We start from the raw sequence: 202,943 nt of genomic DNA on the forward strand, positions 1-202,943 counted from the left end.
GGACACTAAGGGCAATTTATCATGGCCAATCCACCTAACCCGCACATCTTTGGACTGTTGGAGGAAACCGGAGCACCCGGAGGAAACCCACGCACACACGGGGAGGATGTGCAGACTCCGCACAGACAGTGACCCAAGCTGGAATCGAACCTGGGACCCTGGAGCTGTGAAGCAATTGTACTATCCACAAGGCTACCGTGCTGCCCCAAATTTGTGGGACCTTTCTGTGTGCAAATTGGCCTGTACTTGATCGACACTGCAAAACTGTGCACACTTCAAAGGAAAAACACTTCATTGCCTGCGAAGAACCTTTGGACATCCTGAGGTTGTGAAAGGTTCTATATAAATCCATGGGCGGAATCCAATGGCAGGGACATGGCTGTAAAATGCAGCGTGCCGTTCAAAACTCCTTTGACTTCGGCGGGAATGGAAGATCCTGCTGGTGGGAGGAGCCATAAAACTCCACCCCTTTTTGTCACTCTTCAACTAGAGAAGAGCAAATCATCCAGGATTTCCAAACCTGATCATTATCTGATGACTCCTGCTGGAAAATGCTTGCCCATGTTGAAAAACAAGATAAGCCTTAACTGTGTTGTTCCCATAGTCAAATAGCTAACATGCTGTGCCTAGATTCAGATGAGCACCATGGGCACTTACCCAAAATACCAGCGGCTGACTGAAATTTATGGAACCGGATGTCAGTGAGGGAGGAGAGGAATAAATAAGCCAGGAACGAAAATGAACGAAAATATATGCATATTTTATTTTAATGTCCTGGACTCATTTCAGAGAGCCATTTATAATATTATAAAATCCGTACAGTGCAGAAGAAGGCTATTTGGCCCATCAAGTCTGCACTGACCCTCCGAAAGAGCACCCCCAACCCAGGCCCACTCCCCAGCCTATCCCTGTTAGCCCATAACCCCTTCTAACCTCTAAGGGGTAACTTAGCATGGCCAATCCACCTAACCTGCACATCTTTGGACACTAAGGGACAATTTAGCATGGACTATCCACCTAATCATCCTGACATCCAACTTGCACTTCATTTTTCATGGGAGGATTTTGATATTTATAGGGTTAAATGCAAGCACAAAAGCCAAACTTTTATGACACAAGCCATGAGCTATTTACTGGCAAAATAATCAGGCACAACTACATTATCCACATGCGGAGCACCATGTCTGAGAAACAATCCTAAAATACAAAAGTGCAGAAACTTGCACATGCCACAACCTGAACATTCTACGTATGAGTTTCTTTAGGACAATTCAGACACACAATTAAACTGCACTTGGCAATTCACATTTTGCTTTTAGTACCAGTTATCGCTTACCTGCTGCATTCTCCATGCACTCCAAAATGTTGCTCAGCCATTCAAAATGATAGCAGGACAGGAATAATTTTCTGTGAGAACTTGGTCATAGGTGTTATCCTTTTAATGTTGGATTTTGAGATCATATGTGTGATGAGGAAATCTGTATCAATGCAAGCCCGGATAGGAAAATGGGGGGGGGGGGGGGGGGGGGGGAGGAGGGCGGGGGTGGGGGGGTGGGGGGGGGGGCAGGGGAGCTGTCTGGCGCAGATGGAGGGGCAACATACCCATGGTTTACTCATACATCTTAATAGCATTAAGGCACTTTGCATGAGTGTTTGGAAAACCTACCCTATATTTTTATATTGTCCAAATCTCCATTCCAGTGCCTTCCCCCAGCACAATTTCAAGCAGTTGCAAGTATAGAATCATAGAATTTACAGTGCAGAAGGAGGCCATTCGGCCCATCGAGTCTGCACCGACCTTTGGAAAGAACACCCCACTTAAGCCCACACTTCCACTCCATCCCCGTAACCCCAACTAACCTTTTAGGCACTAAGGGGCAATTTAGCACAGCCAATCCACCTAACCCGTACATCTTCGGACTGTGGGAGGAAACCGGAGCGCCCGGAGGTAACCCTCGCAGACATGGGGAGAAAGTGCAAAGTCCGCACGGACAGTCATCCGAGGCCGGAATTGAACCTGTGGCCCTGGAGCTGTGAGGCAGCAGTGCTAACCAGTGTGCCACCTTGCTGCCCTAGGTTAAGTAGATTAAGGCCCACGGGTTCAAATCTCACCATGGCAGCTGGTGAAATGTAAATGCAATTAATTAATCTGGAATATAAAGCTGGTCTCAGTAATGGCGACCATGAAACTATCATCGATTGTTGTCGAAAAAACCCATCTCGTTCACTAATGCTTTTTAGGAAAGGAAATCTGCCATCCTTACCCAGTAAGGACCCTACATGTTGTGGTGTTGGGTGCTCTGGTGCACAGATGAGCCAACACAGTTGTATGTGGTACAACTCTATTTTATTTTAACTCTTATAATACAGTTCGTTCTGGATACTCTGCACGTGCTGTCTCCCTGAGTGTGTTTGGTAACAGATGTGTCCTGGTCCTCCTCTGCAGCTAATACTGACCACCGGGGGTCGTGTCTGTGCTTTTATATCTTTCTGTCATTGGTTGTGGTGTTGTGTGTTCTGATTTGTCTGTTGGTGTGTCTATCATGATGTGTGTGTTTGAATATCATGACATCCCCCCTTTTTACAAAGATATGTGCCTACGTGGTTATAAATATAATTGTGTCGTGAGTGCAGCTAAGAGTGTGTGTGTGTGTTGTGTACAGCGTGTGTATATGACGTAACTATTTACATGGGGCGATGTCGGGTGCGTCACACTAACAAGGTTGTACCATAACAAAACTTGGATGCGAGAGAAAAAAAAAAACTTGAACATTGGTCTGGTCAGACGATATCTGGAACAATAAACAACAACAGGTTATAATACAGAAGTGTTTGACTTTTTGAACGTATGAACAGCGTTATAAGTCCAGTCTAATGGGTGACCGCCTCAAGAATGGGCTGGTCCTCAAGCCGGTTCAGCTGTGGAGATTTGGGGTCACACTGGTTCACCTTGGACTGTTGGCGGTGATGCTGTTGCCGAAGTCTCTACTTTACCATTTGTTGTACTTCGTGCAGTGCTTGGTTTTTTCATTCGTGCAAATATAACATTCAACATCTTTGTCAGTGGTGCCTTGGCTGTGGTTTGGTTCTGGTGGCGATGGAAGGGGCATGATCCGTGGCATCTCCACGAAGTCATCCTTGGGAACCAGTGGAGGATCTGGCGTGTGCGTACGGTTCAGTTGCGAGCGTGGAAGGCGGCGCAAAGCTCGCTGATTGCGCCTACGCCCCAATCCATCCGCCCTGCATGCCAGGAACAAGGTGGAGTCTTTTTCTTTTTATGTTTGTGGTGGACGGCATCTTGTAGCCGATGGGTCGTTGCCATCGAAGTAGCACCATCACTAATATCATGCAAGGCGATGACTGTGCCAGATGTGGAAGTTGGCCGAGACCGTGTACGCTGGTTCCGGCCACCTGCTGTGCCGGAAGGGCGACTCCGCAGAGAAACGTCGAAGCATGTCGCCTTGGAGAGAGAATTGTTGCTCGCATCAACGTCTGGCGATGGCGCGAATTGGTGTGTCCATCTTGGACCGCCGGTGCTGGTTGCCACTGCCGACCCAGTGGGACTGCCACGCGATCCATTCCCTGTCGCCGTGGCATCCGCCGTCACCCTGAGCGTGCCATCACCGAGGCCGCGACACCGCCCGTCCGGAGCAAGGTCTGGCGTGCGCGAATCAGAGTCGGCGCTTGGCTGCTCCCCATCCGGAGTCCGGTCTGCCTTCCGTCGATGCCCCCCGTCCGGAGTCCCAACAGGTTCACTGGAGGCAGCCGAGATTCCCTGAAGCTGCACTTCTGGAGTCGGAACATGCAGGAATGCACCAACCAGTGGAGAGGGTCGAGCCATCGAGGGTGGAAGCGGTGCGCCGCCACCGTAGTCGTCAGTGGTCCCACCGTGATCGTCGAGTGCCTCGGTACGCACTAGGCGAGGTCTGTCACCTTGCACCTTTTGCATGGGAAGTGGGATGCTGTCGTCACTCGTCTCACATCCCGTGGATAGATCCTCATTAGCAGCTTGCTGTTCACTAGGGTTGGGTAAATTGTCAGAGTTTTCATCTGGTGGTGCACACCATGTCGGTGGACTGTCATTGTCTTGCCGTTGTCCTTCATTTGGGCTTTTCTTCTTTGGAATTTTAAATCTTCCCCCAGACATTGCAGAACCTTGTTTATTACCCCCAAATTCTCCCATAGGTATGGTCTCGAATATAGGATCCAATGTTTCTATCAACATTGTACTATTTTCCAAAGAACATTCCGTTTCACTTTTCTTCTCAGGTGCCTCATATGTATCTTTGTCTAATGTACATGCCTTCATGGTCTCTGGGTCTGATTTTGCTGGGACTGGCATGGTCACAGTCTCTCTTTTACTGTTCTCAATTGCCCACATTATACTCCCCATACATAACTGCTTAATCACTGGGGTTAGTGTTGTACAATGGATAATCGGGTCGACCTTATCTGCATCTTCACCATTAGTGGAAAGCACACTTGGTTCACTTGAAACTGCTGTGGGTTTTAAATTCGTTATCTGGCTACTCGATGTCGGTGTCCTCAGGATTCTTGCTCCAATGTGCTATATCATGACACATGTGACTCCAGATCCACGGCAACATGTTTGGCTCTCAATTACCTTCTGAAATGACCTAGCAAGCCACTCAAGTCAAGGGCAATTAGGCATGGACTACAAATTTTGGACATGCCAGTGATGCCTACATCCCATGGCAAGAATAAGAAAAACGAGAAAAAGAGGATATTGGTTATCTTTTTGGATGTCTTTGCACATTCATATTCATGGAATGGAGGACCAATTGCTGTTGTTGCTGCATGTAGCAAAATTAAATGTAATATTTGAAGGTACATGCAGTGCACATGGCGAATTCAGTTCTTTCCCCGCTGATCCTTTTCTAAGCACCTCTGATCTCACTTCCGTTACAACTGAAGAAAAGGCTGCCAGAAATCCCAAAACACTTTGTTCAGGACTGAAGCTCTGTACCATTTTCTCTGACGGTACTGTGGTCCCACCAGTATTTGACCTATGATGAGTTTTGCAGCGCGCAGAACCAAATAACCCACAACAGTGACTAAAAGAAGGAAATGCTGAGAATACCCAGCAGGTCTGGCAACATCTGTGGAGAGAGAAACAGAGTTACTGTTTCAGGTTGATAAACTTTCATCAGAACACAGGCCATCGTCTTTCAGGCCATCCATCTGAAAAGTTAGCTGTGTTTCTCTCTCTACAGATGCTGCCTGACCTGCTGAGCATTTCCAGCATTTTCTGGTTTTATTTCAGATTTCCATCACCTGCGGTGTTTTGCTTTTGTACTACCCCACAACAGTCTTGTTATACTTCCAAAAATGTTATTTTCTGTGCAATTATATGGTGCTTAATTCCACACTGTTACTAACATATTTCCTGTTGTAAGAATTGGACAGGGTCTTAGGTATATGACGTGAAGTATTTTACTTCATGCACGTCAGATGTTCAACACCTTTTGGAGGAATTAACATGATATGAAAAAGTTATACTAAGGAGCACCAAGCTGGCATTAACATTTTAGACCAGAAAGATGAGTTTCCCAAGTGGAAAAGTATCCCCATTAGTCAGTCATTTCTTGTCACGATACACTCACCCAATCAGACGTTCTGGTCTCAACTAAACATGGGCAGCACGGTGGCACAGTGGTTAGCACTGTTGCCTCACAGCTCCAGGGACCCAGATTCAATTCCGGCCTCGGGTGACTATCGGGTGGAGTTTGTACGTTCTCCTCATGTCTGTGTGGGTGCTCCGGTTTCGTCCCGCAGTTCAAAGTTCAAAGGTGTGTAGGTTATGTGGATTGGCCATGCGAAATTGCTCCTTAGCGTCCGAAAGATTAAATGGGGTTACTGGGTTATGGGGATAGGGTGGAGGCATGGGCTTAAGTTGGGTGCTCTTTCCAAGGGCCAGTACAGACTCAATGGGCCGAATGGCCTCCTTCTGCTCTGTAGATTCTATAGTCTGAATTGTAAGTTCGGAAACTGAGTGGCTTCATGCCAGTGTTGTTTGAACTAATTACTTGTTAGTGTATTGACATCCATTGAAACATAAGCCTGTCATTGCAACCCTATAAAGCAGATGTTAGATTGTCTGAGAATCACCAGCGTGGTGAAAATAATTCTTCCCCTGTTTTCAAACCATGATCGAAGAGTTAATGGTGGTACAGGACAGGGCATTTTGTTTCAATATTACTTTATGCATTCACACATGGTGTTTTTTTCTTTAAATGTTTGCATCTAAAGATCAAAAACAGAAATCATTCACGTCCTTGAACTACAAAAATTGCATGCAAGATTGTTTTTTCAATAGGTTCATCTGAATAATTGCACTGGGTCAGAAAAATCTTTCTGCTTTGATGAAATGAGCTGCTTTATTATCATATCATTGTCAGATTTGGTGTTGCTTCTTCTGTTAATAGTTCAAACCAGTGACGGGCAACCTAGACCAGTGAGTGGACCACGTGAGTGAACCTCCTTAATTTCAGTGGGCCACAAGACTGCATTCAGGCTTGTTTACTAACTATGACCCTTGAATAAGACTGAATACATTTAATGTACCCTGAATATTTCATAAGTTATAGAAAATGCTTAATCATTCATATATTAATAGAAATGTCAGCAGCTTCAATGGGGCAGCACGGTGGCACAGTAGTTAGCACTGCTGCCTCACAGCACCAGGGACCCGGGTTCAATTCCAGCCTTGGGTGACTGTGTGAAGTTTGCACATTCTCCCCGTATCTGCATGAGTTTACTCTGGGTGCTCTGGTTTCCTCCCACAGTCTAAAGATGTGGAAGTTATGTGGGTTGGCCATGATAAATTACCCCTTAGTGTCCAAAGATATGCGATTAAGTGGGGTTACAGGGTTACGCGGATAAGGCAGAGGAGTGGACCTGGGGACGGTGTTCTTTCGGAGTGTCGGTGCAGACTCGATAGGCCGAATGACCTCCTTCTGCACTGTAGGGATTCTGTGATTCTATGGTAAAAGAAAATGATTGAACACAGAGGGAGCGCACAGCTCTCAAAGTCAGTGTTGTGTGTAATCAGCATGGATCTCACTCCATGTGCCCTTGCTTTGCGTGCGTATCACTTCAGTCATACCGGTAGGAAAAAAATCTGGCATCTCCAAATGTGCAGCTGAATGTGGAAATCTGGAAGTTTCAGTAAGAGGTAACTTCAACATACTGTGCTATACCAGTCCTTGCTTCTAAAATTGGCACTGAAATAAGTGCAGTGGCATGAAGGTGAGTATTTACCCATTATTTCTCCATTAAACATGCCAGCAAAACATAGGGTTGGTGCGTTCAGAAGTAAGTGAGCTTTTAATACCATAATAAATTACAATTACTGCCAGACAACTTTTCCAGTATTGAAAAGCTAGTGTTAAGATCCCAGACCCCAATGTTTGTTAGGATACCGGACAAGAACCCCAAACACTTTAAAATGTTTCAAAAACTTTGAGGAAATGATTCTTCACTCCAGTAGTGATTCTTCTGACCAGTAGGTATCTTTTATATTAAAGCAAACTTTATTATTAACACAGGATTAAAGCACTAACCTCACAGAAAATAGCTTGGGTCACTGTCTGTGCGGAGTCTGCATGTTCGTCCTGTGACTGTGTGGGTTTCCTCCGGGTGCTCCGGTTTCCTCCCACAAGACCCGAAAGACGTGTTGTTAGGTGAATTGGACATTCTGAATTCTCCCTCTGTGTACCCGAACAGGCGCCATAGTGTGGTGACTAGGGGCTTTTTACAATAACTTCATTGCGCTGTTAATGTAAGCCTACTTGTGACAATAAAGATTAATAAGATTATTATTAAACTGATTGGTTGATGACCCTCGCCTTCTTAATCTGCTCATAAATTCCACAGATTCTCTGTAGAGAGCGCGGTTCTGAATAAGAAGGCTGATTAGAGCAAATCTCCATTCAAAAGTCTTGGGAACTGCTGTCAGTGAGGTGAGTGCAAGCTTATAGGGTGGCACAAGCAAACTGACACTACCTGAATCCCACAGAGTTGAAATAACTTCTAAAACAAAATTAACTGGAGATGGGAAATCAATCATGTGTTACGTATTTCGAGGGGGGATTTCTGTAACATGTTCAAGCTCTAACACTCCTACAAGGTGTCCGAGATGAGGCTCTTGAGCTACAAAACAATTCAATATACTACGGATGCTGGAAATCAGAAATAAAAACAGAAAATGCTGGAAGTACTCAACAGGTCAGGCAGCATCTGTGGAGAGAGAAACAGTGTTAATGTTTCAGATCCTTCCATTACTCTTAACATTTCATAGAATCATAGAATCCCTAAAGTGCAGAAGGAGGCCATTCGGCCCATCAAGTCTGCACCAACCCTCAGAAAAAAACCCATACCTAGGCCCAATCCCCACCCTATACCCGTAAACCCACCTCGGAAAAGTTTAGCGGAACCAATCCACCTAACGTGCACATCTTTGGACTGTGGGAGGAAACCGAAGCACCCGGAGGAAACCCACGCAGACACGGGGAGAACGTACAAACTCCACACAGACCACTGTGTCACCGTGCCGCCCTTCACTGGCTGAAAGGCACTTTAAGACATTGAGGTTATGAAAAGTATGACTTAAGTCCAAGTATTTTCTTTCCAAGCTTCCTGCTCTTTGCCAGTTGGGCGCCGGCTCTGATCATATGTGGCATCAATTGGCTTCACTTTGATCAGTCTTCCTGGACTAGCTGGTAACAAGAAATGGAGGTAAAACAATAACTATAAGATTCAGGGTGGGAGATATAGGAGGGATGTCCGAGGTAGGTTCTTTACTCAGAGAGTGGTTAGGGTGTGGAATGGACTGCCTGCTGTGATAGTGGAGTCGGGCACTTGAGGAACTTCAAGCGGTTATTGGATAGGCACATGGAGCACACCAGAATTTACATAGAATTTACAGTGCAGAAGGAGGCAATTCGGCCCATCGAGTCTGCACCGGCTCTTGGAAAGAGCGCCCAACCCAAGGTCAACACCTCCACCCTATCCCCATAACCCAGTAACCCCACCCAACACTAAGGGCAATTTTGGACACTAAGGGCAATTTATCATGGCCAATCCACCTAACCTGCACATCTTTGGACTGTGGGAGGAAACCGGAGCACCTGGTGGAAACCCACGCACACACGGGGAGGATGTGCAGACTCCGCACAGCCAGTGACCCAAGCCGGAATCGAACCTGGGACCCTGGAGCTGTGAAGCAATTGTGCTATCCACAATGCTACCGTGCTGCCCGTGAATGACAGGGAGTGGCATAGCTTGATCTTGGTTTCGGACAATGCTCGGCACAACATCGGGGGTGGGTGAGTAAATTTGAAGATGACACTAAAGTCGGTGGAGTTGTAGACAGTGCGGAAGGATCAAGTTACAGAGGGACATAGATAAGCTGCAGCGCTGGGGTGAGAGGTGGCAAATGTAGTTTAATGCAGAAAAGTGTGAGGTGATTCATTTTGGAAGGAATAACAGGAAGACTGAGTACTGGGCTAATGGTAAGATTCTTGGCAGTGTGGATGAGCAGAGAGATCTCGGTGTCCATGTACATAGATCCCTGAAAGTTGCCACCCAGGTTGAGAGGTTGTTAAGAAGGTGTACGGTGTGTTAGCTTTTATTGGTAGAGGGATTGAGTTTCGGAGCCATGAGGTCATGTTGCAGCTGTACAAAACTCTGGTGCGGTCGCATTTGGAGTATTGCGTGCAATTCTGGTCGCCGCATTATAGGAAGGATGTGGAAGCATTGGAAAGGGTGCAGAGGAGATTTACCAGGGTGTTGCCTGGTATGGAGGGAAGATCTTATGAGGAAAGGCTGAGGGACTTGAGGCTGTTTTCGTTAGAGAGAAGAAGGTTAAGAGATGACTTAATTGAGGCATACAAGATGATCAGAGGATTGGATAGGGTGGATAGTGAGAGCCTTTTTCCTCGGATGGTGATGCCTAGCACAAGGGGACATACCTTTAAATTGAGGGGAGATAGATATAAGACAGATGTCAGAGGTAGGTTCTTTACTCAGAGAGTAGTAAGGGCGTGGAATGCCCTGCCTGCAACAGTAGTGGACTCGCCAACACTAAGGACATTCAAATGGTCATTGGATAGACATATGGACAATAAGGGAATAGTGTAGATGGGCTTTAGAGTGGTTTCACAGGTCGGCGCAACATCGAGGGCCGAAGGGCCTGTACTGCGCTGTAATGTTCTATGTTCTATGAAGGGCCTGTTCTGTTCTGTACTGTTAACCATGCCGACGGATTCTTTAGCAAACAATGGGCAAGAAATAAGGATTATTTACGGGGTTTTTTTCGGGTCCCACAATTGTCTTTGGTGTGCAAAGATGACATCAGCGACATGCGTACATATTTTTGTGGCAATATCAGCAATGACATTACAGCATTTGGTGAATGCAAGGGGTATACAAAGTAGGCAGATGCTGATGCTGGTTTGACACCAAAGCTGCCAGTTTGGAGCTCAATTCTCCAACTAATTTTCTTTCTTAATGTTATATGGTAAGCACATATTCAGTAACATGAAAGGGCCCCCCACGCAGCACTGATAACAGTGAGCATCAATTGAAAAATAGGAAGTTCTGAGCGGTCTACAGAGATACATAGACACATAGAAGATAGGAGCAGGAGGAGGCCTTTTGGCCCTTCGAGCCTGCTCCGCTATTTATCACGATCATGGCTGATCATCCAACTCGAAAGCATAATCATGCTTTCTCCCCATAACCTTTGATCCTGTGCAGGTTAAGTGGATTGGCTATGCTAAATTGCCCTTTGTGTCCAAACAAAAGGTTAGATGGGGTTACGGGGATAGGGTGGAGTGTAGGGATAGGGTGGAGGTGTTGGGATAGGGTGGAGGTATGGGCTTGGATAGGATGCTCTTTCCAAGAGCCGGTGCAGATTCAATGGGCCGTATGGCCTCCTTCTGCACTGTAAATTCTATAATTCTATGATCCTATTCGCCCCAATGCTATATCTAGCTGCCTCTTGAATATATTCAATGTTTTAGCATCAACTACTTCCTGGTGTAATGAATTCCACAGGCTCACCACTCTTTGGGTGAAGAAATATCTCCTCACCTTTGGCCGAAATGGTTTGCCCTGAATCCTTAGACTGTGACCGCTGGTTCTGGACCCATCCACCATCGAGAACATCTTCCCTGCATCTACCCTGTCTAGTCTTGTTAGAATTTTATAAGTCTCTACGAGATTCCATCCTCATTCTTCTGAACTCCAGCGGGAACAATCCTAACCTAGTCAATCTCTCCTCATATGACAGTCCCACCATCCCTGGATTCAGTCTGGTAAACCTTTGCTGCACTCCCTCGAGATCAAGAACATCCTTCCTCAGAAAAGGAGACCAAAACTACACACAATATTCAGAAAAGGAGACCAAAACTGCACACAATATGTGGCCTCACCAACGCCCTGTATAATTGCATCAAAACTTCCCTGCTCCTGTACTCGAAACCTCTCGCAATGAAGGTCAATATACCATTAGCCTTCTTTGGCAGTCGTCGTAGATAAATCTCCAAGGCCTGATGGAATGTATCCCAGGCTGTCGAGTGAGCCAAGGGAGGAAACAGCAATGGCACTGACAATAATTTTCAATTCCTCTCTGGCCACAGGAGAGGTGCCGGAGGTCCAGCAGATAGCCAATATGGTACCATTATTCAAGAAGGGAGGAAGGGATATACCAGGAAATCACAGGCCAGCATGTCTAACCTCAGTGGTGGAGATACTATTGGAAGCAATTCTGAAAGACAAATTAATCTGCATTTGGAGAGGCAGGGATTAATCAAGAACAGTCAGCATGGTTTTGTTAAGTGGAGGTCGACTGACCAACTAGATTGCATTTTTCAAAGAGGTTGTAGCCAGTTAAAATGGCTACCTCCCGATTTAGAATGGCTAACTCCCGATTTAAAATGGCGAACGGCAAAGGCTGATGGGAAAGTCAGTCAACAGGACACAAACGAGCAGCTGCAGGTTGAGTGTGTATCTACCTCTGGAAAGGCCAGACAAGATCGATACCGGCAACCATCAACATAGCGAAACACCAGCCATCTGCATATTAATGAGCAATCCCCGCGAACAATGAGCAACATTTAGAAACATAAAGCCAAACCAGACTCTTTGGCGCCAGCAGAAGCCTACACAATGGGAGGTGAACGACCATCTCAGGACCGCCCATCGATCAGGGAACGGCTCCAGCATTGGAGAAAATTGAACCAAGTGATTGGGACGAAGTCCAATCACTTGGAACCAGGTACAGGGTCCGCCCCGAAAGGCGGGAAGCCCCTGGGGACTATAAGAATCAAGCCCAAGTTCAAATCGCCCCTCTGCTTCACTTCTAGACCGGGTCACTCAGCAACGCGAACCAACCCTTGACAGTGACCGGTCCTGCCATCGCTGATATCTAGTAAGTCTTACTTCAACACTCGCTCCGAGATAGGCGCTCCTTGCTACCAATCTACACCAACTTCGAATCCCGCAGGCTCAGAACCCGAACGAAAGGCCATTCGTTTCCCTGACCTGGTGGGCCAGTTCCAAGTTAAGTATTGGCCTGTTAGTCATAGAAGTAGCTTAGACGTAGAATTTGTACATGAGTAGTGATTGCTGTGTATAATAAATGTGCTTTGATTTAAATCTTACTAAGCGGTGTATTGGATTATTGATCATTACTCGGACTTGAACCACGTGGCGGTATCAGAAAGATACCTGGCGACTCAAGAGCAAAGGTGATAAAACAAAGCAATTAAACTAAGGCAAAAGTTAGCAACAAGGTGACTGGGTGTGTCGCTGAGGGAAATGTATTTGACATAGTCTACTTGGACTTCAGCAAGGCTTTTTTGAAGGTGGCACATGGGAGACTGATAACGAAGATAAGAGCCCCATGGGATCCAAGGAAATTTGGTGAATTGGATCCAAAATTGGCTGAGTGGCAGGAAGCAGAGGATTAAGGTCAAGGGGTGTTTTTCTCACTGGAAGCCTGCATCCAGTGAGGTCCTGTAGGGGTCAGCGTTGGGGCCCTTGCTGTTTGCATAAATGGGTTAAACCTGAAATTAGGAGGCTTGATCAGTAAGTTTGCGGATGATATGAAAATTGGAGGGGTGGTAAGTAGTGAGGAGGATAGCCTTAGGTTACAGGAGGATATAGACGGGCTGGTCAGATGGGATGATTAGTGGCAAATGGAATTCAATGTGGATAAGTGTGAGGTGATGCACTTGGGCAGGACAAACAAGGTAAGGGAATACATGATAAACGGCAGGACCGAGGATCAGCGGGACATCGGTGTGCATGAACACCAAACCCTTAAGGTCGCAGGATAGATAGTTAAGAAGGCATGTGGTATACTTGCCTTTATTAGCCAAGGCACAGAGTTTAACAGCAGGGAGGTTATGCTGAACTATATAAAACATTGGTTAGGCCACAGCTAGAGTATTGCATGCAGTTCTGGAATTCACATCATAGGAGGGATGTGATAGTGCTGGAAAGGGTGCAGAGGAGATTTACCAGAATGTTGCCTGGGTTGGAGAGCTTTAGTTATGAAGAGAGATTGGATAGACTGGGGTTGTTTTCCTTGGAGCAGAGGAGTCATGAAGGGGACATGACTGAGATGTATAAAATTATGAGGGGCATAGATAGAGTAGACAGGAAGAAACATTTCCCCTTGGTGGAGGGATTAATGACCAGCGGACATAGATTTAAGGTAAGGGCAAGAGGTTTAGAGGAGGTTTAAGGAAAAGCTGTTTCATCCAGAGGGTGGTGAAAGTGTGGAACTCACTGTCAGAAAGGGTGGTGGAGGCAGAGACCTTCATAACATTTTAGATGTGCGTTTGCGATGCCAAGGCATACAAATCTATGGGCCACGTGCGGGAAAATGGGATTAGAATAGTTAGGTGGTTGTTTTTCACTGGCACATTTGCAATGGGTCGAAGGGCCTTTTCTATGCTGTAGATCTCTATGACTCTAAATGTTCTTAAAGTTCCTGGGATCCACAGGAAGATGTGTGGCAGGCATTGACGGACGTTTTTGTTGGCTTCAAGCTATCTACACAAATTAGTGCCTCCCACACATTAATGTGTAGTGGGTATTCCCATTGCAATACCACATGAATTGGAGAATGAGTAGCGGGAACTTAAAGCAGGACAAGCTGCAGGAAGAGGGAGGAGGAATAGAGGAGGGATCTCAGCAGAAAAATCACAGCAATCCAAGATGTTCAGAGAACAAGCTCCTACCTGAACCTCAGTCAGGAACAAAATGTGAGTGACACTTGCGATACAGTAAGGATATCCTCAGTGAAATCTGTCACGCACTGCAGCAACAATTGCAACCTCAGCAGAGCAAGGGCTGCATTATCAGCGGCTGTGAAGGCGACCATTGCCTTGAACTTTGATGCATCTGCATCTGGCCAGACTGAGGCTGGAGATATTTATAACATCTCGTAGTTTGCTGAACTGTTGTGTAAAAGGAGGCCACTGAGGCTCTCTACTCAGAGAGGCAACTACAAGTCACATTAACTGTACATACATGGGCCGGGATTCTCCGAGCCCGCGTCGGGTTGGAGAATCGCCGATGGGATGCGAGAATCCGGCCACGCCGATCCGGCGACCGGAGAATCAGCGCCAATTGCGCCCGCTGAAATAGACCCCACGGCGATTCTCGGCGCGTGACGGGTTGAACTCCCGCAGGATCCCACCGGCATGTTTAAGAATTGGTACCACCCTCCGGGAGCCCGGACCTGTGGCCAATGTGGATGTCCTGGTGGTGGGCGGGGGGATCTGACTCCAGGAGGGGGCTCCACGGGGTCCAGGCCTGCGATCAGGGGCTTGCAATAAACGGGCGGCCACGATCTGGAAGGGGCCTACCTCCTGCTGCGCAGGCCCGCTGTTCGGTCGCCGACATGTTGCTCCGCGTCGGCGTGGAGACGGCAACCACGAGCATGCGCCGGAGCGGAGACGGCCGTTGTGCACATGCACGGACCCATGCTGGCCGTGTAGGGCCAGCTTTCACCGCCAGAGCAGTGCACAGCACTCCAGCGCTGTTCTAGCCCCTGAAGAACAGGAGAATTACTGGGCTTGCAGGCCCGTTGGCGCCGGCATCGCTCGCGCCGGTTTTGACGCCGGCGTCAACACTTGCCCGTGATATCGGTGAATCCCGCCCATGATTTGCAGGCACTGCATGCCAACTCGGCTCTGTGCTGGAACTGAAAGAAATTCCAGGCCGACAACACCCAGATGATGTGTGACTATCGGCAGCAAATCGTGCAAGTCAATGCCCAGCATCCTAGTCATGAACAATGTTCCTTCTAATATTCTTTTGTTGTGCACAGCCTTCATTTAGGCGTGTGGGCCATTTAATTATTGTTGGCGTGGCTGTGCACCACAGTAATTTAAAAGGCCTATTTGCACTCAGCCTGCATGGCAACTTCCAGGTTGTTTCCCCAGCCACAGGGATGAGAGAGAACATTTGTCATGGCACCTTCATTCTGCGGCAGTCTCCTGTGCCAGCTACCTTTGAGCCAGCACAGCAAAGCCAATGGGCGCAAAAGGGCTATCTAATGGGCAATGTGGCTGATGACTCCTGTACACAACCCACACATGCATGCACAGCATGCAAACAATGAAAGCCAAGCTGCCTCATGATAGAACAAACCATTGGCACACTGAAAAAAATACTCCCGCTGTCTGGCCCATTCGGGACAAGTCCTGCAGCACTCAACAGAGCAGATGGCGAGATTTGTGATGGTGTCCTGCATGCTGTCCAACAGGTCAAAAGCATGGGACTGAAATAGAGGCGTGGAGCGATAGGAAAGAGTAAGGGCATACTGCAGTTTGTCAAAAAGAAGAGTGAGTGAGATGAAGGCGAGGTGGGATGTAAGGAGGAGGATTGGCTATGAGGACGCTATCGATATTGACAGCATTGGCCATGACCTCAGCAACCTCCATCCCAATAATGGGTAGAATCCTCTTCTCCATTGGCGTTAGGAAATGCGGGTGTGTCTGTCCCTCTCCAATTACCTCATGCTGCCTTTAGCAGTGCACCACCTTTCCCTACAAAAGAGAAGGAAGTGTGTCAGTGAGTGCTGTGCATTCTGTTTGAGTGATGTGGCTGTCGTGGTTGTTTAACTGTTTGCAATCTGTGAGATGGGAATGCGAAGTGCTGAGTGTGTGAGATTATAATGGAGCATATGCTTGTCAGCTATGAATCCTGACTAATGTAGATTGCTACTATATGAGCGGCACGGTGGCACTGTGGTTAGCACTGCTGCATCACAGCTCCAGGGACCCGGTAGAGGGATTCAGTTTCGGAGCCATGAGGTCATGTTGCAGCTGTACAAAACTCTGGTGCGGCCGCATTTGGAGTATTGCGTGCAATTCTGGTTGCCACATTATAGGAAGGATGTGGAAGCAATGGAAAGGGTGCAGAGGAGATTTACCAGAATGTTGCCTGGTATGGAGGGAAGATCTTATGAGGAAAGGCTGAGGGACTTCCTGAAAGGAATAGAGGACTGGCATGTTCCTGTGAGGAAGAAAGATAAATACAGCAATTTTCGGGAACCTTGGATGACGAGTGATATTGTAGGCCTCGTCAAAAAGAAAAAGGAGGCATTTGTCAGGGCTAAAAGGCTGGGAACAGACGAAGCCTGCGTGGAATATAAGGAAAGTAGGAAGGAACTTAAGCAAGGAGTCAGGAGGGCTAGAAGGGGTCACGAAAAGTCATTGGCAAATAGGGTTAAGGAAAATCCCAAGGCTTTTTACACGTACATAAAAAGCAAGAGGGTAGCCAGGGAAAGGGTTGGCCCACTGAAGGATAGGCAAGGGAATCTATGTGTGGAGCCAGAGGAAATGGGCGAGGTACTAAATGAATACTTTGCATCAGTATTCACCAAAGAGAAGGAATTGGTAGATGTTGAGTCTGGAGAAGGGGGTGTAGATAGCCTGGGTCACATTGTGATCCAAAAAGACGAGGTGTTGGGTGTCTTAAAAAATATTAAGGTAGATAAGTCCCCAGGGCCTGATGGGATCTACCCCAGAATACTGAAGGAGGCTGGAGAGGAAATTGCTGAGGCCTTGACAGAAATCTTTGGATCCTCGCTGTCTTCAGGGGATGTCCCGGAGGACTGGAGAATAGCCAATGTTGTTCCTCTGTTTAAGAAGGGTAGCAAGGATAATCTCGGGAACTACAGGCCGGTGAGCCTTACTTCAGTGGTAGGGAAATTACTGGAGAGAATTCTTCGAGACAGGATCTACTCCCATTTGGAAGCAAATGGACGTATTAGTGAGAGGCAGCACGGTTTTGTGAAGGGGAGGTCGTGTCTCACTAACTTGATAGAGTTTTTCGAGGAGGTCACTAAGATGATTGATGCAGGTAGGGCAGTAGATGTTGTCTATATGGACTTCAGTAAGGCCTTTGACAAGGTCCCTCATGGTAGACTAGTACAAAAGGTGAAGTCACACGGGATCAGGGGTGAGCTGGCAAGGTGGATACAGAACTGGCTAGGCCATAGAAGGCAGAGAGTAGCAATGGAGGGATGCTTTTCTAATTGGAGGGCTGTGACCAGTGGTGTTCCACAGGGATCAGTGCTGGGACCTTTGCTCTTTGTAGTATATATAAATGATTTGGAGGAAAATGTAACTGGTCTGATTAGTAAGTTTGCAGACGACACAAAGGTTGGTGGAATTGCGGATAGCGATGAGGACTGTCGGAGGATACAGCAGGATTTAGATTGTCTGGAGACTTGGGCGGAGAGATGGCAGATGGAGTTTAATCCGGACAAATGTGAGGTAATGCATTTTGGAAGGTCTAATGCAGGTAGGGAATATACAGTGAATGGTAGAACCCTCAAGAGTATTGAAAGTCAAAGAGATCTAGGAGTACAGGTCCACAGTTCATTGAAAGGGGCAACACAGGTGGAGAAGGTAGTCAAGAAGGCATGCGGCATGCTTGCCTTCATTGGCCGGGGCATTGAGTATAAGAATTGGCAAGTCATGTTGCAGCTGTATAGAACCTTAGTTAGGCCACACTTGGAGTATAGTGTTCAATTCTGGTCGCCACACTACCAGAAGGATGTGGAGGCTTTAGAGAGGGTCCAGAAGAGATTTACCAGAATGTTGCCTGGTATGGACGGCATTAGCTATGAGGAGCGATTGAATAAACTCGGTTTGTTCTCACTGGAACGAAGGAGGTTGAGGGGAGACCTGATAGAGGTATACAAAATTATGAGGGGCATTGACAGAGTGGATAGTCAGAGGCTTTTCCCCAGGGTAGAGGGGTCAATTACTAGGGGGCATAGGTTTAAGGTGAGAGGGGCAAGGTTTAGAGTAGATGTACGAGGCAAGTTTTTTACGCAGAGGGTAGTGGGTGCCTGGAACTCGCTACCGGAGGAGGTAGTGGAAGCAGGGACGATAGGGACATTTAAGGGGCATCTTGACAAATATATGAATAGGATGGGAATAGAAGGATACGGACCCAGGAAGTGTAGAAGATTGTAGTTTAGTCGGGCAGCATGGTCGGCACGGGCTTGGAGGGCCGAAGGGCCTGTTCCTGTGCTGTACATTTCTTTGTTCTTTGTTTGTTTGTTTGACTTGAGGCAGTTTTCGTTAGCGAGAAGAAGGTTAAGAGTTGACTTAATTGAGGCATACAAGATGATCAGAGGATTGGATAGGGTGGACAGTGAGAGCCTTTTTCCTCGGATGGTGATGTCTAGCACGAGGGGACATAGCTTTAAATTGAGGGGCGATAGATATAAGACAGATGTCAGAGGTAGGTTCTTTACTCAGAGAGTAGTAAGGGCGTGGAATGCCCTAGCTGCAACAGTAGTGGACTCGCCAACACTAAGGGCATTCAAATGGTCATTGGATAGACATATGGACGATAAGGGAATACTGTAGATGGGCTTTCGAATGGTTTCACAGGTCGGCACAACATCGAGGGCCGAAGGGCCTGTACTGCGCTGTAAATTCTATGACTTTATGATTGGATAGGGGTGGGGGTGCAGGGAACTGAACGGTGATTGTGGCTGGTGCTGCAGTTGAGAGTAGGATGAAATGAATGAAATGAAAATGGCTTCTTGTCACGAGTAGACTTCAATGAAGTTACTGTGAAAAGCCCCTAGTCGCCACATTCCAGCGCCTGTTCAGGGAGGCTGATACGGGAATTGAACCGTGTTGCTGGCCTGCCTTGGTCTGCTTTAAAAGCCAGCGATTTAGCCCAGTGTGCTAAACCAGATACGACATTCATTGACATTGAGCACTCGTGTGAGGTGATTGAATTTGTTATAGCCCTCAGGGCTTGACTCCTGGCATCGATGTCTATGATAATCCACTCCCACTGCCTTCTGAGCATGTGTCTGCAGAGCCTCCCAGAAGCCTTTCCATCTCATTTATCAAGGGAAGGCTACCCACTGGATTTTACATGCACCCCGCCTGCCTTCAAACCCACCAGCAGGTGGGAGTAAAACCCAATCCGTAGAATCATTAGGGCACAGAAGAAGGCCATTCCGCCCATCCAGCCAATACTGGTTCTCTGTGGAACAATCCAATCCATTCCTCCACCCTCTCCCCAAAGTCCTGCAAGCTTATTTCCCATAAGTGGCTTTCCAATTTTCATTTGAAATCATTTATCATCTCTGTTCCCATTCCCTCTAGTAGTCTGGGAGATCTAGGTCATTACCACTCACTGCATGAGAAAATTCTTCCTCACATACTCTTTGCATCTCTTACCCTTAATCTCAAATCTGTGCCTCCTAGTCCTTGTAAAGTCAACTAGTGGGGACAGTTTTTCATTGTCTACCTTATCCAAACCTGTCACAGTCTTGTACACTTCGAGCAAACCTCTCCTCAGCCATGTTCTTTTTTATTCTTTTGCAGGATGTGAAAGTCAGTGGTCTGCCAGCATCTGTTGCTCATACCTAATTGCCCTTGAGGAGATGGCGATGAGCCTCCCTTTGGGTTGCTACAGTCTTTGTGGTGTAGGTGCATCCACAGTGCTGTTAGGGAGGAAATTCCAGTATTTTGACCGAGTGACCAAGAAGGAACCATGGACATATTTTGAAATCAGGATAGTGTGTAGCTTGGAGAGGAACTTCCAGGTAATGGTGTTCCCATGTGTCTGCTGATCCTTCCAAGTAGTCAGCGATTTGGAAGGTGCTCTCAAAGGAGCCTTGGTGATGTGCTACAGGACATCCTGTAGATGGTACAACACTGTTGCCACTGTGTCTTGGTGGCGGAGAGAGTGAATGTTTAAGGTGGTGGATCGGGTGGCAATCAAGCAGGCTGCTTTGTTCTGCACGGTGTTGAGCTTCCTGAATGGTGTTGGAGCGGCACGCAGCCAGGCAGCCATTACACTCCTGACTTGTGCCTCATAGATGGTGGACAGGCTTTGGGGAGTCAGGAGTAAGTTACTCATTGCAGCATTCCCAGCCTCTGACCAGCTCTTGTTTTGGTTGGTCCAGTTGAGTTTCTGGTCACTGGTAACCCTGCAGGACATTTCTGCAAGGAGGACATTCCCAGCTTGTGAAACCTAGCCTTGTAGCTAAATTCCCTCAGCCCTGGAACCATTCTGGTAAATCTATCTACACCCTCTCAAGGACCTTCAATTTCTTCCTAAAGTGTAGAGCCCAAACAAAGTTGGACACAATACTTTAGCTGTGGTCCCATCAGAGCTTTATAAATATTCAGCATAACTTCCTTGTTTTTGTGCTCAATGGCCCAATGTCTGAAACCCAACGACCCATATGGTTTGCAAACTAGTCTCTCAATATTTCCTGCACCTTCAAAGATTGATGTACATGAATCCCCAGCTCTCTCTATCCCGGCACACCCTTAAGATATGTGCCAATATTGCCTCTCACTATCCATTCTGCCAAATGCATTATCTCACACTCTCTGTAATAGTATCTATATGCCACTTGTCTGCCCACAGATAGCCTATCTATGACCAGTTACGTCAATTGGTAGAATTCTCACTGTTTGTCGCACTTCCAAGTTTGATATCATTTGTAAATATTAAAACTTTACTCTGTGTTCCAATAACCAAGTCATTTCTATATATATCTAAAATTCAGTGGTGCTAGCAGATCCTTGGGGAACACCACTGTCTACCAACCTCCAGTCTGAAAAACAAACATTTACCACAATTTCCTGTTTTCTGTCCTTAAACCAATGTTTTATCCAAGTTGACAGTAACCTGCCTATTCCATGAGCTTGAATCTGTTAACCAGCCATCATGTAGTATTTGTCAAACTGTGTCTTAAAATTCATATAGATCAGTGTCCTTCAAACTTTTTTTCCGGGGACCCATTTTTACCAACCGGCCAACCTTTGGGACCCAACCCGGCCGACGTTCGCGACCCACGCCGGCCAACTTGCGCGGCCACCATTTTCTCTTACCCTGTTTGCTGCTGACAAAAATGGAGGAAATGGTTTTGGGTCCCTTTGACCCTCGTACACGCTCCTCCAATGGAACCTGTTGGATGAAGGTGAAGCCTTCCGGTGTCGGAAAGTATGGAGTCTCCATCTGTCCAAAGTTCTGCTTTTTTTCCCTGTAAAATGTTATCAAATAAAACCCCCCCGAACTTGTAAAAATATTTTAAAATAAAATAAAAACCTCCCGAACTTGTAAAAGAAAAAGGTGCGACCGTTTAAAAAAAAAAGCAGTCGCACTGCACATGCGTGCCCGATCATCAGCGGGCATGCTCAGCTTTGCGCATGCGCGCCGATGATCTGGCACGCATGCGCATTGTGGCCGCATTTAATTTACATGTTCGCGGCCATTTTGAAGACCGCTTGCAGCCGCCGTTATTAGCAGCCAGCTGCTGCGGCTGTTGTGCACAGGTTTGCGCGATCGGGAGCGCCGCGACCCTCCCAACACCTGCAGGTCACGCCCCCGAGTTTGACAATGCCTGATATAGATAACATCCCCCTGTGTTCACCAACCTTACTTCATCCAAAGATTCAAATCGATTAGTCAAACACAATCTGTTTTTTGCAAATCCATCCTGGCTCTCCTTTACTAACTCAAACCTCTCCAAGTTCTGTTAAATTTTTCCTGACTTGTCTATAAAACGTTCCCCAACACATTAGTATGACGGCACGGTAGCACAGTGATTAGCACTGTTGCCTCAGAGCGCCAGAGACCTGGGTTCAATTGCCAATTTGGGTCACGGTCTGTGCGGAGTCTGCACGTTCTCCCCGTGTCTGCGTGGGTTTCCTCCGGGTGCTCCAGTTTCCTCCCACAAGTCCCGAAAGACGTGCTGTTAGGTGAATTGGACATTCTGAATTCTCCCTCAGTGTACCGGAACAGGTGCCGGAGTGTGGCGACTAGGGGATTTTCACAATAACTTAATTGCAGTGGAAATGTAAGCCTACTTGAGACACTAATAAAGGTCATCATAAATTGGCCGGTCGCAGGGACTAGGACTGCCTTTACACGCTTTCTTGGACATCCGGGGCGGGATTCGCTGATCCTCAGGCTGAGTGTTGACACCATTGTAAACGTCGTCGCGTTTCCCGACGGCGCCAACATGGCCTCAGGAACAGCAATTTTGGCCCCTACAGGCGACCCACACCTCCAGCTGCCGATACCAGCGTAAACTGGGCGCCGTGGGGTCCGCGCATGCGCAGTGACACCGGCGCCAACGTGCGCATGCGTAGTGGCTTCCTTCTCCACGCCGGCCCCGACACAACATGGCGCAGGGTTACAGGTGCCGGCGGGGAAGAAAGGAGGCCCCCAGCCCGAGAGGCCGGTCCACCGATTGGTGGGCCCCGATCGCGGACCAGGCCACAGCGGAGGCCCCCCCCCCCCGGGGTTGGACCCCCCCTCACACGCCCACTGGTCGCACCCGGACCCTTCCACGCCGCGGTCCCGCCGGGTAAGAGCAGGTTAAAACGGCGCCAGCTGGACTCGGGTATTTTGTTACGGCCGCTCGGCCCATCCCAGGCCGATCCCAGGCCGAGAATCACCTGAGGGGGGGGCCCTGTAGAGCAGCCCCCAACCGGCACCGTGCTGCGCCGACCACGCCAGCGCCAATGGCGCCGATTCTCTGCTCTGCGGACCCCGTCCCGGTGTCGGGGCAACGTGGCGCGATTTGTGCCAGTCGTAGCGATTCTGTGGCCCGGCCCCGGGCTCCCGCCCTCGGTGTCACATCCAATCCTTTGGCACCTCCCACATGTCGAGGGAAGTTTGGAAGATAATGACAAGCCCCACCCCTGTCTCCACTCCCACTTTCCTTAGCAAGGTGGGATGCAAGTCATCCGGACCAAATGGCTTATTCACTCTAGGCATAGTCAAACTTTTCAGTGCATTCTGCCAATGGATCTTCACCCCATCCATTTTCCCATCATCTTTGGCGCAATTTTATCAGCATTCTCTTTCTTTGGTAAAAGCCATTACAATGTTCTCATGAAATATTTTAGCCTCGCTCTGTGCCTTTTTCTGAAAGGAAAAAAATATTGTTGCTCAATAACTTAAGTGAGGGGATCTTAATTGAGCAAGCTTTTGGCATAAGCCAACGAGGCGAATGAGAGGCAGGATACTGTACCTCTTACACCATTCATCTTCCCTTTCACTTTGAATCAGCATTTTCTGTTCTACTTTCCCTGAAAATGTCCTTATTGCATCACATACATTGTTTAAACAAAGATATACTGAATGCAATGACTTGGGGAAACGATGCAAGTTGGGTTATATCCCGTATATCAGTTTAGCACATAAATGTGATCAAAAGTCAAATGATCCACTATTTGTTTTGCAGATCTATTCAACCCAAATAGTCTGCAGTTCTAATTATCCCGCTTTTCAAGAAATTTAAGCTTTTAAAAATTATTTCAAGCTTCTAACTATTATGACAGAGAATGGTGACTATCAAAAGAATTGTCTCGCATAAAGTTACAAGAAGATGTCCAACTGGTTCAAAGATGTGGGCGGCACAGTCACACAGTGGTTAGCACTGCTGCCTCACAGTTCCAGGGACCCGGGTTCAATTCCGGCCGTGGGTGACTGTGTGGAGTCTGCACTTTCTTCCCCTTGTCTACGTGGGTTTCCTCCAGGTGCTCCAGTTTCCTCCCACAGTCCAAAGAAGTGCAGGTTAGGTGGATTGGCCATGCTAAATTGCCCCTTAGTGTCCAAAAGGTTGGGTGGGATTACTGGGTTGCAAGCATGGGGTGGAGTCGTAGACTTGAGTGATGTGTTCTTTCCAGGGGCTGGTGTGGACTTGATGGGCCAAATGGCCTCTTTCTGCACTGTAGGGATTCTATGTGCAGGTTCGGTGGATTGCCGCTAAATTGCCCCTTCCTGTCCAAAGGTTAGGCAGGGTTACAGGGATGGGGCAGGGGAGCGGGCCTCGGAGCGGGCCTCGGAAAGGTGCTCTTTTGGAGAGTGCTCTTTGAATGGTCAGTACAGATTTGATGGGCCGAATGGTCTCCTTCGGTATTGTAGGGATTCTATGATTTTATGTTTGATGGTAATTAAGCATGAAGCAAATTTCAGGTTCCTACTGAAATGTTATGCCCCCTTGGGACAGGCGGCCACCCTTGCACCTCGGGCATTTACCCATGGCAGAGGAGGTGTCAGATGGCATCAGGCATGGGAAATGCCTCCTTGTCAGGCACCCTGTGCCCATCGGAGACCCTACAACGAATGATCTAATCCCTGTGTTCCCCTGATTGGTCCCGCTGCCCCCAAATCCCCGTCCCCCTACCAGATCATGTCCTGCGTTGCCTCGGTGAGACCCTGGACTCAACTCACAGCCCGAGCTTCATTGCTCAATGCCTTCCTCAGGGACTGGTGCCGTTCCAGCATTCCACGGCTTCCAGTGACATTGCTGGGAATAGAGAACTGTCAGCCCTTTGAATGGCAGCTCTCTAAGGCAGGACTTCCTCTTGGAATGGCGCAGAGGTCCTTCCTTGTGCAAAGTTTAGGCCCAGCAACCATTAAATGGCTGCAGAGCGCGTTGGCTAAGTGCAGTTGGGTGAGCCACCAACTTTCCCTTCAGGGAGGTCGATACCCTACTCCCAACAAAACATTTATCCAATAATAATAGAAATTAAAGGATTTAGTCAAAGCAGGATAGGAATTTGTAGGCACTGTAAATTCAATGATAATCTATGATTAATCTAGGACAAAGGTTCGGCACAACATCGTGGGCCGAAGGGCCTGTTCTGTGCTGTATTTTCTATGTTCTATGTTCTATGTAAACCCTAAAGTGCTGATCCGCCATTCGATTGCTATCAAGCTCATTTGTACCTCAAGCCACCTGTTCTTCATATATCTCAATACCAATGCATAACAAAAGTATATCAATCTCAGTTCTGAGATTTAAATAGATCCAACTTCCACAGCAATTTGGGCAGGAGAGTTCCAGATTTGCACTACCCTTTGTGTGAAAAAGTATCCCTAACGGACCTAAAAATACATTTACTAAAAGGATAGGGTAGAAAATATATGTTTGGGCTGTTCATGTTTCATGGAAAAATCTTACATTGTGTTTCTGCTATTATTTTTAGGCTTTGGCAAATGAATCCTTGGGACAATGAAGCACCATTTTAATGGGTGGATATTGGGGATTCAAGGGCTGTGTAAATATTTGGCCCTGGCACATAAGGCCTGAGACAACTTCACCCCCCAACTCTGCCTCCTAGCATTGACGGATTGGATTGAAAATTAAATACAGGCTAGGTTCTGATAATACAATCATAGAAAAGTTACAACACAGAAGGAGGCCATTCAGCCCATCTTGACCATGCCAGCCCGAGGACACCCAGGTGCCCTTTTTAATGGCACCTTCCTGCACCCAGTCCACATCCCTATATCTTACAGCACTTAAGGTGTAGATCCAGGTATATTTAAAAGAGTTTAGGGTCTCTGCCTCCATCACTAACTCGGGCAGCGAATTCCAGACACCCACTACCCTCTGTGTAAAAAGTTCTTCCTCATGAGCCTTTACACCTTCTGCCACTTATCTTGAAACTATGTCCCCTGGTTCTAGAATTCTCCACCAAGGGAAACAATTTACCCTGTCCAGTCTATCTCTTCCTCTCATAATTTTGTAAACCTCAATGAAGTCAGCCCTCAGCCTTCTTTGTTCCAAGGAAAATAACCCCACCCTATCCAATCTCTCCTTGTAGCTACGCTTTTCTAACCCTGGCAACATTCTTGTAAACTATGTTGGGGATGGAGAACTATGGGTCAGCGCGGAAGAATGTCCACAGTCAGGTTGCAGGCACAGAAACAAGAAATGTCCTGGTCAGGAGAGTACTTTCATTTTTCAACTTACAATTCATCCACCTGGGCCTCCAGTGGCTCAGGTCCTCGATTCCATCAGCTTTCACTAATGGGTTTGAAACCTCGAGGGCTTTGTTCTGGCTCCCAGATGAAATGACTCAACTTCAACTGGATGTAACTTTGCCGTTGAAATTAGGCCCCCACTTCCCATCGTCTAAAATGGTGCGATCCGGCATGATGTCCTAACCTGCACCATTTCCATCAGGTGAGCTCGGTCTGTGCGCATGCAGGACCCGGATCTTCCCGTTGCTTGCCATTTTAACAAAAGACCCTGCTCCCATGCCCACATGTCTGTCCTTGGCCTGCTGCAATGTTCCAGTGAAGCTCAATGCAAACTGGAGGAATAATATCTCATCTTCCGGTTAGGCACGCTACAGCCTTCCGGTCTCAACATCGAATTCAACAACTTCAGATGATTAGCTCTACCCCACCTAGACCCATTTGTTTTCATCCCATGTCATTTCAACTGTCTCTTACCATTTCTTTCTTTCTTGTCTTTCTTAATATATATTTAACCCCCCCCCCCAAATCTTATCCACCTTTCCTTATCCCTTCTCCCCTTTGCTTCCCCTTCCCCTCCCCCCACATCTCCATCTGTCACAGTTCAGCCTCTGATGTTAGTTTCTCTGTTGTTTGGCCTCTCACACCTTTTGTTCTCTCTGGGGGCTGCCATTAGCACTCTTTTCCCTTGGTTTCTGTGGCTAATAGCACCCCGTTTCCCTTGGTTTCTGTAGCTATGACTCATCTTCCATTCTCACTCCACAGTATAAATATTTCCCACATTCTCTGTTAGCTTTGACAAAGAGTCACTGAACTCGAAATGTTACCTCTTTTCTCTCCCTACAGATGCTGCTAGACCTGCTGAGATTTTCATACCAACTCTCTTAACAGAGCTCCTGCTTCTTTTCCATTCATTTTTCCAATGAAGAAGTAATTTAGCATGCCCAATCCACCTACCCTGCAATCCTTTTGGGTTGTGAGGGTGAGACTCACACAGACACGGGGAGAATGTGCAAACTCCATGGACGGGATTCTCCCGCAATTGGTGGGATGGCCTGACGCTGGCGCCAAGAACGGCTCGAACCACTCCGGCGTCGGGCCAACCGGAAGTTGCAGAATTCTCCGCACTTAAAGGGGCTAGGCTGGCGCCCGAGGGGTTGGTGTCGTGCCAGCCGGCGGCGAAGGGCCAGCGCACGTTGGTGCAGGCGCAGAACCGCTGCCGTGGTTCCGTGCATGCGCAGACTGGCCGACGTGTTCCTGCGCATGCGCAGGGGGATTCTTCTCCATATGTTGCCTGGTATGGAGGGCATAAGCTATGAGGAGCGGTTGAATAAACTCGGTTTGTTCTCACTGGAACAAAGGAGGTTGAGGGGCGACCTGATAGAGGTATACAAAATTATGAGGGGCATAGACAGAGTGGATAGTCAGAGGCTTTTCCCCAGGGTAGAGGGGTCAATTACTAGGGGGCATAGGTTTAAGGTGAGAGGGGCAAGGTTTAGAGTAGATGTACGAGGCAAGTTTTTTACGCAGAGGGTAGTGGGTACCTGGAACTCGCTACCGGAGGAGGTAGTGGAAGCAGGGACGATAGGGACATTTAAGGGGCATCTTGACAAATATATGAATAGGATGGGAATAGAAGGATACGGACCCAGGAAGTGTAGAAGATTGTAGTTTAGTCGGGCAGTATGGTCGGCACGGGCTTGGAGGGCCGAAGGGCCTGTTCCTGTGCTGTACATTTCTTTGTTCTTTGTTCCACGCCAGCCTTAACAGAGCCCTACAGAGGCCAGCGCGGAAGGAAGGAGTGCCCCCACGGTACAGGCCCGCCCGCAGATTGGTGGGCCCCGATCGCGGGCCAGGCCACTGTGGGGACCCACCCGGTGCCGAATCTCCCGCGCCCCCCACGAGGACTCCACTAGACGGCCTACCAGCCAGGTCCCGCCGTGTGGGACCATGTATATTTCACGCCGGCGGGACTAGCCAGGAACTGACGGCCGCTTGGCCCATTGGGGCCTGGAGAATTGCCAGGGGGCCGCTGCCAATGGCCCCCAACCGGCGTGGCGTAAACCCGGCCTCTGCCCAAAAACCGGTGCCGGAGAATACAGCTGCCAGGGTCAGAGTGGCGGGGCAGGATTCACGCCGCCCCCCAGGGATTCTCCGACCTGGCGGGGGAGTCGGAGAATCCCGCCCCATATGTACAATGACCTGGGACCAAGATTGAAGAACCTGTGTTGTCAGTGATGTTAGGTAGCAGTGCTAACCACTGCACGACCTTGAGCTCCTGCTTCTGATGACGGCCCAGTGTCACAATCCTCTTCCCAACTGCTAATCACCTGCTAATGTTCGCATTCCAAGCATTGTCTGGCATCTTTGAATCTGTCTATATATATGTTTCTGGAACATACCTCTTCATTCACCTGAGGAAGGAGCAGCGCTCCGAAAGCTAGTGATATCGAAACAAACCTGTTGGACTTTAACCTGGTGTTGTAAAACTTCTTACAGTGCTCACCCCAGTCCAACGCCGGCATCTCCACATCACAACTGGGAAGGGGCACATATATGGATTTCAAGATAGAACTGAACTTGCTTGTATTGTTGTTCATGGCCTCGTGTGCGAACGCTTGCAGTCTTTGCCTAGTCATGAATAATGCACACCAGGGTGTGGCACTGAAAGGGTAGCAGCTTCCCTGTAATCCTGTTGCAGCAAGTCAGTGATTTCACGTGACATTAAGTGATGGGACTGGGATAAAGACTCATATTCAGATTATCCTCCCTGCAGCCTCAGGGGAAATAACAATATACTTCCTTTCCCTGGCAATCCAGTCAAGGTTCAGAAGTCACTGTGCGTGGAATTACATTGCAATATTATTGTTTCTTCAGGTAATTACGTTATTTTTGCATGTTTCCTGTCCACCACTTTCCTGAAGATATAATTTTCTGCCACTGCAGAATTATTTGCACTTTTCTACCTGTTAATGTCAATGGGCCAAAGTATACCACCAAAGCACCCATGAAGTCACCTGCCATGTGCAAGATCCCACTGCATTGTGGGAAGATTCTGCCCAGTGATTTCTCACTGAGGCCTGGCTTGCATGGATGCTGGGTAACCTTTGGTATCATTCCCAAACTCGCATTGTTCATGAGTAAGTGTCGACTGTAACTGTTGGGCAAGTTTTGTCTGGCAGTCACCTGATCGACAGATACAGACATGTTCCAGCTAGGAAATGTGGATGTTGATTAAAATAAGGGAAGTCTTATATTTTTATTACAAATTTCCCTAGCCCAACCAAACCCAGTCTAACTCAATCCAAGAACACTGGGGCCAGTTGTAATGATTTTCTAACCACTGCCCTAACTAAGGTAAAGCTGGGATCTTGCTAATCTGCATCACTCAATTATATACAATTTTAAAGTCAGTTGAGTTTTAGGAAGGGACTGAGGTATTCCTTACGTGTTGCTATATTTTTTTTTTAATTAAATGTAGTGGAAAGTCATTTTTCACTCTGTGATTTTTGCATCTGCATTCTAAGTTAAAAGTTGTTTTTATTAGCTATTTCCTGTGACGATACTACAGATTACTGTTGGAGTTCAAAAGGTTGTGATATCCTTTCAATCAATGCAAATGAGTTCCTGGATAAGCATGGGTCATAGCTGCTTTGCATAAAATGAAGCAATCATTGAAATATGCAATGCAGAAAAGATGTAAGGTCTTCTTAAGTGGTACAATTTTCATCCCTAAAACAAGCTTAACTTCAGGACAAGCTCGCCCAAGGCTGGCCAATTAGCCTAAACCTCTGTTCATAACTAACCTCTAGGAGTCACCCAAGAGCAGCTCAAGATGATTTTTCCTCGAATTTACCTATTTATTCTCAATGTGGGGAAGTGTCTGGCCCCACTTAACTCCTCATTACAATGGTGCAGTTGAAGTCAGAAACCTAACTACCTGAACATAGCCACCAGCCCACATCTTAACACTCTAGCGTAATACGTTGACAATTCAATATGATGAATTAACATCCTATTGTGAATTGATTGGAGGGTAGGGGGCTCCAATGCCTCAGATGCTTAACTTCACCAAATAGAATAAATTGCTGGCAACCAAAAGACACAGATTAAAGAAAATTGAGGGAAATCATTTACAGGGGGAATGAGGAGAATTTGTTGAACATTGCAAGGTGTTACAATCTGGAATACTTTGCCTGAAGAGGTGACAGAAGTAAATTCAACAGTAACTTTCAAAGGGGTTTGGAGAAATACTTGAAAAGGCAAAACACGTAGGGGAATGAGGAAAGAACAGAGGAGTGGGACTAATTGGATCGGTCTTTCAAAGAACTGACAGGAACATAATGGATCAAATGTCCTCCCTCTATGCTCTCCAGGAATCTATGCGTTTTTGAAGTCATTCTCTTGAGTTGGACTTTGGAGACGCCAGCGGCTTGATTTTATGGGGCGTTGGCCTTTCGGGAAGTGCCATCTCAGACAGCTGTCAGCCAATTAGATGCCATTAGCTCTCCAGCATGGGGCAGGGTGTGAGAGGCCATGGGAACCCAGGAAGAAAGTTTAGGAACCCCCCCCCCCCCCCCCCCCCGCCCCCGCTCCTGCCCACCACCCAGGGACCTGCCAGACTGGGTACTTGATATAGGCCACTCCCACTGCTGGCTAAATTCCAGTGCAAGTGGGATAAAGCCTTTTGCCACTTTAGCATCTCAATTGGTCCACAGGCAGTCTGCCAAACACCATTCCTGCCCCAGGTAAAATTGTGGTGGCACCAGGAGATGGTGGAGATGGTGAGACCACTGGCTGGATTGTATGTGCTCTCTGCCATGGAAGATCCTTGGAGGATCATAAAGTCCAACCTGAGAGGAGAAAAGAGCACCTGGGCATCACTAGCTACCATCCTGTGTATTAATTTGATCCCATTTACTGGTAACTGACTGAGGCTAAATCAGATTGTTTGCAACCTTGGCGTCATATTTGACTCTGACATGAACTTCTGACCATATATTCACGCTATCGCTAAGACCACCTATTTCTACCTTGATAACTGATGGATCGCTGTTTCTATTCGGAAGTCTGGATATCCGTTATCCCTTCTTAGTTCCCAAATAACAGAGATCAAGTCTGTGCTTTTTGGCAAAGTCCACTGGAACTTTATTAGTCAGCTGTAGTGTCCACTGATAACTTTATTTTCAATACAACATTTAGAGAGTTCCGACTAGCCCTTTAGCAAGCTAGTCAGATTGATCGTCTTTTGCGAATACAGTAGTTGAGTTTTAAAATACAGATCGTGGTAATTCTTCAAATCATAATACACAGAACAACATAACTAAGTGATTTAAACAAAAGAAAGATGGCGATTAGCAAAGGCAAGCAGCAAAGACATAGGTTTCCGAGAGAGAGAGTGATTCCGGAATGAGATTTCCCATCCTGGGTAAGTGATTCTTAAGGGGATTATTAGCTTGAGGTCTGGCCTTCTTTTTACCTCTGATTGGCTTTAACTAATTCATAATTCACTCAATTCGGCCAAACTGTCTGTCTATCAATTTTAAGAGATTTGTGTATTTAAATATCTTGGTGCAACTTTTCCAAACCATCACTTGCCAATTTCCATTCAGAAAGTATCTCTAGACTGGCTGTTTCCATACAGACAGAACTACCAGTTCTTACTGTGTAACAATGGGCCTTTTAGCTAGATGACGTCACTGTTCTTACAGTCTCAAGCAAGTCTCAAGCAACTTGCAAAATGTTCCCAGCTATTCGGCTTCCCTTACTCTCATGGTTAATATGATTATAGTTAATTATTCTTAATGAGTTCTCATTTATACCTGACTAGAAAAGTCAATTTATATCAGTAACATTGCCCAACTCTGCCCCTGCCCCAGCTCAGCTGTTGCTGAATCTCCCACCCATGCCTTTGTGATCATTCTAACATGTTAAACGCCTGACAGCCAGTTCGTGAAGGATGAGACCAGGAGTCAACATTTACTCAGTTTTAGGTTTATTTACAAAGTGAAACATTACAAGTGTACAGCTCTGAAATCGATAACCCAACCCCGGCGTCAATAAGTCTTTTTTCCTACTCTTTGGAATCTCGAAAAAAAACTAATTGGTTAATGAAACATCTCTTAAAGGTTGCTTTTTGATATCCATAAAGTAAACTAATTAACAAGTAAACTCATTATCTAATTGAAAGCCCTTTAAAGGGACACTGTAACAAAAAACTAAACTTTCAAAGGAAAATTACCAAATTAAATTAAAATAGTGTCCTCGGGCCTAATGTCTCTTTATATGTGCTCAAGTAATTATCCAATGATTGCCCTGCACCTATATATACTTAAGCTTAATGTATACAATCAACACAGAACGTTGGACTCCCACATTCTACCCTTTATAAACTTGAGGTCATCTAAACCTCTGATGCGATTGGCCTAACTCATCCAAACACTGTTACTGATCACCGTGTACTTGCTGACCTACACTGGTTCCCAATCAATCAATGCCTCAATTTTAAAATTCTTATGCTTGTGGAAGTGTGGAGGGAAGGGAAGAATTGGGGATATATACAAGTGGCTGGGGAGCAGGGAGGCGAGCCGGCGGTGAAGATCAAGGAGAAATGGGAAGCTGAGTTGGGAGGGGTGATCAATTGGGGAGTATGGAGTGAGGCACTGCGTAGGGTAAACGGGACATCCTCATGTGCAAGGATTAGCCTGATACAGTTTATGGTGGTCCACAGGCTGCATATGACTCGGGTGAGAATGAGTGGGTTCTTTCAGGGGGTCGCAGATGAGTGTGAGAGGTGTGGGTGGGGCCAGCGAATCACGCGCACTTGTCTTGGGGTTGCTAAAAATTGGAAGATTCTGAGCGGGAGTGTTCGCAGTCTTGGCCAGGAGAGTGGAGGAGGAGATGGACCCTTTGGTGGCGATATTTGGGGTTTCAGAGAAGCCGGAGCTCATGGAGAGGAGGAAGGCCGATGTTTTGGCCTTCGCCTCTCTGATTGCACGGCGGCGAATTTTGCTGGAGTGGCGGTCGGGATCGCCACCGGGGGTAGCGGCTTGGTTGGGTGACCTGTACAACTTCCTGCAGTTAGAGAAGATAAAGTATGAGTTAAGGGGCTCAGCAGGGGGGTTTGAGAAATAGTGATAGGTTTGTGACAGTGTTTGAGGAGCTGTTCGTCGCAGTTGGATGGGGGGAGGGGAGAGGGTAGTTTATTGCTGAGAAGTATGTTTCCCGGGGTACTTATTTGCTGTAACCTGTTTTGATACATGTTTGTAATAAAATACATTAAAACAAAAGGCAAAGAGAAGATTCTTTGGTGGGCGAGGCAGACAAGGAAGTGCATCTGGGAAGAGAACAAGTTGCTCGTGTACCAGGACCTTGGTGCAGAACTGGCGAAGAGAAGGGCCGGGTTTGATCGTATCAAGGCTGCACTCTTCAAAAAGGAAGTGAAGTTTGGAGTGCTGTGCCTGGTCCGTCTCTGGGTGACTTTCCAGAATCAAGAATATTATTTTGGTATGCCATGGGGTTTTTGAGGGACAATGGATTGGCAGGAGAAGGAGGACACTGAACATTTGAGGAGGTGTTTTCTTGTTGTTCTTGGAAACATTTTTCCCTTTGAAATGTTTTGGCTGGGTTGGTGGTGTGGTGCTTGGAGAGCATCAAGGATGAGTGCACCTTTTTTCTGTTTCTTTGTTTCTTGGGGAAGTGTGGACGGGGGAGAGGGGTAGGAGGTTTGTAGGCCTTGGGCAGGGGCTGCCATGCTAGTTGGGCGGGCTAGTTAACGGGAGCACACTGGGAGGTTGTCAGGAGATAGGTGAAGGGGAGGGGATAGGGCTGTTGTTTTTTTAGGAGAGTGGGGCTGCTGACAAGGGTGTGGTTGTTGTGGTGCAGTTGGAAAAGGGGTGATGACGGTGGACATCCAAGGGTGGGCCTGGACGGTCGTGTGACATGGGCTGGGGTCTGGCCCAAAAAGGGATATGGTTGATTGGCAGGGGAGGGGTTTGTGGAGCCCCCCAACCAGGCTGGTCACGTGGAATGTGAGGGGGCTGAGTGGGCCGGTTAAACAGTCACGAGTGTTCGCGCACCTGAGGAGTCTCAAGCTGGATGCGGCTTTTCTACAAGAGACGCATTTAATAATTGGGGGCCAGAAAAGGCTGAGAAAAGGATAGTCGGGCAGGTGTTCCATTCGGGACTGGACATGAAGATGAGGGGGGGTGGCGATGCTTGTGAATAAGTGGATGGTTCGAGGTGGAGAACATTGTGGACGATTCGGGGGGGGGACATTCGTGATGGTTAATGCGAAGCTGGAAGGGATGCCGATGGTCCTGGTAAAGGTTTATGCCACAAATTGGGATGATGTGGATTTTATGAGGCGGCAGCTGGGGAAGATCCCTGACCTGGGCTCGCACCAGTTGATCATGGGGGGGATTTTAATATGGTCATTGAGTCAAGCTTGGACCGGTCGAGCCCGAGGTCTGAGAAGGTGGTGGCGGCGGCGAGGGATATAAAGGGGTTTATGGATCGTGTGGGGGGGGTGAACTCATGGAGGTCTGGGAGGCCGACGGTGAGGGAATTTTCGTATTTCTCCAAAATGTCCAGGATATACTCCTGGATTTACTTTTTTGTGGTGGACAAGGCATTGCTGGCGGAGATGATTGGCTCGGAGTATTCGGCGATCGTGGTCTCAGCGCCCGCAGTGGAAGTTGAACATGGGGCTCTTGGCGGATGAGGAGGTGTGCGAGCGGGTGAGGACCACCATTCGGGGGTACGGGGAACTGAACAACACGGGGGTGGTCAGGGCCGTCACGCTGTGGGAGGCACTCAGGGTGGTGGTTCGGTGGGGGGGGGAGGTCATTTTGATTAGGGCAGATAGGGGAAAGGCGGAACGGGCAGAGATGGCATGGATGGTGAAAGAGATTCTGAGGATGGACAGGAGGTATTTGGAGGCCCCGGAGGCAGGGTTGTTGAGGGAGAAACAGAGGCTCCAGATGGAGATTGGATTGGTGTCCACGGGGAAGGCGTAGGGCAGTTGAGGCGGGCCAGGGGGACAATATACCAGTATGGGGAGAAGGCAAGGAGGATGTTGGTGCACCAGCTGAGGACGTAGGAGGCGATGAGGAAGATTGATAGAGTGAAGTGCAGGAAGGGAAGGGTGGATCCGGTGGAGGTGAATGGGGTGTTTGAGGAATTTTACAGGCAAGTGTATGAGATGGAGCCCCAGCCGAGGGGGAGGGAATGCGACGGTTCCCGGATGGGTTGGAGTTTCCCAGGGCATTCGAAGAGTTGGTGCAGGGATTGGGGGCCATTATTGGGTAGAGGGAGGTGATGGAGAGTATGGGGACGATGCAGGCAGGGAAGGGCCCGGATTGGTTCCCGGTGCCGGTGGAGTTTTCTAAAATGTTTGCGGGGGGACCTGGGGCCGTTGCTGGTGAGGGCATACAGTGAGGCTAGAGAGAGGGGGAACTCCCTCCTACACTGTCGCAGGCATCCATCTCCCTGATATTGAAGAAGGATAAGGACCTGGAGCAGTGTGGATCATACCGTCTGACATTGTTGTTGAATGTGGATGCTAAGTTGATGGCGAAGGTGTTGGCTTCGCGAATTGAGGACTGTGTCCCTGGGGTGATAGGTGAGGACCAAATGGGGTTTGTGAAAAGGAGACAGTTGTCGGCAAATGTGAGGAGGTTGCTTAATGTGATTATGATGCTCCCGGAGAGGCAGGAAGGGGAGGTGGCGATGAACGCAGAAGATGCTTTCAACTGAGTGCAGTGGGTGTATCTGTGGGAGGTGCTGGGGTGGTTTGGGTTCGGGCAGGGGTTTCTGGACTGGGTCCGGTTGCTGTATAGGGCACTGGTCGTAAGTGTGCGGACGAACTAGATGAGCTTGGGATATTTCGGGCTGCACCGTGGGACGAGGCAGGGGTTGCTTTTTGCTTTGCTATAGAGCCATTGGCAATGGCACTTAGAGCATCGAGGGACTGGAGAGGGATTGCGCGGGGGGACATCGAACACAGGGTTTCGCTGAACATGGACGACCTATTGTTATATATTTCGGACGCATTGGGGGGGCATTGGGGCATTATGGGGATTTTGGAGGACTTTGGCCGGTTCTCCGGGTACACATTGAACATGGGTAAGAGCGAGGTGTACCTGATTGAAACCAGAGGGCAGGAGAGGAGCTAACGGCTGCTGCCGTTCAAGGTGGTGGGGGCGAGCTTTAGATATTTGGGTATTCAGGTGAAGCGGGGTTGGATGCAGCTACGTAAGTTAAATAAGACTCGGCTGGTGGAACAGATGAAGGGGGATTTTAAGAGGTGGGATGTGCTCCCACTGTCGTTGGCGGGATGGGTGCAGACGGTGAAGATGACGGTGCTGCCATGATTCCTGTTCGTATTTCAGAACATTCCAATCTTTGTCCCAAAGTCATTCTTTAAGAAGGTTAATGCGTTGATCTTGGAGTTTGTATGGGCAGGGAAGACCCCGTGGGTCAAAAGGGCTTGTTTTTGGAATATGGGCGGGGGTGGGGGGGGCGGTGGGCGGTTGCATTGTTAAATATAATTAAGCCGTTCATTGACTTCAAGGAGGATTGAGGTGTCTGCAGAGGGGGACGGGAACAAAGAACAAAGAACAAAGAAAAGTGCAGCACAGGAACAGGCCCTTCCGCCCTACAAGCCTGTGCCGACCATGCTGCCCGTCTAAACTAAAATCTTCCACACTTCCGAGGTCCGTATCCCTCTATTCCCATCCTATTCATGTATTTGTCAAGATGCCCCCTAAACGTCATTATCGTCCCTGCTTCCACCACCTCCTCCGGCAGCGAGTTCCAGGCACCCACTACCCTATGTGTAAAAAACTTGCCTCGTACATCTCCTCGAAACCTTGCCCCTTGCACATTAAACCTATGCCCCCTAGTACCCTGAGAAAAAGTCTCTGACTATCCACTCTGTCTGTGCCCCTCATAATTTTGTTGACCTCTATCAGGTCGCCCCTCAATCTCCATCGTTCCAGTGAGAACAAACCGAGTTTATTCTTTTTTTTAAAAAATATTTTTATTCAATTTTAACAAATTTTCAACAAACCCCCCCCCCACCTTAGAAAAAGAAAAATGAAATCACACAGAAAGACACCGCACACCCAAATTAGACAGAGAATTCCTCCAATATACAAACCCCCCCACAAAACCAGATAAACACATACCCGGAGACCCCCCCCCCGGGTTGCTGTTGCTGCTAATCTCCTCCTAACGTTCTGCCAGAAAGTCTAGGAACAGTTGCCACTGCCTGAGGAACCCTTGCACAGATCCCCGCAAGGCAAACTTTACCCTCTCCAATTTAATGAACCTGCCATGTCATTGATCCAAGCTTCCACACTAGGGGGCTTCGCATCCTTCCACAGTAGCAGAATCGTCCGCTGGGCTACCAGGGACGCAAAGGCCAGAATACCGGCCTCTTTCGTCTCCTGCACTCCCGGCTCATCCAAATAATGCTAATGCTTTGTCCCTTTCAATGACCTATGGAGCTGTACACCTAGATCTCCCTGAATGTCAATACTCTTGAGGGTTCTACCATTCCACTGTATATTGCCTACCTGTATTAGACCTTCCAAAATGCAGTACAGGGGGTGGGGGGGAAGGTTAAAATGGGGAAGGCAAGATGGGAGGAGAGGTTAAGGCAGGCGAGGAGTGGGTATTTATTAAGTTGTATAATTTTACTTCAGCTTTCATTTTGTTTTGTTTTTTGTTTGTTAATGCAAATACCTGAATAAAATATTTTTTTTAAATTCAGACTAAATGGTGACACCTAGCAAGATTCTTATGACCAAGCACTACCTTACTCCTGGTGACTCTTATGAGGTGTTCAATAGAGTAGTGCAACACTAACTCTCTTTTTGGAATAAATCCTCAGGAAAAATTTGAGGAAAACTGTTGACAAGAGTGTTGGTGAAGTATTGATAAAGTGTTGCAGAAGGTTTCCCAATGTGTTCTCAAAATTCCTCTTCAAAGTCAGTCTCCAACAGTGAGTGAATATGGAGGTAAGCACGGTCTTAAATAGCACTAGAAATCCTCAGCAATGACTTGTTTGATCAACAATGATCACCAGGCAGGAATGTTCCCTTCCAGTCGGGGAACACTTCAGCAGTCAAGGGCATTCAGCTTCTGATCTCCGGGTAAGCGTTCTCCAAGGCGGCCTTCAGAACGCACGACAATGCAGAATCGCCGAGCAGAAGCTTATAGCCAAGGTCCGCACACATGAGTGCGGCCTCAACCGGGACCTGGGATTCATGTCGCATTACATTCATCCCCCACCATCTGGCCTGCGAAATCCTACCAACTGTCCTGGCTTGACACAATTCACACGTCTTTAACCTGGGGTTACCCCATCCCTGGATCTGTAAAGATTTAATCACCTGCTAATGCTCGCATTCCAAGCATTGTCTGGCATCTTTGAATCTGTCTATATATATGTCTCTGGACCATACCTCTTCATTCACCTGAGGAAGGAGCAGCGCTCCGAAAGCTAGTGATATCAAAACAAACCTGTTGGGACTTTAACCTGGCGTTGTAAGACTTCTTACTGGGCTCACCCCAGTCCAACGCCGGCATCTCCACATCATTGTTTGACCAAGTTCAACTGTTCACTTTTAGAAGAGGTTATTAATTGCAGTGTCAGCACTCTTTAATGAGTGTTAGTAAGCAGTTTATTTGTCAATCGAAGCCTTAAAGATCCGAGGGGTGGCCGTTCCTAGTCTGCACACAATACAAACCTTTCATTATTTTTCATGTCAATGTTTTCTCTTCTCAGCTCTCCTCCTCTTGACCAAACTAGGTGTAATTTCACTGCGGCCACTTCCTTGCTCATTCTTCATTCAAATGTCCAATATTTATGTGCGATTCTTCATGATGAACATTGTAAGACTGTTCAACCACTCTGGGCATTGCAACAGATTCCAACTCTTTTTCTTTTTTATAAATTTAGAGTACCCAATCATTTTTTTTCCAATTAAGGGGAAATTTAGCGTGGCCAATCCACTTAGCCTGCACATCTTTGGGTTGTGGGGTGAGACCCACGCAGACACGGGGAGAATGTGCAAACTCCACACGGACAGTGACCCAGGGCTGGGATCGAACCCGGGTCCTCGGCTCTGTGTGGAAGCAGTGCTAACCACTGCGCCACCGTGCTGCCCAACAGATTCCAACTCTGCATTCATCTGACATTCAGGTGTACGCTTCCATGGCTGGTGTAACCTTTATAAACGTGTCATCAGGTCCATATAAAAAGACTAATCCTGAAGCACGCATGGATCCCCAAAGTGCTCTGCCTACTATGGACGATGCTGAATAATAAGCAGCCAAGTGTCCAGTTTGGTCACTAAGTCAGCCCACCCTGGTTACGCAGCAACAGGCTGCCATGATATTCGGTCTTTACACCAACGCTCTTCAATGTCTGCATGTGCACCATGCCACCAACAAAGTTACACAAATTAGCATAGGTGGGTGACCTTCCCCTAGCACGCAAGCCGATACTTATGACATTGTTTCTGCCTGGAGGTGAATCTAAACACCATGGAAGAACAATTGTGAAAGTGGAAGGTCAAGACAACCCCCACAAAACAACAGACGCTGCATTTGCCTTGATAACAGCAATGCTAAGTGAATCCTGGAAGTGGCTTTCTGGAGCACTATTGACAGCATTCCGACTTATCTTGGAATGAAACTGAACTGCACACTAAACTTCCATAGCTACCTGGAGAAGGTAGGTGCCAAGGGGAAGACAAGGGTCAGCTTGGTGCAGAAACTGCTTAACCTTCAACAATGCAAAGATCAATGAAAGGCTTGAAGCAGATGTTTCCTCACTTTGATCTTCTGCAAAACTAATGTGCACCCCTAAATTGCAATTGAATAAACTATGGCAGATGTGGATAGTTGAAGCATAAATTGAAAAATTGAAAATTCTCCAGTCCGTGACTCAGATCACCCAGAACAACCATGGGACATATGCCCAATTCACAAAAACTCACTGCTACTCCTGAGGGAACTTAACCACCTGAATGTAAATTGTAGTTGTTACTCTACATCAACATCAGCCACAATAGAGAGGGAATGAACATGATGAGTCATCATTGTGGCTGCCCTAAAACTGTGCTCCCTCACCACAAGGGCCATTTGGAAAATAGTGATGCTTGTCTCAGTTTGTCCCGGTTAGAAGAAACAAAAGCTTTGCCTAACTGACAGTCTTCATACACAAGGAATGGGCCTTCAATATCCAGTCCCCAAGCCAAATTTGGAAGCAAATATCCGAGCGAAAGGGCAGCACGGTAGCATTGCGGATAGCACAATTGCTTCACAGCTCCAGGGTCCTAGGTTCGATTCTGGCTTGGGTCACTGTCTGTGCGGAGTATGCACATCCTCCCCGTGTGTGTGTGAGTTTCCTCCGGGTGCTCCGGTTTTCTCCCACAGTTCAAAGATGTGCAGGTTAGGTGGATTGGCCATGATAAATTGCCCTTAGTGTCCAAAATTATCCTTAGTGTTGGGTGGGTTTACTGGGTTATGGGGATAGGGTGGAGGTGTTGACCTTGGGTAGGGTGCTCTTTCCAAGAGCCGGTGCAGACTCGATGGGCCGAGTGGGCTCCTTCTGCACTGTAAATTCTATGATGAAATTTCCTCTTGAACACACTGATGTCATAGGTAATTTGCATAACTTTATCTGTACTAACCTCTAAGGTCTTGGTATATCCTCAACAGGGTCAGTTCTGTCTGAACCTTTTGCATTAAACGTCTGCTAAAACTCATCTCCTAAAACTCTGCCAGCAACGTTCTATGCTATCTTTAATCTTATCGTTATGCCTAATACTAGTCATTAACAAATTTAAATTTGAACTTTAATAATATCTTCTAGGAAGGATTTGAGTATTTTTAAATTTACAAAGCAAAATTAAGATGCAAAATGTTAGTACAGAGACCAGCGGTTCCCAACCTTTGCCTTTATGCGGACCATGGATTGTCAACAAAAGCTTTTGCTGACCACAATGTACGCAAGACGTTTTAAACATTTTTTACATAGCCTACGGCTGACGGGAGTCAAACTTATATATATCATAGAATATATCACAGAATCCCTACGGTGCCGAAGGAGGCCATTCAGCCCATCGAGTCTGCACCAACTCTCAGAAAGAGCACACTACCTATACCAACTCTGCCCCTCTATCCCCGTTATGCCATCATGGCCAATTTACCGACCTGCACATCTTTAGAACGTGGGAGGAAATTGGAGCACATGGAGGAAACCCACAGAGACACGGGAAGAAAGTGCAGACTTCACACAATCAGCCAAAGCCGTAATCAAACCCGGATCCCTGGTGCTGCGAGGAAGCAGTGCTAACCATTGTGCCATATATTCACCAGGATCTTTTGTGTAGCACATTACATTGCGAATAATAATGTAACATTGATTATGATGTACACGAGGTGCCCCTAATTGTATTATTATTTTTCCCACGGACCAGCTGCAGTACTTAGGGCAGCACGGTAGCACAAGTGGATAGCACTGTGGCTTCACAGCGCCAGGGTCCCGGTTCGATTCCCCGCTGGGTCACTGTCTGTGCGGAGTCTGCATGTTCTCCACGTGTCTGCGTGGGTTTCCTCCGGGTTCTCCGGTTTCCTCCCACAGTCCAAAGACGTGCAGGTTAGGTGGATTGGCCATGACAAAGTGCCCTTAGTGACCAAAAACGTTAGGAGGGGTTATTGGGTTATGGGGATAGGGTGGAAGTGAGGGCTTAAGTGGGTCGGTGCAGACTCGATGGGCCGAATGGCCTCTTTCTGCTCTGTATGTTCTATGTACTCTCTTGGACCACCAGTGGTCCGTGGACCGCAGGTTGTGAACCACTGACAAAGATTGATAAATGATAGTCATGTAAAATCGCTATCTCTCAAATATGCATTATTAAACATTATTTGGTAATTCTATATCATGGAACCTGGATGCTTTCAGATACTGTCATCTGTAATACAAAGCTATTTGTTATAACCCTCGTGGAGGTCACAGCATAAGAGCTACCAGATTCCCCGTGACCTCCACAGAGTGCAAACTTCCCCGCTAATGGGGACAGGACTTCCCCTTAACAAGGGACAAACTCACCAGTATATAAACCCTGACCCGGAGGTGAAGATTATTGTCTAGCGTAAATAAACCTTAGTTTTGTTTTCTACCTGCCTGGTCCATGCGGATTCTGCACTAATAAATATACTCAATTGCTTGGAGTTTACTTTTTTAAATTAATTTTGTCAGCCGATAGTGGAGTGCACTGGTCACCTGCCCATGTTGGAAATGAAGAGGCTGCAGCTAAGTTGAATTGCAGAGACGAGATAGAAACATAGGCCTCATTTAAGTAAATCCAATGGGTAGCCTATTCCAAACAGGCATCCCAATGTGGCTGACCCGAATTAGGCTGATGCAATATTATGTGACCCAGAGGTTATGTGGCTGGCATCAAGCTGAGTCTTAGGAGAGGGGTTCTCAGCCCTGGCGGGTGAGTGACGGAACCTGTTGGGGCAATGGTCCTGATTATTTTTGTGGGTCCACTGGGTACGATCCACCCGAATGGGAACAGAGTCCCATAATGAGCGTGTTTAGTCGGGTGTTCCCTGCGCTCGGAGCGCAGAGAAACCCTGCGTTATCGAACGAGACTCTGTTCCCATTTGGGGCCTCAGTGGGGAACTCCCCGACGAGGCTGCACTTAGTCCCGTTTTCTGCACTGAAGAGCTCCACTCGCCAGAACTGCTCAGTGCAGGAGATTGTGATGCCATTTTTAAATGGCGTCACAATCTTGCGACCCCCCCCCCGCCCCGACGCGACCCCCAAAGCCCCAACTAAACCTATAATGGAGTCCTCATGCCCCCTGCACCCCCTTGCATCTGCACAGGGCGCTGCCGGCCCGATTCCCTTTGTGGTAAACAAGCTTGGCACCTCCACCCAGAATGCACTGCCAGGGTGCCAGGGTGCAGGTTGGTAGCGCCTGGGTGTCTGAGTCACAACAGCAGTGCCAGGGTGTCACCTTGCACAGAGGACAAGCACCTGAGGGCCTCCAATCCCCTGGGAGACCCCCATGAATGCCTTTCATCTGGTCCCCTTTTTTGGGGACCAGCACTAAATGGCTTTCGCCCGAGATCGCCGAGGTAAGGGTTAGATCCCAACGCCTTGGTTAGATCACGGGAGTGCATATTAGAGTGAGACTAGCTGTCTCGCTCCAATATACAAATTTGCTAAAACGTGATCTGCTACAATGGGTGAGATTCACATTGTGACGTCTCACGAGATCGTGTTAGATCTCATGAGGCGTGGTGAGCCAGGTAAGTCCTGGAAGAGGCATCTCCCGGCATATACCAGCCACGCTGCCTTTCGTGTGTAATGTGACCGGTAGATCATGCCCACTGTTTTGGTCCTATTCGGTATCTCCCAAATTTTGAATTACGGTGTTGTTTACATCATGGAACTTGATTCACATAACAAAATAGGCCAACCTCCTGACAGAGGTAGGCATCTCAGTCCTCCAACAGTAGGCCGCCTTAAAAATGGCAGTGACCTAAACATCACATTAATGAGGCATTAAGCTCACAAACCTTATTTGAGCTCATTAACATCTCACTAATACCAATTTGACTCAGATAAGATTGGCCACCTTCAGAAGGATGCATCCAGGCAATCTAATGGCATCAGGTACAGGAAAAGCAGCTCCACGACTGTACATATTTCAACTTAATGTGCATTGATTCATCGTGACAGCAACATTTGTTTCTTTTATGAAGCTATTTCATATTTGTTGAACTTGATGTTTACAGCACTATAAAGATTCTTGACACATTTATATTATTCAAAATTCAACTACTAAATTCAGCAAATGTGGTTTACATTTGTACATTGTATGCATATTTTCTCAAAAGTTAAGAGAACAGAGCTGTCATAATTAATTTTTTACTTCAAAAATTAGTCACATGAATCTGATTACCTGTACCACGGTTTCAGAGCACAGATTTAATGGACTCTTTGTAACCTCTACCACTCTATCCTCCGGAGCGCTGCTCCTTCCTCAGGTGAATGAAGAGGTCTGTTCCAGAAACACATGTATAGACAAATTCAAAGATGCATCTTTGAATTTGTCTGTATATGTGTTTCTGGAACAGACCTCTTCATTCACCTGAAGAAGGCGCAGCGCTCCGAAAGCTAGTGACATCGAAACAAACCTGTTGGACTTTAACCTGGTGTTGTAAGACTTCATACTGTGCTCACCCCAGTCCAATGCCGGCATCTCCACATCACTCTATCCTCAGCTACTATAGGTGCTGAATTACTCTTGGCTATTGTAGCTATGAGGAGCAATGCTTGCACTTCAAAAGTAAATTCATTGGTCGTCAAATTCCTGGATGCCCTGACCACCCACCAGGTGCTGTTCCTTTTTCCTTCTAACTATTGGCTTTGTGACAGAGGCTCACAAGGTACAAGACTTATATTGATCAGTATAAGAAGTAGATTGCACACACAATTTTCCAGATTTTTAAAATTTATGACTATTATTATATTCTATTAGAAATTAACGCAGTGCATTGTTCTTCACATTGTTACCTAAATTCGCCAGGCCGCCAGAAAACCATTTCTTCAAACTGACCAAGGTCAAGAAGATCAAAACTGTGAATGATGGATAAACTCAGCAGGCCTGCAACATCTGTGGAGAGAGAAACAGAGTTAACATTTTGAGTCCATATGATCCTTCTGCAGAACGAAAGAGGGGTAGAAATAGATGGAGGGGTTGGGCAGAACAGATGGGATATGTCTGAGTAAAGGAGAGATCGACAAAGGTGTCATGGACATAAGACAAAGGCTAATGGTGCCATGAAGGACCTAAGAGTATTCTTTGTTTAATGAATTTAGAGTACCCAATTATTGTTTTCCAGTTAAGGGGCAATTTAGTGAGGTCAATCCACCTGCACATCTTTAGGTTGTGGGGGTGAAACCCATGCAGACACGGGGAGAATATGCAAACTCCACATGGCCAGTGACCCAGAGCCAGGATCAAACCCGGGTCCTCAGAGCCATAGGCAGTAGTGCTAACCACTGCCCCACCGCACCACCCTATGACCTAAGAGTATTCATGGTGGCAAAAGGAAAGATCGTAGAATGAGTTAATAGGAGAACAAAGGTCAGAGCTCAGTGGGTGCAAGTTGTCTTAGGGGGGGTGGGGTTGTGTTGGGGCAAGCCACCTTTTACAAAAAAAAGTGCCTGCTTTGGGTTGCAAGACAATGCAAAGCATGAGAACTATTTGCAATCAAGTAAAATTGTAATTGTGATTCTTTCATTGCAAAATCAAAATGCATTCTTCTCATGTGTTTCTCTGGCCGTAGATGCTGAGTATAGAATCACTGCAGTGCAGAAGGAGGCTATTCTGCAATGACTCACCGAAAGAGTGCCGTACCTAGTCCCACTTCCCCGCTGTATCCCCATAACCCCACCTAATCCGCACATCTATGGACTGTGGGAGAAAAAACAGAGGACCCGGAGGAAACCCACGCAGACACTGGGAGAATAAACATAATAATCTTTATTAGTGTCACAAGTAGGCTTACATTAAGACTGCAATGAAGCAGACAGCATGGTGGTGCAGTGGTTAGCACTGGTGCCTCATGGCGCCGAGGTCCCAGGTTCGATATCAGCTCTGGGTCACTGTCGGTGTAGAGTTTGTGCATTCTCCCCATGTTGCGTGGGTTTCGCCGCCACAACCCAAAAGTTGTGCAGGGTAGGAGGATTGGCCACATTAAATTGCCCCTTAATTGGAAAAGATGAATTGGGTACTCTAAATTTAATAACAAAACACTGCAACAAAGTTACTGTAAAAATCCGCTAGTCATCACACTCCAGTGCCTGTTCGGTACAAAGAGTGTCCAATTCACCTAACAAGCACGTCTTTCGGGACCTGTGAGAGGAAACCGGAACATCCAGAGGAAACCCATGCAGGCACAGGGAGAACATGCAGACTCCACACAGACAGTGACCCAAGACTGGAATCGAACCCGGGTCCCTGGCCCTGTGAAGCAACAGTGCTAACCAGTGTGGTACGGTGCCACTCAACCTGAACACCCCAAACACAATGCATATTGGGGGAAACTCCCAGCACGAGGAGGGGGGGGGCGGGGCCCGTACGTAGGCAACGTCGGTTTGCGTGCCGATGACGCAATCGAGTGGGGCGTGCGTGCCGATGACGCAATCGAGTGGGGCGTGCGTGCCGATGACGCAATCGAGTGGGGCGTGCGTGCCGATGACGCAATCGAGTGGGGGCGTGCGTGCCGATGACGCACGGGGGACGAACAGCCGACAGAAAGTTAGTGCTAGCGGCAGCGCAAGTTGGAGGTGCCGTACTGTGTTGTGGTGGAAGTTTAATCGCTTGGATGTGATAGTCCGGGCGGCTACCTGAGCGAGTCTAACGAGAAGAGTGAGAGCGATCGCGGCCTGGTGCGGTTCGGGGCTCCGCGCGCCTTTACCCCTGAGGTTGAAAGCGACAGAGAGACAGCCCCGGGGCTGAGGAGACAATACGCCGAGATGCAAGCGGAGGACAGCGAGAAAAAGTGGTGAGTGCGGCCGCTCCGCGGGCTCCCGTGGCCAGGGGGCACTTTGTCTGGGGAAGGCGGCGGCCTGTCTCCCGGCCCCGCCGGGCTTGCGTCCTTCGGGGCTGGTTGGGAATCGCTCCCGGAGTCGCTGGCTCCGGGATCCGCGTCGCCATTTTGTGGAGCTGCAGCTCGGCCTGGGCTCTGTCCCGGGGAGAGGCTGCTGCCTGCTGGCGGGAGGGCCGGGCTGGGCGGCAGTTCGGGGTGACCTTGGGCCGCTTTGTCTCAGAGACTTTCCCAGGATCAGGCTGTTTATTGTTGCCGGGATTTGCCTACAGTTGGCACCGGGCGGAGGGTCCGGATGAGAGGACATCTCTACCCGTTAATTAACTAGCATCGGGCGTCTTTACTTAGATTTTAATGTGGTTTCCATTTAGTTTTTTTTCTTATTGCAATCTATCAATTATCAATAATAATCCACGGGTATTTCCCACTTAATTTGATGTTACTCGCTTCTTGCGGGATAATATGCATAGAAATGTGGGCCACGTTATTTTTTTAATTAAGAAGCTCCCCAACTTTGGTGAAAAGTCCCATTGACTGTATTGTGAAGTTGTATTGAATAGCCTGGGTTAATTGTGACCAGCTCCCCTTGAGCCACGCGAGTGCTGCTGCTTCTGGACGTTTTGTGAGTTCGGGTCGAATGGTGGGTGACTCAAACCCCAGTCCTTTTGGAGGGGGACAAGAGGCAACACATTTTTTGGTGAAGTGTTTATATTCATCTCCTCTCTTCCCCCCCCCCCCCCCCCCCCGGCTGATGTTCTTTTAAAAAACATTTCAATACAATAATGGGTGTTTTAAGCTGGAGGTTCAATACTTGGCTTCCTCAGGTGTTGTTTCCATATTCGTAATAAGGTGACAGGAAATTTGTCATTGGGTCAATGCTTTTCCAGCTCTTCGGGAATAATTTCCGTTGAGTAATTCCGCGTAACTGCTAAATCACTGCATGAGTATGTGCGCGCTTATATCATATGACAGTCTGTGCTGTTTTTAATTTTGTGGACCTGGTTTTAGGGAGAGTTATTGATGGTGGGTAAAGGTTTTCAATAAATTACAAACCAATGGGAACAACGATTCAAATTTACTCCTGGATCCTAAGCCCTGGTGCTCATTAAATTGATGCAATCAAGCGCTTAGATGCCCTTGACTTAAATCTGACTAGAAACCTAACTGGACTAGCCATAATATACACACTGGCCATGAGAGCAGGTAAGGGATTGGAATTCCGTGACAAGTAACTCCTCCTTTTTCCACTACCATCCATCACGCTAGCTAGTGCTGGAGTGCTCCCCACTTCTGCGTTTGAATGCAGCTCCAAGAACATTCAAGAAGTTCAACACCATCCAAGGAAAAGTAGTACACTTGATTGACACTCCATTCCTTAAACAATCACTCCTCCACCAGCGGAATTCTGTGTCTTGCAGCATATACCATGTACAAAATGCACATTAGCAATTCTTTGAAGATACCTCACAAATTGCAGCCTCCATAACTAAAAGACATGGATGGCAGATGCATGGGAGTGCTACCAGCTGCAAATAACACACTATCCTGATTTAAAATATATAGCTAATCCTTCAGCATTACTGGTTAAATTCCCCGAACTCACTACCTAATGGTACTGTGCGAGTACCTTATCTGTGCAGACTGCAGCAGTTTAATGGACCACCATTGCCACCTCAAGGGCAATTAAGGATAACGACAAGCTATTTATTTAGCACCTTAAACACAATTAAATACCCCAAGTTACTTCATTGGAATGTTGTAATGCAAAATTAGCCTTTTGGATTGGTAATAAATGCTATAGGAAACCAGGATAGTGGCATACGAATTATCCATCATAATGGAGGAGAATCTTACCAACAGTTTATGGTAAGAAGTCTTACAACATCAGGTTAAAGCCAAACAGGTTTCTTTCAAATCACTAGCTTTCGGAGGACTGCTCCTTTCCTCCGAAAGCTAGTGCACTGCTCCTTTCCTCCGTAAGCTAGTGATTTGAAAAAAAACCTGTTGGACTTTAACCTGGTGTTGTAAGACTTTACTGTGCTCACCCCAGTCCAATGCTGGCATCTCCACATCACAACAATTTATGAATATTTGGGGGTATCAGATTGCAGTATATTGGTGAATGATCTGTTCACTCAGCTTTACCTGAGACTACGGTTTGACCTGCCACAGGCTGGAGACATCCAGGAATTTATGCTTCACTGATACCAGCTATGGATCTATGACTGTAAAGGTAAATGTGGAATATACATTGTAATGTTCACTTTTAATCATGTATATTCTGCACACTATGAAGTGTGTCACAGGTGTCTGCTGTTTTTGGTGCTTAACTGCTTAACTATAGTTGGGTGTGTGTTTAAAATTGGGAGAGTCATTTTGGCCTCTTTTGTGGGTCTTGCAGCTTTGGTAGTTGAACGCGTCCACTCTGTAAACTGGCAAACTCTTAAAGCAAAATAAATGTCAATGACTTGCTGGTCTCTGCATTTTCCACTAAATGTTTCACATACAAACTTCCACTGTATGCGCATTGTTCGGAATTACTTTGTGGGAGTGTAAATATGGGTATTTCCCTACTGGATAGTTTAAATTTCCTGCTTTTTAAGAAGTTTCTGGTGAAAACTGGTCTCAGTACATGTGACTTGAATCAGAAATTTGATGGAATTCTATTAACATATTGCAGCTTCGATCCTTCAACTATAAATGGATGGTAGAAGATGAGCTCAGACATACCATCTGAGAGATTATAAGATCAGCTGCTTTTTCTACCATGTATTTCTTCTTGTTCATGTTGGGGTCTTTGGGTTGTATCCTTGCTGTATGATTCGGAGACAAAAATGATAGTTTATGATTAAGGTTATAGAACTGTACAGCACAGTACAGCCCCTTCGGCCCACGGATGTTGTGCCGAACTAGTCTGAGACTAAGATCAAATCAACCTACTCCCAATCATTCTAGTGCACTCCATATGCCTATCCAATAACCGCTTGAAAGTTCCTAAAAATGTCCGTCTCCACTACCACAGCTGGGAGTACGTTCCACGCCCCAAGAGTAAAGAACCTACCTCTGACATCCCTCCTATATCTTCCACCATGAACCTTATAGTTGTGCCCCCTTGTAACAGCTTCATCCACCCGAGGAAAAAGTCGCTGAACGTCCACTCTATCTATCCCTCTCATCATCTTATACACCTCAATTAAGTCACCTCTCATCCTCCTTTGCTCCAATGAGAAAAGCCCTAGCTCCCTCAACCTTTCCTCATAAGACCCACCCTCCAATCCAGGCAGCATCCTGGTAAATCTCCTTTGCAGCCTTTCCAATGCTGCCACACCCTTCCTAATTGCACACAATACTCCAAATGTGGTCTAACCAAGGTCTTGTACAGTTGCAGCATAACCTCACGGCTCTTAAACTCAATCCCCCTGTTAATAAATGCTAACACACTATAGGCTTTCTTCACGGCTCTATCCACTTAGGTGCCAACTTTCAGAGGTCTATGGACATGAACTCCGAGATCTCTCTACTCCTCCACATTCTTCAGAATCCTACTGTTAACCATGTAAACAGCATTCAAATTTGTCCTACCAAAAATTGACTAGTGCTACATTTTGAGTGCCTCATTTGATATAACTATATTTGAGTTATTTTTTTTCTTCTGGAATTAATATTTTTACTTCTCCATGGAGCCTAAACATACCTATTTAATAAAAGGAATTTTAGTATTTCAAGTAATTTAATGTTTTAAGTATAATTAGAAATCTTCTCGTTCCCCTGAAATAAATCAGCTAATGCTCACTCCAGTACTATGCGTTGGATGTGCTCCACGGTTAATGTCAATGGAGTGCACATGATTGCGTACATGATTGCATGCTGTCCAAATATAGATTCCACCCTAAACACATTAAAGAAGCCATCCCCTATGGACAAGCTCCCCGTATACACAGGATCTGCTCAGACGAGGAGGAGCGTAACAGACATCTACAGACGTTGAAAGATGCCCTGGTACGAACGGGATATGGCGCTCGACTCATTGATCGACAGTTCCAACGCGCCACAGCAAAAAAAATGCACCGTCCTGCTCAGAAGACAAATATGGGACACAACCGACAGAATACCCTTCGTTGTCCAGTACTTTCCCGGAGCGGAGAAACTACGACATCTTCTTCACAGCCTTCAACATGTCATTGATGAAGATGAACATCTTGCCAAGGTCATCCCCACACCCCCACTACTTGCCTTCAAACAACCGCGCAACCTCAAACAAACCATTGTTTGCAGCAAACTACCCAGTCTTCAGAACAGTGACCACGACACCACACAACCCTGTCATGGCAATCTCTGCAAGACGTGCCAGATCATCGACATGGATACCACCATTACACGTGAGAACACCACCCACAAGGTACGCGGTACATACTCGTGTGACTCGGCCAACGTTGTCTACCTCATACCCTGCAGGAAAGGATGTCCCGAAGCGTGGTACATTGGCGAGACCATGCAGATGCTGCGACAACGAATGAACGGACATCGCGCAACAATCACCAGGCAGGAATGTTCCCTTCCAGTCGGGGAACACTTCAGCAGTCAAGGGCATTCAGCCTCTGATCTCCGGGTAAGCGTTCTCCAAGGCGGCCTTCAGGACGCACGACAATGCAGAATCGCTGAGCAGAAGCTTATAGCCAAGTTCCGCACACATGAGTGCGGCTTCAACCGGGACCTGGGATTCATGTCGCATTACATTCATCCCCCACCATCTGGCCTACGAAATCCTACCAACTGTCCTGACTTGACACAATTCACACCTCTTTAACCTGGGGTTACCCCATCTCTGGATCTGTAAAGATTTAATCACCTGCTAATGTTTGCATTCCAAGCATTGTCTGGCATCTTTGAATCTGTCTATGTATATTTATATATGTATATTTATATATGTATATGTTTCTGGAACATACCTCTTCATTCATCTGAGGAAGGAGCAGCGCTCCGAAAACTAGTGACATCGAAACAAACCTATTGGACTTTAACCTGGTGTTGTAAAACTTCTTACTGTGCTCACCCCAGTCCAACGCCCGCATCTCCACATCAAATATAGATTGTTCAGGTCATTGGAATTGGAAATGAATCTACATTTTAGTTCCAACCTCTTGCTCAAGGAAATTGACTAGTGCTACATTTTGTGTGCCTGCAAGCCATTTGCATGTGATTTTATTCTCATCTGATATCCATGCATCAGTTTTGAACAAAAATCACTGGATAGTGATCAGAAGTCAGTGTCTAGGCTGCATTCCGCCCTCCTTAGCCCAGAGGCACTGAGCCTTATAGTACAGGTAGAGTACTTCAAATTCAGTTCTCCGAAAACCAGGCACATTTTTTATAACCTGTGTATCAATTTTTGAGTGAGTAAAATTTAATTTGGCTTTTTAGTTAGGTGCTTGCTTTGGCAAGTGTGTTTCCAGGCTAGTTACCAGCTTCCCTGTTTCATGTGCTGCTCTTTCCTGCACTTCAGGCGACCCTTGAGACCCCACCTGACCTGGCTTGAGCTGAACCACCCTACCGTAAGTCCTGAAATATCCAAAATCCGACACAACCTCAGTCCTTTGGGTCCCAGATTTGAGGTACTTTACTTGTACCCCAGTTGTTACGAAGACTGAGCTCAGTTACTACCAACACAGGCCAGAATTTCACTCAGAACATTCTGTCCCCACTTTTTGTTCTGCAGTTTAGAACCTTGCTGGACCAAAAGGATTAGAAAGCAGGAACAGCAAGAGCATTGACTATTGTTCACTATATTTAATGCTCAGTGACCGATTTTTGATGTCTCGCGGAACCAAGGATTATGGGGACCTGGCGGGCGAGTGAAATTAGAAAGCCAAAAATTAGCCATGATTGTATTGAATGGTGGCGCCAGTTCAACAGGCCCCATGGTCTTCTCTGTCAATACTCTATACCCCATGTCTTTGTCCCACTGAATATTACATTCTTTGGTTCAGCATCCATTTCTTGGGTTATGCCTCCTGTACACCTATTTTGAAGATGTTGCTTAAATGCAGGTAATTTTTAAGCATGCAATTTTTTCCTCCCCATGTCCACTGAAGATTAGGACTCCTGATTGAAGAACAGTGCTAGTGGCTGTTTGCCTTGTAAAAATGGTTATTCCTTGTTGACCAGACTAATTAGTAGATGTAAATCATATAGACCAGAATATGGCAGCGCTGGCTATGTGTCTGCACTGCAGTATGTGAGAGCTAGATGATGTATAGATTGTTTGGGTATGACTGCAGTAGATCTGTCACTTTCTAGCTTGGAGTTATTGAGCTAGTCTGCTAGTTGGAGACACTCTGATGTATAGTGAGAGCAAAAGCAGTATCTGAACAGATTGCTGTAGGTCTTGTTTGTATGTCACTGTGTTCATTACGGTACAGAGTAAGGAGAATCCTGTTGAAATGGAGAGCAGCGATCTGCAGAAATTGATCTTGGTCGACAGACGCACTGTTACTTGGTAACTGTCAGAATAAGGATGAAGACAGGAAATAACAGCCAGATTGCTGACTGTAGCAACTTGGACCATGAGGCAAAAGGTGGGTGGAGGACAAGAGTGGACAAGAGTGTAAAATGTTTAATCTAACTATGCTTGCTTATATGTACCAGATGGACTGTGTGGTCTTCGTGGAACCCATTAAATGTTTAAGATGAGTTTGAAAATAGTGATCAGCTGAAAGAACTACGCAAAGTTTTCATATTTTAATCAAAAGCAAACTTAACTGTTTGTTTTTAAAAGACCAAGTACACTAAATAGTTTGTCAAGACTAAGTCTATAAATCCAGTCCCCTTTTTCTCCTTTAATTCCAATCAGGAATTCCTTTGCACATCTTGAGTGTTCATTCACTTCTCCTTTTGGGACAAAACCGTGTATGCCACAGCTTTCTGAAATTCACCTTAATCTCGCCTCCATGTTCCAACTATTCTCCAAGGTACGAGTTCTTTTGGGATCTTTCCACTTGCATTTGGCAAGGTGACCCTCTTGACCCTTTAACCTCATGGTTATTGACTCCCCAGCTCAAGCCTGGACTTCATTTATGTTCTTATTTAGTGACTTTCAAAACTAAAAGACCCTTTTTGTTTCTCAGAGCCCTTCACTATGCTTTTGCTTCACAGATCCTGGCAGACTCCTCCCCCGCCCCCCCTCCACCTGTCTCCAAGCTAACTCCCAAGCTAAACTGCTTGTTTACTGTGAGGAATCGCACACAAAACTTACATAGCAGCATTGCATGCTTTGGGATGTTCCAAACAAAAATGTAAACTAAGTATCTTTTGCCCTCAAAACAACCTGTTGATTCTGTGACCCATGTGACTAATTTACACCTCTAATTGTGATAACGGGCCATCAAGAAACCCAATCTTTGCAAGTTGCTTTTAGCTGCTTTGATCTGTGGAATTTATATGAATACTCAAAACCTCACCGATTTACAATATCAAAGCATTTTCTCCGGTGTTTTGAGACAAACTGGCTCTTCCAGAAAAATCCAAAGTAGCCATTTTTATCCTAGGTATGAGTACCTTTAATCACCTTTCCAGCAACACAGCCTCCCCAGTTGAACTATAATTACCCCCGGTCTATTTGAATTACACTTCAGGATCGTTCTACTTGTTTTTCAAACGGATGTTTCTACTTGCCAGCATTTATATACCGTAGAAACATGAATTATGAAATTCAATGTTCACACCGGGTTCAAGAAGGTGACTCACCACCACCTTCTCCAAGGGCAATTAGGGATGGGAAAGAAATGCTGGCCTTGCCGGTGATTTGCACACCTCATAAAAGAGAGTAAATATTATCCCCTGGAAGGACAGATACCGGTGAGACTATAGTAGACAATAAGGAAATTGACTTATTAATTTAGTACATGTGATTGTTTCCACAATGAAGGAAAATAACAAAATATCAAACATGAATATTACTTCATTGTTTAAGAAGGGAGGGCTGGAGAAATTGGGAAACTACACAAGGCTGGGTAGGTCTTGTCTGACTAATCTAGTTATATTCTGTTAAAGGTGGTACAGATGTATTTGGTTGTTTATCATATGGACTTCAAAAAATCTACACCAGTCTCTTTTTCAAGGGGGCTGAATAGCATTCTCCTGTTTTAGGGCAGTTTTCCTGTCTATGTGCCTAGTGTGAGTTGTTATAGCTTTAAGCATTGGGCCTTGGAAAAGTGAACCACAACATCGAAGCCACGCAAATATATCACATGAAGTTGCTGGGATGTTGGTCTTATTTTTTCTCTTCTGAAATTGTTGGCTTTATTGAAATGTGATTTTCTTTGCTGCCTGCCCCTATACTACCTCACCAAGGGGACCTTTTTTTTGTGGGCCTCATGAGGCTATTTGCGAGATGAACTGACCATGTCCTCACCTGACTTGTCCCGTGGGGAAAATATGAAATCAGAAGAATACTGTCTGAAAGGTCAACTGACTCTAGAGTACAATTCTGTAGGGGATGGCATCCCCTGGTATTCTCTGAATTTTTCCCTGCCAAATCCTGAGACCCATTGAAGTGCCCAGTTGACATGGGCTAATTCAGCATAAACAGTGGAGAATGGAAGAAATTGCTCATGGAATATTTTTAGTTTGTAGAGATAAATATGCTTTTATCTGTTCATGAGAAACAAATCCAGGTAACTATTAATGAATAATTATCACCCCTTTGCCATCGATGTATATTTGACCACTGGCTAATGAAGAAAGCTTTGCTTTCTTGTAACCCAAAACAATGCCCGTTTTCTGGGAGGCTTCAGAGCAAGCACTTTCTCTTTTAACCTGTAGTCTATTCTCACATCACTAATTTTCTTTTGTATCTTCCAGTGCACTGCAAGCAATACCGTATGAGATATATGGGCATGGTGTTGCTTCAGAAGGAATGCTGAACGTATTTGATACAAATATAATTGGAACATTTAACATGCTTTTTGAATTATATAAGAGAGCAAAAGTGATTAGGAGAGTACTACGTGCTAGTTTGTTATGTACTTTTCAAGCTGAAGTTTGTTCTTTAGTAGCCCATCTACCCTGCAGGTATTACTACTTACAGACTAACTTTCCAAACCTTTCGTTCTGGCCTGGCTGTTAACCTTTGACAAATCTGCTGAGGCTAGACGTGCTTGCGAAAGGTATTTGGAAGTTGACTTGTTTATTTTCAGAGTGGAGCAATTGCCTTGCCACTATACAGAGTGCACCCCCCCCCCCCCCCCCAAAAAAAAAACTTGGTGAGCACTGGATGACTTCTCAAGTTTGGCATCCAAATTCTTGGACATTCTGAGCATCAAGACTGTTTCTACACTGGGGATATAATCTGTGGTTCAGTTGATTATTTTAAAGGTAGCTTTTGATCAGTTTATTGCTCTTTCTTCTCTGCTACTGTTTCCTGCTGAGCCTGTGACTGGCTTGTTAGTTCAATTGGGGTTTTACAGGTACAGTCAGCTTCCTGGCCAGAGTTTCATTTGCCAGGACTTCCTGCCGCTTCTGAATCTTGTGGTGATCTGCAAGTTTGACACCACGTTACTGTTTTCTTTTCTGAATCATTATTCTGTCAGGTGTGATGAAGATAGGACTTTTAGGTTTTTATATTGTATGTAATTGGTGCAGTAAGGGTTAAAAGCATGGGATAGTATGCATATGACTGCTGCAATAGTGCTTTTAAAAACCCTGGTTTACAAGACAGCTAGGCTTTTTGGGAGCTAGAAGTGCAATTAAAGCATGTTTGGGGTAATGTTTTTTTGTTTATATTGAGAGGGTTCCCTGCAGAGCAGTTAATTAGAGACACTGTTCCGTTTAGTAAGATGATATAGTTAATGGGAGGAACCAATGGCTGAAGCAGTTAGGTGTTGAGGCTCCGAGTCAGACTGTGGGGTGGAAGATGAGCTGAGAAGCAGTTTCTGAAGAAATACAGCCCGAGATTCTGCATTATTCTGACAGGGTGTCAGTTCTCTTCCTTTCAAGCAGACTCAAAAGACCTCAGATCAAAGTGTTGTATTCCATACATCTCCATACAGCAAGCATTCCTGAGCAGCATGGGCTGCTAAAGAACAAACTGTATTTAAAAGTGGATTGGGGTCCGAGATAATTTTGTTGATTGAGTGGAAATAAAGATAGCAGTTAAGGTTATTGTATTGATTAGTGTTGTTTAATGGATAATTGTAAGCTATTTTCTAGTGTGATGTTCAATATATTTTAATACTGTTAATAATGTAGTTTGATTTAATATACCATATGCTTATTTTGCGAGCGAGGTATCCTATCCTCCGTCTTAAAAAATGAAAATTAACATTTTGGGGTTTATGTTCCGTATTCTAGCCAATGTTGGGATCGTAATACAGGAAATAATTCCTTCATTATTCTGCAGCTGATATAGCTTCTGGACCTCACTTGCCTGCCACACCAGTTGCGGAACTTGGACAACAGTTGCCCCAATTGAGATTGAGGAAATAATCAAGGGGCTGGAGGGCATGCAGTCGGGCAAGGCCCCGGGGCCTGACAGCTACCTGGTGGAATTCTATAAGAAATTTTCACAGATATTAAGCCCACTGCTGGTGAGGACATTTAATGAAGCAAAAGAGAAGGGAGTCCCAACAATGTCGCAGGCCTTGATTTCATTGATCCTGAAACGGGAGAAGGATCCGGAGCAATGCGGGTCATACAGGCCAATTTCTCTAATGAATGTGGGCGCCAAACTGCTGGCTAAGATACTGGCCACAAGGATGGAGGACTGTGTCCCGGGGGTGATGGGGGAAGACCAGACGGGATTTGTAAAGGTCAGGCAACTCGAGGCCAATGTTTGAAGGCTTTTAAATGTTATTATGATGCCCTCAGGTGGAGGTGGTGGTAGCGATGGATGCGGAGGAGGCTTTTAATCGGGTGGAGTGGAATTACCTGTGGGAGGTGCTGGCAAGGTTTGGATTTGGTGAGGGCTTTATTGACTGGGTGCGGTTACTCTATCAGGCCCCAGTAGCGAGCGTGCGTACGAACCGGCTGAGGTCGGGATACTTTAAACTACACCGAGGGACGAGGCAAGGTTGCCCTCCCCGTTACTGTCATAGAGCCATTGGCCATAGTGTTAAGAGCCTCTAGGAACTGGAAAGGGCTCGTTCGGGGTGCGGGTGAAGCACCGGGTCTCGCTTTACGCAGATGACCTGCTCTTGTATATTTCAGACCCGTTGGGAGGGGGTGGGGGAAGTAATGCGAATCCTGGGGCAATGTTCCGGGGTATAAATTGAACATGGGGGAAAAGTGAGATGTTCGCGATCCAGGCAAGAGGACAGGAGAAGAGACTGGGAGAGCTGCCGCTTCGAATGGTAGGGAAGAGCTTTCGATACCTGGGAATCCAGGTGACCTGGGAATGGGATGCCCTGCACAAGTTAAACATGTCCCGGTTGGTAGAACAAATGGAAGGGGACTTTAAGAGATGAACATGCTCCCGCGGGGAGGGTACAGACCATGAAAACGACGGTCCTCCCCAGATTTCTGTTTTGTCTTTCAGTGCGTCCCCATCTTCATCCCAAAGGCCTTTTTCAAGCGGGTGAATGAGGTTATTTCGGGCTTTGTGTGGGCGGGTAAAACCCCACCAGTGAAGAAAGTGTTGCTGGAGCGCAGTCGGGGGGAGCGTGGGTTGGCGCTGGCGAACTTCTGCAATTACTACTGGGCGGCTAGTATAGCCATGATTAGGAAGTGGGGAAGGGGTCAGCATGGGAGCTGATGGAGGCGGCGTCATGCAAAGATACCAGTTTGGGAGCACTGATAACGGCACCTCTTCCATTCTCTCCTGCCCAATACTCCACAAGTCCAGTGGTGGTGGCGGCTCTGAGGATCTGGGGGCAATGGAGGAGATATAAGAGAGTGGAGGGAGCATCGGTTTGGACCCCGATTTATAATAATCATCGGTTTGTACTGGGTAGGCTAGATGGTGGGTTCCGGAGTTGGCAAAGGGCAGGAATTAGAAGGATGGGGGATCTATTTATAGATGGGGGATCTATTTATAGATGGGGGATCTATTTATAGATGGGGGATCTATTTATAGATGGGGGATCTATTTATAGATGGGAGCTTTCCCAGCTTGAAAGCCTTGGAGGATAAATTTGAATTTCCAGCAGGGAACGGGTTTAGGTATTTGCAGGTGTGAGACTTCCTGAGAAAACAGGTGGTGGCCTTTCCTCTGCTGCCGCCACAGGGGATGCAGGATAGAGTAGTCTCCAGTACCTGGGTGGGAGAGGGAAAGGTTTCAGATATTTACCAGCAGCTTTCTGAGGCGGTGGAAACTCCGGTGGAGGAGATTAAGGACGAGCTAGGAGGAGAGATAGAGGCGGGTCTATGGGCGGATGCCCTAAGCAGGGTTGATACCTCATCATGTGCTAGGCTCAGCCTGATACAATTTAAGGTAGTCCACCGGGCACACATGACAGCGGCAAGGATGAGCAGATTTTTGGGGGTAGAAGATAGGTGTGCGAGGTGCACGAGAAGCCCAGCAAATCATGTCCACATGTTTTGGGCATACCTGAAGCTTGGAGAGTTTTGCTAAGGCAATGTCCATGGTGCTAAAAACACAGGTGGTGCCAAGACCGGAGGTGGCGATCTTTGGAGTGTCGGAAGAGCCGGGAGTTCAGGGGGCGAAAGAGGCCGACGTCTTGGCCTTTGCCTCCCTGGTAGCCCGGGGACGGATCTCATTAATGTGGAGGACTCGAAGCCCGAGTGTAGAGACCTGGGTTTAGTGACATGACTGGGTTTCTCAATCTCGAGAAAATAAAGTTCGCCTTAAGAGGGTCAATGGTCTGGTTCACCCGGAGGTGGCAGCCGTTCGTCGACTTTCTCGGGGAAAATTAAAATGTCAGCAGATGCAGTATTCCGGGGGGGGGAGGGCCGGATTGGTGTTTTATGGTTAGGGTGTGTGAAGGTTGATAGGGGGGGGGGGATGTTTATTATACCATGCTGATGTCATTGTCTATGTTAATTTTTTTTAAATTTCAAATACCTTAATAAAAATATATTTTTTTACAACTTGGACAACAATTCATTGGTGTTCCATGTTCAGCCCCCCTTGCCTGTATCAACTTTATTCCACAAATTCTGGCTTTATCTCTGGACTCCCTCCTATTATCTCCCCTCTTCTATTTGCTGTCAGGATATTATCTCCCCTCTTCTATTTGCTGTCAGGATATATGTGTCGTAATTGCTATGTCACCACATCCACGAGACTTGAATATTCCCACTGTCCGTTCCAGCCACGTGTTTGGCTGTTGTCCTGCATTTGAGCCCCTAACTTCTATTTTCATTTATTTTGTTCTGCTTTTCCTCTTGCCCTCCCCTGCCTTCTTGGATATTTTGTCACGAACCCTGGATTCACTGCTGCTTAAAATAAGTCCACAATCTTCCCCGGTGGTTCACAGTATCTTCTGAACAGCCCATTGATGCATTTGTCATTCCTTATGTACAACAACGTGAACTACCCATCCTGCCATCTTGTTGACCTTTCTGTCCAACACCTGCTGGGACTAACTGACAATCCTTTCATACAACTCGTCCCTCCCAATGTTGACATTGTACACTCAGCTATCATTTCTCTCCAGGTTATCCGTTCACTTGTAAATGGGCCTTTTTACGTCCATTTAGCTTATTTTGGATGGTTTTGTCAACTTTATTGAAACTCTGCCCAGGGGCATACCACGTTTCCTCGTGCCTGGCTTTACCTTCCACCCATTGCTCCTTTCACATCATTGTGATGGTGTTGCAACTCTTGCCACCAATTCACATCGTGGTCTGTCCCTTAATATCTCTGGACTTCTTACTCCATTGAGTACCTCACTTTGTTCCACCCCTCTTGCCTCTCCATTAAATCTTGTTCTCCATCACCCACTGAAGTACCTTAAAAAAATCAGCATCTTGCTCAAATTGTATCACTTTCTTCCCACAGCCTCTACAGTATGTGACATCCCTTCCTCTGATTTTTAGCTCTTCAATTCACCATATGCTCTCTTCTTTTCCCTGCCCTATTCCCACTAAATGGCCAACCAACTTCCTTCTTGATTCTCGTGTTCGACGATACTGGTAACAGTTCCCCCTCCTCTGTTACTATCTCCCTCTCCTTGTTTGCCATCACCACCCATTTCACAAAAAATGACCATTGATCCCTCTCAGTACTAATTACAGCCCCATGTCCAATTTCCCTTTCCTGTCCTTGAACCTGCTTCCCAAATTCTCCATGTCCATCTTTTCCAGAGCTCCACTTGGATTCCTGCATATTTGAATTCTGCCCGCAACAATATGGAAATGGCTATCATTAAAATAATCTGACCACCAAAGTGACTGACAGTGACATACTTTCTCTTCCCATTGACAGGGTTGCCTAAACAGACTTGCTCCAGTATCTATTACCAGCATCCAGCTGGGCTGCACTTAATGCACCTGGTTGCATTCTTATCTATTCAGTCATTGCCAGAGAATACCTGTAGTGACTTCTCTTCCCACGCCATTACCTCAGATGTCTCCCACGATCTATCCTTGGCCCCTCATTAACATCATCGCTATCTGCCCCTTGTGAAATCATCAGAAAACATTGGCAGTTTCCACATGTGCATTGACACTGAGAACACTTGAGCTCGACCTCACCACTACCTATTCCTTTCACACTCTCAATTGTTGGTCTCCTTGACTGGCATCCTGTATTGGATGGGCATATTTTCAGCAATTGCATATTGGGAAGAACAAAGTCATTGTCCTCGGTCACCATCACAAACTCTGTTCCTTACCACAAACTTGCTCCTCACCCTCGTAACTGTCAGAGATTGACTTTTGACAACCTGTGTTGTCATTTTTGACCCCAAGATGCGTTTCCGACCATAACTGTGCCATCTATTCTGACCTACATAACATGTCCCAATTCCATCTAGCCTAGCTGCTGCCGAAATCCTCATCCAAGCCCATATTACCACTAGACATTCTCAGTTCAGACACACATGTTCATGTCTAAACTTCTACATTATACCTTTATAAACTTTGGGTCATCCACAATTACTGTCAGTGTCCTATCTTGCATCCAATCCCATTTAGCTATCATCACCTATACCTATAAATATACTTGCTGACACACATATACTTGCTGACCTGAACTGGCTCCTGGTTAAGCAATGTCTGATTTCTTTGAAATTCTCAACCATGTTTTCAAATGCTTCAGTGTCTCTATAACCTCCAGCCCCTGTTGGACTGGACATGCACAAAGTAGAAGTTGGATACCTTTCAGCTGACTCCCCTTCTGCTTATCTAGCATGCTGGTGGAATTTTACTATTATGGATCAGTCCTCCAGATAGTTGAGGGCATAACTCTGTGTACTCGTGCTTTGAAATAGGTTGTTTAATCCAAGTGTCAGTGTCTTCCAAGGAAGCCTGCTTTCTAACTATACAATCCAAAATATTCAAGGATGTCAATTCTGAACATTAGCAGCAATTCCCTTTTGAATAATACTTGAGGTTCTGCTACAATTTGCAAACATATAGCTGTATTTTCTTATGCTATACCCCACTGAGTGTCGCTGTCAGCAAAATCACTTTCTGAATTTTAACACTTTTTAATGCTTCAAAAGTTCACTGTCTTTGTGAAGTTTACCCAGTTGATTTGTGCTTCCCCATTGTCAACAGAATTGTAAATTCACCTTTGGTCTTGCAGAAGACATGGTGCTGCTTGATAAACTGATCAGATTACAGAGCTGTTTGAAGATCATTATGATATTTGAATTGTTGCACACTGGAACAGCATTAAGATTGTGCAAAGTGTAATAGTGTTCTTGAGTCTCTGGCATGTCACAGTTCCATTTTGTCTGTGCCGTACATTTATATATTGCCCAATTTTATTTTTACCTCCGCACCTCTCAATTAACTCAATTAATTTTTCATTAATGAACCTTTAAAATGAATGTTGATAGCATGTTTGACATTATCCTTATTGAGTATTCACAGCCTGGAACGCTGTGATTTCCATCAGGGTTATAGAATTACTGTCAGGAATTGGAATTCTTGCTGAGTGCTCCTAACAATGGGCCTTAGAGCATTGAGCAAGTCTACTTCCAAGGTTTGCTGTCAACTGCACATGAGCTGTTTTAAAAATGCTGGGCGAGATTCTTTGGCCCCATCCCCCCAGCAGCGTGTTACTCAGTGGCGGGAGTGTTCCGTTTTTGGCCAGTGGCGGCATCTTCTGGTCTTGCTGCTGTCACTGGGATTTCCCATTGAAACCCTCTCCCCAATGACGCCTGGCAAACCGTGGTGGGTGGTGCGGCGGCAGCAGTCTAAATATCTCGCTGGTGTGACCGTAGTGGAAGATCTTCCCTGCTGATTTTAGTCACAACATTTATTCTGTGTGATGAATTTGTTTTTCTTTTGTTTGTGAATCACAGGTTCTGATCTATATTATGCTGCGGCTGTCATTGAACTTGAAATCTTGAATTTGTTTTATTTCTTTGTAATGGCTGCTTTTGTGTTCAGTGTTGCAATAAGATAGCAAATGTAAAGTGAACCTATATGGGTGCCCAAACAGAATTGGATTTAAATTAAGGTTTTCAGGTTCATTAAAGTTTGAGTTTTTCAGAAGCTGATTAAATGGGTAAAACGTGTTTAGTGGCTAAGTTCTGAACAATGTTGTAGGGCCGATAGTTTGCTCTAGTAAAGTATAAGTTTACTTCAGACATTGGTATCCCTTGGGCAGGTGGTCATGGAGGGCTGGTATTGCAGTTCTTAATAGGCTCTCATTTTGAATTTCATTGTGTTGCCTAGTCCATCATTTAGAATGTGGCTGATGCAGAATACTGTTGCTGGAAAATGCTGAAGACATGTTTTTTGTAATGGCTTTAGTTCATCTTTTAAGGGCATAATTCTTGATGTGCAGTTGCTTTCTTGTTGAAAATGACCTTTGGGTGAGATGCTGGAGGGGCACATATGGCTATAATTTTTTTAAAATAGTCTTTAATGTCACAAGTAGGCTTACATCAACATTGCAATGAAGTTATTGTGAAAAGCCCCATGAGCTATGAAGCAACAGTGCTACCCACTGGGATACTGGCTGCCCCAGTTCTGTTCTTTACAAGAGAATTCAGTGGTGTGGAAATTTGTGAACTATAGTTGCATATTTTGCACTAAAGTGAGCGTACAGAAAATATTGATTGTGAGTAGTATTTTGGTCTGACATTGTTTGGGTACAGCTTGGTGCTTATTTAGTGATTTATTTTGCAAACACTTTTAGATTTTCTAACATCAGTGCAGGTGCTATTGAAGCTTTAGTAACCCCATACTTACATTGAAAAAAGGGTTCAAAGGTAAGTATTTTTGTAATGTATGGATGCTTTTGATGCTGTGGTGTCTACAAAGAAGCAGCTATTTATGCATGAAGGCTGAGAAATAATGGAAGAAACCTGCAGCTTTGCTACTTCTGGGCAACCTGCCATTTTTAGATGTGGTTTTCCATTTTTCCCGGAATCTTTATGCTATAGATAACTATTACGGTGGCCCTGACCTCAGTAGTGTTGTAATGTAAAGCTGATTTATGTAATATGTTTTTTAACTTTAATGTTTCCAGTCATTTCCAGTTGTCATTTGCATAAATCAATTGACATCGTTGATGGATATTTCAGAAAATTTGAAGTACATTATTCTGATTTAGTTTTCCTTTAGTTCAATCTAAACATTGAGCAATTAAAAAAACTGGTTCAAAAGTTTGTTGAGGTCAAACTGACATGGTTGTGTAACTTGTGATCTAAGCATTGGCATCACTACGTATTTCTTGTCGACTTGTGGTGAAAGAAGGAAAATGTTGATTTAAGGGGCGAAATTCTCCGACCCGACCCCCCCCCCCCCCCGGCTGGGTCGGAGAATCGCCGGGGGCTGGCGTGAATCCCGCCGGTTGCCGAAGTCTCCGGCACCGGAGATTCGGCTGCAGCGGGAATTCGCCCCCCCCCCCCCCCCCGGGCTCGATTCTCTGGCCCACCGCTAAAATGCCTGTCAAGCCGGCATAAATTAAATCACCTACCTTACCGGCGGGACAAGGCGGCGCAGGCGGGGCGATCTGGCCCCGGGGGGTGCCCCCACTGTGGCCTGGCCTGCGATAGGGGCCCACCGATCCGCAGGCGGGCCTGTGCCGTGGGGGCACTCTTTCCCTTCCGCCTCCGCCACGGTCTCCACCATGGCGGAGGCGGAAGAGACTCCCTCCACTGCGCATGCGTGGGAAGCTGTCAGCGGACGCTGACGCTCCCGCGCATGCGCCGCCCGGAGATGTCATTTCCGCGCCAGCTGGCGGGGCACCAAAGGCCTTTTCCGCCAGCTGGCAGGGCGGAAATTCGTCCGGCGCCGACCTAGCCCCTCAAGGTTGGGGCTCGGCCTCCAAAGATGCGGAGCATGCCGCACCTTCGGGGCGGCGCGATGCCCGTCTGATTTGCGCCGTTTTGGGCGCCAGTCGGCGGACATCACGCCGTTTCCGGAGAATTTCGCCCATTGTTAGCACTTGGGAATTTTTTATTATACATTAGAACACTGGAAAAGTATTACATTCCAGCATCCTCCTTTCTATTGGGCAGTCTTTGTAGTTTCTGAATTTGGAAGAAGCTTTCTCACTGACGTTCTTCCACCCCTCTTAAAAACTTGTCCAATCTTGTTTAGCTCTGGAGAAATAAATGCAGGGTCTGTGCAACAGCTTGTTTTCTCTCCCCTTCTCTGGTTAATCAAAGGCTCTTTTAAGCGCGCCATATTTATTCTCCATTAGTTGAGGTGGGAAAGAAAAGTACGGTTTTATGCTCTTCAACTGCTGCCATCAAGAATTTCCTGGTCCAGACTTCATGCATTTTATCTGGCTGTTATCCCATGTCTACACCAGACAAAGTTGATGCCTTCATTTAGCTCATCAGTTGAGGTGACACGGACCAGAGTATTTTGCGTACATAGGGTGTGATGTAAATGTAAATTTTCCTCAATGGTTGCCTTCATTTCACCAGTTTCTGTTCTCATTCCTTCCTGTGTACATTAATTGTGTTTCTTTAATTTGGTAGAACTTCATTTTGTATGCATACCCATTGTTCTCAAAGTCTGTGTTATAACTTTGAGCATTAGCAAACTTGGTCTAAAGAAATAAATATGCAAGGTTTTCTGCAAAACCACAGGGATTACATTTTTTCCATGAGACTATATCATTAAAATGTAGTTATTTTTAAAAGCACGTTCAATCTGGTGACTATCTGAGTTTCAACAGATCAGGGTGCCTTGTCCCACCTTTCGCTGTCCTACGTTTTGACAGATATTGAATGATCTTTCTCATGAATGTACAAATTGTTATATGTTTTATATTTTGTGGCAGTAATGTTATTTTTTTAAAACCCTGGTTTAAAATACATGGCAGGTAAATGTCTACTAAAGGTTTCGTAAAAGAGCGAGGAAATTCATTCCAACCACTTGGTTACAGATAATGGACTCTAGCAGGGGTCCCTGGAGTGTAGATAATTTGAGGGATTGTGTTTAGTCCTAGCTAAGCAGGCTGTGGAACTTGGTGGGATACCGATAAGTTTATTAATGCGAGGAGCCAGTAGCGAGGACTACTGTCTGTAGTTTTGCAGTCTGTTGTAGAATTTTGATTTGAATAGCAGTTTTGTCAAATGCTGATATGTCTGGTCCAATATCCTAACACACTGGTTTGGGGGTGATCCCTTCAATGCAATCATTTAATTAAGGAATTAGTCTCGTTCATGTCCTAGACTTGGAAGTGGAACAACGTCTATTCATATAATGCTTTCAATGTAGAGCAAAAAATTACATTGCCCTTCATGGAGGATGATGGGAAAATGATGATTGCTGAGTAAAAGGACACGTTATTGGGAAGGCTACACAATGTTGGCCGCAAAGAATTGGATTTGAGGAGAGTGTGAAAGGTGACGGTGTAAGCATTAGAAAGGGAAGCTTGGATCATAGGGTTGCCCATGGTGGGTCTGTTGTAACTGTTGAAGGATGGGGTTGGGAAAATAATCAGATTCTTGATCTAGTGGCAGAATGTTACCCACATTCATTGTGCTCGGTGAAATAGTACATAAGTTGTAGAGCACTTCGCCACATTACAAATCTTTGAGGCTGACATCCTGCATGTGATTAGGATTTACCATATTGGTGCAGAACCCTGCCACAACCCAATTTACTAAAGTGGCAAGCATGAGAGGACTTCTGATGGCATAATGTAGGGGGCAGACGCGCTCGAGGTGATTTCTGCTAGAGTACTGCACTTTTTGTCCTTTTCTATTAATATGAGTGGGTATTTTCTTTTGAAAACCCACCAAATTAATGAGATAAGGATCCTGTATGATTGGTATGTTCAGGAAAGTCGGTGGAAAGAAGGAGGACAGCAGAAATTTTTTGACTTGAGTTGGAGGCCTCCCCGAATTCGTCAGTACATAAAATGGCGGTGAGCCTCTGGGACTCAGGCCGCTCCACTAATGGCCGAGGTGCTTTCGACCACCCTTCGATTAACACTGGCGAATTATGTCAGAGGACCGTCTGAAATCAATTGGAACAGCCTTCCCCTCCCCCCCCCCCCCCCCATCCGTACGGCTCTGGAGAAGACCAATGAAACAGTAAAAGCTCGTGGAGCTGCGATAAAAGCTATGGGAGTAGCCCTTTTGAGACACCACCATCTGATTGTCTCACTGGAAGTGCAATATGTTTGGTGGCTGAAGTGAATACGTCGTTGAAGGCCAAGATGGAGAATCGGTTCAGGAGGCAAAACCTACAAATTGGGCGGCCAGGAGGGATGGAAGGCCCAATGTCTGGAGTACTTCGCAGAGATGTAGGTCAAATGGTGGGGGATGGTGGATTCACGTGCCCTCACGAGATGGATTGAGCCCACTGTACACTCTGGCAGAGACCACGTCCTGAGGAACCACCATAAGGTTTATGGGGTGCTATTTGTAACCATTTTTCTTAACTCTAGTTGGGAGCCTCCCTGCTAACCTAAGAGTTCGCTAATGGGAGTGGTTTTGAAGGGTTGGCTGCAGCTCATTATAATAGTTTTTTTAGACAATGAACTTGGAGTTAGTGTTTGTGAGAAGTAGATTTTAGTAGTTTGTGTTTGCCTTACCTCTATTGTATGTGTATTTGAGTGTAATGGTATTCAGGGGTTATGGTAGGTGTACTTTTCTAATGGTGGTTGCAGATTTTTCTTTGTTCAGTCTTGTGATTGGTTTGGTGCCCATCTTCGGTGGGATGGGTTGTTGTACCTTTTACATATTCTCTGGGTAATTTCTCTTGATGGAAATGGGAGACTCCCAATTAGTTTCATGTGTTTTCTACATTTGGAAACAAGTACCCCATTAGAGGGTCGGTAGAAGGGTTCTACCTAAGGTGGCAGCCACCCATTTCCTTTTTTGTAAGGAACTAGTCACCATCAGCTGTTGCATGGTTTAGTTATTTTGTGTTAAAGTTGATTTTTTTTTTTGCTTGTTTGTCTCTTCTATTTTAATTTTGGATGTTTTTATTTAATATGAACATTTTTTTAATAAACATTTTTTTTAAAGGTGCAAGCATTTTGCACACGAAGCTCCACAAGTAGCTGTGTCATACAAGGTTGAGAGAAGTACCTTTAAATATGTTCATGTTCTTGCATAGACCATTAATTCACAACCTTCTGATGCTACAGCATAAGTGCTACCAATGTTTTGCATATTTTTGTATTACCTTAAGCTTTCATGTACGTTTGTCCCATCAGTGCACTGATCTTTTTGGTAAATTTTTATTTTGAAGGTACTATACTGATTCTCATTAAGACCAATATATGGCCTGACTTTGGGTGGGGATCAGCATCAATTAAGCAACCTGTCATTTGGAAGTTTCCTAATTATGTAACTCTGACCTATAAGTCACTGTGCTGCAACCATCAGGGTTAATTTCCCCAGCTATTTTCCTCCTCTTGTTAATCCCTTAATCTCTCCTCCGGAGTAGAGAACATGTGTCTGATATTGAGATTACATCTTTGAACTATATGTTCAATTTGAAGCGCCTTTTTCTTGAGAAACGTTTAAAATATAATTTCGAGTAACATGCTCTTTTTTTTCCAATTAAGAGGCAATTTAATGTGGCCAGTCCACCTACCCTGCACATCTTTTGGGTTGTGGGGGTTAGATCCATGCAGACACAGGGAGAGTGTACAAACCTAATACATGACAGTGACCTGGGGCGAGATCGAACCCGGGTCCTCGCCGTGCTGGCCCCATTTCTTGAGAAACTTACAAACGTTTCTCTTCAGTATCCAAGTGCTGTGTGATAACTATTCAATTCATTAGAAAATCTTATGTCATGAACAAACATTGTTGAAGCAGCCTGTTATAATCCTGATTACCCCTGTGATTACTCTTGACAATTAAGTTATTTATCCCAATGGCAGTTACCATATTCTGTGCATTAACCAGATTTCCTTTCCACTAGTGTAGGGCGTAAGCTTTGCAGTATTTTGATCTATTTGATCCCTTAATACAAAGTAATCTTTGTTAAGCAATGTTTTATTGTACAAATAACCTACCAAATCCATATACAACAGTTTGATCGAAATGTAGAAGGTTCAGAGGGGAGGTGAGAGGACATTAAGAGAGTAGCAAGTAACGTAAAAGAGAACCTAAGGCTTCTCCAAGCATATGACGACAAAACGGTAGTAATGAGAGCTGTGGGGATAATTAGGGACCAAAACAAAATTTGCACATGGAGGCGCAGAGCATGGCTGGGTATTAGTGAACACTTTGCATCTATCTTTACCAGTGAAGGAGATACTGTAAAATCATAGTGAAAGAGGAGGTAGTTGTGATAGTGGATGTGAACAAAATTGATAGGTGTAGAAAGGCTGTCTTTACTTAAAGTTGGTAAGTCACCAGGACTGGATTTGATGCATCTAATGGTGCTGAGGGAAGAATGGATGTAAATTGCAGGAGTACTAGCTGCAATCGTCTGATTTTCCTCTTCGATTCATACTCGGGTGGTGCAAGAGAGGTGGAGAATGTCAAATGATACACCCTTTTGTTCAAAAAGGATATAAGGATAAAAAGGGTTCACGATTAGCACCAGGGATGCAACACTTTAGTTGGACAGATCGGAGAAGCTGGGGCTGTTCATTTGAGAAATTTGTTAGCACTGTTCAAAATCGTGAGGGGCTTGGACGGAATAGTGAGCAAGAGAAACTGTTTGCATTGGCAGGATGGTCAAGAGCCAGGTGACCTCGTGCAGTTAGGAGAATTGGACATTCTGAATTCTCCCTCTCTACCCGAACAGGCGCCGTAATGTGACGACATGGGGCTTTTCACAGTAACTTCATTGCAGTGTTAATGTAAGCCTGCTTGTGACAATAAAGATTATTATTATGAAGGAGGATTGGCAAAAGCACCATCATCAGGTCCTAGAAATTTGTTTTTTATCTCCCCATTTTCTCTGTTAATAGTTTTGTTATTTGTACTCAATCGCTTTGACTTATTTTGGATTTCGCTGTGCTGCTGATACTTTATTTTCTGAATCCACTTGCGCTGTTGAAGTGCATCAGGATCCTGAGGAAGTCCTGACATAGTATATCCCCGGTTCTTTGATACAAAGTTTAAAATTCTGGGTTTAACACTGCCTGGACTGCTCAATAATTCCAGCGACAGTGGGATCAGATGGCCAGAACATAGAACAATACAGCGCAGTACAGGCCCTTCGGCCCACGATGTTGCACCGAAACAAAAGCCATCTAACCTACACTATGCCATTATCATCCATATGTTTATCCAATAAACTTTTAAATGCCCTCAATGTTGGCGAATTCACCACTGTAGCAGGTAGGGCATTCCACGGCCTCACTACTCTTTGCGTAAAGAACCTACCTCTGACCTCTGTCCTATATCTATTACCCCTCAGTTTAAAGTTATGTCCCCTCGTGCCAGCCATATCCATCCGCGGGAGAAGGCTCTCACTGTCCACCCTATCCAACCCCCTGATCATTTTGTATGCCTCTATTAAGTCTCCTCTTAACCACCTTCTCTCCAACGAAAACAACCTCAAGTCCTTCAGTCTTTCCTCATAAGATTTTCCCTCCATACCAGGCAACATCCTGGTAAATCTCCTCTGCACCCGCTCCAAAGCCTCCACGTCCTTCCTATAATGCGGTGACCAGAACTGTACGCAATACTCCAAATGCGGCCGTACCAGAGTTCTGTACAGCTGCAACATGACCTCCCGACTCCCGGAACTCAATCCCTCTACCAATGGGTGTTTTTTGCTATAGAATCTTAGAATTCCTGCAGTGCAGAAGGAGGCCATTCGGCCCATTGAGTCTGCACCAACGCTCTGAAAGAGCACCCTACCTATCCCTGCCCTCTCCCCGTAACTCCACCTAACCGGTGGACACTAAGGAACAATTTAGCATGGCAAATCCACCTAATCACATCTTTGGACTGTGGGGGAAAAAAAAACCAGCACGCGGAGGAAACCAACGCAGACACGGGAAGAATGTGCAAACTCTACACAGTCACCCAAGTCGGAATCAAACCCAGGACCGTGGTGCTGTGAGCAAAGCTACTAACCACTGTGCCCTATACTTGACTTGTTTTTACTTAGATTGCTTCTTGGGTACAAAACCAGTGAAAAATCAGCTGGAGTATCAAAGTCCTGGTGATATGGCTCCAACCTCACCCCACCTCTGGTTCCCCAGACATCACTGGATGTTTGGAATGTGCATGGAAAGCAGGAGTGTTTGTGCTTTAAACTCTGTGTCAGAACTCAGGCTCAACAACCAAGTGCTTAACTGGGTGCTTGTCTGAAAAGGTATTGCCCAGATCTCCTGCAAAGTCATTGTATGGTCATCTTGCATGTGGGGGTACAGTAAGTGATCCCCATGACCTGTCTATCAATGTATTTAGGAGAAGGAAGAAGGGCTTGTTCTGCATCTCCCTGCCGATAGTGCTGAACCCCTCTCCTAACTCTCCTTCCAGAATTCCTGACTCCTGTCCAACAATGTCGAAAGAGAGATTGTTGGGGAGCGTGGTGGGGTTGAGAGCTTTTGTGAGGTGAGTGGGCTGAGGCTATGCAGTGTTGACAGCTGCATTTAAAACAACTGAAGATCGCCCTTTTTAGGGGCATGTCATAAAGTCATTATGAGAAAAAGGGTGTGGTGGCACTGGAATTATCTCTAACAATTGACTTCCTGACTCTGAATGCCCCTGCTGGAGTCTGCATCAGAAGGTGCACAGGCTCGAGTATAAAATGGTAACTGGGCAATTTAAATCAGACACCGTCTCCAACTATTACTGGAAGATGTGGACTGTTAATTTACCGAGTCTACTAGAACTGGTTTTACTTTGTTCCAAAAAACCTCTGAATGCTTCTTACTGTTTGTCTCTTTGCTTTGGTAGGGGTTTTCCTGGTAGGGGTTTGTTCTCTCAAACTTCTGCACAAATATTTTTGTAATGCCCTTTGCTTGGTATCTTAAATAATCCGTTTTGGTGACTGACTGTCTGCTGCAGGCTTCATTTAATTGGAAGCATGGCAAAGGAAATTGACTTGACCTGGAAAATCAGCTTGTTGCAGTGCCAATAAGACCAGTGGAGCTGAGTACTTCCCACAGGAACATGAGAGCACGAATAATGGAAGTGCAGATAATTAAGACACCAAAGTGTCCATAATGACCATTGTTGTTAAAAGTGACTGATAAGTCCACAACCAAGCTTATAAGTTAATGTTCAGAAATTTGAATTTTTCATGCTGTTGGTAATGTCTCTGGATTGTTGTATTTTTGGTTACAATATAGCCTGGGTGTTGCTTGTGTATGGAATCAGTTGTGATTAAAATACTTCATTTATCATTCGAGCCAGTTGGCATTTACCAACACAGGAGCCAAACAAGTTTTTGGGGTGGGGGGTGCGAAGAAAGGATGTATTAAAATAAAGCCGAGCAGTATCTCCGGCAGCAGCGCACCCCTCCCCGATGAACTCAATGCATTCTATGCTCGGTTCGAGCAGGTAACCAACAATCCGCTGACGAGTGCCCCAGCAGCCCATAACTCACTCATATCCACCATCACAGTTTCCAAAGTCAGATCGGCCTTCCTGAAAGTGAACCCTCTGAAGGTGACGGGCCCGGACGGGATCCCTAGTTGTGCGCTCAGAGCCTGCGCGGACCAGCTGGCAGAGGTGTTCGCGGACATCTTTAACCTGTCCCTACTATACTCCGAGGCCCCCACCTGCTTCAAGAAGACCACCATCAAGAAGAACCAGGCAACCTAGGATTTGGCTCCCCACTCTGCAACTGGATCCTCGATTTTCTGACCAACAGACCACAATCAGTAAGAATGAACACAATAGTCCTCAATACCGGGGTCCCGCAAGGCTGCGTACTTAGCCCCCTACTGTACTCCCTGTGCACTAACGACTGCGTGGCAAGATTTGGTTCCAACTCCCATCTACAAGTTTGCTGACGATACGACCATAGTGGGCCAGATCTCGAATAACAATGAGTCAGAATACAGGAGGGAGATTGAGAACCTAGTGGAGTGGTGCAGCGAAAACAATCTCTCCCTCAATGTCAGCAAAACTAAGGAGCTGGTCATTGACTTCAAGAAGCAAAGTACTGTACACCTCCCTGTGAGCATCAATGGGGCCTGAGGTGGAGATGGTTAGCAGTTCCTAGGGGTGCACATCTCAATCTGAACTGGTCCACCCACATTGACGCTACCACCAAGAAAGCACAACAGCGCCTATACTTCCTCAGGAATTTAATGAAATTTGGCATGTCCACATTACCCCTTACCAACTTTTACAGATGCATCATAGAAAGCATCCTATCGGACTTCTGGGTGCGGCGATGACCAGCTGAGTCGCACGTTTCGGCAGCTCCCTGTGAAACGGACTTTTGGGCTCTTGATAGGAGCCCCAACGGCAATTTTGACGGCTAAAAACACTGTGCGGTAAACCAGAAGGGAATCCCCCCTGGATACGGATGGAAAAAGGAGGAGAGAGTGGCCAGATTGCAGTGGATCCTTTAGAACAGCGGCAAGGAAGGCAAGCAAAAACCAAGATGGCGTCGGAAGGTGGCAGTTTAACATGGGGCCCTGAACAACAAGAGTTCTTGAAATGCTGTGTGGAAGAGATCAAAAAGGAAATGAAGAAAGAGCTGTTGGCCCCGATACTACAGGCGATCGAAGGGCTAAAGGAGGAACAAAAGACCCAGGAGCGGGAGCTTCGGGTCGTGAAGGCAAAGGCAGCCGAGAATGAGACGATATACAGGGCCTGGTGGTGAAGACGGAGACGCAGGAGGCACATCAGAAACTATGTGTGGAAAGGTTGGAGGCACTGGAAAACAACGCAAGGAGGAACAACCTGAGGATTATTGGTCTTCCTGAAGGTGTGGAGGGAGCGGACGTCGGGGCATATGTGAGCACGATGCTGCACTCGTTAATGGGAGCGGAGGCCCCGGCGGGTCCGTTGGAGGTGGAGGGAGCATACCGAGTGATGGCGCGAGGACCGAGAGCAGGAGAAATTCCCAGAGCCATAGTGGTGAGATTCCTCCGTTTTAAGGATAGAGAAATGGTCCTTAGATGGGCAAAGAAAACTCGGAGCAGTAAATGGGAGAACGCGGTGATCCGCGTTTATCAAGACTGGAGTGCGGAGGTGGCGAGAAGGAGGGCGAGCTTTAATCGGGCCAAGGCGGTGCTTCATAAAAAGAAGATAAAATTTGGAATGCTGCAACCGGCAAGACTGTGGGTCACATATCGAGGGAGGCACCACTACTTTGAGACGGCGGATGAAGCGTGGACTTTTATTGTGGAAGAAAAACTGGAATGAGCGGGTTATTAAAAAGAATGTTCGAACAAAGTGGTGGGGCGAATGTGGGGGGCAAAGAGGGGTTTTATGTACTAATCCTGCGATGTGGTAACTTTTCTCTCTCCCACAGGTGGTGATGGGGGGAGGAGGGGAGGTGGAGGAGATGGGGCGCTGGCCATTGGGGGCGGGGCCAAGGGAGAAGCGCGGGCTTGGTTCCCGCGCTATGATAATCATGGCGGGAATAGAGAAGCAGGAAGGAGGGGGCGGCGCACGGTGCGAGCCGAGGTCACGGGGGGAAGCCGAGGTCAGCCAGAGTTTGCTGACTTCTGGGAGCAACATGGGGGGAGTAATTACGCTAGCGGGGGATCTAGCGGGGGGGGGGGGGGGGGTGGGAGGGGGGAATTACTGGGTTGCTGCTGCTGGGGAGAGGGGGGATCTGGTATGGGAGAGGATGGGCGGGGGGGCACCGCCTGGGGGAGATACAGCTGCATGGGAACCGGGTGAGGAGCTGGAAAAAGGTGATGGCTAATCGACAAGGGGGGGGGGGGGGGGGGTAGGAAGCCCCCCAACTCGGCTGATCACGTGGAACGTGAGAGGGCTGAACGGGCCGATAAAGAGGGCACGGGTACTTGCACACCTTAAGAAACTTAAGGCAGATGTGGTTATGTTACAGGAAACGCACCTGAAACTGATAGACCAGGTTAGGCTACGCAAAGGATGGGTGGGGCAGGTGTTCCATTCTGGGCTAGATGCGAAAAACAGGGGGGTGGCTATATTAGTGGGGAAGCGGGTAATGTTCGAGGCAAAGACTATAGTGGCGGATAACGGGGGCAGATACGTGATGGTGAGTGGCAAACTACAGGGGGAGACGGTGGTTTTGGTAAACGTATATGCCCCGAACTGGGATGATGCCAATTTTATGAGGCGGATGCTAGGACGCATTCCGGACCTAGAGATGGGAAAGCTGATAATGGGGGGAAATTTTAATACGGTGTTGGAACCAGGGCTGGATAGGTCGAAGTCCAGGACTGGAAGGAGGCCGGCAGCAGCCAAGGTACTTAAAGATTTTATGGAGTAGATGGGAGGTGTAGACCCGTGGAGATTTAGCAGACCCAGGAGTAAGGAGTTCTCGTTTTTCTCCTATGTCCATAAAGTCTACTCGCGAATAGACTTTTTTGTGCTGGGTAGGGCATTGATCCCGAAGGTGAGGGGAACGGAGTATACGGCTATAGCCATTTCGGATCACGCTCCACACTGGGTGGACTTGGAGATAGGGGAGGAAACAGGAGGGCGCCCACCCTGGAGAATGGACATGGGACTAATGGCAGATGAGGGGGTGTGTCTAAGGGTGAGGGGGTGCATTGAAAAGTACTTGGAACTCCATGATAATGGGGAGGTCCAGGTGGGAGTGGCCTGGGAGGTGTTGAAGGCGGTGGTTAGAGGGGAGCTGATATCAATAAGGGCACATAAAGGGAAGCAGGAGAGTAAGGAACGGGAGCGGTTGCTGCAAGAACTTTTGAGGGTGGACAGACAATATGCGGAAGCACCGGAGGAGGGACTGTACAGGGAAAGGCAAAGGCTACATGTAGAATTTGACTTGCTGACTACAGGCACTGCAGAGGCACAATGGAGGAAGGCACAGGGTGTACAGTACGAATATGGGGAGAAGGCGAGCAGGTTGCTGGCACACCAATTGAGGAAAAGGGGAGCAGCGAGGGAAATAGGGGGAGTGAGGGATGAGGAAGGAGAGATGGAGCGGGGAGCGGAGAGAGTGAATGGAGTGTTCAAGACATTTTATAAAAAATTATATGAAGCTCAACCCCCGGATGGGAGGGAGAGAATGATGGGCTTCTTGGATCGGCTGGAATTTCCCAAGGTGGAAGAGCAGGAAAGGGTGGGACTGGGAGCACAGATCGAGGTAGAAGAAGTGGTGAAAGGAATTAGGAGCATGCAGGCGGGAAAGGCCCCGGGACCGGATGGATTCCCAGTCGAATTCTATAGAAAATATGTGGACTTGCTCGCCCCGGTACTGACGAGGACCTTTAATGAGGCAAAGGAAAGGGGACAACTGCCCCCGACTGTCTGAAGCAACGATATCGCTTCTCTTAAAGAAGGAAAAGGACCCGCTACAATGTGGGTCCTATAGACCTATTTCCCTCCTAAATGTAGATGCCAAGGTCCTGGCCAAGGTAATGGCAATGAGAATAGAGGAATGTGTCCCGGGGGTGGTCCACGAGGACCAAACTGGGTTTGTGAAGGGGAGACAGCTGAACACGAATATACGGAGGTTGTTAGGGGTAATGATGATGGCCCCACCAGAGGGAGAAACGGAGATAGTAGTGGCGATGGATGCCGAGAAAGCATTTGATAGAGTGGAGTGGGATTATTTGTGGGAGGTGTTGAGGAGATTTGGTTTTGGAGAGGGGTATGTTAGATGGGTGCAGCTGTTGTATAGGGCCCCAGTGGCGAGCGTGGTCACGAATGGACGGGGATCTGCAAATTTTTGGCTCCATAGAGGGACAAGGCAGGGATGCCCTCTGTCCCCATTATTGTTTGCACTGGCGATTGAGCCCCTGGCGATAGCGTTGAGGGGTTCCAAGAAGTGGAGGGGAGTACTTAGGGGAGGAGAAGAGCACCGGGTATCTTTGTATGCGGACGATTTGCTACTATACGTGGCGGACCCGGCGGAGGGGATGCCAGAAATAATGCGGATACTTGGAGTTTGGGGATTTTTCAGGGTATAAATTGAACATGGGGAAAAGTGAGTTGTTTGTGGTGCATCCAGGGGAGCAGAGTAGAGAAATAGGGGACCTACCGTTGAGGAAGGTAACAAGGGACTTTCGTTACCTGGGGATCCAGATAGCTAAGAATTGGGGCACATTGCATAGGTTAAATTTAACGCGGTTGGTGGAACAGATGGAGGAGGATTTCAAGAGATGGGATATGGTATCCCTGTCAATGGCAGGGAGGGTGCAGGTGGTTAAGATGGTGGTCCTCCCGAGATTCCTCTTTGTGTTTCAGTGCCTCCCGGTGGTGATCACGAAGGCTTTTTTTAAAAGGATTGAAAAGAGCATCATGGGTTTTGTGTGGGCCGGGAAGACCCCGAGAGTGAGGAAGGGATTCTTACAGCGTAGCAGGGATGGGGGGGGCTGGCACGACCGAGCCTAAGTGAGTATTATTGGGCCGCTAATATTTCAATGGTGAGTAAGTGGATGGGAGAGGAGGAGGGAGCGGCGTGGAAGAGATTAGAGAGGGCGTCCTGTAGGGGGACTAGCCTACAGTCTATGGTGACAGCCCCATTGCCGTTCTCACCGAGGAACTACACCACAAGCCCGGTGGTGGTGGCTACACTGAAGATTTGGGGACAGTGGAGACGGCATAGGGGAAAGACTGGAGCCTTGGGGGGGGTCCCCGATAAGAAACAACCATAGGTTTGCCCCGGGGGGAATGGATGGGGGATATGGAATGTGGCAAAGAGCAGGAATAACGCAACTGAAAGATCTGTTTGTGGATGGGAAGTTCGCGAGTCTGGGAGCGCTGACCGAGAAATATGGGTTGCCCCAAGGGAATGCATTCAGGTATATGCAACTGAGGGCTTTTGCGAGGAAACAGGTGAGGGAATTCCCGCAGCTCCCAACACAAGAGGTGCAGGACAGAGTGATCTCAAAGACATTGGTGGGGGATGGTAAGGTGTCAGATATATATAGGGAAATGAGGGACGAAGGGGAGACTATGGTAGATGAACTAAAAGGGAAATGGGAAGAAGAGCTGGGGGAGGAGATCGAGGAGGGGCTGTGGGCAGATGCCCTAAGCAGGGTAAACTCGTCGTCCTCGTGTGCCAGGCTAAGCCTGATTCAGTTTAAGGTATTACACAGGGCGCATATGACTGGAGCACGGCTCAGTAAATTTTTTGGGGTGGAGGATAGGTGTGCGAGGTGCTCGAGAAGCCCAGCGAATCATACCCATATGTTTTGGTCATGCCCGGCACTACAGGGGTTTTGGATGGGGGTGACAAAGGTGCTTTCAAAAGTAGTAGGAGTCCGGGTCGAACCAAGCTGGGGGTTGGCTATATTTGGGGTTGCACAAGAGCCGGGAGTGCAGGAGGCGAGAGAGGCCGATGTTTTGGCCTTTGCGTCCCTAGTAGCCCGGCGCAGGATATTGCTAATGTGGAAAGAAGCCAAGCCCCCGGGGGTGGAGACCTGGATAAATGACATGGCGGGGTTTATAAAGCTAGAGCGGATTAAGTTCGTCCTAAGGGGGTCGGCTCAAGGGTTCACCAGGCGGTGGCAACCGTTCGTCGAATACCTCGCAGAAAGATAGATGGAATGGGAAAAAGAAGGCAGCAGCCCAGGATCAGGGGCGGGGGGGGGGGGGGGGGGGGGGGGGGGGGAGGAGGAACCAGAAGGACTCAGGGTTGTTAATATATACTGTATAGTATGTATAGGTCGTTGCTACAGATAATTGTATATTGGACTGTTAAATTATATTTTTGGAGAGTGTTACTTGTGACAAGGCAGTTGCCAATTAGGGCTAGTTTTCATTTTTGTTATTTATTATTTATTCATTTTTTGTTTATAAAATAGGTCATTGTTATTTGTGTTGTTATAATATTGTGTAAAGGATGCGCAATGTACTGTGTTGGTTGACCAAAAATTTTCAATAAAATATTTAATAAAAAAAAAAGAAAGCATCCTATCTGGCTGCATCACAGCCTGGTATGGCAACTGCTCGGCCCAGGACCGCAAGAAACTTCAGAGAGTCGTGAACACCGCCCAGTCCATCACACAAACCTGCCTCCCATCCATTGACTCCATCTACACCTCCCGCTGCCTGGAGAAAGTGGGCAGCATAATCAAAATCCCCTCCCACCCGGCTTACTCACTCTTCCAACTTCTTCCATCGGGCAGGAGATGCAGAAGTCTGAGAACACGCACAAACAGACTCAAAAACAGCTTCATCCCCGCTGTTACCAGACTCCTAAATGACCCTCTTATGGACTGACCTCATTAACACTACACCCTGTATGCTTCATCCGATGCCGGTGCTTATGTAGTTATATTGTATACCTTGTGTTGCCCTATTATGTATTTTCTTTTATTTCCTTTTCTTCCCATGTACTTAATGATCTGTTGAGCTGCTCGCAGAAAAATACTTTTCACTGTACCTCTGTGCAAGTGACAAACAAATCCATCCAAATTCTACAGTTTATTTACTGTTTCTCCAATTTGTCATAATTGCAATATTATCTTTACACTACCGCCTGCTTATTATCTTACCAGTCCATTAATTTCCAAAATTACTTTGAAAATAGATGTCCATTATCTTGCAGTCCTCTTCACTTGTCTCTGGTGTCCATGTTATTCTCTAGTAGTTTGCCATATCATCAGCCTCCTCCTGTGCTCTGTTTCTATGGTAAATCATGCGTTCAAAGAGAAAAGGGGTGTGGCTGCACTGGAATTATCTCGGACAATTGACCTGACTTTCTACGCCACAGCTGGAGTTGGCATCAGAAGGTCACAGGCTCCAGTATAAAATGGTAACTGGGCAACTTAAATCACTCCGTATCACACGCCAACCCCAATTTTGGCTGAAAGATCTGGGCCTTTAATTTACCAAGTCCGCTTCATATATTAAACATGCATTTTCTATATATGTGTTTCTGGAACAGACCTCTTCATTCACCTGAGGAAGGAGCAGCGCTCCGAAAGCTAGTGACATCGAAACAAACCTGTTGGACTTTAACCTGGTGTTGTCAGACTTCGTACTGTGCTCACCCCAGTCCAACGCCGGCATCTCCACATCATGGCTACCATCGACACCGCAAACTGCCGGCTCAAAGTGGAGAGGATCTCCAGGAAGATCGCGCATATATACACTGACATTAAGTTTCTACAAAGATGCAAGAAAGCAGACAAGATCTCGAAAGGGCTACAGATCACAAACCCACTCAAGTCGACCTACAACACAGACTTCGCTGAGAGACTCTGCCGTCGCACCTCTCTCACACTCCTCAACCACCTCGTCCGCCAGCTCTACAGCAGACGACGCAACCTGGAAACCAAGATAGAGGCCATATTCTCAACTTGCGCTCAGGATGCAGCAGACCAGCTGCGGAACACCGCCAAACAGATGAGACAACGATACTATGCCACCTATATGCATACCAAGAACAGAAAGCTTGAGAAACTTGGCATCACCACCGGCAGCAACCAAGCCACCCCCGGTGTCACAGTAGAAAACAATACAGGGAAATCTATTGTCAACTTGTCAGACTACACCCTTCAACCAGATGAAATCGAAGTCCTCCGCAGAGGGCTTAATTTCTGCACCACCACCAAAATGGACCCCATCAGTCTCGCGGCAGACACGGAGGAATTCATCAGGCGAATGAGGCTCCGGGAATTCTTCCACAGACCCCAAGAGGCCAACAGCGAACCCAAGCAGACTACCAATGAACCGGAACAGCAGACCGAGAGATCTGCGGTGTGGCAACCGAAGAGGAAAGAGTCGAATTGGACCCCTCCAGAAGGCCGCTGCCTTAGACTCGACATGTATGCTCAAGCCGTCAGGAGTCGCGTCAATGCCAGATTCATCAGTCACATTCACAAGACAGCCCCGAACGCCACCCAAGCACAATGCAATGCCATCCGCGCTCTCAAGACCAACCACAGCATCGTCATCAAACCAGCAGACAAAGGGGGGGGGGCCACTGTCGTACTGAACAGAACGGACTACTGCAAAGAAGTATACCGACAACTGAACAACCAAGAACACTACAGACAGTTACCCGCAGATCCGACCAAGGAACACATCCGCCAACTTAACAGACTGATCAAGACCTTGGATCCAGATCTTCAGAGCACCCTACGTGCTCTCATCCCACGTACTCCCCGCATTGGAGATCTCTACTGCCTCCCAAAAATACATAAGGCCAACACACCAGGCCGCCCTATCGTTTCAGGCAATGGGACCCTATGTGAGAACCTCTCTGGCTACATTGAGGGCATCTTGAAACCCATCGTACAAGTTACACCCAGCTTCTGTCGCGACACGACAGACTTCCTACAGCAACTCGGCACCCATGGACCAGTTGAACCAGGAACATTCCTCGTCACAATGGACGTCTCAGCACTCTACACCAGCATCCCCCATGACGACTGCATTGCTGCAACAGTCTCAGTACTCAACACCGACAACTGCCAATCTCCAAACGCAATTCTGCAACTCATCCGCTTCATTCTGGATCACAACGTCTTCACCTTCGACAACAAGTTCTTCATCCAGGCGCACGGAACAGCCATGGGGACCAAATTCGCACCCCAATACGCCAACATCTTCATGCACAAGTTTGAACAGGACCTACTCACCGCACAGGACCTTCAACTGACGTTATGCACCAGATACATCGATGACATTTTTTTCCTTTGGACCCACGGCGAAGAATCACTGAAACGACTACACGATGACATTAATAAGTTCCATCCAACCATCAGACTCACCATGGACTACTCTCCAAAATCAGTTGCATTCTTGGACACACTCATCTCCATCAAGGACGGTCACCTCAGCACTTCGCTTTACCGCAAACCCACGGATAACCTCATGATGCTCCACTTCTCCAGCTTCCACCCTAAACACATTAAAGAAGCCATCCCCTATGGACAAGCGCTCCATATACACAGGATCTGCTCAGACGAGGAGGAGCGTAACAAACATCTACAGACGTTGAAAGATGCCCTCGTACGAACGGTATATGGCACTCGACTCATCGATCGACAGTTCCAACGCGCCACAGCGAAAAACCGGACCGACCTCCTCAGAAGACAAACATGGGACACAACCGACAGAATACCCTTCGTCGTCCAGTACTTCCCCGGAGCGGAGAAACTACGTCATCTTCTTCACAGCCTGCAACACGTCATTGATGACGATGAACATCTTGCCAAGGTCATCCCCACACCCCCACTACTTGCCTTCAAACAACCGCGCAACCTCAAACGAACCATTGTTTGCAGCAAACTACCCAGTCTTCAGAACAGTGACCACGACACCACACAACCCTGTCATGGCAATCTCTGCAAGACGTGCCAGATCATCGACATGGATACCACTATTACACGTGAGAACACCACCCACCAGGTACGCGGTACATACTCGTGCGTCTCGGCCAACGTTGTCTACCTCATACGCTGCAGGAAAGGGTGTCCTGAAGCGTGGTACATTGGCGAGACCATGCAGACGCTGCGACACCGAATGAACGGACATCGCGCAACAATCACCAGGCAGGAATGTTCCCTTCCAGTCGGGGAACACTTCAGCAGTCAAGGGCATTCAGCCTCTGAGCTCCGGGTACGCGTTCTCCAAGGTGGCCTTCAGGACCCGCGACAACGCAGAATCGCCGAGCAGAAGCTTATAGCCAAGTTCCGCACACATGAGTGCGGCCTCAACCGGGACCTGGGATTCATGTCGCATTACATTCATCCCCCACCATCTGGCCTGTGAAATCCTACCAACTGTCCTGGCTTGGTACAATTCACACCTCTTTAACCTGGGGTTACCCCATCTCTGGATCTGTAAAGATTTAATCACCTGCTAATGCTCGCATTCCTAGCATTGTTTGGCATCTTTGAATTTGTCTATATATGTGTTTCTGGAACAGACCTCTTCATTCACCTAAGGAGCAGCGCTCCGAAAGCTAGTGACATCGAAACAAACCTGTTGGACTTTAACCTGGTGTTGTAAGACTTCGTATTGTGCTCACCCCAGTCCAATGCCGGCATCTCCACATCATGCATTTTCCTGTCAGTGATATTTATATTAAAGTCTGATTCACATGTAACAACCACAACCCATATCCTCTGTTTACGGGCATAATTATCATGATTTCAAAGGGTTTGTTTTTAGCCCTTGCCTAATATTTGTAGCACAATGATTCTTAAGAGGGGATAGAGTTGAATTCAGCAATTACATGCCAGTTAAATGATGGGAAAACATTTTGAGACAATAAAAAGGGGCAAAATAGTTGGGCTAATACATCAAAGCGTATACCAACATCATTCTGGATGTACCTACCCATATATACTGCAACAGCTCAAGAAGATAGTTCACCAACATCTTTTTGATGATTATTAGAAATTGGTAATAAATGCTGGATTTGTCAGCGATGCTCATGTCCCATGAACACATTTTTAAAATCGTGGAATGGCATAGCACAGAACTTGGCTATTTTATCCCACCTCCTTGTTCTGTTTTTCTATAGCCCAGGGAATTTGCTTCTCTCCAAATGTTAATTACAAGTCTTTGGATGTTACTTTTGATTTGGCTTTTGGGCAGTGAATTCCACAGCACAACAATTGCTTCTGTAAAAATGAAAGTTTCTTCTTGGCGTCTTTGGCAGGCCCATCTGCAGCGTTGATGGGTAGAGAGTTGCAGCACCTTGCCGAGAAAGAATGGTAATATATGGCCATGTCAGGATGGTGTGTGGCTTGGAGGGAGTGAATCTTTCAGGTATTTGAAGGGGTGCCATTCAAACCACCTATGTCCTGGATGGTATCAAACGTTTTCAAGCCTTGTTACTCTGCCACTCACCATGGACGGCGATAATGTTTTCATAGCCTATTAGTCTGTAACAAACCTAACTTAAAAACTAATTGATTTCAACAAAACCTCTTACCGACCGGTTATGGCCAATGGAAGAACACATTGGTTTTTGGTTAAGATGTAGATCTGGATCCTGAAATTTCTTTTCGAGGATTTGTCAACATTGGGAGATGAGGTAAATTGAAAATTACGGATATTTTATTTACTGGTGTGAATTGTTTCAGTTGCTCTGGTGGTATTTGTCACAGCTGTCAAAATGGGAGCAGAATTTTCAGAACAAGTTGTTGAATCTGGATTGGCTTGAGGCCTCTTCAGTGAGATGGATGTTCTTACAGTAATAACAGTGAACTCTAAGTGTGGTGGATATACACACACTATTGAGTACCCTCTTCACTTGTTGGAGCTGCTTTTATCCAGGAAATTGAGTCAGGTCATGCACCGGACTACCCGAATAAATTGGAGAAGTTGGGGTTGTTCTCCTTAGGGGAGAAAAGCATGCTAGGAGATTTATTAGAGGTGTTCAGTTATGAGGGGTATAGATGGAGAGAAACTACCCAATTGTGGAAGGATCAAAACATTGATGGGGTATGGAGGCAAGGACTGGTGGATGTGATGCTTGCTCAAAATTCCAAGCCTCCAACCTTCTCTTGTAGCCACAATGTTTATGTGGCTGGCCCAGTTAAATTGTTGGTGGGACAATTCAGAATGGTCATGCTATTGAATATTATGGGAAGATTGTTAAATGTATGTAGTGAATGGTACTTGCCCTGAGTGGCAATGGTCAGCCCAAGACTGAATGTTGTCCTGGTCTTGCTGCATGCTGGCACAGACTGCTTAATTAATTGAGATGTTGTGAATGAGACTGAATAGGTGTAATCAGCAAACTTTTAACCTTATGATCAAATGTAGGTCATTGAAGTAGCTGAAAATGATTGGACTGAGGGTACTGATCTGAGCAACTCTTGGAACTGCGACGCTTGGCCTCCAACAACCATCTTCCTTTGTGACAGATATAATTTCAACCAGTGGGAAGATTTCCAGCCCACCCTCCCTTTTCCTGATTCATATTAACTTGATGTGGAGATGCCGGCATTGGACTGGGGTGAGCACAGTGAGAAGTCTTACAATATCAGGTTAAAGTCCAACAGGTTGGTTTTGGATCACGAGTGGTTTGCTCTGAAAGCTAGTGATTCGAAACAAACCGGTTGGACTTTAACCTGGTGCTGTAAGACTTCTTACCATATTAACTTGGGTATTACTGGGAATCTTATGCCACCCTTGGTCAAATGCTGTGTTGGGGCAGCATGGTGGTTAGTACTGCTGCCTCACAGCGCCAGGGGCCCACGTTTAATTTCGGCCTTTGGTGATTGTCTGGAGTTTGCACATTTTCCCCGTATCTACGTGGGTTTCCTCGGGCCCTCCGGTTTCCTCCCACAGTCCAAAGATATGCGGTTTAGGTGGATTGGCCATGATTTTTTTTAAATTGCCCATGTGTGTCCGGGGTTGTGTAGGGTAGGTGGGGTTGCGGGGATAGAGTGGGGGAGTTGGTCCGGCACCCTCTTTCAGAGGGTCGATGCATACCCGAAGAGTCGCCTTCTGCACTGTAGGGATTGTATGATATCAAGGACAGTCTCTCGCATCACACCTCTGGAATTCAGCTCCATTGTTCGCTGATTTGACTAGGATGAAAGATTAAGCAAACTTAACTTTGTGATACCTGGAATTTAAAAGGTTACACTGTGACTTCAGCATTTACAAATATATGGGGAACAAATATGAGCTTGTGAGAAACTATTTCTGCTCTTGAGGGGTAGAATTTGAAAATTTAAGCAAGAGCTTTTGGGAGTGAAATTCATTTTAAAATTCACACAAGGTGATGGAAGTTTAGAACTCTTCAAAAGTTCATTTGAGATCAATTGTTAATTCAGAAATGAAATGGATAAAAAAAATTGTTAGTCAAAATTATTAAAGGCTGGGGCAATGGCAGCTTTATGGCGATAGGCTGCAGGTCTAATTGAATGGTAGAACAGACTTGAGCAGCTACATGGTCTATTCCTGTTCTTGCATTCCTAAGAATGTGCAGTCATTCTAGATTATTGTGCAACAGTACTTTAAAAAAAAAAAAAAAAAAATTTAGAGTACCCAATTGTGTCTTTTCCCAATGAAGGGGCAATTTAACATGGCCAATCCACCTACCCCTACACATCGTTTTGGGTTGTAGGGGTGAGATCCGCGCAGACACTGGGAGAAAGTGCAAACTCCACACACTGACCCGGGATCGAACCCGGGTCCTCGGTGCCGTGAGGCAGCAGTGCTAACCAGTGCGTCACCGTGCCGCCCTATGCCACGATACTTACTGATATTGTTTCCTCATTGAAAGTTACTGGTCTTTGTCGTTCTAAGAAAGCTATGGGTTATTTCCACTGAGGCCACGGATGTTTTTGATCTGAAATGCAGACAAAATACTGGAAGAACTCTAGCCTGGCAGCAGCTGTGGACAGAGAAGCAAATGTTAACGCAGGTCTGTGACTTCACATTGGAGGTTTTTTTTAAAATGTTGTATGCTCTACCCTTTGATTCTTTTAAGAATACAAGATTATTACAGTACTTGGCACTGTTCAATCTAATTAGATATATAATTGAAATGCTTGTCAGCTTCTACTGAAGGAATCCAAGCTGTTCAAACAATATGAACTCCAGTGTACTTTGGATGTTCTGCCTCTAAAGGTTGCTTCCATAGTTAGCATTGTTGTACTTTACAAAACAGTCATGTTCAAAAACAGCACAGCACTTCTTCCTGCCATTGAATTAGAATTAACTCTTGAAGACTTATCCAAAACCAGATTGTGTTTATACCTGGCCAATTCTGTTGGTATCAGTATTGGTTTTGTTATAGTGTCATCTAGTGGTAGAGATGAGTATTCAGGAAGCAAAATGATACAGAATAATGCCAGACTTGGTGGATCTTAATTAGCCCTTTGTCTTCTCCCTCTCCCCTCCCCCGTACCTAATGCATTTTGGCAAGTCTCTTTCTGATCATTTGTTTGGGCTACTGGAAATTGAACTTCAGATCTTTATTAAGATTGTCTTTGGCATTACGTAATTAAAATGCAGTCATTTTGGATGAAAAAAATATTTTTTGAAGTAAGTAATTAAAACACAACAGCAAGCATTAAAAAATATTTTACTTAACGCATTCAACTGGTATGTAGGCTGGATCTATATAGTCAATTCAATGATTAGCTTCTACTGAACTTCAGAAGGCAAAAATCAGCTAAGGCAAAAATCAGCTAAGGCAGGATGTTGCCGGGTATGGAGGGAAAATCTTATGAGGAAAGGCTGATGGACTTGAGGTTGTTTTCGTTAGAGAGAAGAAGGTTAAGAGGAGACTTAATAGAGGCATACAAAATGATCAGGGGGTTAGATAGGGTGTACAGTGAGAACCTTCTCCCGCGGATGGAAATGGCTAGCATGAGGGGACATAGCTTTAAGCTGAGGGGTAATAGATATAGGACAGAGGTCAGAGGTAGGTTCTTTACGCAAAGAGTAGTGAGGCCGTGGAATGCCCTACCTGCAACAGTAGTGAACTCGCCAACATTGAGGGCATTTAAAAGTTTATTGGATAAACATATGGATGATAATGGCATAGTGTAGGTTAGATGGCTTTTGTTTTGGTGCAACATCGTGGGCCGAAGGGCCTGTACTGCGCTGTATCGTTCTATGTTCTCATGCTTGCTCTCTTTTGAATGACCTTTGGGATGCGTGTGATTTATCGGGGACAAGTATTTTGGCAAAGTGATGATGGGTTAGGTCCATTGGTATGGCTGGGATTTACTTGCTGTGATACTTTCACTTTTCACATAATTTAAATCAGTAGGCTGTGTCCTTTTGTAGTAAAGTTTAAAGGAACTGTTACTAATCTTGAGAGGCTGGTTTAGAGCTGAGCCACTAATAGACTGAACAAAAATGTTGATGGGCTGTGTTGTGAGTAGCTATATACCAGCAAATGACAGTTTTAGGGGAAACAAGATCCAAAAACAGTAATGCCTAATATGAGGGTGTGCTTGTTGATTTATATAAAGTGCATTGTACAAAATGGGATAAAACCCATTCCTGTAGTTCAACAAATAATTAGAACTCTTGAAAAATCCAAACTGCTGGAGCAATCAGCTTTGAACTCAGTGACTGAGGTGCTGCTATAGATACCAGTACGGCGCAATGCTATTTGTCAGTAGTCGCTTTCTTACTGTATTATCCTTATACCACTAAAATAATTTGTAGCTTTAGTCATGTCTGGTCACGTTGTTGTCTCTCCATCTTTCTGTCATTCTTTCAAATTTTATTTATAAATATATGCTCTAAAGCATGGATGCCATTGAAATTCTGAATCCTATTCTGAAGGTAAGACTCGTAACACTCTTTAAATTGCAGAGCTTCAAAAGCAATCTCCGAAAAGTTTGGACTTAAAAAGGTTGCGTCAATTGAGCATCTGATGGAATCAGGTTGTTTTATGTTTATAAAACAATTATGTTTACGGTTGGAGTCAAACCCGGCACAAAGGGAGATGGTTGGCGGTCAACCATCTCAGCTTTAGGCCATCCACTGCAGGAGTTCCTCAGGATAGTGGCTTAGACCAAACCACTGTCAGCTGCTTCATCAATGACCTTTCTTCCATCATAAGGTCAGAAGTGGAAACGTTCGTTGATGACTGCACATATGATCACAATTTACGCCACACAAGTGCCAGGCAATTACCATCTCCAGAGGATCTAGCCATTTCTCCATAACATTCAGTAGAATCCTGGGGATTGTCATTGATTTTAAAAACTGAACTGGACTAGCCGTTTAACTACTGTTTCTACAAGAGCAGGTGAGAGGCTCGGTATCCAGTGGCAAGCAATTCACCTCCTGACTCCTTAAAGCCTGTCCACCATCTAAAAGGTGCAAGTCAGGAATGTGATGGAATACTCTCCACTTGCCTAGATGAGTGCAACTCCAACAACCCTCAAGCTCGCCACCATCCAGAACAAAACAGTACGATTGATTGCTAACCCTGGTACAAACATTCACTCGCTCCACCACCAATGAAGTGGTGTATACTATCTACAAGATGGTGCACAGCAGGAACTCCCCAAGGTTCCTGATGCAACACCGTTCAAACCTACAACTGCTACCATCTGGATGAGCAAAAGCTCTGATACCTGGGAATGTCACCTTGAAGTTCTGCTCCAGGTCACTCACTGTTTTGACTTGGAAATATATCGCCTGTTCTTTCATTGTCGCTGGGTCAAAATCATGGACCTTCATCCTTAACTGCACTGGATGAACCTATACCTCATGGACCGCAGTGGTTCAAGAAGGCAGTTCACTACCACCTTCTCGAGAGCAACTATGGATGGACAATAAATGCTGGCTTAGTTATCTGCGCCCGCATCCTGTAAATACATTTTTAATAAAGTATCGTCTTTGAAGCTGAAAACATAGACCAACTATTGATGTGCTGAACTGATTGGCTGGGTTTCTCCGACCCCGCGGCCAAATTCCGACGCCGGTGTCAAAAGCGGCGCGAGCCACTCTGGCATTGGGCCGAGCAAAAGTGCGCATACTCTGCGCTACGGAAGGGGCTAGCACAGGCGTCGCGCGAAGTGCGAGCCGGAACGGTGTCACAAACGCGCGCGGTGTAAGTTATGCCGCGCGGCGTCGCTGTTAAAAAGACCCCACCTGTGGCCAGGAAATGGGATGCCCTGCACAGGTTCAATCTGACCCGGTTGGTTGAGCAAATGGAAGGGGACTTTAAAAGGTGGGACATGTTCCCGCTGTTATTGGCAGGGAGGGTACAAACCGTGAAAATGACGGCCCTCCCCAGATTTTTGTTTGTCTTTCAGTGCCTCCCCATCTTCATCCCTAAGTTCTTTTTTAAGCGGGTGAGTAGGACCATTTCGGGCTTTGTGTGGGCGAATAAGACCCCGCGAGTAAGGAGATTGCTGTTGGATCGCAGTCGGGAGGGGGGAGGGGATTGGAGGCGGGGGGTTCGCACTGCCGAACATTCGCAACTACTACTGGGCGGCCAATATAGCCATGATTAGTAAGTGGGCGATTGGGGGGGGGGTCATGGGAGTGGCTGGAGGCAGCATCATGTAAAGGTACTGGTCTGGGAGCTTTGATAACCGCTCCTTTGCCGTTCTCGCCGACCCGCTACTCCACAAGTCCAGTGGTGGCGGCGACACTGAGGATCTGGGGGCAGTGGAAGAGGTTCAAGAAGGTGGAGGGAGTGTCGATCTGGACCCCGATATATAACAACCACCGGTTTGTCCCGGGTAAGATGGATGGTGGGTTCCAGAGCTGGCAGAGGGCAGGCATCAGAAGGATGGGGGATCTGTTCATAGACTGAAGCTTTCCCAGTTTGAAGGCGCTAGAGGACAAATTTAATCTGCTGCCAGAAAATGCCTTTAAATATCTGCAAGTACAAACCTTCCTGAAAAAACAGGTGGTGGCTTTTCCGACGCTGCCACCACTGAGGATACAGGACAAGGTGGTCTCCGGCACCTGGGTGGGGGAGGGGAAGGTGTCAAATATCTACCAGGAACTACAGGAGGTGGAGGAAATCCTGGTGGAGGAGCTCGAGGGCAAGTGGGAGGAGGAGCTGGAAGTGGGTCTGTGGGCAGAGGCCCTGGGCATGGTTAATTCCTCCTCATCATGTGCCAGGCTCAGTCTAATTCAATTTAAGGTGGTCCACCGGGCACATGACGGCAGTGAGAATGAGCAAGTTTTTGGGGGTAGAAGACAGGTGTATGAGATGCAAGGGCAGCCCAGCAAACCATGTCCACATGAGCTTAGAAAGTTCTGGCAGGGGTTCGCGAGCGCAATGACCTAGGTGCTTAACACACGGGTGGTGCCAAGTCCAGAGATAGCGATCTTTGGAGTGTCAGAAGACCCAGGAGTTCAGGGGGCGAAAGAGGCCGACGTCTTGGCCTTTGCCTCCCTCGTAGCCCGGAGACGGATTTTATTAATGTGGAGGGACTCGAAGCCTCCGAGTGTAGAGACTTGGGTCAACGACATGGCTGGGTTTCTCAGCCTCGAGAAAATAAAGTTTGCCTAGAGGGTCTACTCTAGGGTTCTCTCGGAGCTGGCAGCTGTTCGTCGACTTTCTCGGGGAAAATTAAAATGTCAGCAGCAGCAATCCGTGTTGGGGGGTGGGGGGGGTGCTTCATTGGGATGGTGTGGGAAGACTGAGTCGCGTGGGGTAATGTCTATTTAATTGTTATTGTATCTTCTCTTTTTGCACTATGTTAATGTTCACTCTGTCCTGTTTTGTTATTATTGTTACTACTGTTTTATGAAAAATTCTGCAAAACCTTAATAAAAATATTTTTTTAAACAAAAGACACCACCGGCAGAGATACAGGGCAACGTGGGAAGATGGCCGCCACCGCGCACTGCCGAGGTTCCAAGACTGGGATATCGAGGCATTCCTGGACGCCGTGGAGCAGAGGAAGGAGGCCCTGTACCCCGGACACGGCCGCAGCCAACACCGGCCGGCGCATGTGGAGGGAGGTGGCAGAAGCTGTCAGCGCCATGGCCATAACACCCAGACAGGCAGCCAGTGCCACAAGAAGGTCAATGTCCTAGTCAGGGCAGCCAGTGTGAGTACCCCCCCCAACCCCCCACACATGTGGCACCCCCCCCCCCCCCCCCCACCCCGCATGATGGATGGCACAGCCCTAGCTGAGATCCACATGGCTGCACCCACCCATGCAAGCTACATTGGCAGGATAGCCTGTGAACCTATGCCAACATACACCCAACCGCTAGGCTGAAAGTATATGTCTGCCTAACACTGTTGATCTTTTACTCTATCTCTCCCCCCACCCCCCCCGGAGAAGCGCAGCCATAACAACCGGGAGCGTGCTGGGACCTGAGGGGGTCTACCTGAATTGCGCCCCCTCATTGTTCATTAATAGAGGGCCCTGGACCTCGCAGGCAGACCCGAGGACTGGGAGGTTGCGGATGCAGACATCGGGGGCGCACCACAAAGTGAGACCCCCCCCCCCTGCCTGCCCCTCCCTTCCCCACCCCCCCCTTCCCCACCCCCCTCAACCCCATCTGCGTGTCTGTATTGTGTATTGCAGGACCACACGGCGATCCACCCGTCCCAGCGCATGCAGACCGCTCCAGGAAGAGCCGGGGCGACCACACGCCAGGGATCGACCCGGGCCTTCAGGCGTACGCCGCCCACATCCAGTGCCAGTGCAGTGACGCCGTAGGGACTCATCCAGCGACGGGGAGGGCAGCCACACCAACAGCCCCCCCGTTCCAGTTGACGCAAGACACCACGACACTGGGGACCCACACCGATGACAACGACACACAGGACACACCGACCCAGGAGACCGAGACACGGGATGGACGGACGGACAGGACACTGGACAGGCGGACAGGACACCGAAGGGCGGGGGGGCAGACTGACAGGACACCGAGACACGGGACGGAGGGATACGACACCGAGACACAGGACGGACGGACAGGACACTGAGGAGAGAGGGGGGGGGGGGGGGGGGTGGCAGGACACCGAGGTGGACGGGCGGACAGGACACACCACCCTAGGGGACCCTGGACTTCGGGTCCGATGAGGACCTCGACATAACGCCACTGCTATCTCCTACGCCCTCCACCATCGCAGAGACACTCTCCTCGATTGGTCACTTTAGCGATAAGGCTTCCGGGACACTCACTGGTGCGCACCACACAGCCGTCCTGGTACAGCAGGTGGAGGTAGGGCCAGACGGTCGGAGGGCGGCCCGGCCCCAGCAACCACCTGTCACCCAGACGGGTCCCGGGTTCCTGGAGTTCCCACACCCACCAATAGACCCGATGCAGTTAGGACCCAGGGATAAGTGGCGGAGGTGACGGCCGGCTTGCTGCACCTGCAGACGGAGGTGGAGGAGTCCACCCGCGTGCAGGAGCAGGGAGTGGTGCGGGTCATACGTGCCACCCAGGCTTAAACCGCATGGGTGGCATCCGTGGTGGAGGCAATGGGGGCGACGGTGTTGCACATGGGTATCAGTATGCAAGGCCTGGGGCTTTCCGTGCAGGCGGCGTTCGTGGCCCAGGACATGGCTGCCCCCTCATAGGAAGCCATGAGCCAGCTGAACATCGCAGAGGCGCTCAGCTCTCAGCAGGCCATTGCTGAGGGCATCGGCGTCATTGCCCAGGTGCTGGCCGGCGTCGCCCAGATACAGACAGGGGTGGCCAACTCCCTGGGCTCCATGGCTGCAAACTTGCAGACCCTTGTTGATGCCAGGGTGGGCATCCAGGACTGGCAGCGCCAGGTGCTGGAGGTGCCTCGGGTACTGGATCCGTTCGCACCCCCAACCCATGGAGAGCCCCGGGGGCCATCGGACACCCCGAGGGAGGAGGAGGTGCCGGGGCCCGTTCCAGGTCCCCCTGCATGGGAGGTTCAGGAACACCGCGACACCTCGGACTCCTCCCCCACCCCCTTTTCCAGGCAGCACAGTAGCACAAGTGGATAGCACTGTGACTTCACAGCGCCAGGGTCCCAGGTTCGATTCCCCACTGGGTTACTGTCTGTGCAGAGTCTGCACGTTCTCCCCGTGTCTGCGTGGGTTTCCTCCGGGTGCTCCGGTTTCCTCCCACAGTCCAAAGACGTGCAGGTTAGTTGGATTGGTCATGCTAAATTGCCCCCAGTGTCCAAAAAGGTTAGGAGGGGTTACGGGGATAGGGTGGAAGTGTGAGGGCTTAAGTGGGTCGGTGCAGACTCGATGGCCAAATGGCCTCCTTCTGCACTGAATGTTCTATGTTCTTCCATCCCAGGTGCATGTGGTGGACAATGGGCAGAACAGATTGGCAGCATGCCATCTCGGTCGCCCGAGGCGCAGCCTGGCCCACCCAGGCCAGGCCGCATTAGGAAACGGACGCCAAAGGGGACCCTAGTCACAGGGCAGGGACCACAGGAGTCCGCCTCCAGTTCTGCTATACTGTCTGGGGAAGCACCTAAACGTAGTCCTAGGGCCCAGTAAGTGGGCACGGGTGCACGGCACAGACTAGTTATAGGGGCTAGGGCACCTGTATGAACCATCTGTCATTAAAGTCACTTTTACACCTACGGAAGCTGCCTCTGTGCTCTGTCCGATTCGTGCGGGCGTGGAGTGTGAAGTAACTGCCAGTGTGTGTGAGGGGTGATAGGACATTGAGCTCAGGTGAGTGTGTTGTGCCGCCCCCCCCCCCCCGGTCGCCCTCGCCACCCTGCCCAGGCAGACGACTGGTCCATGCGCTGCAGTGTCCAGGCTGCATGCACCCAAGTGGAGGGTGGTACTGTGGCCATGAGTTAGTCATTGTCTAACGATATAGAGCCCGGAGTTCATAGCTGAGGGGGTTGTCATCCTCCAAGCCATGCAATAGACCCGCTTCCACTGGCGACCGTGTGAGCCCTGCCTTTTGTGCTGCAGGTGGATGTGTAATGGAGGGGTGGTGGGCGGGGTGATGGTGGTGGGGTGGTGCAGTACTGTGCTGCCCATGCCCAGTCAATCCCCATCCCCCCCCCCACCCGAGTCTGATCTGTGCGGCTATCAACTCGTCCTGTGCCAGCTGGCCCAGCCGGTATCGGTGGGCAGCCTCCCGTCCCTGTCCAGCCCATATGTCTCGTACATTGCCCCCCTCCCCCTCTGCAGCCTCCTCATCTGGGGAGGTGTGCCCTTTGTCGTGTTACCCCTCCACCACCCCGCCTCCAGCACATCACCCCTCTGCAGGGCTATATTGTGGAGGACGCAGCATACCACAACGATGCGGCCGACCCTCTCCGATGGGTACTGGAGGGCCCCTCCAGAGTGGTCCAGGCACCTGAAGCGCATCTTCAGCAGCCCAAAGCACCTCTCGACCACACCCCTGGTTGCTGCATGGGCATCATTGTAGCGGGTCTCTGCGTCGGTCTGTGGCCTCCGTATGTGCGTCGTCAGCCACGACCGCAACGGGTAACCCCTATCGCCCAGCAACCAGCTTCTCAGCCGGGGTGTTGGTGTGGGGGGGGGTCCTCTAACACGCCGGGGTTGGATGGCTGTGCCAATTTGAACAAGTCATGCACACTGCCCGGGTACTGGGCGTAGACGTGCAGGATCTTCAGGTGGTCACCGAACAGGTGCCGGAATGTGGCGACGAGGGGTTTTTCACAGTAATTTCATTTGAAGCCTACTTGTGACAATAAGCGATTTTTATTTTCAAGTTCATGAAGTAGGTCCCCTTCCTGTTCATGAACACGGCCCTGTTATCTGCTGGTGGCCGCATGGCGACGTGCACCCCATCGATCGCCCCCTGTACCAAGGGAACCCTGGCCACGGCAGCGAAGCCTGCTGCCCGGGTATCCTGGAGGGCGCAGTCCACAGGGAACATCGCTCCACGATGTCGTACAGGGCGTCTGTCACTGCACGGATGCACCTGTGCACCGATGCCTGGGAGATGCCGGACAGGTCCCTACTCGGCGACTGGAACGACCCTGTCGCGTAGAAATTCAGGGCAACCGTCACTTTGACGTCCACAGGGAGAGGGTATTCACCCCCAGCCCCACGCGGTTCCAGGTGTGCATTCAGGTGGCAGATGTGGGCGACGGTTTCCAGGCTAATCCGGAGTCGTCTCCTGCGTGCCCTGTCCGTGAGGTCCCGATATGACATGCGGCGCCAGTAGACACAAGCCCGCATCGGACCCCACCGTCGCCGTGGCACCTCCTCCTTATCCTCATCCTGTCAGGCGGGCGGCCCTCCAGCCTGGTTGGCTGCCACCTGCCCCTCTGCGGCGGCCTCCGCCTCCTCCCTGGCATGTCCCTGCTCCAGCTCCCATAGGGCTACATGCAAGGCAGCGGCCCCCACCACGGCGGCCAACATCGCTGGGTGATGGCCAAACATAACGGTCTGCAGGGGGTGGGGGTAGATGACATATCATTAGCAACCAGGTGCCATGGGCTGCAAGTTCGCCACTGTTGCCAGCTGGCACCTAGCCAGGCAAACACCGACACCGCCACGCACTCCCGGCCTTGGCGGGCCTCCGCCACCAACAACCGTAACCCCCCCATCCGCCACGGCCTTGCCGTATCTACATCTGTCGTGGCCCCCCCACGCTGACCCCTACCACCTCCTTGGTCGGCGTCAGCCAGCATGACTGGTTGATGCCGTTAAAAGGGTTCTTTGATTTACGCCGGCGTGACCTGTGGTCACGTCAGCGGGACGTCGGCCCATCCGGACCGGAAATTCGCAGCAGGCCAAGGGACGGGCCAATTCTGGCGATTCTGCGAGCCACACAGCGTGACTCCCATCGGCGAGGTTTTTCGCGGGTCGGATTATCACAGTGCCAGCAGTGGACAGGATCCGTGCGCCCCCGCCGATTCTCTGACCGGCATTGGAGAATCCCGGCCATTACCTTTTTTTAAGACATCTGACAACGTCTAACATGAAAACTGCTTTTGAATAGTCAATAGTATGCAGTAAGTTTGAGATTTAGTTTGAACACAGCCTGCCATTGGGAAATCAGGTGACCTGTGAGGGCAGTTTGATCCTGCGAGGAGCATGATTACTTTAAGGATTTAAGATGGCGCTCACATGCAATCAGATTATTCAAAAATTGCTTTAAATGTTTACGGTTTGACTCAATACGCACTGCTGCACTATTTTGCTGCTGGAAACATCCAGTTGACCAAGGGGAATGTCCCTGGATTTGCTGTGGTCCTAACAGTCTATATAAGTAAGTTGCAACCGTATCAATCACATTTTTCAGATTATGATTTCACAATTGTTTTTGGTTTTATTCACTACATTACAATTTGGATAGTTTGATATGAATATTGGCGCACATGCATGCATAAATCAAAGAAAGTAGCAGGATAGGTTGAGAAAGTAGCAGGACAGGTTGAGAGTGTTTAATGCATCCGGAACATTGAGCTTTATAAATATAGGCATGGAGCACAAAAACAAGGAAGGTATGGTATAAAACTGGTTCAGTCTCTAATTAGTATGCAGTAAGTTCAAAATTTCGTTTGAACACAGCCTGCCATTGGGAAAACAGGTGACCTGTGAGGGCAGTTTGATCCTGCTAGTATAACAGCTGCAGAAAGGCAGTTCGAGGAGTATCTGCCTACTGAGGTAGTATGGGTTGAAGTCAGAAATAGGAAAGGAGCCTTGTTAGGAGTTTTCTATAGGCCCCCCCAATAGTAGCAGAGATGTGGAGGAACAGATTGGGAAACAGATTTTGGAAAGGTGCAGAAGTCACACGGTAGTAGCCGTGGGTGACTTCAACTTCCCAAATATTGAGTGGAAACTCTTTAGATCAAATAGTTTGGATGGGGTGATGTTTGTGCAGTGTGTCCAGGAAGCTTTTCTAACACAGTATGTAGATTGTCCGACCAGAGGGGAGGCAATATTGGATTTGGTACTTGGTAATGAACCAGGGCAAGTGATAGATTTGTTAGTGGGGGAGCATTTTGGAGATCGTGACCACAATTCTGTGACTTTCACTTTAGTAATGGAGAGAGATAGGTGCGTGCAACAGGGCAAGGTTTACAATTGGGGCAAGGGTAAATACGATGTTGTCAGACAAGAATTGAAGTGCATAAGTTGGGAACATAGGTTGTCAGGGAAGGACACAATTGAAATGTGGAACTTGTTCAAGGAACGGGTACTACATGTCCTTGATATGTATGTCCATGCCAGGCAGGGAAGAGATGGTTGAGTGAGGGAACCATGGTTGACAAGAGAGGTTGAATGTCTTGTTAAGAGGAAAAAGGAGACTTATGTAAGGCTGAGGAAACAAGGTTCAGACAGGGTGCTGGAGGGATACAAGATAGCCAGGAGGGAACTGAAGAAAGGGATTAGGAGAGCTAAGAGAGGGTATGAACAATCTTTGGCGGGTAGGATCAAGGAAAACCCCAAGGCCTTTTACACATATGTGAGAAATATGAGAATGACTAGAGCGAGGGTAGGTCCGATCAAGGACAGTCGCGGGAGATTGTGTATTGAGTCTGAAGAGATAGGAGAGGTCTTGAACGAGTACTTTTCTTCTGTATTTACAAATGAGAGGGGCCATGTTGTTGGAGAGGACAGTGTGAAACAGACTGGTAAGCTTGAGGAAATACTTGTTAGGAAGGAAGATGTGTTGGGCATTTTGAAAAACTTGAGGATAGACAAGTCCCCCGGGCCTGACGGGATATATCCAAGGATTCTATGGGCAGCAAGAGATGAAATTGCAGAGCCGTTGGCAATGATCTTTTCATCCTCACTGTCAACAGGGGTGGCACCAGGGGATTGGAGAGGGGCGAATGTCGTGCCCCTGTTCAAAAAAGGGACTAGGGATAACCCTGGGAATTACAGGCCAGTTAGTCTTACTTCAGTGGTAGGCAAAGTAATGGAAAGAGTACTGAAGGATAGGATTTCTGAGCATCTGGAAAGACACTGCTTGATTAGGGATAGTCAGTACGGATTTGTGAGGGGTAGGTCTTGCCTTCCAAGTCTTATTGAATTCTTTGAGGAGGTGACCAAGCATGTGGATGAAGGTAAAGCAGTGGATGGAGTGTACATGGATTTTAGTACGGCATTTGATAAGGTTCCCCATGGTAGGCTTATGCAGAAAGTAAGGAGGCATGGGATAGTGGGAAATTTAGCCAGTTGGATAACGAACTGGCTAACCGATAGAAGTCAGAGAGTGGTGGTGGATGGCAAATATTCAGCCTGGATCCCAGTTACCAGTCGCGTACCGCAGGGATCTGGGTCCTCTGCTGTTTGTGATTTTCATGAATGACTTGGATGAGGGAGTTGAAGGGTGGGTCAGTAAATTTGCAGACGATATGAAGATTGGTGGAGTTGTGGGCAGTGAGGAGGGCTGTTGTCGGCTGCAAAGAGACATAGATAGGATGCAGAGCTGGGCTGAGAAGTGGCAGATGGAGTTTAACCCTGAAAAGTGTGAGGTTGTCCATTTTGGAAGGACAAATATGAATGCGGAATACAGGGTTAACGGTAGAGTTCTTGGCAATGTGGAGGAGCAGAGAGATCTTGGGGTCTATGTTCATACATCTTTGAAAGTTGCCACTCAAGTGGATAGAGCTGTGAAGAAGGCCTATGGTGTGCTAGCGTTCATTAACAGAGGGATTGAATTTAAGAGCCGTGAGGTGATGATGCAGCTGTACCGAACTTTGGTACGGCCACATTTGGAGTACTGTGTACAGTTCTGGTCACCTCATTTTAGGAAGGATGTGGAAGCTTTGGAAAAGGTGCAAAGGAGATTTACCAGGATGTTGCCTGGAATGGAGAGTAGATCTTACAAGGAAAGGTTGAGGGTGCTAGGCCTTTTCTCATTAGAACGGAGAAGGATGAGGGGCGACTTGATAGAGGTTTATAAGATGATCAGGGGAATAGATAGAGTAGACAGTCAGAGACTTTTTCCCCAGGTGGAACAAAGCATTACAAGGGGACATAAATTTAAGGTGAATGGTGGAAGATATAGGGGGGATGTCAGAGGTAGCTTCTTTACCCAGAGAGTAGTGGGGGCATGGAATGCACTGCCTGTGGAAGTAGTTGAGTCGGAAACCTTCGGGATCTTCAAGCAGCTATTGGATAGGTACATAAATTACGGTAAAATGATATAGTGTAGATTTATTTGTTCTTAAGGGCAGCACGGTAGCATTGTGGATTGCACAATTGCTTCACAGCTCCAGGGTCCCAGGTTCGATTCCGGTTTGGGTCACTGTCTGTGCGGAGTCTGCACATCCTCCCAGTGTGTGCGTGGGTTTCCTCCGGGTGCTCCGGTTTCCTCCCAAAGATGTGCAGGTTAGGTGGATTGGCCATGATAAATTGCCCTTAGTGTCCAAAATTGCCCTTAGTGTTGGGTGGAGGTGTTGACCTTGGGTAGGGTGCTCTTTCCAAGAGCCGGTGCAGACTCAATGGTCCGAATGGCCTCCTTTTGCACTGTAAATTCAATGATGATCTATGATTAATCTAGGACAAAGGTTCGGTGCAACATCGTGGGCCGAAGGGCCTGTTCTGTGCTGTATTTTCCTATGTTCTAAAGTTGTCCAATACTGGGCATCACATTTTAAGAATACTGTGCGAAGGCTTTGGAGAGGATTCAGAAAAGATTTACCACTGGTTCCTGGGCTGAGGAGCCCAGTTGCACGAGTTGATTTGAGAAGCTGGGTATCTTCTCCTTGAAGAAAAAAGGCCGGTTCTGTTGCATTTCTAAAGAATTTGGGCAATGTACCTGGAGAGAAACACTATGCTGGCCATGGGGCAAGGGCTGAGGAGTGCTAAATTGCTTTTGGAGAGAGCTGGCATTGGCTCAACGAGATCAATGGTATCCTGTGTTGTAGCCATTTGAGAGTTGTGTCCCATTGTAAAGTGTTGCAAAAATGTAGTTTTTTTTTTTGTTGAATTTGAGTTTGTACCCACTACTTCGAATCATAGAATGATATAGCATGGGAGAAGCTATTCGGCTTGTGTGTGGGACTGAGACAAATGTAAACTTTTTTTGAGTATTGCTGAAAAAGGCATTTTGTTGAAGTTTCTCATCTTGCCCTCAGGAAAAGAAACTAATGCAAGGGAAACAACAAATTTATACTGTACGAGAAGGGTGCTGATTGATTAGCAAGTGGACTCTGGTAGAAGCATTGTCGTGGAGAATGCACCAGTTGATGGTGACTGACCATTAACTACCAAGCATTGTTTGAAATTCAAAACAGGCAGCTTGACTCTGGTCATGGCATTGCCCTGAGGAATGGCAGTCACTTATTTTGTTTAGCTGAAACAGGCACATTGTAAACGTGTTTTTGCTCCGCAAAGAACAGGGCCCTGTGTATTAACTTTACACTTGGTATTGCTGAAAAAGAGACATGATGCAGAATATTTGCAAGAATGCCAAATGATAATTGACAGTTAACTGCCAAGCTTTGTTTAAATTTAAACCAGGTAGGTTTACTCTAGTCAAGACATTGGCCTGGGGAATGTACCAGAGCATGGCTGTCGCCTATTTTGTTCAGATGAAACATGTGCAATATTCTTTGTCTGCAAAGAAACAGGGCCCTTTGTATTAGTATACATAGCTTCAGCAAGTGTAAATGTGCCACACTGCAATCCTGACAGATAATTTGGCTGTCAGTGTAATTCTTGAACACTCAGAATTGTTTAGCAATTTTTGTTCAATCGAAGAGTTGCATGTGCAGGCAAGTTGGCTATGGTCAGTAGGTTGCCTGTTGGAACATCGGAAAGGGCATGCTGTTTGATACAATCAGTTAACCGGTGCACTCTCCATAGCAACATCTTTAACAATTGGAGTCCACTTGTCAACTCACCACACTCTTCTCATGAAGTATAAATTGTTGTTCCCTTTGCATTTGCTATTATAGAATCCCTATAGTGCAGAAGGAGGCCATTTGGCCCATCAAGTCTGCACCTTGCCTAGGTCCATTTCACCCGCAACCCCATCTAACTGTTGGGACACTAAGGGACAATTTAGCTTGGCCAGTCGACGTAACCTGCACATATTTGAACTGTGGGAAGAAACCCACTCAGACATTGGGAGAACGTGCAAACCCCACACAGTCATCCGAGGCCGGAAGTGAACCCGGGTCCCTGGCACTGCAAGGCAGCATGCCAACCCATGTGCCACCATGCCACTGTCATCTTGCAAATGTCCTGATGAGTGCAAGACAAAAACTTTCTTGTCTCTTTCAGCGATGCTCAAGTTCTGTACTACCAAACGACTACACTTTGTTTTCCTCAATGAAATGTGTTATGTTCATACAAGATGATCAGAGGATTAGATAGGGTGGACAGTGAGAGCCTTTTTCCTCGGATGGTGATGGCTAGCATGAGGGGACATAGCTTTAAATTGAGGGAAGATAGATATAGGATAGATGTCAGAGGTAGGTTCTTTACTCGGAGAGTAGTAAGGGCGTGGAATGCCCTACCTGCAACAGTAGTGGACTCGCCAACATTAATGGCATTTAAATGGTCATTAGATAAACATGTGGATAATAATGGAATCGTGTAGATGGGCTTTCCAGGTCGGCGCAACATCGAGGGCCGAAGGGCCTGTACTGCGCTGTAGTGTTCTATAACTGGACTTTTCGCTCTGCTCATACTGAATTTTTGCATATTTCCTTGGCAGACCTAGGGATACTTTGTGTACAATGGCAGTACTTGCCATACATTCAGAGTTGAATTTAGGAAAGTTGCAAAACTATTTGTTACACATTGTTAACTGACAAGGCCTCTGATCATTCTTTTAATCCCAGCAGTGGTACTTCAGAGCGAAGAAAGGAGAAGTCTCGTGATGCTGCCAGATGTCGAAGGAGCAAGGAGTCGCAGGTCTTCTATGAGCTGGCTCATGAACTGCCTCTTCCTCACAGTATCACTTCTCATCTGGATAAAGCCTCTATCATGAGACTGACTATCAGTTACCTACGAATGAGGAAACTACTCAATGCTGGTGAGTAATTTGTAGTTTAACCTGTTCATTTTAATTGATGCAGGGGATTTTTAAAAAAAGATGCGCAAGTACAAAGTTCATTCTTTGTAACCAACTCTATTCTTACTTGCGTAGCTTTCCTTGCAATATGCCACATATTGATCTTGTACTCTGTGGGAAAATTGCAATGTCATTTTATTAATCTATTTTTGCATCCTTGGATCTCATCTCTGTGAAGCTCAACTTCTGTGCTGTCAACTAGTTTCAAATACAAACTGATTTCCTTTCTATTAATGGAGAATTGCTCCACACAGTTTAGAAGGTTATGACCTGGATTTAGCTGTGATAATGACAATGAAACAATCAGCATTCACTGTCATTACTCCACCGAAACTGACAGGAACTTTTGGAGTCTGCACACTAGCAGATTACCACGGAGATCCAGAAGAAGATGTCAGCGATTCAGAATGTGATATTTAGGTACACAATCTCTTCACACTCACACTCTTACTCAGTTCAGTTGATGAGAAATTCCACTCTTGACCTGTTTATCAGACGTCTCCAGAACATTATTATTGCTGTTTCCTAATCATAAGTAAAACAATTTTAAAAGAACATTCTGTACACTTTAAATGCAAGTTCTAATTAGTTATTACCATGCTTTTGACACCAACATCCAGGGTGCTTTTATTTGGGTGACTTAAAAGCATGATTAATGATATGGTGTTTAAGGTGGACATTAAAAGGAGGATGTAGCAGAGTTTAGGAAGAGAATTCCATGGAGCCTGGGTGGTTGAAGGCGCAACAGCACCTCATGGGGTGGAGAGTGAGGGATGTCAACAGGGTTTGAGTCACAAAATTGCATGTTTTTTTACTCCATTCGAGTCACATCTGACTAGTTACGGTAATCTGGAACTTTTGTGTCCCAGCCTTTATTCTGACTTTGCACTCCATAGTACTGTTACTTTATCTTGAAACTTTAATTTAGTTTCCATTGAATTGCAGTTATAGCAACTTTATGTGGATGTGAATTTTGAAATGCAATATTTGAGATCTAACCATAATTTGACATTTATCCAAGTGCTTAATTTATGAACCTTGTTTGTTTCTTAGTGCAATGTTGATACTAACGGGGTTCAGACATTGTGCAACAGCATATATGCCAATGTTATAACGAGACTTGCATAGAAATCAACAAATTTGTAGATTGTAGATCAATTTGTGACCTTAGGAAAGCTGCGTGCAGTTATCCATCGGCAAATCTCTCTGAAATATAAATAACAACAACATTGAAACGTTGGGCACAACTGGAACCATCAGATATTGGTGCTGACTTACAATGGAATTAATTATGGTATTATTTATTAACCAGGTAAATTCATTCCAATAAATCAACAAGATTAAAATAACCATAATGTAGCTCCACCGTGCTGCTCTGATAGAGCACAACAAGATGACAGTGGCAGTTTCTTTAAATCATAGAAACAATGCAACACTTCCAAAAATATGACATCTCAATAGAAGGAAAGAAAGTTCTTGCTCTTTGTTGACTATTGAATAGGAAACCACATTTTGGCTCAATTGGCCTCTCTTGTTCTCTACCCCTGCTTTCTATTTTTCACTGTCCCACAATCGCATGGCCCACATTTTAAGATAATGATAACTGCGAGGCTGTCAGCCTTTGTTATTACTGTTATGGTTCAAAAAAGACGACAACTTTCCAACATCTGCATTTGCACAATTAAAGTAGAAATCCAAAACTTGTTGCTGGTGAAATCCTGCTTCTCCACAGGCTACACCTTTGCAGTCATTGTCGATGGAATCTACACTAAAATGACTAATGGCATGAATCTGAACCACCCACTAGTCTTGACTAAAGATGGATATGAAAGTTAATGCTTGGGCAGTTTTAGGAGTAATATGTGATAATTATAGATGGACAACCTCTCTAATAGAGCTGTGGAGTCTCTCTCCCTCTTGAGGAAATTCATGGTACAGATAAAAACATTTCTAGTTTTGTTATTTGTATTTCTCCCTCAATCCTATTTGCATGTCAGAAACTTTATTTTGCTTCCTGTACAACAATATAAATAAACTTGCTAACTTCTGGTCTAGCCTGTTTGTGAGGATTTTTTCAGTCTGGTTGAAGAGCCCGTCACCTGACCTGTTCACCGATTCTGCTGGAACATGCAGCAGCTTAGATACTCAATGACTAAAACTCTCCTCTGACAAACTCACGATAAATATTGAGACCACTTGCACAAAAGTGAATAGATTGAGGCCTAGACTGTTGAAGGTGTACAATGTTGAGACAATCTAACTCCCCAATTCGCAACAGGTCAGCTCCTATGTCCACTAAATTGCTGAACACCTAGCTTCCCTTCTTGGCTCCTGTGCTTGTTGGTAGTGTGTTTTCCCCGAGTAATGTGTTTCGCAGGAGGGGGTCACCATCTCAGAATAAGAAGCTGGTCATTTAGGACTGATGAGAAGAAATTCCTTCTCACAAGAGATGTGAATCTTTCGAATTCACTACTCTAGATCTCAGTCATTGAGTACATTTAAGATGTTGATAGGCTTTCGGATACTAAAGAGAATCATTTTTAAAAATTCATTTATGGGATGTGGGCATTGCTGGTTCAGCCAGCATTTATTGCCCATCCCTAGGTGCCCTTCAGAAGGTGGTTAGTTGCCTTCTTGAACCACTGCAGTTCTTGAGGTGTAGGTACACCCACTGTGCTGTTAGGGAGTTCCAGGATGGTGCTCCAGCGACAGTGAAGGAACAGCGATATATTTCTAAGTCGGGATGGTGAGTGACTTGGAGGGGAACCTCCAGGTGGTGGGGTTCATAAAATCATAGAATTTACAGTGCAGAAAGAGGCCATTCGGCCCATTGAGTCTGCACCGGCCTTTGGAAAGAGCGCACACCCTATCCCCATAACCCAGTAACCACACCTAACCTTTTTGGACACTGAAGGCAATTTAGCATGGCCGATCCACCTAACCTGCACATCTTTGGACTCTGGGAGGAAACCTGAGCACCCGGAGGAAACCGACGCAGACACTGAGAGAACGTGCAGACTCCGCACAGACAGTGATCCAAGCCGGAATCGAACCTGGGACCCTGGAGCTGAGAATCAACAGTGCTAACCACTGCTACCGTGCTGTGGGTATTTGCCACACTTGTCCTTCTAGATGGTAGTAGTCGTGAGTTTGGAAGGTGCTGTCTGAGGAACCTTGGTGAGTTACTTCAGTGCATCTTGTAGATGGTACACATGGCTGCCACTGTTCGTCGTTGGTGGAGGGTTTGAATGTGGAAGGGGGAGCAATTAAGCGGGCTGATTTGTCCTGGATGGGGTCGAGCTTCTTGAGTGTAGAGCCGTACTCATCCAGGCAATGATAAGTAGTCCTTTATACTTGTGCCTTGTAGACTGGGGGGGGTGGGGGGGGGGGGGGGTCAGGGGATGAGTTACTCGCCATAGGATTTCTAGCCTTTGACCTGCCCTGGTAGCCACAGTATTAACGTGACTATTCCAGTTCAGTTTCTGATCAAGGGTAACCCCCAGGATGTTGATTGTCGGGGATTCAGCGATGGTAATGTCAAGGGGTGGTGGTTAGATCCTCTCTTATGGAGATGGTCATTGCCTGGAACTTGCGTGGCGTGAATGTAACTTGCCCCTTGTCAGCCCAAGCCTGGATATTGTCCTGGTCTTTCTGCGTTTGGGCATGGACTGCTTCATTATCTGAGGAATTGTGAATGGTGCCGAACACTGTGCAGCCATCAGCAGAAATCCCACATCTGGGAGGAGCTCCGGAGGGGGGGGGAACATAGTCGCGTCCTTTTCCCCCCACGAAGACGCCCGCGAGCTAGGCCGACTGGGCCCCCGCATGGCGGGAGAGAAGGAAGAGGAGCGGGGCCGGAGACCCGGGTGCTCAGGAACGGAGCGAGCGGCAGGAGAAAGCACGAGGGGAGAGGCGCCCCCCCCCCCCCCCCCCCGGGGAGAGGAGCCGGAGACCAGGAAACGACCGGAGAGAGTCACCCCCCCCCCCCCCCGGAACCGACCGACCGAGCCGCCCCCCCCCCCGCACAGCAGAACACGTGGCACAGGACAACAACACTGGGCAGGGGGAGCGGCGGCCTGAGCCAAAGTGGGGTCCGAGCAGCACGAGGCAGGCAGCGGCGGAACAAAAGGGGACTCCCGGCCCGAGAAGTCTTTCTCTCTCTCTCTCTCACTCTCTGGTTCTAGGGTGAGTGAGGAGGAGGGGGTTAAAAATAAAATGAAAACTCCCTCTTTTTGAGGGGGGAAAAAAGGGGAAGAAAAAGGGAGAGAAAAAAAAAGAGAAGAAAGACTTAGAAAAAGAAAACTGTTAAAGGGACAGCACGGTAGCATTGTGGTTAGCACAATTGCTTCACAGCTCCAGGGTCCCAGGTTCGATTCCAGCTTGGGTCACTGTCTGTGCGGAGTCTGCACATCCTCCCCGTGTGTGCGTGGGTTTTCTCCGGGTGCTCCGGTTTCCTCCCACAGTCCAAAAATGTGCAGGTTAGGTGGATTGGCCATGCTAAATTGCCCTTAGTGTCCAAAAATTGCCCTTGGTGTTGGGTGGGGTTACTGGGTTGTGGGGATTGGGTGGAGGTGTTGACCTTGGGTGGGGTGCTCTTTCCAAGAGCCGGTGCAGACTCGATGGGCCGAATGGCCTCCTTCTGCACTGTAAATTCTATGAAAACACTCCCTCCTTCCACGATTGTCAAAGAAGAAAACCAAACTTACCTGAGACGAGTCTCCTCCGAGTGGGGGGCAGGTGGAATAAGGGGGAAAGAAGAAAAAAAATGCCAGAATGGAGCCAAAGCAGAGGGAGAAAGGGCACCAAGAGCAAACTGGGCAATACACAAGCCCACTCAGATGAGCTAATTGGCACACGAAGCGGCAGAATGGAAGCCTCGCCGCAACTTAAAGAACTGGGCAGACAGGAGCTATCTCCCCCTGGGCCAGAGGGGAACTGGAAGTCAGCCTTTGCCCAGGCGCTGAGGGAACACCAGCAAGAAAGCAAGGCGGGGACCAAAGCAGACAGAGACCGCAGTACAGACGGGGAGAGGTGCAGCTCGCCCTGGGCAGAGCAGAGAAGAAACAAAGTCCAGGAGGAGAAACTGGAAACCCAAAAGGCGACCATTAAGAAGCTGGAGAGGGCTGCGACTGACATGAGCGACCCGATCACGGCCCTGAAGAAGGAGGTGACGAGACTGGGCACAACGCAGGGGAGCCTGAAGGGCAGGGTGGACAACCAAGAAAACCGCTCAAGAAGACAAAATGTCAGGATAGTGGGCCTACCAGAGGGGATCGAGGGTAGAAACCCCATGGCCTACGTGGCCGAGATGCTGGGCAACTTAGTGGGGAGGGAAACTTTCCCCAACCCACCAGTAATGGACAGAGCACACCGGTCGCTGCGCCTGAAACCCAGAGCAGGGGAACACCCGAGGGCAGTTATAGCCAAACTGCACCGGTACAAAGACAGGGAAACAATCCTGCGCTGGGCCAGGCAAAACAGATAACCTGCAGATGGGAAGGACACATCATTAGCGTGTACGAAGACATTGGGGCAGACCTCGCCAGAGGACGGGCCAAATTCAATAGAGCAAAAGCAGCCCTTCACAGGAACAAGGTGCGCTTTGGTATGTTGTACCCAGCAAAACTCTGGGTCACATACCAAGAAAGAGAGTATTTCTTCATATCCCCCGCCGCGCAAACAAATTTATCGAAGAACATGGGCTGGAAAGCCAACAGCGAGGGTAGAAACACGGGGCCCCTGGTAAGGGGCAACAACGTGCTGACCGGGAGGGGGGAGGGGGAGAGACAATGCCAGGCCCCCCCCACCCCCACCCCCGAAATGGCAAGTGCACCCTGAACAAAAATCAAACCGCTATCCAATGAACCGACATAGGTGGGAAACCAGGCCCCAGCACAAGGGTATGAGAGTAGCGGAGAAGGGTGAGCAAACAGGGGGAGCGCAGGGCAGTGCGGGGGAAGAGTGGGCGGAAAAAATGCAGAGGCTGGGCAGGGGAGAAGCGAGACAGTAACTCCCTAGAGGGGGGGTCGCCGCACGAGCAAGAAAGCTAGCACCGGGAACATGCAAAAAAGCAGGGCCGCAGCGCGCCCCCAACAGAGGGGCCAGCGCCAGGCAGAGGGCGGGTGGGACCATTCAACAGAGGCGGGAGGGCAAATGGGGACAGGAGCAGGGGAAAGAGGGACATACGGGAGAGGGGGAGAAAGGGGGAGGGACTGGGGGGTGCACGGGAGGGTGGAACACCGGGACGGAGGGACAAACGAGGTTAGAAAAGGAATAGCAATATGGCTACGGAGTGCTGCAACCAAGGGCTCGGAACAAGGAATCGCTGCAAGCATCCACCCAGTATGGCCTCTGGGCGAAGGGAAACCCCAAAGTGAAGGGGGCTACCCGCGTGGCGGCCGCACAGCGGCGACCATGGCGGGGGGGCCCCTGGACGGAGGGAAGCCCCGGAGCGTAGGGGCCTGACCGCATGGAGAGAGCAGTGACAGCGACCATCCAGGACGGCCCCCATCAAGGGGAAACCCCGGAGGGCAGGGGCGCATCCACCAGGTGAATATGGTTAATCCCACACGAGCGAGGGGACAGAAGCCCCCCACCAGGATAGTCACCTGGAACGTAAGGGGACTCAACGGCCAAGTGAAAAGATCCAGAGTCCTCAACCACCTAAGAAACGTGAAGGCAGACATAATCTTCCTTCAAACGACGCACCTGAGAGAGCAGGACCGACCGCGGGTAAGAAAGGGCTAGGTGGGACAGACTTACCATTCCTGTTACGGGATGAGGGCCAGGGCGGTGGCAATACTGGTCAGCAAATGGACGATGTTTAGGGCGACAAAGACTGTTGCGGACCCAGGGGGACGGTATGTCATGGTTAGCGGGACCCTGGATGGGGCACCGGTAGTACTAGTTAACGTGTACGCACCCAACTGGGACGACCCGAGCTTCATCAAGAAGACCATGGCAGAAATCCCTGACGCACCGGCTAATCATGGGTGGGGGGGGGGGGGGGGGGGTGGAGGGGTGGGTGGAGGCTTCCAACTGTGTACAAGACCCAACGACTGACAGATCGAACCCCAAGCCAGGGAAAATCCCCAGTACACAACGTATACACCAGAATTGACTTCTTTGTGGTGGGAAAATGGTGCTTCCGGGGATAGACAAAGTAGAATACTCTGCAATTGTGATATCAGACCACGCTCCACACCACATGGACGTGAGGCTGGAGACGGGCAGGGCCCAACGCCCCACATGGAGATTGGACTTTGCCCGACTAGCTGACAAGGCCTTCAACGAAAAGATATTGTGGGCCATAGCAGAGTACATGGGCCATAGCACAGTACACAGAGAACAATCAGAACAGGGAGGTCTCTCCCTCCACGTACTGGGAAGTGCTAAAGGCCGTACTAAGAGTGGAAATCATCGCTTTCAAAGCGCAAAGAGATAGGGAGGAAAAGGCGGCTAGGCAGCCGCTGGTCAACTCCATACTGGAGGTAGACCGTAAATACTCCCAAGGCCCCGACTGTAGAGCTCCTGGCGGAGAGGAAAGAGTTGCAAAGGAACTTTGATCTGCTTTCCACCAGGAAAGCAGTGCTTCAACTACGCCAAGCTCGTGGGACCCTATACGAACACGGAGACAAAGCCAGCCGCCTGCTGGCACACCAGCTGAGAAAGCAGGCAGCCACCAGAGAAATTGCACAAATCAGGGATACTAGAGGTGTATTACAAACAGAGCCAGAAAAGATCAACAAGGCATTCGGGGCCTTTTACCAAGGGCTGTACACCTCAGAGCCCCCAACGGGGGAGGCCAGGATGAAATGTTTCCTTGATGGACTGGACATACCAGTTGTGGGGGAGGGCAGAAAACTGGGCCTGGAAGCACCACTAGCACTGGGAGAGATCATGGACAGCATAAGCTCCATGCAGGCGGGGAAGGCACCAGGACCGGATGGATTCCTGGCGGACTTCTACAAAAAATTTGCGACAGCACTGGCCCCGCACCTGAGGGAGATGTTCACAGACACGCTGGCCAAGAGCACACTGCCACCCACACTAGCACAGGCCTCAATCTCGCTGATACCTAAGAAAGATAAAGACCCAACGGAATGTGGGTCATACAGACCCATCTCACTGCTGAATGCAGATGCCAAAATACTGGCCACGATTCTAGCCAAAAGGTTAGAGGACTGCGTGCCAGAGGTGGTCGCAGAAGACCAGACGGGTTTTGTCAAAGGTAGACAGCTTAACTCAACATCAGGCACCTGCTGAACGTGATAATGACCCCATCCGGGGAGAGAACACCAGAGGTGATCGTCTCCCTAGACGCAGAGAAGGCCTTCGACAGAGTCTAATGGAAATAGCTCCATAGATGCACTGGAGCGGTTCGGGCTTGGGACAGGATTCACCTCCTGGGTAAAACTCCTATACAACGCTCCCATGGCGAGCGCACGGACAAACAACACCAACTCCCGATACTTCCAGCTGTACAGGGACACCAGACCAGGATGCCCACTGTCCCCGCTGCTGTTCGCCCTAGCGATCGAGCTACTCTCAATTGCGCTCAGAGCGGCAAAATGCTGGAGGGAGATCCGAAGGGGCGGCAGAGAGCAGAGTCTCACTCTATGCAGATGACCTGCTCCTCTACATCGCGGACCCACAAAGCAGCATGGACGGAATCATCGCGATCCTGAAAGAGTTTGGTGCCTTCTGGGGCTACACTCTCAACATGAGCAAAAGCGAGATCTTCCCAGTACACCCACAAGTAGGTGGGGCAGCACTAACGGGACTGCCGTTTAAACAAGCCCAACTCAAATTCTGCTACCTGGGGATCCAAATAGCCCATGACTGGGAAGGGATCCACAAATGGAACCTCACCAGTCTGACAGAGGAAGTAAAAAAGGACCTGCAAAGATGGAACACACTTCCACTCTCTTGCGGGGGGAGTACAGACGATCAAAATGAACGTGCTGCCCAGATACCTCTTCCTATTCAGAGCCATCTCAATCTACATCCCCAAGGCCTTTTTCCAAATGTAGACAAACTAATCATGGCGTTCGTATGGGGGGGGGGGGGGGGGGGGGGGGGGAGAAAGAATGCTGGGATCACAAAGAAGGTCTTACAAAAAACAAAATCAAGGGGAGGGCTAGCCCTTCCAAACCTACAATTCTACCACTGGGCGGTGACGGCCGAGCAAGTAAGGGGATGAATCAAGGAGCCAGAAGCCGAGTGGGTGCGCGCGGAGGAGGCCTCCTGTAAGGGGACCTCCCTCCAGGCCCTCGCCACGGCGGCACTCCCATCCCCACCCAAAAAACACTCCAGCAGCCCGGTGGTGATAGCCACCCTCCAGTCCTGGAACCAGCTATGGCAGCAATTTGGCCTGACCAAAATGTCAGACAAAGCTCCCATCTGTAACAACCATAGGTTCACACCCGCACTGACCGCCACCTTCAAAAGGTGGAGACAGGACGAGGGGACACTGACAGTCAGGGACCTATACACCGACGGCAGGGTTGCGACACTGGACTAACTGACGGGAGAAATTCCAGCTGACCAGGGGGAACGAGCTAAGGTACCTGCAGCTCAGAAACTTCCTACGAAAGGAGACAAGGACTTACCCACAACCGCCACGACAGACATTAGTGGAAGAGTTACTGGAAGCAAGCATATTAGAGAGAGAGGAAACTGTAGCGACATGTATGACCGACAGGTAGAAGGGGCCGACACTGTACTGGATGCAACAAGAAGGAAATGGGAGGAGGACCTGTGGATCGAGATAGGGTGGGGACTCTGGAGCGAAACACTGCATAGGGTCAACTCCACCTCCACTAGGCTCAGCCTGACACATCTAAAAGTGGTACATAGAGCCCACTTAACAAGAACCCGTATGAGTAGGTTCTTCCCGGAGGTGGAGGACAGATGTGAACGGTGCCAAGGAGGCCCGCCAACCACGCCCACGTGTTCTGGAGTTGCCCCAGACTTGTGGAGTACTGGACTGCCTTATTTGAGGCAATGTCCAAGGTGGTGAGGGTGGAGCCATGCCTGAAAGTGGCGGTCTTCGAGGTTTCAGACCAGCCAGATCTATTTCTGAGGAGGAGGGCAGACGCCTTTGCCTTTGCCTCCCTGATCGCCCGACGTAGAATCCTGTTCGGCTGGCGGTCAGCAGCACCACCTAAAGCTGCAGACTGGCTGTCCGACCTCTCGGAATCCCCCTCCAAATGGAGAAAATTAAATTCGCCATCTGAGGGTCAGGCGACGGCTTTCACAGAGCGTGGGAGCCATTCACCCAATTGTTCCGGGACTTGTTTGTGGCCAACAAACAAGGAGAAGAATAGCCAGGAACCAGGGGAAAGCAGGCAAAGCATGAGAGGGAGAGATAGACCGGGGGAGGGGGGGGAAACAACTCATCCGAAGAGGAAGGAAAGGCAAACCACACGGGGGGGGGGGGGGGGGGGGGGGGGGTGGCGTGCGAACCGCAGGGGGAGGAGGGAAGAGACAGGGAACAATAGAGGAGGGTCAGGGAGGTGGGGGGGGGGGGTGGAGGCAGGGAAACGTTAGCCAACCTGACATCCACAGGAACAGAGAAAAAGGAGAATACAGGTGGAGGACGGGAGGGCCGGCTGAAGCGTCAGCGTGCACGAGAAGACAACGGCGGTGAAATCCGACCAGGAGAAGCAAGGGGCAACACCGGCACCAGACCCACTCGAGGATTGCCCTCCGGAAGTGCCTCGCCGGCACGAACGGATGCCTACTTACACACGCACATATAAGATATATCATATCCTGTGTACATAACGGCAAAATGTACTGTGTGCAAAAATCCAATAAAAAAACATTTATAATTTTTTTTTTTTAAATCCCACTTCTGACCTTCTGATGGGAGGTCGGTCATTAATGAAGCAGCTGTTTAGGCCTGGGATGCTACCCTGAGAAACTCCTGCAGTGTTGTTCTGGAGCTGAGATGATTGACCTCCAACCATCTTCCTTTGTACCTGGTATGACTCCAACCAGCGGAACGTTTTCTGCCTTATTCCCATTTATTCCAGTCTAGCTAGGGCTCCTTGATGCCGTACCTGGTCAAATGCTGCCTTGATGTCAAAGGCAGTCCCTCCCACCTCTGGCATTCAGCCCTTTTGGATTTCAAAAAGTACTTCATTGGCTGTGAAGTACTCCGATGTCTGGTAGTTGGAAAGTGCTATATTAGTGGATGGCTTTTTAATGATCATTGTATTATGCGAGTAACTTTGAGAAAACAAACAAAAACAAATGTTCTGGACCGTTGCTCTCGTAGTAATATGTTTCTCATATAGTGTGGATTTCCTAAAATATGCAAGCAATTTAGGAAGAATTATTTCTCTTGTAATCTGGTTGAAAAGTTTCTATTTTTGCTAACTGTTTCCTAACTGTCGACTCCGTACCGTTTCGCGCCAAGTGTCTGCGGTTAATCCAGACTGTCTGTAACCTTAATGAACTTGCAACCACATAATGAGATGCGACAGCAAGACTGGCCACACTCTCAGCTCTATCATTGTCCATATAGAACCACAGAATTCCTACAGTGCAGGAGGAGGCCATTCGGCCCATTCAGTCTGCACTGACCCTCTGAAAGAGCACCCAAGTTAGTCCCGCTCCCCCGCCCTATCCCATAAACTCGCCAAATATGCCCATTTTTTATACACTTAACACTGTTTAGCACGGCCAATCCACCTAACGTGCACATCTTGGGTCTGTGGGAGGAATCAGAAGTACCCAGAGGAAACCCAAGCAGACACTGGGAGAAAGTGCAAACTCCACATAGTCCCCCAAGGCCAGAGTTGAACCCGAGTCCCTAGGGCTGTGAGGCAGCAGAGCTAACCACTATGCTACCGTTCTACTGGAATTCTCATCCATACCGTTGTTACATCTCAACTTCACTATTCCAGTACATTCACGGTCAGCCTTCCATCTTCTTCAGAAACTTGAGCTCATCTAAAACTGTGTTCCTAACTGACACCAAATGACATTCAGCCATGACTCCCATGTTCATTAAACAACATTGGCTTCCAGTTGAGAAATACCTTGGTGTTTAAATTTCCTTATTTTCAAATTCCTCCATGGTTTTGCACCTCTATCCTTTTACATATGTGTTTTTAATAACTCAACCATTGATGCCTATGCCCAGGAAATTTATCGTTTTTCTAATCTTCCAAACATCAATTTTAAGTAAGTAAAAAAAAAAATGTTTTAAAATTACCTGGACAATTCGCTAATACACTACATTGGCACAGTGCGGCGCCAAACTAGTTACCAACTTCCTGTGATTAGCACAGTTGCTTCACAGCTCCAGGGTCCCAGGTTCGATTCCTGGCTTGGGTCAGTGTCTGTGCGGAGTCTGCACGTTCTCCCATGTCTGCGCGGGTTTCCTCCGGGTGCTCTGGTTTCCTCCCACAGTCCAAAGATGTGCAAGTTAGGTGGATTGGCCATGATAAATTGTCTTTGGCATCCAAAACGATTAGGTGGGGTTACGGAGATAGGGTGGAGGGGTGGCTTTAAGTGGAGTGCTCTTTCCAAGGGTCGGTGCGGACCCGATGGGCCGAATGGCCTCCTTCACTGTAAATTCTATGATTCCTTACTTTGCTCACTGCCCACACTCCAAGCGACCCTGGACCCCATCCAACCCAGGTTGAAACAAGCTGCCCACAACCCAAATTGTTGGTTTGAATTTGTTATTTAAATTGTCTGCCCTTAATCTAGAAATATCCAAATCTTGGTCCTGAGGGTTCTGGATTTAGATACTGCATTTGTACTCTATAAATGCCATGTGTTGTAAAATGGGCTTCTCAAGAACTAGATGTCCTGTTCTTGATTTTAGTTATTTAAAGTTAATTGTTCATTATGTGCTCAACTTTCTGTGGAAATACTTGTACCTTTTCATCAGGAGATTATGGGTTTAAGGAATGCAATCTTCCTCGTGTTTAGACCTGACGGTTGTTATGAGTGATTTTGTTTAAGTGGACGTTGAATCCCATGAAGCACGGGATTTGTTTTAATGTTCCCATGTTATTTTGGTTGATGTCACCTAAAGCTCTTATCAGCTAAAACAGGATCAATTTAAATGCTGAGATTTTAGTGTGTGCAAAATGATAAATAAGTCACAGCACTTAAAATTAAGTGTGTCTATGTAGGGCGTTGATACAAGATGTTATATGCATAAGGGCCTTTCTGGCAAATTGCAGTCTGTTTTTTTTTCAAACTTAAGTGGTGGCTGATTAAACAGGAATCTACCTGACTTGCACAGGGGATGCTGAGACGGAAGCTGACCTGGAACAACAACTCAACAGCTTTTACTTGAAGGCGCTGGAAGGATTTGTAATGGTTTTAACACAGGATGGAGACATGATCTACATGTCTGAGAATGTCAACAAGTGCGTGGGACTCACCCAGGTATGGATGGTATTAGTCTATTCTGGACAGAAGTGTCAGAATGATATTGGATCTATTCAAAAAGCGGGTGACTAAATAGGCTTAAATTTGGCATTTTTGCAAAGTATTTATATTATTTTTGTGGCGAACCTATTGAAAACATTGAGCATCCATTCTGATTCTAAACCAATCCAGTTTTGAGAACCAAGATGGAAGAGGCTTGTGTTGTCCAGTTGACTTTCTAGCTGTGTACAAATCCATAAACTTATTTTCATTTTTGCAGTAACTTAATTGCAGTGTTAATGTAAGCATATTTGTGACATTAATAAAGATTATTATTTCAAATATTACAGTCTGTATACACATTCTTTTGAGTACCTATGATTATCCAAGTCTTTTTCCCCTTTTATTTAAACAGTTTGAGTTGATTGGTCACAGTGTTTTTGATTTCACCCACCCTTGTGATCATGAAGAGATGCGAGAAATGCTCTCACACAGACAAGGTAAGAAAACATGTTGCCATTAATACTTGTCCTGAGTACGTACAGCTGATGACTTGACCATTTAATTGCAACTAGTTCCTGTCTTTGGCTTCGAGCAATTCATGCCCCGTAATCTTCCATAATACTACAATTTAAAGTTAGTCGCTCTCTTTTTTGTTAGAGAATCTGATCTGGTGTCTCACAGCTCGACCATAGATTTGTGCATGAATCTATATCTGCTGCATAGCAAAATTATACAGCATTGAGCCTTTCCGCTTGAAAATGAGTGAATGCACTCTCCTCCATTTTTGTGCATTTTCTTATAAAGGCTTTCAGTGCTATTTCACACCATCCACTTCCTGCCATTGGGAAGTAAACATGTTCTTGACAGTACATGCAATTAATGCTGCTTTCTGACCAACTGCTGGAAAGTGCAATTTTTGTGTCTGCGAATGGCCTGCTTTAATGCAAAATACTCTGATCTGGATAATAATAATCGCTTATTGTTACAATTCGACTTCAATGAAGTTACTATGAAAAGCCCCGAGTCGCCACATTCCGGAGCCTGTTTGGGGAGGCTGATAGGGTATCGAACCCGCGCTGCTGCCTTGTTCTGCATTACACGCCAGCTCTTTAACCCACTGTGCTAAACCAGCCCCTAAAGATTAGCAGAGGGGAAGGGAGGCATGACAAATCTAACAGGAAAAGGCTTTTATGCCAGATTAATGTGGCAGAGAAAATGGGTAGACCTCTAGGGGTTCTGCCACTCGACTGGCCTAGGCGATACACCCAATATTGAAGCTGCTGTCAGAACATGGTCATATGCCTGACACTGGAGATTAGTCTGTGCCGCAGAATAGTAAGGTGTGTTGCATCATCACTATGAATGTTTTTCTATTGTGCAATAGTTTTTTTGACAGACTTTGTCTAGAGCGCATTTAAGAGAAAGCTAAACAATTATGAGAGTGAAGATTATAATAAATTCAAATTCTGATGATGAGGGAAGATCAGAGGAGACTCCAGTAGAGCTGATAACCCCCCATAGACCTAGTGGGCCGAATGGCCTGTTTCAGCACCCTCCATTACCCCCATATCTTCATAAAGCGGTAGCTAACACTGCATACTGTATTCTGTGTGATCTGACCAAGGTTCAGTACAGAACAGATAACTTCACTGCTTTACAATTCTATCCCTCCAGAAATAAACCTAGTGCTTGGTTTGCTTTTTCTTATGGCCTTGCTAACCTGTGGGGCAACCTTTTGCAATATATCCCAACCTCTTGCTCGATTAACATTAAGAACAAAGTTGATTTTTCTTAAGCAACTGGTTCAAAACAAACATCAGTCCAGCTAAAGGATAAATAGAGCAAGAACATTCTACTTACTACTTCAATCCAAGCGGTTCTTCTGAAAAACACAACAGCACAGCATTATTTTGATTATTTGGAAATGTCATTTACATGCTGTTAATTCGGGTTGTGGTTTCTGACATTTAGGCCCTCTGAAGAAGAGGAAGGATCAGAACACTGAACGCAACTTCTTCCTACGGATGAAATGTACTTTAACGAGTCGGGGCCGCACCGTCAATGTCAAGTCTGCAACATGGAAGGCAAGACATTTAATAATTTTTTTGAGAAGTGTTTTTATTCAGCAAATTTTCAACAATTGGATGTACAAAACCTCCAAACCCCCTCCCCCTCTCTCAACAATCAACAGTAACCAACTCCTGAAAAATGCATGACGAACTAACCCCAACAATTGTAGAACCCATCACTCAACCCCCACCCAGCGCAAACTTCACCTTCTCCAGGGTCAGAAATTCCAGTAGGTCTTCTCCACCCCCCACCCCCACCCCGGGCCACACTGAGGCACAGGATGAAGAAGCTAACCTCCATCCTAACAAGACCTGCCTATGAGCAATCAGCAAGGCAAAAGCCAAAACATCTGTCCCTGCATCCACCTGCAGCTCCAATTGGTCCGACACCCTGAATATGGCTTCTAGGGGACCGAGCTCCACGTCCACATGTCCAACACCCAAAATGGTGCTGAACACCATCCTCTAAAACCATTCCAGCTCTGGGAAGGACCAAAATATATGCATGTGGTTTGCAGGGTCCCCCTCACACCGTTCACTGGCATCCTCCACCCCCAGCTCATCCTTGATATTTTTTTTTTAAGGTGCCTTCACACTACCTTCAGCTGCATCAGCCCCAGCCTCGCACATGAAGTTGAGGCATTTACCCTCCATAGCGTCTCACACCACAGAACTTTGTCCAGCACTATTCCTCCCACTTTGCCTTAAACACTGAAGGAACTACGATATATTTCAAAATCAGGACATGTAACCTTTTAGCTCGGAGGAAGAGTCATACGGACTCTATGCTGACTCTGTTTCTCTCTCCACAGATATTGCCAGATGTGATAAGTTTATTCAGTATTTTCTGTTTTCTATCTGATTTTCAGCCTGTGCAATATTTTGCTTTTTTGTGTTCTCATGCATCTGTTGCCCTTGTCCTTCCAAGTTACCTTTGCCAAATGAGCATATCTTGTGTAGTTTAATTTAAGATCGTGATTTCTTTGAAGAAGTGATATTCCCTGTAGAATGTGGTACGCTCTATAACGTGGCAGATCTTGATATCCAAAAGTCTTGACCATTTTCTATGTGGAAAGCTATAATTAAACTCAAAGCGGTAGGGATTAAAGGTAAATGCTATGATCATATACGACACTGATTGAAGGAGGAAAACCGGAGTAGGAAAACGTAGTTCCGAAATGGCAATGATTTGTATGACATATAAGTGGGTAAAAATATCACAAATTAAATGAAATACAGGCAAATGTAAAGTATTACGCATAGATGAAAAGTACCATAGGACAGTGTTTTTCAAACTTTTTTTCCGGGGACCCATTTTTACCAACCGGCCAACCTTCGAGACCCATGCTGGCTGACCTGCGGTTTTGAGTCCCTTTGGCCCCCCGAACTTGGGGGGGGGAAAAAAGGCTGCGGCCATATTTTTTTTAAAAATGCGGCCGCACTGCGCATGCGTGCCTGATCATCGATGCATCACCAATGATCGGGCACGCATGAGCAGTGCAGCCAAATTTTTTTAATCTGTTCCTGGCCATTTTGAAAGTCGCTCGCAGCCGGCTTTAGTAAAAACCGGCTGTTGCGCGTGGATTTGCGTGATCGGGAGCGCCACGACGGACGGCTCCGCGACCCACCCGCGGGTCGCGCCCCTGAGTTTGACAATGCCTGCCATAGGGAGTGGTGTTCCAGGATGAACCTGAAGGAGACCTAGCAATCTTAGTAGACTGGGTGCTAAATATATCCATCCAACTAGAGTAGCAATCAACAAAGCTAATTGAATATTGAACTATATATTCTACATGGGTCTTTTTGAGTCCAGTTCTGATTGCCTGGCAAGACATCCAAGCATTAGAGGCAGTATTAATCGGGACCACTTGTTCAATCTCCAGTATCAAAGGTATGCGTCAAGAAAACAGACTGTCCATGTGCAGTTTGCATATTCTCCCCGTGTCTGAGTTGGTCTCACCCCCACAACCCAAAAGATGTGCAGGGTAGGCCAATTGGCCACGCCAAATTGCCCCTTAATTTAAACAAATAAGTGAGAACACTGGTGAAATCATAGAATTTACAGTGCAGAGGGAGGCCATTCGGCCCATCGAGTCTGCACCAGCCCTTGGAAAGAGCACCCTACCCAAGCCCAATCCATCATTCTATGCCCGTAACCCCACCCAATCTTTTTTTGGACACTAAGGGCAATTTAGCATGGCCAATCCACCTAACCTGCACATCTTTGGACTGTGGGAAGAAACTGGAGCACCCGGAGGTAAGGCATGCAGACATGGGGAGAACGTACAGACTCTGCACAGACAGTGACCCAAGACAGGAATCGAACCTGGGACCCTGGAACTGTGAAACAACTGTGCTAACCACTATGCTACAGTGCTGCCCAAAGTTAGTCTTCTCACTCTGGAAAAAGAAGTGTCTGAGATGTGAGCACTGGAATTGGTCCACCAACTCCTTTGACCTCTTCACCTCCCTCCCTTCTTTAAAACCCAACTCTTGACCACGGCTATGGTCATTTTTCCTAATATGTCCACTTTTCAACCACTCTGAAAAAGATTCCAAGGCTATATAACTGCTTACCCTCCTCCATATTTTTTATCTCATACGTGTAAATAATTTGTTAAAGATGTTATTAATTTGGCCAAGCCAGCCATGTAATGACTAATGGTGTTACCCAGATCAACCATAATCTAATTGAATGGCAAACGGGCTTGAGGGGCTGAGCAACCTACTTCTGTTCCTGTTTAAAGTTAATTTACGAAAGTTAATGCTATCTATAATTTGTATTTGAACATCGTTAACAATTTGCATTTATATTCCAAATATTAGCGTAAATCCAATTTTGCACTGGCTAGATCTAGGGTCAGCTTTTGTTTGAAAATTAACACTGTAGCCAGCATGCTGCTACTGATGCACATGTTCCAGGTTTGATCCCTAATCTGAATTGAATTATGTGGTTTCAGATGGTAGGTCCCTTCCATTATTGTCTCTGGGATCAGTGAGTGAGGATCAATCACTATTGCCATTTTTTATTTTAGTGGCTCTTGAGAGGAGGATAGGAATTAATCAACTGTTAAAATGTAATGATTTTAAAAGTAAAACCTTGATTTTTCTGTACAAAATGGAAACGTGTCAACGGTATTCTCTCTAGATTTGCCTTCCCCCTTCTCCTTGATGAGCTCATGGAGAAGATGCAATTTTTCTATGACAAATTGAGGGCTAAGTTTGCATTTTGTTACAGCTGAAGAGTTTAGTTGCTGCCTCCCTAAAATGGTTTGCGAACGTCATCAATTGTTCCAAATTATTCCACGGCAACAGTGGTATTTAAAGCCAGTGTCTTAATAGCATTTCTGTTCCAGAAAATAACTTGAGCATTCATATCAAGAATGAATTCAAAGGGCAGCACGATGGCACAGTGGTTAGCACTGCGGCCCCACGGCGCCGAGGTCCCAGGTGCGATCTCTGCTCTGGGTCACTGTCCGTGTGGAGTTGCACATTCTCCCTGTGTTTGCGTGGGATTCGTCCCGACAACACACAGATGTGCAGGGTTGGTGGATTGGCCACGCTAAATTGTCCCTTAATTGGAAAAAATGAATTGGGTTCTCAAAATTTTTTTTATTTTTTAATTAATTTGAATCTGCTTGACAAATTTATTTACGAATACTGCTGAAGTACTTAAATTCTATGAAGTGCTTAAAACCCTGGGAACTAACAAATGCTGACTTTCTCAATCTTCTGTAGGTCCTTCATTGCACAGGACAGATTAGAGTGTACAAATCCAGTAATGAGCCGACCCATTGTGGTTACAAGGAGCCACCCTTGACTTGTCTGGTTTTGATCTGTGAGCCAATTCCACACCCATCCAACATAGAGGTACCACTGGATAGCAAGACATTTCTGAGTCGTCATAGCCTGGACATGAAGTTCTCCTATTGTGATGAGAGGTGAGTTATGAATCACCAGAATAAATCTCCGTTCTACTTTTATCTGCCTGAAATTATCAATTGTTCAGATTGAATTTACCAAGGTCTTCACACGTTTGAACAGTTCAAACATGTCTCAAATTCTTTTCCGATAACCTTATTCTTGTAGATTTGAAGTGAAAAAGGAAGAGCAAAAAAAAATTTCTGAATGAAAATGCTAATTACTTGAAGTCTAAAGGATGAATAAATTTTAATGGGGAGAAATTACCAGGATGAATAAATTTTAATGGGGAGAAATTACCATAGAATGTACAATGCAGAAGGGGGCCATTTGGCCCATCGAGTCTGCACTGGCCCTTGGAAAGAGCACCCTACCTCCACCCTGTCCCAATAACCCCATCTGACCTAAGGGCAATTTATCATGGCCAATCCACCTAACCTGCACATTTTTGGATTGTGGGAGAAAACCAGAGCACCCGGAGGAAATCCATGCAGACAAGGGAGAACGTGTAAACTCCACACAGTCACCTGAGGCCGGAATTGAACCTGGGATTGTGGAGCTGTGAAGCAACTGTGCTCCGTGCCCCCTTTAGATTTCATTCCTCTAAAGACTAGATTTGTTTCACTATTTTATTAAATCCAGTATTTGTGGTCTGCAAATATTTTTCTGTAAACTCTTCAGCGCCTAATTGGCAATGTGAAGAAAAGGCAGTATCCTGTTTTAGTATTTTATTTGAGCCTGTAGTACAGCATTCCTATATTAAACTTAATTAGACAGAACCTGTTAGATGTCTCTATTCCCAAAGTAACCGTCCAAATAAATGAAACTGCTTCTGCTTTGTCTATTCTATTAATGGAGCAATTTGACGATTCACTTGTTACTAACCTGATCTAACTTGTATTTTAGAGTTCATGAGAGTGCATTTAGCTTGTCTATCCAGTTTAACAAAGTAGCTGAGGTTTGATCGTAGAGGTTTGATCGTATAGCTTTAAGTTTATGTAAATATTGAAAGCTATAAAATCTACACTCGGTACATTAATTTCTCTTGACCATGAATTAGTTATACATTGGCATAATTAGCTTCATGTATACTGCATATCATCATGGAATAAAAGATCTTTTCATCACAAATTAGCACCTACTTTGATTTTATTTTTTTGATGTGCCGTCCATAAATCCAGCTGCATCCTAAAAGCAAGTATCTCAATAAAGAAAGATTTGGATTTGTGTCGCATCTTTGATAACATCAGCATGTCTCGCTGTTCTTTGCACGCAATTAAGTATTTTTGAGATGTAATCATTGGAGAAAATGTTCAGCCAAATTGCTCACAGCAAGCTTCTATGAACAGCAAAGTGATAATGACCAGATAATAATTGTGAGAGATTGATTAGCACATTAGGGATAACTCCACTGCTGCTGTTTGAAACCGTGCCAGGGGATTATTATCCCATCACTAGTTGCCCTAAGTAATAGTAGTAAACCCCTTCTGTAACTCATGAGCAAAGTTGTGCAATGTGAAATAACAACAATGCTGAAAATACTCGGGCCAGGCAACCTCTGGAGAGACACAGAATCAACGTTTCAGGTTTCAAGATCTTTCTTTAGTTCTGTTGAAAGGCCATCTCAATCTGAAACATTACATCTGTTTCCCTCCGCATGTCTGCCTGACCTGTGGAGTATTTCCAGCACTTTTTCATTTTTTATTTTGGATCTGGGCAGTACGGTGGCACAGCAGTTAGCACTGCTGCCTCACAGTGCCAGGGACCCGGGTTCAATTCCAGCCTTGGGTGACTGTGTGGAGTTTGTACATTCTCTCGTGTCTGCGTGGGTTTCCTCCGGGTGCTCCGGTTTCCTCCTACAGTCCAACAATGTGCAGGTTAGGTTGATTGGCCATGCTAAATTGCCCCATAGCGTCCAAGGTTAGGTGGAATCATGGGGAGGGGAGTAGTGCTGAGTAGGATGCTGAGGGCCGAGGAAGACTCAATGGGCCGAATGGCCTCCTTCGCCACTTTAGGTATTCTATTGTAGATCTTCAGCATCTGCATTATTCTGCTTTTGTGTTGCGCAGTGAGATTCGGTATGACACTTAATTTTGCAGCATGGTAGTTTTATAGTGCACCGCTAAACAAGTTTCTTTTCATGTATGTGTATATGTCTCTCAATTTGCTATGCAGAATAACTGAGTTGTTGGGTTACCAGCCAGAAGAATTGTTGGGTCGTTCGGTCTATGAATTTTATCATGCAGTGGATTCAGACCACCTTACCAAAACACATCATGACTGTAAGTCATTTTTTTCAAGAAATCTTCCTCTTCTCTCCTGAATCCTGTTGGACCACAGTTCCAAGGATATTAAGCACCTTCTAGCTCAAATGTCACTTGAGTTGTGATTGTGGCAAACTAAACTCATCCCAGATGTTGGGCTACTTAAACTTCCAATAACATTCCATGGATAGCATTCAAGTACCGGTTCACCCACCTTGTTTTGGAATATTGCACCTCTAGCCATGCACACTTCATATTGAAAAATGTTATTCATAGTTGAAAATACTTCCTGTGCTGCTATTACAATTAACAGTATTTTTTAAAATTTTGCTTCCTTTTAGTATTTACTAAAGGTCAGGCCACCACAGGCCAATATAGGATGTTGGGCAAGGAAGGTGGCTATGTTTGGGTGGAGACTCAAGCCACCGTGATCTACAACAGCAAAAACGCCCAACCTCAGTGCATTGTCTGTCTGAACTATGTTTTAAGGTAAGAATCTGCAAATGGTTAATTTGTAATTTTGATTAACTGACTTCATTGGGTGGAAGATAGAATGTGTCCATTACTTCATTAATATATTTCTCATCATGGAAACAACAGCAGGGAGCTCCATTATCCCATTATTCAAGAAGCAAGTGTAGCACTCCACAATATATTTGGAATAAATTAGACTGAAAGTTTTCTTCGAACATGCATTCCCTGTTAATTAACTATTAATAGCAAAATGGGGAGAGTGAAGGGAGAAGCGACCCAGGAAGTATACCTCTTAGAGAATAAGCAGTGGTTTTGGTACTATGAACAAGTCTGGCTTAATTTTATATTTTCACCTGGAATGCATGATGGACCTGTGAAAGCAGTAGAGATAGAGGAGCAAGAAGGATTGATTTTAGAGGTGGGGATTTCTTTCTAAATTGTTCAACTTTCTGAGTTGCGCAAAGCTTGTGGTTTCAAAATGCTTACCTGTACAGATGTGAAAAGTTGCACATCGACGGGGGAGTAGATTCTTGAAATGAATGAGTCACGCAGCTCACTTGTCTATTAAGCTCATAGGGTAACTTCTGTTGATTTTGTTTTCCATCCCCCTAGTGGTCTAGTTGAGAAAGAAGTGGTTCTTTCATTGGATCAGACTGAGTGTGTATCTGTATCTGTTGAGAAGTCTGAGGAGCCTAGTAAGAGCCCTGTTTCGTCCACAAATGAAGAGACCAACAATCTTTTTGACAAACTGAAAGAGGAACCAGAAGCTTTGACTCAGCTTGCACCAGCTCCTGGAGATACAGTGGTCTCACTGGATTTCAGCCCCTCAGGTTGGAAACTCTTGCTGTGTGTCATATTAATGTATTTTTTATGTCTATTATCAATTCTACAGGGGTAGAGGGTTTTACAATAGGCACCCCTGTGGAGCTGGAATCAGTTTAAATTCAAAGAAATTATAATGGCCAGGAACAATGTTTCTTTCCCCCTCTGTCTCTGTTGATTGAAGAAAAGAAATGGAACAAGCACTTGTTTAAACAGCACCTTCGAATATAGCAAAATAGGTCTGGCAGATACCAGGGGCAAGGGATCACAAACTGAGAAGTAATGATAAAAGGAATGAAGAATGATTTGAAGTAGGATTTCCATAGGCTTCTGAAGGTGGAGAAAGCTGAACAGAGCTGTAGGTGTACCGGAAGAACATTGAGTGCTAGTGCGTGATGGCTGATGGTTGTTGCATTGATCGTCCATCAGAAATGGTGTGATTAAGAAAGGAACTAACTGGTAGATTTGAGTTGAACGCTGGAAGGGCTGAAGCAAATTCCAGAGGCAGAGTGGGGGAAAAAGACTATCAGAAGGAAAAATCAAATGGTGTTGAGGAACAGAAAAGTGATGGGGATCAGTGAGGACCGTTGAGGGCAAATAGAATATAGTAGCAATGTTGTGGATGAGTTGGATTAAGTGCTTGTATAGGTCAGTGATATTGAGCATGAAAATGTACAGATGAGAATTTGTGCAGCATTAAAGGTGATGGCAAATCACAGTGCTGCTCACTGTTGAATTCAGTCTCATGAGCAGTTGGGAACAAGATGGAATTTAGCCAAGATCTAAAACTCAGTAAAAGCTGTACAGGGTTGGCATTATTAAACTGAGCAATATTTCAGCTCATTAAAGACTTGATATCCAACAGGCAGCTTGAAGACATGATGAACAGCAGGGTATATTTGGCATATGTATGGAACTTGGCCTGATCCTAATTGGTGATAGAAAGGTCTATTATCTAATCTCTGCAAAGTTAGTTGACGTCAGTGGATTCTCATGATTTGAAGGCTGCAAAATTTGGCTTTGCTGAGGAGCATTGCTTAAATATGCTTATTTAGAAATTTCTGGGGGGAGGATTGGAATTGATTGACATGGAAAAAATATCCTGTTAATTGTTATCCAAGCTCGGATGCAGAGCACTATGCAGTATTGGGAGAGGGGATGGGAGCAATTTAGTCATGTTTGGTTTAGTGCATTTTTGGTTTAGTGCATTTTAATACTTGTGCTGAGGCCTTGACAGAAATCTTTGGATCCTCGCTGTCTTCAGGGGATGTCCTGGAGGACTGGAGAATAGCCAATGTTGTTCCTCTGTTTAAGAAGGGTGGCAGGGATAATCCCGGGAACTACAGGCCGGTGAGCCTTACTTCAGTGGTAGGGAAATTACTGGAGAGAATTCTTCGAGACAGGATCTACTCCCATTTGGAAGCAAATGGACGTATTAGTGAGAGGCAGCACGGTTTTGTGAAGGGGAGGTCGTGTCTCACTAACTTGATAGAGTTTTTCGAGGAGGTCACTAAGATGATTGATGCAGGTAGGGCAGTAGATGTTGTCTATATGGACTTCAGTAAGGCCTTTGACAAGGTCCCTCATGGTAGACTAGTACAAAAGGTGAAGTCACACGGGATCAGGGGTGAACTGGCAAGGTGGATACAGAACTGGCTAGGCCATAGAAGGCAGAGGGTAGCAATGGAGGGATGCTTTTCTAATTGGAGGGCTGTGACCAGTGGTGTTCCACAGGGATCAGTGCTGGGACCTTTGCTCTTTGTAGTATATATAAATGATTTGGAGGAAAATGTAACTGGTCTGATTAGTAAGTTTGCAGACGACACAAAGGTTGGTGGAATTGCGGATAGCGATGAGGACTGTCTGAGGATACAGCAGGATTTAGATTGTCTGGAGACTTGGGCGGAGAGATGGCAGATGGAGTTTAACCTGGACAAATGTGAGGTAATGCATTTTGGAAGGGCTAATGCAGGTAGGGAATATACAGTGAATGGTAGAACCCTCAAGAGTATTGAAAGTCAAAGAGATCTAGGAGTACAGGTCCACAGATCACTGAAAGGGGCTACACAGGTGGAGAAGGTAGTCAAGAAGGCATACGGCATGCTTGCCTTCATTGGCCGGGGCATTGAGTATAAGAATTGGCAAGTCATGTTGCAGCTGTATAGAACCTTAGTTAGGCCACACTTGGAGTATAGTGTTCAATTCTGGTCGCCACACTACCAGAAGGATGTGGAGGCTTTAGAGAGGGTGCAGAAGAGATTTACCAGAATGTTGCCTGGTATGGAGGGTATAAGCTATGAGGAGCGATTGAATAAACTCGGTTTGTTCTCACTGGAACGAAGGAGGTTGAGGGGCGACCTGATAGAGGTATACAAAATTATGAGGGGCATAGACAGAGTGGATAGTCAGAGGCTTTTCCCCAGGGTAGAGGGGTCAATTACTAGGGGGCATAGGTTTAAGGTGAGAGGGGCAAAGTTTAGAGTAGATGTACGAGGCAAGTTTTTTACGCAGAGGGTAGTGGGTGCCTGGAACTCACTACCGGAGGAGGTAGTGGAGGCAGGGACGATAGGGACATTTAAGGGGCATCTTGACAAATATATGAATAGGATGGGAATAGAAGGATACGGACCCAGGAAGTGTAGAAGATTGTAGTTTAGTCGGGCAGTATGGTCGGCACGGGCTTGGAGGGCCGAAGGGCCTGTTCCTGTGCTGTACATTTCTTTGTTCTTTGTTTGTTCTTTGTTCTTTCATGTATTCTGTTGTATTTATCTTATCCAGCTTGCATCTGGATTTTCTTTTCTTTTTCTGCATCCTTCTTCATTGTCTCTGAATCTGCTACCATCCTCAGTAAAATTCTTTTATAGGCAGCCAAGTGTATGGACTGCGGGAAATCACAAATTTGCATGTAAGCTTGAACTTCCCCACAGCTCCATCACATATTACAAGTGTTCCCAAAGTATTTCTGGATCCAGAGTCCCAAGCAAGAACATGTCTGCAGGACTAGAACCTGACTAATAATATAAATATGCAAGATGAATGGATATTGTTGAAATTATTCTTCAAATTTAAACATTAAGTGGCTTTCAACTACATATCTAAGATGATGAATGAAAGAGAGTATTTGCACTTGTATTGCACCTTTAATGAGGTGGTAAAATACTTCAGTCCATTCAATCCGTGAAGCCACTCTTGTGCATTAGGAAAATTGATAGTCCAGCAAGTCCCATAGAGATGTGATAATGACCAGATGATTGGTTTTAGTAGAAATGGGTTAATATTCAAAGTTTCACTGGTCAGCTTGGAGAGCTGAGTTCCAAGTTGCGTTCTTGTAATTGTAAAAGTGATTTGAATTATGCAAATTCACCAGACTGCAATCAGGATTTGGTATGTTCAGGTTTGTAAACTTAGTTGTTGAGGGGATGAATAAGCCTTTCCAAATTAAAATTAAGCTGGTGAACCTGTAACTTTTTCTTTTATTCAGAAATGCAGCAGTTTAATGAGGTCCCTCTCTACAATGATGTCATGTTGCCCTCCTCCACTAACCAGAAGCCGGTAGACATGGCACTGTCACCCTTGCCTCCCTCTGACTCAAAAAAGCCACCGTGCAGTAGCACAGACCCAGCCTTGAATTTAGAATCCATCATCAAGCTTGAAACAAACCAAGAGTCACTGGAATTTTCATTTCCCATTCCACAAATGAATGAGCAGTCAAGCAGCTCTTCCTGTCCCCGCAGCAGTCCGAATTCACCCCAAGTAAGTTTCTTATCAAATTCTTGTAAAGAAGTAATTAAATAATAACTGATGTACTTATTTACTACTTGATGAATTGTGTATCAGTTGTAAACGTTTATAGCCCTTAATGTGGGCCGTATCTTCACGTGCGCAATGAAACGCATGCTCAGTGCTGTTGTTAACTTGGCCACCATAAAGTGCTTGATGGCAGCATTAGAGTAGCAGCAGAAAGCCCCCAAAAAAGGTTTCCCTTCCTGAACAGAAGATATCAAAGTTGAGGCTCTATACTCTTAATTCCTGATTTTATTTGTTTTGTTTTACTGAAACAATTGGAGTGCATCATACTATTTTATTTTCACAGCCAAGCAGCCCTTCAGATTACTGCTTCAATGTGGATACAGACATTTCCAATGAGTTCAAACTGGATATAGTGGAAAAGCTCTTCGCAATTGACCCGGAGGCCAAACACCCATTCTCTGTTCAGGTATGACATGGTAGCTCCACAGAGAAGTTTTATGTATTAATAATAAAAAGTGGGCAGCATGGTGGCGTAGTGGTTAGCACTGCTGCCTCACAGCACCGAGGTCCTAGGTTCGATCCAGGCTCTGGGCCATTGTCCATGTGGTTGTTTGCACATTCTCCCCGTGTTTGCGTGGTTTTCACCCCCACAACCCAAAGATGTGTAGGGTAGGTGGATTGGCCACGTTAAATTGCCCCTTAATTGGAAAAAAATAATAAAAAGCAATTTGACTTTCCAGTTAACACTTTATTAGAAACTAAACTGCAAAGTCAAAAAGAAAGATCCTGCATGCCATGTAGGCTCTGCTATTCGTAGCGCTGTAATCTGAAGGGCTGCTTGGCTGTGAAAATAAATAGAGCTGTGCATTTGGGGTGAGGATGGGTGGGGAGAAAGAGGAGTTATAGAAAGGAAACCCAAAGGACATGTTTCCTTCCCAACCTGGAGTTTTAACTGCATGATGTTTGAATTTTGTTCCCAAGCTTTGCCTCAAGATCCCAATACAAAACAGATAGGGAGGCATAGTAAGATTGTGGTATCAGTTTGGTGAGGGGTGTGGGGAAATACATTGTTGGATGGTAAGGGGGAAGCTTTCTTAATAGCTTGGCCTGAAGGAAACATCACGAGGTTTTGCTGCAGCTTTATAAAACCCTGGTTAGACCACACTTGGAATGTTGTGTCCAGTTCTGGTCGCCTCATTATAGGAAGGATGTGGATGTTTTGGAGAGGGTGCAGAGGAGATTTACCAGGATGCTGCCTGGACTGGAGTGCATGCCTTATGAAGAAAGGTTGAGGGAGCAAGGGCCTTTCTCACTGGAGAGAAGGAAGAGAGGTGACTTGATAGAGGTGTACAAGGTGATGAGAGGCATGGATAACCAGAGACCTTTCCCCAGGGCGGAAATAGCTGTCATGAGGGGACTTAATTTTAAGGTGATTGGAGGAAGGTATAGGGGAGTTGTCACAGGTGGGTTCTTTACGCAGCGAGTGGTGGGTGCGTGGAAAGCACTGCCAGCAGAGGTGGTGGAGTCAGTAATTAGGGACATTTAAGCGACTGTTGGACACGCACATGGACAGCAATAAATTGAAGGGGTGTAGGTTAGGTTGATCTTGGATTAGGATATATGGTTGGCACAACATTCTGGGCCGCAGGGCCTGTACTGTGCCTGTACTGTTCTATGTTCTATAAAGTCTACTTACCTGTAATAATTTTACATTACAATTGGAACGAGTACTCATTTTAGCTGAAGGAATTCTGTGTAAAACGTCATGTTCTGACTGCTTGATCATGTATGACTCATTTCACTAGGACATTAATGACTTGGATTTGGAGATGTTGGCTCCTTACATCCCGATGGATGATGACTTTCAGCTTCGATCATTGGACCAACTTTCACCACTTACTGATTCTCAAACTACCACCTCTGACAATACAGCGAGCCTGAACACCATGGTTGATGTCGTCTCAGACACTGAAACATCTGTTAATAACACTCCAAACAAATACACGCCGGCATTAAAGAAAACAGTCACAAATATTGAGCCTCCAGCAGCAACAAAATCATTGTCTTCCCTGCACAAAAATGAAATAAATAGTTCTCCAGGCAGTAGTACTCCAGGCTCACCACAAAGTGAGAAAAACAGCAGAACAGCTTCACCTGCCCGAATTGGAGGAAAAGGATTACTGATACAGCAGACCAATGCTTCTGATCCACAAAGTCCCATGTCTCCAGTGAAGTCATTGCTTACTTACAATAAAAGGTAATGGTACTAGTTTTAGGTCTGTCTGAAATATTGTCATAGTGTTGGTCACTCCGCAAGCAGGCCAGCATCTACCAGTTATGAATGTGCATGCGCCATCATGGATGATTGTTAGAATAGGACCCCATTATGATCGTTTATGCCTCTACTCTGTCTCTGAAACTGGACTGAGAAACAATTAAGTGAGATGCAGATAGATATTAATCATATAACTCATCTTGTAGATAGCAAGAAAACATCTAGAAAAAGATTGAGCAAATTGCACTTCATTTGATCCCATTTCTGTCTTCAAAAATGGTGGGGGAAATTAATAAACAGTGTCCCTTTTATGGTTTGACTTCTTTTAGACATCTAACTAAATGTTTATCCTCTTGTATTTTGGTTTCAACTCTGGGACAAGGAATCTCCATCACAGTCCTTTTTTTTAATTTAAATTTATTTTTTTGTTTCCAATTATGGGACAATTTAGCGTGTCCAATCCACCTACCCTGCACATCTTTGGGTTGTGGGGGTGAAACCCATCCAGACACGGGGAGAATGTACAAACTCCACACAGACAGTGACCCGGGCCGGAATCGAACCTGGGTCCACAGCACCGTGAGGCAGCAGTGCTAAGCACCGTGAGGCAGCAGTGCTAAGCACCGTGAGGCAGCAGTGCTAAGCACCGTGAGGCAGCAGTGCTAAGCACCGTGAGGCAGCAGTGCTAAGCACCGTGAGGCAGCAGTGCTAAGCACCGTGAGGCAGCAGTGCTAAGCACCCCATCACAGTCCTTTGTTTAAAATGTGACTGCCCCACTCGCCTCCACACCTATTTTTTTGTGTTCTCCTTTTAAGAGCAGTTTTTATATACGTTACTTGCATTTTTCTCTCTCCTTGTATCTTTTTATTAATTTTTATACTTTCTAACATGTACATTTTCTTTTCCTTGTCAAGTTAAAAATATATTAGTCTCCCAGTCTCCTCCACCTGAATTCATTTTGAGCCTTTTGTTGCACTGAGGACCAGTCGCCCTGGTGCTCCACAGCGTTTTCACCACCTGATGCTGGCTTCAGCCCAGATTTAACGGGATGTATATTTTTGGGGCGTTATGAGTAAGGGTGCGCAATCTCAATTCAGTTTTCAATGGGACTGGGCTCTCAAATAGAACTACATGGATGGAGAACAGGAATGGTGGCTGCTTTGGTAATAAGACAAGGCATTTGTGCTGTGCTTTGAGTTTACCTGGCTGTACTAGATGATAGCACTGCCCAGTCAAAGAAAATGTAGCATTCTCCAGTACACCATTTCAGGAAAAAGTATGCGTGTTGGAGAGTTTTGTATTAATACAATTGCACTTAACTGGGTTTTGATTGCTTGAAGATCTGCAACAGAAGACGCTCCGGATGAAGAGCTGAGCCCCAAGTTGCTGCTTTTGCACAACTCACCGAGAAAACGCAAGCTGGAAAACGCAGCCTCTCTGTTCCAGGCAGTTGGAATTGTAGGTGTTTGTTTTATGTATTGCCTCAATATTGTATCTAAAGTTTGATATGTCTCAACACAGTATGTTTAGCAAGTAGCTCTTGGGATATAATAAATAATACTAATTGAGGAAATGCAATATGATTCCATAACCACACTTCTGAATGTGGTCAGTACAGTGGTTTTGAATTGTTACCACCAGGCGTGTAGATATATTTGCTTTGGAATGGAGAGTACAGTTGATTAATTGCTAGCTGCAGTCCTGAAAGTACAACTTTAAATGAAATAATGTTAAGCAATTTAGATTTTCCCATTACACTCAATATAAAAGCTGTAGTTAGGTTCTGTTGAACCTCGTGCATCATCAGAAAGAAACATTCAACCCTGTGGGTTGAAGTATTGCTAAACTACTACATACGTGAACAAAATAAATTATGAAAGAGAAATATGCTAACGCATTCTACTTGGCTCCTGTTTACCATCTCTCCCACCTCCTCAACCACTGTTTGCCATTGTGACCCTTTCCTCAACCCTTGCCATGGGCAAGGACTTGGGAGATGAGCGGCAGGAAGGAACCTGCAGAATGAGAGCTGCTTCAATGTGGCAGAGTTGCGGAGGTAAGGCACAAGATGGAGAGGTGATGATCAGGAAGGTTGGGGCGTGGTTGCTTCAAAACGGCAACAATTGGTTCATGTGCCCCTATGTGATACCCAGCATGCAGCGACATTGATGCAAATCCGCAGCGCTGAATGCTAATCTTGGTCCCATTAAAAATGCAACATTAATTCAACCGGGCTCAAAATGGGGCAGTTTAAAGTGAGGACTTGCCTCTTCAGATTTTGAAACTGTATGCAGCATGGGATATACGTGGAAACGTTGTAGCTTAAATATGCATATTGAGATACTGAAAGCAAAGACATTGTGGATGGAAGAAGTTGAATTTCTACAGATTGCTACTTGTCCATTAACAGACACCCATTCAAAATATTGTTTGAGTTGTATTCTTACAGCTACAATTAAATGCCCCCTTGTGGCAAATTTTGGTTGTAAGATATTGCAGACTGTTGGGGTACAATACCCCAAGACATTTATTTACTCAGTTTAAGAGGCCGATGTCAGTTCAACACGGTGGCAAAGTGGTTAGCACTGCTGCCTCACAGCTCCAGGGACCCGAGTTCAATTCCGGCCTCTGGTTATTGTCTGTGTGGAGTTTGCACGTTCTCCCCGTGTCTGCGCGGTTTTCTCCGGGTGCTCCGGTTTCCTCCCACAGTCCAAAGATGTGCAGGTTAGGTGGATTGGCCATGGTAAATTGTCCCCGAGTGTCTACTGGGTTACAGGGATAGGGTGGAGGTGTGGGCTTAAGTAGGGTGCTCTTTGCAAGGGCTGATGCAGATTCATGGGCTGAATGGCCTCCTGCACTATAAATTCTATGACAGTTGTAAAGAACATTTTGAATAGTGGAGGCCATTTAAAATCATTGAACACTTACTGTGGATGGTGTCATCGGAATGTAAATGGAAGTTTCATCACCTCCATTCTGTTTTGCAATAACTGAAACCTGAGCAATAGAAGTATCTGCTTAGGCAGTTACAGTTCCTAATAAACTTTTGAAGAGCTGTGAAGCACTAGACAACTTAACCAAATTAATACATTGTATTTTAATGCTTCACAGACTTAAATTGAATGACCGCAACTACTGTATGGTAACAAGAATAATTACATTGTACGTGATATAACATTTGTCTAATAGCTGGGTGACATGTGCCAAAAATAAGCAACTAATTAGGATTGTATGTGTTTTTTTCTCTTTCCCGTTCACACCAAAACTGTTCTTTTAACCAGCTACATTCCTCAGACTGTCATCCATTCCACCCCCCCCCACCCCCCAAGAGTTTTTGCTTTCGGCATTTTAATAGAACTCTGTTCCCAGCACTGGTGTTTGGTGGGGTGTGAAATATGATTAAGCAGCAAGTTCTCCTGTTAGATATTTATTGAGCCCGAGTGAAATCAAGATCAGGCTTGTTTAACCATTAGAGTATCGTAACCACCACTGAAGACACTTTCTTGCAGTAATTTTGTTTTAAAGAATTAAGGATTGTTTCTTTATTTTTGTTCAAATAAAATGCCAAATTGATACAATCATGTGTTTTACTAAAGGGACTAAGCCACCTGAAAAGATGTGAATATTTAAGCTTCTTCTCCATCAAAAATATGCATTTTGCTGATCAGATTGCAATGAAAATATGATACACGTTTGATATTTCCCCCCCCCCCCCCCTTTTTGAACAGGGGTTATTGTTCCAAAATGACAGCGACCCTCCAGTGAGTACATCAACAACTTGGAAACGTGCAAAAGGATTTGATGCCAACAGCGGTGAACAGAGGACACTCGTGTTGTTACCTACAGGCAAGTTTAGGTTTGAAAGACCTTTTCTCTTTATCCCCTCTCCTTTCCTCCGCCCCACCCCATCCTTGCTGAATAAGACTCCAAAAGTTGCCAACTGTCTGACTGCTTTCTAAATGCAATTTCAAGTTCCCAGTCAGTAGTTGTGTGGCTTTGCTCATGGTTGTCGGTAGTTTGATGTTGTCAGCCTTCGAAGCTTGCATTACTGAAATTTAAAACCATTATTTGTGAGTCTTCCTTCTCTCTCCCAAATCTAATGTAAAATTCAATCTATTATGATGCCAGCTCTATGCTCAAGAACTGTATCTCTTTTCCACCGATGCTCGTTCTAAAGATTGGTAGGACATGTTGCAGTGATCATCAATAGATTAGGTCAATCTTTTTCTTAAAAAAAAAGCTGTGCACCCAGCTTTCTTTAATGTGGAGACTGACCTACAAATAACACTAGGGAATTACCTCAAAGAAAACATGACTGAAATAAGCTTCTAAATGCAGCATGGTTAGTTCTATTGCAGGGTTGAATTAAGAGATCTTGTGTGAGCCAATTAAATTAAATTGCTGGACCTGATCACTGAATTTTGTTTTAAGCAGTGTGATTTTTTTTTTTCAACATTAAAAAATACTTTTAAATATCAGGATCATTTACAAAATGTTGATTTTCATAATTTTAAAATGCTGGAAAAACTCTTGTTAAGCTGAATAAAGCATTTTGTGTTCTGAAAATTTGTGTAAGTAGCTGATTTAAAATTACATTTTAAAACTATTTTTGATTCAATATTACTTATCTCTGGTTCTCACAGTTGAATTTTTTTTAACTTTTAGATATAGTGACAAGGCTTCTCACTCACTCAGCAGAGGGCAGTAGCTTGCCAACACTCACCAGTTACGACTGTGAAGTGAATGCACCTATCCAAGGCAACAGGACCTTGCTTCAGGGGGAAGACGTTCTCAGAGCATTGGATCAAGTCAACTAAGTTCACAGTACTGAACAAAGTAACGGACAATGGTGAAGCCCCATCACCCAAAGCAGTCTATTTATATTTTCTAAATTTGATTGTTATAGAAGCCTGGCTACAGTACTACAGTTTTCTGTTAGCAGTGCTCCTCCACTGACCCCATCCATGACCTGCTCTTTATTTGCAGTGTTGGTCTAGGTCTGTAACTCACAATTTAAAATATCTGATTTACACTTGATACTTTTAGGCACATGGACAAGCCTAGGATGGTATTTGGAGGATCAATTGTATGACAGTGATGCACTGTATATGTAAATGATTTTAGTGGTCTATTTTAAAGAGCATTGATAACATTTTACATGAGTGTCTAATTCTTGAATTTATAATGGTTTTCAATCTAAGCTGTTGAGCAAATCTTAATAAAGGGAATACAGCACCTTTTTCTGGTTAGTCAGGCTGTGACCATTCTTTAACTAGATGGGAAAGATTGTCTATGATGTCTAAATGATTCACTTATTTCAGGATTCTTGCCTGACGAGAATTGTTGCTTTGCCAGCTGTTAATTATAGCCACAATTGCACAAAATATATTTTCTTAAGAAGTACCAGCAGTCCTTTATGCAATATGTTTTGCAGTTATAAATCTAGTTTTTAAGAGGACAAAAGCTACAACTGATTTTTTTAGTTATTTAGTAAAAAATCATGTTAAGCATGGAATGCATACACAAATAATCACTTTATTTCTGTTTTTTAAAATCGAGAACAGCTTGTGTTGGTCACCTGTGTGGAATTGACTTCCTGTCATGTAGCTGATCGTTGGAAGCAACGAATATTGGAAGCTTGAATATGGACAATATCTTTATTGTGCAGTTTTAACATTTTATTGATAGTCACTTGTTTGCCAGCGCAGGAAAATCCTACTGTAGTTGTGCAAGTTCATACTATAATATCATAGCAATACTTTTAAGTATAAATGTTGCTGCTTATTTTGCATTGTGTAGGTAGTGATATCCGGTGTAAATGTAACTGAAACAGCATTGTATTAGAAAAGCTCCTAGTTTGTTTGGTAACCCAGTCTCTGTCTTGAAACTGAAGCCCGTTGTCACCTACCTGATATCTTAATTGGGATTTATATGTTGTTTTTCTTTCCTGCCCTCCCCCACTTGCCATTCCCAGCCCCAACCCAGTTCTTGAATGAAACAGTCTAATGGTCTCACTCTTTTTATTTGCTTGTGCAATTGTACCGTATGTTCAGTCATCTTTTACGGTTTGTGATTGGATCTAACACTAACTGTATTGTTTTAATTACATAAATAAACATTATGTGGACCAGGTTCACTCATTAGATTGTCATCTTTATTCCAATATTTTGTTGCTTTTTAAAAAAATTGTCTGAGGAGAATTTGGTGGAAAAATCTTCTGGATACAGAATTTCTTGCGTTAAAATTGGCAAATATAAATACGTTCAACACAGACAGGTGTTGCTTAACTGCACCGTCATTTTTTGCATTGTATCCATGATTTTAAGCTACCCAAATACTTACTGACCGTACAGTTACACAACCCATTATTTACTTTGGTGAGAGAAACATTAATTTTATTTCATCACAGATGTTGCCAGGGCTGCTGAGTATTTTCAGCATTTGTTGAATTTTGCTTTTGATTCCATTATCTTATTTGCTCTTTCTGTATGGTGTTTAGAGAAAAAAAAATTGCTATGCCTTGCAATATATCAAATTGACAGGAATGAATGTTGCTGTCCTTCAATCAAGCGACAAGTGATTGTTTATCAGTCAATCAGGGAAGCCTGACCACACTTTGTGCAGGGGGCTTCTGCCAGTTGTTTGAATGTGAATATCAGACTAATGTGATGATTATTAACAGTAGGATATTGAGGCATTCCGAGTTATTGTATTATTACTTGGAGGGAATCAGCGTGTTACCAGTATTACTATTAGAACTGGTGCAGGTTCAGTGACATGCTATGAATTACTGGTGGAATGATGTTCCTCCCACCAGTCCCCCCTAACACCTTGCGGATTCCTCCATCTCTATATTTCCCCTTCATTTGCCCTGTCTTTACCAACACATTGTGGATCTTTGGTTATAGACCCATATATAGCACAAACGGAACCATTTTGCACATCGAGTCTGTGCCAGCTGTTATGATCCTGAAGGAGACCAGTAACTTTTAAAAGGAAATTCAAAATCTCAGTTGTTAACAAAAACACCACAAGATGTTATGTTTTAAACACAAACTGTACAAGAATTAAAAGCAAGTACTATTAATGATTTTCTCCGAGGCATGAGATTTCTTGCGGTCCTTCCACTATCATCCAGCAAAGTGACCTTGCAACACCCCCCAAGGACCTTGTGATTCTGGACACCCCAGCTTAAGCATGGACCTTACTGCACTATTGCTTTGTGGCTCCAATGCAAAAATGCCCTGTTATCTGATGGCCCTTTGCTCTGGTCTATAGCTTCGGGCAAATTCTCTTGGTTTCTTGAAGCTGATCCCAGGCTTCAACTAACTGCTTCTGTGAAAAATCTCTCTCAAACTCAACAAAAACTATTCCTGTAATCCATCCTCATGACGGTGGCACACCTGGAATGTCCCAAACTAACTTTCCCTTCCAAAACATCCCTTTAATTCTGAGACCCACAAAATGTCTCTCATGGAAACTACTGCATTCTGGGTCCATTACTGAGCTAAGAGAAGACCACCTACTGTTTGTTTACCCATTTCCAACTATGACTTTATTAAATAAATACAGGCTACCTTTTGAATTGCAAATTCCTACGGTCTATTTACCAGCCTCCCCAAACCAGGTATTTCCATTATCTAAAAGAAAAATACTGCAGATACAGAAGTCTGAAATAAGAACAAAATGCTGAATAAACTCCGCAGGTCTGGCAGCATGTGTTGGGCAAGAAACAGTTAACATATAGAGTCCTTGTGTTCCTTCTACAGAACTGAAGGGAGGTAGAAATATAATGAATTATATAGTTGGACGAGGTGGGCCAGAATAGGACAGAGATAGGCTGAAGCAAAGCAGAGGTTGACTGAGGTGTCGTGGACATAAGACAAAGGGAGTGTTAATGGTACCATTAAGGACTGAAGAGTGGTAATAGTGGCAAAGGTAAGATAGCAGAGTATGTTAATCGGAGAACAGCAACTTCCATTATCTTACATTTAAAGACTTCAATGCCACAAAAGTTAAATTGCCAATTTTGTAACCAGTCCAAATATATCCAGTACCCTTTTGAAAATATCTTCTTTTCAGGGAATGCACTTCAGATCACAACTTGCTGTGTAAAAATTATTCCCCTCCCTGCTTAATTTTTGTCAATTATCTTAGTGCGTATCCTCTGGTTACTGCCCCCCCCCCCCCCCCCCCCCCCCCCCCCGCCACCCCAAACCAGGGAAAGACGCTTTACCTCATCTGTTTTATTGAAACCCCTCACAATTTTGCACATTCATCAGAACTCCACATAACCTTCTCTACTCTTAAGGACAACAATTGCAGCTTTTCTTGCAACCATGTAACTAAAGTCTTCCACCCTGGAATCTTTCTAAGACATCATCACTACATCTTTGTGGTACTCCGAACATTTATACCTCAGCTAGCATTATTATCAATTATATCCATGACCTATTAAGACTAACCATGACTTCAGTCGTCTTGACATACTTTTACAACATTTGGTTACCGCCTTCAAGGATTTGTGTCTGTGAACTCCCAGCTCTCACTGTTTGTGCACCCACTTTAAAATGACATGTCATTTATATTACCTGTCCCTATTCTTCCAGATTTATCACTTCACACTTTCCGGCACTAAATTTCACCTGCCATTTGCATGTCCATTTCACCAGTCTGCTACTGTCCTTAGTTTATTACTTTTCCAAGCCATGCCACATGAAAGCTTCAAAATTATGCGCACAGTACCTGAATCCAAGTCATTATCAGAGCGGTAATCCAATGACTGATCCCTGGGGACCCTCTTTATACTTCTCTCCAGTCTGATAAACAACTGATCGCCACCACTGTCTTGCTTTTTAGCCCGTTGCCAATTTTGTATCCATGTTCTCACTGTCCCTTTGAACCTCTGGGTTTTAATCTCAGTAAAAAGCTTATCTGGCTTGTAAAAAATACATACATAAATCTATGGCACAAATTTGATCAACCCTCTTCTTTCATTATCAAACTCACATCTGTCAGAACGAGTTCATATCCTTTCAATTAATTATGACCCAGACTATTGTCTCTGAAGTCCTCCCACCACTAACATTAAGCTTTACTGGTCTGTACCTACCTACTTGCATAATAGCTGCCAGAGGAAAACCATGTGCGAAGGTCATCAATTATAAGGCATCCCTCACAATTTTGAAATAAAAAGCAATGATTCTTGTAGATGTCATGTGGCCAGAATGTAACAGTGAAACCTCCAGGAATGCCTCCAACTTTTCAGAGAAACAAATGCTGAGAATACATAACTATTCACCTGATTAGTGAGAAATAATTTGTGTTGCATCAAGCAGGGAAACTTTCTTTTGAATATTTATGACCACAGTAAATGAATTGGCCTCAAGTGTATCTTGAGCCAATGCATCAAACTGCCTGGGTTCATCTATATCTTATGTACAAGACAACCCGTCTACAATCTTGGAAGTAGAAGTCCTGGATAGTTCTCAGATTTATAAGTTTAAACCTCCCCACTGTGGTAAGGATTTCTGGGGTAAAATTCAAGTGGTTTCATTCAGCAAAATCAACACATTAAAGCACAAACATGAACATTTATTTTCCAGCATGTTTGAAATAATTTGGAAGAAAGTCAAAATCTTGACTGTTAATTATCCAGGAGTTAAAATGTCCTACGTCTTCACACCAGGGCAAGTCCTCATCTCAATTTTAAATAACCCAGGACTATTATTTCCAAGCAAAATGTAGTTCAGCCACCTCGCTAATATAAGAAACAAAGTATAAATTCTGCAAGGACAAATGAGACACCTTCTCAGACGTCTGTCTAAAATCACAGGTAAGTGAGAATTAACATGGAAATGGGACTTCCAGTTATGAATTAGAGTCTCAAGATGGTTGTGAATCCTGTTTCTGCTTGGATTGAGGAAATCAACAAAGAAAGTGATAGAATAGAATGATAATACGAACAAGAAATCTATAAAAGATATATTGAGGGCCATGCAATCGGGTAAAGCCCCGGATGGGTATCCGTGGAGTTTTACAAAAAGTTCTCTGAGATAGTGGGGCCGGTGCTGGTTAGGGTTTTTAATGAGGCAAGAGACGGAGGGGTTTTACCCCCGACGATGTCACAGGCCACCATCTCCCTGATATTGAAACGGGACAAAGACCCAGTGGCATGTGGGTCCTATAGGCCGATCTCTGCTCAACGTAGATGCTAAAATACTGACCAAGCTCTTGGCGGCTAGCATTGAGGACTGTGTGCCAGACGTCATTATGGAAGATCAAACTGGGCTCGTCAAGGGCAGGCAGCTGGTGGCCAACCTAAGAAGGCTGCTGAATGTGATCATGATGCCCTCGGAGAGTAGGGAGGTAGAGGTAGTTGTGGCAATGGATGCCGAGAAGGCTGTCGAGTGGACGATTTGGGTTCGGGGAGGGCTTTATCGACTGGGTCAGACTGTTGTACCAGGCTCCGGAGGCGAGTGTGAGGACGAATAGGACGACATCTGACTATTTCAGACTGTACCGTGGGACACGGCAGGGGTGTCCCCTCTCCCCACTGCTGTTTGCGTTAGCAATAGAGCCGCTGGCAATTGCCCTGAGACCTTCTAGGGGTTGGACAGAGTTTCATTGTATGCCGACGACCTGCTCTTATACATCACGGATCCAGTGGCTGGGATGGATGAAATCATGGGGATCCTGAAGGAATTCGGCCGGTTCTCTGGGTACAAACTTAACATGGCAAAGAGTGAGTTGTTTGTAGTCCAGGCGAGGGGCCAGGCGGGTAGGTTGAGGGGGCTGCCGTTCAGGCTAATAGGGGACAGCTTTAGATACTTAGGGATACAGGTGGCGCGGGACTGGGGCCGTCTGCACAAATTGAACTTATCTCGGTTGGTGGAGCAAATGAAGGCTGAGTTCCGGAGGTGGGATGCGCTCCCACTGACAATAGCGGGGAGAGTGCAGACGGTTAAAATGACAATCCTCCTGAGATTCCTGTTCGTCTTCCAGTATCTCCCCATTTTCATTGGGGGGAGGTGGGAGCATCGGTTTGGTCCCCAATTTGCGACGATCACCGGTTTGCCCCGGGGAATATGGACGGTGGGTTCCGAGTATGGCGGAGGGCTAGGATTGAGAGGATGGGGGATTTGTTCTTGGAAGAGAGCTTCCCGAGCATGAGGGCGTTAGAGGAGAAATTTGGGCTGGTGAGAGGGAATGAGTTGAGGTACTTGCAGGTGAGGGACTTTCTATGCAGACCGATTCCATCCTTCCCACGCCTGCCACTTCGGGGGATCCAGGACAGGGTAGTGTCCATTGGATGGGAGGGGAGGGTCTCTGATATATATATAAGGAACTTAAGGGAGCAGACCGAGGAGCTGAAGCTTAAGTGGGAAGAGGAGCTCGGGCGTGAGATGGAAGAGGGCTTATGGGCGGAGGCGTTGAGTAGGGTAAACGCGACCGTAACATGCGCCAGGCTCAGGCTGATTCAATTCAAGGTCGACCACCGGGCCCACATGACAGTGGCCCGGATGAGCAAAGTTTTCGGAATGGAGAACAGGTGCGGCAGATGTTCGGGAGGGCCGGCGAACCATGCCCCCTGTGTGGATGAGGAAGAGGGTTGTAGGGAGGATGCGTTGACTGACCACTGCACCGTGGTACAGGAAGCCATACAAGAGGGGGGAGCAAAAAGACAAGTGGTAGTTGTAGGGGATTCTATAATTAGGGGGATTGATGGCATCCTTTGTAAGCCAGATCGAGAGTCCCGCATGGTATGTTGCCTGCCAGGGTGAGGGACATCTCTGATCGGCTTGAAAGGATTTTGGAGAGGGAGGAGGAGGATCCAGTTGTTGTGGTCCACGTTGGGACTAACAACATAGGTAAGACTAGGAAAGAGGACCTGTTTGGGGATTATCAAACACTAGGGACTAAATTAAAGAGCAGGTCCTCCAGGGTTATAATCTCTGGATTACTACCTGAGCCACGTGCCAATTGGCATAGGGTTGAGAAAATTAGAGAAGTTAACACGTGGCTAAAGGAGTGGTGCAGGAAAGAGGGATTCCATTTCATGGGGCATTGGCATCAGTACTGGGGCAGGAGGGACCTGTACCGTTGAGACGGTCTTCACCTGAACCATTCTGGGACCAGTGTTCTAGCGAATAGGATAAATAGGTTGGTCACAAGGACTTTAAACCAGCAAGTTGGGGGGAAGGGAAGTGTAAAGCTATGGACAGTATAATGGTTAATGGAGATCAAGGCAGCAGGTTACGTGACAGGTTATTATGTAGAGATATGGGTTCAAAGACCAGGAAAATTAGGAGAAAGGGTAAGAGGAAAAATAAATTGTGACAAGTTACTGATCAAGGTGTTAGGATTCATAACAAAGACATAAAAAACAGCATAAGTGTACTTTACCTGAATGCTCGTAGTATACGAAATAAATGAGTTGATGGCACAAATCATCGTGAATGACTATGATTTAGTGGCCATTACTGAAAGATGGTCACGACTGGGAGTTAAATATCCAAGGGTAACAGACGATATGAAAGGATAGAATGGACGGTAAGGGCGGTGGTGTAGCTTTGTTGTTTAAGGATGGCATCCGGGCAATAGTAAGGGATGATATTGGTGCTATGGAGGACAAGGTTGAATCAATTTGGGTGGAAATCAGGAATAGTAAGGCGAAAAGGTCACTGATAGGAGTAGTCTATAGGCCACCAAATAGTAACAGGATGGCAGGGCAGGCAATAAGCAAAGAACAAAGAAATGTACAGCACAGGAACAGGCCCTTCGGCCCTCCAAGCCCGTGCCGACCATGCTGCCCGACTAAACTACAATCTTCTACACTTCCTGGGTCCGTATCCCTCAATTCCCATCCTATTCATGTATTTGTCAAGATGCCCCTTAAATGTCACTATCGTCCCTGCTTCCACCACCGCCTCCGGTAGCGCGTTCCAGGCACCCACTACCCTCTGCGTAAAAAACTTGCCTCGTACATCTACTCTAAACCTTGCCCCTCTCACCTTAAACCTATGCCCCCTAGTAATTGACCCCTCTACCCTGGGGAAAAGCCTCTGACTATCCACTCTGTCTATGCCCCTCATAATTTTGTAGACCTCTATCAGGTCTCCCCTCAACCTCCTTCGTTCCAGTGCCTTCTTGACTACCTTCTCCACCTGTGTTGCCCCTTTCAGTGACCTGTGGACCTGTACTCCTAGATCTCTCGGACTTTCAATACTCTTGAGGGTTCTACCATTCACTGTATATTCCCTACCTGCATTAGACCTTCCAAAATGCATTACCTCACATTTGTCCGGATTAAACTCCATCTGCCGTCTCTCCGCCCAAGTCTCCAAACAATCTAAATCCTGCTGTATCCTCTGACAGTCCTCGTCGCTATCCGCAATTCCACCAACCTTTGTGTCGTCTGCAAACTTACTAATCAGACCAGTTACATTTTCCTCCAAATCATTTATATATACTACAAAGAGCAAAGGTCCCAGCACTGATCCCTGTGGAACACCACTGGTCACAGCCCTCCAATTAGAAAAGCATCCTTCCATTGCTACTCTCTGCCTTCTATGACCTAGCCAGTTCTGTATCCACCTTGCCAGCAATGCTCACCTCCAATGGGCCGAGTTTTCGACGGCGTGGGCCACGTGTGGTCTTAGCAGTTATGAGCCTGGCTTGGTGGCTGGAGATGGAGAGAGAACGGACAGTGTACCGCCATACTTCGCCGACAGTCGTGCCACTGGCCGGAGGCTTCGGCCAGAGCTGGGGGGAGAAGTGGGGGGTGGACGGGAGGTAGGCTGTGGGGTCGGGGTAGAAGGGTACGTGGTCTACCATGAGGGACCTTGTCAAAGGCCTTACTGAAGTCCATATAGACAACATCCACTGCCCTACCTGCATCAATCATCTTAGTGACCTCCTCGAAAAACTCTATCAAGTTAGTGAGACACGACCTCCCCTTCACAAAACCGTGCTGCCTCTCACTAATACGTCCATTTGCTTCCAAATGGGAGTAGATCCTGTCTCGAAGAATTCTCTCCAGTAATTTCCCTACCACTGAAGTAAGGCTCACCGGCCTGTAGTTCCCTGGATTATCCTTGCTACCCTTCTTAAACAGAGGAACAACATTGGCTATTCTCCAGTCCTCCGGGACATCCCATGAAGACAGTGAGGATCCAAAGATTTCTGTCAAGGCCTCAGCAATTTTCTCTCCAGCCTCCTTCAGTATTCTGAGGTAGATCCCATCAGGCCCTGGGGACTTATCTACCTTAATATTTTTTAAGACACCCAACACCTCGTCTTTTTGGATCTCAATGTGACCCAGGCTATCTACACACCCTTCTCCAGACTCAACATCTACCAATTTCTTCTCTTTGGTGAATACTGATGCAAAGTATTCATTTAGTACCTCGCCCATTTCCTCTGGCTCCACACATAGATTCCCTTGCCTATCCTTCAGTGGGCCAACCCTTTCCCTGGCTACCCTCTTGCTTTTTATGTACGTGTAAAAAGCCTTGGGATTTTCCTTAACCCTATTTGCCAATGACTTTTTGTGACCCCTTCTAGCCCTCCTGACTCCTTGCTTACGTTCCTTCCTACTTTCCTTATATTCCACGCAGGCTTCGGCTGTTCCCAGCCTTTTAGCCCTGACAAATGCCTCCTTTTTCTTTTTGACGAGGCCTACAATATCTCTCGTTATCCAAGGTTCCCGGAAATTGCCGTATTTATCTTTCTTCCTCACAGGAACATGCCGGTCCTGAATTCCTTTCAACTGACACTTGAAAGCCTCCCACATGTCAGATGTTGATTTGCCCTCAAACATCCGCCCCCAATCTAGGTTCTTCAGTTCCCGCCTAATATTGTTATAATTAGCCTTCCCCCAATTTAGCACATTCATCCTAGGACCACTCTTATCCTTGTCCACCAGTACTTTAAAACTTACTGAATTGTGGTCACTGTTACCGAAATGCTCCCCTACTGAAACATCTACCACCTGGCCGGGCTCATTCCCCAATACCAGGTCCAGTACCGCCCCTTCCCTAGTTGGACTGTCTACATATTGTTTTAAGAAGCCCTCCTGGATGCTCCTTACAAACTCCGCCCCGTCTAAGCCCCTGGCACTAAGTGAGTCCCAGTCAATATTGGGGAAGTTGAAGTCTCCCATCACCACAACCCTGTCGTTTTTACTCTTTTCCAAAATCTGTCTACCTATCTGCTCCTCTATCTCCCGCTGGCTGTTGGGAGGCCTGTAGTAAACCCCCAACATTGTGACTGCACCCTTCTTATTCCTGATCTCTACCCATATAGCCTCACTGCCCTCTGAGGTGTCCTCCCGCAGTACAGCTGTGATATTCTCCCGAACCAGTAGCGCAACTCCGCCTCCCCTTTTACATCCCCCTCTATCCCGCCTGAAACATCTAAATCCTGGAACGTTTAGCTGCCAATCCTGCCCTTCCCTCAACCAGGTCTCTGTAATGGCAACAACATCATAGTTCCAAGTAGTAATCCAAGCTCTAAGTTCATCTGCCTTACCCGTAATGCTCCTTGCATTAAAACATATGCACTTCAGGCCACCAGACCCGCTCTGTTCAGCAACTTCTCCCTGTCTGCTCTGCCTCAGAGCCCCACTGTCCCTATTCCCTAGTCCTCCCTCAATGCTCTCACCTTCTGACCTATTGCTCCCGTGCCCACCCCCCTGCCATACTAGTTTAAACCCTCCCATGTGACACTAGCAAACCTCGCGGCCAGGATATTTATGCCTCTCCGGTTTAGATGCAACCCGTCCTTCTTATATAGGTCACACCTGCCCCGGAAGAGCTCCCAGTGGTCCAGATAACGGAAACCCTCCCTCCTACACCAGCTGTTTAGCCACGTGTTTAGCTGCTCTATCCTCCTATTTCTAGCCTCACTGGCACGTGGCACAGGGAGTAATCCCGAGATTACAAGAAATAACGGGTGCATGTAGAAATGGTACAGCGGTTATCATGGGAGATTTTAATCTGCATATCGATTGGTTTAACCAGGTTGGTAAAGGCAGCCTTGAGGAGGAGTTTATAGAATGTGCCCGGGATAATTTCCTGGAACAGTATGTAATGGAACCTACAAGGGAACAAGCGGTCCTAGATCTGGTCCTGTGTAATGAGGCAGGATTGATTAATGATCTCATAGTTCGGGATCCTCTTGGAAGGAGCGACCACAATATGGTGGAATTTAAAATACAGTTGGAGGATGACAAGGTAAAATCGAACACTAGTGTTTTGTGCTTAAACAAAGGCGATTACAATGGGATGAGAAGAACTAGCTATGGTAGACTGGGAGCAAAGACTTCATGGTGAAGCAGTTGAGGAACAGTGGAGAACCTTCCGAACAATCTTTCACAGTGTTCAGAAAAGGTTCATACCGACAAAAAAGAAAGACGGTAGAAAGGGGAAAAATCGACCGTGGATATCTAAGGAGGTGAGGGAGAGTATCAAATTGAAGGAAAAAACATACAAAGTGGCAAAAATTAGTGGGAGACTAGAGGACTGGGAAGTCTTTAGGGGACAACAGAAAGCTACAAAAAGCCATAAAGAAGAGTAAGGTAGACTATGAAAGTAAACTGGCTCAGAACAAAAAGCAGATAGTAAAAGCTTCTACAAATATATAAGACAAAAAAGAGTGGCTACGGTAAATATTGGTCCTTTGGAAGATGAGAAAGGAGATTTAATAATAGGAGACGGGGAAATGGCTGAGGAGCTGAACAGGTTTTTTGGGTCAGCCTTCACAGTGGAGGACACAAATAACATGCCAGTGACTGATGGAAATAAGGATATGATAGGTGAGGACCTTGAGATGATTGTAATCACCTAAGGAGGCAGTATTGGGCAAGCTAATGGGGCTAAAGGTAGACAAGTCTCCTGGCCCTGATGGGATGCATCCCAGAGTGTTAAAAGAGATGGCATGGGAAATTGTAAAAGCACTAGTGATAATTTATCAAAATTCACTAGACTCTGGGGTGGTCCCAGAGGATTGGAAAGTAGCAAACGTGACACCACTGTTTAAAAAAAGGAGGTCGGCAGAAAGCGGGTAATTATAGGCCGGTAAGCTTAACTTTGGTTGTAGGGAAAATGCTGGAATCTATCATTAAGGAGGAAATAGCGGGGCACCTGGAGGGAAATTGTCCCATTGGGCAGACGCAGCATGGGTTCACAAAGGGTAGGTCATGTCTGACTAATTTGGTAGAATTTTTTGAGGACGTTACCAGTGCAGTAGATAACGGGGAGCCAATGGATATGGTATATCTGGATTTCCAGAAAGCTTTTGACAAGGTGCCACACAAAAGGTTGCTGCATAAACTAAAGATGCATGGCATTGAGGGTAAAGTGGTAGCATGGGTAGAGGATTGGTTAACTAACAGAAAGCATAGAGTGGGGATAAATGGGTGTTTCTCTGGTTGGCAACCTGTAACTAGTGTGGTCCCTCAAGGATCAGTGTTGGGCCCGCAGTTGTTCACAATTTACATAGATGATTTGGAGTTGGGGACCAAGTGCAATGTGTCAAAGTTTGCAGACTACACTAAGATGAGTGGTAAAGCAAAAAGGGCAGAGGATACCGGAAGTCTGCAGAAGGATTTGGATAGGTTAGGTGAATGGGCTAGGGTCTGGCAGATGGAATTCAATGTTGCCAAGTGTGAGGCTATCCATTTTGAGAGGAATAACAGCAGAATGGATTATTATTTAAACGGTAAGATGTTAAAACATGCTGCTGTGCAGAGGGACCTGGGTGTGCTGGTGCACGAGTCGCGAAAAGTTGGTGTGCAGGTGCAACAGGTGATTAAGAAGGCTAATCGAGTTTTGTCTTTCATTGCTAGAGGGATGGAGTTCAAGACTAGTGAGGTTATGCTGCAATTGTATAGGGTGTTGGTGAGGCCGCATCTGGAGTATTGTGTTCAGTTTTGGTCTCCTTACCTGAGAAAGGACATATTGGCACTGGAGGGAGTGCAGAGGAGATTCACTAGGTTGATCCCAGAGTTGAGGGGATTAGATTATGACGAGAGGTTGAGTAGACTGGGACTGTACTCATTGGAGTTTAGAAGGATGCGGGGGGATCTCATTGAGACATATAAAATTATGAAGGGAGTAGATAGGATAGATATGGGCAGGTTGTTTCCACTGGTCGGGGAAAGCAGAACTAGGGGGCATAGCCTCAAAATAAGGGGAGGTAGATTTAGGACGGAGTGTAGGAGGAACTTCACCCAAAGGGTTGTGAATCTCTGGAATTCCTTGCCCAGTGAAGCAGTTGAGGTTCCTTCTTTAAACGTTTTTAAGAAAAAAATAGATGCCTTTCTAAAGAATAAAGGGATTCGGGGATATGGTGTAAGAGCCGGAGAGTGGAGCTGAGTCCACAAAGATCAGCCATGATCTCATTAAATGGTGGAGCAGGCTCGAGGGGCCAGATGGCCTACTCCTGTTCCTAGTTCTTATGTTCTTATGTGGACGTCGCTGGTTAAGCCAGCATTTATTGTCCATCCCTAGCTGCCCTTCGGAAGGTGTTGGTGAGTTGCCTTCTTGAACCGCTGCAGTCCCTAAGGTGTAGGCATACCCACTGTGCAGTTAGGGCAGGAGTTTGAGGATGTTACCCCAGTGACTGTGAAGGGCCGGGGTGGTGAGTGACTTGGCGAGGAACCTCCAGGTGGTGGGATTCCCAGGTATTTGCTGCTCTTGTCCTTCTAGATTGTAGTGGTTGTGGGTCTGGAAGGTGCCGCCTAACGAACCTTGGCGAGTTCCTGCAGTGCATCTTGTAGATGGTACACACGGCTGACACTGTTCATCAGTGGTGGAGGATTTGAATGTTTGTGGAAGGGGGAGCAATCAAGCGCATTGATTGTGGGGGATTCAGCGATGGTAATCCCACTGAATATCAAGGGGCGATGGTTAGATCCTCTCTTGTAGGAGATGGACATTGCCTGCCAGTTGAGTGGTGCGAAAGTAACTTGACCCTTCTCAGTCCAAGCCTGCACCGTCCAGGTCTTGCTGCATTCGGACATGAACTACTTCATTATATGAAGAGTCGCGAATGGCGGTGAACATTGTATAGTCATTTGCAAACATCCCCACTTCTGACCTTATGATGAGAGGCAGGTCATAGATGAAGCAGCTGAATATGGTTGGGCCTAGGACACCACTCTCCGAATGCCTGCAGTGATGGCCTGGAACTGAGATTATTGACCTCCAACCACCACAACCATCTTCCTTTTGTGCCAGGTGTAGCCATGTAAAATGGCTGACTCCCGATTAGAATGGCCAAACCCTGATTTAAAATGGGGAACGGAAGAGGCTGATGGGAAAATCAGCCAACAGGACTCAAACAGACAGCTGCAAGTAAAACAGTGTGTTCGCCTCTGGAGAAGCCAGACCGAATCGATACCTGCAGCTATCAACAAAACAACACACCAGCCATCTGCATATTAATCAGCAATCCCCGGGAACAATCGATACAAAATAGACACACAAAGCCGACCCAGACCTTTCGGCTCCAGCAGGAGCTGACACAAAGAAAGGTAGACGACCACTCCTCGATCAAGGAATCGCTCCAGTATTGGAGAATATCGAACCAAGTGATTGGGACCAAGTCCAATCACTTGGAACCAGGTACAAGGTCCGCCCCGAGAGGCGGGAAGCCCCTGAGGACTATAATAGGGGCCAAGTTCAAATCGACCCTTCTTCTACCCTCCGTACCCTTCGAGATCCTTCTGCAAGAGAACGTAAGTTTTACTCCAACGATCGCTACCAGATAGACACTCCTGACTATCGACTTGTACCAGCTTTTGAATCCCGCAGGCTCAGAGCCCATTCAAAAGGCCATTCGTTTCCCTGACCTGGTGGACCATTTCCAAAGTTAAGTATTGGCCTGTTAGTTGTAGGAAGTAGCTTAGAAGTAGAATTAATGTATAAGTATTGATTGCTGTATATAATAAATGAGCGTTGATTTAACTCTTACTAAGCGGTGTGTTGGATTATTAATCATTACTCGGACTTGAACCACATGGCGGTATCAAAAAGATACCTGGCGACTCGAGAGCAAAGGTGACAGAATTAGAGCAATTAAACTAAGGCTAAAACGAGCAACACAGGTATGACTCCAACCAGTGGAAGATTTTCCCCCTGATTTACATTGACTCCTGTTTAGCTAGGGCTCTTTGATGCCATACTCGGTCAAATGCTGCATTGATGTCAAGGGTAGTCACTCTCACTTCACCTCTGGCACTCCGCTCTTTTGTCCATGTTTGAGCTACGGCTCCTCCAGTGAGTTGTTTGATTGTTCACCACAATTCACGGCTGGATGTGGCAGGACTGTAGAGCTTAGATCTGATGTGTTTGTTGTGGAATTGCTTAGTTCTGTCTATTACTTGCTGCTCATGCTGTTTAAAACACAAGTAACCCTGTGTTATAGCTTCACCAGGTTGACTCCTCATAGGTTTGCCTGTGCTGCTCTTGGCATGTTCCCCTGCAGTCTTCATTGAGCCAGGGTTGATACCTGGCTTAGTGGTAATGGTAGAGTGGGGTATATGCCGGGCCATGGGGTTGCAGATTGTGGTTGAAAACAATTCTGCTGCTGATGGCCCACAGCGCCTCATGGATGCCCAGTCTTGAGTTACTAGATCTGTTCAAAGTCTATCCCACCACACAACACGATGGAGAGTATCCTCAATGTGAAGACGGAACTTTGTCTCCACAAGAACTATGCGGTGGTCACTTCTACTTCTACTGATACTGTCATGGACAGATACACCAGCAACAAGGCAGGTCGGTGAGGATGAGGTCAAATATGTTTTTCCCTCTTGTTGGTTCCCTCACCACCTGTTGCAGTCCCAGCCTAACAGCGATGTCCTTTAGGATCCGGCCAGCTTGGTCTGTGATAGTACTACTGAGCCACTCTTGGTGATGGACAATGAAGTCCCCCACCCAGAATATATTGTATCAATGGCACTGTGCAGCACGGTAGCACAGTGATTAGCACTATGGCTTCACAGCGCCAGGGTCCCAGGTTTGATTCCTGGTTTGGTCACTGTCTGTGCGGAGTCTGCAAGTTCTCCCCGTGTCTGTGTGGGTTTCCTCCGGGTGCTCCGGTTTCCCCTCAAGTCCTGAAAGACGTGCTGTTAGGTAATTTGGACATTCTGAATTCTCCCTCTGTACCCGAAAAGGCGCCGGAATGTGGTGACTAGGGGCTTTTCACAGTAACTTCATTACAGTGTTATGTAAGCCTATTTGTGACAATAAAGATTATTATTATTAACTGCCTAACTTTGCTATATCTTGCCTTTGAAGCCTATGCTACAGGCTTCTCCACACTGTTTTCCGTTATGCGAGTTAACACCACATCTAATTTCTGCCCGGGGGGGGGGGTGGCGGCAAAAAAGCTACAAACAGTTTTATTCTTGAGGATCAAAACAGCATCATCAGTCAGTACTTTTTAAAATAAATTTTGAGTACCCAATTCATTTTTTTCCAATTAAGGGGCAATTTAGCGTGTTCAATCCACCTAGCCTGCACATCTTTGGGTTGTGGGGGTGAAACCCACGCAGAGGGGGAGAATGTGCAAACTCCACATGGACAGTGACCCAGAGATTGAATCAAACCTGGGACCTCGGCGCCATGAGGCAGCAATGCTACTCACTGCACCACCGTGCTGCCCTACAGTCAGTACTTTCTTAACTTCAAATGCGTTTCCGACTCTCCAAGACAACTCTCAATCTATTCCATCTTTGAGCAGCTGGTACAGGCGTATTAGCCAAGATGGGGACTAATTTATAATAATACACAACACTCACTTTGAATGTTCTTTGTTCTCTATTCTCTTTGCTTTCAATGTCCCCTCAACCCTCTCCTGTATTGGGTGGATACGTAACCCATTTTTGGACCCAGGTATGCTACACTTGACATCATGAGCAACACTTGAGCTCTTTAGTTTTGATGCCATACCCAATCTAGAATGTTGTTCAACTTTAGAATCCCAACAGTGTAGGAGGAGGCCATTTGCCCCATTGAGTCTGCGACGACCCTCTGAAAGAGCTAGATCCACTCCCCCCCCCACCCTATGCCTGTTACCCTGCGCATTGGTAATGGCTAATCCACCTAACCTGCACATCTTTGGACTGTGGGAGGATACCCACACAGACACTGGGAGAACTTGCAAACTCGACATGGGCAGTCACCCAAAATCGAATGTAGCAGTAGTGCTAACCACTGCCACCATGCCAACCTAATGTTCTCTTGGTTTGTATTTCTGCTAATTAGATAATCTAAGAAGCAGCACATCTCTTTCATTCCACTTATTATCTGATCCATTAAGCGCTCTGGAACACTACGGGAGCAGTCGACACCCCAAATGGTAACTTTTGGTGCAACTTTCTGTCCCGGAGGACTGGAGAATAGCCAATGTTGTTCCTCTGTTTAAGAAGGGTAGCAAGGATAATCCAGGGAACTACAGGCCGGTGAGCCTTACTTCAGTGGTAGGGGAATTACTGGAGAGAATTCTTCGAGACAGGATCTACTCCCATTTGGAAGCAAATGGACGTATTAGTGAGAGGCAGCATGGTTTTGTGAAGGGGAGGTCGTGTCTCACTAACTTGATAAGAGTTTTTCGAGGAGGTCACTAAGATGATTGATGCAGGTAGGGCAGTGGATGTTGCCTATATGGACTTCAGTAAGGCCTTTGACAAGGTCCCTCATGGTAGACTAGTACAAAAGGTGAAGTCACACGGGATCAGGGGTGAGCTGGCAAGGTGGATACAGAACTGGCTAGGTCATAGAAGGCAGAGAGTAGCAATGGAAGGATGCTTTTCAAATTGGAGGGCTGTGACTAGTGGTGTTCCGCAGGGATCAGTGCTGGGACCTTTGCTGTTTGTAGTATATATAAATGATTTGGAGGAAAATGTAACTGGTCTGATTAGTAAGTTTGCAGGCGACACAAAGGTTGGTGGAATTGCGGATAGCGATGAGGACTGTCAGGATACAGCAGGATTTAGATTGTTTGGAGACTTGGGCGGAGAGATGGCAGATGGAGTTTAATCCGGACAAATGTGAGGTAATGCATTTTGGAAGGTCTAATGCAGGTAGGGAATATACAGTGAATGGTAGAACCCTCAAGAGTATTGAAAGTCAGAGAGATCTAGGAGTACAGGTCCACAGGTCACTGAAAGGGGCAACACAGGTGGAGATGGTAGTCAAGAAGGCATACGGCATGCTTGCCTTCATTGGCCGGGGCATTGAGTATAAGAATTGGCAAGTCATGTTGCAGCTGTATAGAACCTTAGTTAGGCCACACTTGAAGTATAGTGTTCAATTCTGGTCGCCACACTACCAGAAGGATGTGGAGGCTTTAGAGAGGGTGCAGAAGAGATTTACCAGAATGTTGCCTGGTATGGAGGGCATTAGCTATGATGAGTGGTTGAATAAACTCGGTTTGTTCTCACTGGAACGACGGAGGTTGAGGGGCGACCTGATAGAGGTCTACAAAATTATGAGGGGCATAGACAGAGTGGATAGTCAGAGGCTTTTCCCCAGGGTAGAGGGGTCAATTACTAGGGGGCATAGGTTTAAGGTGAGAGGGACAAGGTTTAGAGTAGATGTATGAGGCAAGCTTTTTACACAGAGGGTAGTGGGTGCCTGGAACTCGCTACCGGAGGTGGTGGTGGAAGCAGGGACGATAGTGACATTTAAGGGGCATCTTGACAAATACATGAATAGGATGGGAATAGAGGGATACGGACCCAGGAAGTGTAGAAGATTGTAGTTTAGTCGGGCAGCATGGTCGGCGCGGGCTGAAGGGCCTGTTCCTGTACTGTACATTTCTTTGTTCTTTGTTTGTTTGTTCTTTTTTATGTGTGAATTATATGCAGGTCCTAAACCTTGTCAGTTACCTCTAATTATAAATTTGCATTTGACAAATCTAGCTTACTGAAGTCTTCACTGCTATTGGGTAAGATTAATTCTCAATCACCTTATTTACCATTTGTTTATAACTTCCATCTGAATGGAGTTGCTTGCTTTTTGAACTGCTACAATGTGTGTGGCCCAGCTCTTCACCTTTTTCATTGCTTCTACTGAGCTCTTCACTTATTGCATCTCTCCTAGCCTGCTAAATGTGGTGATACATTGTCCTTTATCTTGACTTCAGCCTAGTGATGCTTGATTTTACCATTTCATCCTCCTTGCTTAAAAACCACTTTGTGCTCTCCCAGCACTTTCTAAATGTCAGACATATTCTTCCTGATACCTACTGTAAATAACTCAGCCCAGTTTATCTATCTTCGTAAACCAATTTCTTCCCATCAGGGAGACTTTGTTCTCTCTTACGATTACCAATGGCAAGTAATAGGTTGTATCATCATATTCCATCCTAACGCTAACTTGACCTAGCACTTAAATGATGAGGCAGGCCCACAGGGTCTATTCTTACTCCCAGATCTTACATTCTTATGAACAGGCAAAGTCCAGTGAGGAAAATTTACTTCTCTATGTCCAGTCAGTGGAAAAATTAAGGCCATTTTCTTGAAAGCTTGTCCCCTTCTATAAAATCTTTCTCTTTGAATAACTGTGGTAGAAACTGCAATTGACTGCTGACAACTGCAGCTGTACTCATCTGAAAGTTATATTGTAAAAGCTAATTCGGCCACTAGGTGGCCAGTAAATTTCATGGAGCCAGGTGTATCTTGCTATATTTCATTCTGGTTGTAAAAGGACAAATACAACTGAAAACGCTCAATATCAACGGGTAAACCATAGATTTTCCTCTCAAATGTGTAACTTTACAAATTGGGGTCTTCATAATGGTCCTAAGTAATGCAAAAGATAATGAGATTTCTGTCTACAATGGTAAACTGTGTCCTGATAATTCTCTGCCTAGATGTTTAAAAATAGGGATTAAGGAGGTGTCTAATTCAGCAATCTTCCAGAGGTAGGAACAAGTGCTTTTAACAATGGAATGAATGTAGAGCAGAAAACTCAGCTCATTACTGAACACATCTGAGCTAGTGTAAGAGAGTAATCTGGGAAGCGCGTAGAGCCATGCAGAGTCAAATGGGACAGTTTTTGTATGACTGAACTGTAGGATGGTATAATTTGTATGGAATTTGATTTTGGACAGACCTCGAAGGTAACAACCCAGTTAATGGGTGGGGGGCACAAAGATAAAGGTTGGCCAGGTCGATACTTATGAACCCTGTACCTGGAGATGATGGTGCCAAAGAACAGGATAAACAGGCGAGACCAAGAATAGAGCCTAAAGGTGACTGTGAGCGTAGCAGATAAACAAACAATGACAAAGCCGGATAGAATGTGATTGGAACCCAAATAGACAGTACCACTGTGGAAAAGAAGGTACGGTTCACTGTGTCTAAGGTGAGTAAATCAAGCAAGGCACAGTCGCACAGAATGCCATTTTGATGCCATTGACTAATCAGACTTAAACTGGGAGGTGTGGCTGAGTAGATCGATGACAATAGTGTCCTCCTTTTGGGTAGCACCACAAATTTTATTGGTAAAACCACTTTTGGAAAAAATGGAGGGGTTAAATCTATTTGAAAGGCTGCTTTAAATACTGAAGAATTGTGGGGGGGGAGGGGGATTCTTAACTCTTATACAGCATTTCATCTATCTGGATAAATATGATTTTTTTTCACCACTTATTTTCTGAAGTATTTTTTTAAAGATAGTTTTGATTTTAATGTTAACAATGTTAAAATTGTTAAGTGGCTTCATCACTGAAAGTAAAATTTGCCAAGTTAATAAAATTCTTATTGCTTTTGTCAGCACTGAGATATTTAAACAGCACGATGAAGTGATTTTTTAAAAAACTTTTTAACTGCACCTCCTAGTAATAATTCTTAACTCGTACCCAACTTCTGGAGGTAAATGTGATCATTAATAGATGCCATAAAGGAGCCAGAATTAAAATAACTATGTTCTAATAACCTCAATTGTTGTAATGTCAAATAATAATAAGTACGACCACTGGTCTGTAAAGTTTCACCCAGATGGATGTGGAGCTTAAAATCCTGAATACTTTAAAATTATGAAAATGAGCAGTTGTGCATACACACAAAGTAGTGATTTGTCTTTTAAAAATATAATTGGCAAGAAGTACATGGGAAAATGGTGCTTAAGAGATGAATGGGATTTTACCAGATTAATTTACATTAATTCCTAATTTAAATGGTCAATGAAATCTGCATTTGATTATGGCTGGCCGAGTCCTAAAATCTTTTGATATTAGTCCTAGTATCGAATACTGAATAGGAATTTTCATTAATTTATGCTGATGATAAAGTCATTTCAAAACATTGGGCGGAATTCTCCCCCCCCCCCCCCCCCCCACGCCGGGTGGGAGGATCGCTGGGGCGCCGCGCGAGTCCCGCCACGCCGCCCCGGCACCCGCACGCGATTCTCCCCCCCCCCCACCCCCTCCAAACCGGCGCTGCGAGAATCACGGCTGGCCGCTGGGAGAATCGGCGCTCGCCGTTTGTAATGGGTGAGCGGCGATTCTCCGGCCCGGATGGGCCGAGCGGCCTGCCCAACACGATGGCTTCCCGCCGGCGCCGTCCACACCTGGTCGCTGCCAGCGGGAACAGCACGAGAACGCTGGTGGGGGGGGGATTCCTGCACCGGGGGCGGCCTCAAAAGGAGTCTGGCCCACGTTCGGTGCCCACCGATTGGCGGGCCGGCCTCTCTGAAGGAGGACCTCCTTTCCTCCGCCGCCCCGCAAGATCCATCCAACATCTTCTTGCGAGGTGGCCTCGGGGAGGACGGCAACCGCGCATGCGCGGGTTAGCGCCGGCCAACCCGCAAATGCGCGGTTGACGTCATTTACGCGGCGCTGGCCGCGTCATTTACTCGGCACAAAGGCCCGGCGCGCGTAAATGACGTGACACTGCTACTTGCCCCCCGGGGGCGGGAAAATAGGGGGCTGAGAGCAGCCACCGACGCGGGACTTAGTCTCCCGATGGGAGAATTGTGCCCATTATTTATATATCTTGTAATTTGTGACCTTCGGGAACTTAGCATTTGTCTTTGCTTCATGTGAACAAACACCATTTTAGCACTTACTGCTTAGTTGCTGCACCAAAATAAATGACCTCTAGAAGTATATTTTAACAAACTATTCCGAACTTCCAAATATTACAAAGAGAAATATCCATATTTAATGTTGCGACCCTATAAACACATCGTACAGATGGTTAAAAACTGAAAGCAGCCATTTTCTACAAAACTACCCAATGGCAAAACAAAGAGGTGTCCTCCTTAGCTCACTGTTTCTGTTCAGGATTAAACACTGAAGAGCTTTTATATTTAAAAAAAATAATTCAGCATGTTCTTCAGATCTTGGCAGCCTGTCAGTAGCTTACAGTCTGGTCATTGTACCTGAAAAAATCCTGACAAAGATATTAACAAGCTACTTGACCACAGCGATTGGGTAACAATTATAGCTGTGTCCAACCCTATTGTCAGACATTTTCATTTTCCACATGTTCATTTTCCAGCAAAGGTAGCAATCACAAACATTGATTGATTTCTACACCCCCCTCCCCACCAGCCTAGAAGCATTAATCATAGTACCCAAACTCAGAAAACAAAGCACAGACAAGGGACCAAACATTGTATCTACTGGTCTCTACCAAATTGAGTTACTTGCAAATTATCCAAAATAACTTTCCTGATCTGATGCTAACCAAAAACGACTTAACAAAAGACAATTACAAGAGTGGTACAAATTGCTTCCTTTGTAACATTTAGTATTATTGCACAATTTGGAATGCAACTCCCATTACCAGAAAATTCTGTTAATAAAATGTAGCATACTCCATTCAAATGCAGCTTTCAGCAAGTGAATGTTTTAAATTAGTGTACATTTGGTGCCCTTAATTTCAATAATATTCAAGCTTAAAAATAATATGTTAACATAAACAGAAACCAGTGGTTAGCAGGTATCTAAATTAATAGCCATAGCTACAGAGTAAAATGCAGATGTACTCAGATTTCGCAAAAATCTAATTACATGTTAGAAATACAGAGGTTGCATTTGGTCTCTCCTTTTCCTAATCAAATGATAAAGCATTCCAAAATGTTTTGAAAATGCTTTGTTCCTGTTGCAATATTTTCAATTGCTTCGTCAGTTAGTGTTAAAGACACCAGAGAAACAAAAATGATGAACCTCTTTATGTGCTGAACTGGTTATTATCTCAAGGAGGCTGTAAGCGTGTTGCAATTTTTCCTTCCCTTGGTCCTTATCTAATGACATCTTCTGGAAAGTGTGAGCAAGAATCATTTGTGATGCCCCTCACTATACAGGCCCTCTATGGAGAAAGGTGATGAAGGGCAACTACTAACTGCAGCTGGATTCTAATAAGAGTTTGTTACTTTGAGGTATGAAAAATAGAACAGCGACAACAAGCTGGCAAGATGGGTCATATGGCCTCCTGTCCCATAACGATTGAGGTAGACACCGAAACTAAAAATCTGAATATTTTGGAATGCAAGCTTTAAAATGAATTCTTTCTTACACATGTCTTGCATACATGCTTCCTATTGTTAGCTTCAATAGGAAATGTGGCGTTTTATTTATTCATTCTTTTTTAATTAATTCAAAGTTAACATTGCAGCAATTTAGAACTTTTGGGAAATGTAAAAATTACAGCGGCGGAAAAGTTCCAAAGGAATTCGGGAAACCGGGCGGCATGGTGGCGCAGTGGTGAGCACTACTGCCTACGACGATGACGACCAGGGTCACTGCCCGTGTGGAGATTGCACATTCTCCCCGTGTCTACATGGGTTTCACCCCCACTACCCAAAGATGTGCAGGGTAAGTGGATTGGCCACATTAAATTGCCCCTTAGAAGGAAAAAAATGGGGTGCTCAAAAATTTTTTTTTTTTTTAAAGGAATTCGGGAGACAATCGGCAGCCCCACGGGCCAGTTAATGAAACATAGAAGACAATTGGCTAAATGCTTCCCTTCAGTCTGTAATACTGTCAATAATAGAACAATAGACCATGACAGCGCAGTACAGGCCCTTCGGCCCACAATGTTGCGCCGACCTGTGAAACCAATCTAAAGCCCATCTACACCATTCTATTATCATCCATATGTCTATCCAATGACCATTTGAATGCCCTTAGTGTTGGCAAGTCCACTACTGTTGCAGGCAGGGCATTCCACGCCCTTACTACTCTCTGAGTAAAGAACCTACCTCTGACATCTGTCCTAGATCGATCTCCCCTCAATTTACAGCTATGTCCCCTCGTGCTAGACATTACCATCCGAGGAAAAAGGCTCTCACTGTCCACCCTATCCAATCCTCTGATCATTTTGCATGCCTCAATTAAGTCACCTCTTAACCTTCTTCTCTCTAACGAAAACAGCCTTAAGTCCTTCAGCCTTTCCTCATAAGATCTTCCCTCCATACCAGGCAACATTCTGGTAAATCTCCTCTGCACCCTTTCCAATGATTCCACATCCTTCCTATAATACGGCGACCAGAATTGCACATAATACTCCAAATGCGGCCGCACCAGAGTTTTGTACAGCTGCAACATGACCTCATGGCTCCGAATCTCAACCCCTCTACCAATAAAAGCTAACACACCGTACGCCTTCTTAACAACCCTCTCAACCTGGGTGGCAACTTTCAGGGAACTATGTACATGGACACCGAGATCTCTCTGCTCATCCACACTGCCAAGAATCTTACCATTAGCCCAGTACTCTGTCTTCCTGTTATTCCTTCCAAAATGAATCACCTCACACTTTTCTGCATTAAACTCCGTTTGCCACCTCTTAGCCCAGCACTGCAGCTTATCTATGTCCCTCTGTAACTTGTAACATCCTTCCGCACTGTCCATAACTCCACCGACTTTAGTGTCATCTGCAAATTTACTCACCCATCCTTCTACGCCCTCCTCCAGGTCATTTATAAAAATAACAAACCGCAGTGGCCCCAAAACAGATCCTTGCGGTACACCACTAGTAACGGAACTCCAGGCTGAACATTTCCCATCAACCACCACCCTTTGTCTTCTTCCAGCTAGCCAATTTCTGATCCAAACTGCTAAATGCCTCCGTATTTTCTGCAATAGCCTACTGTGGGGAACCTTATCGAACGCTTTAAATATAAACGCTGTCCACTTGATTCTTCCCCCAGATATTCTTAACGAATTTCAGGTAATATTTATATGGAGAGTTTGAGGCCATGTGTGCATTCAAACATGAAAAAAAGCAGACAACTGCTACATACTGCACAACATCAACTACACACCCAAACATGCTTGTTTGAATTAGAAATAGTTTTCTCTGTGGAAAACAAAGTGCTTATGTTTTCAAGGTGGTGTTGAAAATAGTCATGCAGCTCTTTGAGTCTGTTCCAACATTCTTCAATCATGGTTTATCTGCAATTCAACTCTATTTGCCTTGCCTCTACATTGACACCTTAACCTAATTTTTTTGTTTACATTATAAAATGCTTTCTGCTCCTCAAGATTCAAGTATTTTGTTCATACTTCCCTCAAAAGACCTTCCAATTCCTTCATTTCATTTGTAGTAAAGCCCCCCCCCCCCCCCCCCCCCCACTTGTCAGATGGTGAATTAACATTTCCCATTTTGCCATTAGACCAAGTATTTTCCTTCAAACTTATTTCAACTATAGCACCATGAACACATGCAACAGCATGCTCTAGCTTGAGGTTAGAGCGATCACATAAATGTCCATCGGCCCTAGCAATCTTTTGTGGTTGTATGTTTATAAATATTCTGTCTTGACTTTGAATATTACTGTCCCACAGGAACAGGATGAGAACCAAGGCCCCCAATGTGGCATCTTTTCCCTCAAAGAATTAGTTGGTTGGAGTCGGCACCCAAAGCCATTTGATTTCCAGTTTTGGCAATGAAGTAGAATTCAAATGCTCGGTCTTACAATCCTGTGTGGAGAGAACCTGTGCGCATTTCCAACCCTAAAGACTTTTCTTGATAACTTGTAAATCTTTTAAAGTTGGGCTTTTGTGTATCGTAAATATTTTTAGCTGCACCTAAGTGAAGCAAAGGGGCAGGAACACAGTTTCCACAAATGATTTCGAAAAACTTGCTTGGCTTGTTTTGCTGCTGCAGGAGTTGGTGAGTGGTAGCGATGGAAAAAGGAAAGAGAAATGGGGAGCCGGTGGCATAGTGGTATTGTCACTGGACTAGCAAACCAGAGACCCAGGGTAATTATCTGAGGGCCCGGGTTCAAATCCCACCACTGCAGATGGAGAAGTTAGATTTTTTTTAAATCTGGACATTAATAGATGACCATGAAACCATTGTAAAACCCCACCTGGTTCAATGATGTCCATTAGGGAAGGAAATCTGCCATCCTTACCTGGTCTGGCCTACATGTGACTCCAGATCCACAGCAATGTGGTTGACTCAACTGCCCCCTCGAGGGCAATTAGGGATGGGCAATAATGCTGGCCCATCCAGCGAAGCCCACGTCCCATGAACAAATTTAAAAACAAATTTGGTTGGGTTATGTGTAGATTGCTGATTTATGAGCGTTGGAGCTTTTCCTAGCCATTAGAACCATAATGGGGGAAAAAAACAGACATACAAATAAACTCATCTATAACAATATTCATTCTGCAGAGGTGTATCTATGACACTTTGGTGTGACAGCCACATTAGGAATGACGTATGCTGCACACAGGACAGGCTGCAATATTTAAAATCGAAATGTAACTGAGTGTTTGTCGTGAGCCCTGAATCATGTTAAGTAACCAGGCCACATGGGCACAGAATGGTGCACATTTAGCAGACTAAAAAGGCTGCTTCCATCTGAAAACATGCAAAGACCAGACTCACTGAAGAGCCTGCATTCAAGCAGGTCAATGTTTTCACCTTTAGGTGGGATGACAAGTGGAGAGTTATTCAAAACTCAAGGGAGGAAATAAAAAGAGAGCATCTGTAACTAACCAAACAAGCAGCCTGAGCAAGTCGAGATAGCTAGAGTTTTTAAAAAAGTCTCTCCCTTTAAGTCGGCGTGAAGTATAATGAAACATTTGTTCCCGCCTATTGAAAATGCAGTGATTAAAAATATGCATATATAATATATTTTACACAGTCACATTTAATATTGTCCCTTCAACAACGACTTGCATTTATAAAGCACCCTAAGGTGCCTCACACTCCGAGGAAATGACACCAATCAAAGGAGCACGATGAATTAGATTTTGAAAGACCACCCTACCTCGACCCACTCCCCCCGCCCTATCCGTATAACCCCACCTAGCCTGCACGTCTTTGGACTGTGGGAGGAAACCAGAGCACCAGGGGAAACCCATGCAGACACAGGGCGAACGTGCAAACTCCACACAGTCACCCAGGTCCAGAATTGAATCCAGGTCCCTGGCGCTGTGAAACAGCAGTGCTTAAAGGGGAGTGTTCAGGTGAATTAACAATTTCTACCCATCAAAATGTTGCACATGAGCGAATAATTTTAAGGTGCATGCTAATCATTTGATACGATTATTTTCTTTAACTCGCCTATCAAACAACTACTTACAGCCCGATTATATGTATCTTTTTCCCTTGCCGGCCCCGATGTGTGTTGCTCGGTGGTTTGAGGGGTATAGAAAGGGGAACGTGCCGCTCATTGTCACTTTCAGCAGGAGTCCCTCGCTGTTCGGGAAAGTGCTGCTGGTCACGTCCCGTAGGCAGCAGTACATCCAGGAACACTCCTATCAGTAACAACACCTCGCTCGCACCGCGCCTACGTGCCGAGGCACACGATAGGATTGCAGAGAGGGACTTTGCTGGTCAACAAGCGGAACGGCTGAAATGAAGTGACACAGAAGAGATTCCAGCAAAACACAAATAGTTTGGATTTGGCACAACAGATTTGCGTGGAGGCCAGAGGCTGGTGTAGCCTTTCGAAGTGGCAATCGGCCAGAACAACCTCTCAACAAGTTAATCGTAGGGACGCCTCTTGCCGGCTGCAAACAACCCCATATCTGGAGACAATATCGAGGCAAAGTGCAATATGCAAATTCAGACCAAACAGGATAGGCTCGTGTTCTCTAAATGGGGCCGAGATGTTAAATACACCGCAATAGGCAGTCTATTTTCCTGTGGGAAGAGCGTTATAACTTGTAAATCAAGAAGAGCAGGAAGACTTTTCCCTCCCCAGTCCTGTACTGACGGCAATGCCAGTGCCTCAGGATGTAATCGGTAACTCCAAGGCAGAAAAACACTGGCTGCATCTATTCTGTGACTGCAGACAGATACTGCCTCCAGCAGCATTTGCCCGCCGTTAGACTGACCCTTCCTGAGATTGTGCATTTCGGTTTAACTTCCTTTTTCAAGTTGCCAAAAAATGTAAACTGATTACAGGGCCAGGATACTGGGACCGGAGCTGAACAGAGCAAGGAATTGTTTAACTTTCTCTCACCAAATCCAGATTGTCAAATACACAAGAGAAGGGAGTGTAAATTAGTGCCTTTGTTTCAATGTCAAATCAGCCACAGAAAGGGAGGGAAATAAAGAGTTTGGGGGGAGGAAGAAAATGGGCTTTTTGAAAAGTGGCATATTAAATTAGCATTTTAAAAATCTCCAGCTATTAAAACTTGAAGGAATAAAGTCCACACTCGTGTTCCTTGTTAACTTTCAGCGTCCCAGGGGTTATTTGGCAGTAATTAGCACTTGTGGTGTGGTTAAAAGCATTCCTAAATTGAAACACGCGCACAAGAACAGTTGTGGTGTAGATACTGTTTTGAAGCAACAAGCTTTCTGGGGAAGACAGCCTCACTCAGAGTTTTGCAACAGTCTCGGACTTGACACTTAATCTATGTCAGGGTGAACTTAATAATAACCTTTATTATTGTCACAAGTAGGCTTACATTAACACTGCAATGAAGTTACTGTGAAAATCCCCTAGTCGCTACACTCTGGTGCCTGATCGTGTACACTGAGGGAGAATTCAGAATGTCCAATTCACCTAACAGCACGTCTTTCGGGACTTGTGGGAGGAAACCGGAGCACCCGGAGGAAACCCACGCAGACACGGGGAGAACGTGCAGACTCCGCACAGATAATGACCCAAGCCAGGAATTGAACCTGTGACCCAGTGCTAACCACTGTGTTACTGGGCCGCCCTGAGGCATGAACGGGCTGCAAGTGACTAATAATATTCAACTTGCATGGTGATGTAGGTGAGTGCAGGGTGCAAGAGGAAATTTAGTACAATTTTATACAATTGGCAAGCTCAAGAAAACTAGCATTAAAATCCCTGGGAGCTGACACATACATTTTGATCAGGCGACCCCATAGATGTTCCCATTCTCAATGAATACACAGAATCTTTTTATATTTTTAAAGGTTTGCTGTCCAGCAGTACATATTGAATATAGTTATAAAGGCATTGAGAATTAACTATGTTGTCTGGCACTGTATCACTTGTGGGCCACATCAGGTAACAGGTGACAGGATCCTCTCACTGGTAGGGCCTGAACTCATGAGGAATAAACCCTATTGAAATATATAAAACCCCGAGGGGACTTGGCAGGGTGGATAATGATTTCCCCTTTGGGAGAGATTAGAACTCAGGGACACAGTTTAAAATAAGGTGTCTCCCATCTAAGATGGCGATGAGATTTTTCTTACTCTCAGAGGGTCATGAGTCTATGGAATGCTCTTCCTCAAAAGAGTGGAGGAGGTAGGGTAATTTGATATTTTTAAGGCAGAGGTGGATAGATTCTTGACTAATGGAATCAAAGGGTATAGGGATAGGCAAGAAGATGGAGCTGAGACCACAATCAGATCAGCCACGATCATATCAAGTGTTGAGGGGGTCAGGCATTACTCGCTCTAATTTTAAGATCATTGTCCCCTTCAGCTGGGTTTCCCCACTAGAGGAAATACTTTGTGTACTTGATGTAATCTTAGTCTTTTTAAAATACCTTAAATTAGATCACCCATCCATCTTCTAAACACATGGGAATACAAAGTGTACACAACTGGGCCTCATAATGTAGCCCTGTGTAACCCCAGCATAATTCTAGGTGAATCCGAATGATAACGTTAAGAACATCCCTCCATTAGACTTTAGGTTGCATTTTATACCTGTGCACAAGACTTTGTGTGATTTGAGAAAAGGAACATGTACATTCTTTTAGTCCTTCATGGTTCTTAGTTTCTTATTATTAATATATTTTGATCTTTCTTGGGTACAAAGTAGATGACCTCGTCCTTCTTTTGCTCACACACCTCACCAGCTTACACCCCTTTGTGATTTGCAGCTCCCATCTACATCATTTAATGTGCTTCTTAATTTAGTGTCATCTGCTTATGTCCATGCGCTACTTTCTATTCCTTCACCCAAATTATTCGCATGAAGTAAAAACTGACGCCCGAGAACAGACATCTGGAAATGCAAAATGTCACAGCCCACCAGAATACATTCTATTTGTCCTTGCTGCCAGTCTCCAATGCTGCCTGTCTCTAATGTATCAACCGACACCAATAATCACAAGGTTATCTTCAATTTTATTTTGAAGAAGGAGAGGTTATCCTCAATTCTGCACACTTTTATTTATTTTTGCTTATAATCTCAGGAGGAGCCTCAACAAATGCCTTTTGGAAATCCATTTAGATAAAATATATGGAATTTCTCCTCCTCACCACGTTAGGGACCTTCTCAAAAAAATTACACTTGATTTTTAAGACATGGCCTACCCTTTCCACATTGACTGTCTGATCCACGTGTACTTGCGCAAGTGCTCAGTCACTCTGCTTCAGATTATATTAACTTTCCTAACATTACTCTCTCAAATTTTGCTACGTTCTATGAATTAATAGGCAGCTTTTCATGGGGTATCTACATTTTGTGCTGTTGCCTTTGATTCCTTCTTGCTACTGAACCAATTCATGGGGTACAGTGGGGTGAGGTAAATGAAAAGACTTGCATTTATATAATGTCTTTCACAACCTCAGGATAACCCGATGCACTTCATAGCCAATGAAGCACTTCTGAACTGGAGTCGTTGGTATGATTTCGGCAAAGCAACAGCCACATTGCACACAGCAAACCCCCAAAAACAGCAGTGTGACAGTGACCAAATATTCATTTTTTGTGATGTTGATGTAAGGATAAATATCTGCCAGGTCATGGAGGATAATTCCCTGCTCTTGGAATCATAAGAATTCCTACAGTGCCGAAGGATGCTATTCAGTCCATTGAGTCTGCACCGACCCTCTGAAAGAGCCTTCTACCCGGGCCCACTCGCCCATCCACCCCGCCCTATCCCCATAACCCTGTAACCGAACCTGCACACCGTGGACACTAAGGGACAGTATAGCATAGCCAATCCACTAAACCTGCACACCTTTGGACTTTGGGAGGAAAGCGGAACACCACGAGGAAGCCCCATGCAGACACGGGGAGAACGTACAAACTCCAAGTCATCCAAGGCTGGAATTAAACCTGGATCCCTGGCGCTGTGAGGCAGCAATGCTAACCACTGTGCCACCCTAGCATCAAAAAATCTTTTACATCCATCTGAGAAGGCAGAAAGGTTTTTTAAAAAAACTTTTTAAAAAATTTCAAGTGCCCAATTTATTTTTCCAATTAAGGGGCAATTTAGCATGGCCAATCCACCTACCCTGCACATCTTTGGGTTGTGGGGGTGAGACCCACTCAGACACGGGGAGAATGTGCAAACTCCACACGAACTGTGACCCGGGGCCGGGATCGAAGCCAGGTCCTTGGTGCCGTGAGGCAGCAGTGCTAAAGGCAGACAGGGTTAACATCACACCTGAAAGGTAAAAACCAACAAAAACTTTTCTTACAGTCCCGGGTCAATCCAGTGCCTTCAACAATCATTGAATCGCCAGGGCCAGCAGCCATTTAACAGCCATGTCTGTACTGCCCAAGAGTCCAGACTGATCTCTTCGACATGATTCTTGCTTCTTTAACAAATTTCAGCAATGATTGTGGTAAGGATGCCCATTGGTCTCGATGCCCAAGGTGGGGAAGGGGTAATCATCATCCAGGACTCCTACATCTGTAAACTATCCAGGTACCCCCTGCTGGAAATGCTTGTAAATAGATCAAGACGCTTAGGATGCTTTATATGGCATTATAACCTATCAGGCTGCATCACAGCCTGGTATGGCAACTGCTCTGCCCAAGATCGCAAGAAACTTCAGAGAGTCGAGAACACAGCCCAGTCATCACACGAACCTGCCTCCCATCCATTGACTCCATCTACACCTGGGGAAAGCGGGCAGCATAATCAAAGACCCCTCCCACCCGGCTTACTCACTCTTCCAACTTCTTCCATCGGTCAGGAGATACAAACGTCTGAGAACACGTGCGAACAGACTCAAAAACAGCTTCTTCCACACTGTCACCAGACTCCTAAATGGCCCTCTTATGGACTGACCTCATTAACACTACACCCCTGTATGCTTCACCCGATGCCGGTGTTTATGCAGTTACATTGTATACCTTGTGTTGCCCTATTATGTATTTCTTTTATTTTATTTTATTTTCATGTACTTAATGATCTGTTGAGCTGCTCACAGAAATACTTTTCACTGTACCTCGGTACACGTGACAATAAAAAAATCCAATCCTCCCAATAATTAAACAGTTTTCTCAAACTAGGCTAAATTCTTTACTCATTGTTTATAAATCGAGAGGAACTTTATAGTTTACTATTATTTTTTTTTAAAGTTAGAGTACCCAATTAATCTTTTCCAATTAAGGAGCAATTTAGCGTGTCCGATCCACCTATCCTGCACATCTTTGGGTTGTGGGGGCAAAACCCACGCAAACACGGGGAGAATGCGCAAACTCCACACGGTGACCTAGAGCCGGGATCGAGCCTGGGACCTCGGCACCGTGAGACAGCAGTGCTACCGTGCTGCTCTATTCTTTACTATTATGACTCATATGGATAATATGCACTTGAATGAGATAGCAGAGGATGCATGAGATTGTTGACCTGTGCTTCAGAAGAAGTATAGGAAAGAGGGAAAGAGAAAAGGAAAATGGCATAAAAATCAGTGAGGGACAAAAGGATAAATCTGAGAAATCAAGTTGGAACATATTAAATTGCAGCAAATTATGCAGCCTATTCAGTAAATTTATCCTACCATCTTTTATATGGGACATGTCAAACATGGGATTATTTATCTTTGTTACAGATCAGGGTTTTGAATCATGTGGAAAAAAATTATCTGATCACGGTGTGGTACACCCTAACCAACAAGATGGCACTGGTTGCACTGGAACATGCCCATCCCATTGAAGGGTTAGCTGGGGCCAGTGGGTATCTTCAGGGGTGGCCTGGGGAGGCACCCTTGGCACTACCTTCACAGTGGGCACTACTTTCACAGTGGTCAGTCAGTGGCGTGCGCAGGCTACGGTGATGATGTTCCATGCCCATCCACCCAGACCCCACGGCCCACCTCCTGGCCACCCCCTGTGACTCCCCCCAGCTCTGGCAGAAGCCCTCCCCGGCCAGCAGCACAACTGTCAGCACACTATGGTGGTGTGGGACACTTTCAGTACCCCCCCCTCTTTCCCTCAGCAGATGTGGCGTCTGTCTCCCGATTTTTGTGAACCTCGCCATCAGTAATTCCTCCTGGCGGTGTTAGAGCATAGCCTGAGACCTGGAGAATACCGGGTCAGGCCCGCTAATTATATGCCAACGGCGTTTACTGTACGTGCGGAGTAGAATGTATTGACGCCGCTGTCGAGGCACCGGAGCATGCTATTCTGGCATGTGCCTGGTGCCGGCCACGATTTTGGCCTCCCGACCGATTCTCCGCCCAATTGCCTTGCCAACGGAGAATCCCACCGTTTGTTTTAATGATTTTGACTGAGGCTTAATATCGGCCCAGGCTTCCACAGAATGTGGGAGCCATTCACCCAATTGTTCTGGGACCTATTTCCTAGATTATCATAGAATTTACAGTGCAGAAGGAGGCCATTAGGCCCATCGAGTCTGCACCGGCTCTTGGAAAGAGCACCCTACCCAAGGTCAACACCTCCACCCTATCCCCATAACCCAGTAACCCCACCCAACACTAAGGACAATTTTGGACACTAAGGGCAATTTATCATGGCCAATCCACCTAACCTATTTGTGGCCAACAAACAAGCAGAAGGATAGCCAGGTAGCCAAGAATCAGGGGAAAGTAGCCAAGGCGTGAGAGGGAGGGATAGACCCAGGGGGGACGGGGGCGGAAGGGGGACAGCTATACCTAAGAGAAAAGAAAGGCAAACCACAGGAGAAGGGGTGGGGGGAAGAGGGAGGAGACAGGGAACAATAGAGGGGAACCAGAGGGGGGGGTGGGGGGGGGGGTTGGCAAGGGAGTGATAACCGGAAGGAGAGCACGGGAAATGACAACAAACTTGGCAAACACAGGAACAGAGAGCAAGGAAAATACGGGCGAAAGACGGGACGAACGGCCAAAGCAGAGGTGAACGTGCGACAATGACAGCGACCACAGTCCGAGAGAAGCAAGTAACAACACCAACACCGGATCCAATCTCGTATTGCCCTCCTCTGTATTGGACATAACCAATGTAACTGTTTCTCCAGCACCCAAATGTATATGTATCTCCCCAGTTTCCCCCACCACCACAAACAGGTGCCTACTTATTTGTTAAAAATAATATTGCTAACTGTACAAGTTGCTAGTGCACAATATCATACCAGATTTTTTTTTGTTTTCTTTTTCTCTTCTCTTCTATATATATATTTTATTCTGTGTACATAACTGTAAATATACTTTGTTCAAAAACCCAATAAAAAACATTTATAAAAATAAAGATATCGGCCCAGGCACCAGGGATAACTCTTCCACTCTTCATTAAAACAGTGCCATGGGATAGTTAACATGCAGCTGGGAGAGTAGACAGGGTCTTGGTTTAATGCTTCACCTGAAAGACACCATCTCCAACACTCCGTCAACACTGTACTGGAGGGTCAGCCTAGATTTCCATGCTCAAGTCTCAGGAGTGGCACTTGAACCTCCAACCTTCTGAATCAAAGGCTACCCACCGAGATACAATTGACACACTTCTGATATTTTCTTCACTGTCAACTTGATGTATCTATTCAGTTTAACAGGATAATCTACAGCTAATAAGAAACTGAAGTTATGACAGCTGATATGAAATGGAAGTTTTTTTTAAAAATTCTTATTCTCCTTTTTCACATTTTCTCCCAAATTTACACCCAACAATAAACAATAATCAGTAACGAATGTAACGTTAATCCCCATATCAATAACAACGATCCCATCCTCCCACCAAACCCCAGATATTAGCCCGCATGTTAACATAAATAAATGACAAAGAGAAATCAGGAATCGCCCATAGTCACCATTAACACATACAGTCCCCCCTTCCCCTAACCCTCCCAGCCCCCAACCCCCCTAATGTTCGATGTGATCCAATTCTCGAAAGTGCATAATGAATAATGCCCATGAATTTTAGAACCCCTCCAGCCTTCCCCTCAGTTCAAATTTGACCTTTTCAAGCGTTAAGAATTCCAGCAGGTCCCCCCACTACGCCAGGGCATAGGGTGGAGAGGTTGATCGCCACCCTAACAGGATCTGCCTTCGGGTGATCAACGAGGCGAAGGCTAGGGCAGTACGGTGGCAAAGTGGGTTAGCACTGCGGCCTCAAGGCGCCGAGGTCCCAGGTTCGTTCCCAGCTCTGGGTCACTGTCCGTGTGGAGTTTGCACATTCTCCCCATGTTTGCATAGTTTTCGCCCCCACAACCCAAAAGATGTGCAGGCTAGGTGGATTGGCCATGCTAAATTGCCCCTTAACTGGAAAAAATGAATTGGGTACTCTAAATTTATTTTTTTTAAACGAGGCGAAGGCTACAACATCTGCCTCTGCGCTCGTTTCCAACCCCGGCTAGTCCGACATCCCGAATATGGCCTCCCGTGGACCCGGGACCAGTTTCACATGCACCATTTTAGAGATTACCCTAAAAACCTCCTTCCAGTAATCCTCCAGCTTTGGACAGGACCACAACATATGAACGTGGTTTGCGGGACCCCCATGAAATGGAAGTTGTGACAGCCAATTTGCAAACTTAGATCTAGAAACAGTAATAACTTGCAAATAATCATTAGTATTGTAAAAAAAAAATCAAATCCCATCCTTATGCACTGTGTGTTCTATGTTTCTGTACCACAGGGAGTACTGCATTTTGTTATACTATTAGGAGAAATCAGGGACCACTAAAAGCTGGAATTTTATTTAGGCAGGTTTACCTGCAAAGAAAAACTGTTCACATTAGTTGGCAGGATTCTTACCCAAAGCACCGAGTTCGTATTTGGAACAATTGCACATTTCTTCCTTGGGACTCTTAACATTCTTTCAAAGATGGGACTGGTGCAAGGGGGGTGAAAATAAGTTGTACAGCGTCTAAATCGCAATTAAGTCCCAAAGTGAAGTTACACAGCATGTGTACTGTCTGACATGCTGCAAGATAGGTGACAGCAACTCGGTGAGGGTCAGAGTAGGAAGAAAGTCCATTCTCCACTCCCCATTCTGGGACCGGGGTGGGGAGTTGTCAGGATGGACGTGTATAATGGTTCATGTTCTCGTGGTAATTTTTGTTGTTTTCATTTGATAACTCCGAAGACGATAGATTGATTCGTAAACATCCCTGCCTCTAGCGACACTGGATCCAGGCGAACAAAATACATTGGAGCACCGCCTCCTTTTTTTACTTACATTACCCAGGGTGAAAATTAACTGGTGGATCTGATCAATTGGATAATGGAGATTTGAACAAAGACTTACCCGTGTTCCCTGGATGGTTGCAAATTGTTGGGTCCAGCTAACTTTTCCAGTCTACCTCCCGGAGTCAGGAGCCGTGCAAAGCTGCTCCCGGGGCCAAGGGCAGGAGCTGCAGTCCCTCACTCTCTGCTCATTTATCTCGAAGATCAATCGTTCACATGGCAAGGCTGTCAGCATCGCCGGCTTCAGCAGCAACAGCACGCCCCCAGCCACAGGCGCCGTGCAACCAATCGCTGATAAGCCCCCCCCCCCCATCCACCATTCACATCCCAGAGAGGGTATTGCACCTCGCCCCCAGGAGGGATGAAATTGACCATGAAAGAGCAAGGAGCCCGCCCCTCGAGGAGCCTGCAGTCTGCACGCTGCTAGCCCTCAGGGAGCAGTGGAGCCGGCTCAAATTTAGCTTCAATCTCCCCCCCTCCTCCCGCAGGAAATTTCACTAATTCTGACCTGCCACACCACCACTGAGCTGTGTGTGTGTGGTAATAGTTGCATTATGGTTCAGCAATCCCACAGCAGCAGCTTCACCCCTGCACGTTCGACATGCTTTCGTTCCTTGTCACGGATCTATGTCACGCTGCATCTCGACAAGAATTACTTCCACTTTCCCGCAGCCACTGAAACTGTTCATGAAGATCTGACTTCAACATCCCACTTCCTCATGCACTGCTGAGCCCAGCTCCAGTTTCCTGTACTCGTTCACAGGGCGTGGCGGTCGCTGGCAGGGCCAGGGTGTATTACCCTTCCCTAATTTCCCTCCCTTTGAGAAGGTGGGTGCTGAGCTACCCCCTGCCTTGAATTGCAAATGTGAAAAGATTGCTAGTCCAGTCCAAAGAGTCACTTCCAAGGAGGCCATTCGGTCCATTGAATCCCATGGGCTCCCCAGGGAGCAATTCAGTCAGTCCCACTCCCTCGTTTGAACCCCTAGCCCTCCCAAGTTTATTTTGTTCACGTGCCCATCCTATTTTCTTTCGAAATCATTGATTGTTTCCCCTTGCACCACCTTCATGGGCAGAAAATTCCAGGTCGTTACCACACTGTGTAAAAAAAGATTTTCCTTTTGTTCCGCCTCCATTTCTTGTCCAATATCTCACGTCTCTATCCCCTGCGTCCATGTACCATCAACTAATGGGAAGAGCTTTTCCTTGCCTATCTTATCCCCTGCCTTCCCAACCTAATCTTGGAATTAAATTTCCCCCATTCCTGGAACTATCCTGGTAATTCTCCTCTGCATCATCTCAAGGACCATCTCATGGTCCTAAAGTGCACTGACCAGAACTGGGTGCAATACTCTAGTTGAGGCCTACCCAGAGGTTTATGAAGGCTCCAGATAACTGGCCTGCTTTTGAGTTTAGTGCATTGATTTATGAAGCCCGTGATCCTATTTGCTTTGATAATCCATCTCACAATGTGCACTACCGCCTTCAAAGATGGATCCATATGAACCTCCACGTCCGTCTGTCTCTGCACACTCTCTACAGCTGTGCAATGAAGTCAATATTGCCACTCACTATCCCCCTTCTGCCAAAATGCATCACCTCACACTTCTCTGTATTAAATTGCCATTTGCAGGTCCATTTTGCTAGCCTACCTACGTCCTACCTACGTCCTAGTTCATATCCTGGATCAGGAAGTCACTTTTCCTTCCCTATGGATACCAGTGGCCTGAGACATACACTGGAGGCTTCCAGTAGTAAACAAAGGAGTTTATTGATGAAAGGCAAAGGCAGTTAGATAACAGGCACAGAACACTGTATAACAGGACTTTACTCTTCAACTCCCTGGTCCACACTGCCCAGGGTCCTGCTCCCAGGGTCCTGCACAAACCTTCCATTGGCTGAGGTTCCCATGCTCCATCCCTGGCCCCAAGCTGGTCACATGGTCTGTTATGCCTTCATACTACCACAACGTGGAACCCAGATGAGTTACTGTTACTAGTTTTCTTTATTCTATTTTTATTTCATTAAATTTAAATTACCCAGCTGCCATGGTTTGTATTTAAACAGCTGGGTAGAATTTTCCCCTCTTATTGAAGAAGGGTTTGCGGGGGTAAAAGTGGGAGAGTTCCTGAAATTGAATCGGTTGAGATCCTACGGTGATCCTCCCCCCCTTTTCCAGCCTTCCCCAAGGCAGCTTTCAGGGCAGGGAGACCAAGCTGAGTGAACAGCAGGAAGATCTTCCTCAGTGAAACTGACAAGCTGGAAAGGCTTTTGTCAATTCCAGTGAAGAGCTCCAGACATGGCCAGAGGAGAGACTTCTTCTATCTGGGTGCTTTCACTCGACAGGTGAATACCAACTTCCGGGAAGGCAATTCACCTGCCTTGCCCTCACCTGGAGAAACACAATCCTGCTGCCAGCATTCATCAGCAGGGCAGGGGAGCAGCTTCTGCAGCTCCACCTTCCATTTCTGTTGAGGGTCAAGAGCAGGAAGATTTTAGTCTTCATACAGACCAGGCAAATAAAATTGTCGTAAGTAGCTTGGAGGTTGAGTTGACAGAGTGCATTCAGGATAGAGTTGGAAAATTCCAAGTAGTAATACTACTATTCAAGAAAGGAGAGAGACGGAAAGCAGGGTGGAATCTTACAGCCATCCTTGTGCGGTGCCAGAAAACATAGCAAGCTGTTCACAAATTCAATGACTTTAGCAGGATTGGAAAATCCTGTCGGTGGGAGGGACTGTAAAATTCCACCCCAGGAAACCATTGGCTAATTAACCAAGCATCTTTCATTGGGAAAATGCTAGAATCCATTATTAGGGAAGCAGCAACAGGACATTTAGAAAATCCTAATGTAGTCGGGCAGAGTCAACATGGTTTTGTGAAATGGAAATCGTATTTAACAAATTTATTAGACTTCCGGGTGCGGCGATGACCAGCTGAGTCGCACGTTTCGGCAGCTCCCTGTGAAACGGACTTTTGGGCTCTTGATAGGAGCCCCAACGGCAATTTTAACGGCTGAAAACACCGTGCGGTAAACCAGAAGGGTGTTCCCCCTGGACACGGATGGAAAAAGGAGAGGAAAGTGGCCGGATTGCAGCGGATCCTTTGGAACAACGGCAAGGAAGGCAAGCAGAAACCAAGATGGCGTCGGAAGGTGGCAGTTTCATATGGGGCCCTGAACAACAAGAGTTTTTGAAACGCTGCGTGGAGGAGATAAAAAAGGAAATGAAGAAAGAGTTGTTGGCCCCGATATTACAGGCGATTGAAGGGCTGAAAGAGGAACAAAAGACCCAGGAGCAGGAGCTTCGGGTCGTGAAGGCGAAAGCAGCAGAGAATGAAAACGACATACAGGGCCTGGTGGTGAAGTCGGAGATACAGGAGGCACACCAGAAACGATCTGTGGAGAGGTTGGAGGCACTGGAAAATAACGCAAGGAGGAACAACTTGAGGATTCTTGGCCTTCCTGAAGGTGTGGAGGGGGCGGACGTCGGGGCATATGTGAGCACGATGCTGCACTCGTTAATGGGAGTGGAGGCCCCGACGGGTCCGTTGGAGGTGGAGGGAGCATACCGAGTTATGGTGCGAGGACCGAGAGCAGGAGAAGCTCCCAGAGCCATAGTGGTGAGATTTCTCCGTTTTAAGGATAGAGAAATGGTCCTTAGATGGGCGAAGAAAACTCGGTGTAGTAAATGGGAGAACACGGTGATCCGCGTCTATCAAGATTGGAGTGCGGAGGTGGCGAGAAGGAGGGCGAGCTTTAATCGGGCCAAAGCGGTACTTCACAAAAAAAAGATAAAGTTTGGAATGCTGCAACCAGCAAGACTGTGGGTCACATATCAAGGGAGGCACCACTACTTTGAGACGGCGGATGAAGCGTGGACTTTTATTGTAGAAGAAAAATTGGAATGATTGGACTACGAAAATGAACGTTTCGACAAAGTGGTGGGACGAGTGGGGGGGGGGGGGGGGGCGAAGAGGGATTGTATGATTAATCCTGCGGTATGGTAACTTTTCTTTCTCCCACAGGTGGTGATGGGGGGAGGTGGGGAGGGAGAGGAGATGGGGCGTTGGCCATGGGAGGCGGGGCCGGGAATAGAGAAGCAGGAAGGAGGGGGCGCCGCACGGGGCGAGCCGTGATCACGGGGGGAAGCCGAGGTCAGCCAGAGTTTGCTGACTTCTGGGAGCAACATGGGGGGAGTAATTACGCTAGCGGGGGGGTCTAGCGGGGGGGGGAGGGGGGAATTACTGGGTTGCTGCTGCTGGGGAAAGGGGGGAGTGGGTGCGGGAAAGGATGGGCGGGGGGGCACCGTCTGGGAGAAATACAGCCGCGTGGGAACTGGGCGAGAAGCTGGAAAAAGATGATGGCTAACCGGCAAGGGGGGGGGGGTGGGATGCCCCCCAACTCGGCTGATCACGTGGAACGTGAGGGGGCTTAACGGGCCGATAAAGAGGGCACGAGTACTCGCACACCTTAAGAAACTTAAAGCAGATGTGGTCATGTTACAGGAAACGCACCTGAAACTGATAGATCAGGTTAGGTTGCGCAAAGGATGGGTAGGGCAGGTGTTCCATTCGGGGCTGGATGCGAAAAACAGGGGGGTGGCTATATTAGTGGGGAAGCGGGTAATGTTCGAGGCAAAGACTATAGTGGCGGATAACGGGGGCAGATACGTGATGGTGAGTGGCAAATTACAGGGAGAGATGGTGGTGTTGGTAAACGTGTATGCCCCGAATTGGGACGATGCCAATTTTATGAGGCGAATGCTAGGACGCATCCCAGACCTAGAGACCGGAAAGCTGATAATGGGGGGAGACTTTAACACGGTGTTGGAACCAAGGCTGGATAGGTCGAAGTCCAGGACTGGTAGGAGGCCGGCAGCAGCCAAGGTGCTTAAGGATTTTATGGAGCAGATGGGAGGGGTGGACCCGTGGAGATTCAGTAGACCTAGGAGTAAGGAGTTCTCGTTTTTCTCCTATGTCCATAAAGTCTATTCACGCATAGACTTTTTTGTGTTGGGTAGGGCATTGATCCCGAGGGTGAGGGGAACGGAATATACGGCTATAGCCATTTCGGATCATGCCCCACACTGGGTAGACTTGGAGATAGGGGAGGAAACAAGAGGGCGTCCACCCTGGAGAATGGATATGGGACTAATGGCGGATGAGGGGGTGTGCTTAAGGGTGAGGGGATGCATTGAAAAGTACTTGGAACTCAATGACAATGGGGAGGTTCAGGTGGGAGTGGTCTGGGAGGCGTTGAAGGCGGTGGTTAGGGGGGAGCTGATATCAATAAGGACACATAAAGGGAAGCAGGAGAGTAAGGAACGGGAGCGGTTGTTGCAAGAACTTGTGAGGGTGGACAGACAGTATGCGGAAGCACCGGAGGAGGGACTGTATAGGGAAAGGCAAAGGCTGCATGTGGAATTTGACTTGCTGACCACAGGCACTGCAGAGGCACAATGGAGGAAGGCGCAGGGTGTACAGTATGAATATGGAGAGAAGGCGAGCAGATTGCTGGCACACCAATTGAGGAAAAGGGGAGCAGCGAGGGAAATAGGGGGGGTGAGAGACGAAGATGGAGAGACGGAGCGGGGAGCGGAGAGAGTGAATGAAGTGTTTAAGACATTTTATAAAAAATTGTATGGAGCTCAACCCCCGGATGGGAGGGAGAGAATGATGGAGTTTTTGGATCGGCTGGAAATTCCCAAGGTGGAAGAGCAGGAAAGGATGGGATTGGGAGCACAGATCACGGTAGAAGAAGTGGTGAAAGGAATTAGGAACATGCAGACGGGAAAGGCCCCGGGACCGGACGGATTCCCAGTTGAATTTTACAGAAAATATTTGGACTTGCTCGCCCCGCTACTGACGAGGACCTTCAACGAGGCAAAGGAAAGGGGACAACTGCCCCCGACTATGTCAGAAGCAACGATATCGCTTCTTTTAAAGAAGGAAAAGGATCCGCTACAATGCGGGTCCTACAGACCAATCTCCCTCCTCAATGTAGATGCCAAGGTCTTGGCCAAGGTAATGGCAATGAGAATAGAGGAATGTGTCCCGGGGGTGGTTCATGAGGACCAAACTGGGTTTGTGAAGGGGAGACAGCTGAACACGAACATACGGAGGTTGTTAGGGGTAATGATGATGGCCCCACCAGAGGGTGAAACGGAGATAGTAGTGGCGATGGATGCCGAGAAAGCATTTGATAGAGTGGAGTGGGATTATCTGTGGGAGGTGTTGAGGAGATTTGGGTTCGGAGAGGGGTATGTTAGATGGGTGCAGCTGTTGTATAGGGCCCCAGTGGCGAGTGTGGTCACGAATGGACGGGGATCGGCATATTTTCGGCTCCATAGAGGGACAAGGCAGGGATGTCCTCTGTCCCCATTACTGTTTGCACTGGCGATTGAGCCCCTGGCGATAGCGCTGAGAGGTTCCAAGGGATGGAGGGGAATACTTAGGGGAGGAGAAGAACACCGGGTATCTTTATATGCGGATGATCTGCTACTATATGTGGCGGATCCAGCGGAGGGGATGCCAGAAATAATGCGGATACTTGGGGAGTTTGGGGATTTTTCAGGGTATAAATTGAACATGGGAAAGAGTGAGCTGTTTGTGGTGCATCCAGGGGAGCAGAGTAGAGAAATAGAAGACCTAGCGTTGAGGAAGGTAACACGAGACTTTCGTTACCTGGGGATCCAGATAGCTAAGAATTGGGGCACATTGCACAGGCTAAATTTGACGCGGTTGGTGGAACAGATGGAGGAAGATTTCAAGAGATGGGATATGGTAGCATTGTCAATGGCAGGGAGGGTGCAGGCGGTTAAGATGGTGGTCCTCCCGAGATTCCTCTTTGTGTTTCAGTGTCTCCCGGTGGTGATTACGAAGGCTTTTTTCAAAAGGATAGAAAAGAGTATCATGGGTTTTGTTTGGGCCGGGAAGACTCCGAGAGTGAGGAAGGGATTCTTACAGCGTAGTAGGGATAGGGGGGGGCTGGCACTACCGAGCCTAAGTGAGTATTATTGGGCCGCTAATATTTCAATGGTGAGTAAGTGGATGGGAGAGGAGGAAGGAGCGGCGTGGAAGAGATTAGAGAGGGCGTCCTGTAGGGGGACCAGCCTGCAGGCTATGGTGACAGCCCCATTGCCGTTCTCACCAAGGAACTATACCACGAGTCCGGTGGTGGTAGCTACACTGAAGATTTGGGGACAGTGGAGACGACATAGGGGAAAGACCGGAGCACTGGGGGGGAACCCGATAAGAAACAACCATAGGTTTGCCCCGGGGGGAATGGATGGGGGATATGGAATGTGGCAAAGAGCAGGTATAACGCAATTGAAAGATCTATTTGTGGATGGGAAGTTTGCGAGTCTGGGAGCGCTGACCGAGAAATATGGGTTGCCCCAAGGGAATGCATTCAGGTACATGCAATTGAGGGCTTTTGCGAGGCAGCAGGTGAGGGAATTCCCGCAGCTCCCGACACAAGAGGTGCAGGACAGAGTCATCTCAAAGAAATGGGTGGGGGACGGTAAGGTGTCGGATATATATAGGGAAATGAGAGACGAAGGGGAGACTATGATGGACGAACTAAAAGGGAAATGGGAAGAAGAGCTAGGGGAGGAGATTGAGGAGGGGATGTGGGCGGATGCCCTAAACAGGGTAAACCCGTCGTCCTCGTGCGCCAGGCTAAGCCTGATTCAGTTTAAGGTATTACACAGGGCACATATGACTGGAACACGGCTCAGTAAATTTTTTGGGGTGGAGGATAGGTGTGCGAGGTGCTCGAGAAGCCCAGCGAATCATACCCATATGTTTTGGTCATGCCTGGCACTACAGGGGTTTTGGATGGGGGTGACAAAGGTGCTTTCGAAAGTAGTAGGAGTCCGGGTCGAACCAAGCTGGGGGTTGGCTATATTTGGGGTTGCACAAGAGCCGGGAGTGCAGGAGGCGAAAGAGGCCGATGTTTTGGCCTTTGCGTCCCTAGTAGCCCGGCGCAGAATATTGCTAATGTGGAAAGAAGCCAAGCCCCCGGGGGTGGAGACCTGGATAAATGATATGGCGGGGTTCATAAAGTTAGAGCGGATTAAGTTCGTCCTAAGGGGGTCGGCTCAAGGGTTTACTAGGCGGTGGCAACCGTTCGTCGAATATCTTGCGGAAAGATAGATAGGGGAGAACAAAGAAGGCAGCAGCAGCGGCCCAGGACTTGGGGGGGGGGGGAGGGATGGGGGGGGATGGGGGGAGGGGGTGTGTGGCCTGAGACAAGGCAGTTGCCAATTAGGGCTCGTTTTTATTTTTTGTTATTTAATATTTATTTATTTGTTGTTGTTTTTGTTTAAATTTAAAAAAAGGTCATTATTATCTGTATTGTTACAATGTTGTGTAAAGGATGCACAATGTACTGTGTTGGTTGACCAAAAATTTTCAATAAAATATTATTTAAAAAAAAAAAAAAAAAAATTTATTAGAGTTCTTAGGGATATAACACACTGGGTGGGAATAGCGTATTTGGAATTCCAAAAGACATTTGATAAGATTCCACTGCACAAGCAAAGAGCTCATGATGTTGGGACAAGTGATCTGTTAGCATGGATAGATGATCGCCTAACTAAGAGGAAATAGGGAGTCAAAATAAATGGATGATTTTCAGGTTTTCAAACTGTAACTAATGGAGTGCCACAGGGCTGAAGATGCTGCGTGAACAATACTAAGTATATTATAATGCAATCAAATTGATGAGGTTTGTGTTCTTCCTGGGCTTATATACTGGAGCATCAACTATTTACGATCTATATCAATGACTTGGATAAAGAGACTGATTGATTTGGAGTCAAATTTGCAGATGATCCAAATATAGGTAGGATCGCAAGTTACGAGGAGGATACAAAGGGTGGGATTCAATCAGGTCCATTAGACGCGGGCACAAATCTTGCCACGGCTGCAAAATCTCACAAGGGCAAAAATGGGATTTGCACCAGTGAGGTTTTGGAATGTGACCTTTCCGGACCCGCCCCGATGATGCGATCAGGTTCAAGCCCAGGAAGAGCACAAACCCCATCAATTTGATTCCATTATAATATACTTAGTGTGGTTCATGCAGCACCTTCAGCCCTCACTGAATCATTCCACTTCCAGGCATGATGTCACGCTGGTGCAAATTAGTACTGCTATTTAAAAACGGGAATCAGGCGCCATGACCTCCGAGAAGGAAGAAGGAAATTAGACCGCTGGCCATCTCCGTAGGTGGGGGAAACACTCAAGGACATGGGCCTAATGGGCTGAGTGGATGAGACCCCAAAAGCAAAGGCAACACGGTGCCCAGCCTGGGGGTGATGGGGTGGAGGGGGCAAAAACTCTGAAGTGGCTGTCCAGAAGTATTAAGCATTGAGGCATGACAGCAAAGAGATCTCTGAATGGTGCAGCATGAATAAGAAGGGTGCCTATGAGCTTTGCCTGAAGCAGAAAGCAATTGTGCCCTGTAACAATCCAAAGACCCATGCTCATCAAACTAATTGGCCTTGAGAATTAACCATTAACAATGTCAGCTGTCTACAGGTTCAAGTTCCAGGAATGGGATGTATATTCAGGTTCAAGGCTCAATGATTGGGTACACAGGATCGAGGGTCACTGGTCTTGCTTATGTGTCAGACCCCAACACCTAACAATGAGGATACATTAGCCCCCAAGGCGGACATCATTGTCCAGTTGACTGTGCCCATTAGGGATTTGCAAACATATAAACGTCCTGTCAGGTTTCCCCATTTATATAGAGAATTATGGAAAGGGAGAACCAGACGAGAGACCAAAGGCAACAGTCTGGGGCCAGTCAGCTATGGAGATGGGACAGCACCTGAGCTGTGAGTGAGCGGTAGCAGCTGTGACTGGCTGCTTCCAATTCCGAGAGGTCAAACGGTCAGTGGAGATACTGATGTTTTCTGGCTACAACACCAACCTGACTGTCTCTCCCCTCTGTCACCTCTCTCTCTCTCTCCCCATCCCTCGCAGGTCACCAAGTGATATCGGTCTGAAGCCAGTGGAGCTGGCTAATCTTCTTACCATTGTGCTGGAAGAGCACAGACTCCAGCAGCGATGAGCGGCAGCTCCCAGGGAAGGCCCAGCGGCAGAAAACCAGGGAGGGCAGGGCGGGTTCAGAGGCTGCAAGCCATACCACCCGTACAGGGGGCACGATTGCGCAGAGGGAGACTGAGTGTGTACACGACCCGAGCATCTACTTGGAGCTGTCGGACAACATGTGACGTAGGAGCTGCCATCTCACAAGGGAGACTGTGACTGGCGCCATGTTGTGGCAGAGAACACCTGCTCCCTGTGGTTGTGAAGCTCACGGCAGTTCTCAATTTTTAGTAACTGCTCTTAAACAGGCAACAAAACCTTGGCAGAGATGGAAATCAAAATTTCCAGGGCTCCAGGGTTGACCTGTGCGATATCTTGCAGGCACCTGCAAATAAATGCATCCGTGTGGTCACAAATGCACTCTATGCAAGGCTCAGCAAGACAAGAAGGTTACGGGATTCGGCCCATAGCTGGTCTGCCACAGGTGTAGGGGGTGATCGACTGCATACATGCTGTCCAGCGTGTTGTGTGGCATTTGGGAGACCCCTTCCTAAGGGGTTCCACTCCCTCAATGGGCAGCTGGTGAGTGACCACCAGGTGCGGTTCATGCACGTGTGTGTACGTTTTCCAAGGAGCGTGCGTGACAGTTACATCCTCGGGCCGTCGCAGATCCCCGGTATTTCTGAGGGTCATCGCAGGCTGCAGGAATGGCTCGTAGGGGACATGGGATATTTTCTGAAGTCTTGATTGATGACAAGCAGAGGCCTGAGACCACAGCAGAGGGCCAACACAATAGGGCTCACAATACCACCCGGTCTGTGATAGAGCAGTGCTGCGGGCCCCTGGATATGCACTTCCACTGCCTCGACAGGCCCGGTGGGGCCCTCTAGTACAGGCCCCCGAGGGTCTCCCGCATTGCTGTGTCCTACATAACCTGGCTCTGCAGCGGAGCAACAACCTTCATGAGGAGGACCTGGAAGAGTAGCACGTGTCCTTGGATGAGGAGGACTTTCAGGAGGGAGTTGAGGACAAGGCCGCTAAGGATCCAGAGGATGGATGCCAGGCGGGGGTCAGGCTCCGCATGGGTAGGAGGGGCTAGTGATTCCCACATAGCCTCTCTCATGAGAGACTAACACCAGAATGTTGTCTGAGGGTATCTAAGGCAACAGAGCATGGCAGGCAGCAGGCCACCTCCACCTCTGATGTGCATCCTGGGAACACATCCAGACGTAGTGGGAGGGTTTGCAAGGCTGAGGAGCTGTAGGGGCACAGCGTGGGCATGGATGAAGTTAGGCACAGGTATTTGGGGGTAATCATCACTAGTTACATCTGGAGGACCGGGACCTGGAGGACTCTGGCCTCCTTTCGGATGGCACTAGTGTCATCATACCACTCTGGTTCTGCCTACTGTGCCTGGGTTGTGCCGGTTTCAGGGAGGGGGCAGTCAGATTGGCAGGGCTCTCCCAGGGTCTCCTGGGTGAAAGGCCCCAGGATGTGCTCCAGCGGATCCGCCTCCCGCTGGGCCCCTGGGTTACTCCATGGGCTATTGGGGCAGCTGGAGTGAGCAGGAGTGGCCCAGTGGTTAGCATTGCTGCCTCACAGCACCAGAGACCCAGGTTCAATTCCGGCCTTGGGGGATTGTCTGTGTGGAGTTTTCACTCTCTCCCCGTGTCTGCATGGCTTCCTCCGGGTCCTCTGGTTTCCTGCCACAAACTAAAGATGTGCAGGTTGGGTGGATTGGTCATGATCAATGACTGGGGTTAGAGGCATTGGATGAAGGAGTGGGCCACAAGTAGGGTGCTCTTTCAAAGGGTCGGTGCAGAATTGATGGGCTTAATGGCCTCCTTCTGCACTGTAGGGATTCTATTGATTTGGCACTGCCAGTCCTGGAGGCCTGCCATTGTTTACACCATGGTACTCAACCCCCTCAGTCATGGTCCTCAGTCATGCTTTGGGGTTTTCCCCTCATGGATCTGACCTCTTGCCCCAGGCTTTCCACAGCGGGCATCACACCTGCAGTGTTGGCCTGGGTGCCACACAATTCCGGCAATATCTCATACAACAGAAGGCTTTGGGACCCCTCCACGCGGCGTTGCGGTCACAGAATGTCGCTGACAACCCCTCTCGGTATCCCCCCCGCTGTCTTTGCATCTCCAGAAGCTGAAGGATGAACATGTCCGGAGGCACAGCAGCTGGCTGGAGCACAGCTGTGTCTGCGATCCAGCAGACCTCTGACTGTTTGATACCTGGGACGTTCCTGCCTCCACCTGATGCGCATCGGATGTTGTGTGCGGCTCACCAGATAGTGACCCAGAAGCCTGACTGCTACGTTCGCCCACCGATGTGTGTATCTCTGTGATGGTGGATGGTGCAGGTGATAGCTGTGACGCCTCTGCCGTATCTTCCTCTGAGATCTCCGCCAAGGTGTTGTCGAGGGTGGGCAGTGGGACAAAGCTGTTGGACTGTTTAGGCTCTTCGGTTGATGAACTGCAAGGAAGAGACATGGTTTTAGTACATGGCCTGGTCAAAGGTTTGGACAACAAAGCACTCACTTGAGACTGGTCATCTGGATGACGGTTGAGAAGAGTGAATAAAGGATCCATGTTTAACAGTTCGTATCGTTCTAATTCTACACGTCTCTGGTTGAATTTCTAATTGTTTCTGTCCCAAGAGGTTCTACCTACTCATTCTTAAATGTTGGCATGATCTCTGCTTCCATCATTCACTCTGGTAATACTTTGAATAGTCTCACAAACCTTTGTCCTAATTTCTGTGCCAAATCCTTTTCTTAGTCATATGTATAAGGCCTTTCATTCCAGATCTAGGAACAGTCTGCTTCTTTCTTCTCTGTTCATCCGTGCATTATCTTAAACACTTACACCAAATTATCTCTTAATCTCAACTTCTCCAATAAAATTTGCACCAATTTCTCAGACCTTTCTTCATATTTCTATTCTCCCAGATCAAGTAGCTTTCCAGTGAATTTGTGCCGTCCCCTCTCCATCGCCTCAACATCTTTCCTATAGTACAGTGTTCAAAACTATTTCAACCATGATCTTACTGTTCCAATAGAATTTATAAGTTCCCCAACAATACCAACTCCCAATACTTCCAGCTGCACAGGGGCACCAGACAAGGATGCCCACTGTCCCTGCTGCTGTTTGCTCTAGCGATCGAACCACTAGCAATCGTGCTCAGAGCAGCAAAAAGCTGGAGGGGATCCGAAGGGGAGGCAGAGAGCGCAGAGTCTCACTCTATGCAGATGACCTGCTCCTCTATATTTTGAATCCACAAAGCAGCATGGACGGAATCATCCCGCTCCTGAAAGAGTTTGGCGCCTTCTTGGACTACAAACTCAACATGAGCAAAAGCGAGATCTTCCCAGTACACCAACAAGTGTGTGGGGGGGGGGGGGGGCACAAATTCCGCTACCTGGGGATTCAAATAGCCCATGACTGGAAAGGGATCCACAAATGGAACCTCACCAGTCTGACAGAGGAAGTAAAAAAGGACCTGCAAAGATGGAACACATTCCCACTCTCCCTCGCGGGGAGAGTCCAGACGATCAAAATGAACGTGCTGCCCAGGTACCTCTTCCTATTCAGAGCCATCTCGATCTACATCCCCAAGGCCTTTTTCCAAGCAGTAGACAAACTAATCATGGTGTTCGTATTTGGGGGGGGGGGGGGGGGGGGGAGAGAATGCTAGGATCCCAAAGAAGGTCTTACAAAAAACAAAATCCAGGGGGGGACTTGCCCTCCCAAACCTACAACTTTACCACTGGGTGGCGAAGGCCGAGCGAATAAGGGGATGGATCAAGGAGCCAGAAGCTGAATGGGTGCACGTGGAGGAGGCCTCCTGCATGGGGACCTCCCTCCAAGCCCTCGCCACGGTGGCGCTCCCATACCCACCCAAAAAACACTCCAGCAGCCACCCTCCAGTCCTGGAACCAACTACGGCAACAATTTGGCCTGACCAGAATGTCGGGTAAAGATCCCATCTGCAACAACCATAGGTTCACACCAGCACTGACGGACGCCAGCTTCAAAAGGTGGGGACAGGACGGAAGGACACTGACAGTCAGGGACCTATACACAGACGGCAGGATCGCAACACTGGGCGAACTGGCAGAGAAATTCCAGCTAGCCAGGGGGAACGAGCTGAGGTACCTGCAACTAAAAAACTTCCTACGAAAGGAGACAGGGACATACCCACAACCACCACGACAGACACTACTGGAAGAGTTACTGGACGCATGCTTACTAGACAAAGGAAACTGGAGTGACATGTATGACCGACTGGTAGAAGGGGCCGACACCGTACTGGACGCAACAAGAATGAAGTGGGAGGAAGACCTGGGGTTTGAAATAGGGGGGGGGACACTGGAGCGAAGCACTGCATAGGGTCAACTCCACCTCCACGTGCGCAAGGCTCAGCCTGACGCAACTAAAAGTGGTACCTAGAGCCCACTTAACAAGAACCCGTATGAGTAGGTTCTTCCTCCGGAGGTGGAGGACAGATGGGAGCGGTGCCAAGAAGGCCCAGCCAACCACGCCCACATGTTCTGGTCCTGCCCCAGACTTGGGGAGTACTGGACAGCCTTCTTCGAGGCAATGTCCAAGGTGGTGGGGGTGAGGGTGCAGCCATGCCCGAAAGTGGCAGTCTTCGGGGTTTCAGACCAGCCAGTCCTATTCCTGGCCTTTGCCTTTGCCTCCCTGATCGCCCGACGTAGAATCCTGTTCAGCTGGCGGTCAGCAGCACCACCCAAAGCTGCAGACTGGCTGTCCGACCTCTCGGAATCTCTCCAAATGGAGAAAATCATATTTGCCATCCGAGGGTCAGACGACGGCTTCGACAGAACGTGGGAGCCATTCACCCAATTGTTCCGGGACCTGTTTGTGGCCAACGAACAAGCAGAAGAATAGCCAGGTAGCCAAGAATCAGGGTGTGATGAACAGTTACTGCCTTATCATCAAGTAAGGTGATGTCCCCTTGAAGACCGGGCTTGGAACCCTGGGGACTCCGCCTCTGGCTCCGCCCATCTGGGAGCCATACATAAAGGGCTGCCTCATGTCTGTGCAACAGTCAGCTCTCGTCTCTAGCTGTAGTATAGTTATTAGTCTAATAAAGCCTTCTTTACAGTTTAATCTCTAATCGTCATTATTGAGGGTACCTCAATTTATTAGACTAAACTAGATTCAGGATGGACACAGGCCTAAAACCAGAGAAGGTCAATCTGGAAGCACGAACGCCGGAGGCGAAGGAAACTTTTTAATACTGGCTGCGGTGCTTCGAGGCCTACCTAGACTCCGCAGAGACTCCCATCCTGGGGCCACGCAAGCTGCGTCTACTCCACGCCAGGGTGAGTCACAGAATCTCCGCCACGCTCGAAAAGGCGACGACTTATGATGAGGTGATCGAGTTGCTCCGCAAGCGGTTTGTCAAACCCATCAATGAGGTGCACGCCCGGCATCGGCTCTCTACCTGCCGGCAGCGCTCGGGCGAATCGCTCGACGAGTTACAGGCCTGCGCCACGCGGTGACCCGCTCACCATGGGGGCACACCATGCTACTTCTGCGGGCAGGGCTAGCACCCATGCCCAGGCTGCCCAGCCCGCTCCGCAATCTGCAGCGACTGCGGGAAGAAAGGGCACTTTGCGAGGGTCTGCCTGGCCAGACCCAGGGGCCAGAAAAACAAACAACCGGCCTGAAAATTAGGCTCTCGGGCCCGCAGGCCTCGCAATGCTGCTGCGCACCAACCCGACACGCCCTCTTCTTTTAAAAAAAATATATTTTATTCAAGATTTTTTGGCCAAACATAACAGCACATAGCGTTTCCTTTACACAGCAATAAAACAATATAAATAACAATGGCCAGTTTTAAACAAGTAAATAAATAATATATGAACAAAATTAAAAATAAAACTAAATGGCAACTGCCTTGTCCAAGATAAATACTCTCCAAAAATACAATCCAACAATCCAATATACAATTACATATACCAACTACCTATACATATACAATAACATCCCTGAGAGTCCTTCTGATTCTCCCCCCCCTTCCCCCCCACCCCTCCCCCCTTCCCCCCCCTCCCCCCTTCCCCCCCCCACCCCTCCCCCTTCCCCCCCCCACCCCTCCCCCTTCCCCCCCCCTCCCCCCCCCCCCTCCCCCCCCCCCCCCCGGGTTGCTGCTGCTGTCTTCTACTTTTCCATTCCCTCTATCTTTCTGTGAGGTATTCGACGAACGGTTGCCACCGCCTGGTGAACCCTTGAGCCGACCCCCTTAGAACGAACTTAATCCGTTCCAACTTTATAAACCCTGCCATGTCCTTTATCCAGGTCTCCACACCCGGGAGCTTGGCTTCCTTCCACATTAACAATATCCTGCGCCGGGCTACTAGGGACGCAAAGGCCAAAACATCAGCCTCTCTCGCCTCCTGCACTCCCGGCTCTTCTGCAACCCTGAATATAGCCAACCCCCAGCTTGGTTCGACCTGGACCCCCACCACCTTCGAAAGCACCTTTGCCACCCCCACCCAAAACCCCTGTAGTGCCGGGCATGACCAGAACATGTGGGTATGATTCACTGGGCTTCTCGAGCATCTCGCACACCTATCCTCTACTCCAAAAAATTTACTGAGCCGTGCTCCAGTCATATGCGCCCTGTGTAACACCTTAAATTGTATCAGGCTTAGCCTGGCACACGAGGACGATGAGTTTACCCTACTTAGGGCATCAGCCCACAGCCCCTCCTCAATCTCCTCCCCCAGCTCTTCTTCCCATTTCCCTTTCAGCTCATCTACCATGATATCCCCCTCGTCCCTCATTTCCCGATATATGTCTGACACCTTACCGTCCCCCACCCATGTCTCTGAGATCACTCTGTCCTGCACCTCCTGCGTCGGGAGCTGCGGGAATTCCCTCACCTGCCGCCCCGCAAAAGCCCTCAGTTGCATATACCGAAATGCATTCCCTTGGGGCAACCCATATTTTTCCGTCAGCGCTCCCAGACTCGCAAACGTCCCATCTACGAACAGATCTCTCAATTGTGTTACCCCTGCTCTTTGCCATGCTCCAAATCCCCCATCCATTCTCCCCGGAACAAACCTATGGTTATTTCTTATCGGGGACCGCACCGAGGCTCCCGTCTTTCCCCTGTGCCGTCTCCACTGTCACCAGATTTTCAGTGTAGCCACCACCACCGGGCTTGTGGTGTATTTCTTCGGTGAGAACGGCAACGGCGCCATCATCATAGCTTGTAGGCTAGTCCCCCTGCAGGACGCCCTCTCCAATCTCTTCCACGCCGCTCCCTCCTCTTCTCCCATCCACTTACACACCATTGAGATATTGGCGGCCCAGTAGTACTCACTTAGGCTCGGTAGTGCCAGCCCCCCCCCTGTCCCTACTACGCTACAAAAATCCCCTCCTCACTCTCGGGGTCTTCCCGGCCCACACAAAACTCATAATACTCTTCTCAATTCTTTTGAAAAAAGCCTTCGTGACCACCACCGGGAGGCACTGAAACACAAAAAGGAATCTCGGGAGGACCACCATTTTAACCGCCTGCACCCTCCCTGCCAGTGACAGGGACACCATGTCCCATCTCTTAAAGTCCTCCTCCATCTGTTCCACCAACCGCGTTAAATTTAGCCTATGCAATGTACCCTAATTCTTGGCTATCTGGATCCCCAAGTACCGAAAGTCCCTTGTTACCTTCCTCAACGGTAAGTCCTCTATTTCTCTGCTCTGCTCCCCTGGATGCACCACAAACAACTCACTTTTCCCCATGTTCAATTTATACCCTGAGAAATCTCCAAACTCCCCAAGTATCCGCATTATCTCTGGCATCCCCTCCGCCGGGTCCGCCACATATAACAACAAATCATCCGCTTACAGAGATACCCGGTGTTCTTCTCCTCCCCTGAGTACTCCCCTCCACTTCCTGGAACCCCTCAATGCTATTGCCAGGGGCTCAATCGCCAGTGCAAACAATAATGGGGACAGAGGACATCCCTGCCTCGTCCCTCTATGGAGCCGAAAATATTCAGACCCCCGTCCATTCGTGACCACGCTCGCCATCGGGGCCCTATACAGCAGCTGTACCCATCTTATATACCCATCTCCAAAGCCAAATCTCCTCAGTACCTCCCACAAATAATCCCACTCCACTCTATCAAATGCTTTCTCGGCATCCATCGCCACCACTATCTCCGCTTCCCCCTCTGGTGGGGGCATCATCATTACCCCTAGCAGCCTCCGTATATTCGTATTCAGCTGTCTCCCCTTCACAAACCCAGTTTGGTCCTCATGGACCACCCCCGGGACACAATCCTCTATCCTCATTGCCATTACTTTGGCCAGAATCTTAACGTCCACGTTCAGGAGGGAAATAGGCCTATAGGACCCGCATTGCAGCGGGTCTTTTTCCTTCTTTAGGAGGAGCGATATCGTTGCCTCTGACATAGTCGGGGGCAGCTGCCCCCTTTCCTTCGCCTCATTAAAGGTTCTCATCAGTAGCGGGGCCAGCAAGTCCACATATTTCCTATAAAATTCAACTGGGAATCTGTCTGGTCCCGGGGCCTTCCCCGCCTGCATGCTCCGAATTCCTTTCACTACTTCCTCCGTTTCAATCTGCGCTCCCAGTCCCACCCTCTCCTGCTCCTCCACCTTAGGAAATTCCAGCTGGTCCAGAAAACACATCATTCTCTCCTTCCCATCCGGGGGCTGAGCTTCATACAATCTTTCATAGAATGCCTTGAACACTCCATTCACCCTCTCCGCTCCCCGCTCCATCTCTGCCTCCTCATCTCTCACTCCACCTATCTCCCTCGCTGCTCCCCTTTTCCTCAGTTGGTGGGCCAGCAACCTGCTCGCCTTCTCCCTATATTCGTACTGTACACCCTGTGCCTTCCTCCACTGTGCCTCCGCATTACCCGTAGTCAGCAAATCAAATTCTACATGTAGCCTTTGCCTTTCCCTGTACAGTCCCTCCTCCGGTGCCTCCGCATATTGCCTGTCCACCCTCAGAAGTTCTTTCAGCACCGCTCCCGTTCCCTACCCTCCTGCTTTCCTTTATGTGCCCTGATTGATATCAGCTCCCCTCTAACCACTGCCTTCAGCGCCTCCCAGACCACTCCCACCTGGACCTCCCCATTATCATTGAGTTCCAAGTACCTTTCAATACACCCCCTCACCCTTAAGCACACCCCCTCGTCCGCCAATAGTCCCATGTCCATTCTCCAGGGAGGACGCTGTTCTTTTTCCTCCCCTATCTCCAAGTCCACCCAATGTGGAGCGTGATCCGAAATAGCTATAGCCGTATATTCCGTCCCCGTCACCTTCGGGATCAGCGCCCTTCCCAAAACAAAAAAGTCTATCCGTGAATAAACTTTGTGGACATAGGAGAAAAACGAAAACTCCTTGCTCCTAGGTCTACTAAATCTCCAGGGGTCTACTCCTCCCATCTGCTCCATAAAGTCCTTAAGCACCCTAGCTGCTGCTGGCCTCCTTCCGGTCCTGGACCTCGATCTGTCCAGCCCTGGTTCCAGCACCATGTTAAAATCTCCACCCATTACCAGCTTCCCCGCCTCTAGGTCCGGGATACGTCCTAGCATGCCCCTCATAAAGTTGGCATCATCCAGTTCAGGGCATATACGTTCACTAAGACCACCGCCTCCCCTTGTAATTTGCCACTCACCATCACGTATCTGCCCCCACTATCCGCCACTATGGTCTTTGCCTCAAACATTACCCGCTTCCCCACTAGTATGGCCACCCCCCTGTTTTTTGCATCTAGCCCCGAATGAAACACCTGCCCCACCCATCCTTTGCGTAGTCTAACCTGGTCTATCAGTTTCAAATGCGCCTCCTGCAGCATAACCACATCTGCCTTAAGTTTCTTAGGTGTGCGAGTACCCGTGCCCTCTTTATCGGCCCGTTCAGCCCTCTCACATTCCACGTGATCAGCCGGGTTGGGGGGCTCTTTACCCCCCCCCCCCTTGTCGACTAGCCATCCCCTTTTTAATCCAGCTCCTCACCCGGTTCCCACGTAGCTGTGTCCCCCCCAGGCGGCGCCACCCCACCCCATACCAGCTCCCCCTTCTCCCCAGCAGCAGCAACCCAGTTAACCCCCCCCCTCCCCCCCCCCCCCGCTAGATCCCTCACTAGCGTAATTGCACCCCCCATGTTGCTCCAGAAGTCAGCAAACTCTGGCCGACCTCGGCTTCCCCCGTGACCTCGGCTCGCACTGTGCGACGCCCCCTCCTTCCTGCTTCCCAGTTCCCGCCATAATTATCATAGCGCGGGAACAACGCCCGTGCTTCCCTTTTGGCCCCGCCCCCAATTGGCCGACGCCCCCAGCTCCTCCACCTCCCTCCCTCCCTCCCCCATTACATGGGGAAGAGAGAAAAGTTACAGGGTCGCAGGATTAACAACTTAAAAATCATCTCTCCCCCCTTTTCCCCCCTCTTCGCCCCCCATATTCGCCCCACCACTTTGTCTCAAACGTTCTTTTTTATAACCCACTTATTCCAATTTCTCTTCGACAATAAATGTCCATGCCTCATCTGCCGTTTCAATGTAGTGGTGTTTCCCTTGATGTGTGACCCACAGTCTTGCCGGCTGCAGCATTCCAAATTTGACCTTCCTTTTATGAAGCACCGCCTTGGCCCGATTAAAGCTCGCCCTCCTTCTCGCCACCTCCGCACTCCAATCTTGATATACGCGGATCACCGCGTTCTCCCATTTACTGCTCCGAGTTTTCTTTGCCCATCTGAGGACCATCTCTCTGTCCTTAAAACGGAGGAATCTCACCACTATGGCTCTGGAATTTCTCCAGCCCTCGGTCTTAGCGCCATAACTCGATAGGCTCCCTCCACCTCCAACGGACCCGTCGGGGCCTCTGATCCCATTAACGAGTGCAGCATCGTGCTCACATATGCCCCGACGTCCGCCCCCTCTGCACCCTCGGGAAGACCAAGAATCCTTAAATTCTTCCTCCTCGCATTATTCTCCAGCACCTCCAGCCTTTCCACACACCTTTTATTTATTTTTTTAAATAATATTTTATTGAAAATTTTTGGTCAACCAACACAGTACATTGTGCATCCTTTACACAACATTATAACAATACAGATAATAATGACCTTTTTTATTTAAACAAGAACAAAAGAAAACAACAACAAATAAATAAATATTAAATAACAAAAATAAAAACTAGCCCTAATTGGCAACTGCCTTGTCTCAGGCCACACACCCCCCTGTCTCAGGCCACACCCCCCCCTTCCACACACCTTTTATGGTGTGCCTCGTGCATCTCCATCTTCACCACCAGGCCTTGTATATCGTCCTCGTTCTCGGCAGCCTTTGCCTTCACGACCCGAAGCTCCTGCTCCTGGGTCTTTTGCTCATCCTTTAGCCCTTCAATCGCCTGTAATATCGGGGCCAACAGCTCCTTCTTCATCTCCTTTTTAAGTTCTTCCACGCAGCGCTTCAAGAACTCGTGTTGTTCAGGGCCCCATATTAAACTGCCACCTTCCGACGCCATCTTGGTTTGTGCTTGCCTTCCTTGCCGCTGCTCTAAAGGATCCACCGCAATCCGGCCACTTTCCTCTCCTTTTTCCATCTGTGTCCAGGGGGGGATTCCCTTCTGGTTTACCGCGCAGTGTTTTTAGCCGTTAAAATTGCCATTGGGGCTCCTATTAAGAGCCCAAAAGTCCGTTCCACCGGGAGCTGCCGAAACGTGCGACTTAGCTGGTCATCGCCGCACCCGGAAGTCCCGACACACCCTCTTCTGATGCATCATCAGCCTCGTACGAATCATGGGAGTGGCCATCTTGTCGGCGCCCATCTTCTCGACCCGACACGCGCAGCCGGCGGCGGCGGCCATTTTACGAGTCCGACTCGGCTGAGGACTCCGAATACCCGCGACTGGGTGCGATCACCCTCGATCAAACTCGGCCAAAACACCTGCAGAACTCCATGATGCAGGTCCAGGTCAACGGGCGCGACACTGCATGCCTCTTCGACTCCGGGAGCACGAGAGCTTTATCCACCCTGAAACGGTAAGGCGCTGCTCCCTACGCACCCATCCCGCATCCCAAACCATAGCCCTCGCATCTGGGTCCCACTCGGTACTAATCACGGGGTACTGTATTGTGGATCTCTCGATCCAGGGCGCCAAATACACCCGTTTCAAATTTATATCCTCCCTCACCTCTGTGCCCCCCTGTTGCTCGGACTGGATTTCCAGTGCAGCCACCGAAGCCTGACACTGAAGTTCGGCGGACCCTTGCCCCCCCTCACGGTGTGCTGCCTTGCGACACTGAAAGTCGCACCCCCCTCGCTATTCGCGAACCTCACTCCTGACTGTAAGCCCGTCGCCACCAGGAGCCGGCGCTACAGTGCCCAAGATATGGCTTTTATCAAGTCAGAGGTCCAGCGTTTACTGGGAGAAGGGGTCATCGAGGCTAGCAACAGCCCTTGAAGAGCGCAAGTGGTGGTAGTCCGGTCCGGGGAGAAGAAACGGATGGTCGTGAATTATAGCCAGACCATAAACCAATTCACGCAGCTTGATGCGTACCCCCTTCCTCGCATCGCGGAAATGGTAAATCGGATCGCCCAATACCGAGTCTTTTCCACGGTCGACCTCAAATCCGCCTACCACCAGCTCCCCATCCGACCAAAAGACCGCCCCTATACTGCCTTCGAAGCAGCTGGCCGGTTCTTCCACTTCCTCAGGGTCCCCTTTGGTGTCACAAATGGGGTCTCCGCCTTTCAAAGGACAATGGACCAAATGGTGGACAAGTACGGTTTGCGGGCTACATACCCGTACTTGGACAATGTCACCATCTGCGGCCATGATCAGCAGGACCATGACGCTAACCTCAAAAAGTTCCTCCAGACCGCCCGAGCCCTTAACCTGACCTATAACGAGGGCAAATGCGTTTTCCACACCACCCGGCTGGCCATCCTCGGCTATGTCGTGGAAGACGGGGCCCTAGGTCCCGACCCCGACCGCATGCGCCCCCTTAAGGAACTCCCTCTCCCCCGCAGCCTCAAGGCCCTCAAACGGTGCTTGGGGCTTGTCTCCTATTACGCCCAGTGGATCCCCAAGTATGCGGACAAAGCCCGCTCACTCCTAAAGACCACCACTTTTCCCCTCTCGTCTGAGGCTCAATTGGCCTTCAACCGCATCAAGGCCGACATCATCAAGGCCGCCATGCACGCAACCATCCCTTTCCAGGTAGAGAGCGATGCATCAGACATCGCCCTGGCTGCTACCCTCAATCAAGGAGGCAGACCAGTAGCGTTCTTCACCCAAACCCTCACCGCCTCCGAGGTTCGACACTCTGCAGTCGAAAAGGGGGCACAAGCCATTGTGGAGGCTGTACGGCGCTGGAGACACCACCTAGCCGGTAGGAGGTTTACCCTCGTCACCAACCAACGGTTGGTCGCCTATATGTTCGATAACACGCACCGGGGCAAGATAAAATTTTGAGGTGGAGGATCGAACTCTCCACCTACTCGTACGATATCAAGTATCGTCCAGGGGAGCTCAACGAGCCCCCAGATGCCCTGTCCCGCGGCACATGCGCCAATGCGCAGGAGGACCGCCTGCAAGCCATCCACAATGACCTCTGCCACCCGGGGGTTACCCGGCTCGTCCATTTCATCAAGTCCCGCAACCTATCTTACTCAACCAAGGAGGTAAAGGCCATGGTCAGGGCCTGCCAAGTCTGTGCGGAGTGCAAACCCCACTTCTATCGGCCAGACAAGGTTCGGCTTGTGAAGGCCTCGGGCCCCTTTGAGCGACTGAGCGTGGACTTCAAGGGGCCCCTCCCGTCCACCAACCGTTATGCCTATTTCCTCACCGTGATCGATGAGTTCTCCCGTTTCCCATTCGCCATTCCCTGCACCGACATGACCTCAGCCACGGTGATTAAGGCACTGCACAGCATCTTCACCCTGTTCGGTTTCCCCGCTTATATCCACAGCGACCGGGGTACATCGTTCATGAGCGATGAACTGCGTCAGTATCTGCTCAGCAAAGGCATCGCCTCGAGCAGAACGACCAGTTATAACCCGCGGGGAAACGGGCAGGTGGAGAGGGAGAACGCAACAGTGTGGAAGGCTGTCCTTCTGGCCCTGCGGTCGAGAAATCTCCCAACCACCCGCTGGCAGGAGGTCCTACCCGATGCCCTACACTCCATTAGGTCACTCCTCTGCACGGCCATGAATGAGACCCCTCACAACCGATTGTTTCTCTTCCCCAGGAAGTCTACCTCCGGGGTCTCGCTTCCACCTTGGCTGATGGCTCCGGGACCTGTTCTTCTCCGGAGGCACGCGAGGAGCCATAAAACGGACCCCTTGGTTGAAAAGGTCCGACTGCTCCACGCCAACCCCAGTTACACCTACGTGGAGTACTCCGACGGCAGGCAAGATACGGTTTCCCTCCAGGATCTGGCACCCGCTGGATCCTCCACCACAGACGCCCCTTCCCGCGCCGCTCCCCTGCAGGAACCGTCGCCCCCTACAACACACCCCCCTCCGGCCCTACCACCCGTTGGTGAGCTCCTACCGTGCGCCCCCCCTTTACACACCCCGCCGGCACCGCTACCCCCGGCCCTGACTTCTTCCGCTGCCCCGACCCGGACCGAAGCTCCGACCGCTGTGCTCCCGGATGTGCCCTCAACCGGGACGTCCGTGCCCGCCGCACCACCGCCCGCATTGAGGAGGTCGAGGAGGACGATCCGGCCACCGAGATGGATGGACCTATGATGGCACTTCACCCCCGCCGGACTCTGTTTTAAACAGGGGGTGAATGTGATAAACGGTTACTGCCTTACCATCAAGTAAGGTGATGTCCCCTTTAAGACCGGGCTTGGAACCCTGGGGACTCCGCCTCTGGCTCGCCCATCTGGGAGCCATACATAAAGGGCTGCCTCATGGTCTGTGCAACAGTCAGCTCTTGTCTCTCGCTCTAGCATAGTTATTAGTCTAATAAAGCCTTCTTTACAGTTTAATCTCTAAGCGTCATTATTGAGTGTACCTCACAGGGGAAAGTAGCCAAAGTATGTGAGGGAGAGATAGACCGGGAAGGGGGGGGGGGGTACGGGGACAGCTAAATCTAAGAATAAGGGAAGGCAAACCACAGGGGGGGTGGCAGAAGCGGGGAGAGGGGGGGGTAGAGGGAAGAGACAGGGAACAATAGAGGAGAGCCAGGGAGGGGGAGGGGGGAGGCAGGGAAACGTTAACAAACTTAACATCCGCAGGAACAGAGAAAATGGGGAAGACGGGAGGGCCACAGAAGAGGAAGTGCGCACGAGACGACAACGGCAGTGAACTCCGTCTGAGAGAAGCAAGGGACGACAATACCATGAACAGATGCCTACTTATGTGTGTAAATAACTTTGCCAAGTGTACAGAGCTGCTGCTGTTGAGCGGGGGCATAATACCATCCGATGGCTTCTCAGGGAAAATTAAAACGTCAGCAGCAGCAGCGACCCGTAGGGGAGTGGGGCTGAGTGCTCTGTTGGGAGGGTGTGGGAAGACTGAGGCGCGTGGGGTTACATCTAATCAATTGCTATTGTATATTCTTTTTGCACTATGTTAATGTTCACTCTATTTTGCTGTGTTAGGATTATTACTATTTATTATGAAAAACTTTGCAAAACTTTAATTAAAAAAAAAAAGAATTTATAAGTTCCGTCCCCCTTGTCATAAAACCAACTAGGGCCAGCACGGTGGCGCAGTGGTAGCACTGCAGTCTCACTGCGCCGAGGTCCCAGGTTCGATCCCGGCTCTGGGTCACTGCCCATGTGGAATTTACACATTCTCCCCGTGTTTGCGTGGGTTTCGCCCCCACAACCCAAAGATGTGCAAGGTAGGTGAATTGAATACGCTGAATTGCCCCTTAATTGGAAAAAATGGATTGGGTACTCTAAATTTATTTTTAAAAATAAAACCAACTATGCCATTGTTTCTTTTTGAGGGACCTGATTAACAAGATGCAGCTTTTAACATCTTGTGAACTTGAATCTCTAAATTCCCTGTGCTGTTTCAAACCAAAGTATATCACTAGGTTTTAATCAAAATGTACCACCTCACACTTGCTGACATTGAATTCCATCCTCTATGTATGGACCTTGTACATTGTTTCCTGAACACTAGATGTCCTCAGTTGGAGTAAGTACCTAGAAGCAATTATATTCCAGCATCACCAGTATTGCTTTTCTTTTTGACAGGAATGTTCCAGAGCAGTGGTGGGAAACCTGGGTCCCGGGGGCCACGTGCGGCCCATCTGTGTCCTGAGCGAGGCCCACGAGACATTCTGTTGACTGTTGCCCACACGCAGGGTTCCCACATCCTCTCAGTACTCTCTGTAAAATTTATTTCCTACTGGTATGATTGAAGTGATGTGCACATAAAGCAAGGGCAAGTGAAGTGAGGTGCTTGCTGATTGCTCACAACACTGACTGTGAGAGTCGTGCACTCCCTCTGCGTCCAAAGTGTAAATATTTATTTTGCTTTTCCCATTTGAAGTTGATGATAGTTTTATTAATATATGAATGATTAAGCATTTTCTATAACTCATTATGAAGTATTCCGCATGTATTAAATGCATTTAATCTTATTCGTGGAGTCATGGTGAGTGAACAAACCTAATTTCAATCTTGTGGCTCACTGAGATGAAGGACGGCCACTAATGGCCCATTCACTAGCCCAGGTTGCTCATCGCTGCTCCAGAGAGTTAGGGAATACAAACAGCTAAACATTACCACACCGGGGCATTTATTTGAAAGTAAGAATATCAAAATCCTTTGGCGGTTTGTTTTGGAGCTCAGCATTATGTTTCATGCCGTCCATTTTAGTGTCATCTGAAAATGGAGCCAAGACTCCCTTGAGTCCTCTGTCCTAATTACTGATGCACAATAATTGCTAGTCCTCCAACCATTCCGGGAAACTGCCTGTAACCGTAACTCTTACTCACAGCTTCCTCCCTTCTGACCGATCCGACACAAGCCCCACCATGTGGAAATAAAAGGAAGTGTTACATTTTCCTGTTGTGCAATTTTTGGGCCTAGTTTCACATTTTTAATTTTCCCCTCAGACGATTTTCTATTATTGTCATCTGAATTTAATTTGATTCATTTTTATTTACATGTTGCTTCAGTCATACCTCTAATCCACCAGTTCCAACACAGCTACAATTCTGACGATGCTGAAAATGTGGCTAACCACAAAAGAAAGACAAATCCAATTCGCTCAATTAATACTGCCTCTGTCCACTCACATTCATCAGCAAACTGATGGAACGTGTTGCCAACAGCACGGACATTGGAGCACTTACTCATCAACAGCCTGCTCGAAGATTCTCAGTTTGGGTTCTGTCAGGACCACTCATTTCAAACACAGACAAAGGAGCTGCATTGCAGATGTGAGTTAGGAGTGACTGCCCTTCATATCGAGGCAGCATTTGGCCAAGCGGGACATCAATTGTAAAATTGCAGTCAATGGAATCTTGGGGGAAACTCTCCCCTGCCAGGAGTCATGCCTCGCACAAAGGAAGGCAGCTGTGCTTGTTGGAGGTCCCATCATCTCAGCCCCAGGACATTGCTGCAGCAATTCCTCAGGGTAGTTTCCTCGACCCAACTGTCATGATATGCAAATCATGCAGCTAATGAACACATAGAATAGGACATGACCAATGAGCAGTCAGGACACTCAGAGGTGGTATCTCACTATAAAAGGGATGAGGCACTCACACCCCTCCTCTTTCCACAGACCAACATCTACAGAGTGAGACAGGGTGTATCCTCAGCATCACACCCCAGTGGCTTAGAGCAAGGCTGGTTCAGTTAGACTGAGTTACTACATTTAGATTAGCAGAGAGTCGAGCTCATTGAGAACTGTGCTAATAGTTCAATAAAACACATTGAACTCACTGCAAAGTCTGGCGCATCTTTTACTCAAAACTGCATCAAGTGGCAGCTTGTGTTATTCCAAATTACATAACACAACATGATACCAGGAGTCTGTTCAATCTAGTTAGTTCAACTCCGCAAGATCCGAGATGACCAGCCAATGTATACCGGCACAATGGAAAAGATTCCGGCTCCTCACCAGCTCAGGACCTCCGGCAATCTCAGTGCCAACTGCCAGACATTCAAGCAGAAATTTCAGTTTTACGTCGAAGCATCAGATCTCAATGGTGCGCCTGATGCATGGAAGATAGCTCTTTTCCTCACCACAGTGGGTGATCACACCTTGGAAATATTCAACTCCTTTCACTTCGCCGAAGACCAGGACAAGACAAAATTTCAGACCATCCTGGACAAGTTTGACAGCCACTTTGAGGTGGACACCAACAAAATCTTCGAGCGCTACATATTCGAGCAACGTTTTCAAGGTAAAGACGAATCCTTCAACTCATATTTAACTAACCTTAAACTGCTAGCGCAATCCTGCAACTTCAGTGATATCACTGACTGTATGATCAGAGACCAAATCCTTTTTTGGAGTTCACTCTGATCCTCTGAGAGAGCAGTTACTGAAGATCAAGCATATGACCCAGCCAGCCGCAATTGAAACATGCACAGTGCAGGAGCACGCTAAAAATCGCTATTCCCAGTATAAAACGGCAGAAAATGATAAACTAGCCTCCCACGAGGCGGAGAGTGTGCAGGCCATCTCCCGGATGCAGCACCTCAACATTTATGAAAGCGGCCATTTCGCGCGCCCTTCCCGGGGCCCGACGCATACGCGATGCAAACGGGATAACGAAGCGGCCGAAACCTGCACTGCGCAGGTGCAGACGTCTGAGAAGTGCACTGCGCATGTGCAACGACGCACGGAGCGTCAGGACGCCAACATCATGACGTGTTCGAACTGTGGCACCGCCCATTTAAAGAAACACTGCCCTGCAAGAGGCAGACACTGTTTAAACTGCGGGAAGCCAGGCCACTATGCAGCCCTCTGCAGATCTGCACCACCAGTCAGGAGCCAGCGCTCCCAATTCCGCCAATGGCGCATCCGGAGTGTGCAACAACGCCTACAGGATTCTGATCCCGGCAGTGCAACGGATCCAGATGATGAATGCCTGGACAACGCCTACCGTGTGGGCATTATTACAACGTGTGAATATGTCACACCAGACTCATCGCAAGTCCAGTCAATCCTAGCTGTGGATTCCGAGGATGAATGGCGAGTAGTGATGAAGGTCAACCACTGCCCC

At 47.0% G+C, this 202,943-nt stretch overlaps 1 protein-coding gene and 1 long non-coding RNA gene across 7 annotated transcripts; one reads left to right on the forward strand and one right to left on the reverse strand.

Annotated features, from left to right (window-relative positions):
- Positions 1 to 7,500: 7,500 nt before the first annotated feature.
- LOC140403795 (uncharacterized) lies at positions 7,501 to 118,190 on the reverse strand. 2 transcript variants are annotated; one of them, XR_011938420.1, is made up of 5 exons: positions 118,167 to 118,190; positions 86,750 to 86,883; positions 49,696 to 49,778; positions 44,927 to 45,026; positions 7,501 to 8,259 (listed from the first exon to the last, which is right to left on the reverse strand). It is a non-coding gene; the product is annotated as an uncharacterized lncRNA (long non-coding RNA). The 2 variants fall into 2 exon arrangements; XR_011938418.1 differs by lacking the exon at positions 7,501 to 8,259 and having other exon boundaries at positions 44,857 to 45,026.
- hif1aa (hypoxia inducible factor 1 subunit alpha a) lies at positions 46,642 to 138,013 on the forward strand. Of its 5 annotated transcripts, none has more exons than XM_072491937.1 (15): positions 46,642 to 46,923; positions 102,673 to 102,866; positions 116,155 to 116,321; positions 116,719 to 116,803; positions 118,278 to 118,390; positions 122,114 to 122,316; positions 124,472 to 124,578; positions 124,902 to 125,049; positions 125,647 to 125,864; positions 129,338 to 129,609; positions 129,950 to 130,072; positions 131,412 to 131,863; positions 133,222 to 133,339; positions 135,610 to 135,727; positions 136,547 to 138,013. In XM_072491937.1, the coding sequence occupies exons 1-15, from the start codon at positions 46,895 to 46,897 to the stop codon at positions 136,696 to 136,698; spliced, it is 2,499 nt and encodes an 832-aa protein (XP_072348038.1). In that variant the 5' UTR covers positions 46,642 to 46,894; the 3' UTR covers positions 136,699 to 138,013. The 5 variants fall into 5 exon arrangements, with proteins under 5 accessions (XP_072348038.1, XP_072348046.1, XP_072348023.1 ...); XM_072491945.1 differs by having other exon boundaries at positions 102,676 to 102,866; XM_072491922.1 differs by lacking the exon at positions 46,642 to 46,923 and adding an exon at positions 91,953 to 92,008 and having other exon boundaries at positions 102,676 to 102,866.
- The last annotated feature ends 64,930 nt before the right edge of the window (positions 138,014 to 202,943 follow it).

This window comes from Scyliorhinus torazame, chromosome 2 (assembly GCF_047496885.1).
Source record: "Scyliorhinus torazame isolate Kashiwa2021f chromosome 2, sScyTor2.1, whole genome shotgun sequence".
Classification (NCBI taxonomy): Eukaryota; Metazoa; Chordata; class Chondrichthyes; order Carcharhiniformes; family Scyliorhinidae; genus Scyliorhinus; species Scyliorhinus torazame.

Coding starts and splice junctions, on each gene's coding strand:
- hif1aa (XM_072491922.1), top strand. CDS start 91,968: ATGGCCATAACACCCAGACAGGCAGCCAGTGCCACAAGAAG. Junction 130,073..131,411: donor AACACCCATTCTCTGTTCAG/GTATGACATGGT, acceptor TCATTTCACTAG/GACATTAATGACTTGGATTT. Junction 131,864..133,221: donor TTGCTTACTTACAATAAAAG/GTAATGGTACTA, acceptor GATTGCTTGAAG/ATCTGCAACAGAAGACGCTC.